Below are 243,523 nucleotides of genomic sequence, written 5' to 3'. Positions count from 1 at the left end.
GCGGCGGCTACGGCGGCGGCGTTAGCTCACTTCTTAAAAGCTTTATATTTTACAAGGTGGAAGACCTGGATGCTTCATACTTTGTATATAGATGCTTCATGTTACGAAGTTTCCGTCAGTCACATGTCCAATGTCCTTGACCTCATTTTCATGGTTCAGTGACCACTTGAAAAAAAAGTTCAAATTTTTTGTAATGTTGAATTCTCTCTTATTATAAGTAATAGGATAACTATATTTGATGTGTGCGTACCTTGCAAGGTCCTCATGCCCGTCAGACAGTTTTCACTTGACCTCGACCTCATTTCATGGATTAGTGAACAAGGTTAAGTTTTGGTGGTCAAGTCCATATCTCAGATACTATAAGCAATAGGGCTAGTATATTCGGTGGATGGAAGGACTGTAAGGTGTACATGTCCAACTGGCAGGTGTCATCTGACCTTGACCTCATTTTCATGGTTCAGTGGTTATAGTTAAATTTTTGTGTTTTGGTCTGTTTTTCTCATACCATATGCAATAGGTCTACTATATTTGTTGTATGGAATGATTGTTAAGTGTACATGTCTAGCGGGCAGATGTCATGTGACTTTGACCTCATTTTCATGGTTCAGTGGTCAAAGTTAAGTTTTTGAGTTTTGGTCTTTTTATCTAATGCTATATGCCATAGGTCAACTATATTTGGTGTATGGAAATATTTTATGATCTTTATGTCAGTCGAGCAGGTTTTATTTGACCGTGACCTCATTTTCACGGTTCATTGCACAGTGTTAAGTTTTTGTGTTTTGGTCTATTTTTCTTAAACTATAAGTAATGTGTCAACTATATATGTTGTATAGAAGCATTGTTAGCTGTACCTGTCTGCCTGGCATGGTTCATCTGACCTGGACCTCTTTTTCAAGGTTCATTGGTCTTTGTTTAGTTATCTTGGTTAATGTAAAGTTTATGTGACAGTTGTAATAAAGCTTAGATTTATACTTAAGACTATCAACATAATATCAATGATTAGTATAGAAGGCGAGACATTTCAGCGTGTGCACTCTTGTCTTGATAGAGGGTTGCTGCTCACAAGGAAGCCTTAGGTATTAAACCAAGAGTTCCAAATGGTGAGGTTGAAATCATCCCTTCGTAAATTTTACGGACGCCATGACGAGTTTGTTGACCGTTATGGAATAACCGTTTCACAAATGATATCGGATATGTTCCTTACGTCGTAACTACAATCCCCTTCCCTTTCATGAATGTGACCTACCGAATTAATACTATTTACCGGATTTGTTATCACATAAGCAACACGACGAGTGCCACATGTGGAGCAGGATATGCTTACCCTTCCAGAGCACCTGAGATTACCCCTAGTTTTTGGTGGGGTTTGTGTTGCTTATTCTTTAGTTTTCTATGTTGTGTCATGTGTACTTTTGTTTTTCTGTTTGTCTTTTTCATTTTTATACGACCGCAAAAATTGAAAAAATTTTGGTCGTATATTGGTATCACGTTGGCATCGTCGTCTGCGTCGTCGTCCAAATCTATGAAATTTAAACACAAGGTTTATGACCACAAAAGGAAGGTTGGGATTGATTTTGATTGTTTTGGTCCCAACAGTTTAGGAAAAAGGGGCCAAATAAGCATTTTCTTCGTTTTCGCACTATAACTTTAGTTTAAGTAAATTGAAATCTATGAAATTTTGACACAAGGCTTATGACCACAAAAGAAAGGTGGGGATTGATTTTGGAAGTTTTGGTTCCAACAGTTTAGGACAAAAGGGACCAAAAAAGGGCCAAAATAAGCATTATTCTTGGTTTTTGCAAAATAACTTTAGTATAAGTAAATAGAAATCTATGAAATTTTAACACAAGGTTTATGACCACAAAAGGAAGGTTGGGATTGATTTTTGGAGTTTTGGTCCCAACAGTTTAGGAATTAGGGGCCAAAAGGGTCCAAAGTTAAACTTAGTTTGATTTCATCAAAAACTGAATAATTGGGGTTCTTTGATATGCCAAATCTAAATGTGTATGTAGATTCTTAATTTTTGGTCCAGTTTTCAAATTGGTCTACATTAAGGTCCAAAGGGTTCAAAATTAAACTAGGTTTGATTTTAACAAAAAATGAATTATTGGGCTTCTTTGATATGCTGAATCTAAACATGTACTTAGATTTTTGATTATGGGCCCAGTTTTCAAGTTGGTCCAAATCAGTTTCCAAAATTATTATACTAAGTATTGTGCAATAGCAAGAAATTTACAATTGCACAGTATTGCGCAATAGCAAGAAATATCTAATTGCACAATATTGCGCAATAGCAAGAAATTTTCAATTGGAGTTATCTTTCTTTACCCAGAATAGTAGTTGAATCAACTTAAATCATTGTTTTATACAATATACAATGTATATTCACTTTTACTATCAACTAATAAATTAAAACAATCTTTACCATTCAGTGATAACAAGCACTTTTTTACATTTTAATATTTTATGATGTATTTAAATGAGTAGTTATTGTTGCAAACTTCATTAGAAATTTGGATTGAGATCAGTTTTGGAATAAGGGAAAGGGGGAAGTGAAAAAAAATTGGAGGGGGGGGGGTCAATTTTTCTCATTTCAGATTTCATATATAAAAAGAAAATGTCTTCAAATTGTTTTTGAGAGGATTAATATTCAACAGCATAGTGAATTGCTCAAAGGCAAAAATAAATTTAAGTTCATTAGACCACATTCATATTGTGTCAGAAACCTATGCTGTGTCAGCTATTTAATCACAATCTAAATTTAGAGCCTAATCAAGCTTGAATGTTGTGTCCATACTTGCCCCAACCGTTCAGGGTTCAACCTCTGCGGTCGTATAAAGCTACGCCCTGCGGAGCATCTGGTTAGCCATGGCGTTGTCAGTTTTTTTGTCGATTTATGAGTTTGACTGTCCCTCTGGTATCTTTCGTCCCTCTCTTACTAGGAAAGAATATTATTTATATTTCTTTATTTTAATAAGGAGACCATTTGTTTGGATAAATTTTGTAGTATGTGTAAATTCACTGTTTAAAATAGAGAACAGATACAGTATGTATTAATTATTTTTTATTTACACTTAATGCAAATGCTGTTTGTCTGCTTTTACAATAAAAATCATGTTGTTGAAAATTCAGTGTCACATGTTCAGTATTTGGTATTAAGAAAAATTTAAATGGATGAAAATAAAATACATCAATTTGAATATACATGGCATGATATTTGAACATCATCTATCTGTATATGTTTTGTTTCTGAGAAGGCTTCAAAATACATTTGGATCTTATTCAAGATTTTAACATTATTGACAACATTTTAATGGAACAGCTTTCCTTATCATTTTTACCATCTTCATGCTTTCAATTGTAAGCCACAATGACAAAGTAACAAGATATGAAAAAAAAAGAATATGATTTCTTTTGTTTGAATCATTAATAAAGGTGAAATAATGAAAAACGAACTTGTTCTTATCAGTCAAATTGGTACAGTTTTGTCAAAATAAGCAAATAAATATCGCAGATGAATTATTCACTTGCAAGTGAATTATTCGACCTCATTAAATCCGTATCCATGTGACCTTCAATTTAACCCAATTGCTTGAGATTGGTTACGCATGCATTAATCGTGTTCAGACTTTTAAAAGAAAAGACTGACACCATTGAAAGTGAAACAAAGGCGAACCATTTCATTGACTGATTCAATCCACGACAAAATCATTGATAATTTAAATATAAGTATGAATCTTCTTTATTAGCTCACCTGGCCCAAAGACCCAGTGATCTTTTCTCATCACTCGTATATTTAAACAACTGTCCATAGAACAGGTTATACATTTTCTGAGCGTGTCTAGAACAGGGTATGTTTTTCAATGTTTTATGGTTAGAACAAGGTATTTTTTGGCAAGTGCTGTTGGCACAGTTATACCTAAAAGGGTAGTCAGTCCCCTAGTCCAGCCCTGGCCTCAGTGACTCATTTTTTTAATTTTTTTTTTTTTTTGTTGTCACTGAGTCCAGCTCGCCCTCCATTACCTTCAATGGTGCAAGCTCCCGGGTAGATTACCCGGGGACGATAGAGACAATGCCAGAGCGCTCAAGTACGAAAAATGTATCACAAATGGTAAAACTTGATAAAATAAACAAGTTTCATACCTGAAATGCTTGTACACTATATGGAAACTCATCTTAACAGAAGGAAATCCCTTGCAGTCGGAGCTGTGGACATCTTGTTTACATCAGTAACGCTATATTACGGAACATGACGTTTGTACGCTATAACGTTAGACGAAACGAATTCAATGTATCGATACAGATTTTCAACGTTTAACTCGTTAAATCAACTATTTTGCACCTCAAACTATTTAAACGCGGACCTTAGGGCACTGAATGCTGCTGGTAAATTATGACACTTTAAATCATGTTTATATAGATCTATGTACATACCTTCTTTTGTTCAGATGAAGTTTACTTCATGATTGTATTTTTTTCTTCACGAATTCAATGTATCGATAAAGATTTTCAACGTTTAAACTCGTAACACAATACCGAATGGCATATCTCCCGATTTCTAAACTTTTTGGCACACTTGTATTTTGAATCTAGTTACATCAGTATAAGTCATTGTATGCATAAAAACTTTGGTCACCATTTTTTGGTCTTGTAATTTTATAGGAAAACGTCAATTTTTGCGACAAATTCACATTTTGCTTTTTATCCATCAACAGAATTTAAAAGGTTGGTTAATCCGAATCCAGTTCCAAATATCCACCACTCATCATAATATTATGGCTAAAGCTGTAGCCATGTCTGCCAGTCGAGCTCTAAGTTTATTAATTATAATGTAAAGCACATTGTGGTTTCTAGCACAGTACCTTCAAAACATTATTTGATACTCTGGTCTGGTCAGTAATAAGCTACGGTGCATCCATTTGGGGCACTCGTTCTTTTTCTTGTATCAACGCTGTCCAGAACAGAGCTATCGGTTTTTTTTTATATAGGTGTTGGTAAGTATACGCCAAATGATGAAATTAACGGGGACATGGGCTGGAGTCCACCTAGTGTCAAACAATGGACATGTGTCTTCAGGCACTGGGCAAGATGTAGTGTCATGACCAATGACAGAATAAATTATAAAGTTTTCAAATGGTCACATAAAAATGCTGTAAATAATAAGAAAAACTAGTGTAATAGAGTCATGAAAAAAACTTAAATATTGTAATAAAATCAACGGTACCAATTTTGTTGCACCAGATGCGCATTTCGACAAAATATGTCTCTTCAGTGATGCTCTTGATTTGTATACTAGTATTGATAGTGTGCTGCATAAAGAAAATTGTTCTACAAATTGAAAATGTTTTATTTAATAAATATATTGCAGAATGGCAAACGAAAATTTTGTCACAGAGTAATGGTAACATGCTTCGTACTTATAAGCGATATAAATCACAATATTGTACAGAGTTATATTTAAAAAAAAAATATGTCTATTAAATTTAGAAGTGCTTATGCAAAATTTAGATGTGGCGTTGCGCCAATTAAAATAGAAACAGGACGACATGAGAAAAAGCCAATAAATGAAAGATGTTGTTTCATGTGTAAAAATGAAATTGAAGATGAAAAACAGGTAGTTACTTTATGTCCTTTATATGCAGACCTTCGAAATATATTGTATAATGAAGCAGTAAAACATAACGATCAATTTTATAACTTGTCTTTTGACGAAAAATTTATACATTTTTACTCAGTAATGAAGGACCTATTAAACTGGTTCCCTGAAAATTATTCTAATTTCAACCCATAAATGTATATGTAAACAATAAACCGGTCAATATAAACAAAACAACGATACCAAGATCGACGCTCGTGACACTTTTACTTCCAATATTCTCTAGTGAAAAACAGATACCCGGAATAAATACACGGTGGAATGAAATTACGCTAACATATGCACCCTCTATATAAGTAAAACACTCCCCGCAAAAATTCCAGTTTGAAATTGTGCATGTACGACATGTAAGCCGGAGTCTGTATTCTGCGTGTTATTTTATATCATGTATCATAATGCCAAATCCAGCAACCTGTCATTTCCAAAAAAAAAAAACCTGACGATTTACGCAGCTTTAGTACAAGCATGCAAGCAGGTATACTATTTAAAAGACTGCCGTCCTAATAGATAAGCCGTATATATGAAACCTATATATATATACCCAGTGCAAATTGGACTGCCGAACGGTTAAACAATATGATGGTGCTATTTTATAAGGAATGTGGTGACAATTCATGTATCAGTGAATATGCAGTGTAGTGAAATGGTAAACTGGTGTTATCAAATGTACCAATGTTAGCAAGCTATCATGTACGTCAGTTGGTCTTTGGTGGAAAATTGTTTCATTGTCAACTATACCACATCTCCTGATTTCATTATGGTTTGATTTTTCTCCAGAAGTTCAATTAGAAGTTTAAGGACTTAAACAAATATGTACTAGGAAACTGAAAAATGTCTATGGTTTTGATGTCGTTAATTGCATAGCCTTTGCTATCTTATTGTATATCCCATGCCTCCATTTATTCACACAAAGAAACACCAACACTAAAAAAAAAATCCAGAAACCATTTCGGTTCTATATCGGATTTCTTCTGTACAGAACAATGAATTTCAGAGACTGTTTTTACTTGGAATACAGGGAAAGTTATTCGAACAATAACCATTTTTTTTCTCATTCCATGCTGACAAACTAATTTTTGTATGATCATGAGTTTCAACGTCTGCTTGTGTTTTGCTTTTTCCTTATTCAATCCGTATTCTTTCAGTCCAATAAATTTCGTTTTTCTATTTTTCTATTGGTGTTTTTTGTGATCATATTCAAACGGATGGGATTAACGAAATTGCATTAATAGGGTTACAATTCACGGATTTTCATACATCAACCTGAGTTTCTATAAATTAAATTCCTACTTCCAAAACAAAATTTCATAGGGATACGGCGTGCATTATAAATGAGAAGTTTTTGCAAGAATATAAATGAGAAGTTATTGCAAGAATAAAAATAAAGTGTTAAAACTCAGTCCGTAATGCATAAGAAGATATGTTATATATATAGATAAATCTTGCAGATGCTTAGGTATCAATAGATTTTTCAAAAATTATATTTTTGAAGGTCAACAATCAGCAGAATATTCCGGGGAAAACGATAAAGCAATCAATGTCAAATAACTGTTACGTTTTGCAACAAATCTGTCGGCACTCTGCATCTAGGGAAATTAATAGTTAAAAATGTCACATAGTTACCAAAACAAAAATAATTTTTATTTTCTATTTTTTTCATAATTAAAGAAGTTGCTGCATTAACTCGGATGTATGAACGTTTTCTTCGGGTAAAAAAAAACATTCACACCTGCAAAGGAATGTTTTCATAGTAGGCCATATCTTCTAGGACTAAAAAAATAGAATCTAATATAACTCGAACGATTATTCCGTTTCTTCGTAAATTTTCAGTCAATGACAGGACAATATGAAATCTCTTCATCAACTAATCATTACACTAGCTTTTATTTTTTTAACAATTTTTCTATCCGAATGTTAACGGAGATGGTCTGGCCCTGATACGATTTTTGAAACTGGACTTGGAAAATGATTAATCACCATCTAAAGTACATCCAAAATACTTTATTTTGGTCCATATGTTATACAATCCCTTATGAAATTTAAAATGTTGCTGCAGCATTGCCGCAGCGTTGCGGCTTTAAAGTTGCAACCTAATCAGGTTGCCAGAGGATTGTTGCCGGAATAGTGCCGGATGATGCTGCTAGCGGCATTGTTCTGGCATCATTGCGACACTAATTCCTTTCAAAATTAATGAGCACCACAATATAGCCAGAAATTTTGATGATGTCACTTCCAGCGTTCTTAGCTATTCCCTGTACTAGTGTGTTAGAAATCCACCATGTTGCTTGTGATTATAATTGTATTGAAGAATTTGGTGTTCTAGCTGGTTTTTTGGAAGATTTGAAGACTTGTAAGTAAACTCATATCAAGTAATTGCATGTATAGAAAAGATCAATCTTGCATTGTGTATTTCAATAACATGGCCTCATCTGAGTTCACTATACATGTATCGGTCAAGTTTGTGGTTTTTTTTTTGCAGCAGTTTAATTGCATACTTGTAGTTTGGTAATTAACACAATATTATTTGCTAAACTTAGGGCACATTAAAAATTTTCATTATTTTTTATTCAGATACCGCTGACATTTATTTTATGTGCATGTGCATACAAATTTATAATGCATGAATGCATGTCATATATATGCATTGACAACTTGTTTTTGCCGGCACAATACATTTTATACAAAGCACAGCCTATTCGCATGTTTTGTCACTAAAATGATGCAAGAATATAGCCGTATTAGCGCCGCAACAGCGCCACAATAATGCCAGAAAACTAATTTGCATACGCAGTACGCTATAGCCGCATCAGTGCCGCAACATGATGCCAGAGTATTGCCGCAACGGTGCCAGAATATAGCCGCAATTATGGTGCCAGAAAACTAATTTGCATACGAAATATGCTATCGCTGCATCGAAGCCGCAACAGTTTGCAGCAACAAAGCCGCAGCATAGCCATACTGCTACCGCAACTATGTGCCAGAGGGCTTATATTTCCATAAGGGATGTTAAATTAAATACACTAATAAAAGACTTTAAGGGAAAAACAATATAAGACTTATCATTCGCTGATTAAGAAAAAAAACAAAAAATGAGAGAAAATGAAAATCGTCAGTATTAAAGTTGTTCTTCATTTTGTCATAAGTAACAATTAATTCACATTCAAAAAGGATGATATATTATATGTTATCGCAGGGAAATGGAAAGAGCAGCCTGTTGGCCGTACGGCAACCCCAAATTAAATATTCGGGATTTTTGATGGAATTTCGGGATAAAAAAAATGTTAAAAAAATAAAAGTGTGATGATAAATTAATGAAGAAATTTATTATAATAATTGTCCGGTCATTTACTGAAAGAAACCATGATATGTGGAATGTTAAAACTGATTAATTTGGTTTGAACTTGCCGGGAACTGAAGAAAAAAACACAATCATGAAGTAAACTTCATCTGAACAACAGAAGGTATGTACATAGATCTATATAAACATGATTTAAAGTGTCATAATTTACCAGCAGCATTCAGTGCCCTAAGGTCCGCGTTTAAATAGTTTGAGGTGCAAAATAGTTGATTTAACGAATTAAACGTTGAAAATCTGTATCGATACATTGAATTCGTTTCGTCTAACGTTATAGCGTACAAACGTCACGTTCCGTAATATAGCGTTACTGATGTAAACAAGATGTCCACAGCTCCGACTGCAAGGGATTTCCTTCTGTTAAGATGAGTTTCCATATAGTGTACAAGCATTTCAGGTATGAAACTTGTTTATTTTATCAAGTTTTACCATTTGTGATACATTTTTCGTACTTGAGCGCTCTGGCATTGTCTCTATCGTCCCCGGGTAATCTTCCCGGGAGCTTGCACCATTGAAGGTAATGGAAGGAGAGCTGGACTCAGTGACAACAACAAAAAAAAAAAAAACAACAAAAAAATGAGTCACTGAGGCCAGGGCTGGACTAGTCAGTCCCCCCCCCCCCTTTGGGGGAGGGGCTGTAGATACGAGCTCTCTTCAACATACAATCCCTTTTAAATGTGATTTATAAATCTGAGGACACATTTGCTGTGAAAAACACGAATTAAGGATTAATATGGGGACGAAGGGGAAAAAAATTTGGGAAAATTTCCCGAATTTTTCATTGTACTAATGAACTCAAAATCGTTCAATTTTTTTATGTCATGTTTTGAAATCCCGGACATGCGCAGAAATGTACAATGTACTTTCTTTTTCCGGTCTCGTTTGTATGAAACTTTGAGTAAAATATATATTTATCAGTCTAGTATAAAATAGGAAGGAACGCGCAATACCAATTTCATTTTTAATAATTCCTTGATATGAAAAAACGTTATCTGATGATAGCGTTTCTTTGTTTACATTGCATATGACGTCATAATTTAAATAACGTCACAACTAAAATCCCTAACAACAGAACCAAAATCGGAAACGTTACGGTATTTCCGTTTCTTTTTTTTTTAACAAATATTTAAGTTACAAAAAAATAATTCATACAGACTTCGTCCCCATTTACAGGTAATACCTGCCTCATATTAGACAATACAAGGAAAGTGTTCGGCCTTGGTGCTATCTAATTATATGGGGACGAAGTCCCCTAATACAGTAGAAAACTCAATAAAAAAAAAAAAAAAAAATCGGGAAAATTTCCCGAATTTTTCATTGTACTAATGAACTCAAAATCGTTCAATTTTTTTTTTGTCGCGTTTTTTAATTTACGGATCTGCGCAGAACACATAACTCTACTTCCTTCTTCCAGTCTTGTTGTCGTGATACTTTGATTAGTTTAGTAAAATATAGGAACTCAAGGAACACAATACCAATATATTTAATTTTTAATCATTCTTTGTCTTTGGTATGAATAAACGTTACCTGATGCATTGCGTTTCTTTGTTTACATTGAACATGACGTCATAACTTAAATAAGGTCACAAATAAAATCCCTAACAACAGAACCAAAATCGGAAACGTTACGGTATTTCCGTTTCTTTTTTTAACAAATATTTAAGTTACAAAAATTAATTTAAACAAACTTCGTCCCCATTCACAGGTAATGCCTGCCACATATTATAAATAAATATATGTTACACTCAGAAACGTATCCTTTCCCCCAAACGTGTCTGCTTCCCCCAAACGTGTCCACGTGACGTTACTGAACTGAAAAACATGTCTAAGTTGTAAGACCGCGCCAAAGCATGTCATTTGTATAAACGCCCAAACGTGTCCATTTTTAATAAACACCCAAACGTGTCCATATTTGTTACTGGAAATGTCATTCGTGTCATGCAATATTATAAAAACGTAGGTTATTTGGTTAGTGCTTTTTCATTAACGTATACTCAGAGGCGGATTTAGAGGGGGGGCCCAGGGGGCCCGGGCCCCCCCTTTTTGGGAAAACATTTGGTTGCTTATATAGGGAATCACTGAAGCGTGACTGGAGCGGGCCCCCTCTTAGGTCAGTCAGTGGGCCCCTACTTATGAAAATTTCTGGATCCGCCACTGATACTCATTTTGCTTTTTCATTAAAATAGCAAACAACTCAAAGGTCTTTTTTTTCTATACCGGCAGAATAAACTGGGTAAAAGTGGTGACGTTCGTTAATCTATGTTGGATGAAAATGTAAGCAGCCATGCTCAGTTAAAATTGTAGATATAAAATCAGATACCTCGTGTAGGGAGAATTTCCCATTTACTGCGCAATTCTAACTGAAGTCATAAAAAAACCGTTTTTATTCGCACTTGATTTTTTTAAATCCCAGCTAGTGTTAATCCCGAATAACTGTCAACATTTAGGTCCAATCCTCAATTCCTGGTATGATAATAGCACCTATCTTAGACAATATCTGAAAAAGTCTAATTTCCATGTCCCGCCTTTCACCAGCAATTATTTTGTTATTCTGACATCTTTTTGGAAAATTTTAAGTTTCAGTAACTCGAGTATATAATGCACCAACTGCAACCAATTAAACATTCTATTCAATATTTCGTCTAATGAAATATTATAATTTAAATGGTCAACCTCCTAAAAAATCATGTTGTCCCCTGTTATTTTCTGAAAATTAAATCATTTAAAGAATATCTAAATTAAGTAAACAGCCTTCCAATTTTCACAAATCTGATAGATTATATAAAAAAAACCTCTCCATTACTGGTCTGATTTTGTTATAACTAAAGCATGTAATAAATTTTTGCATTTTTAAGGGTCTTTTGATGTTCTCCTCAGGGGTAGTTTCCAAAGATCAGAATTTGGAGAAAAATAATTTTGTTGTTCTCTCCTGTTACAGCCTTTTTGTGTACCTGCTGAGAATATTTCATTGTCAGCACTATAACAGTACATTTTTTTTTATAGTATCTTATCAAATTGATATGTAGATGGAAGTAAAAGTTAAACATGTTTAACCCCGCCGCATTTTTGCGCCTGTCCCAAGTCAGGAGCCTCTGGCCTTTGTTAGTCTTGTATTATTTTAATTTTAGTTTCTTGTGTACAATTTGGAAATTAGTATGGCGTTCATTATCACTGAACTAGTATATATTTGTTTAGGGGCCAGTTGAAGGACGCCTCCGGGTGCGGGAATTTCTCGCTACATTGAAGACCTGTTGGTGACCTTCTGCTGTTGTTTTTTTTTCTATGGTCGGGTTGTTGTCTCTTTGGCACATTCCCCATTTCCATTCTCAATTTTATTCCAAACATTTCGAGTAAATGAACAAAAAGTACTGCGTAATTCCTTTCTGTTACGTTCTGTCATGTTACCTGATAAAAAGTAACAGCAAAACCATAATCAGTAACAGGAAGGATGTTCAGAACAATTTCACTGATAAATCAAAACGTTAATCTACTATATGTCAACCATTTCATTTAATATAAGTTATCATCACCATATTAAATAAATTTCAAAGTAATATACAGTAAATTGAATGAAAAAATAGTTTTTTTTTGCTTTTGATAACAGTAGAGAACATTGTGCAATTCTAGTATAGTAGATAGTAACAGAAAGGAATTTATTTTAGAATTTTTCATTACCTAGGCAAATTTTTCATCTTGCAAATACAGTTTCAAAGGATAAATAACATTGTTTGCTGTTGGCAGATTTTACAATAACCAGGATATTTTATTTTTTTTATCAATCAAAAAAGGAATTGCTGAAACTGTGAAACAGACTGTGAAATGTAGTAATGCAGAATGTTATTCTATTAAATGTGTATTTCTGAGTAAATAAAAATAAAAATTAATTTGTATTTGTGTTTTCTGTCAGATGTAGAGAGTTTTTAATTTCAAAATGTTAGACATTGCAGAGACATGGTATCCTACTTGCCCAAAATCTAACTTATTTTGAGTTGAATTTTAAAGTATAAATCATATGTTGGGCATTATATCATGGGCTTATATTTTAATAAAAAGTCTCCTTTTGGGTGTTTATCACAATTTAAAGGCAGATTTTTATTAGTAAAGGTTAAAAAAGTGCATTTTAATAAAAAATTGCGAATGTTACATATTTTCCGTCCGGTGTGGTATGTCGCGATCGCAACTTTTATTTTGGTTCTCAGACAGTCCATTGTAGTTATTTTTATCTTCGGATTTATGAATCATTGAAAATACCAATTATTTACATTTTGATGACCTTAAGGGGGTCAACGGACTAGAGGAATCAATATCATTGGCTGTTCTATTTTTGCGAATGTTACTGATCTACGTTTCCGTCCTTATCAGGGTCACGTGAGGAACATTATATTTAGATCTGTAGCTCTCCTGTATAGAAGTTACGATCTCGCCCTGAGTAGAAATGGAAGCTGAATCGGTTGATTCACAGGATGGGAGGAAACAAAAGGTAAGTTGTATGTAATTTCACTGCATGAGGAACTTGAATATATTCCGTCCATCATAAGGAAGTTCGCAACAAATAGTCGAATCAAGTAATTTCATGATAATATCAAATTAAGAAGCTTTTGTTGTGTTTTTTCATCGTCAATCGAGATTTGATCGTATTTTACGAACATTTGAGTCATCCCGTTCATCTTGGAACATATAATATACATTATTCTTGATAAGTTGTTGTGAACGGTATAAGTTGGACACATTTTTATGTAGCGATTGTTACTTTCGGACATAAATTCAATGTTGCGAATGTCGATCTGAGTCTAGTGAGACAAGTACAGTCGTTGCGAATGTTCCCTGAAGACTTGAATAGGTGTTGGGAACGTTACTTATGGACAAAAAAGAAGGAAGTAATGTTCAATTATGTTGCTAATGTTTCATGTTGGACACAAATTACGACAATAAATTCATAAATTTTCCAAAAAAAATATTTGTAGAAACAGTTGAAATATGGGTGAAAAAACTACTAATTTCTGTAAATTTAGTATTTTCAAATAATTTTGAATAAATTTAAAGAAGGATTTTTACATCTATGATGCTATGAGATGGAACAGATATACTATGTTGCATATGTTACGAAAAGACATTTGTTAAAGTTGCTAATGCTACAAGTGAGACTAAATTGCATCTATTGCAATTCTAAAAACATCACACAGAATTTTGAATTTTAAAACGTAACAAAATACTGAGACCGTCATACACTATTGTGGTGTGAGTAACATGGTAAAAAAATTTAATCTGGCAGCAAGAAGGTTAAAATCATATGATAAATAATAAAGAACCAGGGTTAGCATTCAATTTTATTTGAAGGTACAGGGACAAATAAAAAAATACAAAAAAAACCATTCTGATAATTTTATTTCAAGTAATATTATATACATGATATACATGATATATGCCCGCTTTAAATTGTTACATTTTTTTCTCTGAACAACTACATTATATTAAAATATAAGCATTTCTAAAACTTGGTTTCAAGAATTATTCATCAATCCATCCCACAGTGGCTAAATGGTTAATTTCCTGTTTACTGTATACTTTTAGTGTGGTTTCATAAGTGAGCAGTAGCTCACAGATACTCTTGTTTTTAACTGGATTTCTGTATTTTTTTACTGAAAAAAACTTTTGTATGAGGTTGTACAGCCTGTCTGTCACAAACACTTATATTTTTTTTTCTTTTCTAGAAGCATCGCAGCACCATTTGGAGAGAACAGCTTAAAAAGAATAATCCTCAAAAGTATAAACAATATTTAGAAAAACAAAAAGAACACTCCAAAACAAATAGACAAAAATTGAAGTCAATAAGATTGAAAAAGAACAAAACACCAGAAGAAGAGCAAGTATGCAAAAATATCCTAGAAAATCTGAGAATGAGGCAAGCTAAACTAAGACAAAGAAAGAAAGAAAAAACTGAAACACCAATTAAAGTTAAGATTGGATCAAACAAAAATACAAAAAGTAAACCATCAACAAGAAAAAATGTGCAAACAAAGAGAGAGAAATGGAGAGTGGCAAAGGCAAAATACAGAGCAAACACCTCAAATTATAAAAAAAGATGGGTTAAGGAAAAGGATAAAAATCGTAAAAAAACAACAAAAGATGATGAGAAAAAGATGCAATTGCCAAAATTGAAACAGAAAACTGAAAAAAGTCATGACATGATAGGATACAAAACAAAGCAGTCCTTGTGGAATAAGGCGTCCTCAGTAAGACAACAGTTGCCAACTACACCAAGAAAGTTTGTAGATCTTTTAACACACATCATTAAAAACACAACACCAAGGAACCAGGTGCTCCGCAGGGCGCAGCTTTATACGACCGCAGAGGTCGAACCCTGAACAGTTGGGGCAAGTATGGACAAAACATTCTAGCGTGATACAGCTCTGAATTTGGATTGTGATCAAATTTTTGACATTACATGGTTTTTTTTTTACACAAAACAAATGTCAAGATTTTACAAATTTTACATTAAAGATTTCTTCTTCAAACTTTTTAAATCTAAAATTAAATAGTTGACACAGCATAGGTTTCTGACACAGAATGAATGTGGTCTAATGAACTTAAAAGTTTGTTTTTGCCTTTTAGCAATTCACTATGCTGTTGAATATTAATCCTCTCAAAAAAATGTTTGAAGAAATTTTCTTTTTATTTATGAAATCTGAAATGAGAAAAATTTAACCCCCCCCCTTTTTCCACATCCCCGTTTCCCTTTTTCCAAAACTGATATCAATTCAAATTTCTAATGGAGTTTGCAACAATAACTACTCTTTTAAATACATCATAAAATATTAAAATGTAAAATAAAGTGCTTGTTATCACTGAATGGTAAAGATTGGTTGGTAGTAAAAGTGAATATACATTGTTTATTGTATAAAACAATAAAAAAAACTTCATCAGCAACATTTTATATTGGCAAATTTCCAATGAAGTTATTTACATAAAGTTATTGGCAAATAAAAATAGAAAATGACATCATAGTCATGTCTGGCAAATGTCCAACATACAATTATCTAAAAACATTTTAGATAAGATAAGGAAATAAGATGTAAAAAAACTGCTTGTTATCACTGAATGGTAAAGATTATTTTAATTTATCAGTTGGTAGTAAAAAGTGAATATACATTGTATATTGTATATAACAAAGATTTAAGTTGATTCTGGACAAAGAAAGATAACTCCAATTAAAAAAAAATCTTGCTATTGCACAATATTTTGCAATTAGATATTTCTTGCTTACTATTCTGGACAAAGAAAGATAACTCTAATTAAAAAAAATTTGCTATTTCACAATATTGTGCAATTAGATATTTCTTGCAATTGCGCAATACTGTGCAATTGAAAAGACTTGCTATTGCACAATACTTAATATAATAATTTTAGATCCTGATTTGGACCAACTTGAAAACTGGGCCCATAATAAAAAATCTAAGTACATTTTTGGATTCAGCATATCAAAGAACCCCAAGATTTCAATTTTTGTTAAAATCAGACTAAGTTTAATTTTGGACCCTTTGGACTTTAGTGTAGACCAATTTGAAAACAGGACCAAAAATGAAGAATCTACATACACAGTTAGATTTGGTATATCAAAGAACCCCATTTATTCAATTTTTGATGAAATCAAACAAAGTTTAATTTTGGACCCAGATTTGGACCAACTTGAAAACTGGGCCAATAATCAAGAATCTAAGTACATTTTTAGATTCAGCATATCAAAGACCCTTACTGATTCATTTTTTGTCAAAATCAAACTAAGTTTAATTTTGGACCCTTTGGACCTTAATGTAGACCAATTTGAAAACAGGACCAAAAGTTAAGAATCTACATACACAGTCATGACAGTTAGATTCGGCATATCAAAGAACCCCAATTATTCAATTTTGATGAAATCAAACAAAAGTTTAATTTTGGACCCTTTGGGCCCCTTATTATGTTGGGACCAAAACTCCCAAAATCAAACCCAACCTTTCTTTTATGGTCATAAACCTTGTGTTTAAATTTCATAGATTTCTATTTACTTATACTAACGTTATGGTGCGAAAACCAAGAAAAATGCTTATTTGGGTCCCTTTTTGGCCCCTAATTCCTAAACTGTTGGGACCTAAACTCCCAAAATCAATACCAACCTTCCTTTTGTAGTCATTTACATTGTGTTTAAATTTCATTGATTTCTATTTACTTAAACTAATGTTATTGTGCGAAAACCAAGAATAATGCTTATTTGGGCCCTTTTTTGGCCCCTAATTCCTAAACTGTTGAGACCAAAACTCCCAAAATCAATCCCAACCGTTCTTTTGTGGTCATAAACCTTGTGTCAAAATTTCATAGATTTCTATTAACTTAAACTAAAGTTATAGTGCGAAAACCAAGAAAATGCTTATTTGGGCCCTTTTTGGCCCCTAATTCCTAAAATGTTGGGACCAAAACTCCCAAAATCAATACCAACCTTCCTTTTGTGGTCATAAACCTTGTGTTAAAATTTCATAGATTTCCATTCACTTTTACTAAAGTTAGAGTGCGAAAACTAAAAGTATTCGGACGCCGGACGACGACGACGACGACGACGACGCCGACGCCAACGTGATAGCAATATACGACGAAAATTTTTTCAAAATTTGCGGTCGTATAAAAAGGATGCAATATACGAACAACTGATACAGAAAGAAAAAAAGTATGCAAGCATATTTATGCGTAGAAACATGGCATTTACTAAGGATCTTTTAGATAGAAATACTCTCAGATATCTGAAAAGTTATGATAGAAAAAACATAGTCAGGAAAGCATTGAAGAACCTGAAGATACAACCTAGAAAAACAAGGAAGGATAAATTTTCGAAAACAAAAGAAAACTTGGTGAAGTCATTTTTCCTAAGAACAGCCAGAGTTCTACCACAGAAGAGATATACTACAAAATATGGGCCTGGTTATTCTCTACAAATGACATTAACAGCTGCATTTAAAACCTTCAGAGATGAGAATCCTACTATTAAATTGAGCTTTTCTAAATTTATATCATTAAAGCCAAAATGTGTCCGACTATTGACAAAAACTCAGTGGAATGTGTGTGTTTGTCCTACATGTTTTAACATTAAATACAAACTTACATGCCTAAACAGAGCTTTCTCTCATCACAAAAGTCCAAGAAATGAAAAAGAGCTAGTCAACTTTTTATTATGTAGAAAACCTGATGCAAGGAGATTTCACCAAAGTAAATGCATTTATGGCATTTGTGAAATGTGTAGTTCACACGAGAAACATTGTAATATTGTACAACATTATCGTGATTTAAATACAGATCAAGAACAAATACGTAAGCTGTCCTGGAACCATTGGGAGAGAAAAATGGGAAGTGATGGTAAAATAAGGAAATGTTTGGTACAGAAAGAAGGAAATGTTCATCAATGTCTAGAGGAATTGCAGGAAGACGTTGAAAAACCAACACAAGGAACATCCCTTGTTAAACATGTATTTACTGCTGATTGGCAACAGTTCCAGTTTAACACGATAAAAGATAATCTTCCTAAAGATAATATTTTAATGGTAATGGATTTCGGAAGAAATAGAGTAGTGAGATATCAAGATGAAATTAAATCAGCATATTTTGCTGCAGCTCAGATTACAATACATCCTATAGTTTTATTTTATCACTCCAATGATGTGCCAGAACTGATTGTAAGACATTCTTTAGTATTTCTGAGTGATGATACTACACACGACTCAAAAGCAGTCGAGTATTTTCAAAACAAAACTCTTGAATTTTTGGATGAAAAATCTATACCCTACAAGGAATTGATAATTTTTTCTGATGGTTGTGCTGGACAGTATAAAAGTAGGCACACTTTTGCCAAATTAGCACAAGAAAATGTTGTTATACAGCGTCATTATTTTGGGAGTGAACACGGCAAAAGTGAATCTGATGGAGAGGTTGCTGCTGTTAATAAAGCAGTGGACTCAGTTGTAATAGGAAGACGAGCAATTATAACAAATGCTACAGACATGTATAATTGGTGCTGTGAGCATATTGTTTTTGATGAACCAGGATCGAAGAGAGATTTTTTCCTAGTTGATAAAAACATTATCGAACATTCTAAAGAAGACACTGTTAAACCCATTAAAGGAATAAGACAGATACATCAAGTTAACAATGATCCTCAAACACAAGGTGCACTTAACATTAAGAAGGTGTCATGTTTTTGTGAACAATGTTTAAAACGGGACTATGAAAGATGTATAAATTCTGACTATACAGATATTGAAAGAATAAAGATCCAAAATGAAGGTAAAGATGTTAAAGAATCAAAGAGGAAGACAATTATACAGGGAAATAAAAACAGTGAAAACAAAGAAAATGCAAAATTGAAAGTCAAGGAAAAGAAAACAACAATTAAGAAAAAGAAGGAAACAGCATCATCAAAACCAAAAGTACCTGTTGTTCCACAAGAAAAGAAAACAGCAATTAAGAAAAAGAAGGAAACAGCATCATCAAAACCAAAGGTACCTGTTGTTCCACAAGAAAAGAAAACATCAATAAGGAAAAAGAATGAAACAGTATCTTCAAAACCAAAGGTAGTAAAACAAAGTGTGCCATTGAGGACAGCAGAACAACAACAACCACCAAATGAGCACACAGCAATAGACAGGAAACAATATTTTGATTTAAAACTTCAGGAATTGCAAAGGTGTGCAGACTATGATATCTTACTGGCATTATGTACACAGTTAGATGAAGAATTCAAACAAATTGAAATTGTGATAAATGAAGATACTAATATTGTCTCAAATAATTTAGTAGTTGACCGTGATGCATCAAATTTATTCCCCAAACTTAGACTACAGACAACAAAGTTTGTGAACTATTTGCCAGTGGTGGTGTACGGGGATGGGAATTGTCTTCCCAGAAGCATCAGCACTCTTGTCTTTGGGAATGAAAATAATTTTAAGGAAATTAGAGCAAGAATAACAGTAGAGATGTGCATTAATGCAGAATTATACCTCAAAAATGAAAATCTTATCAAGGGAAACAGTTTTCCCAAGAAGGATGCTTCTTGTCTACTAAATACATATATAATGTTTCTGGAGCAATATACACCTGGAGATAGACTTACAAGAAATGTTATTAGAAGACTTTATGAAGAAGAGGTATTAAACTCGTGTAAAAATGGATCCTGGATGGGTATTTGGGAACTTCTCGCAGTTTCATCAGTATTAAAATGTGAAATAATGTCTGTTTATCCAGATGTACACACTGATGTTGTTCCAAGAACTGTACTCCACAGGCGAATTCTTCCCTTGAAAGAACAAGAAGGTTTATATTCTATCTCTGCTGCTGTAATGTGGTCATCAACTAGAAATGATGGATTCATCAATCATTTTGTCCCGCTCTTACCACTTCATAGACAAGAATCACACTCAGTTAATACTGAACCCTTGATTTGCTTTGATGATTCAGATACTAGTTTAAATGAAGATGACAGTTTTATTAAAACTTTTCTTGAAAATGATGTTTTTATGAACATTGATAATAGTGACATTGATGTCATGTCTGAAGTTTTAAGTAGCCAAGCAAACATAGTTGATGAAAAGTCAGAAGTCAAATCAGATGATGTAGTCAAGTCAATGCCGATCGAGTTTGAAGTTGTATGTAGACAAGCAAACATAGGTGACGAAAAGTCAGAAGTCAAATCAGATGATGTAGTCAAGTTTGAAGTTTTAAGTAGCCAAGCAAACATAGGTGATGAAAAGTCAGAAGTCAAATCAGATGATGTAGTCAAGTCGGTGCCAGTCAAGTTTGAAGTTTTAAGTAGCCAAGCAAACATAGGTGATGAAAAGTCAGAAGTCAAATCAGATGATGTAGTCAAGTCGGTGCCAGTCAAGTTTGAAGTTTTAAGTAGCCAAGCAAACATAGGTGATGAAAAGTCAAAAGTCAAATCAGATGATGTAGTCAAGTTTGAAGTTTTAAGTAGCCAAGCAAATATAGGTGATGAAAAGTCAGAAGTCAAATCAGAAGATGTAGTCAAGTCAGTGCCAGTCAAGTTTGAAGTTTTAAGTAGCCAAGCAAACATAGTTAATGAAAAGTCAGAAGTCAAATCAGATGATGTAGTCAAGTCGGTGCCAGTCAAGTTTGAAGTTTTAAGTAGCCAAGCAAACATAGGTGATGAAAAGTCAGAAGTCAAATCAGATGATGTAGTCAAGTCAGTGCCAGTCAAGTTTGAAGTTTTAAGTAGCCAAGCAAACATAGGTGATGAAAAGTCAGTAGTCAAATCAGATGATGTAGTCAAGTCAGTGCCAGTCAAGTTTGAAGTTTTAAGTAGCCAAGCAAACATAGTTAATGAAAAGTCAGAAGTCAAATCAGATGATGTAGTCAAGTCGGTGCCAGTCAAGTTTGAAGTTTTAAGTAGCCAAGCAAACATAGGTGATGAAAAGTCAGAAGTCAAATCAGATGATGTAGTCAAGTCAGTGCCAGTCAAGTTTGAAGTTTTAAGTAGCCAAGCAAACATAGGTGATGAAAAGTCAGTAGTCAAATCAGATGATGTAGTCAAGTCGGTGCCAGTCAAGTTTGAAGTTTTAAGTAGCCAAGCAAACATAGGTGATGAAAAGTCAGAAGTCAAATCAGATGATGAAGTCAAGGTGGTGCCAGTCAAGTCTGAAGTTTTATGTAGCCAAGCAAACATAGGTGATGAAAAGTCAGAAGTCAAATCAGATGATGAAGTCAAGTCTGATGTAGATGTTATGGATAATAGTGCATTAGAGACAACTGTAGCAGAGAAATCAAGGTATAAGTGAATTACATTTGATGTTAAATTATTAATTTTTCTAGTCAAAGCGTTTTTTCCCCTCACAATTACTACATTTGTACTTAAATAATTATGATAACGTTTTGGATACTTTTTTTAACTTAAAGATTATTATCACCAGAATCTATATTTAAAAATATATAGATTTATAACTTGTAATTTCTAATTATTACATTGCTTTAAATGAAGAAGAATTTAAAAAAACAGCCAATACAATATGACAATAATTTATCAAATAGTTTATGGTTAATAATTTATAAACAAGGTAAATGTTATTTAAAACAGAACTTTTAAAACTGGGGATTATCTGGCTGTCAGATTTGGAAATAATGTATACCCAGCAGTTGTAAGTTATCAATTTCATCAAATTGTTGATGTTATTTTTTAGCTCACCTTTCCTAAAAGGAAATGTGAGCTTTTGCCATCACTTGGCGTCCGTCGTCGTCCGTCGTCGTCGTCGTCCGTCTGTCTGTCCGGTGTAAACTATTTCAAAGATCTTCTCCTCTGAAACTACTGAACTAATTCCAACCAAACTTAAGCTGAATGATCCCTAGGGTATCTAGAATAAAGTTTGTGTTTTATATACCATTTCATAAAAAAATTGAAGGTGAGCGATTCAGGCTCTTGAGAGCCTCTTGTTTTATTTTCTTGGATTTTTCATTCTTTATCTAACCTGACTTAGATTTCTCCAGTGAAATGCTATATAGATCAAGAACAAATAGAAATGGGATATATTTATTGAAAAAACAGGGTCTTAACTTGGAAAATCTTTAAATGCTTTTCAATTTTCAATGACTGCTTGATTGGTACATTTGAAGAAAAAAAAATCGGTCATTATTTTTAAAGCTATCATTTTGAAGTTTAGGTCAGGTTATGTTTAATTTTTTGTTTGTGAAGATATGTACATACATTTCTTGATTTATATCAACAATTTATTAATAAAATATGTGTTATCTTTAAACTAAGAAAGATATGTTCATTGTACGAAAATTTAGATTTATACTTAATGACACAAGATATTCTTTGTTAAATGTCAGAATACATGAAAAAAAAACACATGATTCAAGCTACAATTAAAAAATAATATTTACAGTGTTCTGTTATTTCATTGATTTCATCTACATGTATCATTTGTGTATTGAGAAGTCACTTGTCATTATTTTTAAATCTTGTTTCAGGTGTCTGAATGGCCATGGATTTTTTATTATGCATCTACTAGATGTAATAGAAGGTGGATAGAGGGAACATTAAAGTACATCATAGCTGAACATGATATTATACAAAAACTTAAACCACCAGAGATAATAATGGAGGGGCGTTTACTTTTATATATATTCAAAGGTAATTTATAATCTGTTTCTTTGAAGGGCTTTATATCACATTTAAGCTACCATATATATATATCTAGTTGGCATAAAAGTCATTGTTCACAGAAATAATTACCAAGAAATTGTCAATTTGATTTTCAAGTGTACCTTAGCATTATCTAGGGTAATCAGTAAAAAAACATGGTTACCGTTTCAGCTAAAACTAATAATGACAACAAAATTTTTAAAACCATACTTTAAGCATTCAGAAAAAATCCCATTAAGAGTGATGTAAATTTGAAGAAAAGTCCTAAAATAATAGTAAAACATTTTTTTTTTCATAATCATATATATTATAAGCAGTAATATTTTCAATTTATTTTCTTTCAGATGAAGTCCTCCAGAAGAAACCGGGAGACAGAAAATGACTGTTAAATTAAAACATTAAATTAATTTTAAGCTTCAGCAGTATTTGAGATTTTGAATGCAAGATGCTGATGCATCTATCATCGGATCATGATTTAATTGACAAAACAAGGTGTTGAGGCATTGATCACTATTGCATATCAGTACTCACTATATATGTGCAAACTGATTTGAAATTGTTTATTAATTTCTTGTTTGATTTTTCTGGCCAGACATGACATGGCAAATCTCAGTAATACTTCATCTAGAATCAATATCTGGCCTTTTAGCTACTAGTATTTAGTGCTTTTGGTTGCAGGTTTAATTAAAATTGGTATTTGCCTCTTGACATGGATAACAGTTTATACTTCATCTAGAATCAATATCTGGCCTTTTAGCTACTAGTATTTAGTGCTTTTGGTTGCAGGTTTAATTAAAATTGGTATTTGCCTCTTGACATGGATAACTTAGTTTATACTTCATAAAGAATCAATATCTGGCATTTTAGCTACTAGTATTTTGTGTTTTTGGTTGCAGGTTTAATTAAAATTGGTATTTGCCTCTTGACATGGGAAACATAGCTTTAATACTTCAAAAAGAATCAATATCCTGCCTTTTAGTAACTAGTATTTAGTGCTTTTGGTTTCAGGTTTACTCCAATTTCGGATAAAACAATAGACATTAAAATGTGTATACTGTGCCTCTTGTCCTCCAAGCATACAGCATCTTTTAATAAGAGCAAAGGTCGGCTCAGAAATATAGGCAAAACAGTTAGTATAGTATGTCTGGGTCAGTTTAATAATATTTAACTTGTTCTAGTCCATATATGCACTTGGCTTCTAATGGAATTTATGCAATAATTAATATTAATGCATCCATTAAATCTGGTTGGTTGGTTCATCTACTACAAGGAAGGGTTCTTTTTGGTACTCTAATCATTTTGACATGATTATCTGGGTAACTGAAAAAGATATCAACAAGAACGGGAATTTTCTTAAAGTATAACTGAAGAAGGTGTTGCTAATGTTACAACCGGGGTACTGTGAATTGGTTTCTAGTTTGACATTTGATATTAAGACAATTACATTCTGTATATTAAGAAACTATTAACCAGAATATATATAATAGTATAACTACAGGCAAAGATAAACATTACTGTATGCATACATTTTAACTTTTAAAGATGTTGTTGCTAATGTGACATGTCCAAATGTTGCTAACGTTACTAATTTTTGTCTCTGTCACATTAGCAACAGCAGTAATTAAAAACATGTTTTTTTTAAAGAATCTGGCATAAATTCAACTTGTATAATGTTAATATATGTAACACATGAAAATCTTAACTGATTAAAAAAAAAATACTGTGAAGAAGAGGTCAATTTCCTAGCAAAATGAAAACTTTACGTCACATTTTATGTCCGTTACATGTCCAACAAGTTATACATTATTTATTTCCACTAATATATTGGAAATAGTAATGTGTTAGATGCTAATTATCTTCCAAAACCAATTTACTTTCAGAATGTGTTTTAGTTTTAACTCAGGGAAAAGGGTTTAAACCAAAATTTATGCAATTTTGGACAAGGGTGGAAAAGGAGAAAATGTGGGCAACCCTGTTTCATTGGAAATTATTCAATAATCTGGTACATTATTTACTATGTGTTGGAAGATTTAAGCCCTACTGATCATAAATTTTCAAAAAATATAATTTGTTTCCATGAAATGTCTACTTTATTTTTTTATTTTGAAAGTAGGTGACAAAACACAATACTGAAAAATCTGCCTGTTATCTTCCAATTGTGACCAATCTGAAATTATGTATTTTTCTTAAACTATAAAATAAAGCAAAAAAATCCTTCTATTACCAACTCTGTCCTGTTACCGTTGTCCTGTTACTCAAGATTCTTTCATGTTACCGACATCTCTGACTAGATTTTAGTATATTTCTAAACCTTTTGTCTTTTACAAAAATCTTCTCCTCTGAAACTACTGGGCCAAATTTAACCAAACATGGCCAAAATCATCATTAGGGTATCTAGTTTAAAAATTGTGTCCGGTGACCCGGCTAACCAACCAAGATGGCTACCATGGCTAAAAATAGATCATAGGGGTAAAATGCAGTTTTTAGCTTATAACTCAAAAACCAAAGCATTTAGAGCAAATCTGACAGGGGTAAAATTGTTTATCAGGTCAAGATATATCTGCCCTGAAATTTTCAGATGAATTGTACAACCCGTTGTTGGGTTGCCGCCCCTGAATTGGTAATTTTAAGGAAATTTTGCTGTTTTTGGTTATTATCTTGAATATTATTATAGAAGTAGATAAACTGTAAACAGCAATAATGTAATGCTTGGGGTATACAATATTTTTTTTATACTTTCATCATAAATTATATTATGAACATGAGACAAACGAGACATTTCAGTGTGTCCACTCTTGTTTTTGCTTTTGAAGAAGATATGACAGAACCATTTATATAAATTTAAAACCCAAAGTAATCATTGATGGAAGATTTAAGCAAAAAAATTAAGGTGAGCGATTCAGGCTCTTGAGAGCCTCTTGTTTAGGACATGTAGGAGTAGATTTGTATAAGAAAAAATACATTGTTTTTACAAAAATCATATTTAAGTCAACAAACTTGCCTTTTCTATATTGTAGTCAAAATTAGTGGTTACAACAGACATGACAGATGAGGAAGATGAGCAGTGTAACTATACACTTCGCACGAGAAAGACAAATTTATCTACCTTTGATAAGGTAAGTTAGTCACTGTAATCATAACACATTTAAGAACAATATAACCAAATAAAAAAGGTTAAAAAACATTTTCAGAAGAATTGTATCCTGGCATCCAGATATCTTCATATTCATGGAAATTAATATTATCACAAACATATAACATTAGAAAATGAATACACTTATTTATCTGTATATCTTCAAATAATTATGGCTTAAATTTATAAAAAAAAGTTCTCTTACAAACAATGTGTCATTTGGCCCAAGACAAACAGAAAGAACCCACATGAGAAGCAGCATCCAACAGTTGAACACAAGATAAAAAAAAAACTTTCAATTATTTAAAAAAAAAGCTCTATTGCAATATTAATACGACCTCTCATATAAAACAAAAAGTAAGACCAGAAGCTCCTTACTAGTCAGCATTAGTTGTTCCATGTATGGTCTCTGTCATGTAGGGCAGCATCAAACACAAATTTTATTGCGAAACTATGGTTATCACAATATTAGTACTGTACATGCAGCAAAAGCTTTGACAAACATCTTACAACATTGTATTAAGTACAAATGTAATATATAAATGAGAGTCACTTCATCTGTGTCCTGTTTTTATTTTAAAATTTCTGTTTCACTTCAATGAAGTTGAAAAAGGAAGACCTCAGCATGCTGTCTCCTGAAAATAAGGAATGTTGGGATTGATTTTGGAGGTAATGACCCTAACTTTTTAGGTAAAAATCATTAGTACTTTTCTAATACTTCTTTATATGAAATGCTTGTTTCCAGATCAATTTAATAAGGTTTAAATCAAGACTTTATACTTCTTTGGGGTTCTTTAATACACTGAGTTTAACTTTGATTTAGGCCCAGATTTCAAACTGATCTATATTGAGGTCAAAAGGGTCTAAATTGTTTATTTCTTGACCAATTTCAATTGGGTTTTATTCTTGAATTTTTTAGGTTCTTCAATATGCTGAATCTAACCGAGTACAATGTTTTTGATTTTGAGCCCCGTTTTTAATTGGTCCACATTGAGATCCAAAGCTAGGGTCCAAAATTAAGATTTGTTTGATTTTATCAAAAATTGAATTATAAGAATTCTTTAATATGCCAAATCTCTCTGTGTATTTAGTTTTTTAATATTTGGTCCTGTTTTCAAAATGGTCTACATAAAGGTCCAAAGTGTCTAAAGTGAAACTTAGTTTGATCATGTTGATTGTAACAAAAAATATTCTTGATTTTTTGGGGTTCTTTGATAAACTGAATCTATACATGTATTTAGATTTTTTATTATGGGCCCAGTTTTCAAGTTGGTTCAAAATTAAACTGTGCGTGATATAAATAAAATTTGAATTATTGGGGTTCTTTGATATGACGAATCTAAATGTGTATTTAGATTTTATTTTAAATATTTGGTTCTGTTTTCAAACTGGGATACATTAAGGTCCTAAGTGTCCAAAATTAAACTTAGTTTGATTTTAACAAAAAATATTCTTGATTTTTTGGGTTCTTTGATATAATGAATCTTAACATGTATGTAGATTTTTTATTATAGGCCCTGTTTTCAAATTGGTCCAAATTGGGGTCCAAAATTAAACTTTGCGTGAAATAAAAAAATAATGAATTATTGGGGTTCTTTGATATGACAAATCTGAATGTGTATTTAGATTTTTAATTGTTGGTCCTGTTTTCAAATTGGTCTTTATTTAGATAAAAAGTATACAAAATTAAACTTAGCTTGATTTTAATAAAAATTGAATTCTTTGGGTTCTTTGATATGCTGAGTCTAAATAAGTATTTAAATTTTTTATTATGGGCCCAGTTTTCAGGTTGGTCCTAAGCAGGGTACAATATTAAACTTTGTTTAATTTCATAAAAAATTGAACTATTGGGGTTCTTTGATATGCCGAATCTATATGTGTTTGGATTTTGGGCCCTGTTGTCAAATTAGTCAAAATTGAGGTCAAAAGTGTCCAAAATTAAACTTTTTTATGCCCCACCAATGACAGTAGAAGGGGCATTGTGTTTTCTGGTTTGTCCGTCCATTCGTCTGTATGTCTTGCTTCCGGTTAAATTTTTTGGTATAAATAGTTTTTGATTAAGATGATATCCAATCAAATTGAAACTTAGTATACATGTTCCCTATGATCATGATGATATGATTTTTCTAAATTTAATGCCGAATTAAGTTTTTACCCCATTTTCACGGTCCAATGAATATAGAAAATGATAGTACGAGGGGGGCATCCGTGTTCTATGGAAACATTCTTATTTTAATAAAGGATAAATTTTGTCTGATTTCTAACATGAAAAATATAATTAATGTTAGTCTTTAATTTGATATGCTGAATTCTAACCTTGTATATTAAGAAAATATTGAACATCCTTACATATGATATTGTTTAGTTCTATTTGAATGGCAATTGTCACCTGCATAATTAAGGAATAACAGTACTGTAGTTGAAGAGTTGCCACCGTCAATTGTAGATTTGACGGTCGCAAATTCAGTTTTACTGGCGATGCGTAGCGGAGACAAAATTGACGGTGGCAACTCTTCAACTACAGTACTGTTATTCCGATTCTAATGCATTTCAAAAAGAAATAATACGATAAAACTTGGAAAAATGTCTAAATTTGACAAATAAAAAAAAAATCCGCGAAACTTTATGAATGATTTTGGCGCAAAAACGTCATGGGTAAACGTGACGTCATACAAATGAAAACTTACAAACTAGAGGTTATTACGTGACCTGTACGCTTCAAATTCGAATAAAACAACATTAAAACGGCGAATTCGAGGTAGGCTCCCACATGTACCATTATTGCTAGATTTTTATGAAACTTGTATCAAACATTGTCAAATGCTTATTCAAGAATGAGCAATTTCTGGGATTTTCTCGAAGGTTTGGCATATCCTGCTCAACATTTGTTAATTTCAATCCATCTCTAACATAAAGATAAATTAAGGAACAAGTGAAACGCACTGTACAATAATATAGAGATATGGAAACATGTGGCATGAGTGCCAATGAGACAACTCTCCATCATTTGTCCATCTAAAAAACAATTTATAGAAGTAAACCATTATAGGTCAAGGTACGGCCTTAAACACAGAGCCTTGGCTCACACTGAATAACAAGCTATAAAGGGCCCTAAAATTACTAGTGTAAAACCATTCCAACGGGAAAAGCAACGGTCTAATTTAAATAAAAGAAGGAGAAACAAGAAACACGTATAAATGACAGCTACTGTACATCAGATTCCTAACTTAGGACAGGTGCAAACATTTGCAGCGGGATTAAACGTTTTAATGGTACCAAACCTTCTCCCTTTTTCTGAAACAATATATAGTATAACATCACAACATAGAAAAACACACGATAAAATATCAATTGGAAGGCTTAACTCAATCAAAAAACGTAAATTAACCTTTTTAAAGGAATTTTAAACTTGTTGTATTTGCTAGACCAATTCACTTACATTTAAGGAATTTTAAACTTGTTGTATTTGCTAGACCAATTCACTTACATTTAAAGATTAATGCAAGGTAAAAAAAAATATTTTAATTTAAGGCAGATTGTGTTAGTACAAAAAAATGTAGTATCACCAAGATCTTGTTCACACTTGATACAAAAAATAAGTTTGTCAGGATCATTTATCTTAAAAAAAAATGAATTAAAGACACTACCAGAAGCCCTCTCGACCAATCATATTAACTTTTTTCTTGATATACAAATCATATAAGAATTATTTCAAAATATATATTTACTAGTACTTTCATAATTATAAATATGAAAAAAACAAAAGCATTATTTATATTTTTAGGTATACAAATCAAACGTTATGATAATAGTGAGGCCCAGAGTGGTAAAAGCTACTGTGATGCTAAAATAGCCCACATGAGGCAAAAAATGAGAATCTTCTCTGCAGAAAGCCATAACATCACTACAGCTATGCAGATGAAAGAAACGATTGATAGTGGAGCTGGAGTAAAAGGAGTTTATACATCAGTTGTTGATGTTGATACAACAAAGCATCAGCTTAAAACACATTCTTGGAAAGGTGTAAGCTTTATTACAAATTCAGAGTACACAACTTCTGGAATAAAAACATGGAAAGCATACAGAATAGGAGATGGTTGCTTGATTGAGAACAACAAGGTACAGAAAATGTTTCGCGATGAACAACCAGCTACTTGTTTACAGATCAGTGATAACTTTCAAGACCATGAGTCATCAGGGCACATCAATCTTAAACAAGGAACATCAGCAGAAGTTCATGAACACCATTTATTATCCAACCAAACTGCCTTTGCAAATGCACAAAGTTCCTTATCATCAAACCATGCTAATGAACAAAGTTCCTCATCATCAAACCATACTAATGAACAAAGTTCCTCATCATCAAACCATGCTAATGAACAAAGTTCCTCATCATCAAACCATGCTAATGAACAAAGTTCCTCATCATAAAACCATGCTAATGACCAAAGTTCGTCATCATCAAACCAATCAATAGAACAACACATTCCTGAATCATCAAGTTGTCCTACAGTCTTAGAGGAATAAGACACTTCATTACAAGAACATGAAGGCAATAATGTTGACAGCGTATTCTATTGTCCAGAGTATGGTTGCACCAAGGCATACCAGTCATTTGAAAAAATACAAGATCACATTCTCATTGGAAAACACACGAAACAACTATTAAATGATTCAACTTATGACAGAGCTAAAAAGATATGGGCGGAAAAATGTGAAAATCTTCATGCTTCTACTCATTTCACTATTGAATCTTATCCTGGAACCTCTAGCAGCAACAATTTGAATATACCTCCAATGGGTTGGGCATTAAAGAAAAAGAAAAAATACGTCAGATTTTCACAGAATGTGAAATCATATCTTACAGAATTATTTAAGATTGGAGAGGCTAGTGGCAAGAAAGAAGACCCAGCAGCTGTTGCTATGAACATGCGTAACATGTCAGAAAATGGAAGACGAAAGTTTTCCCCCAATAAATGGTTACAACCTAGCCAAATTGCATCATTTTTTTCAAGACTTGCTATGAATGCAGGGAGGACAATAATGTGTATAGACAGTGTTGATTTAGATGCTGGTGACAATAATTTTTGGCTATGCTGAATGAAATAGAAAATCAAGAAATCCATGAAAACTTACATTTATAGTCATTCACAATGTTGTCTGTTTGTAACTAAATCTTAAAGTATCACTGTGACAAAATTTCATTGTGGGGGATATCATTCATTTGGCTTTCATTATTCGTACCTCAGTCGTCTAAACATAACATTTTGTAAGAAACTTTATTGAAAGGTCATCTATTAAATTCATGTTTATATGCCCCACCTGTTATAGCAGAGTGGCATTGTGTTTTCTGGTCTGTGCTTTCATTTGGTCCTCTGCTCCACTTCAAGTTAAAGTTTTTGGTCAAGGTAGATTTTGATGGAGTTGATATTCCAATCAATTTGAAACTTAGAACACATGTTTCCTATTATATGATCTTTCTAATTTAAATGCCAAATTATATTTTGACCCACATTTCACAGCCCAATGAACATAGAAAATTATAGTGTGAGTGGGCATCCGTGTACTATTGGACACATTCTTTTATGCTCTGATAGGAAGTCAAATAGTCACATTGCAGACTTATGTCTTTGTTTTAAATTGTAGCATATTTCAAAACCTTCAACTGTCTTTGTCTCAGAATATTTTAGGACAAAACATCAAAGATGGTTACCTTTAATTAATATCTCAAATTCAACAAATGTTCAGTTTTTTTCTGTTGTTTTTTTTTTTAAATGTCAATGTTTTGTGTTTTTTTTCTTCAAATTTTACTTTTCCTCTTAAGCTATTATAGATAAATACAATGTATATAGTAGCTTGATGCAAGGTGTAGTAAGATTAAATAAATAAGAAGGATGGAAACTACACACTCTCAAGATATCATAACAGTCTGACTATCTTTTGAATTATTGGATATGAAATGTGAATTTTAAAAAAAGTGAATTTTGATTTTTTTTTTGCCTCCAGTTGAGCTATTTAGGCTGTGGGCCTCCAGTTTTTAATCTTTTAAATACTCACACCCTAGAAAACAACTGATTTTTTTGTGTTGCCATTAACTTATAATTCTAACCAAGTTTATGATCTTTTGGATTATGGCATATGGAATATGAATTTTTAAAAAGGTGATTTTTTAAATTTGTTGCCTCCAGTTGAGCTATTTAGGCTGTGAGCCTCTAGTTTTTAATCTTTCCAATACTCACACCCTAGAAAACAACTGATTGTTTTGTGTTGCCATTAACTAACCAAGTTCATGTTCTTTTGCTGGTCTTCATTGAATGAAGCATTGTATTGTAAAAAAGCAAAAAAAAGAGTTCCGATGATCCCATTTTTTTCTGAAATTTTAGCAGTAAGGCAATATGTTGAAGGTCATTATATTAAGGTCAAGGTCATCAAAAGTTGAAAGCAATTAACAGAATTGATAACTGAAGTAATTGATTGACAAATGTTTTGATTCCGTTTACTAAAGTAAATATTTTTTTCTAATTGTCAATTTCAAGGGTCAAAATGGTTATTTGGTGTACTGCGAAATTTTATGTTATTTTGATAAACTTTTTTCCCGTAAAAAATAAAAAAAAAACACGATTTTTTTTCTTCATCAAAATATTAAGAAACAGCATTTTTTTTAATAACAATAAATGAAATGTTCCTGTTAATTTGTTTTTTCTTGAAACTGTTGCTCAAAAATGTCAAAAAAACAGCCTTTTTGGACAATTTCGCTTTCTCTGATTATATGTTCAATAGAAAACGTTGGTATTAATATGGAAAGTAAGTATAAGATAGGAGAGGTTCATGTACAGAAATGCATTCTTAAATGTAACTATTTAACATATAATTAAGTTGTTTTTGCCATTTCTTAACTGTATTTGATTATATTGCATTAAAAGTATGGTCAAATTAGTATTATTTTTATGTTTTTAATGACCTTTCAATCAGTATTACCTTATCCTGCGTTACCATGGAAACGGTGAAAAATAAAAAAGATTTGAACAATGAAAAATAAGTGATATGGGTAAGGTGTTATAAAAAAATAACTTAAGATGCAATTTTGTGATATCAATGTACCATGCTCTGCCTGACCCTTAGCTGGAACATTACTTAATTCATATGTTACAGATTGAATTTACAATTATGATAATCATATTAATGATCACTATAATGCTATAAATAAATGGCCACTTCATCAACTGTGTCACCCGTGAATTAATTCATAGCAAAGTCCCTACGGCAAAGCTTTTCTCCACACTAGGTACACTCGATAGGCAATTTCCTAAGCTTGCCTGGACCCAAAGGACCAGGTGGGTAAAGTTACGGAACTTTTTATTTTGAGGTCCAGAGTTGGGGTCGGGTGACCCTACCATCCCCCTTATTTAATTCATAGCAAAGTCCCTACGGCAAAGATTTTGTCCACACTAGGTACGTACACTCGATAGGCAATTGCCTTAGCTTGCCTGGACCAAAAGATCCAGGTGGGTAAAGTTATGGAACTTTTTTTTTTAGGTCCAAAGTTGGGGTCGGGTGACCCTACCATCCCCCTTATTTAATTCATAACAAAGTCCCTACGACAAAGCTTTTGTCCACACTAGGTACACTCGATAGGCAATTGCCTAAGCTTGACTGGACCTAAAGACCCAGGTGGGTAAAGTTACGGAACTTTTTTTTAGGTCCAAAGTTGGGTTAGGGTGACCCTACCATCCCCCTTATTTAATTCATAGCAAAGTTTCTACGGCAAAACTTTTGTCCACACTAGGTACACTCGATAGGCAATTGTCTAAGCCTGCCTGGACCCAAAGATCCAGGTGGGTAAAGTTATGGAACTTTTTTTTTGAGGTCCAAAGTTGGGATCGGGTGACCCTACCATCCCCCTTATCTAATTCATAGCAAAGTCCCTCTGGCAAAGCTTTTGTCCACACTAGGTACACTTGATAGGCAATTGCCTAAGCTTGCCTGGACCTGAAAAACCCAGCTGGGTAAAGTTACGGAACTTTTTTTTAGGTCCAAAGTTGGGGTCTAGTGACTTTACCTTTCTCCTAATTTAATTCATAGCAAAGTCCCTTAGGCAAAGATTTTGTCCACACTAGGTACACTCGATAGGCAATTGCCCAAGCTTGCCTGGACTTAAAGATCCAAGTGGGTAAAGTTACGGAACTTTTTTTTTTAGGTCCAAAGTTGGGGTCTAGTGACTTTACCTTTCCCCTAATTTAATTCATAGCAAAGTCCCTAAGGCAAAGCTTTTGTCCTCACTAGAAACACTCGATAGGCAATTGCCTAAGCTTGCCTGGACCCAAAGATCCAGGTGGGTAAAGTTACGGAACTTTTTTTTATGTCCAAAGTTTGGGTAGGGTGACCCTACCATCCCCCTTATTTAATTCATAGCAAAGTCCCTACGGCAAATATTTTGTCCACACTAGGTACACTCGATAGGCAATTGCCCAAGCTTGCCTGGACTTAAAGACCCAGGTGGGTAAAGTTACGGAACTTTTTTTTTAGGTCCAAAGTTGGGGTCTTGTGACCCTACCTTTCCCCTTATTTAATTGATAGCAAAGTCCCTACGGCAAAGCTTTTGTCAACACTAGGTACACTCGTTAGGCAATTGTCTAAGCTTGTCTGGACCCAAAGACCCAGATGGGTAAAGTTACGGAACTTTTTATTTTGAGGTCCAAAGTTGGGGTCGGGTGACCCTACCATCCCCCTTATTTAATTCATAGCAAAGTCCCTACGGCAAAGATTTTGTCCACACTAGGAACGTACACTCGATAGGCAATTGCCTTAGCTTGCCTGGACCAAAAGATCCAGGTGGGTAAAGTTACGGAACTTTTTTTTTAGGTCCAAAGTTGGGGTCGGGTGATCCTACCATCCCCCTTATTTAATTCATAGCAAAGTCCCTAAGGCAAAGCTTTTGTCCACACTAGGTACGTACACTCGATAGGCAATTGTCTAAGCTTGCTTGGACCCAAAGACCCAGGTGGGTCAAGTTACAGAACTTTTTTTTCAGGTCCAAAGTTGGGGTCGATTGACCCTACCTTCCCCCTTATTTAATTCATAGCAAAGTCCCTACGGCAAAGCTTTTGTCTGCACGAGATACACTCGATAGGCAATTACCTAAGCTTGCCTGGACCCAAAGATCCAGGTGGGTAAAGTTACGGAACTTTTTTTTTATGTCCAAAGTTTAGGTAGGGTGACCCTACCATCCCCCTGATTTAATTCATAACAAAGTCCCTACGGCAAAGATTTTGTCCACACTAGGTACACTCGATAGGCAATTGCCCAAGCTTGCCTGGACTTAAAGACCCAGGTGGGTAAAGTTACGGAACTTTTTTTTTTAGATCCAAAGTTGGGGTCTAGTGACTTTACCTTTCCCCTAATTTAATTCATAGCAAAGTCCCTAAGGCAAAGCTTTTGTCCTCACTAGATACACTCGATAGGCAATTGCCTAAGCTTGCCTGGACCCAAAGATCCAGGTGGGTAAAGTTACGGAACTTTTTTTAGGTCCAAAGTTTGGGTAGGGTGACCCTACCAACCCCCTTATTTAATTCATAGCAAAGTTTCTACGGCAAAACTTTTGTCCACACTAGGTACACTCGATAGGCAATTGTCTAAGCTTGCCTGGACCCAAAGATCCAGGTGGGTAAAGTTGTGGAACTTTTTTTTTGAGGTCCAAAGTTGGGATCTGGTGACCCTACCATCCCCCTTATCTAATTCATAGCAAAGTCCCTCTGGCAAAGCTTTTGTCCACACTAGGTACACTCGATAGGCAATTGCCTAAGCTTGCCTGGACCTGAAAAACCCAGGTGGGTAAAGTTACGGAACTTTTTTTTTAGGTCCAAAGTTGGGGTCTAGTGACCCTACCTTTCCCCTAATTTAATTCATAGCAAAGTCCCTAAGGCAAAGCTTTTGTCCTCACTAGATACACTCGATAGGCAATTGCCTAAGCTTGCCTGGACCCAAAGATCCAGGTGGGTAAAGTTACGGAACTTTTTTTTATGTCCAAAGTTTGGGTAGGGTGACCCTACCTTCCCCCTTATTTAATTCATAGCAAAGTCCCTACGGCAAAGATTTTGTCCACACTAGGTACACTCGATAGGCAATTGCCCAAGCTTGCCTGGACTTAAAGACCCAAGTAGGTAAAGTTACGGAACTTTTTTTTTAGGTCCAAAGTTGGGGTCTTGTTACCCTACCTTTCCCCTTATTTAATTCATAGCAAAGTCCCTAAGGCAAAGCTTTTGTTCTCACTAGATACACTCGATAGGCAATTGCCTAAGATTGCCTGGACCCAAAGATCCAGGTGGGTAAAGTTACAGACCTTTTTTTTTAGGTCCAAAGTTGGGGTCGGGTGTCCCTACCATCCCCCTGATTTAATTCATAGCAAAGTCCCTACGGCAAAGCTTTTGTCCATACTAGGTACACTTGATAGGCAATTGTCTAAGCTTGCCTGGACCCAAAGACCCAGGTGGGTAAAGTTACGGAACTTTTTAATTTGAGGTCCAAAGTTGGGGTCGGATGACCCTACCATCCCCTTTATTTAATTCATAGCAAAGTCCCTAAGGCAAAGCTTTTGTCCACACTAGGAACCTACACTCGATAGGCAATTGTCTAAGCTTGCTTGGAGCCAAAGACCCAGATAGGTCAAGTTACAGAACTTTTTTTTCAGGTCCAAAGTTGGGGTCGATTGACCCTACCTTCCCCCTTATTTAATTCATAGCAAAGTCCCTACGGCAAAGCTTTTGTCTGCACGAGATACACTCGATAGGCAATTACCTAAGCTTGCCTGGACCAAAAGATCCAGGTGGGTAAAGTTACGGAACTTTTTTTGTAGGTCCAAAGTAGGGGTCGCGTGACCCTACCATCCCCCTTATTTAATTCATAACAAAGTCCCTACGACAAAGCTTTTGTCCACACTAGGTACACTCGATAGGCAATTGCCGAAGCATGCCTGGACCTAAAGACCCAGGTGGGTAAAATTACGGAACTTTTTTTTTTAGTAGGGTCATCAGACCCTAACTTTGGACCTCAAAAAAAATTCCGTTACTTTACCCACCTGGGTCTTTGGGTCCAGGCAAGTTTAGGCAATTGCCTATCGAGTGAACCTAGTGTGGACAAAAGCTTTGCCGTAGGTACTTTGCTATGAATTAAATCACGGGGGATGGTAACTACCCACCTGGGTATTTGGGCCCAGGCAACCTTAGGCAAGTAACTATCATTTGTACCTAGTGGGCAAAAAAGCTTTGCCGTTGGGAAAATTTTATGAACGAAAGAAGGGGATGGTAGGGTCACCCTACCCCCACTTTGGACCTCCAAAAAAAAGTTCCGTAACTTTACACACCTGGGTATTTGGGCCCAGGCAACCTTATGCAAGTGCCTATCATTTGTACCTAGTGGGCAAAAAAGCTTTGCCGTAGGGAAAATTTTATGAACGAAAGAAGGGGGATGGTAGGGTAACCCTACCCCCACTTTGGACCTCCAAAAAAAAAGTTCCGTAACTTTACCCACCTGGATATTTGGGCCCAGGCAACCTTAGGCAAGTGCCTATCATTTGTACCTAGTGGGCAAAAAGCTTTGCCGTAGGGAAAATTTTATGAACGAAAGAAGGGGATGGTAGGGTCATCCTACCCCCACTTTGGACCTCCAAAAAGAAAGTTCCGTAACATAATGTTACGTTTCGATGTACATTACAACTAATTAATAATAGTACTCAGGACGTTGGACGTGCCAGTATGTTATGGCCATAACATGCCTATTTACATGACATCAGAATTAATCCACGCCCAGGACGTTAGATTTGCCAGTCTTCTATGGTCATAATATGACTTTTAAATTGATATTAGAATTAATCCACGCTCAGAACGTTGGATGTGCCAGTCTTTTATCGCCATGATACGACAATTTAGATGACAACAGAATTAATCCACGCTCAGGACGCTAGATGTGCCACTCTTTTTTTTACCATAATATTATTTTTCAATGTACATAAGAATTAATCCACGCTCAGGACGTTGGATGTGTCAATCTTCTATGACCATAATATTACTTTTCAATGTACATAAGAAATAATCCACGCTCATGACGTTGGATGTGCTAGTCTTCTTTAGTCGTAATATTACTTTTAAGTTGATATTATAATTAATCCACGCTCAGGACGTTGGATGTGCCAGTCTTTTATCGCCATAATATGACAATTTAGATGACATCAGAATTAATCCACGCTCAGGACGTTGGATGTGCCACTCTTTTTTACCATAATATTACTTTTCAATGTACATTCGAATTAATCCACGCTCAGGACGTTGGATGTGCTAGTCTTCATTAGTCGTAATATTACTTTTTAGTTGATATTATAATTAATCCACGCTCAGGACGTTGAATGTGCCACTCTTTTTTACCATAATATTACTTTTCGATGTACATTAGAAATAATCCACGCTCAGGACGTTGGATGTGCCAGATTTCTAAAGTCGTAATATTACTTTTTAGTTGATAAAACAATTTAGATGACAACAGAATTAATCCACACTCAGGAAGTTGGATATGCCACTCTTTTTTTACCATTATATAACTTTTCAATGTACATTAGAAGTAATCCACGCTCAGGACGTTGGATGTGCCAATCTTCTATGACCATAATATCTCTTTTCAATGTACATAAGAAATAATCCACGCTCAGGACGTTGGATGTGCCAGTCTTCTTTAGTCGTAATATTACTTTTTAGTTGATATTATAATAAATCCACGCTCAGGACGTTGGATGTGACAATCTTCTATGACCATAATATTACTTTTCGATGTACATTAGAAATAATCCACGCTCAGGACGTTGGATGTGTCAGATTTCTAAAATCGTAATATCACTTTTTAGTTGATATCGTAATTAATCCACGCTCAGGACGTTAGGTGTGCAAGTCTTTTATCGTCATAATATGACAATTTAGATGACAACAGAATTAATCCACGCTCAGGAAGTTGGATGTGCCACTCTTTTTTTACCATAATATTTCTTTTCAATGTACATTAAAATTTAATCCACGCACAGGACGTTGGATGTGCCAATCGTCTATGACTATAATATCACTTTTCAATGTACATAAGAAATAATCCACGCTCAGGACGTTGGATGTGCTAGTCTTCTTTAGTCGTAATATTACTTTTTAGTTGCTATTATAATTAATCCACGCTCAGGACGTTGGATGTGCCAGATTTCTAAAGTCGTAATATTACTTTTTAGTTGATATTATAATTAATCTACGCTCAGGACGTTTGATGTGCCAGTCATTTACCGCCATAATATGACAATTTAGATGACATCAGAATTAATCCACGCTCAGGACGTTAGATGTGCCACTCTTTTTTATCATAATATTACTTTTCAATGTACATTAGAATTAATCCACGCTCAGGACGTGGGATGTGACAATCTTCTATGACCATAATATTACTTTTCGATGTACATTAGAAATAATCCATGCTCAGGACGTTGGATGTGCCAGATTTCTAAAGTCGTAATATTACTTTTTAGTTGATGTTATAATTAATCCACGCTCAGGACTTTGGATGTGCAAGTCTTTTATCGCCATAATATGACAATTTAGATGACAACAGAATTAATCCACGCTCAGGAAGTTGGATGTGCCACTCTTTTTTTTACCATAATATTTCTTTTCAATGTACATTAAAATTTAATCCACGCACAGGACGTTGGATGTGCCAATCTTCTATGACCATAATATCACTTTTCAATGTACATAAGAAATAATCCACGCTCAGGACGTTGGATGTGCTAGTCTTCTTTAGTCGTAATATTACTTTTTAGTTGCTATTATAATTAATCCACGCTCAGGACGTTGGATGTGCCAGTCTTTTACCGCCATAATATGACAATTCAGATGACATCAGAATTAATCCACGCTCAGGACGTTGGATGTGCCACTCTTTTTTACCATAATATTACTTTTCAATGTAAATTAGAATTAATCCACGCTCAGCACGTTGGATGTGCCACTCTTTTTTACCATAATATTACTTTTGAATGTACATTAGAATTAATCCACGCTCAGGACGTTGGATAAAAAGTAAAATCACAAAAATACTGAACTTAGAGGAAGATCAATTGGGAAAATCCATAATCACATGGCAAAATCAAATAACAAAACGCATCAAAAACGAATGGACAAAAACTGTCAAATTCCTGACTTGGTACAGGCATTTTCAAATGTAGAAAATGGTGGATTAAACCTGGTTCTATAGCGCTAACCCTCTCACTTTAATGACAGTCTCATCAATTTCCGATATTTTTACATTGATGCGTTAAATAAACAGACACAATAAATATAATAGTCAAAATATGGGTACATCAGTCATCATCGTTTAACAATTTTAAAAGGAACAATTTAACATAAAACGTTGGATGTGACAATCTTCTATGATGTGACAATCTTCTTTGACCATAATATTACTTTTCGATGTACATTAGAAATAATCCATGCTCAGGACGTTGGATGTGCCAGATTTCTAAAGTCGTAATATTACTTTTTAGTTGATATTATAATTAATCCACGCTCAGGACTTTGGGTGTGCAAGTCTTTTATCGCCATAATATGACAATTTAGATGACAACAGAATTAATCCACGCTCAGGAAGTTGGATGTGCCACTCTTTTTTTACCATAATATTTCTTTTCAATGTACATTAAAATTTAATCCACGCACAGGACGTTGGATGTGCCAATCTTCTATGACCATAATATCACTTTTCAATGTACATAAGAAATAATCCACGCTCAGGACGTTGGATGTGCTAGTCTTCTTTAGTCGTAATATTACTTTTTAGTTGCTATTATAATTAATCCACGCTCAGGACGTTGGATGTGCCAGTCATTTACCGCCATAATATGACAATTTAGATGACATCAGAATTAATCCACGCTCAGGACGTTAGATGTGCCACTCTTTTTTACCATAATATGATTTTTCAATGTACATTAGAATTAATCCACGCTCATGACGTTGGATGTGACAATCTTCTATGACCATAATATTACTTTTCGATGTACATTAGAAATAATCCACGCTCAGGACGTTGGATGTGTCAGATTTCTAAAATCGTCATATCACTTTTTAGTTGATATCGTAATTAATCCACGCTCAGGACGTTGGGTGTGCAAGTCTTTTATCGTCATAATATGACAATTTAGATGACAACAGAATTAATCCACGCTCAGGAAGTTGGATGTGCCACTCTTTTTTTACCATAATATTTCTTTTCAATGTACATTAAAATTTAATCCACGCACAGGACGTTGGATGTGCCAATCGTCTATGACTATAATATCACTTTTCAATGTACATAAGAAATAATCCACGCTCAGGACGTTGGATGTGCTAGTCTTCTTTAGTCGTAATATTACTTTTTAGTTGCTATTATAATTAATCCACGCTCAGGACGTTGGATGTGCCAGTCTTTTACCGCCATAATATGACAATTTAGATGACATCAGAATTAATCCACGCTCAGGACGTTGGATGTTCCACTCTGTTTTACCATAATATTACTTTTCAATGTACATTAGAATTAATCCACGCTCAGGACGTTGGATGTGCCAATCTTCTATGACCATAATATTACTTTTCAATGTACATAAGAAATAATCCACGCCCAGGACGTTGGATGTGCTTGTCTTCTTTAGTCGTAATATTACTTTTTAGTTGATATTATAATTAATCCACGCTCAGTACGCTGGATGTGCCACTCTTTTTTACCATAATATTTCTTTTCGATGTACATTAGAATTAATCCACGCTCAGGACGTTGGATGTGCCACTCATTTTTACCATAATATTACTTTTCGATGTACATTAGAAATAATCCACGCTCAGGACGTTGGATGTGCCGGATTTCTAAAGTCACAATATTACTTTTTAGTTGATATTATAATTAATCCACGCTCAGGACGTTGGATGTGCCAGTCATTTACCGGCATAATATGACAATTTAGATGACATCAGAATTAATCCACGCTCAGGACGCTGGATGTGCCACCCTTTTTTTTTTATTATTATAATATTACTTTTCAATGTACATTAGAATTAATCCACGCTCAGGACGTTGGATGTGACAATCTTCTATGACCATAATATTACTTTTCGATGTACATTAGAATTAATCCACGCTCAGGACGTTGGATGTGCCAGTCTTCTATGACCATAATATTACTTTTCGATGTACATTAGAATTAATCCACGCTCAGTGACTAATTTGGAAATTAGTATGGCGTTCATTATCACTGAACTAGTATATATTTGTTTAGGGACCAGTTGAAGGATGCCCCTGGGTGCGAGAATTTCTGGTTACTTTGAAGACCTGTTGGTAACCTTCTGTTGTTGTTTTTGCTATGGTCGGGTTGTTGTCTCTTTGACACATTCCCCATTTCCATTCTCAATTTTATTCTATATATAGTCGTAATATCACTTTTTAGTTGATATTATAATTAATCCATGCTCAGGACGTTTGATGTGCCAATCTTCAACGACTTGACCATCATATTACTTTTCAATGTACATTAGAATTATTCCACACTCAGGGCGTTGGATGTGCCAATCTTCAATGACCATAACATAATATTTCAATGCTAATTTTAATGAATCCACGCATAGGATTAGGACGTTGGATGTGCCAGTCTTTTATGGTCGTAATATTACTTTTTAGTTGATGTTATAATTTTTCCACATTCAGGACGTTGGATGTGCCAATCTTAAATGACCATAGTATAACATTTCAATGTACATTTAACAGGTCGAGAACTCTTAGATTTCCTGACGTCAGAATATATTTGCATAGTAATTTCCCAAACACAAGGCCAATATGGCCTTGAAAAACTTAACAATCGGGTCAATGAACTTCAATGCATTGTGGGCTACTACGAGTATACAACTACTTGAAAACACGTGGAATTAGTGGAAAAACTGTCAAATAATATAGTGTCTGGGACTCTTTAAATAAATGTTTTTGCTATGCAACTATGTTTATTATAAAATATATAACATAATCTTCAATTTGCATGCTCAGATTAAAAAAGTATTGTTTACGGGCTTAACATTTCGACTTTCTTTTTCGCCTTGTAAAAGTAGTTGAACAGTTTTTTTCCATTGTTATGCTTTGTACCTGTGCAATAATTTCACGGCGTGATACAGTGATATTTCATATGAAGTGACCACTGTCCAATATGAACATTATTTTAGCTCTTTTAAACCTGTATGAGTCTTTCCAAAATATTTCTGCCTCGAAAAACACGAAAACTGGCACTAAAACACTTCCATCTGTACTGGCCGGGTGTGTAAACCTTTTATCAGGACCTGAACTAAAAATAAGAACATCATAATATTCAGTATGCTAAAAATAAATGTTATAAAAATGGGGACGATAAATAGCTTCATATATTTTGTATAGTTTCATCCATCGATAAAGTCCGTCTGTCGCTAATTTTATCCCAAAATATCACAGGTATTTTTATCGTTCGGCTGCTGTCCTATTGGATAATTGACGTATGTGCAATATCTCCTATTATTTAAATCCTCTGGGTCATAGTGGGTCCAAATTACCCATTAGTTTTTTTCTAGAACGTGCTTTGTATATAGAAATAAGAAGATGAGGTATGAGTGCCAAATGAGACATCTTTCCATCCAAGACACATTCTAGTAGAGTAAGCAATCATAGATTCAATGCTGAAAAGTAAGCTATACACAGCTACTTTTGCATAGGTACTATTTCTGTACTAAAAATTTGTACTCCTGGAAATTTACTTTTAATATTTAGTACTATTTCTTTACTTTAAAACTATTGTAATATTTAGGTACTTGTATTTTACAGTACTTGATTTGTACTAAATATTTTAAGAGATTTGAAATAGAAAAACTTTCAAAATGCTGAAAATGTAATAACCAAAAATCTGTAGTACCTAAATTTCAAGTACAAATAAAGTACTGTAAAATACAGGTACCTAAATATTACAATAATTTTAGAGTAACAAAATAGTACTGAATATTAAAAGCAGATTTCCATAATTTTTTTAGTACAGAAATAGTACCTATGTAAAAGTAGCTGTGAATAAAGGGACCACGAGTGCAAAACAATCCAAACAACAACAAAAAAACCCAAAAAAACAACGGCCTTATTTTATATACTCAAGGAGAAGAAATTTATCCAATAAACAAAAAAAAAATACAATAGGTTTAGAGCCAACGCTGCAATTTTCACAAACATATCAAAGTTCCCACTTTGTCGCACATAAACATGGATAACTTCATTAATAATAATAAACTTTATTGCCAAATAAAAAAAAATAAACATGTTTGTTACAAACTGCAGAAAAAAACGAACAAAAACACTCATATTAATGATTTGATTATTTAAGGTTGGCAAAAGTCCGAGTCCGTTAAAAAAAATCAAAAAAATCCAATATCTCCATCAGAAATAAAAAAAGAACTTTGCAAAGACGAAAACAAAATGAAACTACAGTTTCACTACCTTCAGAACAAGGGGAACAGTTTGAAAGTCCCGAATACTGAAATATGTCAAAAACTTAACTTATAGGTTTTGTTAACACTGTCAGACAAGAATTCAAAAAGGTGTTGTGGTGCAGTTTTGATGAAATATGAAAGATGATATGGCTTTGTGTATGGTCTGTACCCGTCAAATTCTGATTAGGGAAATATTACTTAGTGTTCTACAGTCGTCGGTAAATATTTCATAATTGAAAACCACACCTTCTGAAAGACGTTTGTATACAAAAATAAGGAAATGGGATATGATTGCCAACGGGACAATTATCTACTTAAGCTCAAATGAAGTGGTTGAAACTAATGACATGCAACCGTAATACCTTCAACAATGAGAAAAACTCATACCGTATAATCGGCTAAAAATGGCCCGCTTGATGATTATACATTGTTGTTTCTTAAAAACATATGAATGAACACATTCTTATCGTCGATTTAAATTACTTTTTAATCATAAAAGAAGGTACAATATCATAAAAAAATTGTGAAAAACCCCATCAGATATTTGACAAACTCTAAGTCTTCGCCTTTTTGTACAAACTCAAAATTCAAGCATCACACATTTTTCTTTAACTTTCTATACGAAAGTTGCTGCCCTCATAAATATTAGCACCAGCTGTTATCGACCGCTAACCTTAAACTAGTAAGTTTGTCGTATTAGTAATTGTGTTTTCACTGTTGTTTCGTTCCTGTCTCGTGGACGAATACCTGAAATCTCCGTGATAAACACCATTCATATAAATATGATTAATGGCTGTGACGTTACGCGCGATGTTCGTACATGTAAGCGTAACACAACGTCGCGAATATTACGTAACGTTCAAACCAAAACTTCGACTGAAACGTTGGTTTTAAGCATGTGCGACATTCTTGTAAGACTCCGCAAAATCGACGGTGCGTTTTAACTACTTATCGAAAATTGATGTCGATAGATTTTTGAAAAATTAAGAAAAATAACATTTTAAAAATTCATAAAATTCTACCATTATAAGAGCTCTGATAAGCAAACAATTGACGTAAATTTTAGTTGAGGTCGTTTTTACGTCAAAAAATGGCGGTGCGACAACCTTGTAAGCCTTTGAAAAATCGCTCATAAATAACCATATATCATTTTTCAGGATATTTGTCTTTAAATTCATAAAATTAAGCAAATTAACATTGATGAAGTAAATACAAATACTAACCTTTTTTCCATATTAGATAAATGTTTTTGATTCTCAAATCTGGAATACCAATTTTTTTTTCCCGTGGGACAGATTTGCCCTTGTTGTATGGAACACTTTATTTTTTCTATGACGTCATCATAACGTCATAAAAAATGCATAAAAAACTGAAGGAACCTTTTTGTTAAATAATGGAAAAAACCGTTTTTTCAAAATATTAAATACTTTAGACGAAAATCACAGTTTAGTGGTTACAATAAATGAAATATGTTACGCGGGACAGCCTAAAAATAGCCGTTTTTAAAACTGAAGCTGGTCGCATGCAGCATAAAACATTGTTTCAACAATTATTTTTTTCTTTTTTATTTAAAAAAAATTTTTTTTTTCAAATGCGTACAATAGCAATGAATATGATATCACAAAATTAAATATTTTGGACTTTCATCTTGCCAACTACACCGATTTTCCAATGAGGTACGAACATCGCGCGTAACGTCTGACATATATTACGTATATCGGGTAATTCAAACACTTGTTTCTTCGCATAGAAACAACTCTTCGTTAATCTGAGCATGGAACGAATACTTTATATTACGAACTATAAATGTGTTTTACTAACCCTCTATGGATCCGTAGGGGGTCAGTAGCGAACCATATAACTTATATTATCGGAAAAATACTATTAGGACGTTTGATGTAGCTAACCGTATAACGAATTTATCGGACGCTGGACTTCATATCCAGAAATCAACGCCACTTTGCTTATTTGAATATTATACTGAAGAAATCGGATACGGGTCACGAATATTACATTAAAATGATAGGGAATTTTGAAAAAATGTCTGTTTTGATTTTAATTTAAGTGATAGACAGGTTGCCGGGCAGAAAATGAATATACACAACAATATACACCATTTAAACGAAACATAATGACTGTTGTTGCAAAAATACAGGTTCCTGAGCTATTTTAAAAATCGAAGCGAGAGGCAGTGTAAAATACAGGCTAAAATGGCTGAAACGTCAAATTTGCAAACTTCGTGTTGAAAATTGGCTTGCAAGGCCATTACAAAAACAGGTTGCCGGGGTGAAATTTGAAACTTGAATATCCAAAGAATAAGCAAGTCCAAACCTTGTATATGTAGTCGTTGAACTCTAGGTTCCCACGTAAAATTTAAATGTCACTATTTCAAGAAGAATAAACTCACGAAAGCACAAAAAATTCACTAAATTCGCGTTCATTGTTTTGATTTTGACCGCCTGACAACTTTACGGACATATCAAAGTGATTGTAAATAAGGACTCTGTGACGGGCAACTTATAATATCCGTGTTTTAAAGATTTTAATGATATCAAGCCTATCAAGCCAGTCCAGTTCAAAGTACTATCACGTGAAACAATTTTCATTTACATATTATGAATATTAATTAGCAAAACCACTACTAATTTCTGGCTATGTTGTAAAACCATTATTTGACTTTTTAGTAGACAACAGAGTTAATCCACGCACAAGACGTTGTCTATCTTTCAATTTTCATATTATCACTTTTAAAGGACATCAGAATAAACCCACGCTTAGAACTTTGTAGTTGCGTTCAATTTATGGCCATATTTTTGGCCATAACAGGATATTTCAAAGTTAATTTAAAACTTAGGGTGTTGAATTTGCATCCCTGATATGAACATTTTATTACGTAAAAATGTGTAAAAAAAATGTCGTCCTGTCAATAAATCTATTTATAGGACATTCGGAGAGTATACATCTAATGCCCGCGTCACACTGTCCCGATTTTTACGCCGATGGCAACACGATTATGGAAATGTTCAAAATCGGGACTGATCGTATCCAGATCGGGCTATTCGTAGTGCCATAGTTAACCATCGTAGAACCATCGGCCACTTTTTCTAGCCTTCGGGGACAACTTCGGGAAGGGTTCTAAATTTTTTAACATGTTAAAAAATCCCCGAAGGTGCGTCCGATGTTGAGGGTTCGTATTGAGTTCGTATCACCATCCTCACCATCGTAATGTCACCGGGAATGCATCTTTGAACATCGTATTGCATTCGTGTTTCCATCGTTTCCATCGGGCAGTTTTGACATTACGATGTCTACACGAATGAATCACGAAGTTACCCGAAGGTCTTACGATGGCAACACGACTTCGTGAAGACCTCGTAATCCCGTCGTGTTGCCATCGAATAAAAGTACGAAGGCGACAAGATGGAACTACGACAGCAATAAATCCAGCTTAATGTAAGTTAATTTTCGCGCTAAAATACATTTAAAGTGCCATGCGCGATATGCACTGGTCAGTTTAATACGACAGTTAGGAAAGACGTTCACAAAGCATGGAGCTTATATCATATGATTATATGAGAACAAGAAAGGCGACAGCGTTTTTTCTATTAATTCAAATGGAACAAGAAGAGCAGCTATTACAGGCTCAGGATTAACTTTAACAAGTAAAATATTATTTTTCGTCAATTTTTCATATCAAGTAACATAACGAAAATCATAAACGCGCCTCGTACACCAACACTGCAGGCACACGTATATACGGAAACCAACTTTTTCTTCATTATTCTGATTTTTTATGTATCGTCTGAGTTGTTGTCCCACGAATGTTTACTCCATAAACATTTTGTTTTCTATATTTTATATTTTGCCGCATTTGTTGCTTTCCCCACATCCTTCCTTTTGTCTATATTATTATGATATTCTCCTGGAAAGAGCTCTTTTTGAACAAAAGGGATCAACGAACCCATTACCTTACCTTTTAGATAGAACAGTTAACATGGGCATAATTATGGGTGATTATTCAGACTAGTGCACACTTTTTACAGTTCAAATAAGGCAATGCCGAGCGTGGCACCACCTCGTATATAACATATTGGGGACAAATATGGACACTATATTTGTATATGACACATGCAGAAAATGGTAAATTAATATGCATATTTGATACATAAACTATTTTTTTAGAAATCAACCAAAACAATCAGTAACTGGAAATACCTTTAATATTGTCTTTAGAACCAGCAGGTAAAAAAATGAGCAACCAATTTCCTGTGTATTATTCTATTTTAAGGAGAAAAAACAAGCCCATCTGCTTGACCTTGACCTTTGGCCTTGAACGTAAAAAAATGTCAGATCATTACAAGGAGGAACAATATACCAAATGTGGTTAAAATCTTTTGAAGCATATTGGTTTTAGAGTGTCCACAACTTCAGGGTGATATTACCTTGTATTACAACTGCCACTGTGACCTTGACCTTTGAACTTTAAAGTCAATAGCGCTTAAGATATTCTAAACGAGTAACACCATACCAAGTTTTGAGCATTTTGGTTCTAGAGTGTCCATAACAATTTTATCTACACGCAACTTACATGTAGTAGGCGAGGGGATAATAAACTAAGTTTTATAAGAATTAGACAAAAAGACAGATTTCCCGCCTATATAGATAATTTAAATGCATCGTAAGCTGTACACGACGTCTTTTAGACATCGTATGGCCATCGCGCCATCATCGTAATCTATCGTGTAGTCTTCGTAATCCATCGTGTAGCCTTCAGCTGAGATATGAAGCTTAAATACCCGTCTTCGGTTAACCTTCGTATGTCCATCTTTTGCTATCGTATATAATTTCGGCACCATCGTATAGACTTCGTTATTCATCGTACTTGCTTTGGTCACTTTTTGATATTTTAACAAGATCGGGACCATCTTCGTACGAACTTACAATTTTCGCATTCGGGTGTCCATCGTATATAAAAATCGGGACAGTGTGACGCGGGCATTATGAACATTTATTTGAACAATGAGTGATAATCAAAGTAAATTTCTGCTTAAGACGTAAAGGTGTATACCTTCTATTAGTAAGTAGAAATTGAAATATTAAATCAAGCTCAGGAATGTTTCAAACGTATTTATTTTGACTATTCTGTATGATTAATGATCTTTTTTTTTTTTAATAAATAGATCAGCACGCAGGTCGTTTTTGTACATACTATAAGGTATTGTAATGGTGGTCACTTTGTTTACTTGTCTATATTCTATTTATTTGGGGAAATTGGTTAACTTTAGAATTACTTATAGTTCCGTAACTCTTTCTTCCGAGACCGGCCATGAAATTATCCTTGTCGGGACTTCCTGTTCTGACACGTGCCCGGCCGGGCTCGTTGTCCATAGGAACTATAAGTATGACGTCACTCACCGGGCTCAGGGCAGTCTACACTAAGGATTTGAAATGAGCAGACGCTCATACTTTGGCTTGCGATGGAACCTTTATTTATACAAGTAGACTAGCCACCACCGTATATTTATTTATGTAAACTTATGTTCAGCCATTTATATTAGATAATTTATATGCCTTTAAAATAAACATCTTGTTTATATTTACGTACTTTGTCCGATATCCCAGAACTTGGGTAGACAACGGGAAAACGAAGCCAGTGGAAACTTCCACTCCCTTTACATTGGGGGCTCGTCCGAGGGATATTTGAGGACAATAACTAAAACAAACATTTTGTTTTTTCATTTTTTCGGCAATATGGTCGGAATAAAAGGGATTTTTGTATCCCTTGAAGTTAAAATCGAACAGCTTATTGTTCGTCTTCTCATCATTACCGTTTTTTGTGCCGGTCCGACAATGACCAGTACTGCATTTATTATCGTTGTGTACAATAACACGATAAAAGGTGACTTACCTTTAGAAATTGAATCAAGAAATCCAAATTTTAAATTCCAAATTGGAACACAAGGTGAACATTTCGTTCACGTTCCAGAGGAAATATGCTGCTCTTTCATACACGGAAAACAAATACACCATTTTGGTGTGCACCGCAGCAATATGAAATATTTAACTGCATTTTATCCAGGTTTTATAAAGCTTATTATGGCTTTTCAATTTTCAGGAAGTCGGCGATTTTTTACGCCATGTTTACAATATGACGTCATATTTTCGACGTCAAAGCACCTGCCATCTAAGGAATGTTTGTATGGAGGTACCAATGGGGAATACTCATTGTCGTTCTAACCATGAAAAAGTTGTTTAATTTGTTAGTTCTGTTTATTGGTTCGTATTCATATTTATTGTCATAAATGGATTTGGAAAATCAAATAATTTGTTTTGATTATACTTCAAATTGTTTTGGATTAAAAAAGTACATTTTGCACTTGCATTTCTGTTATGCAGTTTTGTCTGCATATATCTGTCTTGTCAGTGTGGATGTAAAAACAATTGTTTACCTTTCTTGCATGGAAAGCAGGGAATTAACAATACACAAAACTTTAAAGTTGTACCGAAAGTCATAGGCTATATTGTGCCATCATGGATTATATACTGGAAATTTGTCTGGTTCATTTTAATATTATAAAAAGGAGTAAAAGTACAGTTTTGTACTCGAGATCTTTATATATGGGTCATTTTCAAAAAATGTCGAATTTTGAAATTGAAAATATTATTAAAAGTTACATATTCAAACAACCCTCTACATAAGCAAATCAAAACAAACAGTACTTTAAGAACAACATATTAAAAGATGCAATCTTAATGATGTCATACAAAAATATGTTGAAACATTTTTTGATCGGTGGTACATTATTTTGTCTATCCTGTTACCATTTTCAAAAGAAATTTTAGGTTATTAAGAAAGGGTTTAGATAAAATGTTAAGCTTGTTTTACGTAGACAATTAGATGGTTTTCAAGAGAATAAACTTCTATATATATTCATTCTGTAATATAATAGATTATTTGCCAATTTAACAGGTTGTACTGAAAAATGCCTCTAAAAATTGGTTTTCAAAGGTTGTAAAAATTACCACCAGTAATGCAAGTCTAAGATAGCAATTTATATTGTTCGGCATTTTTTCACCCTTTCAAATAAACCCAACATCAAGTAAATCCCTCATAAGTTAGTTTACTTTTCTCTATATTTCATTGGTAACAGGAACGTACGTTTCTGATATATTACTATATAAGAGGGGGAGGACAGGGGGGTACCCTTCTCCCTTCTCCCATCCCTCTTCTCCTTTCTCCTACCCCCATTCTCCTTTCTCCCATTAGAATAAAACATCTCCTTTTGAGATATTTTTTCTTGAAATATTAGAAAAATTTTTAAAAGGAGAGATATTTTATTTTTTCTCCTTTCTCCAACTTTTTCTCCTTTCTCCCAGCCTTCCTCTCCTTTCTCCTACCCCCTTTCTCCTTTCTCCCACCACCTTTCTCCTTTCTCCTACCCCCTTTCTCCCTGTCTCCCTTACCCCTGTCCTCCCCCTCATATAAAAGTCTATCCTGTTACCTTTTTGTCTATCCTGTTACCGATATCAGTATTGCACCTGCGAATGCTTAATTGGGAAGATTAATACGTTATAACCTTAAGATGACTTCAAACAACGAAATATTTCATTCGTTTTGCACCTATATGTTAAGATAAAAAAATTAACGACGTTTTTGTTTACAATTGTCTATCCTGTTACTGTAACCATAGCAACCATAGTAACAGGATAGACATAACAGGATAGACAAATTTCTTCGTTTTTGATTGCTGTTGTGAAATAACTACTCCCTTTGGTGAAGTGATTATGTTTTTCTATTGTGAATTTGGTTTCCAACACGTTATTGCACTTTTTACAAGTATACTGTTGGTGTATTTAATCAAAATTGGTGGTAACAGCATAGACATGAAAAAAAGTACGCTATATTTTTTTCACTAAATGTCTTGAAATTTCTTTTCTCTACACTGTCGTTCAAGAAACGAGGCGTTTTAAATGTAAAGATTACTTTGCACTTTTGAGATCAACACTGACTGATTCAATATTCATAGGGAGAATAATTTCACGGCTGATTTAAGTAGCGGTAACAGGAAAGACATGAACCTCCTGTACGCAGATTCAATTTAGTTTGTAGATAATATGTTACATACAATGATATAGAAGCTACGATTTTTCGTTAGAGTAATATTAAACGTTCTTAAAAAGTCCCTTTTGCAGATATCAAGGCAATCAGAAAATCGCAAAAAAATCATTTGAAATGTGTTTTTCTGACACTGTACGCAGACAAATACCCCCAAAATGGGTCTTAAATGCAGTTTAATCTTATCAAAAAAGATGTAAGGTGTGTTTATTATTAATGTTCTGAATCACAAATCCGACAAGCTTTCATTTAAACCATTACAACTGAAATTTCCATTAGAAATAAAAAAGTTAGCATGGGTGTACTGAAAATTCGACATTTTTTGAAAACGACCCATATATAACATCATCATGATGTTTAGTTTTAGTGGTTGGTCTTTTTGAAATAAACTGGATTAATTTCAGTTTGGTGGAATCGTTACGACGTGGAGGAAATTAATACTGAATCTTTTCAGTTGCTAAGCAATGTGGCTTAGGTAAATGTAGAAATTGTGGATATAGCGAGGATTTGGATCAAAATGACATTTTTGCCATACAGCTGGAATAGGGTTGTCTTGTACGAGTTGTGACTAGAATAAAGATAATAGAAGAACGTACGCTCAATATCTTAGCTGTTGTTGGAAGCTGCTTTCGGTGGTGTATACAGAGGCAATTTTGGAAATACCTTAGGTGCTAGATGCGCGAGAATAGGTATATATTTTGCGTATACATTTTTATTGTAAACCTTAATTGGTTCACCATGGGTATGTTGTCCACATGGCTAAGAATATTGTTTGGGGATTACTGGAATACAAGGAATGATTTATTATTACAGTCCAATTGTTTTATATGACTTTCTAATTTTTGAATATAATTATTTGATAAACAAACAATCAGTTGTATGGATTTCAGTATAGAAATGTGTGTTTTATATGGTTAAAATAATACCATGGGCTATATGCTTTCGGTGACCTATAAAATAACATATTGGGGCACCCGATCAAGTGGTGCAGTACTCGTGTATGATAGACTTTTAAAGACTCTTGGTGAGTCAGGATTTTACAAGAAGAATGTGCTTCTTAATTTATTCCAGTGTCTGACAGAATATGGGAGATTAAACTGAAATTGAAGAATGTGCTTCTTAATTTATTCCAGTGTCTGACAGAATATGGGAGATTAAACTGAAATTGTTTCAGTGCATGACTAGCTAAACAATGAGGAAACATATTGAATTTTATATTGGCCTTTATGCCGATAAGTTTAACGTAACTAAACCACATGGAATTAAATGTTGGGGAAACACTTACTTGGACTACTTAACAGATTTGGAAACTACTAGATGAATTTTACCATATTTACCTACCTGGAACCTTGGACAAGATGTGTGCCTGGATGCTCCGCTCGAACTTTATAATTGGATTCCTTACTCCGTGATGATGTCTCGTGATGTATTTGTGACTTTTGAACATTTAGTGAATGACCTAATATCTTGAACTATTTTTCAAATTATTTATTGACATTAACAGTAAATTGATTAATTTGTTGCCAACGATATATGTCTCTGTATTCTAAATGTTGGTAAGTATACCTCACCGATCTTTGGAATAATGTGTGGGCACATTATGTCTTAAGAGAGGGGGAGTGTAATGGTGGTCACTTTGTTTACTTGTCTATATTCTATTTATTTGGGGAAATTGGTTAACTTTAGAATTACTTATAGTTCCGTAACTCTTTCTTCCGAGACCGGCCATGAAATTATCCTTGTCGGGACTTCCTGTTCTGACACGTGCCCGGCCGGGCTCGTTGTCCATAGGAACTATAAGTATGACGTCACTCACCGGGCTCGGGGCAGTCTACACTAAGGATTTGAAATGAGCAGACGCTCATACTTTGGCTTGCGATGGAACCTTTATTTATACAAGTAGACTAGCCACCACCGTATATTTATTTATGTAAACTTATGTTCAACCATTTATATTAGCTAATTTATATGCCTTTAAAATAAACATCTTGTTTATATTTACGTACTTTGTCCGATATCCCAGAACTTGGGTAGACAACGGGAAAACGAAGCCAGTGGAAACTTCCACTCCCGTTACAGTATATTAGGTAAATACGATAAGATTTTTCAGATATATTTACCATGGACGTTTTTAAAAGTTACTTTTACACTGAATTATATTGGGATTCACAATTATTCTTATGATTATGTACTCGTGAATGCAAACGAATACAGATAACATTGGCAGTTTCTCTTTTTACCGGAATAAAGAATGCACATACGAATTAGGTACGATTTAGTTACCTAATAAAGATTATAATGACCATAACAATTATACTAATATTTAGACCATAACAATTATACTAATATTTATTATAATAATAAGAGCATTTGATGAAGATTTAAAGAATTAAACGCAGTTTATATTTGTTTTTTTTTTCTTTGAATTTTCATATTACATAACATCTTTTTCGATTCATGCAAGTTACTTTAAATATGTTAAAAGTATTTGTTGTGATCAGTCAATCTTAGAAACCTAATTTAAAGCGAGATAACTATGACACATTTCAAATATATAATACAGACACAGTTATCTTTCCTTAGCGTCCTCTCCGTGGACTAACGTTCTCAGCGATGACGTTCCCAGCGATGACTACGCTGTTGACCCCTTATCCGTTTGGGGGTTCTGAAATCGGACACGTTTGGGGATATTGAATATTACGGACACATTTCAGGGGAAAATAGACACGTTTGGCGGAATCGGACACGTTGGGAATGTTACATATCAGTCACAAGATATATATTATAATTTACAAGGATTTGTATAGTAACTATACAAATCCTTGGTATTTAAAACATGTGGTAAAACGCAGAGAGGTTCGAATGCGACCTTGTCAGCATATTATCATCGATTCTCTCCCCCTTACTTATACTCCCTTTCAAAACGAAAGAGAACAATTTTGCAAAAGCAATAGCAGTGAATCAGTTTCAAAATGTTTAAAGCAGTCTTTATTGTAGCAAAGCTCTTATGTTTAGCGATTCCAGCCTTAGGTATGAAAACAAACAATCTGACAATCCACATACTTGGGACAGTTAGCTGAGGCTGAGTTAGGAGTCCATGATGCATCATAGACCATGTAGACCGAATTCGTCTGTCCCTATAAATTATGCATATATTTCCTAATTTCCATTTGCTTTTTATTGATTTTGCTATTTTCTAAATTTTTTATGACCCATTTATGGGCATTAACGTCAACGGTATGTGCCTCCGTTTGTTCGTTCGTTCGTCCGTCCATTCGTCTCGCTTCAGTTAATAGTTTTTTGGTCGAGGTAGTTTTTTATGAAGTTGAAGTCCAATCAACTTGAAACTTAGTACACATGTTCCTTATGATATGATCTTCCTAATTTTAATGCCAAATTAGTGGTTTCCCCCTATTTTCACAGTTCACTGAACATAGAAATTGATAGTCAGGATGGGGCATCAGCCTGTACCATGAATACTGGGGACACATTCTTGTTTAAAAATAATTTTGTTCAATATACATGATATAGAGACAAAAAGCAGTTTCCATTCAAAACTGCCTTACTGGAGATTTGCATGTACAATTTGTTTGTGCCGCATTTGCTGATTTTATACTTTATGCAACCATATGTACCTATATATACACTAATAGATAAATGATTTTTCTATATTTTCATGTGCCTAACTATGAACAATGATTTCTGAGTCTAGAAAATCGATTTTTTTTTAGCTTGCTGAGAATGAAATGTAATAAACTGTCTTGAACATGTTGAAAGGGTCTTATAACCTTAAAGAAAATATTAAAGAAAAAATAACATACATCACATGTGTTATTACAGATACTTTCATGAGGTGTCTGCTGTTTATTTCTTAATCTGTAGTAACATATATATGAATGTTATTAGATAATATATCAAAATAATAAAATTTTATTTTTAGTGGTTCTTGGGATTTCTTGAGACTTAATGAATAACCTTGATAAGCAAAATAATTAATAATCCAATTCAATTAAGGTTCCACTGAAGTTAAAATATAGGACACTTCAGAAACAAATAAACTTTGCCTGTATTTTTAAACCTAAACTATGGGAACATATATACTTAACATTAAATTATACACATTGTGCATGTGTCAATTGTAAATAAATTTGAAATTGCATCCAACCAGGTTCTTGGGATGAACAGTAAATTTTCAAAAAAAATTTGGAGGCTTGCTAGACAACTTAGTTTGTTTGGAATGGGTATGGACATATACTGTTACATGTAATGCAGTACAAGCTAATGTTGGATATATATATATATATGTACACAGTATAAACATGATAAAAATCCGATGAAATTTTAAAAAATTGAGGCATATTATGATATTACTCTGCTGTTTTTCGTTTTGAAGCTTCTGCCAAGTCTTCAACAATGATGTCAATAAAATAGCAATCTCAAGGTGACTGATGTCATGGATGTTAACACATTTGCATGTCAATTTTATATGATCTTTATCATCATTTCTCCCTCTTCAAATATTGATACTGATTCCATTTTCTGACAGTCTGAATCAGTGTGTTTGTCTTACAGCACACCGAAAATAGTTGTACAGTGCATTTTAGACTAGTTGCAAGCAAAGTCAATATCAGTTTGTTTCAGTCATCTTAAAAGTAATATGGAACAGCATGAACAAGCTTCTTGAAACTTTAATGTTATTGAAATTATTGAGCATGCATGCATATATCACATTATGAATATACTAAACTAAGTCTGAACAAATGTTTTTAAAAGAACTTTTTTGTAATGTTTATTTCTATATAACTTGAACATATTGTAAAACATAAACAAGCTCATTATCATGATTATACGACCTGAAAATTTAAGAAAAATTTGGACATATACATGTATATTGCTTTCACCTTGTCATGCTTGTGGTTGTTGTCTGAAGACAGATGGTTTCCGGATAATATCTAATAATAAGTATATGTACATAGAAATCAATAAAATTTTAACACATGGTTTATAACCACTAAAGAAAGGTTGGGATTGATTGTGAGGGTTTTGGTCCCAACTGTTTTGGAATAAGGGGCCAAATAAGCATTTATGTAGTTTTCAGACAATATTAATAAACTTGTGACTTGTGTTAAAGTGTATGAATCTCTGAAATTATACCACAAGTTTCTATTCTACAAAGGGATGGTTGGGATTGACTTTGGGGTAATGGCTCAAAGCATTTAGGAATAAGGGGCAAAAAAGGGGAAAAACAAGGGTTTTTCTAGTTAAGGGACAATTGAGACAATTTAAAAGCAGTGTAAGGGAGGTAGTCCAAATCAATTCAAAGAACAAAGTTATGTAAATTATGTATTAAGAAATGAAGATTGTCTTGTGGTGATTAGCTGTCAATTTATTTTTTGCAGTTACTACTAATTATATATATATATATATATTTAAATTTTAATAGTAATTTTGCTATTATTTAATTTTAGCCAGGACTATATGTATGTCTTTTTATATATCATGTATATTAAAACTTTTATGATGCATTTGAATGGGAAATTATGGTTGCAAATTAAACTCCATTAGGAATTTGAATTGAGATACTGACCATGCTGACCATATCTTGACGGAAAGATTTTTTTTGGGGGGAAAGGGGAGATGAAAAAATTGTGAGTGGGGACAATTTTTCTGATTTCAGATTTCAGACATTAAAAAAAAATTTCTTCAAATATTTTTTTTGGGGGTTAATATTCAACAGTATAGTGTATTGCACAAATGCAAAAAATTTAATATAAATTTGAATCATATACATTGTAACCAATTTGAAGTTCTTTGACTACAGTTATTCTGTGTCAGAAACCTATTATTTTATAAAAAAAATCTAATTACAATCCAAATTCAGACATGTCATGCATGTACATATATCGCATGTATCAAGTGTGAATATTTTGTCCATTTTGTCCCCAACTTTTCAGGATTGGATATCTGCCGTTGTATCCAGCTGCACTCAGTGAAGGAATTTATTTTGATTGTAATCATGATAATGAATTTTCTGGATATGTTGAATTGCTTTAACATGTTTAATGAAAGTAACAATCAAAATTATAGCGACATTTACATGTACATTATACACACATTAATCATGTAAAGGGAGTTGGCTTCTCAGTTTCATAATAATTAACTTTTCAAAACACTAGTTTATGTTGATTGGGGATTAATAAAGGAATCAAAAGAGCAAAAAAATATATAGGTCAATGTGCTTGTTTTCGAGCTATTAGCCATTGAAATTATTGCGGGAAATATTCTCTCTTGACTTTTCAGAGCTTTATCATTGACAGTTTAGGTTCTCAAAAACTAATAAAAAATAATTAAAATTTTATTAGACTTTTTTACAGATGGCTTATCATTATACAAGTAAAAGATTTATAAAAAGAAAAATGGGGGTCAATGGGCAATTTTTATTGAGGCATTCAAATGGATAAAACCAGAGGATTCCAAAGATCTGACAAAAATCCCAAAACATGACAAGCGAACTTCCTTAATGCATCTGTTCATTATTATTATTGTCTTTACTTAACAGGTGCTTCTTATCATGACCAAGCACCAGTGAGTCTTTGTTCAGGTAAAGAAGTTACAACCAACTTTGTATATGGTGATTCTGCAGTGAAATTTATCAACTTGACAGTAATTAACTGGACAGTAAGAAAGACCAAACAAGATAAGGCAGAAATCTTTAGCTACTATAATAAAGCAGCAGGATTCAAGGTATGTTTATAATAGCAATTCTTCTTATATCAACATAAAATTATTGTGAACAAATGAATAATAACAAGTGCGTTACGGTCTATCTGCTGCTAATGATTGTCATTGAACATGTTGAAGGAGAAGTTGTTCCCTAGCACTACAATGCACTAGTTTCAGAAGTGTATATAACAATGCACTGAGTTGGAGGAGTTTTGTCACTTACAATAATGACTTAGATCATTCCATATATACAGTAGATTCATAATTATTTGTTGGATACCAATAGCCGTGGGTTACAATTAATCACAAATTTATATGTTCAACGAATTACATTTTTTTTAATAATACTCAGTGTGCAAAAATTCATACTCATAAAAATAAATGAATCCACAGTAAACAATGGTAAACATGGTCAACTCTTCACATGCTGTTATTCCTTCATCTTGTGGAATATTTGTATAAAAAGAGGACATGTCAATTGATGCAAGTATAGTTTTGTTTTCTCCCCCTTTATAATCTTCCCACTTTAAAAAAGTTTTATACCCCCGATTGAAAAAAGTTCGGGTGTACTGTCTTACCTCTGTCTTACCATCCAGCCATCCATCTGTCAGTCAGTCCTTCTGTCCCATGAATATTTTTCGTTGCATCTTTCTCTGAAACTACATCATGTACATGTACAATACATGGATTTGTGAAATTAGGTTTCAGGGTTTATATGTAAATATAAAAAAGAAGATGTGGTATGATTGCCAATGTGAGAACTATCCACAAAAGACCAAAATGACACAGACATTAACAACTATAGGTCATCTAGTTTAAAAAATGTGTTGATGACCCTGCCCTTGAACCAAGATGGCAGACATGGCTAAAAATAGTACATAGGGTAAAATGAAGTTGTTGTCTCAAATTTCTGAAACCAATGCATTTAGAGAAAATCTGCTGGGATAAAATTGATCATTCGGTCAAGATCTATCTGCCCTGAAGTTTTCAGACCTATCCGGCAACGTTGTTGGGCTGCTGCCCCTGAATTGGTAATTTTAAGAAAATTTTGTAGCTTTTGGTTATTATCTTGAATATTATTATAGATAAACTATAAAAAGCATTAATGTGCAGCAAAGAAAGAGCTACAAATGTATTAGTTAACTTGACCAAAGTGGTCAATTGAGCCTTTAAGGAGTTATTGTCCTTTATAGTCAATTTTTAACAATTTCATAAATTTTGTAAATTTTTGTAAATTTTTTACAAAATATTTTCCAGTCACTTCTTGGCCAATTTCATTATAGATAGAGATAATTGTAAGCAGCAAGATAACTGTTCAATAAAGTAAGATCTATAAACACATCACCAACGGACCAAAGCACAATTTTGTCATCTGTGTCCTTTGTTTATTAAGCACACAGTCTGCACCAAAATTTTTTAGGGGCCTTAGTGTTTTAACGAATTAGGGTCCAAAAGCGTCCAAAATTAAACTTTGTTTGATTTCATCAAAAAATGAATTATTGAGGTTCTAGATCTATGCCAAATCTAACTGTGTATTAGATTTTTATGCCCCACCTACGATAGTAGAGGGGCATTATGTTTTCTGGTCTGTGCGTCCGTTCGTCCGTCTGTTCGTTCGTTCGTTCGTTCGTCTGTTCGTTCGTCCGTCTGTCCCGCTTCAGGTTAAAGTTTTTGGTCAAGGTAGTTTTTGATGAAGTTGAAGTCCAATCAACTTGAAACTTAGTACACATGTTCCTTATGATATGATCTTTCTAATTTAAATGCCAAATTAGAGTTTTGACCCCAATTTTACGGTTCACTGAACATAGAAAATGATAGTGCAAATTTCAGGTTAAAGTTTTTGGCTTCAGGTTAAAGTTTTTGGTCAAGGTAGTTTTTGATGAAGTCGAAGTCCAATCAACTTGAAACTTAGTATACATGTGCCCTATGATATGATCTTTCTAATTTAAATGCCAAATTAGAGTTTTGACCCCAATTTTACGGTTCACTGAACATAGAAAATGATAGTGCAAATTTCAGGTTAAAGTTTTTGGCTTCAGGTTAAAGTTTTTGGTCAAGGTAGTTTTTGATGAAGTTGAAGTCCAATCAACTTGAAACTTAGTATACATGTGCCCTATGATATGATCTTTCTAATTTAAATGCCAAATTAGAGTTTTGACCCCAATTTTACGGTTCACTGAACATAGAAAATGATAGTGCAAATTTCAGGTTAAAGTTTTTGGTTTCAGGTTAAAGTTTTTGTCAAGGTAGTTTTTGATGAAGTTGAAGTCCAATCAACTTGAAACTTAGTATACATGTGCCCTATGATATGATCTTTCTAATTTAAATGCCAAATTAGAGTTTTGACCCCAATTTTACGGTTCACTGAACATAGAAAATGATAGTGCAAATTTCAGGTTAAAGTTTTTGGCTTCAGGTTAAAGTTTTTGGTCAAGGTAGTTTTTGATGAAGTTGAAGTCCAATCAACTTGAAACTTAGTATACATGTGCCCTATGATATGATCTTTCTAATTTAAATGCCAAATTAGAGTTTTGACCCCAATTTTATGGTTCACTGAACATAGAAAATGATAGTGCAAATTTCAGGTTAAAGTTTTTGGTCAAGGTAGTTTTTGATAAAGTAGAAGTCCAATCAACTTGAAACTTAGTATACATGTTCCCTTTGATAAGATCATTCTAATTTTAATGCCAAATTAGAGAATTTATTCCAATTTCACAGTCCTTTAAACATAGAAAATGATAGTGTGAGTGGGGCATCCGTGTACTGTGGACACATTCTTGTTAATTTTTATGCCCCATTTATGGGCATTATGTTTTCTGGTCTGTGCATCCGTTCGTTCGTCCGTCCGTTCGTTCGTCCGTTCGTCCGTCTGTCCCGCTTCAGGTTAAAGTTTTTGGTCGAGGTAGTTTTTGATGAAGTTGAAGTCTAATCAACTTGAAACTTAGTACATATGTTCTGTATGATATGATCTTTCTAATTTTAATTCCAAATTAGAGATTTAACCCCATTTTCACGGTCCACTGAACATAGAAAATGATAGTGCAAATTTCAGGTTAAAGTTTTTGGCTTCAGGTTAAAGTTTTTGGTCAAGGTAGTTTTTGATGAAGTTGAAGTCCAATCAACTTGAAACTTAGTATACATGTGCCCTATGATATGATCTTTCTAATTTAAATGCCAAATTAGAGTTTTGACCCCAATTTTACGGGGCTATTGGTACTTTACGGAACGGAACGGAACGGAACGGAACGGAAAAGAATTTCATTTAAGGTATCCAAAGGGGGCATTTATCAAAATTTCGAAAAATCTTTAAAACAAAACAAACTTTAAAATTTCTGTGTTTTACGGTTTTCCATATACAAATAACACAAATGTATACTAAATCTCATCTTCACAGGTGAAATGTGTAATAATGTATAACATCGGGAAATACTCTGTAGATGAATATGTCGGATTGTCCTGATAAATTATCATGAAATTAACGCATTTGCAAGTCATGCATTATGATATCTAGACTGACCTCACGTCGTCCTTGATTAGAGACAGTGATCAAGTTGAATCTGATTTAAACTTATTAATTTATTTTTCCGTTCCGTTCCGTTCCGCAAAGTACCAATTGCTCTGAGGAATTGGTATTTAACGGAAAAAACGGAAACAGACATCTTTAATGTAATTAAAGCTGTATGATAACAAAAATTGTCTGACACCTCTTTTTGCATGAGTGGTATGTGTTTTAGATAGCATTTTCGACTTGATCAATAATAAAAAATTTAACACAAAGGCAGGTTACACAAAAAGTCTTTCTCCTTCCATCGGTAATTATATTTTAAAAAAGAGGCCTTCAACAGCCCGTTCCGACGATGATTAGAGACAGTGATCAAGTTGAATCTTTATTAAATCTTTTAATTTATTTTTCCGTTCCGTTCCGTTCCGCAAAGTACCAATTGCTCTGAGGAATTGGTATTTAACGGAAAAAACGGAAACAGACATCTTTAATGTAATAAAAGCAGTATGATAACAAAAATTGTCTGACACTCTTTTTGCATGAGTGGTATGTGTTTTAGATAGCATTTTCGACTTGATCAATAATAAAAAATTTAACACAGAGGCAGGTTACACAAAAAGTCTTTCTCCTTCCATCGGTAATTATATTTTAAAAAAGAGGCCTTCAACAGCCCGTTCCGACGATGATTAGAGACAGTGATCAAGTTGAATCTGATTTAAACTTTTTAATTTATTTTTCCGTTCCGTTCCGTTCCGCAAAGTACCAATTGCTCTGAGGAATTGGTATTTAACGGAAAAAACGGAAACAGACATCTTTAATGTAATTAAAGCAGTATGATAACAAAAATTGTCTGACACCTCTTTTTGCATGAGTGGTATGTGTTTTAGATAGCATTTTCGACTTGATCAATAATACAAAATTTAACACAAAGGCAGGTTACACAAAAAGTCTTTCTCCTTCCATCGGTAATTATATTTTAAATAAGAGGCCTTCAACAGCCCGTTCCGACGATGATTAGAGACAGTGATCAAGTTGAATCTTTATTAAATCTTTTAATTTATTTTTCCGTTCCGTTCCGTTCCGCAAAGTACCAATTGCTCTGAGGAATTGGTATTTAACGGAAAAAACGGAAACAGACATCTTTAATGTAATAAAAGCAGTATGATAACAAAAATTGTCTGACACTCTTTTTGCATGAGTGGTATGTGTTTTAGATAGCATTTTCGACTTGATCAATAATAAAAAATTTAACACAGAGGCAGGTTACACAAAAAGTCTTTCTCCTTCCATCGGTAATTATATTTTAAAAAAGAGGCCTTCAACAGCCCGTTCCGACGATGATTAGAGACAGTGATCAAGTTGAATCTGATTTAAACTTTTTAATTTATTTTTCCGTTCCGTTCCGTTCCGCAAAGTACCAATTGCTCTGAGGAATTGGTATTTAACGGAAAAAACGGAAACAGACATCTTTAATGTAATTAAAGCAGTATGATAACAAAAATTGTCTGACACCTCTTTTTGCATGAGTGGTATGTGTTTTAGATAGCATTTTCGACTTGATCAATAATACAAAATTTAACACAAAGGCAGGTTACACAAAAAGTCTTTCTCCTTCCATCGGTAATTATATTTTAAATAAGAGGCCTTCAACAGCCCGTTCCGACGATGATTAGAGACAGTGATCAAGTTGAATCTGATTTAAACTTTTTAATTTATTTTTCCGTTCCGTTCCGTTCCGCAAAGTACCAATTGCTCTGAGGAATTGGTATTTAACGGAAAAAACGGAAACAGACATCTTTAATGTAATTAAAGCAGTATGATAAAATAAAATGTCTGACACCTCTTTTTGCATGAGTGGTATGTGTTTTAGATAGCATTTTCGACTTGATCAATAATAAAAAAAATTAACACAAAGGCAGGTTACACAAAAAGTCTTTCTCCTTCCATCGGTAATTATATTTTAAAAAAGAGGCCTTCAACAGCCCGTTCCGACGATGATTAGAGACAGTGATCAAGTTGAATCTGATTTAAACTTTTAAATTTATTTTTCCGTTCCGTTCCGTTCCGCAAAGTACCAATTGCTCTGAGGAATTGGTATTTAACGGAATCAACGGAAACAGACATCTTTAATGTAATTAAAGCAGTATGATAACAAAAATTGTCTGACACCTCTTTTTGCATGAGTGGTATGTGTTTTAGATAGCATTTTCGACTTGATCAATAATACAAAATTTAACACAAAGGCAGGTTACACAAAAAGTCTTTCTCCTTCCATCGGTAATTATATTTTAAAAAAGAGGCCTTCAACAGCCCGTTCCGACGATGATTAGAGACAGTGATCAAGTTGAATCTGATTTAAACTTTTTAATTTATTTTTCCGTTCCGTTCGTTCCGCAAAGTACCAATTGCTCTGAGGAATTGGTATTTAACGGAAAAAACGGAAACAGATAAACGGAAACAGATGTCTTTAATGTAATTAAAGCAGTATGATAAAAAAAAATGTCTGACACCTCTTTTTGCATGAGTGGTATGTGTTTTAGATAGCATTTTCGACTTGATCAATAATAAAAAATTTAACACAAAGGCAGGTTACACAAAAAGTCTTTCTCCTTCCATCGGTAATTATATTTTAAAAAAGAGGCCTTTAACAGCCCGTTCCGACGATGATTAGAGACAGTGATCAAGTTGAATCTGATTTAAACTTTTTAATTTATTTTTCCGTTCCGTTCCGTTCCGCAAAGTACCAATTGCTCTGAGGAATTGGTATTTAACGGAATCAACGGAAACAGACATCTATAATGTAATAAAAGCAGTATGATAAAAAAATGTCAGACCCTTCTTTTTTGAATGAGTGGTAAGTGTTTTAGATAGCATTTCGACTGGATCAATATTTAAATAAACAGCTGCGCCATGAGCGCATGATACGCCCGTCGTCTTGTGAAAAAACATTTTAATGTAAGTGCGGTTCTACCCACACATCAACCTATCTTAGAATGAAAATGACCTTTATTTTACACATGAGGAATGTCAGGGAATGAAACTGTACGTGTATTGCTTGGCCGCTCAAGTCCTCTTGATTTATAACGGATTAAGAAACAAATTGAAAACATGTAAGATTATTTGCAAAAGTAATTGCATACATTTAATTCACTGTCCGTGTCACTGCTAGTCATGATAGCCCTACGATACAAACATTTCACTAGATTTTTTCGGGACAAACTAACATGTAAATCAAAGAATTTCAAAGAAAACGTTGTCGGATAAGTCCGAAAATTAATAAGTGCGCTTAGACTAAGAATGTTTTAAGGGTTTTATCAAACGAAGTTATGGGAAAGAAAAGAACGAAAATAGAATGCTTTTTGATACACTCTTAAAAGGACCCTTAATGCATTCTTTGTGTAATCGTAAACTATGACTTACGAAGACTTTAAGAGAAGTTTCTTGTTACCGCGGGCCCCTGTATCATGAAAACCTATCTTAAGTTTCATTTAAGAGAAAACGCTTTACAAGAAGATTACGATGGTGATAAGAGAGTATCTGCAATCCCCTCGTGGGTTATCTTAACAATTTAACGGCTATCTTAGTATACACTTACGATAACTAGTTAAGATAGCCCTATTATCGACTTCGAAGTAACCGTCTTTGATTTCTAAGAGAATATTAGTATTTGCGGCAAAATCGGTATTAAAACTAAAGTCGTCTACTGTATGTGTTTAAAAGAATGCTAAAAATATACTATGATTCGTTTTTTGTTGCAGACTCTACATCCACTGTCAAGTAAAGCCCTGTTTAATGCTCCTTTCTGGCATAGATAATAAACGAATATTCAAGTTAATAAATTCTATTCTTCAAAAACACATCTACATGGAATGGTAACAATAAATCAAGAGAACAAATCAACTAACATATCATACAAATACGGAATGCAATCCGCAATACGAAAAACCCCATAACTGGTTAAGGCGAGATAACTCTCTTAAAAGGATGTTATCTTTACCAAACGTCTTGACCATACCAAACTGACATATAACACCTGTTTATTGATAATTTGTATTATTCTATGTATTTTTTGTGATTTTGTCCCATGTACATTTTACTTCATAACTCTTTATTAACATACTGTTTGTAGATTTTTTTTACTGATATGTAATAATACGTATCAGTATTACCACCGTAGGTATAGTGTCCGGTTGAGATCGGGTTTTTTCGAGAGCGTCCATTTTTTTTCGAGAGATTATGACTAAAAATGTAAACAAACAGACATGTTTTCCTGTAACACGTAAAATAAATGCTTAAACTAAATTTACAAGATCAAACAAGTTAAGTAAGTATTTGTGATGAAAGGATGTTGCCAACCATACATACTTTGCAGTTAAAAAAGTTTGATTTGGCCTAATAATGCTTTTATGCCAAAATATAGAAAAAAGCAATTTCTATACACATACCAATGCAAATTTCAAAGAGCATGCACACATGATGTCTTTATATCCTTACATTTACATATGCTATAACAAAAGTTTTAGTTATTGTAATTAAAAGGCAATTTTAAGGGTATATTCATTTCCATCTGTTCAAGTTTTTTTCGAGAGCAGTTCGGGTTTTTTCGAGAACAGTTCAGGTTTTTTCGAGAGATAAACCAATTTCTTACGGTTTAAAATGTGCTATTTAAGTACATTTGAGTTTAAAAACGAATGAAAAGTCATCGGTTCTTTCAAAGTTTATAACTAATGCATTACAGCAGTTTGATAATGTTGCATAAGCACATACATTTCATAAAAAAAACATAATTTATTTCTATATATTGTTGTATTGCATTATGAATTGCATGGGCACCGGTATGCTTTATACCTATATTATTTGGATTAATCAAATCTACCTATGTCTATAGAAAAAAATGTTCACATCATGCATGATCACTGTATTCAAAGGACACTGGTTAACGTATGGTTAGATCAATCAAACATATTGCCATCCATGTTATTGAAATGACGGAACTAAGCTAGTGTACTGACTCGTCCGTAATTATTTCATGATGTTTCCGAAAGTTGACTTACATTTACTATCTTCTTTGTTACTTTCCCCTCCTTTGTAATTTCCCCTTATTTACATGCTCACGTTGATGATTCAGCATCATTTATTGATATATCTGCCAGATTCCGGCACAGTGTACGTTTATAGCATATTGACAATTTGAAGAACTGTTTATTGTAAACATATATAACATGTATTGTGTTTTGATGACGTATAAAACGTTGGATAAATGACAATGATGACAAATATGCCACTTCACCAGATTATTTGTTTTATTGTTTCACAACCGTTTGTTATTACTTGTAAACACACAGATACAACATTTACACTATAAAAATGTTCTATAAACATTCAAATACCCTTTTTGGTAATTTTTGTATGATTCATAGCACCCCCCTCATTTCGTTATTTTTAAAGTATGGAAAGCAATTCGTGTCATAATTTGCATACATAATGTTTGATACTTGTCGAGTTTTCAACACATTAAAAGCTGAACACACCAGTTTTGACTCACAGTTATGTTACAAACTTGATATATTGTTAATACTTGTATTTTTTATGTGAATGTATGGAACACAATTAGTGTCATAAGCCAACTTTGTATTTTTGTATGTTTTGGCAAATCTTTTTGATTGATAGGTTTTATATTGAGTTTTTATTTGTTCTTTCAGCTTTTTACCGTTTGATGTTCACGTTCAGTTTGGAGTTATACTTACCTGTCATCATTTGTAATCATTCATTGAACACCAGCATACCTTTGTTATTCATGCTACATTGTGTTAATAGAGTGGATTATATGACAATAAATAAAACGGTTATCGTTAATGAAGTCCATTATTTAATGCCCGCAAAGAATAGATGGAAGTCATTACAGCTAGCATGCTGATGTCCAGATAAACATATTGCATAGATCCAAATATACGTATATCGATATGGAATTTATGTGATTTAAAAAATCTACATTTTAGAGTGCCATGGATTTTAAGCTGAAACTATTCGTAATTTGAACAATCGTTTTGTGGGCACGGTCAAATTTGATTGTTATTTAAGTACGCATTGCTTTTGCGCCAATTCTTAAAAGTTGTAGTTTTTCATTTGCGCCAAAAAATAAATATTGCTTCTGCGCCATTGTGCAGGTAAACTAATTAAAAAGTGAAAATATAGAAAATTTAAACAATATCTACGGACACACCAGCTGTCATCAGGAGATAGGAGAAAAAAAACCAGATTCAGTGGCGGATCCAGGGGGGGGGGGGGGTTCCGGGGGTGTGCACCCCCCCTTTATTTTTGCCGATCAATGCATTTGTATCGGGACATATGTTTTGCACCTCCCCCTTTGCCCTGGGTTACCTGGGTTAGCACCCCCTCTTTCGAAAATTCCTGCATCCGCCCCTGCAGATTAAATACGGAATGCACCTCTAGAACCGAAATTTCCCGCTGATATTATAGTAAGACCTTTGCCTATAGGTTTTGTAACAGAACAGACTTTTAGTTTTTATAAATACTTTGATTAACAGCAGTTATTATTGTGGTTTTATGACTTTTAAGGAGTTACCATTTTTTATAGTGCTTTGATAAATCCGAAAATGTTTTAACAATTTGCAAACATTTTTTTATTATAGTGTAAACCAGTGTTTAGTGCTCATATTTTTATGAAGATATATTTTAAACATATGTTTTAATATTTATGAGACCTTGTTTCTAATATAAAATTGAGAATGGAAATGGGGATCACTGTTTCTTATCATCTTCGGAAGGCCCCTTTTTAATTTATAATTACCAATGGAAGTAGAAAGACCTTTTGTCTAACCTGTCTTTGTGTTATTTTTTATACGTCCGTCAATTTTGACGGGACGTATTATGGTATACAAATGTCCAGTGTCCGTCCGTCCGTCCGTCCGTCCGTCTGTCCGTCTGTCTGTTGTAAACATGTCGCACCGTAACTTGAGAACGACTTATCCAAATTTTTTGAAACTTAATTTAGTTGTTTCTTATGATGGTCAAATGATCTGTATACTTTTTTGTGAAAATAAGATTACAACTTTTTGAGTTATGGCACTTTGTAACTTAAACAGGGGTGTGTTTTTTCACATGTTGCACCGTATCTCAAAAACGATTCTTGATTATGGCTTAAAACTTCAAAGGCTTCTTAGTTATATTAATCTTAATATATCTGTATACTTTTTGGTGATGATTCAAAATGTCATTTTTGAGTTATTGAGTATTTTGTAAAAAAAAAAAAGGGGGGGGGGTTTACATGTCGCACCATATCTCAAAAACGATTTATGATTATTGCTTAAAACTTTACACACTTCTTTGTTATATTAATCTAAAGATCTGTATACTTTTTGGTGATGATTCATTTTTATATTTTCGAGTTATTGAGATTTTGTAAAAAAAGAGGTTTTTTTTTCACATGTTGCGCTGTATCTCTATTGCTTAAAACTTAACAGGCTAATGTTGCGTCGGGTTTCCAAATACATCTTGTACAATCTTCCTATTGAGCGGGAATAAGGAATGAGTCAGGATATACTAAGCATGACATCCTGTACAACCCTGTGTTATTCAAAAAAGATTTATGTTTTTTCACAAGACGACGGGCGTATCATGCGCTCATGGCGCAGCTGTTTATTTAAATATTGATCCAGTCGAAATGCTATCTAAAACACTTACCACTCATTCAAAAAAGAAGGGTCTGACTTGTTTTTATCATACTGCTTTTATTACATTATAGATGTCTGTTTCCGTTGATTCCGTTAAATACCAATTCCTCAGAGCAATTGGTACTTTGCGGAACGGAACGGAACGGAAAAATAAATTTAAAAGTTTAAATCAGATTCAACTTGATCACTGTCTCTAATCATCGTCGGAACGGGCTGTTGAATGCCTCTTTTTTAAAATATAATTACCGATGGAAGGAGAAAGACTTTTTGTGTAACCTGCCTTTGTGTTAATTTTTTTATTATTGATCAAGTCGAAAATGCTATCTAAAACACATACCACTCATGCAAAAAGAGTGTCAGACAATTTTTGTTATCATACTGCTTTAATTACATTAAAGATGTCTGTTTCCGTTTTTTCCGTTAAATACCAATTCCTCAGAGCAATTGGTACTTTGCGGAACGGAACGGAACGGAAAAATAAATTTAAAAGTTTAAATCAGATTCAACTTGATCACTGTCTCTAATCATCGTCGGAACGGGCTGTTGAAGGCCTCTTTTTTAAAATATGATTACCGATGATAGGAGAAAGACTTTTTGTGTAACCTGCCTCTGTGTTAAATTTTTTATTATTAATCAAGTCGAAAATGCTATCTAAAACACATACCACTCATGCAAAAAGAGTGTCAGACAATTTTTGTTATCATACTGCTTTTATTACATTAAAGATGTCTGTTTCCGTTTTTTCCGTTAAATACCAATTCCTCAGAGCAATTGGTACTTTGCGGAACGGAACGGAACGGAAAAATAAATTAAAAGATTTAATAAAGATTCAACTTGATCACTGTCTCTAATCATCGTCGGAACGGGCTGTTGAAGGCCTCTTTTTTAAAATATAATTACCGATGGAAGGAGAAAGACTTTTTGTGTAACCTGCCTTTGTGTTAAATTTTGTATTATTGATCAAGTCGAAAATGCTATCTAAAACACATACCACTCATGCAAAAAGAGGTGTCAGACAATTTTTGTTATTATACTGCTTTTAATTACATTAAAGATGTCTGTTTCCGTTTTTTCCGTTAAATACCAATTCCTCAGAGCAATTGGTACTTTGCGGAACGGAACGGAACGGAAAAATAAATTAAAAAGTTTAAATCAGATTCAACTTGATCACTGTCTCTAATCATCGTCGGAACGGGCTGTTGAAGGCCTCTTTTTTAAAATATAATTACCGATGGAAGGAGAAAGACTTTTTGTGTAACCTGCCTTTGTGTTAAATTTTGTATTATTGATCAAGTCGAAAATGCTATCTAAAACACATACCACTCATGCAAAAAGAGGTGTCAGACAATTTTTGTTATCATACTGCTTTAATTACATTAAAGATGTCTGTTTCCGTTTTTTCCGTTAAATACCAATTCCTCAGAGCAATTGGTACTTTGCGGAACGGAACGGAACGGAAAAATAAATTAAAAGATTTAATAAAGATTCAACTTGATCACTGTCTCTAATCATCGTCGGAACGGGCTGTTGAAGGCCTCTTTTTTAAAATATAATTACCGATGGAAGGAGAAAGACTTTTTGTGTAACCTGCCTCTGTGTTAAATTTTTTATTATTGATCAAGTCGAAAATGCTATCTAAAACACATACCACTCATGCAAAAAGAGTGTCAGACAATTTTTGTTATCATACTGCTTTTATTACATTAAAGATGTCTGTTTCCGTTTTTTCCGTTAAATACCAATTCCTCAGAGCAATTGGTACTTTGCGGAACGGAACGGAACGGAAAAATAAATTAAAAAGTTTAAATCAGATTCAACTTGATCACTGTCTCTAATCATCGTCGGAACGGGCTGTTGAAGGCCTCTTTTTTAAAATATAATTACCGATGGAAGGAGAAAGACTTTTTGTGTAACCTGCCTTTGTGTTAAATTTTGTATTATTGATCAAGTCGAAAATGCTATCTAAAACACATACCACTCATGCAAAAAGAGGTGTCAGACAATTTTTGTTATCATACTGCTTTAATTACATTAAAGATGTCTGTTTCCGTTTTTTCCGTTAAATACCAATTCCTCAGAGCAATTGGTACTTTGCGGAACGGAACGGAACGGAAAAATAAATTAAAAGATTTAATAAAGATTCAACTTGATCACTGTCTCTAATCATCGTCGGAACGGGCTGTTGAAGGCCTCTTTTTTAAAATATAATTACCGATGGAAGGAGAAAGACTTTTTGTGTAACCTGCCTCTGTGTTAAATTTTTTATTATTGATCAAGTCGAAAATGCTATCTAAAACACATACCACTCATGCAAAAAGAGTGTCAGACAATTTTTGTTATCATACTGCTTTTATTACATTAAAGATGTCTGTTTCCGTTTTTTCCGTTAAATACCAATTCCTCAGAGCAATTGGTACTTTGCAGAACGGAACGGAACGGAAAAATAAATTAAAAGATTTAATAAAGATTCAACTTGATCACTGTCTCTAATCATCGTCGGAACGGGCTGTTGAAGGCCTCTTTTTTTAAATATAATTACCGATGGAAGGAGAAAGACTTTTTGTGTAACCTGCCTTTGTGTTAAATTTTTTATTATTGATCAAGTCGAAAATGCTATCTAAAACACATACCACTCATGCAAAAAGAGGTGTCAGACAATTTTTGTTATCATACAGCTTTAATTACATTAAAGAAGTCTGTTTCCGTTTTTTCCGTTAAATACCAATTCCTCAGAGCAATTGGTACTTTGCGGAACGGAACGGAACGGAAAAATAAATTAATAAGTTTAAATCAGATTCAACTTGATCACTGTCTCTAATCAAGGACGACGTGAGGTCAGTCTAGATATCATAATGCATGACTTGCAAATGCGTTAATTTCATGATAATTTATCAGGACAATCCGACATATTCATCTACAGAATATTTTCCGATGTTATACATTATTACACATTTCACCTGTGAAGATGAGATTAAGTATACATTTGTGTTATTTGTATATGGAAAACCGTAAAACACAGAAATTTTAAAGTTTGTTTTGTTTTAAAGATTTTTCGAAATTTTGATAAATGCCCCCTTTGGATACCTTAAATGAAATTCTTTTCCGTTCCGTTCCGTTCCGTTCCGTTCCGTAAAGTACCAATAGCCATTTTACGGTTCACTGAACATAGAAAATGATAGTGCAAATTTCAGGTTAAAGTTTTTGGCTTCAGGTTAAAGTTTTTGGTCAAGGTAGTTTTTGATGAAGTTGAAGTCCAATCAACTTGAAACTTAGTATACATGTGCCCTATGATATGATCTTTCTAATTTAAATGCCAAATTAGAGTTTTGACCCCAATTTTACGGTTCACTGAACATAGAAAATGATAGTGCAAATTTCAGGTTAAAGTTTTTGGCTTCAGGTTAAAGTTTTTGGTCAAGGTAGTTTTTGATGAAGTTGAAGTCCAATCAACTTGAAACTTAGTATACATGTGCCCTATGATATGATCTTTCTAATTTAAATGCCAAATTAGAGTTTTGACCCCAATTTTATGGTTCACTGAACATAGAAAATGATAGTGCAAATTTCAGGTTAAAGTTTTTGGTCAAGGTAGTTTTTGATAAAGTAGAAGTCCAATCAACTTGAAACTTAGTATACATGTTCCCTTTGATAAGATCATTCTAATTTTAATGCCAAATTAGAGAATTTATTCCAATTTCACAGTCCTTTAAACATAGAAAATGATAGTGTGAGTGGGGCATCCGTGTACTGTGGACACATTCTTGTTAATTTTTATGCCCCATTTATGGGCATTATGTTTTCTGGTCTGTGCGTCCGTTCGTTCGTCCGTCCGTTCGTTCGTCCGTTCGTCCGTCTGTCCCGCTTCAGGTTAAAGTTTTTGGTCGAGGTAGTTTTTGATGAAGTTGAAGTCTAATCAACTTGAAACTTAGTACATATGTTCTGTATGATATGATCTTTCTAATTTTAATTCCAAATTAGAGATTTAACCCCATTTTCACGGTCCACTGAACATAGAAAATGATAGTGCAAATTTCAGGTTAAAGTTTTTGGCTTCAGGTTAAAGTTTTTGGTCAAGGTAGTTTTTGATGAAGTTGAAGTCCAATCAACTTGAAACTTAGTATACATGTGCCCTATGATATGATCTTTCTAATTTAAATGCCAAATTAGAGTTTTGACCCCAATTTTACGGTTCACTGAACATAGAAAATGATAGTGCAAATTTCAGGTTAAAGTTTTTGGCTTCAGGTTAAAGTTTTTGGTCAAGGTAGTTTTTGATGAAGTTGAAGTCCAATCAACTTGAAACTTAGTATACATGTGCCCTATGATATGATCTTTCTAATTTAAATGCCAAATTAGAGTTTTGACCCCAATTTTACGGTTCACTGAACATAGAAAATGATAGTGCAAATTTCAGGTTAAAGTTTTTGGCTTCAGGTTAAAGTTTTTGGTCAAGGTAGTTTTTGATGAAGTTGAAGTCCAATCAACTTGAAACTTAGTATACATGTGCCCTATGATATGATCTTTCTAATTTAAATGCCAAATTAGAGTTTTGACCCCAATTTTACGGTTCACTGAACATAGAAAATGATAGTGCAAATTTCAGGTTAAAGTTTTTGGCTTCAGGTTAAAGTTTTTGGTCAAGGTAGTTTTTGATGAAGTTGAAGTCCAATCAACTTGAAACTTAGTATACATGTGCCCTATGATATGATCTTTCTAATTTAAATGCCAAATTAGAGTTTTGACCCCAATTTTACGGTTCACTGAACATAGAAAATGATAGTGCAAATTTCAGGTTAAAGTTTTTGGCTTCAGGTTAAAGTTTTTGGTCAAGGTAGTTTTTGATGAAGTTGAAGTCCAATCAACTTGAAACTTAGTATACATGTGCCCTATGATATGATCTTTCTAATTTAAATGCCAAATTAGAGTTTTGACCCCAATTTTACGGTTCACTGAACATAGAAAATGATAGTGCAAATTTCAGGTTAAAGTTTTTGGTCAAGGTAGTTTTTGATATAGTAGAAGTCCAATCAACTTGAAACTTAGTATACATGTTCCCTTTGATAAGATCATTCTAATTTTAATGCCAAATTAGAGAATTTATTCCAATTTCACAGTCCTTTAAACATAGAAAATGATAGTGTGAGTGGGGCATCCGTGTACTGTGGACACATTCTTGTTGGTCCTGTTTTCAAATTGGTCTACATTAAGGTCCAAAGGGTCCATTCTTGGGGTTCTTTGATATGCTGAATCTAAACATGTACTTAGATTTTTAATTATGGGCCCAGTTTTCAAGTTGGTCCAAAATGGGGTCCAAAATTAAACTTTGTTTGATTTCAACAAAAATTCAATATATGGGGTTCTTTGATATATGCTGAATCTAACCATGTATTAAGATTTTTAATATTTGGGCCCAGTTATCAAATTGGTTCACATTGAGGTCTAAAGGGTCTAAAATTGAACATTATTTGATTTCATCAAAAATTGAATTCTTGGGGTTCTATGATATGCTGAATCTAACCATGTATTTAGATTTTGGATATTGGACCTTAATAGGTAAATGTCCAATTTAAAAATTTTAAGTTTTTAAGTTTAAGTTCTTAGACCACATTCATTCTGTGTCAGAAACCTATGTTGTGTCAACTATTTCATGTATTTAATCACAATCCAAATTCAGAGCTGTATCAAGCTTAAATTTTGTGTTCATACTTGCCCCAACTGTTCAGGGTTCGACCTCTGCGGTCGTATCAAGCTGTGCCCTGTAGAGCATTTGGTTTTATTCTTATCGGGTCAAAGAAAGTTTTGCAAAAACTTACTTGTCCGAATGAAATTTTACTAGTCTAGGGCATCAGACTAGTGGCTAACCGTGAAGACAGTGCACATAGACCAAGGCTAGCTCGAGGCTCTTTAGAGCCTCGAGCTAGATCTATCACTCAACAACTACCTGTTTACTGAACACTTGTATCATTTAACACATGAAAGCGAAGTTGAAAATTGTTGTCACATTTTTGTCGAGCCTTCGACTTAATTCGAAAAAGCTAGACTAAGCGATCCTACATTCCATTCCGTCTCTGTCGGCGGCGGCCACAAATATTCACTCTGTGGTTAAAGTTTTTGAAAATTTAATAACTTTCTTAAACCATAATGGATTTCTACCAAACTTGGACAGAATCTTGTTTATGATCATAAGATAGTATCCAGAAGTAAATTTTGTAAAAATAAAATTCCATTTTTTCTGTATTTTATTTATAAATGGACTTAGTTTTTCTGCGGGGAAACATTACATTCACTCTGTGGTTTAAGTTTTTTAAATTTTATGATCATAAGATAGTATCCAGAAGTAAATTTTGTAAAAAAATAAATCCATTTTTTCAGTATTATACTTTTAAATGGACTTAGGTTTTCTGCCAGGAAACAACACATTCACTCTGTAGTTAATTTTTTTTTAAAATTAATAACTTTCTTATACTATTTTAAATTTGTACCAAACTTGGACAGAAGCTTGTTTATGATCAAAAACTAGTATCTAGAAAGGAAATTTTGTTAATATATATTTGGTACCTGTGTGTCTGTATTTTACTTATAAAATTTTAAATGGACTTTATAGTTTTTCTTCCAGTTAACATTACATAGTCTGCAGTTAAAGTTTTTAAAACATTTATTAGATTCATAAACTATCCTGAAATTTTTATCAAACTTGGACAGAAGCTTCTTACAATCAAAAAATAGTATCAAGAGGAATATTTTTATTGATTGTTTTCCTCATTTTTTTTTTTAGCCTGAGAGTAACAGCAAAAGTAGGCGAGACACTGCCGTGGAACCCTTACGAATTTTTCTCAGGAACGACAACATGTATACAGTACAAATATTTGTGAAATTTGGTTTCAGGGTTTATATAAGTCAGCTATACTGTGTAATGCGTTTTCAGATTCATCACTCAACAACTTCCTGGGCGGGAGGGGCTATCATGAGTGTGCAGTAGCTCACATTTTCACTTGTTTGGAAAAGGATTCAGTCTTTATGCTTTCCTGTTATGCATGTTAAGATATTTGTCATTGGGTGTTAACACCAATACATCATCAAAATCTATTTGTAAAGTTGTAATAATAAGAAGTGCAACACAGAAATTTTAGTATGCCAGCTTAAAGCAGACTTTTGTATACATGTTATCAAATAAAAACAGTGGTTTTGTTTCTCTAATAGCAACAATTTATAATATATGTTTCTTATTTTAGATCCGTGATGGTCAAGGAAACAGGTTCAAAGACAGAGTAACATGGGTTCCCAATACAATAAATCTGAAGTTTAGTGATTTAACCACAAATGATACAGGCTTTTATGATGTTGCGATAACTATTTTTGGAGCAGGGAAGGAAGAAACCAAAGATACAAAAGCAACTTTCCAGCTGACTGTCAAAGGTTTGTTCCTGTTTAATATTGATATATATTAAAAATCTTTTTATATATATATCCTATCCTAGCTCAATAAAAGGCATTTTTATAAATTATAAATAACATGTCCTAGCATTAGTATATATTTACTACCAACAAACAACTATTGTTAGGATTATGTTGTAAGGTTTAGTGAAAGTAGAACTGCTTTTGATTTAAAACTTTTTTTGGTTGTCATATTCGGATTATGGGATTTTTAATACGGTAGTCATATTTTACGCAATAGATATGCTAGAATTTTTACAGAGCCATTTTATTTGCTTGGGATAAATCAATGCACACTGAAATTGTCTCAAGCTTAAAATGTGACTTTATAGAAGGCATATAATAAGAGCTTATCCTTTGCTCTTGATGCAGATATTAATTTAAATTTAAAAGAATGATAAATTATCAATATAAAGATCAAATTTTATTGTTTATGTGGGTTTTTTAGACAACAATATATAAGCAATATTATTTAAAGGCCTTATCAGTTCTTTTTTATTGATGTTTACTCGTTTGAATTTACCTTAAAGAATATACCGTAAATCAATATGAAAGTATATATGAAAGAATACTGCTTAAGTTGATAGCCAGGATCAGTCTTAACCTTATTGTAAAAACTTGAAGACCCTCCAAAAATTATTGATTTATTGATTAGAGCCAGTTCTGATTTTATTGTATGGGTTTGACTACCATGACTACCTGCTAAGGGGCAACTAAATAAGCAAAAACTATATTATTATATGTGTTTGAAGAGTTTTTGCCCTATTTCTTGACCTGGAAGACAGAGGCATGCTGATAGATGTGTCTAACTTAAGTCTGCATGTAGAGTGAACCCCTGTGTAAAATTGAACATAAAAATGCTGAGTTCAATATGAACCTGATATAAGCACAGTAGTCTATAAAGAAGGTTATTTCCAGGAAAAAATCTGGAATTTTCCAATCAAAAGTAGTAGTCTTACAGTAAGTGTATTTCAATGCTACACACAATCAGAGGTTTTGGTCCTCTGTTCTGCATTTCTGTAGTAGAGAATTGATAAGAAGTAGTGGATTCATAAAAGATAATCAACAAGCCACTTTAGTAGCGAGTTGATTATCGTTTTCGAATCCCCTACTTCTTATCAATTCTCTAGCTTAACCCATTTCTAGTAAAACGACTGTCTGAATCATGATCTGACAATGAATCAACGGAATATAATATCAAATTAGTAAACAAACCAAATCAAAACAGCTCACAAAACCAAAATAGCGACCTCCAAAATGGCGACCACCACTCGTTCCTGACCAATGGCACAAAATTATTTAAATGCTCACCAATCGCCTTCGGCCACTGAGCCGACCGTGCGAGGGCTGTAAAGCCAGTCAAGGTTGTTAAACACTTCCATATATACATATTCACAATCGATCAGTCACGTCTCAGTCATTACAGCTGAACGGATGTGCTGGGCCAGCTCTCCTTTACCCACTATCTTCGATAAGGGTTTACAGTTAGATGATCAACGACTTACTACTTTAGATGACAGAAACCAATCCAAGCCATACAGTAGACGTACTAGTAGGTGTACCTGCGTAAAAAAACATTCACTCCAAAACCCATTGTATCATGGGGGAGTGTTTTTTATGCTGATTAACGTCCGAGGGTTGCATCTTAGGTGTTGGGTGATTGACCTTCATTTCACTGCCTCACGGCTTTGGTCCTGATAATGCTTCCTGTCATCTATAATACTACGTCCGAGAACCATCTACCGGTACTCCATCATCGAGGTTAGCGGGCTGCCAAGCTGACCAAACTGGCCCTGAAAGCAGCCGTTGTGAAGTAAAAGAAACATCAGAATAGTCAACAAAAGAAAAACAACTCACCAAAACCAAGATGGCGGCCTACATATGGCGTCCTCTACTACCTGTTCCTGACCCGTGGCACCAAAATATGATAAAGCTCACCAAACGCTTTCCTGCACCTAGACCGTGCGAGGGCTGAAAAGCCAGTCAAGGTCGTTAAACACTTCCATGTATATGAGCAAGTCAATGTCGTCAAAATATTCCATTTGATTGAGTTCACAACACACATTCAAAATGACTAAAAACATTTTAAATCTAATTGAAGTGTAAATGTCATAGTAACACCACTTCAATAGACACCAGTTGATGATAAGATAGATACTATGATTATTCTTTATTAAAAAATCATATATAAATTTTGTGTAAACTGGTTCCCTTTCATTATGTTTTGATTATTGTAACGTTATTACATTTGGCATTCATCAACAATTAGTTAATAAACTAGTAATATTTGGTACTCATTCTGAAACCCAAGCAGAATTACTCTTGCTACAAATGTACAATGTTTCCGAACTACACAAAACACCTTACAAATATAGATTTATTTCGTCTTCAAACCATTGTTCCACTACTAAATTGTCTATTCTTCTTACCAGCACACTTGATACAATTAAAAACCTGATTATAAATTGTTCAAATAAGGCCTTCGAAAATAGTGGAATTAATTACTTTTGGAGTGTCAAGAACTCGTTGGAAGTACTTGATAAATTGCATGCTTATATTGGTGATTTTAAATCTGTTCAAAGTTTTGATTTTTCTACCATGTATACCACATTGCCTCACATTCTCGAAAAAATTCACACACCTAATTAAATGGGCATTTAAAAAGTCAGAATGTGAATATATATGTTCAAACTCTTTTAGGTCATTTTTAGTAACAATAAACAAAAAAACTATGTCAATTGGACATGCTTTGATACTATATGTTCCCTTGAATTTTTACTAGATAACATTTTTGTTCGCTTTGGGGATTCCGTATATCGTCAGATTATCGGAATTCCAATGGGGACTAACTGTGCACCACTTATTGCGGACCTGTTATACTTTTAGATATTTGGATGATATTTTGGCTCTCAATAATGACGACTTCAGTATGTATATTAAAGAAATTTATCCTGTTGAACTTACTTTAAATAAAGCTAATACTAACAATGACCACTGCCCTTTCCTCGATCTTGATATCTATATCACTAACGGAAAGCTGAATACTAAAATTTATGATAAAAGAGATGATTTTTCATTTCCTATTGTTAATTATCCATTTTTAGATGGTGACGTTCCCTTGTCACCATCTTACGGTGTTTATATATCTCAACTTGTACGATTCGCTCGTGTATGTAACAATGTTTTAGATTTTATCGAGAGAAATTTATGTATTACTGAAAAATTATTACGCCAGGGTTTTCGATATCACAAACTAGTCAAAACATTTACTTAATTTTATCATCGGTATAAGGACATCATTCGTAAATATAGCTCAACATGCAGACTTCTTATACGTTCAGGTATTTCACATCCAATTTTTTATGGAAATATTCTTTATAAAGCACAAAGGTGTCAGTATTCACCTCAAAAACTAACAAAACCTTTGAATAGACTTACTAAGAAGGGATATATTTACGATACTGTTGTCAGGACATTAAAGATTGCATATTTTGGCGTTAATATTGATTCACTTATAGGGTTTTTGCATCGGAACTAAACACATTTATTCAAAAACCAGTTGTTGGCATGACACGGGTTATGTTCTTCTCATATAGGTTATGATGGTATGATACTAAACCCCTAACGGGAAGGATTGTGCCTGATGTTCATATGATGAAATCATAATCTTTCAGTCAGTTTAATTGGAGTCTGGAGCTGGCATGTCAGTTAACTGCTAGTAGTCTGTTGTTATTTATGTATTATTGTCATTTTGTTTATTTTCTTTGGTTACATCTTCTGACATCAGACTCGGACTAGTACTTTTCTTGAACTGAATTTTAATTTGCGTATTGTTATGCGTTTACTTTTCTACATTGGCTAGAGGTATAGGGGGAGGGTTGAGATCTCACAAACATGTTTAACCCCGACACATTTTTGACCTGTCCCAAGTCAGGAGCCTCTGGCCTTTGTTAGTCTTGTATTATTTTAATTTTAGTTTCTTGTGTACAATTTGGAAATTAGTATGGCGTTCATTATCACTGAACTAGTATATATTTGTTTAGGGGCCAGTTGAAGGACGCCTCCGGGTGCGGGAATTTCTCGCTACATTGAAGACCTGTTGGTGACCATCTGCTGTTGTTTTTTTCTATGGTCGGGTTGTTGTCTCTTTGGCACATTCCCCATTTCCATTCTCAATTTTAATATATATATATACATGATATATTTATGTCAATTTTGCAATGTTTCATGTAAGTTGTTCATATCCGTGATCGTCTAGTAGTTGGCTCCGTAAGACATAACTGTGTTATTAACAGTGCAAAGTTCAAGCCATAATCACCTGTGTTTAAATTTTTTATTAGATAACAAAAAGACAGAAATACAGTTTATTGACATGCATTGACAGATATACGCTATAAGAGTGATATTTAAATAATAATTTATATCAGCACTCATAGTCTAGTGGTATCATGCATAAACTCTAGACTTTACTGACGAAAATACGCGTGAGTTCGAATCCTTCATAAGTCACTCGTTTTTGAGAGGATAACATATCGTAAGATGAAAGTTAAAAGTTATGATATAAGTTATCTTAAGTTAACATGGTGGTCAGTGGATTCTTGAAAAATAATCCACTGTTAGAACAATAGACTGACGTCAGAGAAATGGGTTAAAAAGCACTGAAGGGATGCCAATGAACTCCTGATGAAATAAAATGTGAAAGTTCTTTTATTTTAGAGGTACCAATTTTTTCTGGTTCTCATGAAAGGCTTTATGTAAAAATGTACAACTTACTTTCAGAATAATTTTATTTAATTTCCTATCATTTTGCCTATAGAGGAACGCAAAATGAAATGTTCATTTTGAAAGTACTACTGACCTTGCAATTTTCTATTATATTGATATGACATGCATGATTGCACATATGCACCCAAGGTTTTATAGGATTTAGAACATGGCGCTAGCTAATTGTTTAGATCAGCAAAGTGATAGAATATGGTCATATTAAAAGTATATCAAATATTATAATTTTGAAAGACAAATGCAGGGGCAAAATAGCATTTTGAAGTAAAACATTATTCAGTTAAATCATCAAAAAAAGTTTCAGTATTTTCTCATATTAAATGAGGGGGGATAGGAGGGGTCCTGATCCCGAAATCCCGGACTTAAAAACACCAAATCCCGAAGTCCCGATTTTAAGTAACTTAAATCCTGACATCCTGAAATTTGAAAAAAAGAATTCCCGGATCCCGAAAGGGTCAATCCCGAAATCCCGAGCTTAAAAACACTCGATCCTTGAGTACCGATAAAGGTCCTATCCCCCCTCTTAAATGGCAAATACATGTGTAGTTGAATCAATTTTGAAAAAGAATATTGATATCAAGGGAAGCAATGACCATATTAAATCTTTTGAGGTACCAGATTCTGTGATTTACATGAGAAAAAAGTACTTGACATCTTATTCTAATTTTAACAGGTAAACATTATACTCCAACATTTGTCTACTTTATTTTCAGCTAAAGAGAATTGTGAGAGTAATGGTGGAGGAATATCTACTGGAACTATTGTGGCAGTTGTAGTTGGTCTATTAGTTCTTTTGATCATAACATTAGTCATTGTTCTGGTTCTCATAAAGAAGAGAAAAGGTAAACTTTAACGTTTTGTTCATGAAAAAAAATAATACCTGCAAAGAACTTTTATCCTCATAATAATAGAGAGTTCTAGTTTCAAATGTACTGTTACTTTGTCAATAAAATATTAAACTGTAATTTGAATGTGTCTGTGCAGATACTGTAAATTCAGAAATTATTGCGTGCATTTATTAATGTGATTTTGTCATTTTAGACTAAAAAGAGATTTTACTTTTTTGCGATATTGAGAATAATCCTTTTTTATGGCCGCTAATTTTTTTTTTTTATCGTATGATGTCGTTGTCTGCGTCGTCCTAAGACTCATTTAGTGTCTGGGCAACAACTTTAGTTTAAGTCAATGGATCTCTATGACAATTAAAATTGAGAATGGAAATGGGGAATGTGCCAAAAAGACAACAACCCGACCATAGAGCAGACAACAGCAGAAGGTCACCAACAGGTCTTCAATGCAACGAGAAATTCTCGCACCTGGAGGTGTCCTTCAGCTGGTCCCTAAACAAATATATACTGGTTCAGTGATAATGAACACCATACTAAACTCCAAATTGTACAGAAGAAACTAAAAGTTAAAATGATACAAGACTAACAAAGGCTCCTGACTTGGGACAGGCGCAAAAATGTGGCAGGGTTAAACATGTTTGTGAGATCTCAACCCTCCCCTATACCTTTAGCCAATGCAGAAAAGTAGGAAGGTTCAATACCATTAAAGGAAGGTTGGGATTGATTTTGGGATTAATGGTCCCAACTGTTTAGGAATTAATGGGCCAAAACAAGCATTTTTCTACTTTCAGATTAATAACTTGTGTATGAGTATTTCAATTGCTCTGAAATTGTACCACAATATTTAATACCACAAGTAAAAGGTTTGGATTTATCTTGGGGTTATGGTGCCAACAGTTAAGGAATGAAGGACCAAAAAGGGGCCAAAAACAAGCATTTTAGTAGTTTCTGGAAAATAACTTGTGTGTCAGTTTATAGATCTCTCTGACATTGTATCACAAGGTTCCATATCACAAAAGGGAGGCTGGGATTGAGTTTGGGGGTAATTGCCTAATTCATGCAGAAAGAAGGGGCCAAAAACAAGCATTTTTTTAGTTTCAAGACAATAACTTGTGTTTAAGAGTTTGGATCTCTCTGAAATTGTACTACAAGGTTCTTTACTACAAAAGAAACGCTGGGATTCAGTGCGGGGGTAATTGATCCAAGGGGGAATTTCAAACTTTAGGGGGTTCTAAATTTTTTAATTTAAGGGGTTCAAATTTTTTATCAAAATTTTTCAAATTTCATTTTTTTTTCAAATTTTCAAGAAGAATCGATAATTCGGCAATAGATTTGTAAGACCTAGACATTTATATTGTGTCAGAAACCTATACTATATCAAGAATTTGATCACAATCCAAATTCAGGCATCATCAAGCTTGAATATTGTCAATTTGTGTCCAAATTAGCCCCAACTATTCAGGGTTTAACATCTGTGGTCGTATCAGGCTGCACTTATCAAAGCAATTTATTAAATCATAAATAGAAAAAATCAAAATGGGAATATAACCCTGTCACATTAATCTCAATATTAAAAACATTGCAATAATTTCTGAATTTACAGTATCTATTTTCACTGAACTGGTACACACTTTTGCTTAGGAGTCAGCTGAAGCCCATCTCCTTTTGCAGGATTTTCTCTCTGTGTTGAAGACCGTTTAATGGCCATAATATAAGCTGTTTGTCACATTCCCAATTTCTATTCTCAATTTTATGTCTGTTTGGCAGGCTTCATCAAACCTTGACCTCATTTCTAAGGTTTTGAAAATAGGGCAGAAAATTTTCATAACTTTTTCGAGAGGCATAATCATTTATTATTAATACCGTATACGGCCGTGTATAGTCCGCATTTGTGTATAGTCCACACCCCCTATTCATCCCCAAATATCGAGGAAAAAGTCTAGTTCGCTTGTATAGTCCGCGGCAACTTTCGACAAGATCGGGTGCGCGAACAATGACGGAAAATGCCAAAATTGCGTATTTTTTTTAATTTTTTTTTTGCCGAGATCGGCAATATAGTAAGTACTTTTGTTGAAAAGATCGTTAGTCACTTAAAACTTATGATAAGTTTTTAAATGGGATCTTTAAAGATATGTTTTAAATCTGTGTTAAAGACTGGCAACACAGTAATCATTGTTGTTAAAAGATCGATGATTAATATAAAGTTATGATCAGTTTGTAAAAGAGGACTTAAAAAGATATGTATTTTTATCTATTTTAAAAGTTTTCAAAAGATTCTGTTTAATTGCTCAATTAAATCGTCTTTCAGACTATCACTCTTTAATTACTAATTAATTTAAAGTCCCAAACAATGAAAGTAAGAACTGTATTCATGTAATAAATGTTAATTAATTCAATCATGTACATTTAACTATCAGCGTTATCTTTTTTGATAACATTGAAAGTGGTAGCTTGCCCAGGCCAATAAACTGTTTAAAATTCTAAAAAATAAATATTTGGTATGCTATTAAACAAAAGAAAATTAAAAATCAAACATTTAAGATCGAAAATTTGATGTTTGATGTTTAAAAATTGATTAGAACTCATTAAAATGTTATAACTCTTTAATCTTATCATTTCTTTTATTGATTTGAAGAACTGCCTTAATTAGGTTATTGAATTACATTCATTACTTGTCAAACATTGTCAAAAATTGACATGGTTAATTAATTGCTTTACACACAAACCCGTAAACTCATTCATGTAAGACGATACACCTGCACAATGTGACCTTTCACCTGGAAATATAGTTTCGTATACAAAATTCCACATCTTTCAGGTTTACACTTTCAGTATTAATGGTTATGATTTACAATTAAAAAATGTTAGGTCTTGATTTATTTATGTCGATAAGTTAAGAGTTAAACACAAAAAGTCGGAATACTAAAATACTTTAATCATACATTTTCAAAATGGTGCATCGTGGTTTACTTGTTTTGTACACACGCGAATAACATTAAACAAAATCGATCTTCAGGGAAGATTTCACTAGGTTTCAACTTGACTATTATGGTTTTACCATTGAAGGGTTCATCTTTCATTGATATTCAGGATTCAGGTACACTGTTAAGATGCAATGACACAAATTTGACCAAATCCGAAACAAAGCAGACATTCGATCAAAGGCTTATTTTTTTGCAAATTACTAAGTCAACACTGTTAGATTGTTTATTTTATTAAAAAAAATAACAAAGAGTAGTCAAGAATACAGTTAGATTGTTTATTTTATTTCTAAATAATACAAAGAGTTGTCAAGAATACATTATAACATTGACAACACATGATGTTTCTGTTTACTTGGCCAAACCTCGTTCAACATCGTAAACCTACATGGAAAAAAATGTCACGAAATGCTATAGTACTTCATAGTCCGCACCCCTTCCATCAATTTCATTCCCAGGGTAAAAAACCGCGGACTATACACCCCTTTCTACGGTAGAAGGTTCAAGTGGTATACAAAGTATTCTTACAATTCTAATAGACATGAATTCCACCTCACCTTTATCCAATTGTACAGCAGAATCTATATCAAAATTGTATAAAAAGGAAAAAGAAGAAGTTTTGGAATTTTTATATAACGAAAATTTTGATTTCATTCCAATCCTTTAAAAGTGTTGTCTATTCTAATAAGAAACAAGATTCAATTTTAATTAAAACCTTCAACATTTACTGTTTTAGGTATATCATGTATATATATATATGTTTAGTTGTAAATAAGTGACCACATGAAAAAACCCAGACCTTTTTACACTATATATAGCTACCTGTAGGGGCATTCAGGTTTATCATTGGACTTCTATTTATTTCCAATCTCTAAATTTAATTTACTTCCATTGAAAAGGACACACCTTTCATACTACAACAAAACACACATCAAGTTCAAATTTCTGTGGTGCTAATTTACATTCACTGTTCTTGAGTTGTGTTCATATTTAAATAGAAAACTTGACATTCCACACTGTATCTTTACCCATGAATGCCTCAACTAAATGTTATTAAATTTATACACAATGCTTAATACACATGTTAATAAATGTCTACTTGTATAGATAAAATAATATTTTATATTTGTAGATAAAAAAGGGTACATGGCAGCACTAACAAAATAAAAACCTAGAAAGGAGAGAGCAAGTTTTAGGAAAATACCTTTACAAGAGGCAGTCATACTTCTAGTTCTATCTATTTATTTGAAATAAAAGATGATTTATGGTTACAGTGAGATTAGGAAGCTGAGACATAATGAAAATTGAAAAATCTGACTTTAAGAGTCAGAAGTAAAAAAAAAAATATTGAAAATATCTGATCAAAAAAGATGATATTGACATTGACTGCACTTACAACAAAAAGACAATGAATTTTAATTAACTATCATGACTATAGACCAGCATATTTAGTACCATTATAAAAATTACTTCTAAAAAATTGAAAACAGATTTGTAAGTTGTGAGCTAACAAATTAGAGGTGTTACCTCATAGTTAGCATTATTTGAAATATTCTACATCCCAATCTTTACAATTAATGTGCATTAATAAATTGCATTAAAAAATCAGTAATATTATCTGTACAATCTATAGTTAAACATTTGAACTAATTGTTAATGATAATCAAGAAAAAAAGTGGAATATATGGATAATCAGTGTTCTCCAAAGATTCTTTGAGAAAAATTTTGGTCTCAAATTTATTTCAAAATTTTGGTTACCCTGAAATATTAATTATTATTTTATTTGACACTATGCAATTCTATGGAGAACATTGTTAAATGTATTCGTCTGAGTATTGTTATGAAAACTTTATCAAGAGGGAAAATAGAATATGTACATTATGTAATGAGGGAATAGGGGATGAGTTTTGTATATTGTTTATCTGTAAAAAATGCTGATGTTTCTGCTCTTAGATCATGTAGATCAAAGTTTATACCAAATTATTATGTAATCAATCCAAGCAAGAAAAATTTTACTGGTTTGCTGTCTATACGTAACGTACATGTTCAAAAGAAATTATCAATTTTCGTAAAGAAATTATCAATTTTTGTAAAGAAAATTATGAAATACTTTTACTAATTAAAACTAATTATACCAATAGTATTTATAATATACTATGTATTTGTGTTTCACTATGTATTATCCTATTGTTTGTAATAATATTGTCCTCTTGCACACCTGTATGTGTCTGAGGGTATGAATAAAATCTTGAAAAAAACCTTCAATTTAAGCTAAATTAACTAATGCAATATACACAGCCAAGTTGTTAACACTATACATTTTGCTATATGGCGAATTTAGATTTTCATCGTAACAACGTATTTGGAACAATTTTAATCTTCCAAAAAAAGGATTATGGTTTTATAGAAATGAAGGATTGGATTTATTTATGCTGCAAGCAATTTTTCAAATGATTTAAACCAGGCTATCAATTCAATTTTAAAGTGCTTGGCCTATTTGATGTGCAATTGTAGTTGTTCTTGTGGCCTTAAACATGAAACCATTTAGATTTTAAATGCTCATATTAGTGTTTGTTGTTGTTTATATAGTATAGTAATATTAACAATGTTTACATAAATGTGTGTGTGTGTGTGTGCAGTTTAAAGATATTCTTTTTATAATTAAAAGAGCATAATAATGTTAAAAGTTAGTGTAGATTGTAAAAAGTTGTTGTAGATAACAAACATTGGTTGTATATTATAAAAAAGTTATTATAGATTAAGTGAATAAGACTGACAGGGTGTTCTATTAAACTGTGACACTTTTATTTTTATATTTAAGAATACTATACTTGAATGGATAGACAACATTTATGTTCAGCTTTTCACATACTAAACTAACTTCTATGCTTGTCAAGCAATGAAAAACAATTTTGAAACACTGTAAGCAATTAAAAAACAATTATGATATAATGTTTCTAGTTAACCTTATCCATACAAAAGCAATCGTTTGTCAGTAGATTGATGCTGTAATAAGTTTAAAATGTCCCAAATAATCTACATAAAATGTCTTTGGTCTTTCTCTGAAAATTCATGTCTATTGCTTTTATTTTTACAACTGGCAAAAAAATGCCTTTTCTCCCCTGTTTAAGAAGAAAACATATTGTATAAGAATGATTCTTCTTCCTTGGGTATCACAGTGATATAGCTTTTATCAGTACTGAAGTGCCATGAATGAATCAATTAATTTTCCTATTTATGTTCACTTACAACATTGTCTAGGTCATAATTTGTTTTATCTTAGGCATACTTTTTTGTACTTCAGATTTTTATAAAAAGAAACTGAAAAAATATTTATATACCTTCAGGAATACAAAATGAAAATCTTTCTAATTCCTTTTTTTAGCTCATTTTGCCTAAAGCGCTTTTTAATTTTTTTATTTTTTATGGGCATTATACCTCTGTTTGTCCGTCCGTCCCGCTTCAGCATGTTCAGGTTAAAATTTTTGGTCACAGTAGTTTTTGATGAAGTTGAAGTCCAATCAACTTGAAACTTAGTACACATGCATGTTCCTTATGATATGATCTTTCTAATTTTAATGCCAAATTAGAGTTTTAACCCCAATTTCAAGGTCCAATGAACATAGCAAATCATAGTGCGATTGGGGCATCCATGTACTATGGACTTATTCTTGTTATTCATATTTCTGGATATCATATTATACCTCTGGCCTGTCGTGTTTATAGTACCCTGTCAAGTGTGTAATAGTTATTATACCAGTGAAAGTACAGAGAAAGAACCAAATAATATGATTAGTAGGCCTTTACTTTGTTTTTTTCACCATCAATCCATTTTGAAAAGTATTGTTTTTTATGGTTTTGACAAATGCTTGATGTGCCAATTTATTTTTATATATATAAACATTATGTGTATAAGTTCATTATTTAGATGTCTAGGGTTGAATAAACCTATTTCATAAATTATACATGAATTATACAATATTTACACATAATTTCATAAAGCACTGTCTTAAAAGAAACATGTAGTTCTCCACATTAAATCCTTCACCTATAAATAATTTGATATTATGAAGAAATAAAGGCAATGCCCAATTTCTTTTTCTTGAAGTCAAAATTATCATGTAGCTTTCATTCACCATGATTCAGATTGTTATCATATGGCATAGCAAGTTGAATTATCCGGTGCTTGTGTCTGTTTAATATATACTAAGCAATATTCATATTACATTATATTATGTTCTTGTCCTGAATATACATTTAATTTGCCACTGGATGTTAAACAGAGATCCATATATCCTACTTCCACAATAAAAGAAAAAATTTTTGACAATGACTAATTTCTATTTATTTGATGTAATTTCTATTTATTTGATGTAATTTCTATTTATTTGAAGTCAAAATTGACAAACATTGCCCAAAACATCCACAAAGCTATGCATTTAAGCATTTAAATGATGTTTATATTATAAAATGTTGTTAATATTTTTATATTTTTCAAAACCTGTAAATTTTTATCAGTATGATTTTAATAGTTTTATTTCAGATTGTTCTAATGTTTATCTGAATATAAGAACTTTCAAATTTTGTTTTCAATTTTGTTTTCAATTTTATTTTCAATTTTGATCTTGTATGATTAAAGTTGGTTTTCAACTCAACCATATTAGGGGAGATAACTTATATAAAGGAATGTATAGTGAATTTACCTACTTTGTTTTAAATCAAGAAAAAGAATTCTTTTACACCAATTTTATCTTAAATCATATTTCCAAGAACTAACTTGATCAAATTTTATTTTTAACTTCTATCATCCAGTTTTTCTTTTATTTACAAAAAAAAAAAATTTCATGAACAATCTATTCACAATCTGACCATGATTGCACAATCTGTAAGTTAACAAAAGTTCTGAAACTTATCCCTTTTATTATAGTTGAAAAAAAATGATATAATCTCAATTTTGATGAAGTATAAAAGATGTTCTATTATTTGAATTTGTTCCTTATCCATGATTTTAGTTCTACAATTGGCAAATTTCATTCTTTTAAAATATCTGTTGATCATCTTATATTCACTTTATTTTTATTTGTAAACAAATTTTACAATTTATCATTCATTTTATACCATTTGTATACATTACTTATGTATTTCATTTCACCGTTATATAGCGTTGAATAATATTTTTATGCACTGGATTTTTGAAGTTTTCTTAAAAAATTTAATGATACAACTGTATCAGTGATTGGATATCTATACTGTTAGAGGATTTTGTATTTCAATGTTTTTCATCCAGCAAAAATAAAGGATTAGCATGATTAGTAGCTTGTTTAATTTGATTAACCTGAAATATTTTGAATATTTGTATTTTAACATTATTTTGAATCAAATGTAATTAATACTGCATTTTGGATAATTTTCAATGATTTACTACAATAAACATGATAAAGACTTAAATATAGTTAATAAGAAATTAAATAGGATTAAGTAAATAAAATATCAAAATTTAGATGTAAATTTTTCAGACAAGTATATTTAATCCATGTAACAATTGGATAGTTTTGTACATATACATTTTACTGAAATCAATTCAAAACCTCAGAATTGGTTAAAAAATGTCTTGTGTTGAAATGCTAGCCAATATCTTTTTTTTTTTCTAGAAAAGTCAAAATATCAAAAGCAATCAGTGTACCATGGTCTAGGTTTAAGAAAAGAAAATTTGAAAGATTTTTAGAGAATTTATAGTCAAGATTATACATGTTTACATTGATAAATGATATTTTTATACTCCAGTATGTGTAAAACGGGTTATTTTTAACCAATGCTTAGTATATAAAGGCAATGTTGTTTTTACATGTCGTGTTTTTACATGTCTTGTTTTACATGTCGTGCATTCAGAAACTATTTATGATTTTTGCATAAAACTTCGCACACAAGACAACAGGTGTATCATGTGATCATGGGGCAGCTGTTTATTAATTTTGGAATATATGTTCAGAAATTGTTTAATTAAAGAACCTTTCAAAAAAGATGGAAGAAACCTAAGTGACATTCACAAGTCACAGAAAAACTTACTGCACAATGGCAAAAATGACTGAAAGACAAAACAAGAGTATACAATATTGTCAGACATTTTTGTGTGAATTTATTAATGTAATTGTTCAAAACTTGTAAAAAAAAAACCAAGATTAATTATCATAATATTTGGAAATGCTATGAGGTATGTGCAAATAATGATATAACAAAAATTCATTGGATTTTTAATTCTCTCGTCTACCACAAAATGACATAGGGATTACAATCCAGCGATGGTGATGGCATAAACTAGGAGTACATCTATTTCTGTCAGGGTTCATATTTCCTTGACCTCATGTTCATTGGTCAATTTTAATATTTTGTGGTTTACTCTGTTTCTCGGGAACTATAAGCTATAGGATTAACATATTTGGTATATGAAATGATTTAAGGTGTACACGTCTGTCTGGTAATGTGGTTCATCTCACAGTGCCTTTATTTTAGTACTGATAATGATAAGTTTTTATAATACTTGTAGTACAACCTTCGTATTACAGACTATCAACATAAATTAACACATACATGTATGTAAAGCAGGCGAGATATATTAGTGTGTGAACTCTTGTTATTAAGAAATGTGCCTCAATTATAAAATTATTTCAAGTTACATGTATTTGAATTGATATTAAACAAAGAAAAATAATATAAAACTATGAATAGCATTTTTCTAGTAATGAATATATGTTTATTGATATTGATAAGGAGAATATTTAATTGGATAAACTTTGGAACAATGGAGTATAATGTGTAAATTCACTGTTTAACTTAGAGAACAGGTACAGTTTTTATACGACTGCAAAAATTTTAATTTTTCGTCGTATATTGCTATCACGTTGCATCGTCGTAGTCGTCCGAATACTTTTAGTTTTCGCACTCTAACTTAAGTAAAAGTGAATAGGTTGGGATTGATTTTGGGAGTTTTGGTTCTAACAGTTTAGGAATTAGGGGCCAAAAAAGGGCCCAAATAAGCATTATTCTTGGTTTTCGCACAATAACTTAAGTATAAGTAAATAGAAATCAATGAAATTTCAACACAAGGTTTATGACCACAAAAGGAAGGTTTGGATTGATTTTTGGAGTTGAGGTCCGAACAGTTTAGGAATTAGGGGCCAAAAAGGGGCCCAAATAAGCATTTTTCTTGGTTTTTGCACCATAACTTTAGTATTAGTAAATAAAAATCTATGAAATTTAAACACAAGGTTTATGACCATAAAAGGAAGGTTGGGATTGATTTTCGGAGTTTTGGTCCCAACAGTTTAGGAATAAGGGGCCCAAAGGGTCCAAATTAAACTTTGTTTGATTTTATCAAAAATTGAATAATTGGGGTTCTTTGATATGCCGATTCTAACTGTGTATGTAGATTCTTAATTTTTGGTCTCTTTTTCAAATTGGTCAACATAAAGGTCCAAAGGGTCCAAAATTAAACTTAGCTTGATTTATATTAAGTATTGTGCAATAGCAAGAAATTTTCAATTGCAGAGTATTCAGCAATAGCAAGAAATCTTCAATTGCACAGTATTGTGCAATAGCAAGAAATTTTCAATTACACAGTATTGATCAATAGCAAAAAATCTTCAATTGCACAGTATTGTGCAATAGCAAATATTTTCAATTGCACAGTATTGCGCAATAGCAAGAAATATCTAATTGCACAATATTGTGCAATAGCAAGACATTCAATTGATTGGAGTTATCTTTCTTTGTCCAGAATAGTAGTTGAATCAACTTAAATCATTGTTTTATACAATATACAATGTATATTCACTTTTACTACCAACTGACAAATTAAAACAATCTTTACCATTCAGTGATAACAAGCACTTTTTTTACATTTTAATATTTTATGATGTATTTAAATGAGTAGTTATTGCTATTTCTTCAATTTTTTTGAGAGGATTAATATTCAACAGCATAGTGAATTGCTTAAAGGCAAAACAAACATTTTAAGTTCATTAGACCACATTCATTCTGTGTCAGAAACCTATGCTGTGTCAACTATTTAATCACAGTCCAAATTTAGAGCAGAATCCAGCTTGAAAGTTGTGTCCATACTTGCCCCAACTGTTCAGGGTTCAGCCTCTGCGGTCATATAAAGCTGTGCCCTGCTGAGCATCTGGTTTAGATGCTGTATTAGTTATATTTCATTTTCCCTTTATGCTTGTTTTATATCTGCTTTAAGAATAAAAATCACATAATACCTTGTTATGTTGTTAAACAATTGAGTTGCACAGTATTTTGATGTATACACTTATTTTTATCAAGACTTCAACAAAAGCAATTTTCCAACAGCACCTGCATATTGTGCATATATCTCCTATTTAAAACGATATTCCAGATCTTGTTTTCCTGCTTACCAAGATTTCCAAGTAGTGAAGTTGATGTAGCTGTCCCTTTAAAATGTTGCAGACACCATCATGAGTTGTTTGACAGATATGGAAGATATTAAGAACAACATTTTTGCAATATCAGATAACTGTTATGATTTATACTGCAGTAGTTTTTTTAACACATCTTACTACCATGATGACTAATTATTTTTCTTACTCATATTAGATAAACACATAATTTTGAATTGGTGCTTCACTTAGTTATACTAATAGCGAGAAAATATTACTATTTTCAAAGCCTAAGTTTTATATTGTTATAAGATAAACATTGAGTTAGCGCTGAAGAAAAACCCTGTATAGTAGCTCATATGTATAGTAATGAGATTTGTGCATGATTACCAATGAGTCAACTCTTCACCAAAGACCAAACAGAAGTAACTTATGAAATGTTCTTTATTTTAAACAAGGCGATTACATATGTTCCTATTGGAACAACTAGTACTATTTTAAAAGAAGTTCAATTCTGTTTCAAGCAAAACCCGAAAATTCAATAATTTAAAAAGAATTGAGAATGGAAACAATGAATGTTTCATAGAGACAATAAAGATCAGAAAACATCACAAGGCCACCAATGAGTTTTCAATGCAGCAAGAAAATCATTCACCCAGAGGCTGGCTTCAGCTGGCACCAAAACATATGGTACAATGTAAACTAAAATGCTCAACATATCAACCGGTAAAAACATTTCTTTAAGATATTGAAATATTTTCGCATAAGTAACAATTTGCATTAATGGTTCTTTACTTATAAAAAGAGAGAGAGAGAGTAGAAACACTCGTTTGTCATTTTAGCTTTGTATTCATTATTGATTGCATATTGGAACAGTAAAAAGGGCACAAATTCCATAAAAGACGAAGAAAATATGATCTTAAACTACAGAGGTAATATAAAAATAATGTAGGTCAAAAGAATATGTTTTTATAAGATAAATTAATTTAAAAATAGAGTTCACTCTCTACATTTATGCTTTTCATTAGAAAAGGATGTTATGACATATTTTACTTTAAGTAAACTTGTTTCACCAAACTTTAAATTACTCCTAAATTATCATTTTAATTACAATGAATAGCAAAATTGCACAAGATTAGGGTTGAACATATTAAATCTCACAAACCAAATTAAATAATAAAAATTCAGTTCTTGTAATTGTGAAATAATAAAACATCTCTATTTTTTTAATTTATAATATACAAAACAATTCACTATTGTAACCTTCCATTCATAGTTGATTTTATATATTCATATTTTTTATTCAGAAACTAATTACAAGAAACAGACTATACAAGGAAAGTGCCATTTCCTTCCATGTGAGCAACAAAAATAAACTGAGTTATCTCTCTTTGATAAAACACTTTTAATGGAAAATGCCTATCTTTTCAGAATTTAAAAAGGTTCATACTTGATTTAAAATAGCCAACCAGTGAAATTGCTGAGTGTTTTTATACAGGTTAAGGTCATCGTATATTCATTATTTAGAGAAAATACATAGGTATTGGACTTGGATTTTTTCCCCTGACATAGCTACCTAAGCAGTAAATCAGTTGTGCTGGATTTTACAGTATGTGGAAAGCAATCGTTTTTGTCGTGCAGTTCTTATGTTTAGCGTGTTCAACCACAGGTATGAAACATACAATTTAAATAATTTTTTTCATTTTTTAGCGCTCGATAAAATTATGAGTAATATGAATTCTTGCATTGAATAGTGCACTAGTATCCGTCCAATATCTAAATGGGCTAAAATGAAATAATGATCTAAAACCTCTCCTGCTTGTTTTGGGATTTGTTTATGAAATATTTAACCTGTTAACAATAAAAAATAAATTTTGAAAGTATATTTTATATTATTTCCCGTGACTGAGGGAGATATGAAGATTTGTTCACCAAAGAAAAATCATATTTCACGAGGGCATCGCCCGAGGGGAATATGATTTTTTGAGACTGAACAGATATTCATATTTCCCTAATCCAAGGGAAATGAATGTTTTATTCGACTGCTTATACTTATGAACATAAGATATTAATTTACATAATTGTTTTCTTATCTGTTTGTTTTTTATAACTAAACATAACATAAACAATGATAATCAGTACCGATTGAAAGTTAATAATTTATTCTTTTCTGTTTGTATTTAGATCTGAAATAATTTGTAAAAACGAAATTACTGTACTATCTTTTAAAAAACCGATCGAAACGTTTTAAAACATTAACCGCGGGTAACGTCGCACAAGGCAATCATGAAGTTCAGAGGGGAATATGATCCTCAGATGGGAATTTGAAGTTTTGTTTGACGTCACTTGGGAAAGTTTCAACTAATCAAATGTTAATTTCGCTATCAAATTCAACATGCAGTGGCATAATATAAGTTATCTACGAGTACTGTTTACGTTCATATCCGTAGATATGGATATTTTAACGCACTGAAGAATCCAAGTACACCCTGAGGCGAAGCCGAAAGGTGTACAGGGTACTGAAGTGTGATAAAATACCCTTAATTAAGGATATGAACGTAGATAACAATATATTCCCGGTCTTAATCCAAATATGCCGATTTTTAAAAAATTCTAGCACACTGTGTAACGTGGAAGCAACGTTTTTTCTTTTTTTCATTAATTGAAAAAAAAGTTTTAATGAAATATCAAAATTTGACATATTTTGTACGGGGTGTAAGGTACTTACTACTTTTAATATAACCCTACAGGTAGTCAATTGTAAGAGGTTTTTAATCGAGAGACAGAAAAACTGTAATTAATTAAATAGTCAATATTTCGAGTGTTACGTCATAGACGGCGTGACGTCAACGTTGGTCATTTGCATAGCTAGGTCAGTAGTCCCGTTCATTGACAACGTTGCAGCCAAATGCCAAAGTCGCAATGTGAAATTACGCTCAAAAATAAGAGAAAACAAACGACGCAACGTTAAAATGTAACACACACAGAAACGAACAATAATATAACAATGGCCATATTCCTGACTTGGTACAGGACATTTTTAAAGGAAAAAATGGTGGGTTAAACCTGGTTTTGTGGCATGCCAAACCTCGCACTTTAATGGCTATGTTAAATATAACATTGAAATGGCAACATAATATTACTGGATTACAATACAAATAAATAGGAGAACCAATTAGACAAAGAAACACATGATTAATGGATAACAAAAAACATCAGGTTTAAATTCATTACGCCAAAAACGCGCCTCGTCCACAAGACTTACCAGTGACGCCCAGATATAAAAGATCGAAAGTGAAAAAAAGTACAAAGTTGTACAGCACTGAAGATCAAAAGTTGAAAAAGGTTGTGTCAAATACGGCTATGTTTTTATGCTTGGGATAAGAACATCCTTATTATTTAGAAAAGGCCATCTTATTTTTACTTTTAGACTTTTAATATACCTAAAACCAAATAATAGTTAATAGCATCTAAAAGTTCGATTTTTGAAGGCGATTTACTGTTATTTAGATGTTATTTCAGTTCAGTGCGGTGTCTGTGAGCAAAATGTTGCTTTTCACTTAAATATTTGTGCCATGACAGCATTTTTATGTAATACAAAGTTCTATATTTTATCACTGTTAATTGTTACATGTATTGGGGTAGGTTATTCAATAATGGGGATAAAACCTATGTTTGTGTATCTTCTTCAAAGTTCCAACTTGTTAGAGTGATTCCTTCTAATGCACAGATCCCAAGTTAATCTTGATGCAAGACGTTTCTGCCACATCGCAAGCTTTGGCATTGTCGTTATAGCCATGGTTTTACCTTTGTTTATCACAAGAAGGAGACATTTATTTGTTTCGTCAAGTAGAAGAGAAAAACAAATTGGAAGATACATTTCATTGTTGAGAGTTTGTGTCATTATGTATTAACATTCATAAAAAGTAAAATTTTTAAAATATTTTTTTTCTATCATTTTTAGTATAATAAACTATTTTATTGATAAGCATTATATGTTAAGAAACAAAATTACATATTCAGGTATTCAGATAGTGTAATAAGGTTGAAGGATTTAAGACATAATAACATGAACATGAAACGAGAAATCTAAGGATGATATTTTACCAATGTTTGTATTTTTGCCAACCACTAGTCATGATAGTAGAGAGAAACTGTAAACAACAAAAAATATCAGCAAAAAGGAGAATTTAGTCATGAATTATATTATTCTAGTCTATAATGTTGTGGAGAATGGCCATTGTTGAAGATGTATATAGATTCAGGCGAGAGAACATTGGAAGCTTTATTTTCAAAGAGACAGTTGTTATTGTCTCTTAATGCAATTTATCTCAGCAGTAAATAACCCACATCCTTTAGGCTTCACAGAAAGATTTTTCACTTTTTGACTTTTGCGCTTGCAATGTAGGGGATTTTGTTTTGTCCAATCAGTCCATACTTGGGTACTTGGTAACTAATTCAGCATAATGTTTTGATAATGCCATCCTTACAAAAATCTTTGTTTGATGTTGCTTTCCCTTGCCTTGTAGGGTTGAGTATGTAAGTAGGGATTTTATTAGTCCCTATCGACGGAGTCGAAGGGGAATACAGGTTTGCACTCCGTCTCTGCTCTGAGTGTCTGTCAATACATCAGTCAGGGAAATTTGTGAGTTATGTTCCTTGAACTTAAACATTTCAAACAAGTATTCAGTTTTCCACATTTTTTTTCATCATGCTTCACTTGAAGATAGTAATTTGATATTTGATATAGAGCTTTACACTGACAAAGAACAGCTTAAGTTAGAATTTTGTTGGATTAAAATGGTTATTTTGCATTTATGGTCCTCGGACTTACCAAATTCAAGCAAGTTGTCAACACTTTTTTTCGTCATGCTGGAAGATATTGATTTGATAATTGTTGTATAGTTAAAACCACCAAGTCAGGAGCCTGTAAATCAGTGGTTGTCGTTTGTTGCTGTGTTACATAATATTTGCTTTTCGTTATTTTTTTTTGTACTTAAATTAGCCCTTTGGTTTTCTCGTTTGAATTGTTTTAAATAAAAAAAAAGTTATTTTGGGGTCTTTTATAGATGACAATGTGGTATGGAGTTTGCTCATTGTTGAAAGCCGTACGGTGACCTATTGTTGTTTACTTCTGTGTCATTTGGTCCCTTGTGAAGAGTTGTCTCATTGGCAATCACACCACAACTTTTTTGTATAGAGACTAGTATTTTGTTTTAGTAAAATGAATTTTTAACCGGTAGGGGGACTGTGTTTTGCTATCCTCTCAAAATGCGTGGTTTTGTTGTTGTTGTTTTTTTTGGGGGGGGGGGGAGGGGCAACATCATAAGTACATGTTTTAGACAAGAAAACGACGTAAGCATGGTAAGAGTCGAAAAGATAAAGATTGAAACGATTTGTGTTATAAAATATTTCTGGTAGGCTGCTTCTTCATGCTTTTAAGTGGGTAGGTAGGCAACATAAAACAATTATATTTTATTGTTGGCCTAAATGGTACCATTTTGTTGTAACAATTGAGTCCTCCTGGTCTTGCAGTTTTAATAATCCAAGATCCTAGATTTTTCATAGGTAGATTTTATATTGAATTATTAATACACCTATTCATCTGTTCCGCCATGTTCATGTTAGGTGTACATTCTACATTGTGTAAGAAATATTCTGTGCAACCAGTCATTTGGAGTCAATGGTCCATTTTGATAAATTAGTCTTACTATTGTACATGTTGTATAAGAAACATTATATAGTATAAGTTTTTATGAACATTTAAGTGTACAAGGAAACTTAGTTTATTTTTATATCAAGTAAATTTGAACAACACGAACAAGGAAGTGTCCTGAAAGAAGGATATATATAAGATTACAGCTTGATAAATACGATTTTCAAAGATCATAGTTTTTCACATGTTTAAAGGAAATGACCCTTGAAATAGTTAAAGTAAAATGCACTTGAAACACAAAGATATATTAAGTTAATGTGGAAGGAAGTTTTTGTAGTAAACATCCTAATTTATTTTATTTGTAACATGTTTTTACTAAATGACATTTAGTATATTTTTTATGAAATCAAGTTTCTTTTCAATAAATAAATGAAAAGGATAGATAAAGATAAACACATTTATGGATTTATGAAATAAATAAACAGATTAGAATTTTTGACATGTTTTAATACTGCAAACCATGATTACTGTCATAAAGGGTCTCTGGGGAGAGGGGTGTAAGAAATTCATCTACATTGATCAGTAAACTGTCAACTTTGAGGTTGTGAGTTGAAAAGAAATGCTTGTTCATCACCCATCTTAGTTGATAAGGCTTGTCTTTCATAGAAATATTACAATGCTGGGACTGACCAACATTTCAAACAGTATTTTTTTTTACTTGAATCACTGTTAATTCCCCTGGAAGTGTCTCAGTAATGTCAAAGTTGATCTTGACACACATGTGGACAGCAATGACCAGGTATCCCCATTAGAAACTGTCGATCCATATTCCTTAGAGCACTTAATGAAACATATGTAACGTACCGGTAGGTATGTAAAATCTTCTTGCGATTCCCACCGTGGAATAATGCTCCGTCAACATCACATCCAGATTCTACCATCCCACCATTACAAACTTTCATTCATTGCTCCGCAGGATTAGGATCCCTCTGCAGATTCCAGATCGGGATACCCGGCATGATAGCAATGAAAAATACTGTAACCAAATCACCTGAAAAAATGGATGCATTTAATTTTCCTTTATTTATTGTATTGAGCAAATCTTTAAATCTCATTCGTGACTATTTCAAATATGTGTATACTTTATGGTTCAAATGAATTAAGGTGAGATGAAACAAATTTCTTAAAATTTTTATATGTTTATAGAATTTCTTTAACCAACGCATGCACATATACTAAACTAAGTTCTTTTTGCACATTTCTTATATTCAATACAATGTATAACACAATTGAGAATGGAAATGGGGAATATGCCAAAGAGACAACAACCCGACCAAAGAGCAGACAACAGCCGAAAGCCATCAATCGGTTTTCAACGCAGCGAGAAAATCCCGCATCCGGAGGTGGTCATCAGCTGGCCCCTACATAAAATTGTGTACTAGTTCAGTGAAAATGGACATCACAGTAAACTCCAAAACATATAAATGAACTAAAATTAAAAAGCGTACAAGACTAACAAAGGCCAGAGGCTCCTGACTTGGGACAGGCGAAAAAATGCGTCGAGGTTAAACATGTTTTGTGAGATCTCAACCCTTCCCCTATACCTCTAGCCAATGTAGAATTAAGAAACATAGCAATACGCACAGCCAAACTCAGTTCAAAAGACGTCCGAGTCCGATGTCAGAATAGGTAACAAAAGAAACTAAGCAAAATGACAATGATACATAAATGAACAAAGGACTACTAGCAGTTACTAACATGCCAGCTCTAGACCTCAATTATACTGATATGAAAATCAAGTACAATCTTCCCGTAAGGCTTTAGTATCATACCATCATAAAATATATGAGCAGAACATAAGCCGTATTATGTATTATTAACTAATAATATGTTATTCAGTGATTGTTGATCGCTAACTAAATTTAAACTTTCAAGTTTGTTGCCGAAGTTTACATGTGACATTGATCAGCAATAAACACAGAGCACGTAGAGTACGTGATAAATAGGTGAAATGTTAAGAGTCATACTAATTTTTTATATATCATCCACGCGTTCCCATTTGTTAATAAAACTTTTCCTTGACAGTTGATACAATGTAAATGATGTGGTGTATAAAATTTGCACGTGTGTTTACATTCTTTCATCACGGTGTTCCCCTCGCATTTGCGCTGTTCTGTGCCGAAAGGTCTCGTAGTAGTACGGTGACCGAGTAAGGAAAAATCGCTTATTTAAGGAGTTTAATCGTCATTCGGACTATACGGCTAAAAATCACAGTATTGGTAGTTCAAATGTTAAACTTATCATTTTGACTTGTCAAAAAATCGTACGGTGCACTTTTGTAAAATGGGCGTTGAAGTACGTTTGTTTATTTGAAAGAAAAAATCGAATTTGAAAAGTTTTGAGGTCTACATGGTAATAGAACATTCGTAATATGATTCCTGTTATTATATACATTGTTGTTACACCTTGATTTAACGATTTCAAATAAAGTTTAGTAAAATTAATCCGTTAATAAAGGGTTTTTGTAAAAGTTTAACACTACAAATATTTTGCATTTAATAGATTACATTTCAATTCAATTTCATTACTTGTTTTTACACAAAGTGTTAAAAAAGCAACATTTATATGATATTTCATACCTTTATCAATCAATAATATCAAACTAATTTATCTCAGAAGCATTATGTCAGCCATTCAACCCAGACACAAGTCATAAGGCTCATATGACGGAGCTATTCGAAGCTCATACACAGCCTCATATAGATACATATAAACAATGGGGTTGTGCTGTATTACTGACATTTATATACTGAGATATTTTCCTTTGAGCAGTAGATATTTTGCTGTTTAAAAGAACATTATAAAAGCATCAAGGGGATCAGGTGGCACTGTAGGCATAACAACTTAAAAGTCTGTGCTTGTTACATAGACCCTTTCTAGACATTTCATAGAATCCTTTGGTAATTAAATACTGGAAATGGGTGGAATTACTGCAAAAAATGCAAATTCACACGAGGAAACAAAACAAACAGCAATGAAATTAAATGAAAAACATGTTATTGTCATTGTGAACCATCTAAATGAACCATGACTTATCCCTTTGATATGGAATCCCATCCTTAATGTCTTATTAATATCTCTTCTGGAATTCATGTTACAAGAGATATTCAAGATTCTTTGCTCACCACTGTCGACGAATGCTTGAATATGTCTAGACTTTTCATCACTAGTTCTCTTTCTTTAGTCAAACAGTTTATATAGTCCTATATCAAAGTCAAAACTAATAACGTTTGAAAACATGACCACAAAAACAAACCTTAAATGTAAATTGGGGGAAATAATTAAATCAAATAGTTCAAAAACTTTTATTAAGATGGGCATTGCTTTTGGCAAACTGTAAAGATGATGTTATAATAGAACATGTATTGTCGCAACCTGTAGGTCCCCTTCCAATTTCCCTTTGTTATGATGACGGCACCACGAGAAAATCATGAACGTCTGATTTGGTGAAGCAATTAGAATCTTAAGTCTATTGTGCATTTTCCCTACCTTCCATTGTACCATCACTCAGATATGGTATGGCATTAGTTCAATGTATTGATGTTAATAAAAGCAGAACATTCGGTGGTCTTGCAGCTGATTATTAAACAAATATGTCTCAATGCTTTTTTGTAGCGCACACAGTAGCAGATGTTTTTGACCGCTACACCATGAACAACTCTATAAAGTCTGCTTAAAGGAAACGCAGACCGCACAAAGACTACAGCTTTCATTAAAGTGTATCAGATTATTGAAGGGAGAAGTATTCCTGAATGGAAGAAGTTTCTTTCTGTTACAGAAAACAAACAGGCACTCCTTAATTACTTTGGTGGTTTTATTCTTCAAAACTTCAATCCCCTATGATTCCACCTGATTGTGAGCTTTACTTAGCCGGAATATTGTAAATCCCGAAATTGTGAAAGTTATGTATACCAACACTGTTAATGACTGTCGTCACTTGTTTAGCACTCAAGATGAGGCCGATATTCGTATGATTCTCCATGCCTCAAACTTTAACACGAAGATAAGAGAAATGGGAAAAGCAAAATTATGCGGACCTCTGTGAATAGTACAAACATATGTCACATACTAGCGAGTTGTGGGTGCAGATAGGGAACATAAGCATTGTAAAGGAAGGGCGAAGCTTGTTACTCATTCACCAACTATGTGCCTGTCTTTCATCAACAATTTGCCTTCTATAAATGCATTTACCGGATGCGACATTACTCCGACTGTGTTTGGAGTAGGTAAAAAAACTTACTACAAGACTTTGAAGGACAGTGGTTTGCAGAGCTTCGGTAATATTGACAAAGTTGAAGCCCTTGTTTGGGCATAAACATTAATTTCAAAGCTTTATGAGCAGAAAAATCTCTTTAAATCATTCCATCATGATATATTTATTTAAACAATGCACGTCAAGCTTGCCACCAGTAAAGATGTAAGTTTAGTTAACCTCTCTGTAAAGCTGCACTGTAAACAGTATATTTTATGTGTTTCCTTTCAAACATTGCTAAACCCCTACCCCGTCATCTTCAGTATACTGTTGGCGAGAGTTAAATGATTCATTAAACTCCGTGTATTTCAAAGGGCATATGTCAGCAGAAATCTTGCAGGAGCTTGTGTATTCATGTAAGGGAAAATCTTCATGTAAAAAGTTATGTGTTTGTTCACAATAAAACTTTGTATGTTTGGAGCATTGCTTCTGTTAAAGGTCAGAATTATGTTCCTTGACAGATGAACCAGAAGATACTCCTGGCTTAATTTTGCTGTGTGGATCTCTTGGATTGAATTTTTAATTGTAACTATTTTTGAGGTTTGAGTGGTTTTGAGTTTTTGTTAATTACATGAATGATCTTTTGCAAAATACGCTTTCATGATAATAGGCTTCAGGTAAAAATAATATTTATCATGTATCGCTGAGGTTGAATGTCAGCCGGTGAGGTAACTACTGTAACTGAAACAGAATATTTGTTGATTTAGTATAAAAGAACAAGTGTTTGAAAAACGCCAATTTTTAGAATGAATCGTTAATAATAATTTTTTTACATTTTTCAAGAGCATTCATTGCTAATTGATTTGAAAAAATGTCTTTATCTGAAATTTAACCTAAATTGTTGCAAATATGTGAAAATATTGAAAATATGGAAGAAAAAAATAATAACAGACTTTGATCTTTGACCTTAATTTATGCAAAACTGTTACCACATTTCTTTTTGACGACATCAATATTTCAAAAGTACTCATTTTTCCGAATCCAATGATATATAATATAGCCATATAGTATGTTTGACGATTAAATCTAAAAAAAGATTGTGTCTGGTCACCGTACTATAGTTACAGTTTAATAGTTTCAGGTATATAAAACATATTCAACCTTTTTTTTTAAATTGGAAGTTTCATATGACTTTACAAAATACAAAAGTTACTGTATCGTATAATGATATTAATTAAATCTCACATACAACGTTTTTTGTTACGAATTTTTGCTTAAATTCTTATTTATTCTGAATGTTCTGATAGACTTTGTTATTACAATGTTTTACAATTTTTCACTAAAGTATACGTATTTCTAATAATCCAAATCTTTTTTGCTTTTTTAATTAGAAGCAAACTATTGGAATTTAAAGGAAAATAACTTTGCGGAAGTAAATATTTTGTGTTTTTCCCAACGGGATTCGAACTCATGCTATTGTGACAACTCCGCATGCACTGTGTCCAGCGCTCTACACCACTCGGCCACCTAGTCTGAACTAAAATATGCAGCTTTCGGTGGCCCAGTGTTACTTTTCCTCGTCAGTAGAATACTAAAAATCGCGAATATTTAGCTTAAGAATTATAAAGATTAAACACATTTTTTTAAGAGGTTATTGATGTGTGAATCGGGGCTCTTACTCACAAACTTTACATAAAAGTCGGACTTTTATTCAGTTTGTGAGTAAGAGCCCCGGTTTACACATCAATAACCTCTAGAAAAAAAATGTGTTTAATCCTATAATAATTCCTTAATATAACTTAACATGCAGACATCTTATACGTTCAGGTATTTCACATCCAACCTATTATGGTAATATTCTTTACAAAGCACAAAAATGTCAGTATTCACATCCAAAGCTTACAAAACCTTTAAACAGACGTATTAAGAAGGGATATAGTTACGATACTGTCATGACTGTTGTCAGGTCTTTAAAGATTGCATATTTTGGCTTTAATATTGATTCATTTATAGGGTCTTTGCATCGGAACTAAACACATTTATTTAAAAAAAAAACAGTTGTTGGCATGACACGGGTTATGTTCTTCTCATATATTTTATGATAGTATGATACTAAACCCCTAACAGGAGGGATTGTGCCTGATATTCATATGATGAAGACATAATCTTTCAATCAGTTTAATTGAGGTCTGGAGCTGGCATGTCAGTTAACTGCTAGTGGTCTGTTGAAATTTGTGTATTATTGTCATTTTGTTTATTTTCTTTTGTTACATTTTCTGACATCGGACTCTGACTTCTCTTGAACTGAACTTTAATGTGCGTATTGTTATGCGTTTACGTTTCTACATTGGCTAGAGGTATAAGGGGAGGTTTGAGATCTCATAAACATGTTTAACCCCACCGCAATTTTGCGCCTGTCCCAAGTCAGGAGCCTCTGACCTTTGTAAGTATGGTATGATTTTTAATTTTAGTTTCCTGTGTATAATTCGGAGTTTAGTATGACGTCCATTGTCACTGAACTAGTATACATATTTTGTTAAGGGCCAGCTGAAGAACGCCTCTGGGTGCGGGGGTTTCTCGCTACATTGAAGACCCATTGTTGGCCTTCGGCTGTTGTCTGCTCTATGGTCGGGTTGTTGTCACTTTGACACATTCCTAATTTCCCTTTCTCAATTTTATCCTTTGAAGTTAACATATTATGCATGTCAATTTGATATGAATTTAAGCGTTACTCCCTGATCAAATATTGATATGGATCCCATTTTCTGACAGTCAGTGAGTTACATTGTAGTCTGACAGCACACCAAAAAAAATAGTTGTACAGTGCTGCCAGTGCATTTTAGTTGCAAGCCAAGTCAATATCAATTTCTTTCTATGATCTTAAAAGTCATATGAAACAACATGAACAAGTTTCTTGAAACTTTAATGCTAGTGAAATTATTGAACATGCATGCATATATACTAAACTTAGTCTGACTTAGTTTTTAAAAACAAATGTTTCAGACCTTTTTTGTAATGTTCATTTCTATAAAAACTTGAACATGTTGTAAAACATAAACAAGTTCGTTTTGATTGTAATCATGATAATCATGATAATGAATTGTCTGAATTTATTGAATTGCTTTAATGAAAGTATAACCATCAAATTTAGAGGCCAAGGACATGTACATGTATATAAATACACTCATTAACATATTTAATGCATCTGTTTATTATTATTATTGTATTTAATTAACAGGTAATCCAACTTTTCTTAACCAAGCACCAGTGAGTCCTTGTTCAGGTAAAGAAGTTACAACCAACTTTGTATATGGTGATTCTGCAGTGAAATTTATCAACTTGACAGTAATTAACTGGACAGTAAGAAAGACCAAACAAGATAAGGCAGAAATCTTTAGCTACTATAATAAAGCAGCAGGATTCAAGGTATGTTTATAATAGCAATTCTTCTTATATCAACATAAAATTATTGTGAACAAATGAATAATAACAAGTGCGTTACGGTCTATCTGCTGCTAATGATTGTCATTAAACATGTTGAAGGAGAAGTTGTTCTCCAGAACAAGTTTCAGAAGTGTAACAATGCACTGAGTTGGAGGAGTTTTGTCACTTACAATAATGACTTAGATCATTCGATATATACAGTAGATTCATAATTATTTGTTGGATACCAATATCCGTGCAGTGAGATTTCCAGTGACACTAGAACAATAGAAAAATCACTCTTCTTATGAAAGAGATAGAAAAAGTAGAAAAAACGGAGAGGACAATTTACGCATAAAAACCGATATGCATAGGGATGAATATCTCTTAAAACACAAAAACATTATATAACTTTTATACAACCACTATAAGTAAAGTATATGTTAAACCTAAATTTGTTAATATATGAATTTTTAATTGCCAAACATGCTGTCAATGGAACAATCTATTGTTCAATATAGGGGTGTGTAAAAAAAACCTGCCAGATTTGACTGCATATTTTTCTTTTTTTTTGAAAAAAATATATATTAAACCTTAATAATGCAGCTTTCTGAGTATCCAATTTTTAACGTGTTCCGAAATGTAGTTTCGTCACAAGAATTTTTCAAAGTTGGGTCATTTTGTCTATATGAATGTCGATAAATTCGTATGATCGAGCACACCGACAAGTGTATCGTTGGGACAACTCGATATAATGTAATCAATATACGTGACAAATAACCTAGTGTGAAGTTTATTAAAATCATCATAACATAATTGATCAACACATTATATTTGAAAAAACCTGAGTCCTATAATATAAGACTTTAAAGGTTCATATCATTTACATTCAACGTTTTTATTGGATTTTTTTAAGTACAATGTAACCTCGAGGTTAAACGTCGGTAGTAAAAAAAAATCCCAGAAAAATGTTGAATGATATTGTAAATGATATGAACTTCGAATTCTTATAATATCGGAAGAAAAAATATGTGATCCCAATTAACCATGCACGTGTGTGGAAGAAGACTTCTGTGTCATTTTGGTCTTTCGTGGATAGTTGTCTCATTGGCAATCATACCACATCTTTTTTTTTTTATATATTTGCACTTTTATGAAGTACAGGGGTAAGGTGTTTTTTCTAAACAATATTATGATCCCAAATTTGAGGAATTTTGTTGGCAATACTTTAAAACAAACACTACATAAAGGAAAGTATATGTTAAATCTCAATGTATTATTAATATGAAAAAAATTTCCCCCTCCCCCGGTTTGGCACCTAAGGTGAATCGCACTAACTGCCTAAAAGGGGGCCCGCTCCAGTATTTCGTCAGTGGTTTAGTATATACTAGTAATAAATAAAATATTGTCTCATACTGAAAGGGGCGGCCGAGCAACCTGCACAGCCAAGCTTGTATTGCAAAATAGCCAAGATTTACAAAACATTTCCAACAAAAACCTTCAGTTGGGCAATCTGACTGGAATCTAATTATCTCTACTGATAAATAATGCAACACTTATGACACATTTAAGTTTTGGAAGGATTTTATTCACAAAGAATGTTTCTCATTGATGTACATTTCTATGCTCCTGTCTTTTCGGAGTTTATATTGGAAATTAAAAATTGTTGCACGAAAGAGTCTAGCTCCACATTTCTATGCATATGATTGTTATATGTATGTGAGAATCATTCCATAAAACATCCGTTTGATATCCTTTCAATGCCAGACAATGTCTAGAGTGGTAAATCTGACTAAACTTGTGCTGGATCAGACACTTGAATCTCACATCGCTATTGATGTTATGCAATTAGTATAACGGGCCATCCGGAACTGTTGGATTTTATGACAGTCTTCCTTCCATACAGAATATCACTGCAAAATAATTTGAACATTCAATTAGGTGATTATAATATTATTTGGCAATCCAAAGAGAACCTGAAAAAATTAGACCAAAGTACGTTTGAACAGAGATTCTAAAAAAACAAACAAAAAAAACCCAAATTGAAAAAGTAGTTAGTTGCATGTCCCATCATCCTTTGGTTGTAGACCCCAGATAAATATAATCTAAATTTCGTAGCATTTTCACCCCCCTCCCTCTATTTAACTGAATTTGTTCAAGGTATAGTGGTTTTATTCCTTTTTAGATTTCAATATGTCATGTTGTATATATTTTATAAATTAGATGAATTTCGAGTAAGTTTCTACGATATTCTTTATCATTTGACAAAATACTATGCATCTGAATTAAATTGTTTACTTTTTGAAAAAGCGCGCCTTCTTATACTTTAATTTACCTCCCATTATTTCCAAGCAACACAAATTAAAAACTGCCAATCTTTGCTGCATATCAATTTTCCCCCCTTAAAATATATATCATGCAACATAATCATCTTTACAAATTAGGAGAAAATCAAGGTGTTCCGACCATTGCATAGTATTTAAAAACAATAATGAAAGGATGGCATGATTACAAGTTTGATCCCTGACGACACTGAAAATCGAAAATTCACGCATTTACCTATCATATGATGATACAATGAGGTGATAAACTTAACAAGGAATAATTTACCTGATTCGTTGTCATATTCACATTATGTTGACACGTCTTAGTTCGTTTATGCTAGCTCATTTTAAACAAGCTAAACAATTACAGCATCATCCGGTTTTTTTTTACCGATTACCTCTAGTCAGAAGAGCGCACTGTTTACAGGGGAGGTAATATTTTGTCACCAGTTCGCCCACTGCGTGGGTTACAACTAACCACAAATTTATATGTTCAACGAATTACAATTTTTTTATATTCTTTGTATCATGTGTATGTAGCATTTAGTAAAACCCCAAATCAAATATCCACGAGTTTTCCTCAGTGTGCAAAAATTGATCCTCTTAAAAAATAAATGAATCCACAGTCCCTCTTCACATGCTGTTATTTCTTTGTCTTGTGGAATATTTGTATAAAAAGAGGACATGTCAATTGATGCAAGTATAGATTTGTTCTACCCCCGCTTTAAAAAAGTTTTATACCCCCTCCCCCCCCCCCGATTTCAAAATGTGGGGTGTACTGTCTAACCTTTACGTCAAGCCATCCATTGGTCAAGTCAGTCAATCTGTCCCATGAATATTTTTCATGGGGGGGATCATGTTTTCACATTTTCATATGTTTGGAAAAGGATTCAGACTTTATGTTTTCCTGTTTTTCATGTTTTAAGATATTGGTCATTGGGTGTTAACATGGTTAACACCAATACATACATCATCAAAATCTATTTGTAAAGTTGTAATAATAAGAAATACAACACATAAATCTTGGTATGCCAGCTTAAAGCTTACTTTAGTATACATGTTATCACATGTTATCAAATAAAAACGTTGGTTTTGTTTCTCTAATTGCAACTATTTATAATATCTGTTTCTTATTTTAGTTCCGTCCTGGACAAGGAGAGAGGTTCAAAGACAGAGTAACATGGGTTACCAATACAATAAATCTGAAGTTTAGAAATCTAACCACAAATGATACTGGCTTTTATGATGTTGCTATAACTATTTTTGAAGCAGGGAAGGAAGAAAGTAAAGATACAAAAGCAACTTTCCAGCTGACTGTTAAAGGTTTGTTCCTGTTTAATATTGATATATATCAAAAATCTTTTTATATATATATCCTATCCTAGCTCAATAAAAGGCATTTTTATAAATAACATGTCCTAGCACTAGTATATATATATACTTGGATCAAATTACTACCAACTTACAACTATTGTTAGGATTATGTTGTAAGGTTTAGTGAAAGTAGAGCTGCTTTTGATTTAAAACTTTTCTTGGTTGTCATATTCGGATTATGGGATTTTTAATACGGTAGTCTTATTGTACGCAATAGATATGCCAGAATTTTTACAGAGCCATTTTATTTGCTTGGGATAAATTAATGCACACTGAAATTGTCTCAAGCTTAAAATGTGACTTTATAGAAGGCATATAATAAGAGATTATCCTGTGCTCTTGATGCAGATATTAATTTAAATTTAAAAGAATGATAAATTATCAATATAAAGATCAAATTTTATTGTTTATGTGGTTTTTTTAGACAACAATAAGTAGTATTTTTTAAAGGCCTTATCATTTCTATTTTATTGATGTTTACTCGTCAGAGGCGGTTTGAGGGGCCCAGGGGGGGGGGGGCGCCCCCTCTTTATGGGGAAAAATTTGGTAGCTTATATAGGGAATCACTGAAGCGTGACTGGAGCGGGCCCCCTCTTAGGCAGTCAGTGGGCCCCCACTTATGAAAATTTCTGGATCCGCCAGTGCTCGTTTGAATTTACCTTAAAGAATATACTGTAAATCAATATGAGAGTATATATATATGAAAGAATACTGCGTAGATTGATAGCCAGGATCAGTCTTAATCTTATTATTGTAAAAACTTGAAGACCTTTCAAAAAATTATTGATTTAGTGATTAGAGCCAGTCCTGATTTTATTGTATTGGTTTGACTACCTACTAAGGGACAACTAAATAAGCGAAAGCTATCTTATTATATGTTTTTGAAGAGTTTTTGCACTATTTCTTGACCTGGAAGACACAGGCATGCTGATAGATGACTTCATGTGGGTAAATTTAGTCTGCATGTACAGTGAACCCCTGTGAAAAATTGAACAGAAAAATGCTGAGTTCAACATGAATCTAATATAAGCACAGAGTCTCTAAAGAAGGTTATTACCGCAAAAAAAAATCTGCAATTTTCTAACATGCCCAATTTTTGGCTCACCTGGACCTGCAAACCAAAAGTAGTAGTCTTACAGTAAGTGTATTTCAATGCTACACACAATCAGAGGATTTGGTCCTCTGTTCTGCATTTCCAAAGCACTAAAGGGAAGTCAGTAACTCCTGAAGAAATAACTGTGAAAGTTCTTTTATTTTAGAGGTACCAATTTTTTCTGGTTCGCATGAAAGAGGGACGAAAGATACCAAAGGGACAGTCAAACTCATAAATCGAAAATAAACTGACAACGCCATGGCTAAAAATAAAAAAGACAAACAGACAAACAATAGTACACATGAAACAACAGAGAAAACTAAAGAATAAACAATATGACCCCTACCAAAAACTAGGGGTGATCTCAGGTGCTCCGAAAGGCTTTTTGTAAAAATGTACAACTTACTTTTAGAATGATTTTATTTAATTTCCTATCATTTTGCCTATAGAGGAACACAAAATGAAATGTTGAAAGTACTACTGACCTTGCAATTTTCTATGATATTGATATGACATGCATGATTGCACATATGCACACAAGGTTTTATAGGATTTAGAACATGGCGCTAGCTAATTGTTTAGATCAGCAAAGTGATAGAATATGGTCATATTAAAAGTATATCAAATATTATAATTTTGAAAAGACAGATGCAGGGGCAAAATCGTATTTTGAAGTAAAACATTATTCAGATTAAATCATCAAAAAAGTTGCAGTATTTTCTTCTATTAAATGGCAAATACATATGTAGTTGAATCAATTTTGAAAAAAAATATTAATACCAAGGGAAGCAATGACCATAATTAACCTTTTGAGGTACCAGATTCTGTGATTTACATGAGAAAAAAGTACTAAAGTACTTGACATCTTATTCAAATTTTAACAGGAAAACATTATACTCCCAACATTTGTCTATTTTCAGCTAAAGACAATTGTGAGAGTAATGGTGGAGGAATGTCTACTGGAACTATTAAGGGAGTTGTAGTTGGTCTATTTGTTCTTTTGATAATAACATAAGTCATCGTATTCTGGTTCTCATAAAGAAGAGAAAATGTAAACTTTATAGTTGTGTTCATGAAAAAAAATAATACCGGTGAAGAACTTTTATCCTCATAATAATAGAGAGTTCTAGTCTCAAATGTACTGTGACTTTGTGTATAAAATATTAAACTGTAATTTGAATGTGTCTGTGCAGATACTGTAAATTCAGAAATTATTGGTGCATTTATTATTGTGATTTTGTCATTTTAGACTAAAAAGAGATTTTATTTTTTTGCGTTATTGAGAAAAATCCTTCTAAATATTCGCTAATTTTTTTTTTAATGGTATAATGGTATGATGTCGTTGTCTGCGTCATCCTAAGACACATTTAGTGTCTGGGCAATAACTTTAGTTTAAGTCAATGGATCTCTATGACATTTAAGAAGGTTCAATACCACAAAAGGAAGATTGAGATTAATTATGGGAATAATGGTCCAAACTGTTTAGGAATTACGGACCAAAAAGGGGCCAAAACAAGCATTTTTCTACTTTCAGGTTAATAACTTGTGTATGAGTATTTCAATTGCTCTGAAATTGTACAACAATATTTTTAATACCACAAGTAGAAGGTTTGGAGTTATCTTGGGGGTTATGGTGCCAACAGTTTAGGAATTAAGGACCAAAAAGAGGCCAAAAACAAGCATATTTGTAGTTTCTGGAAAATAACTTGTGTGTAAGTTTATGGATCTCTCTGACATTGTACCACAAGGTTCCATATCACAAAAAGAAGGCTGGGATTGAGTTTGGGGGTAATTGCCTAATTCATGCAGGAATAAGGGGCCAAAAAAATCCAAAAACAAGCATTTTTCTATTTTCAAGACAATAACTTGTGTTTGAAAGTTTGGATCTCTCTGAAATTGTACTTCAAGGTTCCATACTACAAAGGAAAGGCTGGGATTCAGTGTGGAGATAATTGCTCCAAGGGGGATTCAAAACTTTGGGGGCGGGGGGTTCTAAATATTTAAATTTTAAGGGGTTCAAATTCTTTTATCAAAATTTTTTCAAACTTTCAACAAGAATCTTTAATTGCACAGTATTGTGCAATAGATTTGTAAGACCTTGACATTTATATTGTGTCAGAAACCTATACTATATCAAGAATTTGATCACAATCCAAATTCAGGCATTATCAAGCTTGAATATTGTCAATTTGTGTCCAAATTTGCCAGTACTGTTCAGGGTTTAACATCTGCGTATCAGGCTGCGCTTAGCGGAGCAATTTATTAAATCATATATAGAAAAAATCAAAATGCGAATATAACCCTGTCACATTAATCTCAATATTAAAAACATTGCAATAATTTCTGAATTTACAGTATCTATTTTCACTGAACTGGTACACACTTTTGTTTAGGAGTCAGCCGAAGCCCATCTTCTTTTGCAGGATTTTCTCTCTGGGTTGAAGACCCTTGGGTGGCCACAGGCTGTTTGTCACATTCCCAATTTCTATTCTCAATTTTATGTTTGTTTGGCAGGCTTCATCACATCTTCGCTAGCCAAGGGTTACGATCCACTCCCGCTCTCTTCACCCTTGGCAGATTGAGCCAACATTTGGGATGTCAATGTTGCGCCATCTATCGGAAGATTAAAGTCACGTCTATTCCGAATACATTATTCTTTACCAATGGTAGCACATGAACTCTTCAATTAGGAGGTAAAAACACGGTAGCGTCTAGAGTCTACCCACTTGGTAAGGCCGGAAACGAAAACATACGTCAACATTCATGCGTGTGTGCATGAAACATACACAGGAACTTCTATTAGTTGAAATAAAACATTCAAGTTGTCACTAAATTTAGTCGTGTGTTTAGTGATGTAAAGATTTGTTGCACCATAAACACGTGGCAAATGTTTACAAACACTTTCTACATTTACACGTGATCATGTTATAGGCGCTTTTTGATTGGATGCAGCGAGTTTCTACTGCAACCAATAAAAATCCTTACCTTAAGTCTCCGAAATATTATCTCAATCCGCCAAGGGTGAAGAGAGCGGGAGTGGATCGTAACCCTTGGCTAGCGAAGATGGCTTCATCAAACCTTGAACTCATTTCTTTGGTTTGAAAATAGGGCAGAAAATTTTCATAACTTTTCAGGAGAGGCATATATAATCATTTCATTAATGTTAATAGAAGGTTCAAGTGATAAACATAGTATTCTTACAATTCTAATAGACTTGAATTCCACCTCACCTTTATCCAATTGTACAGCGGAATCTATATCAAAGTTGTATAAAACGGAAAAGGTAGATGTTTTGGAATTTTTATATAACTAAAATTTTGATTTCATTCCAATCCTTTAAAAGTGCTGTCTTTTCTAATAAGAAACAGAATTTAATTTTAATTAAAACCTTCAACATTTACTGTTTTAGGTATATCATGTATATATATATATATAATTTTTATTTATATGTTTAGTTGTCAATAAGTTACCACATGAAAAAACCCAGACCTTTTTACACTACATATACATTCCTGCCAACCTTCCCGTTTTGAGAGGGAGACTCTCGCTCAAAAGGTGAAAATCGGGAAATCTCCTGCTTGCCGGTACCCTCCCACACTGGAAAAAAAAATCTCCCGCTTTTGGATATTTCAATCTTGAATGACAAGTCAACATTAATTACGTATTTGTATCACTGATGACAGTGTTAAACCTTTTTTTTCTTGGAACTCGCCAAATTGGCGAGCAGATTTTCTAGAGTGTCTAAAATGTTTAACGCCATCTTATTCAGATTTAATTGTATGGATTTAACATTTTTAGAAATAGCTCTAAAGTTGTTACTGTTACCGCAATTAATGCATTTTTAATATTTATGCTATGAGAAAAACAAATATTGTTCTGCTATGTACACTGTAAAGATTATTTGCTGATTTTTTCCTACCTTTAATGTTTTTCAAAAGCTGGATTAATATGCAATGTACAACCTTAAGATTGTTTTTGTTTACTTTTCATTTAAAAACTAAATTGATAATTAATATCTTATTTTTCCATTGATTCTGCTCGTTTAAATATTCATTATAATTATAATTTAGTTTTTGGAAAGATTGGAACTTGTTCTAATAAAATTAACGGTACCAATTTTCTTGCACCAGATGCGCATTTCGACAATACATGTCTCTTCAGTGATGCTTGTGGCCAAAATATTTGAAATCCAAAGCTTATATAAAAGATGAAGAGCTATAATCCAAAAGGTCCAAAAAGTATAGCCAAATCCGTGAAAGGAATCAGAGCTTTGCATGAGGGAGATACATTCCTTAATTTATAATAATTTCTAATATTTTGTAACAGCAAATTTTAATAACACAAAAAATCCGTATGTTCATGCCAGTACCGAAGTACTGGCTACTGGGCTGGTGATACCCTCGGGGACTAATAGTCCACCAGCAGAGGCATCGACCCAGTGGTAGTAATAAAATTAACGGTACCAATTTTCTTGCACCAGATGCGCATTTCGACAATACATGTCTCTTCAGTGATGCTCGTGGCTAAAATATTTGAAATCCAAAGATTATATAAAAGACGAAGAGCTATAATCCAAAAGGTCCAAAAAGTATAGCCAAATCCGTGAAAGGAATCAGAGCTTTGCATGAGGGAGATACATTCCTTAATTTATAATAATTTCTAATATTTTGTAACAGCAAATTTCAATAACACAAAAAATCCGTATGTTCATGCCAGTACCGAAGTACTGGTTACTGGGCTGGTGATACCCTCGGGGACTAATAGTCCACCAGCAGAGGCATCGACCCAGTGGTAGTAATAAAATTAACGGTACCAATTTTCTTGCACCAGATGCGTATTTCGACAATACATGTCTCTTCAGTGATGCTCGTGGCCAAAATATTTGAAATCCAAAGCTTATATAAAAGATGAAGAGCTATAATCCAAAAGGTCCAAAAAGTATAGCCAAATCTGTGAAAGGAATCAGAGCTTTGCATGAGGGAGATACATTCCTTAATTTATAATAATTAAATTTTGTAACAGCAAATTTTAATAACACAAAAAATCCGTATGTTCATGCCAGTACCGAAGTACTGGCTACTGGGCTGGTGATACCCTCGGGGACTAATAGTCCACCAGCAGAGGCAAACTTAAAGTTTTTATCTTGGAATATAAATAGTGGTTTTGAAGAAAAAATTAAAGATGAGAAATTTAAGAATTTAATTTGTACTTATGATATTGTGTTTTTCCCAGAATGTTGGATCAATAATACATGTTATATTGAAATTGATGATTTTGTGTGTAAATCTATATCTTTTTCTAGAAAAAAACTATAAACAAGGGTGTGGTATGTATGTAATGATAAGAAAAATATTATTATAGGATTAAACACATTTTTTCTAGAGGATATTGATGTGTAAACCGGGGCGATTAACTCACAAACTGAATAAAAGTCCGAAGGACTTTTATGTTGAGTTTGTGAGTAAGAGCCCCGGTTTACACATCAATAACCTCTAGAAGAAATGTGTTTCATCCTTATAATTCTTCAACCAAACATTTGTGATATTTAATAAACATTTTTTGGTTGATGGCTACTATAAACATTTACCATCAAAAGCACATTGGCAAGTCGTAACTAAGGAGTACGCCGCCATCTTGACTTTCTAAAAACCATAACTGTCCGATGAATACAACGGAATCTTAAATGAAATAGCACCTACCTCAAAAACTTTATTTTAATTAAATGTTATCGAATTTGAAGCGTACACGTAACGAAATAATCTTTCCCTCATAATTTCCATTCGTATGACGTCGTTGTTTTGCCATGACATAAATTCGCCAAATCCTTCATAAAATTTCTCGGAATTTTTTCAAATTTTATTTTTATACATTTTCGAAGCTTAAGTGCATTAAATTTATTTCTTTTTTTTTTTGTTATATATGCACTAGAATAGTCACAACTGTTATGGAATACATACATATACATATTACATATTGACCGTTATGGAATAACCGTATCACAAATGATATCGGATATGTTCCTTACGTCGTAACTACAATCCCCTTCCCTTTCCTGAATGTGACCTACCGAATTAGACTATTTACCGGATTTGTTATCACATAAGCAACACGACGGGTGCCGCATGTGGAGCAGGATCTGCTTACCCTTCCGGAGCACCTGAGATCACCCCTAGTTTTTTGGTGGGGTTCGTGTTGTTTATTCTTTAGTTTTCTATGTTGTATCGTGTGTGCTGTTGTTTGTTTGTCTTTTTCATTTTTAGCCATGGCGTTGTCAGTTTGTTTTAGATTTACGAGTTTGACTGTCCCTTTGGTATCTTTCGTCCCTCTTTTATGCAATTGTTTTTAAATTTCTATTTGCTAAAAATCCAGGGATCACTGCAAGCTTAATTGTGTATCGCGCATGAATAGATTACAAAAGTAGTTTCGGAAACATGATTTATCGAAGTGTAAACTTAGAGAAAATTTCTAATTGACAAATCCAATTCAAGTATTTATAGATATGCAAATCATATAAGAATTATCACCCTATGTTAAAATAATTGACATTTCATATGAGACATTGATTTGGATAAGGATAGCTAAAGAACTGACTGGATGTGAAAGTGACTATTCAAATCTGTATATACCATCACAGAACTCATCCTTTTATAGGATTCATAATTGTGATTTATTTTATGAGCTTGAGTCTCAAATGATACATTACTCAGCTGAATGTCCAAATATTTTTGTTATTGGTGATTTAAATGCTAGAACAGCTAATATGAATGATTATGTACAAAATGATAAATTACATGATAGTACTTTAGATAGGGTTGGTGATCTGTTTACATATGTTGCTGATGAGGCTTTGTCTTGCCGTAATAACCCAGATGCAGAAACCAACGACTATGGAACAAAACTACTTGATTTGTGTAAGAGCAGTGGACTTAGAATTATAAATGAGCGCCACCCTGATGGACTTTCAAATGATTTTACATATAGTGGTCCAAGAGGTATGACTGTGATCGGCTACTTGTTAGCTAAGCCAATTAACATTGAAAAAGTTTTAAAATTTATTACAAGTAATTTTACAAAATACAGTGACCATGCTCCCATACATGTTCAATTTAAAACTATCTTTACTATGCAGTGCAATGATATAAATTCAAATTTAATGGATTGTGAAGAAACTAAATTTTTCAAATGGAATAAAGAATTTAGAGACTTATGCTATAATGCCCTACTAGTTAATGCTGATGATTTAAGTTCAACGATAGCTAATATGGACATAGCGTCTCAGGATGGTATGGACTTGTGCATACATAACTTCACTCAGTGCTTAACAAATGTGACAGCTCCTTTTTTCAAACAAATGCCAAAAGTAAAAGCGAAATTAAAGCGAAATTCCCAAAATCAGAGAGTAAATACTGATAAATCATGGTTTGACCAGAAGTGTAAAGAGCTATATGCCAATTATTGTAAAAAAAATACATACTTTTAATGGTAAAAAAAAACATTTAATAGTTATATAGATTTGAACAGTGCCAACAAAGCTTACAAGAAGTATGAATGCAAGCTCAAACGTAGTTGTATATGTTGTGTAAACTAAAGAAAGACAATCCAAGAAAATTTTATTCATTATTTAGGGAAAAAAATCAGAGGAAATGTAATTTAAACATTACTGACTTTTTTTAATATTTCAAAGAACTTTTATCAAGTGCGCCGAATAGCAATAAGAGACCCGAAGTGATTAATAATGAATGTGTTTTTGATGAACTAGATACAGATATTACTGCTGATGAGATTATAAAGGCAATTTATGAACTTAAATGGACAAAAACCATGGTCCAGACTGTTTGCTGAATGAATTTTTCATTGAATACAAGGATTTTATTATAACACATTTATGTACTATTTTTACCGCCGTATTGATTAGTGGATATTTCCCGTCATCATGGTCAGATGCTATCCTGGTATCAATTTTCAAATCAGGTGATGCTAATGATTCAGCAAACTATCGTGGCATAAGCCTTGTCAGCAATCTAGGTAAAATTTTCACCACAATACTCAATAAAAGATTGTTAAATTGGGCAACTGTCAATGATATATTATCTGATGCACAGTTTGGTTTTCGAAACGGTTAAAGTGCAGTTGATGCTGTTTTTTGTTTATACTCTGTAATTCAAAATACACTCTGTAGAAATGTTGAATACTTTGTCAATTTACACAGAAAAATGGGGCTTGTCTGTTAATACAAAAAAAAAAAAAAAAATTGTTGTTTTCAGGAAGGGTGGTATTGTACGGCCTAATGAGACATGGGTCTATAACGGTCAAACAATGGACATTGTGGAACAATTTTGTTATTTAGTTGTATTAATACCGTATAATTGTAAATTTGGTAATACACAGAAACATTGTGCAAAACAAGGTAGAAAAGCTATGTTCAGTATGAGAAGAACTACATCATCATTATGTTTGAATGTATTTACAATGCTTAGTCTTTTTGATACTTATGTTAGTAGCATATCAATGTATGGGTGTGAAATGTGGGGAGTACACAAATCTCCTATGATAGAAAAGGTCCATTTGGACTACTGCAAAATGTTATTAAGTGTCAAAAGAACGACCTCAAATGTGATGGTCTATTTTGAATTAGGTAGATTTCCACTGCAGTATGAGCGTAATTATAGAATATTTAAATTTTGGTTCAAAATTTTAATTAGTGACAATTGTATATTAAGGTCTTGTTATAAAGAACTTGTGTTAAGTTGTTCAAAATGTATGAATAGGGCAACATATGTTGAAAGATTGATATATAGTCTTGGTATGAATAATTTGTGGGATAATCAGTGGTTGTTAAATGTAGACAGCTCATATTTACCTTTGATAAGACAGCGTTTGTTTGTTCAAGCTAACCAAGAGTTACAATTTTTATTAGATTTTTCTTCAAAGTGCAGATTATATAAGTATATTGTAACAAATGTAGTTTTGCAATTTTATTTACAGAAATGCATTCCTGTACTTTTTCGTAAATGTATAACAAGGATTCGCTTGTCTTCACATAACTTTTGTATTGAAACTGGACATTATGTTGGTACTAATAGAAATGAAGGAAATTGTATTTTTTTTTGTGATTTAGGAGTAATAGAGGATGAATTTCATTTTATCCTTCAATGTAGTAGATATACTGATTTGCGAAAAAAAATAAAAAAAAAAATATTACTGGTCTAGGCCATCAACAGGTGAAAACACAAAACAGCTTTGTCACTTGGGAAAATTTATACATTTCACTTTTAAATTAAGAAACAGTTTATTGTAATAAAAGATAACTTGTGTTGATGAAACTTCTGACGTCGCCTATTGTTTATTATGCATATTGTTTATATTGTTTGTAATATGCCATATGTATACACTGTACATTTACTTGATTATACTGATGAACCGTAAGGCTCAAAGTTAATAAAGAATTTGAACTTGAATTTGAGTATTGATACCATACTTTATGATTGACAACTGTCATTATCATCAAACAATCAGGGACAAGGTGGACCTTTAATTACAATGCCCCCACCTCCTAAACTATCAATCAAATTGACATCATTACTTATCAACCTCAGTCTTACATAATTATACAAACCTTACAATATACATCCTAATATACAAATATCAGTGAATACTTCACCTCATAGTTGAATACACAAATGTTTATATTAGATGTTTGATATACAAGGAAGATTGATGTATTGCCTATTACTTCTATTCAACGTTACATAAAGTGATTCTGTAAATTATGTCTGAAAGATAAATGATAAATTAAGGATTAACAAGATCTTAATGAAAAATAAAATATAATAAAATATGAATATTATGCTTGCAACAGTTTAAAAATTTAAAACTTTTAATTATAACAAACTATTTTTTATTAGTTTATTCCCCATCAATCATTATGTCTATTTTAGTCATTTGAATTTTTATAAGAAGTGAATATATATATTTTTGCAATCAAGAAAAAATACACATTTCAATAAAAAAAAGTTTTTAATTTGTTTACATTGAAAAAGTACATTTTCAATGCCCTGTCCTGAAAAATACTTTATAAATTGATCAAAAGGCACTCTACAACTTTTAATCTTCAATGTCATATATCCTATGCTTTAACTTACAAACTGCCCCAAAACAACATTTTTAGATTATTATTGTTGACACTTTTAAAGTTCTTAGCTGTTGGTCTAGATCTTATGTCTTACAATGATAATTGGTAGAAGAATTTTCAGTAATCGTGCTTTATTGTTCTTTGTCCCCACCATACCTTAATTTGAAATTATTCAAACTACTCTTTCAATCTTTCCATGAGTGATTTCCATCACTTTGATTATTTACAGTTTATAAGAAAAATACTCTTGCTTCAATCTTCACTACGTATTTTACATTGCCAAAAGGAAAGTGAAAGTAAATTTGTCTATCTATAATACACAGTTTGATTGGTTTAAGTTTTTCATACAACTGCCATCTAGCCAATCAGAACACATGTAACATAATATGTATCATCTGGGTCCCTGTTTAAACAGAAGTCAAGATTTTGCGGGGAAATATCAAATTTTTAGAATTAAAATTTAGTTTTGTAAATTAAATACTCACCTTCATAAACTTAGATATCAGTCCACTCGCTGCATTATTCAACCGGAAACCAGCGGAGTCCTAAATCTTCATCATTTATTCCTTAAAATGCTAGGCACTAAGGGGATAAAGGGGAGGGGGAGGGACCTCTGATTTATGAAGGTGAATATTTAATTTACAAAACTAAATTTTAATTCTAAAAATTTGATTTTTTTTACATTCAATGCCTCACCTTCATATTTTTAGAAAACAGAATTTAACGAAGTGCTGAATCCCCATCACTAGGAGGAGGAAAAACAACCTGTTGAGCAGCAACTAGAGGCCCTAAAGAATAGAGATTTTCACAATGAAGAGGCATGGAACGTAAATAATGGTTATAAAAGGCACTATCAGACCTCCAAAAACCAGCTGACATGATTTCCGACATAGAGGAGGAATTAAAAATGTTCCAAGAAGAGGCTGAAGCTCTAACTTCATGTGCTTTAACTTGAGGTTTAACTAAAACTTCAGAAGAAGCAGACTTATAAGCCAAAATGACAGTATTGCAAATCCAGGTAGAAATGGTTTTAGCAGAAATGTCAGAAATTCCTTTTTTAATAGGAATGAACAACCTAGAAGAACCAGCAGATCTTAATTTAGCTGAAGAAGCTAGGTAAACAAGCAATACTTTCACTGAACACAAAACCTGATTATCCGCCGTGGAAGGTAACGCAGGAATAGTAATTAAACCAGAACCTTTATCAGGTAACTTGTTCTTTGCTAAAAGAAGATGGATCAGTGAGAAGAGTAACTGAAGACTTATCAGCCGCAAAACGCAGACAAGACTCAGAAATTGACAAGTCATGAATCTCACTCCTTCTGCGACCAGTAGCCAAAGCTATCAGAAAACAACATTTATAAGATAAAAATTTCAAGGAGGCTGAATGTAAAGGTTCAAAAGGCGGGAACTGAAGAACCTTCAAAACTAAACCCGAGTCCAAAGAAGGAACCAAACGCCTCTGACGGGGTCTATTAAGGCAAAAGTTTTTTTTTTATCAACAAAGACAAAAACTCATTGTCACCAAAATCAGAGCCTCCTGAAAGTGATATTGTTCTGGCTATGGCAGATCTATATCCCTTTATAGAAGAAGGAGAATAACCATTTTCTTCAAAAAGATGAAGGAAAAAATCCGTAACTGTTGGACAGTAACTGTGATAGGATCAATCTGTTTCGACAGACACCAAGTACAGAAAATTGACCATTTGGAGTCATACACTGCTCCTGTAGATTGTCTGACTAATCCTGAGATACGCTTGGTTGCTCCCTCAGAAAAAGCCTCCCTTTCTGAGGGAAGTACTGACAGCAACCAAGCGTGCAGATGGAGATTCTCTAGACACTGATGAAGTTTTCTTCCTTTGAATTGAGACAGTAGATCCTCTCTTAGAGGTAGACGAAGAGGCTTCGCACAACACAGAAGTAGTAGTTCTGGGAACCAAGACTGTCTTGGCCAAGCCGGAGCAATAAGAATGGTCTTGCAAAGATCCCTCTGAATCTTGTGCAAGATCTTTGGAAGAAGACGATAAGGAGGGAACATGTAACTGAACATTCCCTTCCAAGATAGGGTCATAGCATCTACTGCCAGGCTTTCTCGTCTGGAATGGGAGAAACGTAAGTCTCCAACTTGTGATTCAGACTGGTGGCAAAAAGATCTATATGAAGACGATCCCAACAAAGAATGATCTCCTGAAACACTGATGTATGAATTTCCCATTCTGTGTTCACTGGAACACGGAAACGGGAGAGAGCATCCGCCAGAAGATTTTGACTGCCTGGAACATGTCTTACTGACAGAATTATATCGAGACTGTGACACAGAAGAAGAATTTTCTTGCTCAGATGATACAGAGAAAAGTAATGGGTCCCTCCTTGATTCTGAAGATAAGCCACTACTGTGGAGTTGTCCGTGGCAACCAGTAGTGACTGATCCTGAATCACAGCCTGAAACTGACGGAGAGAAAGGAACACAGCTCTCATTTTCTAGCAGATTGATGTGTTCCTCCAACTGAGCACCTGATCAAAGTCCTGATGCTGTCCTGCTCTCCAGATAAGCTCCCTAACCCATCAGACTTGCATCTGTGAACAGAGTTAGGCTGGGGTCTGGAGGATCCAACAAAACTCCCTTCCGAAGATGTTTTTCCTAAAGCCACCATTGAAGATGAGGTAAGAACCGAGGAAGAATTGGAGCAGGTGGCTCCCACAACTGAGAAATTGGGTGCCAAAACTCCGACAGATACCACTGGATTGGACGAATGTGAAGACGTCCTAGTGGAATGACGTCCATGATCGAAATCAAGAAACCCACCAGCTGAAGCAATTGACGAGCTGGGACAGATGAAAACTGAGTCAGAGCATTGACTAACTGACGTACCTTGACTACCTTCTCTTCTGGAGGAACCACTATACCCAAATCTGTCCGAAAATGTTCTCCCGGGAAATTGAAACTCTGACTGGGAATTATCTCTGATTTTTCCCATGAAATCAAAAAAGCAAGTCTCAGGAGTAAAAGGATAGACAAATTGGTGTGTTCCTCCAAAAGAGATCGGCAATGATTCTTGATCAGAGAATCGTCTAGGTAGGAATGAATGAGTACTGCCTGAGTATGAAGATAAGACACCACCGTCTGAAAATTCCTGGTTAAAAACTAGGGGTGCAATAGCCAGGCCAAAAGGCATAGCCTTGAAACTGTAAACCTTGTCTGACCAAACCAGTCTCAGGAAATGACGAAACTTGTGAGAAATTGGGATGTGAAAATAGGCATCCATCAAATGTAGAGAGGTTGTCCCAGTTCCTAGATGAATAGTCGACCTGATAGACCTGTTGGTCTCCATTTTGAAATGTGGGACCACAAGATACTGATTGAGAACAGAAAGATCTAGAACTGGTCTCATTTTCCCGTTCTTCTTTGGAAACCAAGAACAGCCGGGAATAAAACCCTAGATGAAAAGGAGGATTGACCTCCTCCAACACACTCTTCTGAATAAGAATGTTCAGTTCGTCTTGTAACAATTGATTCTTTTGAGATTCCTTTGTCACTGACAGATTGATTGGAACATGAGAAAGAGGAGGCTGTTCCAGAAACTGAAGTTCCAATCACCTCCGTAAAATCGAAAGTACCCACTTGTCTGAAGTTATCAGAGCCCATTGATCTAGAACGTGGGACAGCCTGTCCCCCACTGGAAGTTGAGGAAGAGAAGAAGTATAGTTTTCCTCTTCCAGTGGGGAACGATTCAACGGAGGGGACAAAACATCACTTACCCTGCTTCTTTCCCTTAACAACTTTAGCTTTCTTCCCACTAGAATAGTTGGGACGAGAAAAAGCTGATCTCTTCGTAGGCTGTGAAGAAGAAGAGGTAGAAGCCTTGGGTTAATGAGAAGAAGAAGGATTGTTAACTCTTGTCTACCTGAAGCAGCATAGACCTCAAGTCTGAAAATTCCTCCCCTTTGTCCTTTAAAAGAGACCCAGCTGCTGACAAAAAGTGCTCAGCTGTCTCAAGAACAAAAGTCAAACACCTCAGATTATTCTCTGACTTGACATAACGAGCTTGAGAAAGTCTGAGGCCATCCAAAGGTTTCGAACCAAGTAAACTAGAAAAAGCCCTGTCACAATTAGGAGCCGACATACCCAAAGGAAGATCCATAGATCTCAAAGTCCTTAGATCTACATCTCCCTGGGTAAGAGGCAGGTCCGAAACCAGAGAACTTACTACCACCAGTTTTGCTAGTGTTAGCAAGATTCTCAGCCAGAGAAGAGTTTACAAAAGACAAAGCAGTTGTAAAGTGCCTCGACTCTGGAAAAGAATAATACCCCTTAGACTCTGGCTTGACTATACCTGAGCAAGCCATGAAATCCGAAGGAGTAGAAGACACCCTAGGTGGAGACGACATGGGCATATCTGACATATCCCTGCGAATCGAGTAGACCAGACTCCTAAGGCAATCCGAGTTGCCTGAAGAAGGCTCCTTAGGAATGAAAGCATCTCCCTCTGTGCTTACTACACTGTCAACATCTGAAATACCATCTTGGTCATCCAAAAAGTTACCTTCCTGACTTCTAGGAGCCAAAGAGAGCGAGTCGTCTTCCAACAACTGTCTAGGAGGTCTGGGAGGGTTATGTGCAGGATCCTGAGACAGACCCCTAGACTCCATCAGATCAAGCCTGTTACCAAACTCCAAGAACTTAGCATTAACAGTAGCTTGAATCTTGTGTATGGACGTGGTAAGACTCCTCATCTCATCCTTAAAAGAGGATGACTCTGAAGAGGGTCTACCACCAAACCCCTGACCAGACCAAACTGATTGAGCCGAATAATGGTCAACGGGCTGGGGATAAGGCGGCAAGTTGGGCATACCCATAGGCATGGGAGGATAGGCAAAATTTATGGGCCACCTAGTCCTGGAAAAGGGGTCACTCCTGATACCAGCTGGTAGAGTCTCCTGCCTGCTTGTCGTGCAAGACACAGGAGACGTTGGTATCTCTGCAGGCCTAGTAACGGTATGTGATACCCTGCTAGGCCTAGATAGCTTCAACTGACTGGCACCAGGAGTGAACGGCAAAGTCCTGACAGGAACAGCTTCTGAGTCCTGTTCCATACCAACACCTGAAACACCTGGAAATTCCAAACTTCTATCCCAAAAGTCATCAGAATGGGTGGCCGAACGTCAAGGGGACAACAAATCACTGTTGGAAGTGTGTATTTGACTGTCACTTACCTCTTGGGTAGCCGAAGCTGGAATTTTATCCATAATATTCAGATAAAATGATGATAAATTTATCTAAACATACTTATAATAAACAAAAAATATAAATTTAAGTTTCTATATAAATAAATAAACAACTTGTGGGCAAAAAATAAACTTTTCCCTCCTCCACAAAAGCGTGCAGCATGCGTTGATGAACCGGAAAAATGATGAAGGTTTAGGACGCACATGTGTCAGGTGGGAGATGTTGTCACGGGGTCATGGTTCTTTTTCTGGCTGGTTTCCGGTTGAATAATGCAGCGAGTGGACTGATATCTAAATTTATGAAGGTGAGGTATTTAATGTAATAAAATGTTTTCGTTACGATCTTTTTGATGGCTTGATTCAAAGTCGCCACAGAAGAGCTACTCGCCACTAGGGCTAGTTCTATTGTTCTATTCTTACTCGCATTTGGGGATTTGGCGAGCGGAGGTTTCACACAATGTGATGAGGGTTGATGTTACCTGCAAATCACAGACCATGTTAAATAAAATGGCTTCACTTGACAGCTTGGGTGTCAAACAGTACCAATTAACGATCATTAACAACTTTTGCTTCGGAACACTTCAAAGAAATTCCGAGATACTTCCCCTTTTTAATCCTGTTTTAAGTAACCCTTCTTAAAATAATGTGAATTGATAAAACAATATAAATTAAATACAAATTAAATAAAGAATAAAAAAAGGATGGCAATTATATGATTTTGTGTGCCTTAGGACAAAAAAAGTATTTATATTTTAAAAATCACTTAAAAGAATTATACTTCTATTCAATGTTTGAATTAAAATTCATAAGAAAGGTATTGAACATTTAATTTTGAGTTGCATACTTCAAACGCGCCACATTTTGTTTATATGGTTAAATACTTGAAACAGAAATAATACTTCAAATCTGTATATATGTAATACAAATGGGAAAGAAGATTTTAGAGAAAGGAACCAACATCACCATATTTAAGGAAATTAAGTATATTTAGTAACACATATATGTGTTTTGTAGATAGATAAATAAAAAGGTCATACATTTCAGTTGAAAATGTCGTTCGCGCAAAATCTCTCCCTCAGCTGTCATGGCAGTCATAGCTGAGTGGGAGATCTCCCTCTTTGAAGGTTTCAGAGGTTGGCAGGTATGCATGTAGGGGGCATTCAGGTTTATCATTGGACTTCTATTTATTTCCAATCTCTAAATTTAATTTACTTCCACGGAAAAGGACACACCTTTCATACTACACCAAAACACACATCAAGTTCAAATTTCTGAGGCGTTAAGGTTACTTTTACTGTTCTTGAGTTGTGTTCATATTTAAATAGAAAAATTGTCATTTCCACACTGTATCTTTACCCATGAATGCCTCAACTAAATGTTATCTATGATGAGTTTATTATTAAACTTATACACAATGCTTAATACACATGTTAATAAATGTCTACTTGTATAAATAAAATATTGTTTTATATTTGTATATAAAAAAGTATACATGGCAGCATTAACAAAATAAAAACCTAGAAAGGAGAGAACAAGTTTTTGGAAAATACCTTTACAAGAGGCAGTCATTCTTCAAGTTCTATCTATTAGAAACATAAGATGATTTACGGTAACATTGAGATTAGGAAGCTGGGACATAATGAAAATTGAAAAATCTGACTGTAGAGTCAGAAGTAAAATAAAATATTGAAATTATCTTATCAGAAAAGATGATATTGACATTGACTGCACTCACAACAAATAGACAATCAGCATTTTTAGTACCATTATAACAATTCTTCTAAAGAATTGAAAACAGATTTTGTAAGTTGTAAGCTAACAAATTAGAGATGTTACCGCATAGTTGGCATTATTTAAAATATTCTAAATCCAAATCTTTACAATCAATGTGGATTTATAAATTGCATTAAAAAATCAGTAATGTTATCTTTAAGATCTATAGTTAGACATTTGAACTAGATGTTAAGGATAATCAAGAAAAAAAGTGGAATATGTGTATTATCAGTCACCGGTGTCAACGTGATGATCGTAACTGCAATTAGATTATCCCAATATGGCGGACGCAAATTCAGGTAAATTTTATATTGCCAATTTCTCCCCTTTAACAACTTACTTTCAGATTTTTATCATGTCAGGAAACATCTATATAAGCATAGTCATTGAATATTCTTCTGTGAAATGATGGAAAATCAACTAGAGGAACGAAAATCGTGATACAAAAAAAAAACCGATGATGATCGTAACTTCTTTTTATTTTTATCAACGATGATCGTAACTGTTACTTAAGATGATCGTAACTGTCTGTTCCAGCGAGGCATTTTTTTTGATAAAAACAGTTGTCTGGTATACGAAAATGGTACCTAATCAGCTATAATCAGCTGGAAAACTGTGCAAATAATAAGGGACGATCACTGCAGGGGAAGGTAACATCTATTGATTGTTATACGGGTAAGTGTGCAGATAATGATTCAAATTTTGTGAGATTCAGTAATTTTAAAATCTAATTCTATATTGAAAGGCCTGGTAATTAACAACTTTGTATTGTTATCATGTATCTTACATATAATATATGGTTTGGTAAAATTTGAGATGTTTCTGTCTGTTGAACAAATTATAAATGTCATTTTTATTGTGGTGGTGTTTAAACACAATATTATATAAATGTGATTCTGTTTTATTACATTATTTTTTTTAAAGTATTGATACCTAATTGCAGTGAATGCTATAAAACAAATTGGTGCATCCCAACACAAAAAAAAAAAGCCAACTGTCTCCTTTTTTTCTGCAACACACACATACCCTTTGTCGGGTCAGTAGAACTGTAAAGCTTCAAGTTCCTGCTAAATTGGGGGAATTCGGAATTTATAGTTTTCATTAACAGGTACAGTAGTTTTCAAGGGAAAATATAGCATTAAGAAGCGTAATAATATGTGTTGAATAGAAATATAAATAATTTTAAATTAAAAATAAATAATTTATTGAGATTTTGTGGCCAAAAAACTTCTTCGACTTACTTTAATAATAGGTGTCAGATATTCATAAGTGATAAAATTTGTCTTGTGTGTACTCTGTAAACCTGAAACTTTTATTGGATCATCCTTGTTTTTCTTTCTTGTTTTTGTCTTTATCACAGAGTAAGAGTAGAAAAATAAAGAATTATCACCGTGAAATTATTTCTTTTAGATACTGTTAATAAAGATATGGAACAGGAGCAGGAGCATAAGTCAATGGATGATGTATTGGTAAGTTTCCTGGGTTTCTAGAAATATTTGCCACTGACGTGAAGTACCTGCAATCATTCAATCAGTTAATAATGATTCAAATTTTGTGAGATTCAGTAATTTTAAAATCTAATTCTATATTGAAAGGCCTGGTAATTAACAACTTTGTATTGTTATCATGTATCTTACATATAATATATGGTTTGGTAAAAATTGAGATGTTTCTGTCTGTTGAACAAATTATAAATGTCATTTTTATTGTGGTGGTGTTTAAACACAATATTATATAAATGTGATTCTGTTTTATTACATTATTTTTTTTAAAGTATTGATACCTAATTGCAGTGAATGCTATAAAACAAATTGGTGCATCCCAACACAAAAAAAAAAGCCAACTGTCTCCTTTTTTTCTGCAACACACACATACCCTTTGTCGGGTCAGTAGAACTGTAAAGCTTCAAGTTCCTGCTAAATTGGGGGAATTCGGAATTTATAGTTTTCATTAACAGGTACAGTAGTTTTCAAGGGAAAATATAGCATTAAGAAGCGTAATAATATGTGTTGAATAGAAATATAAATAATTTTAAATTAAAAATAAAATATTTATTGAGATTTTGTGGCTTATACCTCGAATTTGACATACACAGTCATCTCAGTACCAGAATCTATGACAAAAGAGACGATTTTAATTTTGAAATTATCAATTTCCCCCACCTTAGTAGTAATATACCAACTTCACCTGCATATGAAATATACATTTCCCAACTTATTAGGTATTCAAGAGCTTGCAACTCCTATTCAGACTTTGTAAAACGTCACCAGTGTCTGAGCAGAAAATTGATGAACCAGGGGTATGTCAAAGAACGTCTCGTCCTTTTTCTAAAAAAGTTCATCGGAAGATACCCAGAACTTGTTGATAAATATTCCGTATCAACTTCACAAATAATACAAGATGGTCTTGAAGTATAGATTTTGCGTACTGACGTTTGTTATCATCTTAATTACGTATTATAGTATTCTTTTATATGTCTTTTTTAGATATTCATTTGAAGTGACTCTGTGGTTACGTAAAACCACATACTTTGAACGGCAAAATTATTTCATTTATTGATATTACTTTTACTTAAGGATCTTGAAATACTATGAATGACTAAATTATTTTATTCAATAAGACTTCTTTTTCTGTTTAGTCTGTTTTTTATGATATACATTTGACGTGAAACTGTACTTATGTATCCCGTCATACTTTGAACCACACCATTGTTTTATTTATTATTATTACTTTTACTGTTAAATCTGGTTTTTGTTATATCTACTTTACGTGAGTCTGCATTTATGTATGCCGTCATACGACAAAATTATTTTTATGTCTACCTGTGCGAATTTCAAACGCGCAAGTTTACACCAGTAATGAAAACCTTCTATCATTTATGGGTAGACTTTACATAGATAAATTCAGCCGTATTTGACGTGAAACTGTACTTATGTGTCCCGTCATACTTTGAACCACACCATTATTTTATTTATTATTTTTACTGTAAGTCTGTTTTTTGTTATATCTATTTACGTGAGTCTGCATTTATGTATGCCGTCATACGACAAAATTATTTTTATGTCTACCTGTGCGAATTTCAAACGCGCAATTTTACACCAGTAATGAAAACCTTCTTTCATTTATGGGTAGACTTTACATAGATAAATTCAGCCGTATAAGAAAAGCAAAATGAGAATGTTAAATTTGATGTATGCCTTTTTGTGCTACTTTGTTACATTTGTTGTTTATGTAGTGATATTAAGATGATAACACAATATTGACTGTTGTACCCCTATTTTTGACATTTTTACTCTTTGAGTATGTTTGTTTTGTTCATGCATCGTTGACAATGTAATGGAATTTGATGCGACTGTCATACAAGTGAGAGGTTTAGCTAGCTATAAAACCAGGTTCAATCCACCATTTTCTACATTAGAAAATGCCTGTACCAAGTCAGGAATATGACAGTTGTTATCCATTCGTTTGATGTGTTTGGACTTTTGATTTTGCCTTTTGATTTTTGATTTTCCTTTTTGAATTTTCCTCGGAGTTCAGTATTTTTGTGTTTTTACTTTTTAATGTTTCTCATCATTGATAACTTTAAATATACTTTGATTTGGATGGAAAGTTGTCTCATTAACACTCATACCACAATTTCTGGTTCATATTAAGCAGCTATGAGTGAATTACGCATAACTTGACGAGATTAAAATGTCATTTTGAATTGATTTGTTTCACACAAGTTTTCAAACCCAAAATTCATAGCTTCATGATTGTTGTAAGCTCTTCTTGTTTCTTTAAAATATTTTTGTTTCATATGTTTTATTTTAGGATTAATTCCACCTTATGTAATAATGCTGTATTTTGATTAGAAGAGAACCATGGTATTTTTCACCAATTTCTATATATTGAGATTTTCTTTTCTCTGCCGGGGTATTTGCCATTAGGGAATTCCATATGCCGGGGTATTTGCTAGCAAATACCATGGCAGATGGGAAATACCCTAGCAAATACCAGGGCAGATGGGGAATACCATGTCTAAAAATAACTCAATGAATTATTTCTATTCTAATATGATAAATTCATGGTCATTCTAAATATATGGTTCCAGATGAAATATTTAGGATAAAAGGCATCATTATTAAATTTGGACCGAATGACGTAAAAATTCCGGGAATGACGTCATAAATAAAAATCAACGGAAACGAATTGTTAACCGGTCACATAAAACTGGAATCCACTTGTATTACGCTTCACTGAAACTGATGAACAAAGTGTAATAGTCAGCCGAGAACCAGCTTATTATAAAAAGGGAGATATATATATACAGTCAGTGACTGTACATAAAAAAAAATTAATTATACGGTCAATGCAATTTGACTGCGCGAATAGCACAGCTGCAGTGTATACAAAAATTATACATTCAAGTCAAAATTTCATATGATACCTGATTATAATAAACTTTCTGAGTTGGAACATTCGGTGGAATTAAACAAATATATCATGCTTACAAGGGGTATTTGCCAAAAATACCCCTTGTAAGCATGATATATTTGTATAGAATCTTTGATCAGTCTGAATGGTAAACCTGAATCATTGTGTTTTTTTTTTCATTCATTTTCATTTGTTTTGTTGTTGTAAAGTTCATGCCACTTGTATGAATGTGTTAATTTGTTGTTTAAAGTTATGTTTGATTACGAATTTAATTGATTCATAAGGAAATTTTATTTGATTTGAATATCATTGAAAAAATATATATATATACAATACTTTATACATTACAAATATATTTTAAAATTGCGAGATTACATCATAGATCTAGGGAGACAGTTATTGTTAACTTGAAATTGGTTATTGATTTTCAGATTTTATGTTTTATTTTCTTATATGAATCGGTTACTGTTAATTATGCTCCATTCATCAGATGTAAGTCCTTGTGCTTTATATCCCCTAAAAAAAATTACACCCTTTGCTTTGAAAAGCTTATTAACTGTCATCCAAAAATCGATTGAAACATCATTGTACCGAATAGCACTTACGCTATCTTTCGAATAGAAAGGAGTAGGTCCGGTAAGGACCAATTTTGGCCTCAAATTTCAGGTTCATCTGACGAAAGATTTTGACCACTTTTTAAACACTTAAGTGTCTATTTTATTTGAATTAATTAGTTTATGTGAAAGATTTTAACAGATCTAGTCATTAAAAACGATCGGATTCAAGCTCAAATATGAAAAATCTACCTAATATGCCGAAAAATGTCACTTTTCAGATGGTTTTTGGTAAAAATGAAAGTGGCCGCATCCGTGTTCATCCTCAACCTTTATATATGTTATGTATTATCGTAAAATACAACTTACATTTCAATATTAAGGATGAACACGAATGCGGCCACTTTCGTTTTACACGAAAACCGTCTAAAATTTTACTAAAATGCTAGAATTATGAGGATTTCAGTAATTTAGCATGACTTAATGGTGCTAGTACCGGATATATGTGCATTGTATTGTCAAAAACAGCCCATATTTATGTAGCAGAAGCATTCTACTGTCCAATAAATAACTAAAGGTTTACATTTTAACAATTTTGTAAAACTGCTATATTTTAGGGCCAAAAAGGGGTCTTACTGAACCTACTCCTTTCCTACATCTAAAAGTAAATGCAATGCAATGTTGTCAGTTATTTTCCCGTCACTAATACATTGAAGTAAGGATAGGAAATCATCAAAACGTCCCATATCTTTTAGTATGTTAACAACTCCAGGCAGTAATTTGTAAATTTCAGAATCACCCGTTTGTTCAGTGGCATCAACTGTTGAATTTTCAATTTTGTTTGTTTCCGGTTTGTCAGATTGGGCTCTCCTTTTGTATATCTTTCTTGTTTGGCAGTTAATATAGATTAAATATCCATCATCTAGGTGTAATTTCAGTTGACTAAGTATAATTGAAAAGTGTATAGATTTGTAAGCAATCCTGCCAATATTTTCGTCAAACACACGCTGTCTGATGGTGAATGTTCCAGATTGTGGACGTGTATTTATGGTGTGGACAAGAATTTTATCAGGACAAGTTGAAATGAAGGAACAGTAATAGCACGTTAAGTTTTCATCTGAAAATTAATAATGTAAAGTATAATAAATCGTAAATTATTTTAGATTTGGATAAGTAAGCAATTATAGTTAAAAACACAAAACAAAGTGGAATTTATTCAAACTATTATGAACGCGTTTACCATTAATTTAAGCTTTTCCTTCATTACTACTAAATTCCACAAAAGAAAAAAAATTGTGATAATATTTGCAAATTAACCGGCATATTCCCCCTTATGTCATTTTTCTTTGACAACTTACGGTGGCCAATAACGCTAATTTTTTTCAGTTTGAAAATCTTACTATTTTCAGTAATACCAACATATCGTGACCGCTAAATATAATGATTTATTTACGAAGAAACGGATTGTGAATTTTGAGTTACGATCATCTTTATATTACAACAAGTCCAAGTTACGATCATCACTAGACGCAGTTACGATCATCATCGTGTTTTTTTGTATCACGATTTTCGTTCTACTCTTTGCTTTTCCGTCATTTAGGAAAACACATCCAATTGTAATACTTATAAAGAATTCGATTGACACAAAAAGTATCCGAAAGTAAGTTGTTAAAGTGGAGAAATTGGCAATATAAATTTTTCCTGAATTTTCGTCCGCCATATTGGGGTGATCGTAACTGCAGTTACGATCATCACGTTGACGCCAGTGATCAGTGTTCTCCAAAGATTCTTTGAGAAAAATTTGGGTCTCAAATTTATTTCAAAATTTGGGTTACCCTGATGTTTACTGAAAATTTAATTATTATTTTATCTGACACTGTGCAATTCTATGGAGAACATTGTTAAATGTATTCGTTTAATAAAGAAACTGAATTTTTTTTTATACAGGAATACAAAATGAAAATCTTTCTAATTCCTTTCTTAGCTCACTTGAAAATGCCTCTATCCAGATATTGTCTAAATGGGCATTATGTTTTCTGGTTTGTGCCTCCGTTCATCCGTCTGTTCCGCTTCAGTATGTTCAGGTAAAAGTTTTTGGTCACAGTAGTTTTTGATGAAGTTGAAGTCAAATAAACTTGAAACTTAGTACACATGTTCCCTATAATATGGTCTTTCTAATTTTAATGCCAAATTAGGGTTTTTACCCCAATTTCATGGTCCAATGAACATAGCAAATGATAGTACGATTGGGACATCCCTCTACTATGGACACATTCTAGTTATTCATATTTCTGTCTAACATTTTATAACTCTGGTCTATCATGTTTATAGTACCCTGTCAAGTGTGTAATAGTTGTTATACCAGTGAAAGTACAGGGAAAGAACCAAACAATAATATGATTAGTAGACCTTTACTTTGGGTTTTTTCACCATCAAATGAATCCATTTTGAAAACTATTATTTTTTTATGGTTTTGACAAATGCTTGATGTGTCAATTTATTTTTATTTTTTTATATATACACACATTATGTGTATAAGTTCATTATTTAGATGTCTAGGGTTAAATAAACCTATTTCATAAATTATACATGAATTATACAATATTTACACATAATTTCATAAAGCATTGTCTTAAAAGAAACATGTAGGTCTTCACATTAAAGCCTTCACCTATAAATAATTGATTATTATGATGAAATAAAGGCAATGCCCAATTTCTTTTTCTTGAAGTCAAAATTATCATGTAAATTTCATTCACCATGATTCAGATTGCTATCATATGGCATAGCAAGTTTAATTATCTGGTGCTTGTGTCTGTTTAATATATACTAAGCAAGATTCATATTACATTATATTATGTTTTTGTCCTGAATATATATTTAATTTCCTACTGTATGTTAAACAGACATCCATCTATCCTACTTCCACAATAAAAGAAAAAAAAAATTGACAATGATTGTAACTTCTATTTATTTGATGTAATTTCTATTTATTTGAAGTCAAAATTGACAAATATTGTCCAAAACATCCACAAAGCTATGCATTTAAGCATTTAAATTATGTTTTTATTATAAAAAAATCTTTTAAAATTTTGTTCTTGTATGATTAAAGTTGTTTTCAACTCAACCATATAAGGGGGGATAACTTGTTTATATAAAGGAATGTATAGTGAATTCACATACTTTGTTTTAAATCAAGAAAAAGAATTCTGTTACACCAATTTTATTTTAAATCATATTTCAAAGAACACTTGATCAAATTTTATTTTTAATTTCAAGCATCCAGTTTTTCTTCTATTTACACAAAATTTAAATTTTCATGAACAATCTATTCACAATCTGACCATGATTGCACAACCTGTAAGTTAACAAAAGTCTAAGTTCTGAAACTTATCCCTTTTATTATAGTTTAAAAAAACCATGATATAATCTAAATATTGGCAAAGTATAAAAGATGTTCTATTATTTAAAAATGTTCCTTATCCATGATTTTAGTTCCACAATTGGTAAATTTCATTGTTTTTAAGTCTGTTGATCACATCTTATATTTATCTTATTTTTATTTGTAAATAAATTTTACCATTTATCATTCGTTTTATACTGTGTATACATTGCTTATTTATTTCATTTTACAGTTATAGAGCGTAAAATATTATTTAAATGGATTGGATTTTCGAAGTTGTCTTAAAAAAAATTAATGATACAAGTTTATCAGTGATTGGATTCTGTATTTCAATGTTTTTCATCAAGCAAAAATAAACAATTAGAAGCTTGTTTAATTTTATTAACCTAAAATATTTTAAATATTTGAATTGTATTTTAACCTTATTTTAAATCATTTTCAAAATGAATGTAATTGATACTGCATTTTGGATAACTTTCAATGATTTACCACAATAAACATGATAAATACATAAATATAGTTAATAAGAAATTAAATAGAAATAAGTAAATAAAATATCATAATTTAGATGTAAGTTTTTTAGACAAGTGATTTAATCCATGTAACAATTGGACAGTTTTGTACATAAACATTATACTGAAATCAATTTAAAACCTGAGAATTGGTTAACAAATGTCTGTGTTGAAATGCTACCATATATCTTATTTTTTTGGTAATTTTCTAGAAAAGTCAAAATGTCAAAAGCAATCAGTGTACTTTGTATAGAAGTCAAAATCAAAAGTTCTGTGAAATTTAATAGTTTTGATTGATAACTGCACATGTATTTAGATTTTAACTTTTATTTCCACATTCCCCCTTAATATTTAATCCAAACTATAGTAACATCCCTAGTCCCGACCTTCTGGCATTAAAGTTATTGTTATACCTCAAATGTTAATGGCTTATGCTTCAGATAACCCTAGTCATCTACAACAAGTAAATGTACTATCATATGTAAGATATTTTGGGATAATATCATTACCCATATATTTAGCTATTAGAATTATTTCAAAGGACAGTACCTTTATCATAAAGATTTTATCAGTGATTTAAATCGCTAATTTTTTTAATAAAAAGTTGATAGACTTAGTATTATTGGATAACATTTGATACAAGAATGAAGAGGTTTAAGAAAAGAAAATTTGAAAGATTTTTAGAGAATTTATAGTCATAGTCAAGGTTATACATGTTTATGTTCATAAATAATGTTTTTATACGCCAGTATGTGTAAAACGGGTTTTTTAACCAATGCTTAGTATATAAGGCAGTGTTGGTTTTACATGTGCCATATCTCAGAAACTATTTATGATTTTTTTTGCATAAAACTTCACATACAAGACAACAGGCGTATCATGTGCTCATGGCGCAGCTGTTTATTAATTTTGGAATATATGTTCAGAAATTGTTTAAATAAAGTACTATTCAAATAAGATTGAAGAAACCTAAATGACATTCACAAGTCACAGAAAAACTTACTGCACAATGGCAAGAAATTACTGAAAGACAAATCAAGAGTATACAATATTGTCGGACATTTTTGTGTGAATTTATTAATGTAATTGTTCAAAACTTGTAAAAAAACAAACAAGATTAATTATCATAATATTTGGAAATGCTAATTGGTATGTGCAAATAATGATATAAAAAAAAATAATTGAATTTTTAATTCTCTCGTCTACCACATAATGCAAGACATATGGATTACAATATTGGATTACAATTCAGCAATGGTGATGGCATTAACTATTTGTACAAAGCTTTAATTTTCAAAAAGTAGAAGATCTGGAATGCTCATTCATTGTATGCAGATACCTTAATGTAATAAAGTTTCCTTCTGTTACATCTCTATTGTCCATTACCTCAATTTCATTGTCAAGTGACTTTTTGAACAAAAATAACAGTTTTTTCTGTCAAATGATTGTTAGTACATCTGTTTCTGTCAGGGTTCATATTTCCTTGACCTATTGTTCATTGGTCAATGTTAAGATTTTGTGATTTAATTTGTTTCTCTGGAACTATAAGCTATAGGACCAATATATTTGGTGTATGGAATGATTGTAAGGTGTACGCGTCTGTCTGGTAATGTGGTTCATCTCACAGTGCCTTTATTTTAGTACTGATAATGATAAGTTTTTATAATACTTGTAGTACAACTTTCGTATTACAGACTATCAACATAAATTAACACATATGTAAAGCAGGCGAGATATATTAGTGTGTGAACTCTTGTTATTGAGAAATGTTCTTCAATTATAAAATTATTTCAAATTACATGTATTTGAATTGATATTAAACAAAGAAAATAATATAAAACTACGAATAGCATTTTTCTAGAAATGAATATATGTTTATTTATATTGATAAGGAGAATATTTAATTGGATAAACTTTGGAACAGTGGAGTATAATGTGTAAATATTCTGTTTAACTTAGAGAACAGGTAGTTTATTAGATGCTGTATTAGTAATATTTCATTTTCACTTTATGCTTGTTTTATATCTCCTTTAAGAATAAAAATCACATAATACCTTGTTAAGTTGTTAAACAATTGAATTGCACAGTATTTTAATGTATACACTTATTTTTATCAAGACTTCAACAAAAGCCTTTTTCCAACAGCACCTGCATATTGGGCATATATCTCCTATTTAAAACGATATTCCAGATCGTGTTTTCCTGCTTACCAAGATTTCCAAGAAGTGAAGTTCATGTAGGTTTCCCTTTGAAAATGTTGCAGACACCATCATGTTTGTTGCCAGTTATGGAATATATTAACAACAACATTTTTGCAATATCAGAAAACTGTTATGATCTATACTGCAGTAGTTTTTTTAACACATTTTATTACCATGATGACTAATTATTTTTCTTATTCATATTAGATACACACATATTTTTGAATTGATGCTTCACTTAGTTATACTAATAGCGAGAGAATATTACTATTTTCAAAGCCTAAGTTTTATATTATTATAAGATTAACATTGAGTTAGCGCTGAAGAAAAACCCTGAATAGTAGCTCATATGTATAGTAATGAGATTTGTGCATGATTACCAATGAGTCAACTCTTCACCAAAGACCAAACAGAAGTTAATCATGGAATGTTCTTTATTTTAAACAAAGCTATTACATAGGTTCCTTTTGGAACTACTTGTAATATTTTAAAAGAAGTTCAATTCTGTTTCAAGCAAAAACCGAAAATTCAATAATTTAAAAAGAATTGAGAATGGAAACAATAAATGTTTCATAGAGACAACAAAGAGCAGAAAACATCACAAGGCTACCAATGAGTTTTCAATGCAGCAAGAAAATCATTCACCCAGAGGTTGGCTTCAGCTGCCACCAAACAATAATGCACAATGTATACTAAAATGCTCAAATTCAAGGTTATATATCAACCAGTAAAAACATTTCTTTAAGATATTGAAATATTTTACGCATAAGTAACAATTTGCATTAATGGTTCTCTTGTCATAGAAAGAGAGAGAGAGTGGAAAAACTTGTTTGTCATTTTAGCTTTTTCTTCATTATTGGTTGCATATTGGAACAGTTAAAAAGGGCACAAATTCCATAAAATACTAAGAAAATATGATCTTACACTACAAGAATTTGAATTTGATTTGAAGAGAGGTGATATAAAAATAATGTAGGTCAAAAGAATATGTTTTTATAAGATAAATTAATTTAAAAGTAGAGTTCACTCTCTACATTTATGCTTTTCATTAGAAAAGGATGTTAGGCATATTTTACTTTAAGTAAACTTGTTTTACCAAACTTTACTCCTAAATTAAAATTTTAATTACAATGAATAACAAAATTGCACAAAATTAGGATTGAACATATTATAGCATATTAATCTATTGTAATAAAAATTCATAATATGTAATAAAATTTTTAGATTTAGCTATCAAAGTCCTTATATTTGTATAAGTAACATTCGTTTATAGTGAAATTGTTTTAATGTATATAAGCTACAATTAAAAATTGATTGCTAGTCCCTCTCTGTGATTAATATTAGATAACTCTGGTTAATTTTCCAATCAATCTATCATGAAGGGGAGATAAATAATTCGACTTTTATTTATAGTCTTTTAAAAAATGATGAACGGTTCTTTATATTGGTATGCTATCATTTTAAACGTTTCAAAATTATGAAATTATATTCGTACATCAATGTTTTTGATACACCAATGACAAAAACTGAAATATATATTGAATTGATACATTTTGTAATTATTCAAAATTATATCAGAAATCTATTCTTAATTATAAAATGATGAACCTGTTAAAGGGAGACAATACTCGCATAACTTTTTTTCGAATCGCCACATAATATGTCAAAGGAATGTCACTCTTGCATACATATGGCACATCAATATAATTAATTAACTGTGCATTCGTGCTCCACCTTCAATGAAGATTCTGAATTATAAATATAACCAAAAGTTGTTAATCTATAGGATAGTGAAGACTAATGAAAGCTAACCCACTGTAAAAATATTTCTTTGAAATTTTTTAAAACTTCCTCAGAAAAAGTTCGAGCCACTTGACTTCCATAGCTCATAATAAACGTTTTTACACAATATTTTAATAAAGTAGTAAAAGATTATTTGCTTCTCAAAGTGTAAGACGCAATAAAAATCGTATGCTTGCGTCATCTTACCAAAATACAGATTTAATTAAGTCCTGAACATTTCAACATTTGTTTGTTTATTTTTAGAAGTACCAGTTTGTTACAAATCACAAGTACATGTTAAGACTATACAAGGAAAGTGCCATTTCCTTCCATGGATTAAACACTTTAAATGGAAAATGCCTATGTTTTCAGAATTTAAAAAGGTTCATACTTGATTTAAAACAGTCAACCAATGAAATTGCTGAGTGTTTTTAGACAGGTGAAGGTCATCAGATGTTGATTATTTAGAGAAAATAGGTATTGGACTTGGATTTTTTCCCTGACATAGCTACATATGCAGTGAATCAGTTGTGCTGGATTTTACAGTATGTGGAAAGCAATCGTTTTTGTCGTGCAGTTCTTATGTTTAGCGTGTTCAACCACAGGTATGAAACATACAATTTGAATAAACATTTTCATTTTTAGCGCTCGATAAAGTTATGAGTTATATAAATTCTTCCATTGAATAGTACACTAGTATCCGTCAAATATCTAAATGGGCTAAAATCAAATAATGTTCTAAAACCTCTCCTGCTTGTTTGGGGATTTGTTTGGGAAATATTTAACCTGCCAACAATAAAAAATAAATTTTGAAAGTATCCCAGGCATAGATTACCTTAGCCGTATTTGGCACAACTTTTTGGAATTTTGGATCCTCAATGTTCTTCAACTTTGTACTTGTTTGGCTTTATAAATATTTTGATATGAGCGTCACTGATGAAGTAGACGAAACGCGCGTCTGGCGTACTAAATTATAATCCTGGTACCTTTGATAACTATTATACATTTATAGTGGGAGATATTATTGAAATAATTGTGCACATCGTGATATAAGCATGAAATTTGGTATAAAGGTTGACTAAACGATAACTAAAAATAATCAGCTGCTGGCTATACAAAATTCCAATCTTTTTCAAGATGGCCACCGCTGATTTAATTTGCAAATGGCGTCATGTCCAATAAGCTACATTTTGTAAATCCTTTGAAAGCTGTGTTATAGGTACATTCCAAATAAGGTTTTGATTAAACGTAAGTTACTGTTCCTAAAGTACGATAAAACAATACAAAAATGACGAAAAAGAAACTTCCGGTTCCAAAATGGTGGCAAAAACGTTGAAAATGGCTACATTTCGTAAATCATTTGAAAGCTGTGTTTTAAGTATAATGCAAAGTAAGTTTTGATAAAACGTACATTAAAGTTCCTCAACTACGATGAAACAATACAAAAATGACGAAAAAGTGACTTCCGGTTCCAAAATGCTGGCAAAAAAGTTGAAAATGACTACATTTCGTAAATCCTTTTAAAGCTGTGTTGTAGTTAAAATCCAATGTAAGTTTTGATAAAAAGTAGATTGCTGTTCCTGAAATACGATGAAACAATACATAAATGACGAAAAATTCATTTCCGTTTCCAAAATGGCGGCAAGATCGTTGAAAAATTTATATTTTATTTTTCATTCATCCTTTTTCAAGAGATATCACTTACTTTGTTAATATCAAATACCTAGTTTGGTTAGAAAAGACAAGTGGCATTTCTTATAATTAGCTGACAGTTGCCAATACACAAACCCGTACTTTAGAAGGCCAGAACAGTAGCGTGTACAGTAATCAACACCGCTGGATGTTTTGCATCCGAAGTTCAAAAGTTCCTGATATGGGGGTGCAACGGCAGCCAAATAAGTTCATTTTGGTTTTCAACTGTCATTGTTTTTTTTTCTTTATCCAAACCCAGTGTTTATGACTTGGTACGTGTACCTGTTAAATACATAAATCCGGCTGAGTCCACCTTGATATGCTTCTTTTGTTGTGCTCCGGAAGAGAACCTCTGGTAGGCGGAATAGCATCATAAGGATGCTGCTTTCTGACAAATGATTCAAATCGTGCCTTGTTAACAGCAAATGTTGATGGTGCCGTACATGATGCAAGTAAATGCTTCTATGATGTCCATGTTTGTGTTTTCATTCAAAATTAAAGCGAGCAGAAACATCTTTTACATCTGGAAATACTTCCCATGTCTGCCAAGCTGACCTCTTCACTTTACCACCAAATGGTGACACAGTGTCACATTCACAGAATACATGGTAGGAAAGAATAACAGCTGCACAAGGTCCAAACACATTTGATATGTTATCAACATGAAGCCATCGAAAGTCTTTATTCCTTCAAAAAGCTATACACAATTTGTCCATACCTAATACTACGAGAGCTGCAATCCCTAATACTTCTAAATTTGTGTCAGTACTACTTAAATTTACCTTTATCAACCATTTTCAGCAGTAAGTTTATCATGGAAAAACATACGTGTATCTGCTTGTTCTTAGTTATAAAGGGATAGCTGGGAAGAATCCGTATTGAAACTACAAAGAATATCTCACCTTCAGTAACATAAGCATTTGTATAAGTCTCTAAAGAAGCAATTATGTCGGCAAGAAACTTTAACTATTCCGTTTTGTTGTCATCTTCACAGAGACTACTCCAAACCCTTGGCGTTCTACCAGTCTGAGAACCAACAACTTTCCGTCCAGCACTAGCACCTTACCGTTTCTCGGTTCAGACTTTGAATTATTAATTTAGTAAACATCAAATACAATGTCTACTAAAATTCTTATCGGTGCAAAAGTTTATATAAGGCAGTATGACATCATTTGCATTATCATCAACTATTTTTGCACGTGGTGACCTGGAATTAACCATTGCTGGCCAAACCAACGATAAATGCGTCAGAATGTGAATCAATGGATGGCAAATCGCACAATGTTCCAAGTATACCAATTTGCTGCGATCTAATAACACTGTTTAAAGTGATTTCCTTGGTTTTCGCGGATAAAGAAATCTTCCAAGTCAAACTGTCTACTTTGACAAGAAATGAAAAGTGTAGAAAAGAGATCGCAATCACGCTCCATGTTCTTCAGTTTTGTTTTTGGCAAAGAAATTTCCAGTTTCATTTTACAGCTTTAATTGGAAATAGTTCTTTTTTATCTGGTTATAAAAAGCAGATTCTCCGTCGTTTTACATTTGCTTCAAAAGATCTTCGTATTGTCCGGACCCAATATCTTGGAATTTTATACATATCTCTGCCGCCTGCGAGTCAACAATTTCATTAAAAGAGTCAGTTTTGTACAGATCTGACGACTGTTCTAGAAAAAGAAAAAACACAAAGGTCCAAACTCGTCCATCACTTTAGAAAGCCTTTGATACTTTTCAAAGAAATCCTTTTGTGATTCGTAGAGTTTTCATGATGTCGTTCATCTGTTTTAGAATGACTAAAACCACTAGATATTTCAAATTCATCTACCAGTCTATTGTCTTCCATCCATCCATCGTCTCAAAGAGATCTTCGGTGGCATCAACATCTCCCTTCACTATTGCATTATTCTGTTTTTGTGCCTGATCAATTGTGAAATTAGAAAACAACTTGCTGGTCTTGCGTACCGTGAAATTACCATTTGCAAATTCCATTACCACCTTGTGGGTGATGTTTGTGAATGGAAGCCATATTTCAGAGATGGATAAGTAACCGTCGAGCATAATTAATATGACCTGGACCAAACAAATACGGTATCATGCTTGATATGCGCTGATTTTGAGGTATGATATCTGACTCATAAAATGCGCTTACGACCGAAAGCACAAGAAGTTCTTATAGATTCATAGTTGAACGTAAAAAATAAACTGTGGTCGAGATGTCTCTCTTTCCTTACGCCAGTCTATCAAATAATCGAACAACACAGATTTCGAGTCATGAGCTATATTTTCTGCGTTTAGACATTAATGATTCAAGCAAAACACACGCAGTTATCTGATGCGCATGTGTAGTCCTAGGTCCATTTGAATATATATGAAAATAATAAGACGTTCTAGGTGTTGCAATATCGGCTTTTTTTTAAACAAGCCATTTCAATGTACTATCCACCAAACATAACGATAAACTTATCCTTCCCATACAAATCTGGCCATTCCCACTTACTTAGCTTAGTCAATACCAAAAGTGGGTGATCTGCAGCTATAATTGTATTTGGGCGGGATTTCGAAAGTTGACCACTTTTTTTCACTTTATCCATCGAATGCTTGATCAATTCAACTAAATGGGCGTGTTTTCAAACAGTGGCATCATAGAAGTTACACTTACTTGAATAGAAGAGCATAGATTTTTAGAGGAATTAAATGACAACCAAGATATGTTTGCGATATTCAAATTCTCGTCTGTTAGATTTGACTGACTACAATTTACATCATTGTGACCTGGTAGTGGGTGCAAATCACTCTGTATGTCAAGAAATAGTTTGCGGATGCGCAAAATTGATAAACGCATTTGTTTCATAACCTTAAAAATGCTAATTTATAATATCTTCAAAAATCCAAATGCTCTAAGTTAATTGTAACTAGTTCAAATGTTTAAGTTTGTTGATTACATTTCGCGTATGCGCAAACCCTTAAGAGTCAAATATGTATTTCTATTAAATACGTTATATCCAAGGCATGTAGCCATCAAACCTAATAATATTTTTCAATTAAAGAAGGTCAAAGAATAAGTTTTCCTGAAAAATAAGTATTTTCGAACAGGAAAAAACAGCCATTTTTGAAAAAGTCCGTAGCCATCTTGAAAAACAATGATGATACAAGCATGAAAATTAGCACGAAGCATCATTATTATATACTTTTAAATAAAAAACTGCTTGCCATGAAAAAAATGATTTTTTCATGGCAAGCAGTTTTTTCTTTAAAAGTATATAATAATGATGCTTCGTGCTAATTTTCATGCTTGTATTATCATTTGCACAATTCTATCGATTTTGCTTGCTGATATCTTCCACTATTATTTACCGTGTATGGGGGGATATGAAGATTTGTTCACCCGAGAATATTCATATTTCACGAGGGCCATGCCCTCGTGAAATATGATTTCGAGGGTGAGAAAATCTTCATATCTCTCGAAGGCAAGGGAAAGGCATGTTTTATTCCACTGCCCATATGCTGAACATAAAATATTAGTTTGCATACATTTTTTTTTCTGCATTCGCTTGTTTTTGTAACTAAACACGACATACATATTTATAAACATTACGGATCAAAAGTTAATTATAAGACTTTTTGTTTTAACGTCTAAACTTGAACATGATAATGATTTTTGCTATCGCTATTAAAAACAATAAGAATTTCAAATCGTTATGTTCATTAACCGCGCGTAACGTCGCACGATGTAGTCCTAACATTGCAGAGGGGAATGTGATACTCAGAGGGTTATATGTTCCTCAGAGGGGAATATGAAGATTTGTTCAATAATTCGTGGTATAGTCTAAACCAATCAAATATTGTTTAAACTATCAATATGTATAAACAGTGGAATAATATACATTTATTTCCCGTGCCTGAGGGAGATATGAAGATTTGTTCACCCGAGAAAATACATATTTCACGAGGGCATCGAGAGTGAATAGATCTTCATATCTCCCTAAGCCAAGGGAAATGAATGTTTTATTCCACTGCCTATACTTATGAACATAAGATATTAATTTACATAATTGTTTTCTTATCCGTTTGTTTTTATAACTAAACACAACATAAACAATGATAATCAGTACCGATTAAAAGTTAATTGTTTATTCTTTTCTGTTTGTATTTAGTCTGAAATAATTTGTAAAAACGAAATAACTGTTCTATCTTTTAAAAAACCGATCAAAACGTTTTAAAACATTAACCGCGGGTAACGTCGCACAAGGCAATCCCAACGTTCAGAGGGTAATATGATACTCAGATGGGAATATGAAGTTTTGTTTGACGTCACGTGTGATGGTTTCAACCAATCAAATGTTAATTTCGATATCAAATTCAACATGCAGTGGAATAATATAAGTTATCTACAATTACTGTTTACGTTCATATCCGTAGATATCGATATTTTAACACACTGAAGTATCCAAGTACACCCTGCGGCGAAGCCGAAAGGTGTAAAGGGTACTGAAGTGATGAAATACCCCTAATTACGGATATGAACATAGATAACAATGTATTCCCGGTCCTAATCCGAATATGCCGATTTAAAAAACATTCTAGCACAATGTCCTTTAGGCTTAAGAAACAGTTGTAATTATCTCTAATGAAATTAATCTAAGCAGTAATTAACCCACATCCTTAAGGCTTCACAGAAAGATTGTTCACAATTTTGACTTTTGAGCTTGCAATGTAGGGGATTTTTTTTATGTCCAATCAGTGCATACTTGGGAACTTGGTAACTAATTCAGCATAATGTTTTGATAAAGCCATCCTTAAAAATCTTTGTTTGATGTTGCTTTCCCATGCCTTGTAGGGTTTGGTAGGTCAATAGGGATTTTTTTTTCGTCATGCTTGAAGATATTGATTTGATAATTGTTGTATAATTTACACCAGTTATTAATTAATTGAAAAGAAAATTTATCAAAACATCAGTCATATAATGTTGAGAAAACTTTAAATAATTAACTTTTGTACTTATACATTTTTAGAATTATTTATATATATCTGGGACTATTATGCTAGTATACTTAGTATATATTATATCAAATTTAATTGGATGCCGAATTGACTTTAGATAGGTGCCGATTTGACTAGATGCCTCTATTTAAGCAGGTTCCGATTTGACTTTTTCTATGGGTGCGGATTTGACCAGGTGCCGATTTGACTTGTACCCTTTATCTGTTCCCCCACAATTTATATTTCCGCATAATAAAATGTTCATGTTAAGTGTAAAACATTATACATTGTTTAAGAGATATTCTGTGCAACCAGTCAGTTGGAGTCAATGATCCATTTTGATAAAATAATCTTACTATTGTACATGTTGTATAAGAAACATAATACAGTATAAGTTTTTTTATGAACATTTAAGTGTACAAGGAAACTTAGTTTATTTTTATAAACAATATAAAGAAATCATCAAGTAAATTTGAATAACACGAATAAGGAAGTGTACTGAAAGAAGGGTTTATATAAGATTACAGCTTTTAAAAAAGCTAAATACAGCTTGATAAATATCTATAAATTTAGAAAAATAGTATTGGTGCAGCTCGTTGTAACTGATACTATATTTCTCATGTTTATAGCAGAGTTTCTAGATTGATACAATTGTGTACCAAATACCACTGGTAAAGACCTGGCAAAAGGAATCATTGGACAGTCAGCATGATAAGCAAGGAGATATACTGTACATTGACACTGACAAAAATACAATTCTCAAAGATCATAGTTTTTGTCGAACCTGCAACTTTTGTTGCAGAAAGCTCGACATAGGGATAGTGATCCGGCGGCGTCGGCGGCGTTAGTTCACTTCTTAAAAGCTTTATATTTTAGAAGGTGGAAGACCTGGATGCTTCATACTTTGTATATAGATGCTTCATGTTACGAAGTTTCCGTCAGTCACATGTCCAATGTCCTGGACCTCATTTTCATGGTTCAGTGACCACTTGAAAAAAAAGTTCAAATGTTTTGTAATGTTGAATTCTCTCTTATTATAAGTAATAGGATAACTATATTTGAGATGAGCGTACCTTGCAAGGTCCTCATGTCTGTCAGACAGTTTTCACTTGACCTCGACCTCATTTCATGGATCAGTGAACAAGGTTAAGTTTTGGTGGTCAAGTCCATATCTCAGATACTATAAGCAATAGGGCTAGTATATTCGGTGTATGGAAGGAATGTAAGGTGTACATGTCCAACTGGCAGGTGTCATCTGACCTTGACCTCATTTTCATGGTTCAGTGGTTATAGTTAAATTTTTGTGTTTTGGTCTGTTTTTCTCATACTATATGCAATAGGTCTACTATATTTGTTGTATATAATGATTGTAAGGTGTACATGTCTAGCGGATAGATGTCATGTGACCTTGACCTCATTTTTAGGTTCAGTGGTCAAAGTTAAGTTTCTGAGTTTTGGTCTTTTTATCTAATACTATATGCCATAGGTCAACTATATTTGGTGTATGGAAATATTTTATGATCTTTATGTCAGTCGCGCAGGTTTTATTTGACCGTGACCTCATTTTCACGGTTCATTGCACAGTGTTAAGTTTTTGTGTTTGGTCTATTTTCTTAAACTATAAGTAATGGGTCAACTATATATGTTGTATAGAAGCATTGTTAGCTGTACATGTCTGCCTGGCATGGTTCATCTGACCTTGACCTCATTTTCAAGGTTCATTGGTCTTTGTTTAGTTGTCTTGGTTAATGTTCAGTTTATGTGACAGTTGTAATAAAGCTTAGCTTTATACTTAGGACTATCAACATAATATCAATGATTAGTATAAAAGGCGAGACATTTCAGCATGTGCACTCTTGTCTTTGAAATATAACTGTCTGCCAATTGCTAGATTATTTCTTTTTTTAATTTATATCGCAATGTTTGAAAGACTTCTGGCAAAAACAGGATAGTTTAAATCCACCTTTTTGCTGACAACAGATTCTGTATTTGAATGGCAATGGTTTGAAACTGGAGATTTTTTAGTTTCTTCAGGGAAAAACTGATAATAATAGGATAGAGTTCAGACAGCAGCTCAAAGTACTGGGGTCAATCCAGTAACCCAAAAGAACTATACATTACAACTTTTGTCTTTGATGTTGTTGATAAGATAAACCCCTGAGGGTGTAAGCCAATTTTTACCATGATATTATGCCATATGTATGGCTATGCAAAATGATAGCATTCAATCATTAAGGAAGTACACCACTAATTCATGGTCCCATTACTTTCTATGTTAAATTCCTCCATTTCAACCAGGCACACCTCTTTCATTTAAGTTCAAATAAAGTGGCAATCATTGCATTTCAAACCAACACTTTATGGTGTCTTCTACTGAAAAAATCAACATACCTTACATGTCATATAAGAAAGAACTGGTTCCCGGAACTTCGGATGTACCAAAACAGGTACTTCAGATCTGACAAACAGACTAAATGTACCCTCTTTTTAAGATTTGGTGCAGTTTTTTTAATATTTAAAATCAAAAGTCCAAAAGTGTTCTACAATGATCACCAGTCCTTTAGCTTTCATTTGATGCCAAAAATACCTAAATATCCTACATATTTTGAAAGTTACACTCATGCGTAGGAACTATTTTGCGTTAGATATGTAATACGTTCCTTGTGGTACTGAGCAAGTGTCACCTTGATCCAGAGTAACAAAATAGGTTTCAAATATACAATTAAACAAATATTTAATTTCAATTTTTCGCTTATTCACTTTATCCATCTAATGTAATAATAACAATTTGTATAACTACAAATAAAGATTTTGATAAATGTTTGTTTAAATTTAACCCAAATGATCCCAAAACATGCATGGTTAGCTGGACCGTGAGCGTATACTCATACGGTACGACCGTACGCGTATGGTCGGACCGTACGAGAATACGTATATGGTCTGGACCGTACACATGGTACACGTATGGTCTGAATACTTATATGGTCTGGAACATATGCATGATAATAAGTTGCTTGAATTTGTTGAATTGCTATGAAATCAAATCAAAATTATACGTTTACACTCATTAAAGCATCTGTGTATTATTATACCCCACGCAACGAAGTTGACTCGTCCCTTCTATCAGTCCATCCGTCAGTCTCTCCGTCAGTCCTTGTTTCTTGTCATCGCAACTCCTCTCAAACCACACAACAGAATTTCACGAAAACTTTTTGGATAAAAAGGACATACTATGTAGTTGTACATATCAACAGGAAATTACGATTCAATTTTTTTCTAGGAGTTATGCCCCTTTCAACTTATTTACTTTAATGTACTACTGCAACACTTTGTCATCGCAACTCCTCTGAAACTACACAACAGAATTTCATGAAACCTTTTAAGATAATAAGGACATACTATGTAGATGTGCATTTCGACAGGAAATAACGATTTAATCTTTTTGTAGGAGTTACACCCCTTTGAACTTAATTTCTTTCAGGTACTACTTCAACAGTTTGTCATCTCAACTCCTCTGAAACCACACAACAGAGTTTCATGAAACTTTGTAGATAATAAGGACATACTAAGTTGATGTGCATATTGACAGGAAATTACGATTCATTTTTTTATCTAGGAGTTACACCTCTTTGAACTTATTTGCTTTAAGGTACTACTTCAACAGTGTGTCATCTCAACTACTCTGAAACCACACAACAGAATTTCATGAAACTTTATAGATAATAAGGACAGACTAACTAGATGTGCATATCGACAGGAAATTACAATTCATATTTTTTTCTAGGAGTTACGCCCCTTTGAACTTATTTGCTTCAACGTACTTCTGCAACAGTTTGTCATCTCAACTCCTCTGAAACCACACAACAGAATTTCATGAAATTTTGTAGATAATAAGGACATACTATGTAGATGTGCATATTGACAGGAAATTATTATTCAATATTTTTTCTTTTACAATTTTTTTTTCTTACACTTATTTAATTTCTCCAATGACAATGTGGGGATGTGGGGTATGTGAGCTGCTCACTAAGGTTCTTTTATTATAATTGTCTTTACCTAATAGGTGCATCTTATCATAACCAAGCACCAGTGAGTCTTTGTGCAGGTAGAGAAGTTACAACCAACTTTGTATATAGAGATTCTGCAGTGAAATTTATCGACTTGATAGTAATAAATTGGACAGTTAAAAAGACCAAACAAGATACTGCAGAAATCTTCAGCTACTATAATAAAGCAGCAGGATTCAAGGTAGGTTTGCATTTAAATTAGATTAATACATATCTAAAGAGAAATTCTTGTTATATCAAAGTAAAATTGATATGAGTAAATAAATAATATTGCACACAAGTGCGGTACGGTCTGTCTGCAGGTAATGATTGTCATTGAACATGTTGAAGGAGAAGTTGTTCTCCAGCACTAAAATATAGTTTCAGGAGTGTTACAAATCACTGAGTTGGAGGATTTTTGTCACTTAGATCATTCCATATATATACTGTTACAAGATACGGCAGAAATCTTCTGCTACTACTAGTATAATAAAAAAGCAGGATTCAAGGTAGGTTTATATTAGACTTATCTCCCAAGATATATCTAAATGAGAAATTCTTGTTATATCAACTTAAACTATTATGAATAAAAGAAGATATGAGGTATGTCAATGAGATGGCAAAATTACTATAAACAATGATAAAATACTGTCAATTCAGAAATTATAGAGGTTTTTATTAATCTGTTAATATAAAAAATGTGACTGGGTGAGTATAGTGGAATGGATGTGACTACTTTGTTGATTCCCCTAAATCTGTACAGAGATCAATTATTTATGTATTAAATAAATGTTTATTTTAAGTTTGATTTGATTAAAACATATTAAGATACAACTATGGATTATTAATTTAACTTTTGATGTTTCGGTAATGTTTAAACTTTTATGATATTATACAGGAGGGATTTGGAGCAAAGGGGTTAAATAAAACTTATAATTATCGTATATTTTTTCATATGACCGCAAAATTTTTGCAGGGTTACGGATAATGCTATGATTTCTTCATTTGCATCATCGTCGCCATCATCCAAAGACACATTTGGTTTCGGAATTCCAGACAATAACTTTAGTTTAAGTGAATGTATTTCTATGAAATTTTACAAGAAGGTTCAATACCACTAAAAGAAGGTCACGAAGTTTGGAATTGATTCTGGGGGTTATGGTACCAACAGTTCAGGAATACCATGAATAAGGGGCAAAAAACAAGCATTTTTTGGTTTCCAGGCAATAAGTGGTGTGTAAGTGTATCATCAACATCATCACCGGAGCTCTCTGAATTGTACCACAAGGTTCCACATCACAAGGGGAAAGATGCTGGGATTGAGTTAGGGGGTAATTGCCCCAAACATTGAGGAATGGGGGGCAATAAAGGGGCCAAAAACAAGCATTTTTGTAGTTTCCAGACATTTACTTGTGTTTATGTGTATGGATCTTTCTAAAATTGTACTGCAAGGTTCCATACTACAAAGGGAAGGCTGGGATGGAGTTTGAGGGTAATTGCTCGAGGGGGGGGGGGGTCAAATTTATTTATTTTTTTGGGGGGAGGGATTATTTCCCAAATTTTCCAAGAGATTTATATTTTTTTTCAAAAAAAAAACAAAAGTTTCAAGAAGAAATCTTCAAATGCAAAGTAGTCTGAAATAGATTTTTAAGATCTTTGACCACATTTATTTAGTTTCAGAAACCTCTATAAATGTCAAAAATTAATCTACAATCCAAATTCAGACAGTATCAATTTTGAATATTGTGTCCAAGTTTGCCATTACTGTTCAGGGTTCGACTTCTGCAGTCCTATCAGGCTGTGCTCAGCGAAGCATTTTATAATAACTTTCTAAGAATTTACTTTGCTTGCAATAATATTTTAGAGCTTTCAATCAAAACTCCTTTTTTTCCAGCAGAAGACATTCATTGCCTTTGTCATGTTTGTTTGAAAATCATTAATGACTTTGATTTTAATTTTTGCTAAAGATTTGTAATTGGCTTTGCAATTTATATTTTGTTAAGATCAATTTAGAAAATAAGTTTCTGGTGCACTTTTATAAATATAATCATGATAATTGAAATGCTTGTTTGCAACTTAAACTGAATATTAGAAAGTTTCTGTTAATAGAGTTTGAAAAAAAAACAAGAGATATGGACCAGATTGAAGAAATATTTTGAAAAAATGAATGATTATTAACTTACAAGAACATTACCATGATTACGGAAAACAATTTTGATGTTACACGCACATGGCTAAAACAAAATTTTACCATGGTCTTTTCTTTGTACCAAATCAGGAATATGACAGTTGTTATCAATTTATTTGAGCTTTTGATTTTGATTACAGACTTTCTATTTTGAATTTTCCTCAGAGTTCGGTATTTTTGTTATTTTACTTTTTTCTGACACTCTTGAAAATTATACAAATACAAACCAAGTCACAAGTCTGAGGGTTATCATTTTGTTAACTACACTAGTAAGTGATAATTCTAGCTGCAGTAATTTCATCAATTTCTGAGACGGCTGTTTTTAAATTTTTATGGCCCTACTCCTTACTTGTGTTTAAAGGGTTGCAGATTTGACAAGGCTGATTACAGTGCATGTTTATTCAAATAAAAACAGTGTATTTTATATTTGTATAGTTGCAACTATTTGATGCTTTATTTTAGATCCGTGCTGGAATAGGAGACAGGTTCAAAAACAAAGTAACATGGGTTCCCAATACAATAAATCTGAAGTTTGGTGATCTAACCACAAATGAAACAGGCTTCTATGATGTTGTTATAACTATTTTTGGAGCAGGGAAGGAAGAAACTAAAGATACAAAAGCAACTTTCCAGCTGACTGTCAAAGGTTTGTTCCTGATCATTATTGATATATTTTAAAATCTACTTATATGCTATCCTATCCTATCCTAGAACTCTTTTCTATGCTATGCACAATCAGGACATTATCTAACATGAGCTCCTGGTGCAATTTTTTATGCCCCACCTACGATAGTAGAGAGACATTATGTTTTCTGGTCTGTGGCTCCGTTCGTCTGTGCGTCCGTCCGTTCAGGTTAAAGTTTTTGGTCAAGGTAGTTTTTGATGAAGCTGAAGTCCAATCAACTTGAAACTTAGTAGACTTGTTGCTTATGATATGATCTTTCTAATTTTAAAGCCAAATTAGACTTTTGACCCCAATTTCACGGTCCACTGAACATAGAAAATGAAAGTAGGAGTTTCAGGTTAAAGTTTTTGGTCAAGGTAGTTTTTGGTGAAGCTGAAGTCCAATCAACTTGAAACTTAGTAAACTTGTTGCTTATGATATAATCTTTTTAATTTTGAAGCCAAACTAGACTTTTGACCCAAAATTCACGATCCACTAAACATAGAAAATGAAAGTGGGAGTTTCATGTTAAAGTTTTTGGTCAAGGTAGTTTTTGATAAGATTGAAGTCCAATCAACTTGAAACATATGTTCCCTATAGTATAATCTTTCTAATTTTAATACCAAATTAGAGTATTACCCAATTTCACGGTCCATGGAACATGGAAAAGGATAGTGCGAGTGGGGCATCCGTGTACTTTGGACACATTCTTGTTATTAAAACTTTTACTCAAATGTTGAACAAAGAATTATCACTATTTAGATCAAATTTTATTATTAAAAGATCATAAAAAGGAAACTCTTCTGACCGTTATATTCTCTGAAAGGAGGATATTGAATTAACAGAAAAACTGATAGATAGCAATATTGAATTTGAAATTAAGAAAAAAAAGAATTATCTATTAAATTTTGTTTCCCTTTAAATATATAGCAAACGCTGAAGAGCAATGGAAGATAAATATTATTTTTTTGCATCAAATATCCTTACCATTTCTTCAGAAAATATGTGAAGAGGAAATGATCATAGAATATATAGAAAAAAGAAGGAGCTGTAGAAAGATTGCCAATAAGACAATTATAACCATAAAACAAAGAACCAGGATGTAAACAACAATTCCTTCAATGATGAGCAAAACCCATAATACGCTTTTAAATGTTATGAAACAATTAAAAAGAGACTTCATCCTTCCTGAATTTGCTTAATTTGGTATCAACTTACTCCACTCTGTCAGTCTGTATATTAATATCAGCATGGCATTTTTTATTATTATTCCTGAGCCTATAGTCATGATCATGATGATAGTGAGTCTTGAGGGTAACAAAACATTACGTATTTCATAGTTTTATTTTGTAACTTGAACCTCAGATCCTAAAGTCGTTAAGATCAGAATTATATTCAATGATGAACAAACCAATGGTAATCTATGGTAAAAGAGGCTTCTTACTTCCTGATGACGGATGTTGCTACATTTAGTACCTCAGTACTCCAAATCAGAACACTTTATTAGTACTCATTTCTGAGTGTATAAGATTTCTATTGTCTTGGTAACATATTTGTCAGCATGGCTTTTATTTCTGAGTCCATAGTGATTCTTTGAATTTCTTGAGAGTAACTAATCTGGCTCTTACATTTTTGAACGTTTTCCCCTTAAATGATAAAGCATTATATTTATAGATCCATGTTTAATGGCCAAGGTGATAGATGAGAGTGCCTGTACAATGTTGAATTGTTCATCAATGGAGAACAACCAAGTGTATTCATGGACTGTAAGTTTTGTTACTAAACAGTACTATCTTTTCATATATATCATTTATTTTTTCAGCAGACAAATAAATCTTACAATTATAAACTGAGTAAATTTTATGAATATTGAACCAGGAAGCATATATTTTATTATCTTCAACTGTCATCTCAACTGGATGTCAAACATTATCACTATTTTACAAAATTTTCCTTTGATTTTGCTGTCTGATAATTTGCTTTCTCAGTGGAGTCGCTAGAAACTAAGGGGGCACATGGCATCGCTAATGAAATTGACATGAAATTGACAAAGTCGTCATAGGTGAAAAAGTGATAAACAGATAATCATTGGTCATCTCAACTCGATTACTTTTCTCGATTTCAAGGTAATGATCAACGATAATCTATAAGTATCATAAGGGGACAGGATTGGGGTTGATAACACTTAGTATTATTTTGTCTAAATTGTTAAAATATTTAAAAATTATCTTCTGAATCATGTCAGCCATATTGGATGAATACTCTCTGTTACATGAATAAAATACTTAAACCTTGAGACTAATAAATATCATAAATATACATGATATATGTGGTAATGTAGCAATAAAAAATACTAGAATAATGGCTTAAAGCATAGATGCTTACTGTTTTAAAAATCAACCAATCAGTTACAGTATGAGAGAAATATGCTGAATGTCAGTGAAATGACAACAAAAATAACAAAAGCAAAAAGTATAATTCTAAAGGTAACAACAAGCGTGTACCACATTTCTTTATGCTATTTCTTCATAGACAGAAAAAATATTAATAATTAGGCCGTGTCTGTTTTTTTCTTTGTTTTGCGTCAACTGATTCTGAGAAAACCTACCAGACAGCAAGGAAAAAAAACACACACAAAGAAAATAACACAAGAGTCTGCTTAAGTTCTGGACTGATTAACAGTGACTTTAGATCAATACTGTCATATCTAAGTGAAAGAGCAAACATGACAAACAGGAAATTTAGCAATGTACAAACTTGATATGACTATATTCTGAGAAAGGGCCTTGGTATTTCAAACATTTCCCATTTATACTGAAGCCTTTGAGAAGAGACATGTTTTGATCTGAGATGTGTCATGTTGTATTAAAACCTATGTATAATCAATAATTCCCTGTATCAAATCAATAATGCTTTAAGCATGAATTATCTCCCATTTGCAGAGTTATCTTCCTATAATTGGAATACTTTATGTAAACTTTTTGGCAATATATTAATATTTTGTTCTGCATACTTTTTTTTCAGAAAATAAACTAATGAAATTATGTTTTATATCTTAATATCTTGTGGAATTAAGGTAGCACAATACAAAGATTTTTTTCACTCCCAATCATACAACTTTAAACTGATGTAATTCATTTCATCCTTCTTTATATTTTATAAATGAGGTACCAAAAGAAAGAAGAAAGATTAATCTTTCAAATTGTGATAATTTCATTATGACATAATTATTACATAATTTATTATTATGTAATTAGTCGCTATATTGTGATGTCCACACTTGAATGAATTTAGCCTCTTTGTTTTTCATAGCATCCCAAAATATTTTATAGATTCTTGTACAACACAGCTTGACCTCCAAAACTGTGTCTCAGATTTCCAAAAACATCAATAGAACACATTTTATACCAAATTGAACTTAGTGGTCTCTAATGAATTGATGTTGCAAACTTCATTGAAGATTTATGAGAGAATGAAATACAACAGGAAAAATCTGAGACACAGTTTTGGAGGTCAAACTGTTTTGTGCAAGAATCTATAATTTTTTTTAAGATGCTATGAAGAACAAAGAAGCTAAATTCATTCAAGTATGGAAATCACAGAATGGCAACTAGTAACATCACAATTAATTATGTAATAATTATGTCATAATGAAATTATCACAATTTGAAAGATTAATCCTTTTTCTTTCTTTTGGTACCTCATTTATAAAATTTAAAGAAAGATGAGTGGAATTACATCAGTTTAAAAATGTCTGATTGGGGATGAAAAATCTTTGTATTGTGCTACCTTAAAAATGTACATACTAATTTATCCTATCTTATCAGACAGTAGATATCATTTAAAGAAATTTATTAGAAATATTTGCAAAAACTACTATTTTTCATTTAAAAAAGTATAAAAATTTATTTCAATTATAAAATAAGATAACTGTGCAAATGGGAGGTAACTCTTGCTTCAAGCAAGTAAGGAACGCCTACTGTAAGACCTGTACCAAGGAAGAACCATTACAGTGAAATTGGTTGATCTTTTCAATATCAAATTTAGTGAATCTTAATAAGTTAAATAAAAGCTCTGATACATTCAAATGTTTTATTAATTGAAAACAATTCTTAAAACAAAATTTAAAGGCTCTCTAGGATCTGAGAAAAAGTTTCTGTGCCGGCGAGCGGAAAGGCATATGGAGCCAGAACGATCCTTTTATCTTTGAAAAGTGAAACACAAACGATCTCGCTCGCCGGCACATTTATACTGGCCATTTCTGCTGTCACATGTATCGAAGTCAAGATCGCTTAAACGCTTTAAATAAGGAGCGTACTTGTTATTTAAAGCGCAAAATAGATTTGAGTATAAGAATACACAAAAACACGGCTGGAAAAAACCGGAAAATACGGATTTTCTACTGACGAACAAAAAAAAGTTTGTGTTTGTTTTTGACACAAATTGGCCGAAAACCTACCCGCACGCGGACGCAAAACAAATAAAAAAACAACTATGGCCTTACAGTCATTCCTTAAATAACTATGCGACCAGTGCATATATTGAATGTCAACAAGGGCCTTGCCATATCTGCAATTATTTAAAAATCCCAATGAGTTTTTTAGTGCATGGTGGCTCTCATAGTCCTGTCAAAACCTTTGAAGGGGAAATATTAACCACTACTATGTAACGATGAATTCAAAGAATCCCCATTATTGCACAAAATTTACATTATTCTTGAAATTATGCAAGATATGATCAAGCAGTCTTGTAACAATTTTAAATGTTAAATTTCTATATCACACATATATTTTAGGGTAAAGATGCTGAAGGAGAGACAGTCAGAAGCATTGAAGTTTGTCCAAAGGAGGAAACAAACTATACATGCTGTGTTGATGCCATGAAGACCAAATGTTCATCATTCACAGCACAAGCAGGTATCTTCTTTCTGTCATAATGTATCTTGATTCATTGCTGTTAGACAAAGGATTAGATTTTATACATGTTGAAGGCATTGCTTTTATTGGCATCATTTACACTCTGGGGTTAATTGTTTGATGTCAAATGTCACGGTTCCACTGAACATAAAAAAATGATAGTGCCCACTTCAGGTTCAAGTTTTTGGTCAAGGTAGTTTTTGATTAAGATGATGTTCAATCGACTTGAATCTTAGTACACATGTTCCCTTTGGTATGATCTTTCTAATTGTAAAGCCAGAGTTTACATAAACAATTTTTGACCCGTCAGTCATGAAACCGAGAAAGCCAGATTATTTGTCAGTCCCAAAAATTCTTTTGAAATAAAAATGATATCAAACTTTATCTATTATGTGTGTAGATTGAATATCAAACCATGCGAAATGCAAGCAAAAACTGTTTGTTTTAACTCCAAACAACTGCAACAATGTCCTATGCTAATGAATATGTTTTTGCCTAAAAAAACTTTGTTTTGGTTAGTATTTATTTAAGAGCGTAAAAACGCATGCAAACATGAAAAATTAGAAGAGGGCTGGGGAATTTGATATGTTAACTTCTGGTGACGTTAACTATCTGATAAGCAATGAAATGTTCAGTTATATTTTCAGTGTAGTTCTTGACAGGATAAAACTCTATTCATGACACAGATTTCCTCTTTGCGCTCACCTGGCCCAAAGGGCCAAGTGAGCTTTTCCCATCACTTTGCATCCGGCGTCCGTCGTCGTCCGTCGTCCGTCGTCGTCCGTCGTCCGTCGTCGTCCGTCGTCGTTAACTTTTACAAAAATCTTCTCCTCTGAAACTACTGGGCCAAATTAAACCAAACTTGACCACAATCATCATTGGGGTATCTAGTTTGAAAAATGTGTCCGGTGATCCGGCCAACCAACCAGATGGCCGCCATGGCTAAAAATAGAACATAGGGGTAAAATGCAGTTTTTGGCTTATAACTCAAAAACCAAAGCATTTAGAGAAAATCTGACAAGGTCAAATTGTTTATCAGGTCAAGATCTATCTGTCAGATGAATCAGACAACCCGTTGTTGGGTTGCTGCCCCTGAATTGGTAGTTTTAAGGAAATTTTGCTGTTTTTTGTTATTATCTTGAATATTATTATAGATAAAGATAAACTGTAAAAAGCAATAATGTTCAGCAAAGTAAGATTTACAAATAAGTCAACGTGACCGAAATGGTCAGTTGACCCCTTTAGGAGTTATTGCCCTTTATAGTCAATTTTTAACCATTTTTCGTAAATCTTAGTTATCTTTTACAAAAATCTTCTCCTCTGAAACTACTGGGAAAAATTAATCCAAACTTGACCACAATCATTATTGGGGTATCTTGTTTAAAAAATGTGTCCGGTGACCCGGCCATCAAATCAAAATGGCTGCCACGGCTAAAAATAGAACATAAGGGTAAAATGCAGTTTTTGGCTTATAACTCAAAAACCAAAGCATTTAGGGCAAATCTGACATGGGTAAAATAGTTTATTAGGTCAAGATCTATCTGCCCTGAAATTTTTAGATGAATCGGACAACCCGTTGTTGGGTTGCTGCCCCTGAACTGGTAATTTTAAGGAAATTTTGCTGTTTTTGGTTATTATCTTGAATATTATCATAGATAGAGATAAACTGTAAACAGCAATAATGTTCAGCAAAGTAAGATTTACAAATAAGTCAAATGACTGAAATGGTCAATTGACCCCCTAAGGAGTTATTGTCCTTTATAGTCATTTTTTAACAATTTTCATAAAATTTGTAAATTTTTATTAACATTTTCCACTGAATCTACTGGGCCAAGTTCATTATAGATAGAGATAATTGTAAGCAGCAAGACTGAATAATAAAGTAAGATGTACAAACACATCATCATCACCAAAACACAATTTTGTCATGAATTCATAAGCTTCCTTTGTTTAATATTCACATAGACCAAGGTGAGCGTTACAGGCTCTTTAGAGCCTCTAGTTTTTAAAAAAGAAAAAGTTTGCAAAATTAAAAAAGAAGCGATCAAACAAAAGACTAATAGAAGAAAACAATGGTGGTATTTCACCAGCAGTCAAATAACAAATTACAATAAAATTTTGGTTATTATCTTGAATATTAATATAGAAAGCAATAAACTGTAAACAGCAATAATGTTCAGCAAAGTAAGATCTTCTCATAATTCGACATGATCAAAATTGTCAATTAACCTTTAAGAAGTTATTGCCCTTTAAAGAAAATATTTAACAATTTATCGATATTTTTGTAATCTTTTACAAAAATCTTTGATGAAATTACTGGGACAAATTAAACCAAACTTGGCTGAAATTATCATTAGAGAATGTGTCCAATGACCCCACCTGTCAACCAACTTGGTCAACATGGCCAACATGGCTTAAGATAGAATATAGGGGGGAAATTAAATTTTTGACTTATGAATCTCTGAAACTAAAGCAAAAGTATAAAGCTTGCCTCATTTCATGCATTAATTGTAAACAAAAATATTTGAGCGACAAACAAGGAGCCTCTAGTTCAAGTTAGCAAACATTTAATTTACAAGGGACATTAAAATAGTTTTTTTATTTTTTGTATACACATGGAAACCTCCTAAAAAATACTCAAATGATCAAGGGAATGATGGGAAAAGCGAACAGGGTAATTTTCCTAAACTTTTCTGTGTGCAACATCTGTAATCTTTAAAAACATATTTTGTCCTGTCTATATTACAAGTGAGATGAATAACAAGAGTTGCCTCTCATTTACATCATGGATTTTTATATTTTTAGGACTGAAAATTAGTTTGGAAAAATCTCAGTTGTTTCATATCAAGATCAGTTAGCACGGTAGTTAGTAAGCTATCATTTTATTTGAGAACAGCAAAAATATAAAAATCAAATAAGTTCCTTCCAATTATGAATTAGGTAAGAAAAAGGCGATAAGGCTAATACATGTGAGCGTATGTTGAAATCACCCATCCTCATCAACTTGCTGAGTTCATGAAAAAGTGGTGGTCTTGACCACAAAAATTAGCAAATGACCGCACAATTTCAGTATTTTGCAATATAAATAGGGAAATACCAGCATATTTCCCACAAGAACCACCAGGGGAAAAAGTTTTCAAAAACTCTGTGAAAATCAATAATTATTTTTCTTACAGGAGAGTTTCAAACTACTGAAGTCAATAATCAAAATATGGATAACAAAAGTAGGTGAATAGGTCTCAATCAGTTGCCTTGTCTTAACTGGAACTATAAGGCTTTGTAAATATGAACACACTTTGCTTGCATGTAATATTTGAGGGGAATTGGAATTTTTGAAAGGTTTCCCTTAGATGCAATATTTTATTCTTATTCATCTTAAAACCATGTACCCCCTTTTCCTGGGGAGAATGGTAAACTGTTTGACCAATTCATTCTTTCAGTCCTTCCAATGAATGTTCTGTTGCATATTTCTCAGGAACTACAAAACAGAGCTTGCTGAAATATCAAATGGCTTATATCATGTATATATTTTTTAAAGTACAGTGGCCTGGTATGAAAGTTTTTTAACTTTCTTTGCATATTTTAAGGAAACTACAAATAAGAGCTTTTAGACTATGAAGTGCTTAGATAAGTTGTATATACAATTCTGGCCTTTAATTTATTTGACCAACAATATTGTTCATTCATTACATGCAAACAAAATACAACTTATAGACTTTTTATAGTTATCATGACAACTGGTTTTTTTTTTCTCTTTTCCAATAAATGATTTGAGCCATCAATGCATTAAAAAGCAGCAGTCATCACCATTTTCCTCAATTCTTGCGAAATTTGAATATTTCAAGTACATATTTATGTTAGAAGCTGTGAACTGTATTTCTATCACTCAAAGAGTTCCATATTTGTCTGAAATATACACATTTGAAAATGCGTTTTGCTAAATGAGCACTGCAGCTTGTTTGGTCTTCATTTGTCTGCATGATTTCTGAAAGGCTTATACTTTTATTGGCATTATGTAAATGTCATTTAGTTTGTATGCAATAGAGTGCACACATTTTTCATTTGACAGTTCTTTCAAGATCGTGTAAAAGTATGTGTTCGCTTTATTTTTGTATTGAATTTTAAGATAAAATTTTGAAAGCATTCCTCAAACGGAATATTCCAATAGTTTAATAGATTACACTTTTACTTCGAAATTATAATCCACTAAAGGTTACATAACAGGCTTCTTTTTTCGAATGCAGTGATTCAAGAAATGCAGTGCCCTAAATGGACTAATCTTGATCCGTCTTATTACCAGTTTGAAACTAACCAACATGGTTGATTTTATTTAATGAAATAAAAGTTGTTCATGCCTTGAAGAATAAAAAGTTAAGACACTGAATTTCAAACTACTTTTTTTTCCCTCTTTCTTTTGGCTGTTTTTACTAGGCCACACCACTTCCAGTAAAAATTATATCCTTCCACTTTCCTGGTTTGATATCCAAAAAGATGCGATATTTTCTTAATAGATGTTTCAAGTCAAGCATAAACTTTTTATCAAATAGAAAAAATTAAGTCCTGAAAAATATTCAGAAAAGATTGGACTATTTTATGTCACTCCATGTTTTGACATGCACCAGAACTGAAGTTGTAGTACAAAATGTACAAGGTTGGTTCCTAGATTTTTACATTTTTTGTAAGATATAGCATGTAAAAGGCAAATTGTTTTCCAGCACTATCACGCTTTGATTTTTATTTCCCTTTTGGAAACAAATTTTAAAATTACAAATGATCCTGCAATTTTAATTTTGACATAATGTATGTATGCACTCCATGTTTTATTGGATCTAGAACATTGCTTTGTTTGCAAAGTGAATGCAGATTGTCATAAAAAAAACATTATATTACCCGGGTAGCAAGGTCGTCATATCGTGGAGCGTCTAGTACAGTGATTTTGTCATAGTTTGGTTAAGTTGGTCATGGATAAGTTATGTTACTTTCCAAAACGATTGCCTCAGTTCTTTTCAAATGAATAAATAAAAAACAAATTACATGTTTGGATTTATATTGTACGTCAAACAATCTAAATTGGAATCGTTGTTTTTAAGAAATCAACGCAGGATAACCAAAATATCGAAATTGGTTTGGATTGGGTAAGCGATTGACATGATTCAGTTAAGAGTATATAGCTACATTAAGAGCAATTAATGATTTTTTTTTTTAATGGTGGGTAAGTTAAACCTGGAGCACATTCCCTGTAATTAAGGAATATTCTCCATGGGCAACACATCTACCCACCATTAAGTATAAAAGATTTATCTAAAGTCGGTTATACATATAACAATACAACATAAGCTCTGTAGAACTTTTATCCGACACCATTACAAACTTTTCATTAATTTCTCCTCAGTATTAGGATCCCTTTGTAGATGGATTTCAGATATGGGTACCTGACATGATAATAATCATTGACAATGGATAATGCTGTAATTATTGCAAACCGAATGAAACTTTTGAACATAGTCATCTCCTATTGTTCAATCTAGTTTAACTTTTGGCAGTTCTATTGTTCTGTTGAATAAATACAATAGCTATTCATAATTGTTCTCTGCATGTTTAATCACTGGGACTTTTAAATTGTTTATGAAAGAAACTCATCACTCATTCATTAATTTACCAGAGTGAAAACTTCTAAACTTCTAAAAATGATTTAACTCACAAAACTGCATATATCATGTATATATCAGTATATAAATTTATGTAGTTGAAACAACATGGTTCTGAAGATTTTTTTCTTAAAATCTTATTTATCATGTTTATTCTGCTTCTTATTATTATAAATATGTTTATTACAATGTTTTGAAAATTATCACCAAACCATGTTTATATATTTCTGATAATCTAAATCTATATCTTCTTGACCTTTTAGCTCACCTGGTTGTTAAACATGTTGGAGAGTTTTCTTTTAATTTTTGCCAAAAAATACATCTATAAATGCAAGCTAGAAGAAAGGCTTCCAAATGCAATTGAATTAAAAAATAGACTGAAAAACTTTTATAACTTACAGTTATATACAGCAAGAAAATACAACAAAGTTTTTGAACTTGAATAACTTTGGGCCCCTATGCTAATTATTTATTCTGAATGGTAATCTAACAACCAAATTTGTATCAATATATATCTTTTTGACCTATTTATGGAACAGAGCAAACAACATTTAATATATATGCATATATAGCACATGTAAACCTTTTTTTCCCCCATTAAATAATCTATAGATATTTCTATATAAAGAGATTGTGAAAAAAGAGAGAAAGAGAGAGAGAGAGAATCAGAGAGAAAAAAAAGAGATTTTCAAATAATTTATATTTTAGTTTGTGTATAACTTGGTAAAACAATAGTCTTTTGTTGTTATATATTTGAAACCTTGTAACACCTTAGTCAGGTGGTGCTGAAAGGGTAATGTAAAATCCTGACTATTGAAAAAATAAGTAAAAAATAAAAAAAAAAGATCTACAAATAAGTCAACATGGCCAAAATGGTCAATTGACCCCTTAAGGAGTTATTGCCTTTTATAGTCAATTTTTAATAATTTTTGGTAAATAAAAAATCTTCTCCACTTAATCTACCGTGCCAAATAGAATAAAACTTAGCCACAATTTCCAGTTAAGGGTATCTTGATTACAAAATATATAATATCCGATGACCCTGCATCTAACCAACATGGCTGCCATGGCTGAAAATGGAATAAACAGATCATGATAAAGGGTTTTACTATACAGAAGTCTATGGGAAAATTGTTAAAAAACAATCACAACTTGAACATTAAGTTAAATAATGATAAGGGGTCTTCAGTAACTATTGTAAGACTGCACTATAATGACCTGCTTTTAATTTAACTACTGGGCCAAATTAAACCAAACTTGGTCTCAATCATTATTGGGGTATCTAATACTATTTATCATGATTTTAACCTTAGTTACATGATTTTCAAAACCACAGTAGATACAGGTGAGAGACACAGGCTCTTAAGAGCCTTTAGTTTATTAGTTCAAATTTACATTATATATTGATGAATCAAGTAAGAATGGTACCAAGATAGCTGCAATAGAGTGTTATGATATTGTAATTATTGTATTTATTTATGTTGGCCTGATTTGTGTTGTGTGGCCTAATAGTTGTTTACAGAATAATCTTAGAACTGTGCAGTTTAGAAATCACTGGAACAATTACAGAATGATTGGAACTTTCCAGAATGATCCTAATAAAAGATGGGTTATATACAATTCTACATTTTACTAGAACAAACTTCCATTGTAACTTTCTAGGATGTTCCAGTATAGATTGTTCTAGAATTTTCCTTGACAATTATATATATACCGACACTAAAGAAAAGACTGACTCTTGGACTTGGACTTAGACATCGATAGACATTAATATTCATAGCATTTGGATTGACACTTTAATTCTACAAACAACATCATACTGGATTGTGACCGTAGTAGTGAACGTAATATTCAGATTGGATTCCGAAAGATATCCGGATACAAATAAAGATAAAAGATTGGACTCATATTTTGACAGTTAAGTTAACAGTAATATTTGTGTAATACTTCTTGTAAACTTTTGTATAATAAATATTGTTAAATTTTACTATTGATTTGTGTCTTTTGTTGGCTACAATTTAAAGGCGATTTCTGGCCATAACAAGAGCATGAAGGGTCAGACTTTAGATTTAAAAAAGGATCTAATACCTTATACTAGTTCAAAAGGGGGAACATTTGTACACATGGGTATTGCTTAAGTATACTGCAAATGCCTTTTCCAGCACCTTTTGCACATGTGGGTAATTGTGGATGGCACCCTGTGGGACTGTGTTTTGTTTTAAATAAGTTTAATTTACCCTTATTACCACTAATTGTATTGTAGATTTACTTACATGTAAAATTGGCAAAAGTGGTTGTAATTGAGTCTTCTGGTATGGTTTACAGCATCATATAAAAAATTCCAGAGTTGTGGAATTGGATAATAAGAACAAATTAAACCTTTGCTTTAGCAAATATAATGTGATGAATATTTTTTTCTCTTTCTTCTTACAGTTGTAAATGGAGCCTGTGACAGATATGCAATAGCAACATGTGTAGATACACATATAAGTAATAGTGAAAATCTGCAGGCACATTGTGTGTAAGTATCTATCATCCATCATAAACTCACAGATTTGTGTAGTTTGTTTTTGAGAAAAAGAGTAACTCAGAAATTTATGATAAATGATAATAAAGTACATATATGTAAATGGGATTGGTTTGGAACTTAGTAAACATGAAAAATTTGTCCTTTGGTCTTTAATAATGGATAGTTGTCTCATTGACAGTTACACCACATCTCCTTATTAGCTCACCTGCCTCAAAGGGCCTAGTGAGATTTTCTCATCACTTGTCGTCCACCATCGTCTGTTAGCTTTTACAAAAATCTTTATAAGAGTGATTGCCTTTATATAAATATTTTATTCCCTTTTCTGTGCTTTTGACAAAAATCAAAGACATTTTAGAGAGATACTGTTGGCAAAAAAACAATTAGCAATACAAGATCAACCAATGAGAGATTTTTGTCATGAATTCTATTCTATTCATCAATGTTGGAGAGTGACTATTGTGGAAGACGCACATAACCTAGGTGAGTGACATGCCTGTTTAACCAAGCTACAGAATAAGTTGTGCAACTGCTATATAAATTTAACAGCTGCTTGTAATGAAACTATTTATTTTCATCTTAAACTTTTATTCATAGAGCATATGAGAACGTCAAGACATGTATAGCACCACATAAAGATGCTTGCGCTGGGGATCCAACAATGACTGCCATAACACCTTTAGCTCAGATGTGCGGCGATGGTGGTGGTGCTGGTGGTGGTAACCCACCAAACATTCCAAATAGTAAGTATTAGTACTATTGTCATTATTTATATCTATAAGAGGTGTCAGACGAGCAATTCAAAATCTATTTAACCAAATTTTGAAATTTTCACAGATTTCTTAATATTTCATCTTATGGTGGTACCCAACACCTTCTCTAAAATTATTTTCCTCGTTTGATTTTCACAAAATTTTGACCCTTTGACAAAAATATAAAATATTAAAAAACATTGAACCACACACTTTATTGGAAAATGTTCATTGGACGTAATATTAGCAGTTTGACTAACCAATTTTGATCATTGAGAAGCTTAATATTTTCCTAACAATAGAACGTCATTAAAACGTTCAATTGATTTTTACAGAGTTATCTCCCTGTAATCATGTACCACCTTCAGTTAAAATTCATAGAAACTAGTTATACCCTGTACATGTATCAACATTTCAATTTGCAATCCATGTTTAAAACTTTCATTCAGAAGTCAAGTACTGCAATAAATAACCTCTGTTTTTTGGAAATCTTAAATTAGCACTATGGAGTCTTTTATTTTTGTGGGTACCAATGCAATTATGGTGGTTAAAGGAAAACTTTTTGGTGGAAATTTAATTTTGTTGTTTTGGCAAAGTCTGCATACATTTCTTTAGAAATATTAATTATTTGAACATTTAAATTGTGGTTCCCCTGTATCAAAAATCTTTACCGATCAATAAATTTTAAAAGAGTTATGCCCCTTGGAAATATTTTTTGTACAGAAAATTGCATCGTTAGTGCTTTAATATGTTCAATTCCTGCCAGAATTTTATGAAAGTTGAAACTATCATAAGTTTATATCAGCAATTTTTTTGACACTTTCAAAATAAGTTCTGATCAAATATTTTGACAAATTTTGAATCTTGGAAAAATTAATTATAATGGAAATCACATTGCATTTGCTCTGAAACCTTCATTTCTCAGGATTAGTAGGAAATTTATATTGAAGGGTATATATCGTCAATTTTGTAATTGAGTCTTCTGGTATGGTTTACAGCATCATATAAAAAATTCCAGAGTTGTGGAATTGGATAATAAGAACAAATTAAACCTTTGCTTTAGCAAATATAATGTGATGAATATTTTTTTCTCTTTCTTCTTACAGTTGTAAATGGAGCCTGTGACAGAAATGCAATATCAAGATGTGTATATACACATATACCTGATAGTGAAAGTCTGCAGGCACAATGTGTGTAAGTATCTATCATCCATCATAAACTCACAGATTTGTGTAGTTTGTTTTTGAGAAAAAGAGTAACTCAGAAATTTATGATAAATGATAATAAAGTACATATATGTAAATGGGATTGGTTTGGAACTTAGTAAACATGAAAAATTTGTCCTTTGGTCTTTAATAATGGATAGTTGTCTCATTGACAGTTACACCACATCTCCTTATTAGCTCACCTGCCTCAAAGGGCCTAGTGAGATTTTCTCATCACTTGTCGTCCACCATCGTCTGTTAGCTTTTACAAAAATCTTTATAAGAGTGATTGCCTTTATATAAATATTTTATTCCCTTTTCTGTGCTTTTGACAAAAATCAAAGACATTTTAGAGAGATACTGTTGGCAAAAAAACAATTAGCAATACAAGATCAACCAATGAGAGATTTTTGTCATGAATTCTATTCTATTCATCAATGTTGGAGAGTGACTATTGTGGAAGACGCACATAACCTAGGTGAGTGACATGCCTGTTTAACCAAGCTACAGAATAAGTTGTGCAACTGCTATATAAATTTAACAGCTGCTTGTAATGAAACTATTTATTTTCATCTTAAACTTTTATTCATAGAGCATATGAGAACGTCAAGACATGTATAGCACCACATAAAGATGCTTGCGCTGGGGATCCAACAATGACTGCCATAACACCTTTAGCTCAGATGTGCGGCGATGGTGGTGGTGCTGGTGGTGGTAACCCACCAAACATTCCAAATAGTAAGTATTAGTACTATTGTCATTATTTATATCTATAAGAGGTGTCAGACGAGCAATTCAAAATCTATTTAACCAAATTTTGAAATTTTCACAGATTTCTTAATATTTCATCTTATGGTGGTACCCAACACCTTCCCTAAAATTATTTTCCTCGTTTGATTTTCACAAAATTTTGACCCTTTGACAAAAATATAAAATATTAAAAAACATTGAACCACACACTTCATTGGAAAATGTTCATTGGACGTAATATTAGCAGTTTGACTAACCAATTTTGATCATTGAGAAGCTTAATATTTTCCTAACAATAGAACGTCATTAAAACGTTCAATTGATTTTTACAGAGTTATCTCCCTGTAATCATGTACCACCTTCAGTTAAAATTCATAGAAACTAGTTATACCCTGTACATGTATCAACATTTCAATTTGCAATCCATGTTTAAAACTTTCATTCAGAAGTCAAGTACTGCAATAAATAACCTCTGTTTTTTGGAAATCTTAAATTAGCACTATGGAGTCTTTTATTTTTGTGGGTACCAATGCAATTATGGTGGTTAAAGGAAAACTTTTTGGTGGAAATTTAATTTTGTTGTTTTGGCAAAGTCTGCATACATTTCTTTAGAAATATTAATTATTTGAACATTTAAATTGTGGTTCCCCTGTATCAAAAATCTTTACCGATCAATAAATTTTAAAAGAGTTATGCCCCTTGGAAATATTTTTTATACAGAAAATTGCATCGTTAGTGCTTTAATATGTTCAATTCCTGCCAGAATTTTATGAAAGTTGAAACTATCATAAGTTTATATCAGCAATTTTTTTGACACTTTCAAAATAAGTTCTGATCAAATATTTTGACAAATTTTGAATCTTGGAAAAATTAATTATAATGGAAATCACATTGCATTTGCTCTGAAACCTTCATTTCTCAGGATTGGTAGGAAATTTATATTGAAGGGTATATATCGTCAATTTTTCCTAAGTGGTTCAAAGATCATCAAAGAAAAATTATTTTTACTTGATACAGTGGAGTTGTGTCCTTTGGGAATGTAAATTTCATTGGGAATTGCATTGCTAGCCCTTCTTTGGCTTATTATGTCTTGTCTGAATTTTGATGGTTTTGAAATGAAATGTTTATATCAGTAATTTTTGGATGAGTTAGTTAGTCAGTGCTGATCAACAAATTTTAAAGGAATTTACAATGAGTAATCTATTTTAAGCACTCTGATCCTTACATTTGTTGTTGGATTTTTATGAAATATTTTATAGGATAATACCAGCAAAGCATTGGAATTGTTTGATAATCAGTATCAATCAAGTATTTTTGTTATTTGTTATGCCTTTTGGAAGTAGAAATTAAATGGAAAATTACATATTAGCAATCTCATTTAAAATAAGAAGATGTGGTATGATTGCCAATGAGATAACTCTCTACAAGAGACCAAATGACATATAAATTAACAACTATAGGTCACCGTAGGGCCTACAATGACAAAGACACCAAAATGACAATGTAAAACAATTCAAATGAGAAAACTAACGTCCTGATTTATGTACAAAAAAGCCTACATTTCTTCTAGGATATTAATAAAAAAGTTTGGAAGATCGAAGGAAAATAATTGTCAGTGAACATATGTGTGGAACATTTTTCTTCTCTTTTAATTTACTTTCTCCTTTTATTTTATTAGTGTGTGCAGTTGATCTTTGTGATGGGGGCATTTTGAAATATATGCCTAAGGTTCAAGGTGAACATGTACATGTACATTATACGCTCATTAACATGATTAATGTATCTGTTTATTATAATTATTCTTGTCTTTACCTAACAGGTGCATCTTATGATTACCAAGCACCAGTGAGTCTTTGTGCAGGTAAAGAAGCTACAACCAACTTTGTATATGGTGATTCTGCAGTAAAATTTACTGACTTGACAGTAATAAATTGGACAGTTAGAAAGACCAAACAAGATACGGCAGAAATCTTCAGCTACTATAATAAAGCAGCAGGATTCAATGTAGGTTTGCATTTAAGTTAGATTGATACATATCTGTAGAGAAATTCTTGTTATATCAAAGTAAAATTGATATGAGTAAATAAATAATATTGCACACAAGTGCATTACGGTCTGTCTGCAGGTAATGATTGTCATTGAACATGTTGAAGGAGAAGTTGTTCTCCAGCACTAGTTTCAGGAGTGTTACAATGTACTGAGTTGGAGGATTTTTGTCACTTAGATCATTCCATATATATATACTGTGGATTCATAATTTATATTTGTTGGATACCAATAGTTGTGGGTTACAATTTAACCACAAATTTACATGTTCATACCTTCCAACCTCTGAAACCTTCAAAGAGGTAGAGCTCCCCTCAGCTATGACAACTCAGGCCTCTACAATAACTTTTTTTTCAACTTGTCCTGTAGGACAAGTACATATCAAAACTTACTTGTCCAAATGAAATTGTTACTTGTCCAAATTTTTTTAATTAAAAATAACCTTTTTACATTTTAAGTTGAATAAGAATAACAAAGCGGAATATATAATAGGAATTCTTATAAAAACTATATTGAAAATCCAGACAGAATGACATGAATAAAACAAAATAGACATTCTCGTTTTTATATAGATTAGACCGTTAGTTTTCCAGTTTCAATGGTGTTACAGTAGTTATTTTTGGGGCCCTTTATAGCTTGCTGTTCGGTGTGAGCCAAGGCTCCGTGTTAAATATCGTACTATGACCTATAATGGTTTCCTTTTACAAATTGTGACTTGGATGAAGAGCTGCCTTATTGGTACTCATACCACATCTTATTGGTACTCATACCACATCTTCTTATATCTATACCACAATCATTGGTCCGAGAAAACAGTTATATCGCAGTGAGTTTATTTAAGACAGAAAACGCAAACTTTTCAAACTGGACCAGATCACTACTTTGCCTATATGTAGAAATTATTCAAAATATGTAATTCTGCCTCCCCAATTACTAATAACTGGTTATCAAAGGTAAATGCATTAAATGTAAAGGAATAAATTTGCAAGGTGTATGAACAAAATTTGCAAAAATTAAACACTTCGCACTAGGGACTCTATTTGTTAACTGTGTCCCCGGACCGAATAAAAGGAAAATACAGAACGATATTAGAACTCTTAGTGAAACCGTAAAAGGAGGCCGGGATAAAGAAAAAGAAAAAGAACATTAATATAATGGATTGTGTAGTCAGATCTCTCACAAGCAAACAAATCCTAACAGTAAAAATATAAGGTCATACACTACAGGCACGGAAACACATTCTATTGCATTCACACAGCACGAGTAACAAACCCTACATTTAATATAAAAAAAAAAGATGTGGTATGATAAAAAGATAAGGCAAAATGACACATAAATTAACATATATAGGTCACCATTTGGCCTTCAACAATGAGCAAAACCCATCCCGAATAGTCAGCTATACGTTCATTTCAAGTATTTTCATGATGAAATAACGTGTAAAGATCTATTTAAACTAGGGATGGCAACGAGTACTCGAGTACTCGCTCGGAAGGCCGAGTACTCGAGTACTGTTTTAGTACTCGGATACTCGTTTGCTGTTATACATCTTGAGATATTTATCTGCTCATTTCCACTCTCTTTAGTTCCGTTGGAATATCCCCTTCGTTTTACTAAATAAAATCATTTTACAACATAAATATGTTAGTCCTTAGGTTACTATTTGTTATAGAAGTACCATCAACTTTCTTTCCTTCCGAGGGAATGTTTTCATGTGCACTGCTTGAAACAAAAAATAGAAAGTCAAACAGTCCTTCGTCTGAAACTGTTGACCAGATCATATTTCTTAACAAGAACATAGTGACCTGCGGTGAACCCTACGCAACTGATAAGAGACATTTTTAACGGTGTTTATACACGGATCAACACTTTCATGGATTAATAATTATCTCATTACAAGCCGTAAAACTTACTTCTGTTCGTTAATCAAGACTTCTATGTAAACGTGATTGGTATGAGATGTATATCTTAATTAATTTAATTGCAGTAACTCTGTGTATATGTGTTTGAAACTTAACTATAATTGTTTAATTTACAATTGAAAGATAGGCGAAAGTACGAGATCGACATTCAAACTCAAAAGTCGAAAAAAAACTGACAACGTCATGATTAAAAAAAGGAAAATAAGACAAACGATAGTGCAAAAAAACAAAACACGGAAAAAGTAAGACTGATCGACACGAAAAAGCACAAGTAATTTGAAGTCCAATATTGTTGTTGACAAATTAATGGACAAGTCGTATTATGAAAAAATACCAACTCCTCATGAACAGATGATGCAAATGTAGTCTTCTTTGTCGGACTTTATATGCAAATATTTTTGATTTTATTGGAATTTGGGTTATCAGAGACATGTCTCTGGGTTCATGAACACGTACACAAACAATAATTGCTATTATGATAGGTTATTTGTAGAAACGGCGGTCGGTAATTCATTGTTTAATTGACACCCCAAAAAAAAAACAGAGGAGCAAGCTATCATGGTTGTAGTACATTTGTCTGATGTTTATGAAAGGTAATAACAAAAACACTGCATTCTTGTCTGATGTTTATGAAAGGTAATAACAAAAACACTGCATTCTACCTTAAATGATCTAAACTTTTAAATAGACGTGTAAGATTCATCCGAGTACTCGCGAGTACTCGAGTATCATGACCGAGTATACGAGTATTAAATTTCAGATCTTTTGACATAGTTTAAGTCTTAAACTAAAGTGTGTTTATTAAAGAGTGGGTGGATTATATGCATCCATCTCTGGTCCGTGTATTACTATTGTCATGTCAACATTCGGTACTAGCTATATAGGAAATGTGCTCTTTTTTTAAAGAAAGTAAAGTTCTGACAGCGTGATATTGCATTATAGTGGAAGATATTAGCAAGCAAAATCGAGGGAATTGTGCAAATGATGATACAAGCATGAAAAGTCCACAAAGCATCATTATTATATATTCAAGATGGTCACGGCCATTTTCTAAAATGGCTGTTTACTTTAGTTTGAAAATACTGATTTTTCTGGAAAACTTTTCTTTGAACTTTTTTACCAGGTTTTGTGGCTACCTTCCTTTCATCACATATTTATTAAAAATGAATATTTGACATATCCAGTATTTGCGCATGCGCGAAAATGTAACAAAATTCTTTCAAAAACATTTGAACTATTTACTATATATATTGAGTGTTTTTGGATTTCTAATGATATTATGAATTGCTTTAATAACATTTTTAAAGGTTATGATACACATGTGTTTCACACTTTTGCGCATGTGCAAATTTTTTATAGACATCAAGAGCGATTTGTATGCACTACCAGGCAATTCTCAAGTATTCTCAAGTATTCGATGGTTAAGGCGAAAATGTAGTTAATCTGGAGAAACATCAAATATAACTGCAGATCAGCCACTTTTAGAAATGCCTAAGCAAATTGAGTTGGAACGGCCTGATTTGTAAGGAAAATATAAGTGTATGGTCATGTTTGGTGGATTGCACATTGAAACGACTTGTTATAAAACTCTGGGTGATATATTGCGTGATAGGGGATAGACATGTTGTCTTACTGAAGCCAATATTGCAACACCAAGAACGGCAGATTCTTTTTATGTATGTTCAAATGTACCTAGGACTAGACAGCGCATCAGACAACTGCATGTATTTTGCTTAAAAATTGTTAATTTCAGATTATGAAAGCTAAACTCAGAATATATAATCATGTCATGACTCTGTGACGTTCAATGATTTAAAAGACTGGTGTAAGGAAATAGAGTCATCTCGACCACAGTTTAATTCCTGGCGTTCAATTATATATTAAGAACTTCTTCTGATTTTGGTATTATGATCATTTCATGAGTTAGACAGTCCATATAAAGCATGATAGCGTATTGTTTTAGGTCTTGATCGTGTAAATTATGCTCGATCGTTACCGACTCATCTCCGAGATATGACTTCCCTTCCCGAACATCACCCACAGGTGGCAATGGAATTTGAAAATGATAATTTCACTGTACGTAAGACCAGTAAATTTCTTTCTTGTAACACAATTGATCAGGCACAAAAACAGAATAATGCAATTTTGAAGGGCGATATTGGTGTCAAAGGATTAACCGAAGATCCCATTTAGACAAATGAATGGTAGCTGGACCAGGAGTCAGTATACTAGAAGATTAATTTGAAAGATCTAGTGGTTTGGGTCATTCTAAAACAGACGCACGACATAATGAAGACTCTACGAAAACACAAAAAGATTTCTTTAAACAGCTTTAAAGGCTTTGCAAGTATGAACGAGTTTGGAAATTCATTCCTAGAAGAGTCGTCAGATTTATAAAAAAAATACTTCATTTAGGAAATTGTTGATTAAGAAACAATTAAGATATGTAAATAGACTCCAAGATATTGGTCCAAACAATACGAAGATCTTTTGAAGAAAATGCAAAACGAAGGAAAACCTGCTTTTTATAACCAAATAAAAAAACAGTTTCCTATTTTGGCCGCAAAATGAAACTGGAAACGTCTTTGTCAAAAACAAAGCTAGAGAACCTTAAAAGTGATTGCGATATCTTTTCTAGACTTTTCATTTCTTGTCACAGTAGACAGTTTTACTTGGAATATTTCTTTATCCACAGAAACCAAACTGCTCCTCCGTCTTTCTCTCAGGATGTCACTTAAAATAGTGGTATTAAATCGCTGCAAATGGGTTTACTTGAAACATTCTGCGATTTGCTGATCCGAATTCGGACGCATTTATCGTTGGTGGTGCAGCAATGGTTAATTCCAGGTCGCAAAAATATTTGATGATTATGCTAATGATGTCATACTGCCTTACGTAAAATCTTGCATCGATAAGTATTCAAAAGTAGACATTGTATTTAATGTTTCCTGAATCAATAATTTAAAGACTGTGACAAGACAAAGGAAGGTTCTTGTGCCAGATGGAAAGGTGTTGGTTCTGGTAGAACACCAAGGGTATGGAGTAGTTTTCTCTGTGAAGATGACAACAAAACGAAATTGTTGAAGTTTCTAGCTGACAAAATTGCTTCTTAAGAGACTAATACAAATGTGTATGTTACGCATGGTGAAAATATTCTTTGCAATTTCAATAAAGATACTTGCTATCTATCCCCTTGTAATCATGAAGAAGCAGATACACGAATTTTTGTCCATGTTCGGCATGATTATGAAAAGTGTTGTAAAATGTAATTTTAGGTAGTACTGATACAGATGTAATAGTATCAAGAATTGCAGCAATCGCAAAATTAGGTAGAACAAATTGCGGATAGGTTATGGAAGGAATAACGACTTTTAATGGCTTCCTGCACGTGACATATCAAATGCGTTGCATGGTCCTTGTGTTGCTGCTTTTCCTTTCGTCCATATATTTAATGGATGTGGCATTTTGTCGAATTGTCATGAGAAAGGCAAAAGGTCAGCTTGGCTAACAATGGAAGGTTTTCCAGATGTTAAGGATGTTTTTTTAGGCTAAAGTATTGAGCGAGGCACGATGTGAATTGTTTGCCAGGAAGCAGTGGCATTGTGATGCTATTCCGCCTACAAGCGGTTCTTTTCCAGAGCACATCAAAAGAGAAGTATATCAAGGAGGAGTTGCTTAGGCTCAGCCTGATTCATGTATTCGACAGGTACGTGTTCCAAGTCATGAACACTGTGGTTGGATGAAAGAAAGAATCAATGACAGTTGGAAACCAAAATAGACTTCTTTGACTGCCGTTGCATCTTCGTGTCAGAAAATTTTGAAATGCGGAGCCGAAAACCGAGCTGTGTTGGTAACGGTAGATGCTACCGTTCTGTCCTTCCTTGTACGGGTTGTTGTATAGGCAACTATCAGATAATTATAAACTAAGCAACCTGTCTTTCTAACCAAACTAGGCATTTAAACTTAACAAAGAGTGTTAACACTTGTTAAGTTGATGGAAATTATAAAAATATTTTCTACGTATTTGCCGCCATTTTGGAACCGGAAGTCACTATTTTTCTTCATTTATGTGTTGTTTCGTCTTACTTAGGAACTTTTTTTAACGTTTTATCATAACTTACATTGGATTATACATCCCTTGTGAAGTTGCTTGAAAGTATAAAAAATTGAAATTTTTTACTTTTTTGCCGGCATTTTGAAACCGGAAGTCACCTTTAGTTTCATTAATGTATTGTCTAGTCGTAATTTAGGAACTGTCATTTACTTTTTATCAAATCTAACATTGGATTTTACATATAACACACCTTTTAAAGGATTAACGAATTATTGTCAATTTGTAATGACGCCATTTCCGAAATGTGTGGTGGCCATCTTGAAAAAATGATTTTTTTTTCTGGCCAGCAGCGGATTTTTTTTTAGTATCATTTAGTCAACCTTTATACCAAATGTCATGCTTGTATCACGATTTGCACAATTATGTCCATAATATCTCCCACTATTAATTAAGAGTCTCAGACAGATTTTAATACATACACTTATTTTTGAACATTTGGTAATAAGATGAACTGTCAATTTAACATACGCGCTAATAGGGTTATTTCACCTCTTAGAACTCATAGTTACCACAAGAGACATGATCACAATTGGAAATCGATTTATTTCAATGTGCAACATATACCACGTGTATTAAAAGCGAATAAGGAACGAATAAGTAACAGGGTATTAACCGAGCGCTGTAACGGGTTCATACGCGCTAATAGGGTTATCTTATCTCTAAGAACACATAGTTACCTCCAGAGACATGAACACAATTGAAAATCGTTTTATTTCAAAGTGCAACGTATATCACGCGTATTAAAATCGAATAATGAACGAATAAGTAACAGGGTATCAACCGAGCGCTGGGACGGGTACATACGCGCTAATAGGGGTATTTCACCCATAAGAACACATAGTTACCACCAGAGACATGAAAACAATTGAAAATCGATTTATATCAAGGTGCAACGTATACCACGCGTATTAAAATCGAATAAGGAACGAATAAGTAACAGGGTATCGGTCGAGCGCTGAAACGGCTACATACGAGCTTATAGGCTTATATCACCCCTTAGAACCTAAATCTACCACCAGAGACAAGAACACAATTGAAAATCATTTTTTTAAAAGGTGCAACGTATAATACACGTATTATTAGCGATTAAGGAACGAATTAAACAAGGTATTAATCTAGCTCTGAAACGATGTGCACCCGACTACCATGTTTAAACCCGCCATATTATGTAAGTTTGTGCCTGTTCCAAGTCAAGAGCCTGAAATTAAGTGGTTGTCGTTTGTTTTTGTGTTACATATTTGTTTTTCGTTTATTTTTTGTATATAAATAAGGCCGTTAGTTTTCTCGTTTGAATTGTTTTAACATTGTCATGTCTTGGCCTTTTATAGCTGACTATGCGGTATGGGCTTTGCTCATTGTTGAAGGCCGTACCGTGACCTATAGTTGTTAATTTCTGTGTCAATTTGGTCTGTTGTGGAGAGTTGCATCATTGGCAATCATACCACATCTTCTTTTTTATACAAGCGCTAAAAGGGTGATTTCACCTCTTCGAACCAAGAACCATCTTCAAACATACGAATATAAAGCAGTTAAAAGGTAGAACGTATAAAAATCAAATAAGGAACAACTAAGTATCGAACATAAAGAAACAGGATCGGTTGAGCACAAACACGAATAAATAGGTGATAAAAGGGTCATTTTACCTCAACAAATTTAGAACTATTACCAAAGATAATAATATAAACAATTAAAAAGGGGAAAGGATATCAAAAATCGAAAAAGTAACGAATAAGGAATAAGGAATAAGTAACGAATAGGTAACGAATAAGGAATAAGTAACGAATAAGGAATAAGGAATAAGTAACGAATAGGTAACGAAAAAGGATTAAGGAATAAGTAACGAATAAGGAATAAGTAACCAACTTGACGTCCATAAGTAATGGCGCACCGTGATAGAATAAACTGTAGATCATTGATATCACCAATAATTGATCAAGATATTCAACTCGTCTGCATATAAACAGTTGCAATTGGTACAAAAGATGATGAAAACCACAAATGTATCTCTTTGTCTTTATTATAAGGTCCCTTAAGCTTGTGGTCAATTTATACCTCTCATTCTCTCAAAAGTTTTACTTTTTAGGCTAATAATTCAAAATTTAGGGTTAACTTTCACATATTTATTATACCCCTATGAACTTTACCCGTAAGGTATAATGTGTTTGACCCGTCCTTCCCTTAGTCAGTCCATCAGTCCGGCTGTTCTCAGTCATTGCAACTCATCTGAAACCACTCAACATTATTTCATGAAACGTTGTAGATAACAAGGACATACTATGTAGATGTGCATACCGACAGGAAATGATGATTCAATTTTCTTCCCTTTATACCCCTTTGAACATAGAATTTTGGCCTATAAATATGGTTGCAACAGTTTGTCAACAAAACTCCACTGAATCCATACACTATGACACTTTGTAGATAAGTATAAGAACATACTTGTATTAAATAGATATGAATATTGAGAAAGAAAAAAAATATTCAATTATTTTTCTACGAGTTACGCTCCTTTAAACGTCGGCCTGTTTATACTACATACTACAGCAACAGTTTGTCATCGAGAAAAAAACTCCTTTAAATCCTTACAACAGTGCTTCGTGAATCTTTGTACAAGAGGGACGAAAGATACCAGAGGGACAGTCAAACTCATAAATAAAAAAAAAAACTGACAACGCCATATTTAAAAAAAAAGACAAACTGACAAACAATAGTACACATGACACAACATAGGAAACTAAAGAATAAGCAACACAAACCCCACCAAAAACTAGGGGTGGTCTCAGGTGCTCCAGAAGGGTAAACAGATCCTGCTCCACATATGGCACCCGTCGTGTTGCTTATGTAATAAAAAATCCGGTAAATAGTCTAATTCGGTAGGTCACATTCATGAAAGGGAAGGGAATTGTAGTTACGACGTAAGGAACATATCCGATATCATTTGTGAAACGGTTATTCCATAACGGTCAACCAACTCGTGAAGGCATCCGTAAAATTTACGAAGGGATGATTTCAACTCCACCATTTGGAACTCTTGGTTTGATAGCTTCATTGTGAGCAGCAACCCTCTATCAAGAAAATCATGATAGGAAATGCAAGCACAGGAATATCGTATCATTTGGGAGATATATACTCCGTATGCAGGTGCTGATGGAATGTTGCTACTTAGAAATGGAAAGTTCATAATTGAAAAGCTGAAATTTTCTCTTTTGTCGTTAAGTTTTGTTTTCAACCGACCCTTATTGTCAATTTTTAAATGAAAGACAAGATATGAGGCCGACTTCACTGTATCTGTAGTACCCTTTATCTCTAGTTCCATACCCTTTATCTCTAGTTCCAGGGGATAGATGCGTGCCACATAGTCACCAAATTTTGAATCATTTAGTGAAAGAACATCCTCTATATAGCGGAAAGTTGATTTAAAGGATTTCGCTTACTTCTTGTCTTTCTTCATAAGAAGTTCCTGTATGAAGTCAGCCTTATGATAATAAAGAAACAAGTCGGCAAGAAGAGGAGCACAATTTGTTCCCATTGGAATGCCGACAGTCTGTTGAAAAAAAAACACGCCCTCCGAACGTAACAAATATGTTGTCAATCAAAAAATCAAGCATCTTGATAATGTCAGTTTCAGAAAATTTTTGTTTGAATCAGAGTGATCCTTTACAAAGTAGGATTTATCCCTCCCTAAGACAATATATTTGTATCTACGTTGGCCATTCTTTTTTATGAAACAAAGCAATACCAACTCTTTCAATTTGTCTTTTAGTTTGGAATGTGGAATACTTGTGTAAAGTGTAGAAAAGTCAAATGTTTTAATACTATTACAAGATGAAAGAGAGTTAGATTGTATGTACTCTGAAAGATCTTTGGAATTTTTAAGTATCCACATCTGATTCACGCCACCTCTAGAATAGGCAGTTTCACAATAACGTTGAAGCCCGTATTTTATTGCTGATAAAATAGATGTTAATAATTTAGAAAGAGGTTTCGTGGAAGACTTGGAAGACCCAGCAATATACCGTTGTTTGTAAGGACACTTATGTAGTTTAGGTATCCAATACAGTGATGGACGATCTAGTTCGTCATCTTTGGTTGAAATTCCAAAGGAACATAGAACAGACCTATGATAATCTAGGATTTCCTCTTTGGTAAGTTTCGTGAGGGTATATATGTTGAGTTTCCAAGTGAATTGTCAATACCTAATTCGTTTATCAAGCAGTAAATATTATGAGTTTTACACACAAAAAACGATGTTGTTAGGGGCTTTATCTACGGGGACAACAACATATTTGTCATGGAGGTAGGATAAGTGTTTTGCAACATTTGGGTCTTTACAAATTGACGTAGCATGGGCATTGATAGACCCATTCAGTTTCTTAATTCTGATTTTTATCAACGACCTCACTGCCTTAATCCATTCTGAAAGAGTGTCTACGTCATCCTTCTCGCGCTTAGCCCATTGCCTGGCATAATCCATGACTGAATCCACCAAAATTTTAAAGTTGTATTTCCAATTGATGGATTTAGGCTCACGATATTTCGGACCTTTTGATAACACATTTCGTAGGGAATAGTTATTAACAATGTTAAGATCACCGGCAATAACGTGACCAGCTGGATTATATCTGTATTGGGAACTACTAGTAGCATAAGTGCAATTAGGAGGTTTAGACTTGAAGTCGTCAATGTTGAGATCCTGCAAAACCTGTTTGTTACTGAAAATATTAGTTGCAATAGGTTTGGTATAGGTATAAGAAATGATTGGTACAGACTGATCTTTGAAATAAAGAGGCATTTTCGATTGAACTAATTTATGATGACGGATATTGCCTAAGTTTACGCCATCGAGACCTTTGTTGGCAAAGGAAAGATTAAGGAAAGATCTTTTTTCTTTTTCATCTTTTCCAATGCGGACTGGCTTGAAAAGTCTGTGACTTGCAATATCTGAAATTATACCTGTAATTTTGTATTGGTTTGAATGGTGGTTTGTAACAATGGTTTCCAAACATAAATATGTATGTGAAGTTAGCAGCCGGTTCGTTATTCTATATTCGATATTCAATATCCAACCGGCTGCTAGCAGTCGCTTGGATATTCAACATTTAGTTGAAAATCATAAAAAAAGAAATACTTAATAACATTAAAAGCATGATTTTCATAGTTAAGAGGACTGATAAGATACATGTACGTAGAAAAACGTTTCATGACCTCTTCTAACTGCCGTAAATTTCGAATATAAACCCTTTTCTAACTGGCATTTTTCTCTTTGTGTAATATGGATTTTTGTCAATAAAAGAACTTCGAAGGTGTACTTTTATATATGATATTTCTTAAAACAAAAAGTAAAACCGATCCTCTAGAAACATTTTTGAATATAAATAGAAATATTTATGGAAAGCCCAAAAGAGAAATATATAGTGAAAATCTACCCGAGACCGCTTAAATTAGGGTGAGACCCCCTTGGTCTTTCAATGTCCATAAAATTCAACTAAATCATAGACTCTGTATATATACAGGTTGTATCAGAAGGATTTCCAAGTAAAATGTCATCTTCGATATCTACGGAGGGCTTATATTGTCACTTTTTAACTAAAAATTGTCAAAATTTTAGGACAAAGAGCACAGGGCACTGGTAAGAGCCTCCTGATCTATTTTTAGCCGAAAAGTGATAATCAAAGCCTTCCGTAGATATCGAAGATGACATTATTTTAGGAAATCCTTGGGATACAAGCTTTATATATACATCTATGATTTACTTGAATTTTATGGACTTTGATAAAAACCTATATATCATAAAGACAAATATGCAACTTACGTAAGCATTGATAAGGGTTTAATTTCGAGGACAACGTACGAGAGTTTAAGACAACTTGATGGGTCATAAGACGATTTCCTATGTATCTTTTCGCTCCTTTCAATATAAAAATCATGCTTTTAATGTTATGAAAATGTATTTTTTAATGATTTTGAAATACATTTTAATATCCAACCGACTGATAAGCAGCCGGTTGTATATTGAATATCGAATAACGAATAACGAACCGGCTGCTAACTTCACATCCATAACATAAATTGAGCAGAGAAAGGAAGTTTAGAAAGGGGTAATGAATAAAGTTTCGTGCGAATGTGATGAATACCTAACGGCCTATACTATTCGAACGTAAACCTTTAAAATTCAGAAACTTTGCATTTCAGCATCTCGTTATAATCATCATAACTTTGTACTGTAAGGATGAATTTTCAAAATAAAATGTATTTAAGACTAGCTTCCCGAGAGCAAATAAAAAATCACTGGCTAGTTTAATGTTTTAATTGTTCATGATGTTCACTGGCCAGGTCCCGGGCAAAATGGGCAAAGCTTTAGTACAATGTAGCAGATTTGAACCAAGACTAAGACCCATCACCTACTCGACATCATTCTACTAAGTACACGTGGTTGCCCATGTTTTTTTCAAATTTCGTTATAGTAAAATTCGGGAGAGAAGTGTATTAGAAACCTACACAGAGGGAACAATTCGTCCCTCATCGCAACCAAATATAGTATTCTTTTTACAATGAGAGAGCTTTTAAAGGTTAAATGAAGACAATTGCAGTTCAAAATTTGAGGGTTTCAGGGGCAGAACATATTTTTGATCTGGATGTAAATGATTTAATCTGTGAATTGATGATCGATACCAATTCATTTACGATTTGCTTGTTATTTGCTTGAGGTAGGAATATATGATTTACTTCTGATTTGTTAAAGATTTGATAACAATTTGTTTATAATTTCTTCATAATTTGAAAACAATTTGTTTATGATTTGCTTGCGGTAGGAATATGATTTACTTCTGATTTGTCAAAGATTTGATAACAATTTCTTTAAGATTTGAAAACAATTTGTTTGTGATTTGCTTGAAGTAGGAAAGCAATTACTTCTGATTTGTTAATGATTTCAAAACTATTTCTTGACAATTTGTTTATGATTTGCTTATGAATTGAAAGCAATTTGTTCGTGATTTGTTCTTGTGATTTGTTAGCTCATTTGCATGTGCATTGTTTATCATTTGTTACCATGATTTGTTCCTTAATTTATTTTGGGGGGGGGGGGGGGCTTCTGTATAAATGACAGCAAGTCATCAATAAAGACATCATGCATAGTAGGTGATGTAAAATGACGATGACCATGACTGCGTCTACGTCGAGGAGTAGAGGTGAAAATATTCATCACATTCACCGAGCTACACGAAGGACTAGATAGAACATCTATACCATCAATTTTGTCATTGCAACCATATGGTGTCGCAGTTCCCAATTGTCTAATCCAGTAGTCCTCTTTTTGTCTACGGAGAGGCGTTGCAAGATTAGGATTGTTAGAGCTATGGTATATTTTTTCGATAATGCGAACTGTCATAGAACCGATGGAATGATCGGGCTGATTTAAATGCTGGTAAAATTGAGGTTAATGTCTGATCTATGACCGCACATACGTTTGTTTAGCATTCCTTTCGTTTCACCGACGTATATACCATTCCGCAAAGGTTGCACTCTAATCCGTAGACGACAGTTATTGATTTATAATTCAGATCATCGTAACTTCTGGTATAATATGACTTCTTGGTTAAATTGCTAGTGAATCAAGCATCTGTTATTAAAATTTCACAAGTTTTGCAGCCTTTGGTCTCACATTTCGAAATGCTACAGTGTTATAGATTATAATTAAGACATAATATGTAAATTTGCATATACACAACAAATTTTCATCAGTTGGCTTTTGTAGGAGTTATAAGTCTTTGACAATAAGAAATATCATGATATTTTGTTTGCCGAGTGTCAATATGGAGGCCTGGGGTATGTGAACGTGCTAACAAAGTTCTTTAATTATGCAAGAAATATGATAATAAATGAGTTATTGAAGTGTTCAAACTGAATAAACTATTCATATCAAATTTACCGACTCCATAGAGGTTTCAATAAGTCCTCCCGTAACATTTGATTTACGGCACCTTATAGAAAGGGACATACCGGTAATAGTATTCCCTTATTAAATCATTTACTGTTACTGCTTCAAAAAACATTTAATTTCTTCTTTACTGTATATTTTTCTAGAATTACTTGGGGAAACACTTTTTGTGTATAGCCCAATATGGGTAATGAGGAGAAAAAGTCAGAAAAAAGCTCCCTAAAAGACTGAGAATGGCTTGCCCTTCCCACTCATATTTATCGTACAGATGATGAATAGAAGATGTGGTACGAATGAGGCAACTCTCCACAAGACACCACATGACACAAAAATTAACAACTCTAGTTCACTGTACGGCCGTCAAAAATGAGCTAAGCCCATACCTCATAGTCAGCTATCAATGGCCCCAAAACGACAAATACAAAACAATTCAAATGAGAAAACTAACGGCCTAATTTATGTGCAAAATAATGAACGAAAAACAAATAGGTAACACAGCAACAAACGACAACCACTGATTTACAGGCTCCTTGACTTTGGACAGGCACATACAGAATGTATAGCCTTATTCCCCTAAAAGATTTATTTGAGACTTAATTCACTAAGAATATTTCACGTTTGCTATATTTGAGTGAAATAGCATACAACTTTTAAAAAAATTGAGAGTATACAAGGCCTATTTAGGAGTAATACCACCATTGATTTTCCCTTATTAGTCTTTGTTATATTGGCACTTTTCAAACATTTGTGCAGAATTTATCTTTGTTTTGAATAAAGTAATATTTGGCATGGTAAACATTTCATATAACATTTCATTTCATATAAGATAATAATCATCACTGGAAGTAAATCAATCAACCTTTGATCTCTTTTTTCCGGTTAACAATCTTTAGTGACCATGTCACCTGAAGTTTCCAAAATATTTTATAGAAACAGCAAAAAAAAGAATGGTCTTTTAAACACCCACGATATATGTTTATGACTCAGAAATGTTTATCTGCAAAGAAATGCAGAGTTAATTTCCTATCAAAATCAATGGAATATTTTTTTTTACCCTTAATTTTTAGCATACAACTGGATGTGACGTATTTGGTGATATTACACATAAAAGCAATAAATGAGAGGAAAGCATGAGACAGTTTGCGATGTTTGTTTAAGTCCCCCATGTTTGTGATAGAAATGGTAGAGCGCGTTCATAATTCTTTTCAAACCTATTAATTTACTTTATCCATAATACTGCAAATTTTGTTGAGAAATACAATATTAAGTGATTTGTGTCAAAATTAAATGCTTCTTTACACCTTTTTTTTATGTTTTTAAATATTATAATTATGTTCATAGCATTGCGTTGATGTTTCATACTGCTGCATGTATTTTGTTTTAGATTAAACCTTTCAAACATTAATGTGAAAAAAAATAGCGGTCAGTATTTCAATACAGGACGGAATTGTTTTAGTTTCAAACTCACATTCTTTAGGATCATCTATAAGCACAGATCTTCAGCACACTCTCACCGTATTTGTTGCAGTTTACACGTTCTATTCCGATATATATCCGGCTAATGTCGGACACAACTTTAACAATTGTTAAAAAAAATCGTGAAATAGAATCATTTAGAAGTATTTTCAACTTCTGCTTGGTGATGGACAATGGGGTTTTCCATGAAAATATCGCAAAACATCACACACGCTTTGAAATTACCAGAGTTCCCCATGACATTTTCTACAAGTGAAAAAAGTGAATGCGTCAAGGGGTTGCAGACAATGTTCCTTTACAAGGCTGATTACAGTACATGTTTATTCAGATAAAAACAGTGAATTTTATTTGTATAATTTCAATAATTTGATGTTTTTAGGTGCTTGATCGAGGAAACAGGTTCAAAAACAGAGTAACATGGGTTCCTGATACAATAAATCTGAAATTCAGTGATCTAACAACCGATGATACAGGATTGTATGATGTTGCTATCAATATTTTTGGAGCAGGGAGGGAAGAAACTAAAGATACAAAAGCAACTTTCCAGCTGACTGTTAATGGTTTGTTCAAGTTCATCATTGATATATTTTAAAAATCTACATATATCTATCATATCCTAGAACTCTTTTCAAAAAAACCTGAACGGCCAGGATACTTTGATTGTCACAAGCATTTCTACTATTTTATTGAGAAGACATCTCGCCTCACGGTTAGTTGAACCATTTAATGCAACTAATGCAATTCTTTGAGAAAACTTATTGGTGCACTTGTACATCGCTTAACACTTGCTAACTTTTCTCAATCATTTTGGTACTTTAAAGAAGTCATGTTTGCTAATGGCTCTGCACGTTATTCAAAATGTGCATGGACATTGTTTCCATTTGACGCAAATATATATATATATATATAGATTGCCTGCATTAGAGCCACTGCAAACATTCAATTGCTGTAACATTAACAAATAATATAAATCCAATACTGAAGAACATGTAGAAAAGTCGCATAGAACGATATATGTAATAAAAAAAATCTTAATAATCATAGCATGCCACAGTTTATACTCCATATTTTAAAGGAGATAGCTTAGAAGTATATACTATATATATATATTTGTGTTCTTATTTAAAAATAGATTTGGTTCACAAAAAATGTCAATGCTTCCTACAGTCATGATGCATTGCTAAAACAGAAACTGAATATTCATAATGACATATACATGATAAACAAAGGGAATTCAAAATTTAAAAAAAAATAATGTTTTCTTTTCAAATGTCAGATCATCATATGATCATGTAGCTTATATGTTGCTTCCTGTATTTAAATATGTGTTATGTCTCATGTACAAACCAATAAAGGTTGGCTGGAGGTTAAAATGTATAAACCTCTGGACTCTCACGTGTGTCATCAAACCCAAGCTATGTGAGAGGGCGGCCATTCGGATTTATAAGATGTATAAATACACAAACACTTGCAGTCGTTATAAGTAAACTTTATCTGATGGTTCATGTGGGAAGATTACCACGGTATCTACACAATCAGTGTAAGAAGGGTCTGTAGATGGACTGTTGCATACAAAATGTCTTACCATATCCAAGATATGTTCCACTTTTGTTTTCAATGACAGTCGAATTTATCCCCATTCATCAAGCTAGACCAACTTTGCAGACCCTACTTTTTGTCGACAGGGTAAGCTATTTGTTTAAAGCTTTATATTTCATAAGCTGAAAGTCCTTGATGCTCCTGACTTTATGTGCAGATACCTTATGTTACGAAGTTTCTGTCTGCCATATGTCTATTGTCCTTGACCTCTTTTTCATGGTTTAATGACTGCTTGCAAATTAAAAAAAAATCCATTTTTTGGAAAAGTGACATACTCTCTAATTATGGCTTAAAGGCTAACTATATTTGGCATATGGGGTTCTTGCATGTCTACTCGTCCGTCAGGTGGGGTTCTTCTGATCTCGACCTTATTCCATGGATCGTTGATCAAATTAAAGTTACGTGGTAAAGTCCGTATCTTAGTTACTATAAGCAATTATAGGTCAACTATATTTGGTGTATGGAATGATTGTAAGGTGTACATGTCCGACTGACAGTTTTCATCTGACCTTGACCTCGATTTCATGATTCATTGGACAATGTTTAGTTTTTGTGGTTTGGTCTGTTTCTGAGATACAATAAGCAATAGGGCTACTATATTTGGTGTATGGAATGATTGTTAGGTGTACTTGTCCTTTATGAAGGTTTCATCTGACCTTAACTTAACTTTCATGGTTCATCGGACAATGGTCTTTTTATCAGATATTATATTGTCAATTATATTTAGTGTATGGAATAATTTAGAGGTGTGCATATCTTTCTGTTAGGGTTTATATGATCTTGACCTCATAATCATGGTTCATTGGTCAATAATAAGTTTTCGTAATTTTGTCACTTTATCAGATGCTATAAGAATAGGTCAACTATATTTGGTGTATCATGGAATGGTTGTGAGGTGTACATGTCTGTCTGACAGAGCTCATCTGACTGTGGCCTTATTGTCATGGAAAATTGTTAATGTTAAATTTATGTGTAACTTGTCGTTAAACTTTCATTTTACAGACTTTCAACATGAATTTAAAGATAAGTAAATAAAGACAACAGTAGTATACCGCCCTTCAAAAGTCATAGATCGATTGAGAGAAAACAATTCCGGGTTACAAACTAATAAAACTATCTTGTATAAAGTTTAAAAAAAAACATGTGTCTCAAGGAAAACTGTCCTCTTTATTCATTCCTAACAGATTTCCAGTGGGAAAACAGAAAAAAAGATAACCTTTTATAAAAAGAAATAGACAAATTATTTATGCAAGAGTTCATTATTATGCCCAGAAAAATGAGAGATTTAAATACATTCACCCGACTAGCTTAGAGAATACTACAGTATTTGACCCAAGAGGTGTTGACATAGCTGAAGTTTAAAATAATGCCTAATAGATTTTGTTGAAGATATGTTTTTTTTTAATTTGTGACTGAGGAGGAGATATAACTTATAAAGCAACCATAACTTCTTGATATAACCAATAGTGATGAGGACATCATTGAACAAATCATATGAATTATGAACCTATGTCTATTTCCAACATTAATTATAGAATTACAGAAAAAAGTTGAAGACTGTCTCCTAAATAGATGGAGTATGAACTGTGGCATTTTATGTATGACCTTCCAGTGCGTGTTTGTTTACATTCTTTTTTCAAAGGGTTTTTTCCGCACTCTTGCGTTGTGAGGTGGCTGAAGTTCTAACTAGAGGTTTCGTAGTTTAAGTGCTAGTCTTTGTAAGAAGCAGGCAATTTAGGTAAAAATCAAAACATGATCAGAAAAAACCCACTGAGCTAATCATGTTATTTAATACTAACCATCATCCTCAGTTAAAAATTATTAGTCTTTCGTTTGTGTGTGTCTGGTAATATCAAATAACTCGGTTAGAAAATTGGTTAGAATGATAGCAAATTACAGAGTTATCTCCCCTTATTCGATAATTTCTAGTGCATTTCAACCAAATTGTATCTTCTATTACCAGAACAGAAAACGAAAATGAATGTTATTGTTGTGCATAACTACATATTATGAACTGAAATCAATGTCAAATTGGGTGGGGTTTTTGGTCATGTTTTCACCACAGTGACTGCTTGATTCTTAGGCAGACTGGCACTTAATTGTCACTGCGTACCAGCAAATTTGAGTATGATTAGACAATACCTCAATAGCATTACAGTTGTATGGTTCTTAACATTTTTCATATCACATAGATCGTTGTATGAGAGCATTAAACAGTATTTGTTTTTTTTATCATTATGCCCCATTTATGGGCACTGTGTTTTCTGGTCTGTGCGTCCGTCCGTCCGTCCGTTCGTCCCGCTTCGGGTTAAAGTTTTTGGTCGAGGTAGTTTTTGATGAAGTTGAAGTCAATGCCAATTAGAGATTTCCCCCCATTTTCACGGTCCACTGAATATTGAAAATGATAGTGCGGATGGGGAAACATTCTTGTTTTGCTAATGTTTCAAGAATTTCAGGTATTGGCTCTAAATCAGGTTTGGACAGTGATTATGGGAAGTGGAAACCATATTCTTGCAAATTTATCAAAATACATAGGTGTTTAAAAACTGCAGCCTTTTAAAGTACCAAATGATAGCAAAAGTACGCATAAATATAGTGGAGTTTAGTGCACTAATCGGTTTACCCAAGGAATAATACAATAATATGATAAAGTGTCATATTAATGTGTTAAGGTGGTATGGGAGTCTAAAATAAAAATGATAGAATTGTTCATACTTTGCCAAAACGTTGTATCTATTGATACATGTTGAAAAATATAATAAAAATGATAGGTCACCGCGCATTTTTTCAAGCTACAGGACGGGACAAAATGACACATTTTGTATGGATTATACAGGAAAAAACACCATTTTGTGATTAGAAACTAAACAAAATGATAGAATTGTTAAATACTTCAGGAAAAGATAGCTTTCAGACACTGCTTTGAGAATATCAAAAGAAAAGATAGGGTCACCGTACGTTTTTTCCGGCTAAAATACAAAATAGGAAAATTCCATACAGAATCCTTCAGAAAATGCACTTTTTTAGAGTTACCTCCCCTTAAAATGCCAATTTAAAAAAAATAAAAACAACCAAAAATAATTAACATTTGCAAAAATATCAATATTTAGAAGTTATATTCTTATAAATTGGTACTTTTAAATGAAAATAGATATTAAACATCTGCATTCCTGCATCAAATTTTGCTGACTTGATGGAAAATCTGGACCTTTGATTCTCTGTTTTTTACAATCCAAGATGGAGGAAGACACCCATACCACCTTAAGGATGTTCGCTACTCTGTTAAAAAATAACAAGCTTTATAAAAGACTATTATGAATTGATAGTATATAAATAAAGAAACAAAAAAAGTAGAAAACAATGGAGGGTCCATGTGCTCGGTTTTGAGATATAAGCCATTGAAAATTTGGCGGGAAATTATTCTCTCTAGATTTTTCATATATTTAACATTGGCATATTTTTTGTTTCAAACAGTATGAAAAAATAACAAGAATTTTATAAAATTTTGAAATATGGCTTTTTAAACTTTATGTAATAAAATCATAAAAAGAAAAGTAGGGGTTAGTGGGAAATTTTTTTTCAATGACAATACATGGATAAAACAAGAGGATTCCAAAAATCTGGCAAAAAATTAAAAAATCGAGGAGCAAACATCCTTAACATTACCTCAATCTGAGCCGTTTTTCGGTTAAATAATTAAAATGTATCTTTGTGTGTTAAAAGTAGTATCCTGGCCATGAAACAACCAAAATTGATTCTTTATCAGTACTACTGGATGAATATCTAAAACATTTTTATTGACTAAGGGTCAATTAAAGACAGAGGTAAAAACACTACTCGAACCAAAAATTGGCACCTAGTTTTATTATACGGCCATCATAGACGGAATGTTTTATGATATACCAATGTCTGTCTGTCTGTCCGTCAATCTCTCAGTTCATTCTTCAGTCTGTTAAAACTATATATGGTAACTTGTATTAACTATAACCAATTTTCATATATGACTTCACCACAATATTAAGATTAAAGGAAGAAAGCTCCATTTTGATTTTTTTTTGTGTGTGAAATTGTTGTTCAAACTTTGACTTTGATTTAAGGCAATTTGGTTTCGCTTAGTGCATAACATAACATGAGTTTGCTTAGATTGTTTCCTGGAAACTTTACATAGTTCTTGGAATTGGTGAACACAACAAACTGTACCATTTAAAAAAAACGTTCTGATATGTCATTCAAGAGTAAAGCATTGTTATGGGAATCTGATCATCATATTGATAAGAGGCCTTTTTTAATACTATGCACTTAAGTTCTAGAATGGATCAAATTACTAAAAACTGAACACTGATGTCAGGATTGGCAAGTTGAAAATTTTCTGAGAATGAGACAGTTAACAGTCATATTTGACGCATTATTTATACACCTTAGGTGATCCTCATGCAATATTTTCTACAGAGACATTTTATTTGCTTCTAATAAATTTTCTTCTAATATGAATATCCTATGTACAATATTTGTTACCTTTACCCCAAATCAGGACACTTACGACAATCTGTATAAATAATTATTTCAGTAATATTTTTGTCAGCATGGCCTTTACTTATTCCTGAGCCTATATTGATTCTTGAGTGTAACAAATCAGGCTATTGCATATTTCACAGGGTTTTTTTCATGATTTTTCCGTCAAATCGTCAAGTTGTTTAGATCAGAATTATATTCAATGATGCGCAAAACCCATAGTAAGCTATTAAAGGCTGTGAAACAATTTAAAAGAGGATTCTTACTTCTTGATGTCATGAATGTTGTAATATTTGGTACCTTAACCTCAAATCATGACACTTATTTTTTGTCAGCATGGTCTTTATTTATTCCTGAGTCAATAGTGATTCTTTCAATAATTTGTTTCCGTGATGTTTCCCTCAAATGGTCAAGTCATTTAGATCAGAGTTATATTTACAGATCCATGTTTAATGGCCAATGTGGGAGATTGTGGCTGTACAATGCTGAATTGTTCATCAATTGAGGACAACCCAGTGTATTCATGGACTGTAAGTTTTGTTAATTCAGTATTATCTTATAGATTTTCATATAAACAGGACAGCAAACAAACAAAGCTTACATCTATAAACAGGATAAATGTTATAAATTCTATGAATTTTCAACTAGGATCATATGTCTTATTATCTTCAAATTTTATCTCAATTGTTTGACAGACATTGTCAAAAGGGGATAGGATTAGGGTTACTAACACTTAAAATTATTCTAAATTGTTAAAATACTTAATAATTATTTTCTGAACCATGTCAGCCATATTGGATGAATACTCTCTGTTGCGTGTATCAATGATCTACGTTCATCTACATGAATCAAATAAAATAAACCTTGAAGCAAATAAATATATGTGAAAATATAAATAATAACAATTAAAAATCCTAGAATAATAGCTTAAAGCATAGTTGCTTGCTGTTTTAAAATCAATAAATCAGTAGCAGTATGAAAAATACATGCCGACTAAATGTCAGTGAAATGACAACGAAAACATCAACAGTAAAAACGTATATCGTTAAAGATAACAAGTCTTTACTGATAACCATGCATCCAGTGCCTCTTGGAAGTGTTACCATGTGCCAGTACCATACCTGTGAACTTTTCAAAATCCCCATGGAAGTTTTATGGACTAGTGGCTCTCATAGGCCTAAAAAACTTTAAAGGGGCATTCCAATTTAGGAGCAAATATGAGGAGAATCTTCCGTCAATAGTGACAGATGCAATGCATGCTGAGAAAAAGGAGGACAACTGTATTTGCACAAACCTAAGGACAGGGGTCAGTCTTGTGAACCCAGGTACTATCAAAAAACCCTGGGGCGGACACAGGTTCAATTTTTTTTTCGCCTTGCCGGAGTCAAAAAGTGAGACATGGGTAAGCTGTTTTGGGTGGTGGCAGCATTGGGTCAGTTTTTTAGGAACATTAGTGGTCAACGATATTTGGTACTTAGTTGTATTAGCACTGGCACAATAATTTGCCCCACCCCTCATTCATGGTCTTTTGACTTTGAAGCTTTTGCTGAGTTTACATATACATGTATAAGTTTGTGGTTATGTCAGTTTATGGGAAAACACTAGTGATGATATTTGTATATATGTACCTTCATTCATGGTTCATTTAAACTTATTTGCACAACTTACATGCTGGTTAACTTTTACAAATTGTGACTTGGATGGAGGGTTGTCTCATTGGCACCCTTACCACATCTTCTTTTATCTTTATAAAGTATTGCAATCTTAATTTCAACATTTCAATGCTCCTATCAACAACAAAAAAAGACGATACATAATGATATCTCTGTGTCAACAGTTTATTAAAGAACATTTTACAGAGACAGACAACAGAATGACAGACTAATGTACAACTTACAATCATTATACATAATATTGGTTGTAAACTTTATTGAATAGAGTTATGATAGATAAGATTTAGTAGGTGTCATAATGGAATGTTTACATCGTTCATTGTCATACTTTTGCTGGGATTAAATGATAAATAAAATTGAGAATGGAAATGTGGATGTTTCATAGAGACAACAACCCGCCCAAAAAGCAGAAAACAGACAATATCATGGAGAGACAGCGGTAACCATCATAAAATTCATGCATTTTAAAAAAGAAAGATGTGGTATGATTGCCAATGGGACAACTCTCCACAAGAGACCAATTGACACATAAATTAACAACTATAGGTCACCGTACGGCCTTTAACAATGAGCAAAGCCCATACCGCATAGTCAGCTATAAAAGGCCCCGAAATGACAAGTGCATGTAAAACAATTCAAACGAGAAAACTAAGTCTGTTTGGTTATTTCATCAAATTTATTTGGCAAGCATACAATAGAATGACAATGATCATACGGCCATACTGCATTTCAACCTGAACATATCTTAGCTCATTCAGTGTAAAAAAAATCCCTGTTGGTCAAAGCTGTCGACCTTTAGTTTCAATCGAGTCTTCGAAAAAAGTTGTGACCTTTATTCCAGGAAAAAGTTTCATTGGATTAAATGTCACTATTTTTTGGTGATATTGTATCTTAATTATGCAGTTAAATAATTAATAGCTATGAGTTTAAGAAATGGCTGTCTGTCAGTTGAATCCATGTATACATAAACATGGATGTGATTAGATTTCTAACTTTTAAACATTTTCAGACTCTGAAAATACCTATATATATATATATACCCTTCTACAACGAAATTTGTTTTACATGCACACGTATAAAAATTGCGGTTTTTATCCAACGCAATCATAGGTTTGAACGTAGTTTTCAATTTAGACTTGTTTATATTTTTCCGTTTGGGCTTGTATCATATTTTCCCTCCGGTTTATATGATCCGTTCATCCTATATTGACTCTTAAAATTCAAGAGTCTATCTAAAAATGAGGGTACATTTTATATGGCCTTCCAAATACCGTTTCGATCCCTAACATCACTGAAGAGACATTTATTGTCGAAATCCGGATCTGGTGTACAAAAAAATAATGGCACCTTACGTTTGTGGCATAACATCGTGACCACAAGTTTTTTCTGTTTAGTATTAAATTTATATTAAGATCCATTTGGTACATCTTGTTATCAATTTTATTTGGCAATCGGCTATGGCAGTCAGCAGGGTTAAAGAGCATCAGTTGTTCGACCTGTTAGTCAAATGCGTTTTGTTTAAATATACTTTTTCACTTTTTTGGTCTTTTTGAAAATGTTGTTTGTGCTGTTTTTAGACCCTTCTACAACGAAATTTGTTTTTCATGCACACGTATAAAAATTGCGGTTTTTATCCAACGCAATCATAGGTTTGAACGTAGTTTTCAATTTAGACTTGTTTATATTTTTCCGTTTGGGCTTGTATCATATTTTCCCTCCGGTTTAGTCAAATGCGTTTGTTTAAATATACTTTTTCACTTTTTTGGTCTTTTTGAAAATGTTGTTTGTGCTGTTTTTAGACCCTTCTACAACGAAATTTGTTTTACATGCACACATATAAAAAATTGCGGTTTTTATCCAACGCAATCATAGGTTTGAACGTAGTTTTTAGACCCTTCTACAACAAAATTTGTTTTACATGCACACGTATAAAAATTGCGGTTTTATCCAACGCAATCATAGGTTTGAACGTAGTTTTCAATTTAGACTTGTTTATATATATATATATATATATATATATATATATATATAGCTACAGGTATTTTAAATGTCGTTGATTCTGGCTTCTTGAAGCCTTAAGTTCTCAGCCATATGTTTATCAAACAAGCTGAATGGCAATACAAGCCACTGATGGTAAATTCAAAGAATCCCCACTAATGCAAAAAATCTACATTTTTCTTGGAAATACACCAGAAATAATCCAGCAGTCCTAATACAATTTTGTATGTTTATGTATATTCCACACATATTTTAGGGTAAAGATGTTGAAGGAATGACAGTCAGTAGCCTTGAAGTTTGTCCAAAGGAGGAAACGAACTATAGTTGTTGTGTTGATGCCCAGAAGACCAAATGTACATCTTTCAAAGCACAAGCAGGTAACTCCTTTCTGTCACATTGTATCTTGGTTTATTGCTGACATGGGGTAATTAAGGTCTTTCCTTTTTCAAAAGGGAAAGACCTTACTGTATTTCTTCTGTTTATTAAGGTCTTTCCTTTTTCTATAAGGAAAGACCTTACTGTATTTCTTCTGACTATTATTATTCTTTGTGTTCCGCCAAACTTTGACAAAATAAACCTCCGTAACCGTAAACCATGTCGCTTTCATGTTCACACTTTGTATCGGTGTCATGAATACCTATCCGGAACTCACCCTGTGAGTCAAAATATTTTGTCGGTTCGGAGTAATTATCCCTCCGAAACCCAAAAACCTTGTTATCGTTCCAACACCGTAACCGTAATAGGTAGAAAAAAACCGAAGGGTGAAATTTGTTCAGGACCAGACCCAGGTTCTTCGTTACATTTAGATCGAAAAGATTCAATGACTCATTGGTAGGGTTATGCCCCTATGAAAATTAACCGGTGTCGGTTGGCCACCAAAACTCAGAAACCGTAAGTCGTAGACACCTAGGATCTTCACCAATCATCATCAATTCATGCATCTTTGAAAAATACCTCAAGGTCAAATTTGTATGTTGACCTTGACTTTTGACCTAACACCTTGTTATGGGATAATCTCAGAAACCATTATACTTACAGAAGTTTTGAATAGTGGAAAATGTTTGGGTCATTAATGCGCAACTTTGTTACATTTTGACCAAAGAGATTTGACCTTTCTGTAAGGGGCATAACCCCTGATTTAGGTTTCTTAAAAGACAAAATCAGCTTTTACTACATAACCAAAGGTCCTAGACCCATGGGGTCTTCAGCAATGACATTGGGGACTAATGACCTTGACAAAGGTCACAAGGTCAAAGGTCAAGGTCATGTCCCAGATAGCGAATTATGTGTTTTTGACCTTATTTTGATGATTTTTAGTGTGTTTTAAATGTTTTTAAGGTTGACCTTGACCTTTGACCTTTCAACTTGTTAGTCGATATCTCAAAAACAGTTTATCTTACAGAAATAGTAAACAGTGAAAAATGTTAAGGTGACTGAGGCACAACTTTTTTACATTTTGACCGAAAGGATTTGACATATTCTTAAGGGGCATAACCCCCATTAACGGTTTCTGAAAAGGTAAAATTAGCTTTAACCCTTGAACGAAAAGTCCTAGACCCATGGGGTCTTTTACAATGACATTGTTGAGCAATGACCTTCACAAAGGTTACAAGGTCAAAAGTCAAAGTCATGTCCAAATTATCGAATTTGTTGTTTTTGTCATTTTTTAATGGTTTTGTGTGTGTTTGAGAGCTTTTCAATGAATTCTACGCCTTTTGGAACATGTACTTTACATTTCGAAAAGGAAAGACCTCTCAATTGTTCAAGAACAATTGACATTTTAATTAAGGTCTTTCCTTTTACAAAAGGGAAAGACCTTACTGTATTTCTTCTGTTTATTATTAAGGTCTTTCCTTTTACTAAAGGGAAAGACCTTACTGTATTTCTTCTGATTATTATTAAGGTCTTTCCTTTATCTATAAGGAAAGACCTTACTGTATTTCTTCTGATTATTATTCTTCTTGTTCCGCCAAACTTTGACAAAATTTCCTTCCCTCCGTAACCGTAAACCAAGTCGCTTTCATGTTCAAACTTTGTATTGGTTTCATGAATACCTATCCGGAACTCACCCTGTGAGTCGAAATATTTTGTCGGTTCGGAGTAATCCCTCCGAAACCAAAAAACCTTGTTATCGTTCCAACACCGTAACCGTAATAGGTAGAAAAAAACGAAGGGTGAAATTTGTTCAGGACCAGACCCCGGTTCTTCGTTACATTTGGATCGAAAAGATTCAACGACTCATTGGTAGGGTTATGCCCCTATCAAAATTAACCGGTGTCGGTTGGCCACCAAAACTCAGAAACCGTAAGTCTTAGACACCAAGGATCTTCACCAATCATCATCAATTCATGTATCTTTAAAAAATACCTCAAGGTCAAATTTGTATGTTGACCTTGACCTTTGACCTAACACCTTGTTATGGGATAATCTCAGAAACCATTATAATTACAGAAGTTTTAAATAGTGGAAAATGTTTGGGTCATTATGGCGCAACTTTGTTACATTTTGACCAAAGAGATTTGACCTTTCTATAAGGGGCATAACCCCTGTTTTAGGTTTCTGAAAAGACAAAATCAGCTTTTACTATATAACCAAAGGTCCTAGACCCTTGGGGTCTTCAGTAATGGCATTGGGGACTAATGACCTTGACAAAGGTCAAAAGGTCAAAGGTCAAGGTCATGTCCAAAATAGCGAATTTAGTGTTTTTAACCTTATATAAAGGATTTTTAATGTGTTTTCGAGCTTTTTAAGGTTGACCTTGACCTCTTCAATACATTCTACGTCTGTTGGAACATGTATTTTACATTACAAAAGGAAAGACCTCTCAATTGTTCAAGAACAATTGACAGTTTAATTAAGGTCTTTCCTTTTACTAAAGGGAAAGACCTTACTGTATTTCTTCTGATTATTATTATTAAGGTCTTTCCTTTTACTAAAGGGAAAGACCTTACTGTATTTCTTCTGTTTATTATTATTATTATTATTATTATTCTTTTTCCGCCAAACTTTGACAAATTTAGCCGCGTTAACCGTAAGACGTGTCGCTTTCATGTTCACACTTTGTATCGGTGTCATGAATACCTATCTGGAACTCACCCTGTTAGTCGAAATATTTTGTCGGTTCGGAGTTATCCCTCCGAAACCCAAAAACCTTGTTATCGTTCAAACACCTTAACCGTAAAAGGTAGAAAAAAAACAAAGGGTGAAATTTGTTCAGGACCAGACCCCGGTTCTTCGTTACATTTGGATCGAAAAGATTCAACAACTCATTGGTAGGGTTATGCCCCTTTGAAAATTAACCGGTGTCGGTTGACCACCAAAACTCAGAAACCGTAAGTCGTAGACACCTAGGATCTTCACCATTCATCATCAATTCATGTATCTTTGTAAAATACCTCAAGGTCAAGTTTGTATGTTGACCTTGACCTTTGACCTAACACCTTGTTATGAGATAATCTCAGAAACCATTATACTTACAGAAGTTTTAAATAGTGGAAAATGTTTGGGTCATTACGGCGCAACTTTGTTACATTTTGACCGAAGAGATTTGACCTTTCTGTAAGGGGCATAACCCCTGTTTTAGGTTTCTGAAAAGACAAAATCAGCTTTTACTATATAACCAAAGGTCCTAGACCCATGGGGTCTTCAGCAATGACATTGGGGACTAATGACCTTGACAAAAGTCAAAAGGTCAAAGGTCAAGGTCATGTCCCATATAGCGAATTATGTGTTTTTGACCTTATTTAAAGGATTTTCAGTGTGTTTTAAAGCTTTTCAATACATTCTACGTCTATTTGAACATATATTTTACATTATAAAAGGAAAGACCTCTCAATTGTTCAAGAACAATTGACATTTTAATTATTAAGGTCTTTCCTTTTACTAAAGGGAAAGACCTTACTGTATTTCTTCTGATTATTATTATTATTATTATTATTATTATTATTATTCTTTTTGTTCCGCCAAGTTAGCCTCCGTAACCGTAAGACGTGTCACTTTCATATTCACACTTTGTATTCGTGTCATGAATACCTATCCGGAACTCACCCTGTTAGTCGAAAAATTTTGTCGGTTCGGAGTTATCCCTCCGAAACCAAAAAACCTTGTTATCGTTCCAACACCGTAACCGTAAAAGGTAGAGAAAAAACAAAGGGTGAAATTTGTTCAGGACCAGACCCCGGTTCTTCGTTACATTTGGATCTAAAAGATTCAACGACTCATTGGTAGAGTTATGCCCCTATGAAAATTTACCGGTGTCGGTGGACCACCAAAACTCAGAAACCGTAAGTCGTAGACACCTAGGATCTTCACCAATCATCATCAATTTATGTATCTTTGAAAAATACCTCAAGGTCAAATTTGTATGTTGACCTTGACCTTTGACCTAACACCTTGTTATGGGATAATCTCAGAAACCATTATACTTACAGATGTTTTAAATAGTGGAAAATGTTTGGATCATTATGGCGCAACTTTGTTACATTTTGACCAAAGAGATTTGACCTTTCTATAAGGGGCATAACCCCTGTTTTAGGTTTCTGAAAACACAAAATCAGCTTTTACTATATAACCAAAGGTCCTAGACCCATGGGGTCTTCAGCAATGACATTGGGGACTAATGACCTTGACAAAGGTCAAAAGGTCAAAGGTCAAGGTCATGTCCCATATAGCGAATTTAGTGTTTTTAACCTTATTTAAAGGATTTTCAGTGTGTTTTAAAGCTTTTCAATACATTCTACGTCTATTGGGACATGTATTTTACATTAAAAAAGGAAAGACCTCTCAATTGTTCAAGAACAATTGACAGTTTAATTATTATTATTATTATTCTTCTTGTTCCGCCAAACTTTGACAAAATTTCCCTCCGTAACCGTAAGACGTGTCGCTTTCATGTTCACACTTTGTATCGGTGTCATGAATACCTATCCGGAACTCACCCTGTGAGTCGAAATATTTTGTCGGTTCGGAGGAATCCCTCCGAAACCCAAAAACCTTGTTATCGTTCCAACAACGTAACCGTAATAGGTAGAAAAAAAATAAAGGGTGAAATTTGTTCAGGACCAGACCCCGGTTCTTCGTTACTTTTGGATCGAAAAGATTCAACGACTCATTGGTAGGGTTATGCCCCTATGAAAATTAACCGGTGTCGGTTGGCCATCAAAACTCAGAAACCGTAAGTCGTAGACACATAGGATCTTCACCAATCATCTTCATTTCATGTATCTTTAAAAAATACCTCAAGGTCAAATTTGTATGTTGACCTTGACCTTTGACCTAACACCTTGTTATGGGATAATCTCAGAAACCATTATACTTACAGAAGTTTTAAATGGTGGAAAATATTTGGGTCATTACGGCGCAACTTTGTTACATTTTGACCAAAGAGATTTGACCTTTCTATAAGGGGCATAACCCCTGTTTTAGGTTTTTGAAAAGACAAAATCAGCTTTTACTATATAACCAAAGGTCCTAGACCCTTAAGGTCTTCAATAATGGCATTGGGGACCAATGACCTTGACAAAGGTCAAAAGGTCAAAGGTCAAGGTCATGTCCCAGATAGCGAATTTAGTGTTTTTAACCTTATTTAAAGGATTTTTAGTGTGTTTTCGAGCTTTTTAAGGTTGACCTTGACCTTTTCAATACATTCTACGTCTGTTGGAACATGTATTTTACATTAAAAAAGGAAAGACCTCTCAATTGTTCAAGAACAATTGACAGTTTAATTAAGGTCTTTCCTTTTACAAAAGGGAAAGACCTTACTGTATTTCTTCTGTTTATTATTATTATTATTATTATTATTATTATTATTCTTCCGCCAAACTTTGACGAAGTTAGCAGCCTTAACCGTAAGACGTGTCGCTTTCATGTTCACACTTTGTATCGGTGTCAAGAATATCTATCTGGAACTCACCCTGTTAGTCGAAATATTTTGTCGGTTCGGAGTAATCCCTCCGAAACCCAAAAACCTTGTTATCGTTCCAACACCGTAACCGTAATAGGTAGAAAAAAACCGAAGGGTGAAATTTGTTCAGGACCAGACCCCGGTTCTTCGTTACATTTGGATCGAAAAGATTCAACGACTCATTGGTAGGGTTATGCCCCTCTGAAAATTAACCGGTGTCGGTTGACCACCAAAACTCAGAAACCGTAAGTCGTAGACACCTAGGATCTTCACCAATCATCATCAATTCATGTATCTTTGAAAAATACCTCAAGGTCAAATTTGTATGTTGACCTTGACCTTTGACCTAACACCTTGTTATGGGATAATCTCAGAAACCATTATACTTACAGAAGTTTTGAATAGTGGAAAATGTTTGGGTCATTAAGGCGCAACTTTGTTACATTTTGACCGAAGAGATTTGACCTTTCTGTAAGGGGCATAACCCCTGATTTAGGTTTCTGAAAAGACCAAATCAGCTTTTACTATATAACCATAGGTCCTAGACCCATGGGGTCTTCAGCAATGACATTGGGGACTAATGACCTTGACAAAGGTCAAAAGGTCAAAGGTCAAGGTCATGTCCCATATAGCGAATAATGTGTTTTTGACCTTATTTAAAGGATTTTCAGTGTGTTTTAAAGCTTTTCAATACATTCTACGTCTATTGGAACATGTATTTTACATTAAAAAAGGAAAGACCTCTCAATTGTTCAAGAACAATTGACATTTTAATTATTATTATTATTCTTCTTGTTCCGCCAAACTTTGACAAAATTTCCCTCCGTAACCGTAAGACGTGTCGATTTCATGTTCACACTTTGTATCGGTGTCATGAATACCTATCCGGAACTCACCCTGTGAGTCGAAATATTTTGTCGGTTCGGAGTAATCCCTCCGAAACCCAAAAACCTTGTTATCAATCCAACACCGTAACCGCAATAGGTAGAAAAAAAATGAAGGGTGAAATTTGTTCAGGACCAGACCCCGGTTCTTCGTTACATTTGGATCGAAAAGATTCAACGACTCATTGGTAGGGTTATGCCCCTATGAAAATTAACCGGTGTCGGTTGGCCACCAAAACTCAGAAACCGTAAGTCGTAGACACATAGGATCTTCACCAATCATCATCATTTCATGTATCTTTAAAAAATACCTCAAGGTCAAATTTGTATGTTGACCTTGACCTTTGACCTAACACCTTGTTATGGGATAATCTCAGAAACCATTATACTTACAGAAGTTTTAAATGGTGGAAAATGTTTGGATCATTATGGCGCAACTTTGTTACATTTTGACCAAAGAGATTTGACCTTTCTATAAGGGGCATAACCCCTGTTTTAGGTTTTTGAAAAGACAAAATCAGCTTTTACTATATAACCAAAGGTCCTAGACCCTTGGGGTCTTCAGTAATGGCATTGGGGACCAATGACCTTGACAAAGGTCAAAAGGTCAAAGGTCAAGGTCATGTCCCAGACAGCGAATTTAGTGTTTTTAACCTTATTTAAAGGATTTTTAGTGTGTTTTCGAGCTTTTTAAGGTTGACCTTGACCTTTTCAATACATTCTACGTCTGTTGGAACATGTATTTTACATTAAAAAAGGAAAGACCTCTCAATTGTTCAAGAACAATTGACAGTTTAATTATTATTATTATTCTTCCGCCAAACTTTGACGAAGTTAGCAGCCTAAACCGTAAGACGTGTCGCTTTCATGTTCACACTTTGTATCGGTGTCATGAATACCTATCTGGAACTCACCCTGTTAGTCGAAATATTTTGTCGGTTCGGAGTAATCCCTCCGAAACCTAAAAACCTTGTTATCGTTCCAACACCGTAACCATAATAGGTAGAAAAAAAACAAAGGGTGAAATTTGTTCAGGACCAGACCCCGGTTCTTCGTTACATTTGGATCGAAAAGATTCAACGACTCATTGGTAGGGTTATGCCCCTATGAAAATTGACCGGTGTCGGTGGACCACCAAAGCTCAGACACCGTAAGTCGTAGAGACCTAGGATCTTCACCATTCATCATCAATTCATGTATCTTCGAAAAATATCTCAAGGTCAAATTTGTATGTTGACCTTGACCTTTGACCTTACACCTTGTTATGGAATAATCTCAGCAACCATTATACTTACAGAAGTTTTAAATAGTGGAAAATGTTTGGGTCATTACCGCGCAACTTTGTTACATTTTGACCGAAGAGATTTGACCTTTTTTTAAGGGGCATAAAGCCTGTTTTAGGTTTCTGAAAACACAAAATCAGCTTTTTCTATATAACCAAAGGTCCTAGACCCTTGGGGCCTTCAGTAATGGCATTGGGGACTAATGACCTTGCCAAAGGTCAAAAGGTCAAAGGTCAAGGTCATGTCCCAGAGTGCAAATTTAGTGTTTTTAACCTTATATAAAGGATTTTTAGTGTGTTTTCGAGCTTTTTATGGTTGACCTTGACCTTTTCAATACATTCTACGTCTGTTGGAACATGTATTTTACATTACAAAAGGAAAGACCTCTCAATTGTTCAAGAACAATTGACAGTTTAATTATTATTATTATTCTTCTTGTTCCGCCAAACTTTGACAAAATTTCCCTCCGTAACCGTAAGACGTGTCGCTTTCATGTTCACACTTTGTATCGGTGTCATGAATACCTATCCGGAACTCACCCTGTGAGTCGAAATATTTTGTCGGTTCTGAGTAATCCCTCCGAAACCCAAAAACCTTGTTATCGTTCCAAAACCGTAACGGTAATAGGTAGAAAAAAAACAAAGGGTGAAATTTGTTAAGGGCCAGACCCTGGTTCTTCGTTACATTTGGATCGAAAAGATTCAACGACTCATTGGTAGGGTTATGCCCCTATGAAAATTAACCGGTGTCGGTTGGCCACCAAAACTCAAAAACCGTAAGTCGTAGACACATAGGATCTTCACCAATCATCATCATTTCATGTATCTTTAAAAAATACCTCAAGGTCAAATTTGTATGTTGACCTTGACCTTTGACCTAACACCTTGTTATGGGATAATCTCAGAAACCATTATACTTACAGAAGTTTTAAATGGTGGAAAATGTTTGGGTCATTATGGCGCAACTTTGTTACATTTTGACCAAAGAGATTTGACCTTTCTATAAGGGGCATAACCCCTGTTTTAGGTTTTTGAAAAGACAAAATCAGCTTTTACTGTATAACCAAAGGTCCTAGACCCTTGGGGTCTTCAGTAATGGCATTGGGGACCAATGACCTTGACAAAGGTCAAAAGGTCAAAGGTCAAGGTCATGTCCCAGATAGCGAATTTAGTGTTTTTAACCTCATTTAAAGGATTTTTAGTGTGTTTTCAAGCTTTTTAAGGTTGACCTTGACCTTTTCAATACATTCTACGTCTGTTGGAACATGTATTTTACATTAAAAAAGGAAAGACCTCTCAATTGTTCAAGAACAATTGACAGTTTAATTAAGGTCTTTCCTTTTACAAAAGGGAAAGACCTTACTGTATTTCTTCTGTTTATTATTAAGGTCTTTCCTTTTACAAAAGGGAAAGACCTTACTGTATTTCTTCTGTTTATTATTATTATTATTATTCTTTTTCCGCCAAACTTTGACAAATTTAGCCGCGTTAACCGTAAGACGTGTCGCTTTCATGTTCACACTTTGTATCGGTGTCATGAATTCCTATCTGGAACTCACCCTGTTAGTCGAAATATTTTGTCGGTTCGGAGTAATCCCTCCGAAACCAAAAAACCTTGTTATCGTTCCAACACCATAACCGTAATAGGTAGAAAAAAAACAAAGGGTGAAATTTGTTCAAGACCAGACCCCGGTTCTTCGTTACATTTAGATCGAAAAGATTCAACGACTCATTGGTAGGGTTATGCCCCTATGAAAATTAACCTGTGTCGGTTGACCACCAAAACTCAGAAACCGTAAGTCGTAGACACCTAGGATCTTCACCATTCATCATCAATTCATGTATCTTTGTAAAATACCTCAAGGTCAAATTTGTATGTTGACCTTGACCTTTGACCTAACACCTTGTTATGGGATAATCTCAAAAACCATTATACTTACAGAAGTTTTAAATAGTGGAAAATGTTTGGGTCATTATGGCGCAACTTTGTTACATTTTGACCAAAGAGATTTGACTTTTTTTAAGGGGCATAAAGCCTGTTTTAGGTCTCTGAGAAGACAAAATCAGCTTTTACTATATAACCAAAGGTCCTAGACCCTTGGGGTCTTCAGTAATGACATTGGGGACTAATGACCTTGACAAAGGTCAAAAGGTCAAAGGTCAAGGTCATATCCCAGATAGCGAATTTAGTGTTTTTAACCTTATATAAAGGATTTTTAGTGTGTTTTCGAGCTTTCAAAGGTTGACTTTGACCTTTTCAATACATTCTATGTCTGTTGGAACATGTATTTTACATTACAAAAGGAAAGACCTCTCAATTGTTCAAGAACAATTGACAGTTTAATTAAGGTCTTTCCTTTTACAAAAGGGAAAGACCTTACTGTATTTCTTCTGTTTATTATTATTATTATTATTCTTTTTCCGCCAAACTTTGACGAAGTTAGCCTCCGTAACCGTAAGACGTGTCGCTTTCATATTCACACTTTGTATTTATGTCATGAATACCTATCCGGAACTCACCCTGTTAGTCGAAAAATTTTGTCGGTTCGGAGTTATCCCTCCGAAACAAAAAAACCTTGTTATCGTTCCAACACCGTAACCGTAAAAGGTAGAGAAAAAACAAAGGGTGAAATTTGTTCAGGACCAGACCCCGGTTCTTCGTTACATTTGGATCGAAAAGATTCAACGACTCATTGGTAGGGTTATGCCCCTATGAAAATTAACCGGTGTCGGTTGACCACCAAAACTCAGAAACCGTAAGTCGTAGACACCTAGGATCTTCACCATTCATCATCAATTCATGTATCTTTGAAAAATAACTCAAGGTCAAATGTGTATGTTGACCTTGACCTTTGGCCTACCACCTTGTTATGGGATAATCTCAGCAACTATTATACTTACAAAAGTTTTAAATAGTGGAAAATGTTTGGGTCATTACGGCGCAACTTTGTTACATTTTGACCGAAGAGATTTGACATTTTTTTAAGGGGCATAACACCTGTTTAAGGTTTCTGGAAAGACAAAATCAGCTTTTACTTTATAACCAAAGGTCCTAGACCCATGGGGTCTTCGGCAATAACATTGGGGACTAATGACCTTGACAAAGGTCAAAAGGTCAAAGGTCAAGGTCATGTCCCATATAGCGAATTTAGTGTTTTTAACCTTATTTAAAGGATTTTCAGTGTGTTTTAAAGCTTTTCAATACATTCTACGTCTATTGGGACATGTATTTTACATAACAAAAGGAAAGACCTCTCAATTGTTCAAGAACAATTGACAGTTTAATTATTATTATTCTTTTTCCGCCAAACTTTGACGAAGTTAGCCTCCGTAACCGTAAGACGTGTCGCTTTCATATTCACACTTTGTATTCGTTTCATGAATACCTATCCGGAACTCACCCTGTTAGTCGAAAAATTTTGTCGGTTCGGAGTTATCCCTCCGAAACCAAAAAACCTTGTTATCGTTCCAACACCGTAACCGTGAAAGGTAGAGAAAAAACAAAGGGTGAAATTTGTTCAGGACCAGACCCCGGTTCTTCGTTACATTTGGATCGAAAAGATTCAACGACTCATTGGTAGGGTTATGCCCCTATGAAAATTAACCGGTGTCGGTTGACCACCAAAACTCAGAAACCGTAAGTCGTAGACACCTAGGATCTTCACCATTCATCATCAATTCATGTATCTTTGTAAAATACCTCAAGGTCAAATTTGTATGTTGACCTTGACCTTTGACCGAACACCTTGTTATGGGATTATCTCAGAAACCATTATACTTACAGAAGTTTCAAATAGTGGAAAATGTTTGGGTCATTATGGCGCATCTTTGTTACATTTTGACCGAAGAGATTTGACCACTTTTTAAGGGGCATAACCCCTGTTTTAAGTTTCTGGAAAGACAAAATCAGCTTTTACTATACAACCAAAGGTCCTAGACCCATGGGGTCTTCAGTAATGACATTGGGGACGAATGACCTTGACAAAGGTCAAAAGGTCAAAGGTCAAGGTCATGTCCCAGATAGCGAATTTAGTGTTTTTAACCTTATATAAAGGATTTTTAGTGTGTTTTCGAGCTTTTTAAGGTTGACCTTGACCTTTTCAATAGAATCTACGTCTATTGGAACATGTATTTTACATTACAAAAGGAAAGACCTCTCAATTGTTCAAAAACAATTGACAGTTTAATTAAGGTCTTTCCTTTTACAAAAGGGAAAGACCTTACTGTATTTCTTCTGTTTATTATTATTATTATTATTATTATTATTATTATTATTATTATTATTCTTTTTCCGCCAAACTTTGACAAATTTAGCCGCGTTAACCGTAAGACGTGTCGCTTTCATGTTCACACTTTGTATCGGTGTCATGAATACCTATCCAGAACTCACCCTGTTAGTCGAAATATTTTGTCGGTTCGGAGTAATCCCTCCGAAACCCAAAAACCTTGTTATCGTTCCAACACCGTAACCGTAATAGATAGAAAAAAAACAAAGGGTGAAATTTGTTCAGGACCAGACCCCGGTTCTTCGTTACATTTGGATCGAAAAGATTCAACGACTCATTGGTAGGGTTATGCCCCTATGAAAATTAACCGGTGTCGGTTGGCCACCAAAACTCAGAAACCGTAAGTCGTAGACACCTAGGATCTTCACCCTTCATCAACAATTCATGTGACTTTGAAAAATACCTCAAGGTCAAATGTGTATGTTGACCTTGACCTTTGACCTAACACCTTGTTATGGGATAATCTCAGAAACCATTATACTTACAGAAGTTTTGAATAGTGGAAAATGTTTGGGTTATTTAGGCGCAACTTTGTTACATTTTGACCAAAGAGGTTTGACCTTTCTGTAAGGGGCATAACCCCTGATTTAGGTTTCTGAAAAGACAAAATCAGCTTTTACTATATAACCAAAGGTCCTAGACCCATGGGGTCTTCAGCAATGACATTGGGGACTAATGACCTTGACAAAGGTCAAAAGGTCAAAGGTCAAGGTCATGTCCTATATAGCGAATTATGTGTTTTTGACCTAATTTAAAGGATTTTCAGTGTGTTTTAAACATTTTCAGTGTGTTTTAAAGCTTTTTAAGGTTGACCTTGAACTTTGACCTTACCACTTTTTAGTCGATATCTCAAAAACGATTGTACTTACAGAAATAGTAAACAGTGAAAAATGTTTAGGTGACTGAGGCACATCTTTTTTACATTTTGACCGAAAGTATTTGACATATTCTATGAAAATTAACCCGTGTCGGTTGACCACCAAAACTCAGAAACCGCAAGTCGTAGACACCTAGGATCTTCACCATTCATCATGAATTCATGTATCTTTGAAAAACACCTCAAGGTCAAATGTGTATGTTGACCTTGATCTTTGACCTCACACCTTGTTATGGGATAATCTCAGAAACTATTATACTTACAGAAGTTTTAAATAGTGGAAAATGTTTGGGTCATTATGGCGCAACTTTGTTACATTTTGACCGAAGAGATTTGACCTTTTTTTAAGGGGCATAACCCCTGTTTTAGGTTTCTGGAAAGACAAAATCAGCTTTTACTATATAACCAAAGGTCCTAGACCCTTAAGGTCTTCAGTAATGGCATTGGGGACCAATGACCTTGACAAAGGTCAAAAGGTCAAAGGTCAAGGTCATGTCCCAGATGGTTGACTTTGACCTTTTCAATACATTTTACGTCTGTTTGAACATGTATTTTACATTACAAAAGGAAAGACCTCTCAATTGTTCAAGAACAATTGACAGTTTAATTATTATTATTATTATTCTTCCGCCAAACTTTGACAAATTTATCCGCGTTAACCGTAAGACGTGTCGCTTTCATATTCATACCTTGTATCGGTGTCATGAATACCTATCCTGAACTCACCCTGTGAGTCGAAATATTTTGTCGGTTCGGAGTTATCCCTCCGAAACCCAAAAACCTTGTTATCGTTCCAACACCGTAACCGTAATAGGTAGAAAAAAAACGAAGGGTGAAATTTGTTCAGGACCTGACCCCGGTTCTTCGTTACATTTGGATCGAAAAGATTCAATGACTCATTGGTAGGGTTATGCCCCTATGGAAATTAACCGGTGTCGGTTGGACACCAAAACTCAGAAACCATAAGTCGTAGACACCTGGGATCTTCACCAATCATCATCAATTTATGTATTTTCGAAAAATACCTCAAGGTCAAATTTGTATGTTGACCTTGACCTTTGACCTAACACCTTGTTATGGGATAATCTCAGGAACCATTATACTTACAGAAGTTTTAAATAGTGGAAAATGTTTGGATCATTATGGCGCAACTTTGTTATATTTTGACCAAAGAGATTTGACCTTTCTATAAGGGGCATAACCCTTGTTTTAGGTTTCTGAAAACACAAAATCAGCTTTTACTTTATAACCAAAGGTCCTAGACCCATGGGGTCTTCAGCAATGACATTGGGGACTAATGACCTTGACAAAGGTCAAAAGGTCAAAGGTCAAGGTCATATCCCATATAGCGAATTTAGTGTGTTTAACCTTATTTAAAGGATTTTCAGTGTGTTTTAAAGCTTTTCAATACACTCTACGTCTATTTGAACATGTATTTTACATTAAAAAAGGAAAGACCTCTCAATTGTTCAAGAACAATTGACAGTTTAATTATTATTATTATTCTTTTTCCGCCAAACTTTGACAAATTTAGCCGCGTTAACCGTAAGACCTGTCGCTTTCATGTTCACACTTTGTATTGGTGTCATGAATACCTATCTGGAACTCACCCTGTTAGTCGAAATATTTTGTCGGTTCGGAGTAATCCCTCCGAAACCCAAAAACCTTGTTATCGTTCCAACACCGTAACCGTAATAGGTAGAAAAAAAAACAAAGGGTAAAATTTGTTCAGGACCAGACCCCGGTTCTTCGTTACATTTGGATCGAAAAGATTCAACGACTCATTGGTAGGGTTATGCCCCTATGAAAATTAACCGGTGTCGGTTGGCCACCAAAACTCAGAAACCGTAAGTCGTAGACACCTAGGATCTTCACCATTCATCATCAATTCATGTGACTTTGAAAAATACCTCAAGGTCAAATGTGTATGTTGACCTTGACCTTTGACCTAACACCTTGTTATGGGATAATCTCAGAAACCATTATACTTACAGAAGTTTTGAATAGTGGAAAATGTTTGGGTTATTTAGGCGCAACTTTGTTACATTTTGACCAAAGAGGTTTGACCTTTCTGTAAGTGGCATAACCCCTGATTTAGGTTTCTGAAAAGACAAAATCAGCTTTTACTATATAACCAAAGGTCCTAGACCCATGGGGTCTTCAGCAATGACATTGGGGACTAATGACCTTGACAAAGGTCAAAAGGTCAAAGGTCAAGGTCATGTCCTATATAGCGAATTATGTGTTTTTGACCTAATTTAAAGGATTTTCAGTGTGTTTTAAAGCTTTTCAGTACATTCTACGTATATTGGAACATGTATTTTACATTACAAAAGGAAAGACCTCTCAATTGTTCAAGAACAATTGACATTTTAATTAAGGTCTTTCCTTTTACTAAAGGGAAAGACCTTACTGTATTTCTTTTGTTTATTATTATTATTCTTCCGTTAAACTTTGACAAATTTAGCCGCGTTAACCGTAAGACGTGTCGCTTTCATGTTCACACTTTGTATCGGTGTCATGAATACCTATCCGGAACTCACCCTGTGAGTCGAAATATTTTGTCGGTTCGGAGTAATCCCTCCGAAACCCAAAAACCTTGTTATCGTTCCAACACCGTAACCGTAATAGGTAGAAAAAAAATGAAGGGTGAAATTTGTTCAGGACCAGACCCCGGTTCTTCGTTACATTTGGATCGAAAAGATTCAACGACTCATTGGTAGGGTTATGCCCCTATGAAAATTAACCGGTGTCGGTTGGCCACCAAAACTCAGAAACCGTAAGTCGTAGACACCTAGGATCTTCACCAATCATCATCATTTCATGTATCTTTAAAAAATACCTCAAGGTCAAATTTGTATGTTGACCTTGACCTTTGACCTAACACCTTGTTATGGGATAATCTCAGAAACCATTATACTTACAGAAGTTTTAAATGGTGGAAAATGTTTGGGTCATTATGGCGCAACTTTGTTACATTTTGACCAAAGAGATTTGACCTTTCTATAAGGGGCATAACCCCTGTTTTAGGTTTTTGAAAAGACAAAATCAGCGTTTACTATATAACCAAAGGTCCTAGACCCTTGGGGTCTTCAGTAATGGCATTGGGGACCAATGACCTTGACAAAGGTCAAAAGGTCAAAGGTCAAGGTCATGTCCCAGATAGCGAATTTAGTGTTTTTAACCTTATTTAAAGTATTTTTAGTGTGTTTTCGAGCTTTTTAAGGTTGACCTTGACCTTTTCAATACATTCTACGTCTGTTGGAACATGTATTTTACTTTAAAAAAGGAAAGACCTCTCAATTGTTCAAGAACAATTGACAGTTTAATTAAGGTCTTTCCTTTTACAAAAGGGAAAGACCTTACTGTATTTCTTCTGTTTATTATTATTATTAAGGTCTTTCCTTTTACAAAAGGGAAAGACCTTACTGTATTTCTTCTGTTTATTATTATTATTATTATTCTTTTTCCGCCAAACTTTGACAAATTTAGCCGCGTTAACCGTAAGACGTGTCGCTTTCATGTTCACACTTTGTATCGGTGTCATGAATACCTATCTGGAACTCACCCTGTTAGTCGAAATATTTTGTTGGTTCGGAGTAATCCCTCCGAAACCCAAAAACCTTGTTATCGTTCCAACACCGTAACCGTAATAGGTAGAAAAAAAACAAAGGGTGAAATTTATTCAGGACCAGACCCCGGTTCTTCGTTACATTTGGATGGAAAAGATTCAACGACTCATTGGTAGGGTTATGCCCCTATGAAAATTAACCGGTGTCGGTTGACCACCAAAACTCAGAAACCGTAAGTCGTAGACACCTAGGATCTTCACTATTCATCATCAATTCATGTATCTTTGTAAAATACCTCAAGGTCAAATTTGTATGTTGACCTTGACCTTTGACCTAACACCTTGTTATGGGATAATCTCAGAAACCATTATACTTACAGAAGTTTTGAATAGTGGAAAATGTTTGGGTCAGTATGGCGCAACTTTATTACATTTTGACCAAAAAGATTTGACCTTTTTTTAAGGGGCATAACCTCTGTTTTAGGTTTCTGGAAAGACAAAATCATCTTTTACTATATAACCAAAGGTCCTAGACCCATGGGGTCTTCAGCAATGACATTGGGGACTAATGACCTTGACAAAGGTCAAAAGGTCAAAGGTCAAGGTCATGTCCCATATAGCGAATTTAGTGTTTTTAACCTTATTTAAAGGTTTTTCAGTGTGTTTTAAAGCTTTTCAATACATTCTACGTCTATTTGAACATGTATTTTACATTACAAAAGGAAAGACCTCTCAATTGTTCAAGAACAATTGACAGTTTAATTATTAAGGTCTTTCCTTTTACTAAAGGGAAAGACCTTACTGTATTTCTTCTGTTTATTATTATTATTATTCTTCCGCCAAACTTTGACAAATTTATCCGCGTTAACCGTAAGACGTGTCGCTTTCATATTCACACTTTGTATCTGTGTCATGAATACCTATCCGGAACTCACCCTGTGAGTCGAAATATTTTGTCGGTTCGGAGTAATCCCTCCGAAACCCAAAAACCTTGTTATCGTTCCAACACCGTAACCGTAATAGGTAGAAAAAAACCGAAGGGTGAAATTTGTTCAGGACCAGACCCCGGTTCTTCGTTACATTTGGATCGAAAAGATTCAACGACTCATTGGTAGGGTTATGCCCCTCTGAAAATTAACCGGTGTCGGTAGGCCACCAAAACTCAGAAACCGTAAGTCGTAGACACCTAGGATCTTCACCAATCATCATCAATTCATGTATCTTTGAAAAATACCTCAAGGTCAAATTTGTATGTTGACCTTGACCTTTGACCTTACACCTTGTTATGGGATAATCTCAGAAACCATTATACTTACAGAAATTTTAAATAGTGGAAAATGTTTGGGTCATTATGGCGCAACTTTGTTACATTTTGACCGAAGAAATTTGACCTTTCTGTAAGGGGCATAACCCCTGATTTAGGTTTCTGAACAGACAAAATCAGCTTTTACTACATAACCAAAGGTCCTAGACCCATGGGGTCTTCAGCAATGACATTGGGGACTAATGACCTTGACAAAGGTCACAAGGTCAAAGGTCAAGGTCATGTCCCAGATAGCGAATTATGTGTTTTTGACCTTATTTTGATGATTTTTAGTGTGTTTTAAATGTTTTTAAGGTTGACCTTGACCTTTGACCTTTCAACTTGTTAGTCGATATCTCAAAAACGGTTACTCTTACAGAAATAGTAAACAGTGAAAAATGTTTAAGTGACTGAGGCACAACTTTTTTACATTTTGACCAAAAGGATTTGAAATATTCTTAAGGGGCATAACCCCCGTTAACGGTTTCTGAAAAGGTAAAATTAGCTTTAACCCTTAAACGAAAAGTCCTAGACCCATGGGGTCTTTTACAATGACATTGTTGACCAATGACCTTCACAAAGGTTACAAGGTCAAAAGCCAAGGTCATGTCCAAATTATCGAATTTGTTGTTTTTGTCATTTTTTAACGGTTTTGTGTGTGTTTGAGAGCTTTTCAATGCATTCTACGCCTATTAGAACATGTACCTTACATTTCGAAAAGGAAAGACCTCTCAATTGTTCAAGAACAATTGACATTTTAATTAAGGTCTTTCCTTTTACAAAAGGGAAAGACCTTACTGTATTTCTTTTGTTTATTATTATTATTATTATTATTATTATTATTATTATTCTTCCGTCAAACTTTGACAAATTTAGCCGCGTTAACCGTAAGACGTGTCGCTTTCATATTCACACTTTGTATAGGTGTCATGAATACCTATCTGGAACTCACCCTGTGAGTCGAAATATTTTGTCGGTTCGGAGTAATCCCTCCGAAACCCAAAAACCTTGTTATCGTTCCAACACCATAACCGTAATAGGTAGAAAAAAAACAAAGGGTGAAATTTGTTCAGGACCAGACCCCGGTTCTTCGTTACATTTGGATCGAAAAGATTCAACGACTCATTGGTAGGGTTATGCCCCTCTGAAAATTAACCGGTGTCGGTTGACCACCAAAACTCAGAAACCGTAAGTCGTAGAGACCTAGGATCTTCACCATTCATCATCAATTCATGTATCTTCGAAAAATATCTCAAGGTCAAATTTGTATGTTGACCTTGACCTTTGACCTTACACCTTGTTATGGAATAATCTCAGCAACCATTATACTTACAGAAGTTTTAAATAGTGGAAAATGTTTGGGTCATTACCGCGCAACTTTGTTACGTTTTGACCAAAGAGATTTGACCTTTTTTTAAGGGGCATAAAGCCTGTTTTAGGTTTCTGAAAAGACAAAATCAGCTTTTTCTATACAACCAAAGGTCCTAGACCCTTGGGGTCTTCAGTAATGGCATTGGGGACTAATGACCTTGAAAAAGGTCAAAAGGTCAAAGGTCAAGGTCATGTCCCAAATAGCGAATTTAGTGTTTTTAACCTTATATAAAGGATTTTTAGTGTGTTTTCAAGCTTTTTAAGGTTGACCTTGACCTTTTCAATACATTCTACGTCTGTAGGAACATGTATTTTACATTACAAAAAGGAAAGACCTCTCAATTGTTCAAGAACAATTGACAGTTTATTATTATTCTTCTTGTTAAGGTCTTTCCTTTTTCTATAAGGAAAGACCTTACTGTATTTCTTCTGTTTATTATTATTCTTTTTCCGCCAAACTTTGACGAAGTTAGCAGCCTAAACCGTAAGACGTGTCGCTTTCATGTTCTCACTTTGTATCGGTGTCATGAATACCTATCCGGAACTCACCCTGTTAGTCGAAATATTTTGTCGGTTCGGAGTAATCCCTCCGAAACCAAAAAACCTTGTTATCGTTCCAACACCGTAACCGTAATAGATAAAAAAAAACGAAGGGTGAAATTTGTTCAGGACCAGACCCCGGTTCTTCGTTACATTTGATTCGAAAAGATTCAACGACTCATTGGTAGGGTTATGCCCCTTTGAAAATTAACCGGTGTCGGTGGACCACCAAAACTCAGAAACCGTAAATCGTAGAGACCTAGGATCTTCACCATTCATCAACAATTCATGAGACTTTCAAAAATACCTCAAGGTCAAATGTGTATGTTGACCTTGACCTTTGACCTAACACCTTGTTATCAGAACAACTCAAAAACCATTATACTTACAGAAGTTTTAAATAGTGGAAAATGTTTGGGTCATTACGGCACAACTTTGTTACATTTTGACCGAAGAGATTTGACCTTTTTTTAAGGGGCATAACACCTGTTTTAGGTTTCTGGAAAGACAAAATCATCTTTTACTATATAACCAAAGGTCCTAGACCCATGGGGTCTTCGGCAATGACATTGGGGACTAATGACCTTGACAAAGGTCAAAAGGTCAAAGGTCAAGGTCATGTCCCATATAGCGAATTTGGTGTTTTTAACCTTATTTAAAGGTTTTTCAGTGTGTTTTAAAGCTTTTCAATACATTCTACGTCTATTTGAACATGTATTTTACATTACAAAAGGAAAGACCTCTCAATTGTTCAAGAACAATTGACAGTTTAATTATTATTCTTTTTGTTCCGCCAAACTTTGACGAAGTTAGCCTCCGTAACCGTAAGACGTGTCGCTTTCATGTTCACACTTTGTATCGGTGTCATGAATACCTATCCGGAACTCACCCTGTGAGTCGAAATATTTGGTCGGTTCGGAGTAATCCCTCCGAAACCCAAAAACCTTGTTATCGTTCCAACACCGTAACCGTAATAGGTAGAAAAAAACCGAAGGGTGAAATTTGTTCAGGACCAGACCCCGGTTCTTCGTTACATTTGGATCGAAAAGATTCAACGACTCATTGGTAGGGTTATGCCCCTCTGAAAATTAACCGGTGTCGGTTGACCACCAAAACTCAGAAACCGTAAGTCGTAGACACCTAGGATCTTCACCAATCATCATCAATTCATGTATCTTTGAAAAATACCTCAAGGTCAAATTTGTATGTTGACCTTGACCTTTGACCTAACACCTTGTTATGGGATAATCTCAGAAACCATTATACTTACAGAAGTTTTAAATAGTGGAAAATGTTTGGGTCATTACGGCGCAACTTTGTTACATTTTGACCAAAGAGATTTGACCTTTTAATAAGGGGCATAACCCCTGTTTTAGGTTTCTGAAAAGACAAAATCAGCTTTTACTATATAACCAAAGGTCCTAGACCCATGGGGTCTTTTGCAATGACATTGGGGACTAATGACCTTGACAAAGGTCAAAAGGTCAAAGGTCAAGGTCATGTCCCAGATAGCGAATTTAGTGTTTTTAACCTCATATAATGGATTTTAAGTGTGTTTTCAAGCTTTGTACGGTTGACCTTGACCTTTTCAATAGATTCTACATCTATAAGAACATGTATTTTACATTACAAAAGGAAAGACCTCTCAATTGTTCAAGAACAATTGACAGTTTAATTATTATTATTATTCTTTTTCTGCCAAACTTTGACGAAGTTAGCAGCCTAAACCGTAAGACGTGTCGCTTTCATGTTCTCACTTTGTATCGGTGTCATGAATACCTATCCGGAACTCACCCTGTTAGTCGAAATATTTTGTCGGTTCGGAGTAATCCCTCCGAAACCAAAAAACCTTGTTATCGTTCCAACACCGTAACCGTAATAGATAGAAAAAAAACAAAGGGTGAAATTTTTTCAGGACCAGACCCCGGTTCTTCGTTACATTTGATTCGAAAAGATTCAACGACTCATTGGTAGGGTTATGCCCCTTTGAAAATTAACCGGTGTCGGTGGACCACCAAAACTCAGAAACCGTAAATCGTAGAGACCTAGGATCTTCACCATTCATCAACAATTCATGAGACTTTCAAAAATACCTCAAGGTCAAATGTGTATGTTGACCTTGACCTTTGACCTAACACCTTGTTATCAGAACAACTCAAAAACCATTATACTTACAGAAGTTTTAAATAGTGGAAAATGTTTGGGTCATTACGGCGCAACTTTGTTATATTTTGACAGAAGAGATTTGACCTTTTTTTAAGGGGCATAAATCCTGTTTTAGGTTTCTGAAAAGACAAAATCAGCTTTTACTATATAACTAAAGGTCCTAGACCCATGGGGTCTTCAGCAATGACATTGGGGACTAATGACCTTGACAAAGGTCACAAGGTCAAAGGTCAAGGTCATGTCCCAGATAGCGAATTATGTGTTTTTGACCTTATTTTAAGTATTTTTAGTGTGTTTTAAATGTTTTTAAGGTTGACCTTGACCTTTGACCTTTCAACTTTTTAGTCGATATCTCAAAAGTGGTTACTCTTACAGAAATAGTAAACAGTGAAAAATGTTAAGGTGACTGAGGCACAACTTTTTTACATTTTGACCGAAAGGATTTGACATATTCTTAAGGGGCATAACCGCCGTTAACGGTTTCTGAAAAGGTAAAATTAGCTTTACATTTCGAAAAGGAAAGACCTCTCAATTGTTCAAGAACAATTGACATTTTAATTATTATTATTTTTTTTCTTCCGCCAACTTTTAGTTCCTTCGCAATTTTTTTGTTTCGCACGATGTCACTAAGATATATGGTATATGATATCAAACAATTAATACGCTTTTGAAACTGACACCGCGTAACCAAAATCTTATCCATGTAAGAGTTATCACCCCGAACACTGTTTTTCTTGTTATCGCTTAATCTTCGCAACCGTATAAGAAACCGACAAATTTATTATACCAAATTGCTCGTTATATCCTCAGGATGATTTGATTCATTTTGACCGAAGCTATCCGGAGACTCCATATGAGAGTTATTTCCCCTTTTATATTTGATATAAGTGATATGCATTTTTAACTGGAAAACCATAAGTGTTAGAGGCCTAGGGTCTTTTGATTTGAGGTCCTTGGTCCAAAAAAATCAAAATGAGGTCAAGGTCACAGGTCAAGGTCATGATTAAAATTTTGATTTTGGCTTGTTATCTCTTATTTTCAGAAATCATACAAGATATCGACAAAATAATTGCACACAATTGTTGGTTACGACATGTCGTAACACATAAATTTTAGTCGAAAGGGTACATAGACATTTGACGCAAGTTTTCCCCCTTTTTATATCTAATATCATACGTATGGTAATATAACTCATTAACAATATAAAGTAAAGACCTAGAGTCTTTTGATTTGAGGTCCTTGGTCCAAAAAAATTAAAATGAGGTCAAGGTCAAAGGTCAAGGCCATGATTAATTTTTCGATTTTGGCTTGTTATCTCTTTTTTTCAGAAATCTTATAAGATATCGACAAAATATTTTCACATAATTGTTAGTCGCGACATGTAGTTACACATAAATTTTAGTCGAAAGGGTACGTAAACATTTGTTGCTAGTTTTTCCCCCTTTTATATCTTATATCAGTCGTATGGTAATATAACTCATTAACAATATAAAGTAAAGACCTAGAGTCTTTTGATTTGAGGTCCTTGGTCCAAAAAAATTAAAATGAGGTCAAGGTCAAAGGTCAAGGTCATGATTAATTTTTCGATTTTGGATTGTTATCTCTTTTTTTCAGAAATCTTATAAGATATCGACAAAATATTTTCACATAATTGTTCGTCACGACATGTAGTTACACATAAATTTTAGTCGAAAGGGTACGTAAACATTTGTTGCTAGTTTTTCCCCCTTTTATATCTAATATCAGTCGTATGGTAATATAACTCATTAACAATATAAAGTAAAGACCTAGAGTCTTTTGATTTGATATCCTTGGTTCATCACCTTGAAATTGAGCTCAAGGTCATATGTTAATTTAACGTTCTAGATTTTGACCTTTGCTTTTACCTCATATGTATTCATGTTAAAGGTATTTGACTTTTTGCATAAGGTTGCAAGCAGTATGACGTTGAAAAAGCTAACCGGAAGTGACCTTTTGTAAACCGGAAGTAACTAATTTTTGTAACAAATTATTGTAAAAGTATGTAAAACCTTATATTTTTGGAATCAGCGTACAATAAGTTGTCATTTGACGCTGAAATTGACATTTAAAACCAAATTTTAATATTTTTATATAAAACAAATCATTCCTGGTGGAAAGACCATCAATGGTTCTCTGAACAATTGGTTTTTAATTATTATTAAGGTCTTTCCTTTTTCTATAAGGAAAGACCTTACTGTATTTCTTCTGTTTATTATTATTATTAAGGTCTTTCCTTTTACAAAAGGGAAAGACCTTACTGTATTTCTTTTGTTTATTATTATTATTAAGGTCTTTCCTTTTACAAAAGGGAAAGACCTTACTGTATTTCTTCTGTTTATTATTATTCTTTTTCCGCCAAACTTTGACGAAGTTAGCAGCCTTAACCGTAAGACGTGTCGCTTTCATGTTCACACTTTGTATCGGTGTCATATATACCTATCTAGAACTCACCCTGTTAGTCGAAATATTTTGTCGGTTCGGAGTAATTCCTCCGAAACCAAAAAACCTTGTTATCGTTCCAACACCGTAACCGTAATAGGTAGAAAATAAACGAAGGGTGAAATTTGTTCAGGACCAGACCCCGGTTCTTCGTTACATTTGGATCGAAAAGATTCAACGACTCATTGGTAGGGTTATGCCCCTATGAAAATTAACCGGTGTCGGTGGACAACCAAAACTCAAAAACCGTAAGTCGTAGAGACCTAGGATCTTCACCATTCATCATCAATTCATGTGACTTTGAAAAATACCTCAAGGTCAAATGTGTATGTTGACCTTGACCTTTGACCTAACACCTTGTTATCAGAACAACTCAGAAACCATTATACTTACAGAAGTTTTAAATAGTGGAAAATGTTTGGGTCATTACGGGGCAACTTTGTTACATTTTGACCGAAGAGATTTGACCTTTTTGTAAGGGGCATAACCCCTGTTTTAGGTTTCTGGAAAGACAAAATCAGCATTTACTATATAACCAAAGGTCCTAGACCCATGGGGTCTTCAGCAATGATATTGGGGACCAATGACCTTGACAAAGGTCAAAAGGTCAAAGGTCAAGGTCATGTACCAGATAGCGAATTTAGTGATTTTAACCTTATTTAAGGGATTTTCAATGTGTTTTAAAGATTTTCAGTGTGTTTTAAAGCTGTTTAAGGTTGACCTTGACCTTTGACCTTAAAACTTTTAAGTCGATATCTCACGATTGTACTTACAGAAATAGTAAATAGTGAAAAACGCGTTGAGGTGGATGAGGCGCAACTTTTTGACATTTGACCGAAGAGATTTGACCTTTCTATAAGGGGCATAACCCTTGTTTTAGATTTCTGAAAAGGCAAAATCAGCTTTTACTGTATAACCAAAGGTCCTAGACCCATGGGGTCTTCAGCAATGACATTGGGGACTAATGACCTTGACAAAGGTCAAAAGGTCAAAGGTCAAGGTCATGTCCCATATAGCAAATTATGTTTTTTTTACCTTATTTAAAAGATATTCAGTGTGTTTTAAAGCTTTTAAATACATTCTACGTCTATTGGAACATGTATTTTACATTACAAAAGGAAAGACCTCTCAATTGTTCAAGAACAATTGACATTTTAATTATTATTATTCTTTTTCCGCCAAACTTTGACAAATTTAGCCGCGTTAACCGTAAGACGTGTCGCTTTCACGTTCACACTTTGTATCGGTGTCATGAATACCTATCTGGAACTCACCCTGTTAGTCGAAATATTATGTCGGTTCGGAGTAATCCCTCCGAAACCCAAAAACCTTGTTATCGTTCCAACACTGTAACCGTAATAGATAGAAAAAAACCGAAGGGTGAAATTTGTTCAGGACCAGACCCCGGTTCTTCGTTACATTTGATTCGAAAAGATTCAACGACTCATTGGTAGGGTTATGCCCCTATGAAAATTAACCGGTGTCGGTTGGCCACCAAAACTCAGAAACCGTAAGTCGTAGACACCTAGGATCTTCACCAATCATCACCAATTCATGTATCTTTGAAAAATATCTCAAGGTCAAATTTGTATGCTGACCTTGACCTTTGACCTAACACCTTGTTATGGGATTATCTCAGAAACCATTATACTTACATAAGTTTTAAATAGTGGAAAATGTTTGGGTCATTATGGCGCAACTTTGTTACATTTTGACCAAATAGATTTGACCTTTCTATAAGGGGCATAACCCCTGTTTTAGGTTTCTGAAAAGACAAAATCAGCTTTTACTATATAACCAAAGGTCCTAGACCCTTGGGGTCTTCAGTAATGGCATTGGGGACTAATGACCTTGACAAAGGTCAAAAGGTCAAAGGTCAAGGTCATGTCCCAGATAGCGAATTTAGTGTTTTTAACCTTATATAATGGATTTTTAGTGTGTTTTCGAGCTTTTTAAGGTTGACCTTGACTTTTTCAATACATTCTACGTCTGTAGGAACATGTATTTTACATTACAAAAAGGAAAGACCTCTCAATTGTTCAAGAACAATTGACAGTTTAATTATTATTCTTCTTGTTCCGCCAAACTTTGACAAAATTTCCCTCCGTAACCGTAAGACGTGTTGCTTTCATGTTCACACTTTGTATCGGTGTCATGAATACCTATCCGGAACTCACCCTATGAGTCGAAATATTTTGTCGGTTCGGAGTAATCCCTCCGAAACCCAAAAACCTTGTTATCGTTCCAACACCGTAACCGTAATAGGTAGAAAAAAAACAAAGGGTGAAATTTGTTCAGGACCAGACCCCGGTTCTTCGTTACATTTGGATCGAAAAGATTCAACGACTCATTGGTAGGGTTATGCCCCTATGAAAATTAACCGGTGTCGGTTGGCCACCAAAACTCAGAAACCGTAAGTCGTAGACACCTAGGATCTTCACCAATCATCATCAATTCATGTATCTTTGAAAAATACCTCAAGGTCAAATTTGTATGTTGACCTTGACCTTTGACCTAACACCTTGTTATGGGATAATCTCAGAAACCATTATACTTACAGAAGTTTTGAATAGTGGAAAATGTTTGGGTCATTAAGGCGCAACTTTGTTACATTTTGACAAAAGAGATTTGACCTTTTTATAAGGGGCATAACCCCTGTTTTAGGTTTCTGAAAAGACAAAATCAGCTTTTACTATATAACCAAAGGTCCTAGACCCATGGGGTCTTCAGCAATGACATTGGGGACTAATGACCTTGACAAAGGTCAAAAGGTCAAAGGTCAAGGTCATGTCCCATATAGCGAATTATGTGTTTTTGACCTTATTTAAAGGATTTTCAGTGTGTTTTAAAGCTTTTCAATACATTCTACGTCTATTTGAACATATATTTTACATTATAAAAGGAAAGACCTCTCAATTGTTCAAGAACAATTGACATTTTAATTAAGGTCTTTCCTTTTACAAAAGGGAAAGACCTTACTGTATTTCTTCTGTTTATTATTATTATTATTATTATTATTATTATTATTATTAGGTCTTTCAACCTTTCAGTTGAAAGACCTATAGGTTTTGTTCTGATTATTATTATTATTATTATTATTATTATTATTTTTTTTTTTCTTCCGCCACATTTTTTTTCCTTCGCTGTTTTTTTGTTTCGCAAGATGTCGCTTAGATATATGGTATATGATATCGAACAGTTTATACGCTTTTGAAACCAACTCTGCTTAACTGCATACTTTCCCAAATAAGAGTTATCTCCCCGAACACTGTTTTTCTTGTTATCTCTAAGGCTTCGCAACCGTATAAGAAACCGACAAATTTATTTTTCCAAATTGCTCGTTATATCCTCAGGATGTTCTGTTTCATTTGGACCGAAGCTATCCGCAGACTCCATATGAGAGTTATCCCCCCTTTTATATATGATATAAGTGATTTGCATTTCTAACTGGTAAACCATAAGTGATAGAGACCTAGGGTCTTTTGATTTAAGATCCTTGGTCCAAAAAAATGAAAATTAGGTCAAGGTCAAAGGTCAAGGTCAAAATCTAAATTTTGATTTTGGCTTATTTTCACTTATTTTCATTAACCTTATAAGATATCGACAAATTATTTTTACTAAATTGTAAGTTGCGTCATGTCGTAACTTATAAATTTTGGTTGCAAGGGTGCGTAGACAATAAATGGGAGTTTTCGCCCCTCTTATATTTAGAATTATGCGTAAATGATATTACTCATGAACCATACATATTAAGGAACTAGTGTCTTTTGATTCGAGATGTTAAGTCTATGACCTTGAAATTGAGGTCAAGGTCAAAGGTTAATTGGACGTTCTAGATTTTGACCTTTGCTTTAAATTCATATTTATACATCATAAAGCCATAGGAACTGATATTTTCAACTGAATTTAATATTTTCATATCAAAATAGATCTTTATTAGTTGAAAGACCTTCAATTGTTCTTTGAACAATTGGTTTTTAATTATTATTATTATTCTTCCGCCAAACTTTGACGAAGTTAGCAGCCTTAACCGTAAGACGTGTCGCTTTCATGTTCACACTTTGTATCGGTGTCATGAATATCTATCTGGAACTCACCCTGTTAGTCGAAATATTTTGTCGGTTCGGAGTAATCCCTCCGAAACCCAAAAACCTTGTTATCGTTCCAACACCGTAACCGTAATAGGTAGAAAAAAACCGAAGGGTGAAATTTGTTCAGGACCAGACCCCGGTTCTTCGTTACATTTTGATCGAAAAGATTCAACGACTCATTGGTAGGGTTATGCCCCTCTGAAAATTAACCGGTGTCGGTTGACCACCAAAACTCAAAAACCGTAAGTCGTAGACACCTAGGATCTTCACCAATCATCATCAATTCATGTATCTTTGAAAAATACCTCAAGGTCAAATTTGTATGTTGACCTTGACCTTTGACCTAACACCTTGTTATGGGATAATCTCAGAAACCATTATACTTACAGAAGTTTTAAATAGTGGAAAATGTTTGGGTCATTATGGCGCAACTTTGTTACATTTTGACCGAAGAGATTTGACCTTTCTGTAAGGGGCATAACCCCTGATTTCGGTTTCTGAAAAGACAAAATCAGCTTTTACTATATAACCAAAGGTCCTAGACCCATGGGATCTTCAGCAATGACATTTGGGACTAATGACCTTGACAAAGGTCACAAGGTCAAAGGTCAAGGTCAAGTCCCAGATAGCGAATTATGTGTTTTTGACCTTATTTTAAGGATTTTTAGTGTGTTTTAAAGCTTTTTAAGGTTGACCTTGACCTTTGACCTTTCAACTTTTTAGTCGATATCTCAAAAACGGTTACTCTTACAGAAATAGTAAACAGTGAAAAATGTTTGGGTGACTAAGGCACAACTTTTCTACATTTTGACCGAAAGGATTTGACATATTCTTAAGGGGCATAACCCCCGTTAACGGTTTCTGAAAAGGTAAAATTAGCTTTAACTCTTGAACGAAAAGTCCTAGACCCATGGGGTCTTTTATAATGACATTGTGGACCAATGACCTTCACAAAAGTTACAAGGTCAAAAGTCAAGGTCATGTCCAAATTATCGAATTTGTTGTTTTTGTCATTTTTTAACGGTTTTGTGTGTGTTTGAGAGCTTTTCAATGCATTCTACGACTATTGGAACATGTACTTTACATTTCGAAAAGGAAAGACCTCTCAATTGTTCAAGAACAATTGACATTTTAATTATTATTATTATTCTTCCGTTAAACTTTGACACAGTTAGCCTCCGTAACCGTAAGACGTGTCGCTTTCATGTTCACACTTTGTATCGGTGTCATGAATACCTATCCGGAACTCACCCTGTGAGTCGAAATATTTTGTCGGTTCGGAGTAATCCCTCCGAAACCCAAAAACCTTGTTATCGTTCCAACACCGTAACCGTAATAGGTAGAAAAAAAATGAAGGGTGAAATTTGTTCAGGACCAGACCCCGGTTCTTCGTTACATTTGGATCGAAAAGATTCAACGACTCATTGGTAGGGTTATGCCCCTATCAAAATTAACCGGTATCGGTTGGCCACCAAAACTCAAAAACCGTAAGTCGTAGACACATAGGATCTTCACCAATCATCATCATTTCATGTATCTTTAAAAAATACCTCAAGGTCAAATTTGTATGTTGACCTTGACCTTTGACCTAACACCTTGTTATGGGATAATCTCAGAAACCATTATACTTACAGAAGTTTTAAATGGTGGAAAATGTTTGGGTCATTATGGCGCAACTTTGTTACATTTTGACCAAAGAGATTTGACCTTTCTATAAGGGGCATAACCCCTGTTTTAGGTTTTTGAAAAGACAAAATCAGCTTTTACGGTATAACCAAAGGTCCTAGACCCTTGGGGTCTTCAGTAATGGCATTGGGGACCAATGACCTTGACAAAGGTCAAAAGGTCAAAGGTCAAGGTCATGTCCCAGATAGCGAATTTAGTGTTTTTAACCTTATTTAAAGGATTTTTAGTGTGTTTTCAAGCTTTTTAAGGTTGACCTTGACCTTTTCAATACATTCTACGTCTGTTGGAACATGTAATTTACATTAAAAAAGGAAAGACCTCTCAATTGTTCAAGAACAATTGACAGTTTAATTATTATTATTCTTTTTCCGCCAAACTTTGACAAATTTAGCCGCGTTAACCGTAAGACGTGTCGCTTTCACGTTCACACTTTGTATCGGTGTCATGAATACCTATCTGGAACTCACCCTGTTAGTCGAAATATTTTGTCGGTTCGGAGTAATCCCTCCGAAACCCAAAAACCTTGTTATCGTTCCAACACTGTAACTGTAATAGGTAGAAAAAAAACAAAGGGTGAAATTTGTTCAGGACCAGACCCCGGTTCTTCGTTACATTTGGATCGAAAAGATTCAACGACTCATTGGTAGGGTTATGCCCCTATGAAAATTAACCGGTGTCGGTTGACCACCAAAACTCAGAAACCGTAAGTCGTAGACACTTAGGATCTTCACCAATCATCATCAATTCATGTATCTTTGTAAAATACCTCAAGGCCACATTTGTATGTTGACCTTGACCTTTGACCTAACACCTTGTTATGGGATAATCTCAGGAACGATTATACTTACAGAAGTTTGAAATAGTGGAAAATGTTTGGGTCATTATGGCGCAACTTTGTTACATTTTGACTAAAAAGATTTGACCTTTTTTTAAGGGGCATAACCCCTGTTTTAGGTTTCTGAAAAGACAAAATCAGGTTTTACTATATAACCAAAGGTTCTAGACCCTTGGGGTTTTCAGTAATGGCATTGGGGACTCATGACCTTGACAAAGGTCAAAAGGTCAAAGGTCAAGGTCATGTCCCAGATAGCGAATTTAGTGTTTTTAACCTTATATAAAGGATTTTTAGTGTTTTTTCGAGCTTTTTAAGGTTGACTTTGACCTTTTCAATACATTTTACGTCTGTTTGAACATGTATTTTACATTACAAAAGGAAAGACCTCTCAATTGTTCAAGAACAATTGACAGTTTAATTAAGGTCTTTCCTTTTACAAAAGGGAAAGACCTTACTGTATTTCTTCTGTTTATTAAGGTCTTTCCTTTTACAAAAGGGAAAGACCTTACTGTATTTCTTCTGTTTATTAAGGTCTTTCCTTTTACAAAAGGGAAAGACCTTACTGTATTTCTTCTGTTTATTATTATTATTATTATTATTATTCTTCCGTTAAACTTTGACAAATTTAGCCGCGTTAACCGTAAGACGTGTCGCTTTCATGTTCACACTTTGTATCGGTGTCATGAATACCTATCCGGAACTCACCCTGTGAGTCGAAATATTTTGTCGGTTCGGAGTAATCCCTCCGAAACCCAAAAACCTTGTTATCGTTCCAACACCGTAACCGTAATAGGTAGAAAAAAAATGAAGGGTGAAATTTGTTCAGGACCAGACCCCGGTTCTTCGTTACATTTGGATCGAAAAGATTCAACGACTCATTGGTAGGGTTATGCCCCTATGAAAATTAAATGGTGTCGGTTGGCCACCAAAACTCAGAAACCGTAAGTCGTAGACACCTAGGATCTTCACCAATCATCATCATTTCATGTATCTTTAAAAAATACCTCAAGGTCAAATTTGTATGTTGACCTTGACCTTTGACCTAACACCTTGTTATGGGATAATCTCAGAAACCATTATACTTACAGAAGTTTTAAAGGGTGGAAAATGTTTGGGTCATTACGGCACAACTTTGTTATATTTTGACCGAAGAGATTTGACCTTTTTTTAAGGGGCATAACACCTGTTTTAGGTTTCTGGAAAGACAAAATCATCTTTTACTATGTAACCAAAGGTCCTAGACCCATGGGGTCTTCGGCAATGACATTGGGGACTAATGACCTTGACAAAGGTCAAAAGGTCAAAGGTCAAGGTCATGTCCCATATAGCGAATTTGGTGTTTTTAACCTTATTTAAAGGTTTTTCAGTGTGTTTTAAAGCTTTTCAATACATTCTACGTCTATTTGAACATGTATTTCACATTACAAAAGGAAAGACCTCTCAATTGTTCAAGAACAATTGACAGTTTAATTATTATTATTATTCTTCCGTTAAACTTTGACAAATTTAGCCGCGTTAACCGTAAGACGTGTCGCTTTCATATTAACACTTTGTATAGGTGTCATGAATACCTATCTGGAACTCACCCTGTGAGTCGAAATATTTTGTCGGTTCGGAGTAATCCCTCCGAAACCCAAAAACCTTGTTATCGTTCCAACACCGTAACCGTAATAGGTAGACAAAAAACAAAAGGTGAAATTTGTTCAGGACCAGACCCCGGTTCTTCGTTACATTTGGATCGAAAAGATTCAACGACTCATTGGTAGGGTTATGCCCCTATGAAAAATAACCGGTGTCGGTTGGCCACCAAAACTCAGAAACCGTAAGTCGTAGACACCTAGGATCTTCACCATTCATCATCAATTCATGTATCTTTGAAAAATACCTCAAGGTCAAATTTGTATGTTGACCTTGACCTTTGACCTAACACCTTGTTATGGGATAATCTCAGAAACCATTATACTTGCAGAAGTTTTAAATAGTGGAAAATGTTTGGGTTATTACGGCGCAACTTTGTTACATTTTGACCAAAGAGATTTGACCTTTTAATCAGGGGCATAACCCCTGTTTTAGGTTTCTGAAAAGACAAAATCAGCTTTTACTATATAACCAAAGGTCCTAGACCCATGGGGTCTTAGGCAATGACATTGGGGACTAATGACCTTGACAAAGGTCAAAAGGTCAAAGGTCAAGGTCATGTCCCATATAGCGAATTTGGTGTTTTTAACCTTATTTAAAGGTTTTTCAGTGTGTTTTAAAGCTTTTCAATACATTCTACGTCTGTTTGAACATGTATTTTACATTACAAAAGGAAAGACCTCTCAATTGTTCAAGAACAATTGACAGTTTAATTAAGGTCTTTCCTTTTACTAAAGGGAAAGACCTTACTGTATTTCTTCTGATTATTATTATTATTCTTCTTGTTCCGCCAAACTTTGACAAAATTTCCCTCCGTAACCGTAAGACGTGTCGCTTTCATGTTCACACTTTGTATCGGTGTTATGAATACCTATCCGGAACTCACCCTGTGAGTCGAAATATTTTGTCGGTTCGGAGTAATCCCTCCGAAACCCAAAAACCTTGTTATCGTTCCAACACCGTAACCGTAATAGGTAGAAAAAAAATGAAGGGTGAAATTTGTTCAGGACCAGACCCCGGTTCTTCATTACATTTGGATCGAAAAGATTCAACGACTCATTGGTAGGGTTATGCCCCTATGAAAATTAACCGGTGTCGGTTGGCCACCAAAACTCAGAAACCGTAAGTCGCAGACACATAGGATCTTCACCAATCATCATCATTTCATGTATCTTTAAAAAATACCTCAAGGTCAAATTTGTATGTTGACCTTGACCTTTGACCTAACACCTTGTTATGGGATAATCTCAGAAACCATTATACTTACAGGAGTTTTAAACGGTGGAAAATGTTTGGGTCATTATGGCGCAACTTTGTTACATTTTGACCAAAGAGATTTGACCTTTCTATAAGGGGCATAACCCCTGTTTTAGGTTTTTGAAAAGACAAAATCAGCTTTTACTATATAACCAAAGGTCCTAGACCCTTAAGGTCTTCAGTAATGGCATTGGGGACCAATGACCTTGACAAAGGTCAAAAGGTCAAAGGTCAAGGTCATGTCCCAGATAGCGAATTTAGTGTTTTTAACCTTATTTAAAGGATTTTTAGTGTGTTTTCGAGCTTTTTAAGGTTGACCTTGACCTTTTCAATACATTCTACGTCTGTTGGAACATGTATTTTACATTAAAAAAGGAAAGACCTCTCAATTGTTCAAGAACAATTGACAGTTTAATTATTATTATTATTCTTCCGCCAAACTTTGACAAATTTATCCGCGTTAACCGTAAGACTTATCGCTTTCATGTTCACACTTTGTATCGGTGTCATGAATACCTATCCGGAACTCACCCTGTGAGTCGAAATATTTTGTCGGTTCGGAGTAATCCCTCCGAAACCAAAAAACCTTGTTATCGTTCAAACACCGTAACCGTAAGAGGTACAAAAAAAGCGAAGGGTGAAATTTGTTCAGGACCAGACCCCGGTTCTTCGTTACATTTGGATCGAAAGGATTCAACGACTCATTGGTAGGGTTATGCCTCTATGAAAATTAACCGGTGTCGGTTGACCACCAAAACTCAGAAACCGTAAGTCGTAGACACCTAGGATCTTCACCATTCATCATCAATTCATGTGACTTTGAAAAATACCTCAAGGTCAAATGTGTATGTTGACCTTGACCTTTGACCTTACACCTTGTTATGGGATAATCTCAGAAACCATTATACTTACAGAAGTTTTAAATAGTGGAAAATGTTTGGGTCATTAAGGCGCAACTTTGTTACATTTTGACCGAAGAGATTTGACCTTTCTGTAAGGGCCATAACCCCTGATTTAGGTTTCTGAAAAGACAAAATCAGCTTTTACTATATAACCAAAGGTCCTAGACCCATGGGGTCTTCAGCAATGACATTGTGGACTAATGACCTTGACAAAGGTCACAAGGTCAAAGGTCAAGGTCATGTCCCAGATAGCGAATTATGTGTTTTTGACCTTATTTTACGTATTTTTAGTGTGTTTTAAATGTTTTTAAGGTTGACCTTGACCTTTGACCTTTCAACTTTTTAGTCGATATCTCAAAAGCGCTTAATCTTACAGAAATAGTAAACAGTGAAAAATGTTAAGGTGACTGAGGCACAACTTTTTTACATTTTGACCAAAAGGATTTGACATATTCTTAAGGGGCATAACCGCCGTTAACGGTTTCTGAAAAGGTAAAATTAGCTTTAACTCTTGAACGAAAAGTCCTAGACCCATGGGGTCTTTTACAATGACATTGTGGACCAATGACCTTCACAAAGGTTACAAGGTCAAAAGTCAAGGTCATGTCCAAAGTATCGAATTTGTTGTTTTTGTCATTTTTTAACGGTTTTATGTGTGTTTGATAGCTTTTTAATGCATTCTACGCCTATTGGAACATTTACTTTACGTTTCGAAAAGGAAAGACCTCTCAATTGTTCAAGAACAATTGACATTTTAATTATTATTATTATTCTTCCGTTAAACTTTGACAAATTTAGCCGCGTTAACCGTAAGACGTGTCGCTTTCATATTCACACTTTGTATAGGTGTCATGAATACCTTTCTGGAACTCACCCTGTGAGTCGAAATATTTTGTCGGTTCGGAGTAATCCCTCCAAAACCCAAAAACCTTGTTATCGTTCCAACACCGTAACCGTAATAGGTAGACAAAAAACAAAGGGTGAAATTTGTTCAGGACGAGACCCCGGTTTACATTTGGATCGAAAAGATTCAACGACTCATTGGTAGGGTTATGCCCCTATGAAAATTAACCGGTGTCGGTTGGCCACCAAAACTCAGAAACCGTAAGTCGTAGACACCTAGGATCTTCACCAATCATCATCAATTCATGTATCTTTGAAAAATACCTCAAGGTCAAATTTGTATGTTGACCTTGACCTTTGACATAACACCTTGTTATGGGATAATCTCAGAAACCATTATACTTACAGAAGTTTTAAATAGTGGAAAATGTTTGGGTCATTACGGCGCAACTTTGTTACATTTTGACCAAAGAGATTTGACCTTTTAATAAGGGGCATAACCCCTGTTTTAGGTTTCTGAAAAGACAAAATCAGCTTTTACTATATAACCAAAGGTCCTAGACCCATGGGGTCTTTTGCAATGACATTGGGGACTAATGACCTTGACAAAGGTCAAAAGGTCAAAGGTCAAGGTCATGTCCCAGATAGCGAATTTAGTGTTTTTAACCTCATATAATGGATTTTAAGTGTGTTTTCAAGCTTTGTACGGTTGACCTTGACCTTTTCAATAGATTCTACATCTATAAGAACATGTATTTTACATTACAAAAGGAAAGACCTCTCAATTGTTCAAGAACAATTGACAGTTTAATTAAGGTCTTTCCTTTTACAAAAGGGAAAGACCTTACTGTATTTCTTCTGTTTATTATTATTATTAGGTCTTTCAACCTTTCAGGTGAAAGACCTATTGTTTTTGTTCTGATTATTAGGCCTTTCAACCTTTCAGGTGAAAGACCTATAGGGTTTGTTCTGATTATTATTATTATTATTATTTTTTTTTTTTTTTTTTTCTTCCGCCAACTTTTTTTTCCTTCACTGTTTTTTTGTTTCACAAGATGTCGCTTAGATATTTGGTATATGATATCGAACTGTTAATGCACTTCTGAAACTGACACCGCGTAACAAAAACCTTTACCTTGTAAGAGTTATCTCCCCAAACACTGTTTTTCTTGTGGCCACTACTACTTCGCAACCGTATAAGAAACCGACAAATTTATTTTTCCAAATTGCTCGTTATATCCTTAGGATGTTCTGTTTCATTTCAACGGAAGCTATCCGGAGACTCCATATGAGAGTTATCCCCCCTTTTATATATGATATCAGTGATATGCATTTCTAACTGGTAAACTATAAGTCATAGAGACCTAGGGTCTTTTGATTTACGATCCTTGGTCCAAAAAAATGAAAATTAGGTCAAGGTCAAAGGTCAAGGTCAAATTCTTAATTTTGATTTTGGCTTATTTTCACCTTTTTTCATTAACCTTATAAGATATCGACAATTTTTTTTTACAAAATTGTTAGTTGCGACATGTCGTAACTTATAAATTTTGGTTGCGAGGGTGCGTAAACAATAAAAGGGAGTTTTCGCCCCTCTTATATTAAGAATTATGCGTAAAGTGATTTTACTCATGAACCATACATATTAAGGAACTAGTGTCTTTTTATTTGAGATGTTTAGTCTATGACCTTGAAATTGAGGTCAAGGTCATAGGTTAATTGGACGTTCTAGATTTTGACCTTTGCTTAAAAATCATAGTTATATATCATTAAGCCATAGGAACTGACATTTTCAACTGAATTTTAATATTTTCATATCTAAATAGATCCTTATTGGTTGAAAGACCTTCAATTGTTCTTTGAACAATTGGTTTTTAATTATTATTAGGTCTTTCAACTTTTCAGTTGAAAGACCTAAAGGGTTTGTTCTGATTATTAGGTCTTTCAACCTTTCAGGTGAAAGACCTATTGTTTTTGTTCTGATTATTAGGTCTTTCAACCTTTCAGTTGAAAGACCTATTGTATTTGTTCTGATTATTATTAGGTCTTTCAACCTTTCAGGTGAAAGACCTATTGTATTTGTTCTGATTATTATTATTATTATTATTATTATTATTAGGTCTTTCAACCTTTCAGTTGAAAGACCTATAGGTTTTGTTCTGATTATTATTAGGTCTTTCAACCTTTCAGGTGAAAGACCTATAGGGTTTGTTCTGATTATTATTATTATTATTATTATTATTATTATTATTATTATTATTAGGTCTTTCAACCTTTCAGGTGAAAGACCTATTGTATTTGTTCTGATTATTATTATTATTATTATTATTATTATTATTTTTTTTCTTCCGCCAACTTTTTTTCCCTTCGCTGTTTTTTTCTTTCGCAAGATGTCGCTTAGATATATGGTATATGATATCGAACAGTTAATACGCTTCTGAAACTGACACCGCTTAACAAAAAACTTTACCTTGTAAGAGTTATCTCCCCGAACACTGTTTTTCTTGTTATCTCTAAGGCTTCCTAACCATATAAGAAACCGACAAATTTATTTTACCAAATTGCTCGTTACATCCTCAGGATGATTTGATTAATTTTGACCGAAGCTATCCGGAGACTCTATATGAGAGTTATCCCCCCTTTTGTATATGATATAGGTGATATGCATTTCTAACTGGTAAACCATAAGTGATAGAGACCCAGGGTCTTTTGATTTAAGATCCTTGGTCCAAAAAAAGGGAAATTAGGTCAAGGTCAAATTCTAAATTTTCATTTTGGCTTATTTTCACTTATTTTCATTAACCTTATAAGATATCGACAAATTATTTTTACTAAATTGTTAGTTGCGACATGTCGTAAGTTATAAATTTTGGTTGCAAGGGTGCGTAGACAATAAATGGGAGTTTTCGCCCCTCTTATATTTAGAATTATGCGTAAAGTGATATTACTCATGAACCATACATATTAAGAAACTAGTGTCTTTTGATTTGAGATGTTTAGTCTATGACCTTGAAATTGAGGTCAAGGTCATATGTTAATTGGACGTTCTAGATGTTGACCTTTGCTCGAAATCCATATTTCTACATCATAAAGCCATAGGAACTGACATTTTCAACTGAATTTTAATATTTTCATATCAAACTAGATTCTTTTTGGTTGAAAGACCTTCAATTGTTCTCTGAACAATTGGTTTTTAATTATTTTTTTTTTTCTTCCGCCAACTTTTTTTTCCTTCACTGTTTTTTTGTTTCGCAAGATGTCGCTAAGATATATGGTATATGATATCGAACAGTTAATACGCTTCTGAAACTGACACCGCGTAACAAAAAACTTTACCTTGTAAGAGTTATCTCCCCGAACACTGTTTTTCTTGTTATCTCTAAGGCTTCGCAACCGTATAAGAAACCGACAAATTTATTTTTCCAAATTGCTCGTTATATCCTCAGGATGTTCTGTTTCATTTGGACCGAAGCTATCCGGAGACTCCATATGAGAGTTATCCCCCCTTTTATATATGATATAAGTGATTTGCAGTTCTAACTGGTAAACCATAAGTGATAGAGACCTAGGGTCTTTTGATTTAAGATCCTTGGTCCAAAAAAATGAAAATTAGGTCAAGGTCAAAGGTCAAGGTCAAATTTTAAATTTTGATTTTGGCTTATTTTCACTTACTTCATTAACTTTATAAGATTTCGACAAATTATTTTTACTAAATTGTTAGTTGCGACATGTCGTAACTCATAAATTTTGATTGGAAGGGTGCGTAAACAATAACTGGGAATTTTGGCCCCTCTTATATTTAGAATTATGCGTAAAGTGATATTACTCATGAACCATACATATTAAGGAACTAGTGTCTTTTGATTTGAGATGTTTAGTCTATGACCTTGAAATTGAGGTCAAGGTCATAGGTTAATTGGACGTTCTAGATTTTGACCTTTGCTCGAAATTCATATTTCTACATCATAAAGCCATAGGAACTTACATTTTGAACTGAATTTTAACATTTTCATATCAAAATAGATCTTTATTAGTTGAAAGACCTTCAATTGTTCTTTGAACAATTGGTTTTTAATTATTATTAGGTCTTTCAACCTTTCAGGTGAAAGACCTATTGTTTTTGTTCTGATTATTATTATTATTATTTTTTTTTTTCTTCCGCCAACTTTTTGTTCCTTCACTGTTTTTTTGTTTCCCAAGATGTCGCTAAGATATATGGTATATGATATCGAACAGTTAATACGCTTCTCAAACTGACACCGCGTAACAAAAAACTTTACCTTGTAAGAGTTATCTCCCCGAACACTGTTTTTCTTGTTATCTCTAAGGCTTCGCAACCGTATAAGAAACCGACAAATTTATTGTTCCAAATTGCTCGTTATATCCTCAGGATGTTCTGTTTCATTTGGACCGAAGCTATCCGGAGACTCTATATGAGAGGTATCCCCCCTTTTATATAGGATATAATTGATATGCATTTCTAACTGATAAACCATAAGTGATAGAGACCTAAGGTCTTTTGATTTAAGATCCTTGGTCCAAAAAAATGAAAATTAGGTCAAGGTCAAAGGTCAAGGTCAAATTCTAAATTTTGATTTTGGCTTATTTTCACTTATTTTCATTAACCTTATAAGATATCGACAAATTATTTTTACTAAATTGTTAGTTGCGACATGTCGTAACTTATAAATTTTGGTTGCAAGGGTGCGCAACAATAGATGGGAGTTTTCGCCCCTCTTGTATTTAGAATAATGCGTAAAGTGATATTACTCATGAACCATACATAATAAGGAACTAGTGTCTTTTGATTGGAGATGTTAAGTCTATGACCTTGAAATTGAGGTCAAGGTCAAAGGTTAATTGGACGTTCTAGATTTTGACCTTTGCTTTAAATTCATATTTATGCATCATAAAGCCATAGGAACTGACATTTTCAACTGAATTTTAATATTTTCATATCAAAATAGATCTTTATTAGTTGAAAGACCTTCAATTGTTCTTTGAACAATTGGTTTTTAATTATTATTATTAGGTCTTTCAACTTTTCAGTTGAAAGACCTATAGGGTTTGTTCTGATTATTAGGTCTTTCCACTTTTCCGTGGAAAGACCTATTGCTTTTCTTCTGATTATTATTATTTTTTTTTTTCTTCCGCCAAATTTTTTTCCTTCGCTGTTTTTTTGTTTCGCAAGATGTCGCTTAGATATTTGGAATATGATATCGAACAGTTTATGCGCTTTTGAACCTGACCCTGTGAAACCAAATACTTTCCTATATAAGAGTTATCTCCCCATACACTGTTTTTCTTGTTATCGCTTAATCTTCGCAACGGTATGAGAAACCGACAAATTTATTTTACCAAATTGCTCGTTATATCCTCAGGATGATTTGATTGATTTTGACCGAAGCTATCCGGAGACTCCATATGAGAGTTATTTCCCCTTTTATATTTGATATAAGTGACATGCATTTTTAACTGGAAAACCATAAGTGGTAGAGGCCTAGGGTCTTTTGATTTGAGGTCCTTGGTCCTAAAAAATGAAAATGAGGTCAAGGTCAAAGATCAAGGTCATGATTAAAATTTATTTTGGCTTGTTATCTCTTATTTTCAGAAATCATATAAGATATCAACAAAATATTTTCACACAATTGTTAGTTACGACATGTCGTAACACATTAATTTTAGTCGAAAAGGGTATGTAGACATTTGACGCGAGTTTTCCCCCTTTTTATATCTAATATCATACGTATGGTAATATAACTCATTAACAATATACAGTAGAGGACTAGAGTCTTTTGATTTGAGGTCCTTGGTTTATGACCTTGAAATTGAGCTCAAGGTCATATGCTAATTAAACGTTCTAGATTTTGACCTTTGCTTTTACCTCATATGTACACATGATAAAGCCATGGGACTTTTTGCATTCAGTTGTAAGCAATGTGACCTTAAAAAACACAACCGGAAGTGACCTTTTGTAAACCGGAAGTAGCTATTTTTTGTACTAAATCAATGTAAAAGTATATGGAACCATATATTTTTGGAATCAGTGTCAAGTTAACTATCAAACAATACCGGAAGTAAACTTTTTAAACCGGAAGTAAAAGATTATCTCCCTTTTCTGTATATTTTTTTTATAGAAACCACATATTTTTGAAATAAACGTTGAATAAGCTGTCATTTGACGCTAAAATTGACATTTAAAACCAAATTTTAATATTTTCATATAAAAAAAGGTCTAAACTGGTGGAAAGACCATCAATGGTTCTCTGAACAATTGGTTTTTAATTATTATTATTTTTTTTTTTCTTCCGCCAACTTTTTTTTCCTTCACTGTTTTTTTGTTTCCCAAGATGTCGCTTAGATATATGGTATATGATATCGAACAGTTAATACGCTTCTGAAACTGACACCGCGTAACAAAAAACTTTACCTTGTAAGAGTTATCTCCCCGAACACTGTTTTTCTTGTTATCTCTAAGGCTTCGCAACCGTATAAGAAACCGACAAATTTATTTTTCCAAATTGCTCGTTATATCCTCAGGATGTTCTGTTTTATTTTGACCGAAGCTATCCGGAGACTCCATATGAGAGTTATCCCCCCTTTTGTATATGATATAGGTGATATGCATTTCTAACTGGTAAACCATAAGAGATAGAGACCCAGGGTCTTTTGATTTAAGATCCTTGGTCCAAAAAAATGAAAATTAGGTCAAGGTCAAAGGTCAAGGTCAAATTCTAAATTTTGATTTGGGCTTATTTTCACTTATTTTCATTAACCTTATAAGATATCGACAAATTATTTTTACTAAATTGTAATTTGCGACATGTCGTAACTTATAAATTTTGATTGGAAAGGTGCGTAAACAATAAATGGGAGTTTTTGACCCTCTTATATTGAGAATTATGCGTAAAGTGATATTACTCATGAACCATACATAATACAGACCTAGGGTCTTTTGATTTGGGATCCTTGGTTTATGACCTTGAAATTGAGGTCAAGGTCATAGGTTAATTGGACGTTCTAGATTTTGACCTTTGCTTTAAATTCATATTTATACATCATAAAGCCATAGGAACTGACATTTTCAATTGAATTTTAATATTTTCATATCAAAATAGATCTTTATTAGTTGAAAGACCTTCAATTGTTCTTTGAACAATTGGTTTTTAATTATTATTATTTTTTTTTTTCTTCCGCCAACTTTTTTTACCTTCGCTGTTTTTTTGTTTCGCAAGATGTCACTTAGATATATGGTATATGATATCGAACAGTTAATACGCTTCTCAAACTGACACCGCGTAGCAAAAAACTTTACCTTGTAAGAGTTATCTCCCCAAACACTGTTTTTCTTGTTATCTCTAAGGCTTCGCAACCGTATAAGAAACCGACAAATTTATTTTCCCAAATTGCTCGTTACATCCTCAGGATGATTTGATTTATTTTGACCGAAGCTATCCGGAGACTCCATATGAGAGTTATCCCCCCTTTTGTATATGATATAGGTGATATGCATTTCTAACTGGTAA

At 33.4% G+C, this 243,523-nt stretch overlaps 3 protein-coding genes and 1 long non-coding RNA gene across 4 annotated transcripts; all 4 read left to right on the top strand.

Moving 5' to 3' along the window:
- The first annotated feature begins 17,671 nt into the window (after positions 1-17,671).
- LOC143076194 (uncharacterized) lies at positions 17,672-23,603 on the top strand. Its single transcript, XM_076251885.1, has 3 exons — positions 17,672-21,810; positions 23,010-23,172; positions 23,529-23,603. The coding sequence occupies exons 1-2, from the start codon at positions 17,726-17,728 to the stop codon at positions 23,068-23,070; spliced, it is 4,146 nt and encodes a 1,381-aa protein (XP_076108000.1). The 5' UTR covers positions 17,672-17,725; the 3' UTR covers positions 23,071-23,172; positions 23,529-23,603.
- A 32,270-nt stretch (positions 23,604-55,873) lies between these two features.
- LOC143074098 (uncharacterized) lies at positions 55,874-174,852 on the top strand. The gene is made up of 6 exons (XM_076249646.1): positions 55,874-56,005; positions 154,195-154,379; positions 156,828-157,011; positions 158,704-158,795; positions 161,825-161,945; positions 174,647-174,852. Exons 1-6 carry the CDS (start codon positions 55,948-55,950, stop codon positions 174,850-174,852), a joined length of 846 nt encoding a protein of 281 aa, XP_076105761.1. The 5' UTR covers positions 55,874-55,947.
- On the top strand, positions 67,427-69,865 carry LOC143076193 (uncharacterized). Its single transcript, XR_012978559.1, has 2 exons — positions 67,427-68,366; positions 68,903-69,865. It is a non-coding gene; the product is annotated as an uncharacterized LOC143076193 (long non-coding RNA).
- LOC143076196 (uncharacterized) lies at positions 96,709-114,637 on the top strand. Its single transcript, XM_076251891.1, has 4 exons — positions 96,709-97,010; positions 108,488-108,675; positions 112,136-112,319; positions 114,384-114,637. The coding sequence occupies exons 1-4, from the start codon at positions 96,953-96,955 to the stop codon at positions 114,476-114,478; spliced, it is 525 nt and encodes a 174-aa protein (XP_076108006.1). The 5' UTR covers positions 96,709-96,952; the 3' UTR covers positions 114,479-114,637.
- Positions 174,853-243,523: the final 68,671 nt, after the last annotated feature.

This window comes from Mytilus galloprovincialis, chromosome 5 (assembly GCF_965363235.1).
Source record: "Mytilus galloprovincialis chromosome 5, xbMytGall1.hap1.1, whole genome shotgun sequence".
NCBI classification, from domain to species: Eukaryota; Metazoa; Mollusca; class Bivalvia; order Mytilida; family Mytilidae; genus Mytilus; species Mytilus galloprovincialis.
Note: the sequence above shows the minus strand (reverse complement) of the source record. Positions and strands in the feature narration are given on the sequence as shown.

Coding starts and splice junctions, on each gene's coding strand:
- LOC143076196 (XM_076251891.1), top strand. CDS start 96,953: ATGTGGAAAGCAATCGTTTTTGTCGTGCAGTTCTTATGTTTAGCGTGT. Junction 97,011..108,487: donor TTTAGCGTGTTCAACCACAG/GTATGAAACATA, acceptor TTTAATTAACAG/GTAATCCAACTTTTCTTAAC. Junction 112,320..114,383: donor TTTCCAGCTGACTGTTAAAG/GTTTGTTCCTGT, acceptor GTCTATTTTCAG/CTAAAGACAATTGTGAGAGT.
- LOC143076194 (XM_076251885.1), top strand. CDS start 17,726: ATGCGTAGAAACATGGCATTTACTAAGGATCTTTTAGATAGAAATACT. Junction 21,811..23,009: donor ACTGTAGCAGAGAAATCAAG/GTATAAGTGAAT, acceptor ATCTTGTTTCAG/GTGTCTGAATGGCCATGGAT.
- LOC143074098 (XM_076249646.1), top strand. CDS start 55,948: ATGTTTAAAGCAGTCTTTATTGTAGCAAAGCTCTTATGTTTAGCGATT. Junction 158,796..161,824: donor ACCAAGTGTATTCATGGACT/GTAAGTTTTGTT, acceptor CATATATTTTAG/GGTAAAGATGCTGAAGGAGA. Junction 161,946..174,646: donor ATCATTCACAGCACAAGCAG/GTATCTTCTTTC, acceptor TTTACCTAACAG/GTGCATCTTATGATTACCAA.